The 233,090-nt window shown below is 33.0% G+C and overlaps 1 protein-coding gene and 3 long non-coding RNA genes across 4 annotated transcripts; 3 read left to right on the top strand and 1 right to left on the bottom strand.

Annotated features, from left to right (window-relative positions):
- The first annotated feature begins 27,734 nt into the window (after nt 1-27,734).
- On the top strand, nt 27,735-31,205 carry LOC143062852 (uncharacterized). The gene is made up of 3 exons (XR_012974867.1): nt 27,735-27,834; nt 29,928-30,140; nt 31,018-31,205. It is a non-coding gene; the product is annotated as an uncharacterized LOC143062852 (long non-coding RNA).
- Nucleotides 31,206-35,366: 4,161 nt separating this feature from the next.
- Nucleotides 35,367-156,504, bottom strand: LOC143062108 (uncharacterized). Its single transcript, XR_012974552.1, has 6 exons — nt 155,907-156,504; nt 39,876-39,922; nt 39,247-39,323; nt 36,988-37,080; nt 36,369-36,558; nt 35,367-35,558 (listed from the first exon to the last, which is right to left on the bottom strand). It is a non-coding gene; the product is annotated as an uncharacterized LOC143062108 (long non-coding RNA).
- LOC143061925 (uncharacterized) lies at nt 100,791-103,637 on the top strand. The gene is made up of 6 exons (XM_076233790.1): nt 100,791-100,902; nt 101,304-101,453; nt 101,943-102,031; nt 102,464-102,524; nt 103,246-103,293; nt 103,624-103,637. Exons 1-6 carry the CDS (start codon nt 100,848-100,850, stop codon nt 103,635-103,637), a joined length of 417 nt encoding a protein of 138 aa, XP_076089905.1. The 5' UTR covers nt 100,791-100,847.
- LOC143062107 (uncharacterized) lies at nt 103,730-104,297 on the top strand. The gene is made up of 2 exons (XR_012974551.1): nt 103,730-103,823; nt 104,252-104,297. It is a non-coding gene; the product is annotated as an uncharacterized LOC143062107 (long non-coding RNA).
- Nucleotides 156,505-233,090: the final 76,586 nt, after the last annotated feature.

The raw sequence follows: 233,090 nt of genomic DNA, 5'->3' as shown, positions 1-233,090 counted from the left end.
ATAAGAAATTAAATTAAAAGTCTATTTTCCGGTTGTGAATTATAAATGATTTCTGTTCCATTTACTAATGTTTTCCAATAGCAATTTGAATTACCCACCTTCATTCTGGTCGAGCAACATTGCACGCCTACCTGGTTGGTTTAGTGTAAACTTGATTACGTCCTAAATATACATATATTAAATAAATATAAATCTTTCACTAAACGATCAATCAACCCTTATGTTCCGTATTGAATCCTCGATAAACCATTATGCTGAACACACTAAAAGGTAAAATCAAACAAATACTGAACATTGAGGAAAATTGAAAAAGGAAAGTCCTTAATTAAATGGCTAAATCAAAAGCTCAAACACAGCAAACTTATGAATAATAACTGTTATATTCCTGACTTGGTAAGGCATTTTCTTATGTAGAAAATAGAGGATTAAACTTGGTTTTACAGCTAGCTAAATTTCTCGCTCGTATGACAGCATCAAATTTCATATTTTGACAAAACAAACTGTTTTTCTATGTTGTGATGTTATACTACTGTTTCAGAAAAAAGGAAAATGTTTGGTACCATTAAAACTTTTAATCCCGCTGCAAAGGTTTGCTCCTGTCCAAAGTTAGGAATCTGATGTACAGTTTTCCCGTTTGAATGGTTTTACACTAGTAATTTTGTGGCAATTTATAGCTTGCTGTTCAGTGTGAGTCAAGGTTCCGTGTCGAAAGCCGTACATTGACCTATAATGGTTTACTTTTATAAATTGTTATTTGGATAGAGAATTGGATGGTCTAATTGGCAATCTAATTACAGATTTTATGAAAATTGTCAAAAATTGACTATAAAGGACAATAACTCCTTAGGGGGTCAATTGACCGTTACGGTCATGTTGACTTATTTGTAAACCTTACTTTGCTGAACATTATTGCTGTTTAAAGTTTAACTCTATCTATAATAACATTCAAGATAATAACCAAAAACAGCAAAATTTCCTTAAAAGTACTAATTCAGGGGTAGCAGCCCAACAACGGGTTGTCCGAATATCTGAAAATTTCATGGCAGATAGATCTTGACCTGATAAACAATATCACCCCATGTCAGATTTGCTCTAAATGCTTTGGTTTTTGAGTTATTAGCCACAAACTGCAGTTTACCCCTATGTTTTATTTTTAGCCGTGGCAGCCATTTTGATTTGATGGACGGGTCACTGAACACATTTTTTAAACTAAATACCCCAAAGATGATTGTGGCAAAGTTTGGATTAATGTGGCCAAGTAGTTTCAGAGGAGAAGATTTTTGTAAAAGATAACTAAGATTTACGAAAAGTTTTTAAAAATTGAAGGCCGTACGGTGACTTATAGTTGTTAATGTCTGTGTCATTTTGGTCTTTTGTGGATAGTTGTCTCATTGGCAATCATACCACATCTTGTTTTTTATATAACCAAAAACAGCAAAATTTCCTTAAAATTACCAATTCAGGGACAGCAACCCAACAACGGGTTGTCCGATTCATCTGAAAATTTTAGGGCAGATAGATCTTGACCTACTAAACAATTTTACCCCCATGTCAGATTTGCTCTAAATGCATTGGTTTTTGAGTTATAAGCCAAAAACTGCATTTTACCCCTGTGTTCTATTTTTAGCCATGGTGGCCATCTTAATTGGTTGGCTAGGTCACCGGACACATTTTTTAAACTAGATACCCCAATGTTGATTGTGGCCAAGTTTGGTTTAATTTGGCCTAGTAGTTTCAGAGGAGAAGATTTTGTAAAAGTTAACGACGACGGACGACGGACGATGGACGCAAAGTGATGGAAAAAGCTCACTTGGCCCTTCGGGCCAGGTTAGCTAAAAAGATCTCAAGGGTTCAATCTAATCACATAGGCCGGGTTGAGCTACACAGGCCCTTAAAGAGCATCTAGTTTGTCTTGCCTGATGCAGAATTTGCAGTATGCGAGACAAAGGGATTACAATCCAACAGAGGGGAAAGACTATTTGTATCCAGCTTTATACTTCAGAGTGTAGAAAACGGAAGACTAGTATACAGATGCATTATGTTACAAATTTTCCGTCTGTCATATGTGTGTTGTCCTTGATACCACTTTTATCGACAGCTGACAGTTTTTTTGTTTTGTGAATACCTCAGTTATTGTGAGTTATAGGTCTGGATAACTACATGTATATCTGATGGCAGTTCTATATGAAATAAATGACTCTTAAGAATAGAGGAACAAGTCAACAAGCAGAAGGGCACCGTTGGTTTCCTCATGACAGCCGATTTTCAGTTTCAGTGAGCATTTTGTGTCAAACGGAGAAGTAATAGTTTATTACAAAGTATGACGTATCCCTTCCTTTATAAATAAGACAATATTAGAATTAACATTTCCTTCTCGTCCTATCTGTCTTCATGTTTATAACGTGGCATACTTATGACTGTAAAGCACAAGAAGAAAAAATACTATTTTTATTTATGTTATTGCATTAGGAGACAGATTCTAAGTATTCTAACAGATCTTTTGTTTCTTTTTTGTTTTTTTTTAACCAGCACAATGTTGCTCGACTCCTGAACACCGCTTGCTTATTAGAGAAGCTGCCGATTTGAATACTAATATCAAGTAGAAAAGTGAAGGTCACAAGTGAAAGAAATTGTAAATGTTTTCTCTTTTTAAGACCTGTCTAGAACAGTCACAATACGCGAATGGTTATGCTTTTTAAGGCATCTACATCATAATATTGTATAGTCATTTGTAGGCAGTGTAATCAAGTGAGCGATTCATGTTCAGGGGAGCTTCTATTTTGACCAATCTGTGTTGAACATCTACACCGTTTGAATGGGCATTACAAGATACGTTGTCATTTTTAATTGTATGGTTTCATAGTTTAGAAAATATAAAGAGTAAAGAAACTCATCATAGTTATTAGGATGACATTTAGAATTTGTGCCAGATGCTTGTTTTGTCTACAGTGACACTTGAATAAAGAAAGTTCGAAGGCCAAGTAAAGTACGAAATTGAAGAGCATAGAGGACCCAAATTCCTAAAAGTTTTGCCAAATAAAGCTGAGGTAATCTATTCCTGAGGTAAAAAAGCCGAAGTATATCAAAAATTAAAAGGTTTATTAACAGTTAATTTATAATTATGACTATATCAAGGTAAACCAATGCGAAAACAGAACAGGGATGGGGTCGATTTTTTTAAAATGTAATCGATTAAATTACAATAACTTTGCTAATAAAATGTAATCGAGTACATTACAATTACACCCTATTTCATATGTAATCGATTACATTAGATAACTTTTCCTTAAAGTAATCGTGATTACTTTAGATTACTTATGATTACATTGTATATTGCAATATCAAAGTTTTTTTCTCACAAAAAGCTATTTTGGGTGATTTTTTTTAAAAGCCTTAATTTATACATCTTGTTTAAAAGAATTAATAGACAAGTACAGTGTTACATGCATAATTTGATAAAATAGCTATAGACAAGTGCCCTTTTTCTATCATGTCTATGTCAAAGATATAACTTAATTTTTTTCTGCAAAAAGAGTGCTCATAAATTTATGTCGACCATCAAAGTCAAATTGGAACTAAATGTTTTCTGCATTTGAATTTCAATTTAGTTATGTAAAAATATTGGATAAAAAATGAAATTGGAGTTAAGATCAGAAGTTTTCAATCAAGGAGAAAAAATTGCTTTCAAGGCATATTCTTGTATCAGAAGAGCTCAATCTCACAACGAAATATTTGTTATATAGATGATACAATTTATCACAATAAACAAGGTTCCATCATTGTAAATACTAGTTTTATGATTTTCCATTCAAGCTTCACACTTTCTTGTTTTCATCTTGTCTATCAACAACTATTTCCATATATATATATATATATACATATATATATATATATATATATATATATAAAAGATTTGTAATCAGCAAGTAATCATAAGAATGTAATCTTAAAGTAATCTAAAAGTAATCATGATTACACTTGTTTACCCAAAGTAATCGATTACATTCTGATTACTTGTAATCAGAAATGACATGATTACTGATTACATAGGATTACACTGCAAAATGTAATCAATTACAGTTGATTACGATTACTGATTACGATTACCACATGTCTTACACAGAACTGTTGACTATTTGGCTGGTGATACCCTCGGGAAAAAATCTCCACCAGCAGTGGCATCGACCAAGTGGTTGTAAACAAATTAACCCATCATAGATACCAGTATTAAAGTTTTGAATTTGGACCAGTCGCGCGGTTTGTCTACAAAAGACTCATCAATGACGTTAAAAGTTAAAAGGTCAACTTAAGTACGCAGTTAGAAGAGTCATTTAGATAAAACGTAACAAGAAGGTTTGCAATTCATTTATGGCCTTTTTTATTTGGAGTACTTTAATCTTGTTATAGGTTCGTGGTCTACTCTCTGGCTGGAACACATGTTTTGCTTTTGATATCTTTTTTCTGACATGCATTTTTCGCAGTCAAGAATAATATAAGCGGATGAACGAGTGAGGTCACTAATAACAGTATCATAAATATTTTAACCTGAAATAAAGAAAATATTGCATAGGTATAGTAATAATATTATTAAGATAAGATTTTTCATGTTTATAGGTATTTACCATATTAAACCTGCTCGTGAAAATGTGAGTTCGCTTTACGTTCATTTCTAAATTAGAAATTCAACGAAAGCACGTATATCAGAAACGACCATAGGCTTTGAGAAGCTTGTGCCGCGAACCTGCATATCCAACAATAGTCACCTTTTGTTAAAAATCATCATGACAGGGCAATAACTATATACGAGTTGACTGACAATTTTGTTTTTTAGATGTTATACAGTGACTGGCCAGTTTTGCGTTTTTAGTTTCCATCATTTGTATCAATTATACTTTTAGCAAAAATCACAACTCCAATCACGAGTCGACTGAAGCTTTCAGCCATGATGACTTATTTTCAGATCTTTTCTTGTTGGTCATTTCTTTTAAAGTTTCAATCTATCTATTACAGTTTTAAAGATATAATACTATTAGACAAAAAAACTTGTCGGTCATAAAGGTTGGCAAGCGGGTTCATCTGACAATTTTCCAAACTGTTTAACTAAATACCCTAATAATGGTTGTGGCCAAGTTTGGTTAAATTCGGGGCAATAGTTTCAGACGAGAATAATTTTGTGAAAGACGAACGACAAGTGATGAGAAATGTTCATTTGACCTTTGATGCAGGTTCGTTAAAGATATGTACAGTACACTTTACTAGTTTGGATCATTGCTCAATCTCTGAGTATATATATATATATATATATATATATATATATATATATATATATATATATATATGATAAATGATCCTAAAATCCAAGAAGGTTGAAATGCTTTTTATCGTCGGGCTCCAATTTTAGTTTTCGACTACCTTAAGCGTCAACTTGTGGTTTGTCAAACAATCGTTATTTGTCAGACGTCTGAATAGTTCTAACATTACCTTAATAATGGAAAAATATACCCTGATTCGTCAAAATCATTTGATTTTGAATCGTCATTGAGAATTTAACTCCATGTTTCATTGTGGAGTTTTTGTGGTCTTTTGTTTGAATTTCGTCCTTTTGTAACATAATGGAGTCCGACTTATGAATTCTAAATGTGCTTTTGCATTGTTTTCTCGTTTAAACAAATAACAGTTATTTACGTTGCATGCAGCATATACATGCATAACATTTAGATTTAATTCAAGCATTGCGATGTTAAGACCCCAATAACTTTGTTTAAATATTCTTAAAGTATTCAGGTTGTCTTTTTAAAATACACGGATGTATGTGACCCTAATTTTATATTTCTTTAGAAATAAAGTTTTTATATGTTATAAAAAACCTATGTTATCTCATTTTAGATTTTTAAATGTTCTTTGCTTGTATAGATATTTGAATGCACACTAATATCAATTGGATCTTACCTAAACACATGACATATAATGTATAACGAAGTACTTTCAGACAAGAATAATTTTGTTCAAGACGAACGAGAAGTAATGAGAAATTTATCATTTGACCTTTAATGCAGGTTCGCTAAAGATATGTAACAGTACACTTTACTATTATGGATCATTGCTCAATCTCTGGGTCAGGTTGAAACTGTCACAAGCAAGACAGAATCACACGCACAGGCACTTTCTCAGAATTGTCCCCCTATATATATACCTTTATATAACATGTGTTATATTAAGGTATATAGGAAATGTTTTTTTTTCTGAAACGAATGCCTGTGATGACACGTCCCTTTGTGTGGTTGAATGAACATATAAATAAAGGCAACAGTAGTATACCGCTGTTCAAAACTCATAAATCCATGGACAAAAAACAAAATCGGGGTAACAAACCAAAACCGAGCGAAACGCATTAAATATAAGAGGAGAACAACGACACAACACCGAAACGCAACACACACAGAAACTGACCAATCATCAGACAAAACACCACGAGAATAACAAATATAACATGAAAACCAAATACAAGAATTTGGGATAGACAAGTACCGTGCCACGTCTTATCTCAATATCTCAAAACCAAGAGAAAACACAAACGACTCAACTTTAAAATACAACACACAGAGAAACGAACAATAATATAACAATGACCATCTTCCTGACTTGGTACAGGACACTTTTAAAGGGGAATACAAGTGGTGGGTTGAACCTGGTTTTATGGCATGCCAAACCTCGCACTTTAATGGCAAAGTTAAATATAACATTGAAATGACAACATAATATTACAGGACTACAATACAAATAAATAGGAGAACATATTAGACAAAGAAAAACATGATTAATAGATAACAAAAAGCATCAGGTTTAAAATTCAATACGCCAAAAACGCGCCTTGTCCACACAAGACTCACCAGTGACGCCCAGATATAAAAGATCGAAAGTGAAAAAAGTACAAAGTTGTACAGCACTGAAGATCAAAAATTGAAAAGGTCTCGCCAAATACGGCATTGTTTTTATGCCCGGGACAAGAACATTCTTATTATATAGAACAACTCATGCTATTGCAAACAGTAAATTTCATCAAATGAATATGAAAGAGATATACACAAAGAAACTGAAGCATCAAACATTACAGAAAACTAAACCTGAATACATAACGCCTAGATATAAAATATCGAACGTGAAAAAGGTACAAAGTTGTACAGCACTGAAGATCAAAAGTTGAAAAGGTTTTGACAAACACGGCATTGTTTTTATGCACGGGATAAGAATATCCTTATAATATAGAACACTTAATGCTATTGCAACCAGTAAATTTTAACAAATGAATATGAAAGCGATATACATAATGAAACTGAAATATTAACTAATTACAGAAAACTAAACCCAAGTTTATCACAAAATAGACACACATCCGAATCAGTTCAGGCGTCAACGTAATTAAAAAAAATATTGTGACGTCACATACGATGCCGAAAAGGCAGAAACGTTATGCCACATTGAAATTTATGAAATTTAGAAACAGCATGACGTCACACATGAAAAATTATCATTCAAAAATGAGATAGAATTAGGATTGATTTAGAACTAAATACTGATAATTCATTTAAACAAAATGCATATTGCAATACTTATTAATAGCAATTAACTGTAATAAATATATGTCCAGTATCATGAATCCAACTTCAAACGTAAACAATCGTACAAAATTCCATATAATTAATAAAGAGGAGGTTATTAATTTATCTATACGTCACACCTAAATATCTAATAAGAAGACGTCAACACATTTGAAAAAATCTGATGAGAATTACAAATATAACATTAAACATGTAAACTAAATACATGAATTTGGGATAAACAAGTACAGAAACACGTCTTATAGTAATGCGAATTCACATTCAGCAAAACAGTCACAATCGGGAATAAGTCACGTTTGGTAATTAAAAGATTAGACGACATCATGACAAACCACAATCTACCATGTGGTAAAAATGTCCTTAGCTAGTTTGGTTAAAGAGACATCATATGGATCCACCAATTCGTGATGGTGTCCATAAATTAATTCAAGCATTGCGATGTTAAGACCCCAATAACTTTGTTTAAATATTCTTAAAGTACTCAGGTTGTCTTTTTAAAAATACACGGATGTCTGTGACCCTAATTTAATATTTTATAAATTCTAAATTAATATATGTTATAAAAAACCTATATTATCTCATTTTAGATTTTAAAGTGTACTTTGCTTGTTTAGATATTTGAATGCACACGAATATCATATTTCATTTTATTTCAAATGCTCAATTTTATATAGATGACGACGCTTTTTTGTACATCTATAGCTACATCAAATAAATAATTATAATGTATACAGTTTTACTTAGTGATGTGTATGTGTAGTTGGATACTTAAAAAAAATAAAATATTAGAGCTCTTGGACACGTGCATCAAATAGTTTATGTGCAACTAATAGCAAGAGTCAATTTCTGGATATATGCAACTAACCTCAGTATGCTGAACAGTAAATATAAAAGACAACTATATGTCCTCATTTCGTCATGTTCCCATCATTTATTTATTTTGTTTTTTTTTACATGATACATGGCTCAAAAAGAATTCTAACGTTACCGTAATAATGGAAAAATATACCCTGATTCGTCAAAATCATTTGATTTTTGAATCGTCATTGAGCATTTAACTCCATGTTTCATTGTGGAGTTTTTGTGGTCTTTTGTTTGAATGTTCGTCCTTTTTTTAACATAATGGAGTCCGACTTCGAAATGTCCTTTTGCATTGTTTTCTCGTTTAAACACATAACAGTTATTTACGTTGCATTCAGCATATACATGCATAACATTTAGAATTAATTCAAGCATTGCGATGTTAAGACCCCAATAACTTTGTTTAAATATTCTTAAAGTACTCAGGTTGTCTTTTTAAAAATACACGGATGTCTGTGACCCTAATTTAATATTTTATAAATTCTAAATTAATATATGTTATAAAAAACCTATATTATCTCATTTTAGATTTTAAAGTGTACTTTGCTTGTTTAGATATTTGAATGCACACGAATATCAATTGGATCTTAATCAAACACATGACATGTAATGTATAACGAAGTATTTTTATATTTTACGAAAGCCGAGAAGGATCATTCATAATTCAGAATTCACAACTCGCAAATCAAGAAAGATAATCCTGTTTTATTGCAGTTGCAATCCAATTGAAGGTCTTTCCATCTAGATAATAAGAATGAAATTTAAAAAACGATGGTAGAAAATGTCACTCCTTGTTGATGCAATTTGGTTCTTCAAATTGATATAAAAAATAAGATTGATAGGTAGATGCAGATGACTTAATTGTTTTACTATGAACTGAAAATAATTTTTAGCAAAGGTCAAAATCTAGAACGTCAAATTGACCTTTGACCTTTACCTCAATTTCAAGGTCAAAGGTAAGTGATCTCAAATCGAAAGACCCCAAGTTGTGGAGAAATACTGATTTCAAATACATAAGGGGAGAAAACTATAAGGGTTAACCAAAACACTTCGACGAAAATAGGTTGAAGTTGCGCCTTTTTGTAAACAGTAATTTGGCAAACAAATTATATCATTAACTGTAACAGTTTCTTTTGAATAACGATAACAAGCAAAATTCAAAATTTATAACATGACCTTGACCTTCCACCTTGCTCTCAATTTCAAGGTCATAGGTCAATGAGTGAACTCAAAACGGAAGACCGGAGGTTAATCACTTGTATGGTTGTTGAGAAATACTGATTTCAAATACATAGGGGAGAAAACTCCTATAATGGTTAACCAAAACACTTTGACTGAAATAGTTTCGTCTTATTGTAAACAGTTATTTGACAAACACATCATATCATTTACTGTCACAGTTTCTCTGGAGTAACGATCACAAGCAAAATTCAAAATTTAAAACATGACCTTGACCTTTGACCTTGACCTCAATTTTCTTCAAATGGACCAAGGACTTTATATCAAAAGACTGTAGGTCTCTACGACTTATAACGTATGAATTTATTTAACAAATCGCCTATCTTAAATTTTCAAAGGGAAATAACTCCCATAAGATGTCTTCCGATCACTCAAGTCTAAAAAATTAAATCATTCTCAAGATTAGACGAACAATTTGGTGAAAACAGTTTGCTAAAATCTTTTACGGTTTTAGAGATATAGCGATAACAAGAAAAGGGGGACGCGGGGAGATAGATCCTATAAGAATAAGTGTTCGGTCACTCAGGGGGAGTTTTGAAACCTCCATTACTGTAAAACATAATTGGCCGAAAAATCCATTCGATATGTTGTAAGACAAAAAAGCATCTCAGACGGCAGAAAAAAAAAATAATCAGAAGAAAAACAAAAGGTCTTTACACGAAAAGTGGAAAGACTTAATAAATACTATCTTAATCTCATCAACTGATCTGATAAAATATACCGTAGATTAATAATATAATAGTGCACAGACAAACATTACATGTTATAACACTTTTCAAAGGATATGTGCCGACATTATGTCAGACAAGTGAATCATTTCTTGTTATCACTTTTACTTTGGGAGAGAGAGATATTGAGTGTCACTTCAATCCTTTTTCCATATTTTTCTTCTTCTTTTCATGACTTGAGAATATTTCATAATATAAAAATAAGAAGATGTGGTATGATTGCCAATGAGAAAACTCTCCACAAGAGACTAAAATTACTCAGAAATTAATAACTATAGGTCAAAGTACGGCCTTCATCAATGAGTAAAACCCATATCACATAGTCAGCTATAAAAGGCCCTGAAGTTTATTCAACACAAAAAATATGTCGTCCACTTTTCGGTGTAGTGAATGAGAATTATTGTCAGGTGTAAAAATGGAGAATAGGCAGGCAAAGAATGGAGATCGTAGCGGTTTTTTTTCCCACACAGGGAACACATTGAGAGTTTTATGCTGTAAGAAATTAAGCTTTCGCATTGTGTCCAAAAAGACAAATTTTATTTCGTTGTAGAGGTTGCTAACATAGTTTTGACATACTATATTTGAATGCTATATAAAATTTCAACTGTTTTTGTTTTAAATGATTATTTCTTAATTTATTTCTGTTATTTCTTTAACCCAAAACTGCCTTTGAAACTGGTGAAAATGTTTTTCAATGTTCCTGGATATCAATTTTACCAAGGGTTTTCGGATTTTTTCATTGCTGTCATTTGGGAAATCTAGTGTCAAAATATTACCTTCTAAGTAAACACTGAAAACTTGATCGTCCAATGTTGGTTCTGTTTTAGCAAAGACACTTTAAGTTAAAAATTCACAAAAAAACTTTCTGGTAGTAACAATAAAAAAGATTTGAACTACAAAATAACATTTCCAAATAAAGTTATCATTTCCCTCCTTAAATAGCAATTAAACGACGAGCACAACAGGCTACAAAAACTTTGTGTATAATAAAGATAAAAAGAAGCTTTGTGTCAAATTAGGTGAAAATACTCCTAATATGCGAATATATTCCTGGAGTACCACCTTTAATTTATGTTTTTACCGGCTGTAAACCTCTCTGGAACATGCTAATTATCCGCATATGTATCCTATGTACATTTTGGTTCAGTGGTGCTGATGGCATTTGAAGCAGTCCTCTTTTTCATATAATGACATCGGGGTTTTATATAATTTGCTATGTGGTATGGGTTTTTCTCATTGTTGAAGTGGTAATAGGCATTTTATGTAACTTTCATAACATTTGGTTGAGGCAAATAAAGTTAGAGCGCTTAGACGACAAACTTAACATTTTTTCCATTTATAAATGGGCTTGAACAAAGAAAGTGATGCCAGCCAAATTTAAACTTGATCTCAGTTTGGTGGTAATTAGCATTGCGTATGAGTTTCATAGTATTTGTTTGAAGCAAAATAAAGTTAAATTGCGGAAACTTCCAAGTTGTAAATTTTCCCATGAATACGTACGGACGTACAGACGGACAAGCGTTAAAATGAATGCCCCCTCCGCTGTAGCTGAGATTATTCCGGCGGCACGTCTGTCTGTGTATACCTTCGTATAGAAATATGCCATTTATAAAAATGCATAAGTTTGAAAAAAGTTTGTGTGTGGAAAAGGGGGGAGGCAAACTTCTGAAATTGACAAGAAAAAAAACCTATTTTCTATGTAGTGTAATAATCTTAAATTAAGTGATTGTTCTCTTTCATTTTCATTTTTTAGTTTCAATTTTTGTCTTAAAATGGGAGGGGCCATAGTTTTGTCCCCTTTTGCCCCTGGCTCCGATACGTACACTGTTATTATGACATATTTTTGTAATAGCCATTTCGAATACCGGTATGAAAATGAGACTGTTCTATGACGACTTTTATTTATTGAAGGCACTAATTTATAAAATACAAAATTATTGTATTTATTGGCTCTTAGTAATGTTCAAGAGCGTATTTGAATAAAATTTCAAAGAATTAAATTTACTACAATACAAACCATTCTTAGCTCTATTTTAGAACATGTAATTTAAACTTGTTGAAACGAAGTTAGTTTAAAAGTCAAAGTAAGCTTTAAGAATTCCTTCTTTTATTTTAGATTTATTATGCATGTCTCCATACATAGTATGCGACGCGTTACAGTTTATAACTAAGTGTTTTGATATATGAATTTGATACGGTGCATTTGTTATCGATATATTTCAGACTCCATTTATGAAATAAAATCTATAGAGCACAGAATTTTGATTTTTTTTGTGTATCAATTTAAAATGTAGATTGAAATATTTTTCACTTCAAACGATAAAGTAAAACTTCTTCAAAACTTATATATAATGTATAGTTCGGCGTTCGCTAAAAAAAAAAGCCATACGTATTTCATTGAATCTCGATATTTATCATGTTTATAATTTTTCTAACAATGACGTCCTAACTCCATAAACCTGGAAATGTCATGGCAGATCACAATTGTAATATATAAATATAGGTACCATATATTAGTTAATATTATATAAAAATGGGTACATTGTTTTAGACAAACATAGCACACCCCTACCAAAAAAAATCGAGGTTAACCCCTCCACCCAGATTTAAATTGATATTTCCAAGATAAAAGTTGGAAATAGCAAGATTAAAGTCGACAATTTGAAAAAAATAAATAAATAAAAAAGGATGACCCTAATACGCTTTAGTAATGAATGGAATTACACAAGTAAATGCCAAAAGTATCATCTTCCATCAATCATAGACCGTAACTCCCAAATAACATAAAGAAAAATCGTCAAAAACGTAACACAAATTTTGTTGATATAACAACATAAAATTATCAGAATTTAATGAACGATACACAAAATCTGTCTTTTGTATATACATATTTTAATAACTAGATTCTTCCGTTGGAAATCTAGGTTATTATAAGAGATTTGTTGTTGTTTGCTTAACCTCCAGTGGTAAATATTTCATGCATATTTAAACTTTACGAAAAAGCGATGATTTCAATGTTTCCATTGTGAACGTTCCATTTCAGTGAAGCGACTTTCCAGCTGTAGTATTTTATGGCTCGGGTTTCCTTTCCTTTTTTTCTTGATAGAGGGTTTCTACTTGCAAGGACGCTGTGTTACCAAGGGTTTCAAATGGTAAAGTTGGCTGTATCCCATTGACGGTGTAACGGGCCCTTTGCCTTGTTTCAATGGGTTTGTGTTCTTAACAAACTTTCTAAAATGGCTTTCAGTAGTATATTAAAGTGTAAAGTGCGATTTTTTTTTGGCTTTCGTAAGCGCGGGGAATCATGATAGTTTAATGTAGGATTTTTGAGTTTGAAATTTTGAATTTTGAATTTTGAATGATCCTACGAAAGCCGAGAAGGATCATTCAAAATTCAAAATTCAGAATTCAAAATTCAAAATTCATAATTCATAATTCATAACTTAAAAAAAAAAATATTGCGAAAACATAACACGTGTTTCCGGTATGATACCACAGAATATGCAAAATGGCGCCAAGGAAGCAACCTATAAGTATTAACAATTATAATTTTTAAGTAAAGATTTGAAAATTTACATTTATCAGCTAAAGTTCCTGTTTTGGCGATTAATTAAAAAAAGACAAGATATAATAACAATTCATATTACAATACAAAAGTAGTGATAAGGTGTACCAATTCGATGAGAGAGAAAATAAAATTCTAAATCCATAACTATGGATCACTGTGAATAAATATAATCTGCTGAAAGTGTTACGGAATCTGGCAATTGTCAAATAATTTACACATGACATTATATATTCCTGTAAAATGTTTACAAACTTATCCATCTTACAAAAGAGGTCAGATATACTATTTATAAAATTAGTGGAAAATAATGGAAAAAAATAATAAAATAATTTCGGCTTTTTCACAATGCATATTTTAAAAACTATTAGTTTTTTGTGATTTTCTTTGATTTATATTGCTAGAAGACTCAGATTTTAAATGTAATTTTGCTAAAGTTAAAATTATAGAAAAATTAAAACTATGATATATTATCATTAAGAATTAGATAAACAGGCGACATAATTTCCCAGGTACTGTAGTACAAAAACATTTTATTGATATTTTTAAAATATCTTGCAAAATGTAATCAAAATATCATCCAAAAACATGTTTTTGACGTGATATGTCTGGCTTTACTCATGTGAATAGCATATTTTATGGAAATATTTGTTCTGAATGTTTAAAGAGCATTATTTTTAAATATCTTGATTATATATTTAATTAACATAATTTTGATATAATTCAGTGTCAATTGAAAATATCCAGACAACATCTTTCAAACATCTGGACAAAAATATTCTTCTTATGTCTAGGATATGATTTATGGATGTCTACCAAATGTTTGTATATACAGTCTATCAACCATGTACCCATTTTAATAAAAAGTTTATGATTTATTATGAAATGCTTTAGTATGAAAGATTATAAGTCCTCTCTTAAAATTCAGACGTTTCACAACTATCAATTGGAGAGCAATAAATTTTCTCGTGTCATAAATCTCATATTTTCAATTACAATGAGTAAAATGAAACTATATTCAAATTGTATTTGTTGTTTTGGGCTGGTTTTAACTATTTTTTATTTGTGCATAAAAATATTTAATCATTTAGGTAAATACATTTAAATGACTACACAGATTTGAAAATGTTAGATAAAGAGAATGAAGAGCACATTTTTTTTGTTAGAACGTTGGAATAATATAAAACATAAATTTTCAATTATGTGGTATAAAGGGGGGAGATAAGTACCTAACACGTTGGCATATTGTTGGCACAATGTTGGCTTATATTTCTTTATTGGCAAGAAATATCAATGATATTTATTTTATAAACACTGTTTTAAAAACTTTGAATTTTCTAGTTCTAGGCACAGATCATCGTAGTCCTATTTGGTATGACTTTATCATTTGATTTTTTACTGAGTCCTCAATGCTCTTCAAACACAATCGTTATTCGCTAGATAATTTTTCTTTTGACTTGATTGGAATTTTCATCCAAGTTAGATTAGATTTGTTAAAACTTTTCTATCAAAAATGAGAAGACATTCATGTTAATCTGATTAAAAAATTATATAGAAAATATTTCCTTTTTCATATCAAACATGGGCTTCACACAAATATCACTTTAATACAAACATTAGGAAAACATTTGTCGTACATCTTACAAATATCAATTAGAAATATTATGTAAAAATGTTTATAAAATATTTCTTTTTTCATATCAAACATGTGCTTCACTCAAATATCACTTACAAACATTTGGAAAACATTTCTATCATACATCTTACAAATATCTATTAAACATATTATCTTAAAACGATTATGAAACAGTATTTAACTAATATTTTCTAAATAAAATCGAAAAAATATAATGTTATGATGTTATTGAAATATTCATTAGATATTACCATTTTTATATTTTTAATTAAGACAAGAAAATTATATTGATGTTACATCAAAAAGATATTTTATCATACATCAAACCTATGCTTTACATAGATATTAATCAAAAATGTTTTGTAAACATTTCTTTTATACATCTAATAAATATATATATTAAATGTAATATAAAAATGTCCATCAGATATTGTTTGAATATTGCAAAGAAATATCTCCTCGACATACAATTGTTTTCATTTAGAAAACTGTCTATTTAACGTTTTAAAAACATCAGCAAAGAATATTTATTTATTTATTATAAAAAAAATATTTACAAAACATGTTTTTATATTAGCAATCAAACATTGGAATGAAATATTATTATTAAATATCATTCATGCATAATTTCTGATTTAAAAAAAATGTCTATAAAATATTTTTTGGTAAATATTTTTGACAAACATACATATAACCAGTCAATAATATCATGAAAATATTATGTGTTAGCTGGGTTACTGTGTCTGGGTATTCTTTACACAAGGTTGACTGGGTGCATAAGAGATTATGACACTATAACTCCTATTTTATCAAAAAAAATTGCTCTTCCAAGAAGAAGAGAAAAATATAAAAATATTACTTTTTATTTTCGCTATGTAAATCAGATTTTGTCGGCTTCGTGAATGACGGCACTCAAATATGAAAAGACTATATCTAATACATGTACATGTAGGCAAATATTTCTATAGTCTCGTTGACTTAGGTCGAGGCCATATATATAGTTTCACACTTGTCCTTCATCCCGTCATTCTGCCATTCCGTCATTCCATAATACCGCAGTCCCACTGGGCCACGATCGCACTACGATCTGTGAAAAAAATGCAAATTTTGACGATCGTAGTGCGATCTCGTAGCTCGTAGTAAGGTCGTATCACGGTCGTAGTGAGGTCTTCAAGATCGTGATGAGCGTGGTCAACTTTAAACATGTTCAAAACAATCGTGGAGCGGTCGTGGCAAGATAGGTCGTAGTAGAAGCGTAGTGAGAGCGCACTGAGGTCGTGGTAAGATCGCAAAGGTCGCTGTATCATCGTAACGAGAGCGTAGAGAAAGCGTGATTCTAATCGGAGAGACTGCGCTACGATCTCACAGCGACGTCATTACAACCTCACTACAACCATCAAGTTCTCACCGCAACCCAACTACGCTTCCACTACGACTTTACCACGTTTACACCACGCTGTTTACGACTATAGTACGATTCTAGCACGCCCATACCGTCCTCATCACGCTCGTTTTGGTGTAACACCACTAATTCAGGCCCGTCCAGAAAGCACATACCAGAAAGTAGTACATATTTAACACAAAATAGTTCCTACGCATGAGTGTAACTTTCAAAAAAGAGACAGTTGCAGGATGTTTGTTTTGTTTTTTGTAGAAAAAGGTGCCTGAATATGGCAAAAGGGTCCCAGAGAACTAAGAATTTTAATGCAGTAAAATACATTCTTCACAAAGCAGAATATGAATAAAACTAGAGACTCTGAAGTGAATGTGTCGCTCACCTGTGTCTAATGTGGTTTTGGAAATCATGTAAAAGAAGGTGAAAATCTTACATTTAGTTACTGAAAACCACTTGTCATTATTTAAATAAGTGTTTACATTTTGACCATTTGAAATTGTCTGTTAAACATTTCCCCACGTACTTCTATACAGTAAATCCCTATGTTATATTTTCGTCCTGAACATGCATGAAATATTTGCCACTGGACGTTAAGCCAAAAATCAAACTATTATTATAGGTATGGTGGCCATGTTGGTTAGTTGGTGAAGTGATCAGATATATTTTTAAAACTAGATACCCTAATGATGATTGTGGTCAAAATTTGTTTAATTTGTCTCAGTCGTTTCACAGGAAAACTTTTTGTAAAAGAATAAAACAAATTACCAAAAATTGACTATAATACCGCAGTCCCACTAGACTACGATCGCACTACGATCTGTGAGTAAGGTCGTATCACGGCGTGGTGAGGTCTTCAAGATCGTGATTAGCGTAGCGTGGCCAACTTTGAACATGTTCAAAACAATCAGGGTGTAGTGGTGAAATCAGGTCATCGTAGAAGTGTAGTGATAGCGTAAGAAGGTCGTGCTAAGATCGCAAAGGTCGCTGTACTATCGTAGCGAGAGAGTAGTAAAAGCATGATTCGATTCGGAGAGACTGAGCTACGATCTCACAGCGATGTTATTACGACCTCATGATCACTACGACCAGCACGTTCTCACTGCAACCCAACTACGCTTCCACTACGACTATAACACGTTTACACCACGCTGTTGAAGATCATAATACGATTCTAGCACGCACATGCCGTCCTCATCACGCTCTTCTTACGACCTGACTACATCATACTAATGCATTAATGACAATTGGAAGAAATGGAACAGTATAAATATTGAACATGATGTTAACGTTATTGGTGAGAGCGGAATTAGATCGCGGTATGAACGTTATAAGATCGTATAATGATCTTCATAAGACTATTTAGAGTGTGATATAATCACAGAAGATGCGTGGTAAGATCGTGTTGCAATAAGATAAATCGTGTTATGTCGCAGTCATCAGCTCAACTTGGGAAGTGCTATTTTGCAGGTTGCGGGTTGCGGGTTGCAGGTTGCGGGTCGCAGGTTGAAGTTTGCAGGTTGCAGGTCACACATAAATATATGTATGAAAATACATGTATAAAATCTACCCCATGACTAAAAAATTAAAAATCATTTCTAACAGAACACATCCTGTAGTAATAAAGCTTAAAAGTAGGGTAGAAGTTTTTGGTCAGTTATCAGATGTCAGTTTTTGATTTGCTCATTTCATTATAATTCAAATTCAATAATCATAAGTTTAATACACATACATGTATCTTTTGATGCTTATCATTCTGCTCAATTGCTATTAATAGTTCTAAACATTGATTCTAATTAAAGTGAAAGCAATGAAAACTTATTTACATAGGCTGAACATGTTCTATCATAGAACACATTAATCTGTCTTTATCTAGTTACATAAACAATTAAATTCCTTTCAGTGGACATTTAACATCTTTGAGGCTATTATTGTGAAATTATTAGGTTTAAATAATTGTATATGCCCTTTCTTGCATGAACATAATTTAGTGCAAAAATCAAACAATAACTTGCTTCCTTTGGCAGTCAGTTTTATTATGTAAAGACGCAAAATAAAAATTTAGACATTACAGAGACGCTTGAAAGTCAACATAAAGTTGCAGACTCTGCCAAAATAATTGAAAAGGGTAATTATTCTTATTTCTGCTATTTTTACTTTCTTTTCTCTCTTTTTTTTTTTTGGGGGGGGGGGGGGGGGTGTACTTGAGCCAGTTCCACTACAATTGTCCATTTACAATTTGACTATTGATTGAAAAGTAAATATAGTATTTATTATTTTCAAAAAGAGAATCCTTTGAGTATATAAAGGTGTACATGTATGTATGGTTAAGGCTGATTTTGGCCTAATTAAATTTCATGTGAAAGATTTGAACTGATTGAGTCAATTAAGACCCTCAAATTCAAGCTTCAATCGGAAAAATCAATCAAATATGCCATACTATGTCACTTTTCAGATGTTTCACTCTCAATCTTTATAATATGTTATGAACTATCATAAAATACAACTTACATTTAAATATTAAGAAATATAGATTCCACAAATGCAACAAGTGTGTTACGATATTTCTCCACTCCAGACAGTTAATTTTTTTAATATTTAAATACTTAAATTTAATTGTTGAAAGTGGGCAAAATATTGTAATACACGAGTTATAGTGGTGGAATCTGTTTCTCTAATGATTTTTATCCTTCCTTTTTAACTTGACCTCGACCTCATTTCATGGAACAGTGAACAAGGTTAAGTTTTGGTGGTCAATTGTATATCTCAGATACTATAAGCAATAGGTCTAGTATATTCTGTTTATGTATGGACTGTAAGGTGTACATGTCCAATTGGCAGGTGTCTTCTGACCTTAGCCTCATTTTTATGGTTCAGTGGTTATAGTAAAGTTTTTGTGTTTTGGTCTGTTTTTCTTGTACTGTATGCAATAGGTCTGCTATATTTCATGTATGGAATATTGTAAAATTTACATGTCTAGCCGGCAGGTGTCATCTGACCTTGACCTCATTTTCATGGTTCAGTGGTCAAACTTAAGTTTGGAGTTTTGGTCTTTTTTCTTATACTATATGCAATAGGTCAACTATATTTGGTGTATGGAAATATTTGATGATCTATATGTCAGTCGCGCAGGTTTTATTTGACCATGACCTCATTTTCACGGTTCATTGCTCAGTGTTAAGTTTTTGTGTTTTGGTCTGTTTTTCTTAATTTATAAGTAATAGGTCAACTATATTTGTTGTACGGAAGAATTGTTAGCTGTACATGTCTGTCTGTCTGGCATCGTTCATGTCAATGTTTAGTTTTCTTGGTAAATGTTAAATTTATGTGACAGTTGTAATAAAGCTATATATTTAGGACTATCAACATAATATCAATGATTAGTAAAGAAGGCGATACATTTTAGCGTGTGCACTCTTGTGCTTTAAATTGGCAGAAATTAACACTTACTGAAAACTAGAGGTTAGTAGAACATATAATCCTGATACAAAAACAACATGCATGAGTACAACACTAGTACACAAATAAGAAGATGTGGTACGAGTGGCCATGAGACAATTCTCCATCCAAGACAATGAAGTTAAAGTAAGCAGTATTATTTTACAATACGGCCTTCAACACAGAACCTTCAAGTTGGCTCAATTTTGCGCCGTGATGAAAATTAGAAGTGTAATTCTTATAAATATACATGTAAATTAATATTTTGACAATACATGAAACACAGGACCGAATACAGAAATTTTAAAATGGGAAGACATGTCCAAGTAATCCTGGAGGCTCTACAGAGTATTTCAAATGTTTTTCGAAAAATTGAGATTTGTTTTGGCAGAAGGGGCAGCTCTGTTTGATGGTCTATATTTAGTGATTCAAAATTTTTGCTTGTCTTTTGCAATTATCATAGTTTCTCAACTCTCAGTTTCTTTGAAACTTTACTCAAGGACAGCAACAAAAAAACCAGGTATACATGTATATGTTCAGCTCACAGGACATTTTCTAAAAAAATTGATACTTCTTAGGGGCATAACTCTTTTAAATATGTCAACCTTTTTAGAACTTGTCATAGATGTTGCTAATATTAACCTATTATAACCTATCTATAGTTTTATAAAAAAAAAAATGGCAAGAGTTGTATACGTGGGAGCGATAACAAAAGCCGGATAGACAGACCGGCGAAGAAAGGACTAACTGACGCTCGGTATTTCTATTTCCCCTGCAACATGTTACTAAAACAATGCCTTTCATATCGTATTTATAAGCCAGTAAAAATTTAAAGGAGTATCAAGCGAAAACAAGACAAGAATAGGTAGACTTTTAAGAAGGACCCTTGCTAAGAATGCAATAGAACTTAGCTAAAAAGAATCCAAAAACACTGTTAATCAAAAATATATACAATGATGTTCATATATATATCTAGTTTAAAGGCAAAAAGTCTTTAATTTACCACTTAAAATTAAAACCGTGTCAAGTGCTTAACATGCATTAGTTAGTGGTGAGAATCTACTGTTTGTTGAAGGTTTTACCCAAATGTTTGTTAAGCTTTCTTTTTTCATACGAAAATGTGTGTATAATATTATATAAACCCATCAAGATATTGTAATTAATGTAAGTTGATAGATTTCTATTTGTAGGTGTGAGTTTATTTACACAAGAATGATGTGTATTGTAATTAAATACCATGCTTTAACATTGATAATAAAATTGTTATAACAAGTGAAACAAGTAAAATTTTGTAGATTACACCATCCCATGCTTATCCCCTTGTGGCAACCCGCAACCTGCAACCTGCAACCAGCAACCCGCAACCTGCAACCCGCAACCTGCATTTTAGACAATTTCTCAGAACTTGATGAGCGTTTGTAAGATCGCGATTATCGTGGTGAGGTCGCAGAATAAGAATGGTGAGAACGTGGTTTAATCGTAGCGGGATAGTTGTAGAAGCGTAATGAAAACAAAGTAGCATCATGGAAACAACAAAAATTCACATTTTCATGCCGCTCATACCGCGACCTCACCACGATCTGAATATATTTTAGATCGTGGTGAGCGTGGTGCACTCGTGGTCTGACAGACTGGTGTGACTAGGGCATTAGGGGTCTATTGACAATTTTGGTCATTTGACTTATTTGTAGATCGTAGTTTTCTTAACATTATTGCTGCTTACAGTTTATCTCTATCTATCTAAACCTTATGAACATTTTAACCCTGCAAAATTTACTCTAAATGCTTTAGTTTCAAAGATATAAGCCAAAAAACAGCATTTACCCCTATGTTATATTTTTAGCAATGGCGGCAATGTTGGTTGGCAGGCGGGGTCGTCGGACAAATTTTTTAAACTAGATACCCCAATGATGATTGTTTTGAATTGGCCGAGTAGTTTCGGAGGAGAAATTTTTTGTACAAGTTAACAGACGACGACGACAGATTCAAATGATGAGAAAAGCTCACTTAACCTTGACCTTTTCAAAATTAGTTCTTATATTAGATTCACAAGAACAAGTTGTTCTTAAAGCTAGGTTCACACTGCCGATCAGATCAACTCGACCAAGCCCGATCAAGACAAATTACGTGATCGGGAGACTGGTCTGACTCAATCGACAAGAATGTTCGGATAGTCTACCTTGCTCGTCATCGATCTGACTTTCTACCCGAGATTTTTTGACATGTCAAAAACATTCGAGTAAGGATCGAGAAGCAAGTCACTCGAGAAGAGATCGAGAATTCGTTGAGTAGCGGTCGAAATGATCGGGAAAGGATCGTGTAGAGATCGAGTTTGGTCGAAATACAAAAAAAAATACCGATCGCTACTCGATCATTTCGACCTTTGCTCGACTAATGTCCGATCATTTCCAGATTAACTCGACCAATGCCCAATCGCTGCCAGATCACTGCGACTTCTATATTTATTTTATCCAAGACCAATTCGACCAATACCCGATCCCTTCGCGACCTCATTCGACCACTCTTCGATCTCTACTCGTCCATACACGAGAACACATGACTGCTACACGATTCTCTAAAAATGTGTGCATATCTGATAAACTCTCATAACTCTGCTTCCGCAAAAATATATTGGCAATATTATTTTTAACTGTACAAATATTCCTCCATGAACAGTACGTGTCTTTACTCTTGCAAAGAGAGGTAACATTTTAAAAGAGAGACAAAACATACCAAAAGCACAATCAAACTCAAAGGTAAAAAACAAACCGACACAGCCATAGCAAAAAACGAAAACCGACGAGAAAGACAAACAGCTGCAGTCCCAATAACATAGGGACCTAAAAATTTAGCAAAACGTACTAACCCAACAATACCTGGGATGAACTCAGGTGTTTCGGAAGGGAAGAAAATTCTGCAATTTTCAAATATGAAAGTAATTGTGCAATAACATTCATTATTAGACTGCTAATGACTAAGTTATCTTTCAAAGTTGGTTTATAAGAACATTAAGATTATATTTTACCTGTTTTATGGGTTATTTTCTGTTTTGTCTGTCCGTATTTTCCGTTTGTCCAGAAATGTTTGTAGTATAAAATAAGAATATGTGGTACAATTGCCAATTAGACATCTTCTCACAGAACACAAAAGGACACAGAAATTATTAATAACAACTGTAAGTCACCTTACAGTCAATGTGTTTTTCGTTCGAACTTTTTGACGTAGTTTCACACAAAAAGGAGAGAAAAGACGAAGACAGATATTTTTTTTTATTTAGAGCGAATGTCTTTCTAACACTAACAATACAAACTGTTCAGCGAGCACACGTTTTAATCATTTGTTTCTAACATACTTTTGTAAAGTTTGCATAATTATGTCCTCTATGTCTAAAACATCTTCTACGGAGGCTTTTTCCCCGCGTAATAAGTTTAAATAACAACAAAATGTGCATGCGTGTCTGGCAGTTCAAACAGGGTCAGCACACTCTGGTTAAACGATGCATTTGTTTCTACTTCTGTAACGTTTAACAAACTATAACAAATGGCACGCATTCAAAGTTTACCAAACTTTTGTTAGAAAGAAATGCACCTCTATCACTTGATAGATATATGTAAATTTGTAAACAGTTTCAGAAAAAGTATCACTCCAGGGGATTGCAATTCTACTTAGGGTCAAATTTTAGGGAAATATGTGACATATTTGCCCTCTTTTTGCAATATATCTTAGCAAATGCATGCAGGTTGTTGCCATACTGCAAAACGAAAATAAATATCTTTAACCATTCAACTACCGGATATCAAATCTATGAAACTACTTATTACATACTTATGCACATATATGACACAAGCAGCTCTTATAATCTTGCTCACAAATCCAATTGCTTTATTTCTATGTAGATATTTTAAATGTTTGATTTTACTCGAACCTTCTACTGAATATAACAAAATATTCGGATAATGCCAGAGCTAGCATATATAACATTATAAAGGGTCATTACTCAAGAACGGCCACCCAAATGCGCATATGAACTGTGTTTTATGGTAATAAGCATTGTGTATTAGGCGTTTCACAAAATTTGGTTGAGGAAAAATAAAATTAGAAAACAGAAACTAATATTGTTGGGACGTACGCATGAACCTACGGACGGACAAGGGTAACACGTAATGCCCACTCCGAAGCGGCGGGGAATAAAAAAATCAGACGTTTTTATACTAAAATTGTGCACGCCCGACCAATTCCCGATTTTCCCTTCGATCCATATACGATCAGGTCGATCTGGTCTGGTCGAGATCAGGCTGAGATCGTGAATAGTTTATTTGGTCTAGATAGTCGAGTAAAGATCGTGTAAAGATCGTGAATTGATCGGAATTATCGAATAAATATTCATTTTGTTGTCGGGATGGAGTCGTGATAGAGTCATTAAGGAGTCGTGAATGGTCAAGTTAAGGTCGTGTACAGTCGGATGGCAGTCGGGTAGAAGTCGTAAACAGGCCCGATCAAGAATTTAATTGAGCTTGGTCGTGGAAATTTGGACAATCGGGTTCATCGAGTTGATCTGGTCGGCAGTGTGAACCTAGCTTAAACTAAATGCAATCAATATTGAACTCTACGCCAGGTCGACCGTTGACCTCAATACGCTTGAAAATGCATGTATGCATATTTTATTACGTCGGCAACAAACATGCTTGAGAGGTGAATCAATTTAACATACAATCTAAAAAGAAATAGGTCCGGTATGACAAATTTATAGGAAAGAAATGCTGTAACAGAAAGGAGATTTCATGAGAAATAACCTTGCAATAACTTAAAACCGAGATAAAACTTTTCCAATGCATAGAGGAATTACATTCAATATTGTAACGTGATCGAGGGGAGGAACGACACTGATACAGATGGACGGACATAACCATACTACGGCACGACAATACGACAATTAATCCTATGGTAATTCCCATGAACTAAATAATTCGTTATCTATTTACAAGTTTATTCACAAATGTACATTACTTCAGATGCATTGACAAAATTAGCTGCATAGTTTAAACATATAAACTTTAAAAACCAAGTCCTTCAGTATCTTTACTGATTAAAACATTCAAGAAAAATCCTTACAGTCGTGACAGTACCACAGATCTAGTATGATCAACTGACCTTTATCATAGAGTTTAATTACTTTCTCGCTAGACAAAACAAATAGGCATAACTAATTTTTATTACCCTACACCCCAAGACATCGTTACTTGTCTTAATTAGTCTGACAGTTCAACTTTAACTGCAGATAATAAAACTAGCCATTTGTGAAATAAGCCTTGCGTCATTAATTTTCTCTGTACACAAATAAACAGTTATAAAGCTAATGAACTAGAGGTAATTAAAAAAATATTTCAATATTAAAAAAGTATAGGTTATTTATATATTGCCAAAAATGCTCCATTATTACCAATCTTTCTTTTTTTTATTTAAACTTATCAAAGTAGTTGTTGAGTGGAAACCGTTTTTCAAAGAGTCCTGTTCATCGTTTTTTTTTTTTTTTTTTGTAATTACAACAAAATTGTTAGCTAATTTTGTTAAGCCTTTTCTAATTATTATTCATTACTTCAATTTATAAATTAGTATACATTTATTAACATTATAATAATACTTACATCTAAACCAGCAGCCATCCTTTACCGAGGTCAGTTGAGGCGCAGAGACCACGTGACAAAGAAACGGCGCGGGAATCGGAGTTCTTGATGTGAGAATTTTGAGTTTTGAATTATGAATTTTGAATTTTGAATTTTGAATTTTGAAATTTGAATGGTCCTTCTCGGCTTTCGTATGATCCTTCTCGGCTTTTGTAATATTTCATTAAGAATACATAATACACTGATATTCTAAAAGAATTTCCAATGTTCCAGTTCGTTGTATTATTTAACAATCAAACGATTTTTCTTCTCTTTCCTGTCTTATTTAATTTTTCTGCTGTCATGCCATTGTGTGGCTTTGTTTTCTATAGCTGATGCTTTATTATTTATATTTTTGCTGTAATATGTGTGTATTGTATATGCAATTAGAGAACTTAATATAACTTAAAGTTGTAATAACTTGTGTCCAATCTTATTGCTCGATTATACGAAACGAGCATCAGACGTATCAAAATTATAAGCCTGGAACTTTTGATAACTATTTACACCACTGGGTCGATGCCACTGCTTGTGGACGTTTCTTCCCCGTGGGTATCACCAGCTCAGTATATCAATTATATGGTCATGTTTTTTTTTTTTATAAATTACATGTTCTCAAAAGTAAGAACTAATCAAAATACTAAGGATTTTCGTATCCCAGGCATAGATTACCTTAGCCGTATTAGGCACAACTTTTTGGAATTTTGGAATTTTGGGTTTTCAATGCTCTTTAACTTACTACTTGATTGGCTTACAACTATTTTGATTTGAGCGTCATTGATGAGTTTTATGTAGTGGAAACGTGCGTCTGGCGTATCAAAATTATGAGCCTAGAACCTTTGATAACTATTTCAATTATATATAAATATACTAAATAAATAAATGATTTGGAAAATACATTGAAGGTATAAAAAGTCATGAGAATTCCGAATGCAATTAGGTTATATCCGGGCACTCTGATTCTAAACCTTGGTTCCATCTGGGTTTTCTGGTTCTGAACCTTGGTTCTTTGGTTCGAAACCATGGTAGCTGGTTCAACATCCGGGTTGTTTGGTTAAGGCAACCCAACTTCTTGGTTCCATCCGGGTTCTATTCTAGAAGATTCTAATGTTCCCGTTGAACATAACAGAAAATAACCGCAAGTCTCCGAATAAAAAGGTAAAGTAGGTCAAAGACGCTAAAATTATTTTATAACATTAAACATTTTAGCATCGACGGTAAAGGAAGCTATAAGGTATTTATCTTCTCATTTTAATTATTTTGATAAGGAAACTAGATAAAAATAAAGCATCGTATAGATTTTTAAAACAAACCGAAGTATACAGTATATCTAACATCCTTTTATTTAATTCAGTCATTTTGTTTTCTTTTTTTCCCCTTTACTCATCCCTTATTTACGTAAATATGTCTAGACAGTGGTGGATCCAGAACTTTTCCTAAGGGGGGCCCGCTTCAGTCATGCTTCAATGATTCCCTATATAATCAACCACATTTTCCCCACGAAGGACCCCCCCCCCCCTGGATACGCTCTTGGTTCCATCTTGGTTCTATTCTAGATTATTCTAATGTTCCCGTTGAACGTAACAGAAGATAACCGCAAGTCTCCGAATAAAAAGGTAAAGTAGGTCAAAGACGCTAAAATTATTTTATAACATTAAACATTTTAGCATCGACGGTAAAGGAAGCTATAAGGTATTTATTTTCTCATTTGAATTATTTTGATAAGAAAACTAGATAAAAATAAAGCATCGTATATATTTTTAAAACAAACCGAAGTATACAGTACATCGAACATCTTTTTATTTAATTCAGTCATGCTGTTTTCTTTTTTTTTCCTTTACTCATCCCTTATTTACGTAAATATTTCTAGACAGTGGCGGATCCAGAACTTTTCCTAAGGGGGCCCGCTTCATTCATGCTTCAGTGATTCCCTATATAATCAACCAAATTTCCCCAACAAAGGGTTTGGGGGCGCCCCCTGGATCCACCTATGCTAGATGTTTTAAAACCACCCAATTAGGACATGTTGTTTATATGGCTAACGATATGTGCATCTAGCCACTTGACCAGTTGACGACTTGCATATATATTTGATTGCACATTTATTATCAAGTTCGACTGAATTTATTTAATGGATTTTTAATAATGTCAGATTTGAAAGAAATACATGTGAAGTATATGTTAGAAATCTTTTTGTTCAAAACAGAATGTTAAAAGACATATAAAGGAAAGTTATGATCAATAAGTTGGTAAGCTTTAATTAGTTGGAAAAAAAGTTATAAATATAATAAAATGTATAATTATGTACAATAAATTGGCAAATTTGATACTCATGCAGTCGTTGTGAAGGGCATGCATATAATCATTCGGCCAAAAATAAAGAAATCAAGATTAAGATTGAATATTATTTTTATAATAAAATTAATTGTACATGTGTTAATGACAGTGCTAGTGGGATATGTATCACCAGCACAATAGTAAGAACTTCTGTGTTGGCGCCATGATTTAGGAACATAAAGAGTTACACTAGTCCGTCTGTCCCGAATGTCCCATAAAAACGGGTTCTGCTCTTCTTACTTTAGTTTGCCTCAATCAAATACTTAAAAACCTAAACACAATATATAAAAGGAGCTGATGCATGAGTGCCAATGAGAACTCTCCACAAGAGACTAAATGACACAGATATTTACAATTATACAATGTAGCCTAGGTCACCAACACGGTCTTCAACAATGGGCAAGGTTCATACCGCAAAGTCAGCTTTTAAAGGCACCGACATGACAATGTAAAACAATTCAAACGAGAAAACAAACGGTATAAGTTATGTACAAAAAATAAACGAAAAACAAAATAGGCACGTGCATATAAAATAAGGCGGGGTTAAACATGTTAGCGGGATCCCAACCCTCCCCCGTATGTGGCATGAGTGCCAATAAGAACTCTCCACAAAAGACCAGATCACACAAACACTAAAAACTATGGGTCATATGCAGCTTTCAACAATGAGCAAAGTCAATACCGCATATAGTTAGCAATAAAAGGCACTGAAATGACATTGTAAAACAATATTCAAACGAGAAAATAAACGAACAAATTTATGTAAAAAAAATGAACGAAAAACAAGTATGTAACACATAAAAAACGACATTCATTGAATTACAGGCTCCTGACTTACCACAAGCACATACATACCGAATAAGGCGGGGTTGAACATGTAAGCGGGATCCCCACCTCAACACAAAATCAAATTTGAAATTTTTAAGTGTCACTTTTACCGTTCAAGAGTTATCATGTCCCTTTAAAAAATATAAGAAGTGCTGACTATTTCGTTTCCTTTGTCTTAAATAAGTCTGACTCAATCAAATGTTATGAACCTTATACGCGATTCACATTACCCCATAACACAGATCTGTGAAGCTCAATATTGGGTCACGATGGCGTCACTGTTCATGTTTTTTTATATGTAAAAAGTTGTGGTACGATTACCAATGATACAAATGTCAACCCGGAGCCTTGAGATAGGAAAACTGCTAAATCTATTGTTTCTGTTCTTTAACTTTAATTTGCCTCAGCCAAATGTTTTGAAACTTATTCACAATGCTTATGGTCACAAAACGGTCAAAATTACGCGAATCCTGCATCTATATGTGGAAGTTTACTCATTTTTTTCACAAGCAGGGGCATCTGTGATTAATAAACATATTCTACATTTACTTCAGTAATCAGCTTATTTTCTTCCATTGAATTCTTTTTTAAATAAACTGAACTTGCACATTTTTTTTCAGGATCTCGGTGCAGTTTGGTAACAGACAGTGATATCAAGTTAAATGTGACCAACTTAACAAAGTGTTTCACTAGATTGAGCTCTCTGTCTAAGTGTACTTTAATGGTTCTTAGCATTGAGTTCAGTTTATTGATATGCGTATACCTTCTGTGTGAATTTTTATGATGTAAAAGCAGACTATTCATACCTACATGTCCATGAAATGAAATCTAAGGTAAAATGATTGAAACATTTTGCATTATCTATCACAGCTGGCAGAACATGATGCTACTGAAGCAGTAAATTTTCTTACTTGATATTCACGGAAATTAAAGGATTTAGTTTCATTTGAACCAAACAAATTCTAAAAAATTGAGAATGGAAATGTGGAATGTGTAAAAGAGACAGTAACAATGTCAAAAGAGCAGAAAGCAGTCAAAGGCCATTTATGAGTCCTCATAGCTGACTATGCGGTATGGGCTTTGCTCATTGTTGAAGGCCGTACGGGGACCTATAGTTGTTAAAGTCTGTGTCATTTTAGTCTTTTGTGGATAGTTGTCTCATTGGCAACCATACCACATCTTCTTTTTTATATCTTCAACAAAGCGAGAAAATCCCTCTTCCAGAGGCTAGCTTCAGATGGCCCTTAACAAAATGTGTACCAGTTCAAACTTCAAATTATAAAATCAACTTACAAATGTACAATTAAAAATATACAAGACTAACAAAAACCAGAGACTCCTGACTTGACGTCAAGGTAATCATACCAAGAGACACATCCAATATGCAAAGGTCAAGAGTCAAAAAGTCATAGTCTGGTCAAGAGATTCTTGTGAAAAAAAAAGGATTTTGATAAAAGGGTCATTGTGGTACACTAAACTAACAATATATCTTATGTATCTAATATATCTTAGAAGATGTGGTACGAATGCCAATCATACAGTTAATTCTCCATTTAATTCAAACAAAATATACAAGTTTTACATTGAGGACAAAGGTCAAGCTCACATGAAGTTTCTCGTGCCAATAGACTCATATAGAAAACCTAGGGCAGAGACAAAAACACAAGACATATAATAACTAAACTCAATTGAATGGAACTTGTATTGCAGGTCACTACAATTGCCTTCAACAAAGAATATAAACTCTCGCAACAAAGCAAGATTAACCCCGTCTTTCACTAAAGTTTGAGCAGGATTCTTTGCAACGATTATCTTAACACATATAATTGAGAATCGAGTCGTGCAGTTATGTCAAGAAATTAAAACGGTAAGATTAAACATTAAAACAGTAAAAACTAGCCTAAGGGTTTACCATTAATTTTTAACCCAACCATATGATAGTGCAGTATGGTAAACTTATGGATACACATGATACAGTCATGAAATTGAATATTTGAAATAGTACGACCAGAACAATACAAGACAGAGTTGTAAACAAAAGAAAGTAATGATGCATATCGAATTTTTAATTCCAATGCACAAATTAGGAACCGTAGTTTTCATTCAATTTATTTATCTAAAATGTACGCTTGGGTTAAACAATGGAAATTAACACTGTATATTTACATAAACGATCAATCTTGTAAAATATAAATAAATTAAGTTAACAGTTTTTAAACTCTACTTTTGGTTTCTACTTGAGACAGTTGTCTCATTGGCATTCATGGGTTACCCCCTTAATTTAATGGATTAGAATAACATAACATACGTACGTTGAAACCACAAACAACATTGCTGAACTGAATAGAAATGAACGAAACACTGTGATTACAACAAATTCGATGTATGGTGTCGTTTCCGATGTGAAGAACGATAAAATGTGAAGCACTATTCCTAATAAACTGACAGTGGTTAATGGCAGAATGTTTGGCAAAAGCGCTCTTTGCTTAATAACTTTTCTATCTGAAATAAAGAAATAATTTTATCAATGTATTTATATTATTCAATTCAATAAGATAGACACAGAATTGAATAATCGGTTGATGAAGAGGAGCAAGAGATGATGTTAACTGGAAAAAACGTCGACTAATGAAAGCTTAATTAAATAATTAAATCTACATTGAATTTTGAATAGAATACAACATAGCTTATCAGTTCACCATTGTTAACCATAAAACTTTTTTAAGGATTTTTATTTGGTAGTTGTTACACATAAAATAACAGTTTTAATTTATGATCTGTACTATATTGTACGTGTTATATCTGTTTTACATAACCAGTATTGTTGATTACAAATTGTATCTGTAAACGTATATATAAGACATAAATGTATACCTTTGAATAGCTTCCTTTGCGATTCCGCCATAATCCCTGGCAGGAATGCTGTCACTACACCACTGAACATAATATAGGATAAGACATTGGTGAAATAACTCTCTGAAATAAAGAAATAAAAGTTCAAGAACCACACTGTATATTAAAAGTTGATTCCATTGTCACATATCTAAAAAGACATTGTTGTCTCGATGGCAAACTCGGACCTAACAAAAAGGGAGGGGGGTTTGTACCAGATGTTGACAGATCCTGTTCAACATGCATATATTTATATATATATAATTCGCTAAAACATTAGCCCAACATCGTAAGATCTGTAAATTTGCGGAAGCAAACTTTTTGTTCTTCCACGGCCGGGATTCGAACTCATGCTACTGAGATATCGTGGCACCAAATCGCCTTGAACTTTGACGCGCTCTAGACAACTCGACCACCTAGGCTCTACAAATAATAAATCTTTCGGTGGCCGTTGAACACTTTTTTAATACTTTTTATTCTGGATTACAAAAAATATGACCAGAAAAACCTTAAATGATCGTCGAATCACCCAAAAGTTTTGAAGTTACACATAGGAAGTAGTGCTCATTAGGAATCCTTGTGTAGTTTATTATGACCTGTGCATTTGGCTAAGATGTCAAAGAACAATTGTATGAAATATTTAATCGCCGAAAATATCTTAAGACAAGTAGTTTAGATTTCCCAAATGGCAAAAGTCGTAGGAATATTGTTTGTCATCAATACGAAGTACAACTACGTCAGTAGTCTTTTATATAATAAGTTCAACTGTTCATGCTGTTGGCGGCAAGTTCAAATTAGAAAACGAAATTTTCGTATCTTTTCAATTTGGAGGCAGTGGTTCAAATTAGCAGTGGAATTTCGACTTGGTTTCTAGCTACGCCCGACGAAGTAGCCTTCCAATTGAAAGAAAATACGAAATTACTTTGCAAACCTTTTCACCAAAGTCTCCAAATAAACGATCTAAAAACTTATTTTTGTCATTTTTATTCATGACAGCGATGTTCATTTTGTTCAACCGCTATCTATAATACAGAAAATCGTCGACAAATAATGTGTAAATTCGAGTAAAATCGTATCTGATTGACAAAAACAAAAACCATTGTAAACACAACAACAATGGCTGCCACGAAGACAAAATTTACAATATCGGATCCGATTCCGGAAGCGTATAGGGGAATTCTGGGTGTAGGCGATCAACTACAAAAAAACAAAAAAAAAATCCAGGCAGGTGACAAAATACATCTATGAATGGTAAATGAATATAAACACCAGAATTGATAACCGAAAGATATATGTAAAAGAAAGAAAAAGCAGAAAATATTTTATACTGAAACTCAAACTTACTTTTTGACAAATTTTAATGTCAAAATCCAATACAATATGACAGCTTTGAATAGTATATCTAACAATATATATGTTCATGTTCACAGTGTAAATTTTCTTTATCAGTAATAAATGATGATTACGCATGTGAGATGCTTTTAAAGTGTTAACATATTACTGCACTTTTGAACGGGTATTTTTTTCAATTTTGAAGGGTTAATTAAAGTAGCCGGAAGTTTCTAACTTTATTTTCACAAATAATGCAACTATATTATACAATACCTGAATGTAAGCAAATCATATGATATATAGGTGCGTCCTTTGGGCCACTCTACCCCCTCCTGCTTGATAACTTGGAAACGGCCAAGATCCCCACCCCTAAACCATATAATCAAGTAAAGGACACTATAATAAATCAAATAAATATAGGGGAAGTCCCTGGAGTCACCCCACCCTCTCCTGCTTGGAAATGGTCGAGATCCCCACCGCTTAACCATATATATTCATGTTTGTAACAATATGAAAAATAAAATGTAAAATAGGGAGAGTCAATGGGGGTCACCCCACCCCTCCTGTTTTAGAATTTAAAAACGGTAGAGATACCCACCCCTTAACCATATATATTCATGTATGGGACAGTATAACAAATCATATGAAATATAAACGGAGTCCCTTGGATCCCCCCACTCCCTCCTGTTTAAGAATTTAAAAACCGTTGAGATCCCCACCTCTTAACCATATATATTCATGTATGGGACAATGTAACAATTCATTTGAAATATAGCGGGAGTCCCTATGGTCACCGTACACCTCTTTTTTGAGATCTTGGAAATGGTCAAGATCCTCACCCCTCAACCATATATACTCATGTATGGGACAATATAACAAATGAAATGAAATATAGGGGAAGTCCCTGTGGTTACCCCACCCCTCCTGTATGAAAACTTGGAAACGGTCCAGATCCCCACACCAAAATAATATATATTCATGTATGGGCCAATATAACTAATTAAATTAAATATAGGGGAATCCCTGGGGTCACCCTACCCCTCCTGTTTGAAAACTTGGAAACCGATGAGATCCCAATCCCTAAACCATATATATTTATGTATGGGACAATATAACAAATCAAATGAAATGTAGGGGAAGTCCCTAGGGTCACCCTACCCTTTCCTGTTTCAGACCTCACCTTTGATCCCAGTAGTAGTGAACATTTGTCTGATTTATGTCTCATAACTTTTGTACTATAGAACCCAAACTCTTTTCAGGGAAACCAGTCCATTCATACTATTACATGTTCGTACTAAGTCAACTTGTACTACTAGCAGTCAACTTAAACCATCGTTAACTACCAAGTACAAGTAGAACAACTACAATCATTGCAAACTTGTACCACTGCAGACTCACCATAAAAAATAAACATTGACATATGCATGGCTTTTGAAACCTTGATATAAACATATGAATTATTTGCCTTAATAATTAATTCATTAGATAAACATAAATGTACTATATATGAATGGTTAATGTTGAAGCAACATTGCCACAGTTTTCATAATATTACGTTTGCCTTGGTTTTTGGTTAACTGCCTCCAGCGCTTACAGCGCTTTGATTTATTTAAGTTTCTTGTGTATATTTCGGAATTAAGTAGGACGTCCATTATTAACTAGTATACATTTTTGTTTAGTGGTTAGCTGAAGCACACCTACGGGTGCGGGAGTTTCTAGCTGCATTGAAGACCCCTTGGTGGCTTCCGGCTGTTTTCTGCTTTTTGATCTGGTTGATGTCTCTTTGACCCATTTTCGTCCTCATTTTTATGATAAAGAAAACAACTTGCCTTGGTCGGGAACTGCATTCTGTAGTCTGCTATTAATTGTCCCAATGTAGTACAGGAAATTCAACATGAAAACTACCATTATGAATAGAAAAGAAATAGTTGGAAGGCAACATAAACTGTCTTTCAAAGAGGGACTTTTCTGCACAGTATCAATCTCTGAGTTTTCATTGTATGACCTTTCAAACGAGCCATCTAGCCCTAAAATGACAAATATGAACTATATGAAATAGAAAATATAAGGAGAATGCAAGGCAAGTATAGAAAGTACTGTTGCAAATTGTTTATTTTTTTTTTAGTTTTGAGCTTTCCTTGTTTAAAAAGATAAATCTAGAAAAGCGCTTCGGACAAACTTTATATAAGGTCACGGTGTTAATTTTTCATTTCACATCTTTTACAAATGTTAGGGTTTATCTACTGAACTTACATGTTCAAATGGTCTAAGTTTTGTTTGTGTCTTATGGTCAGACAAGAGACATTTCATTTGTAAAATGATAAGCTATTGTATAAGGACTCATACACATATTACCTGTAACGAGAGTTACAAGGCGGATGTGCTGGAGCAAGCAATGCTTTCATTCTGGTGTAACTGTGTTCACCCAATTATTTGTGGTATGTTCTGAATCTCAATCGTTCATTTCTGTGTTGGTCTTTTCGTATTTTTCTTTCTATCATTGTTTTAAGTGTTTTTATTTGACCTCATTTCTCCTACTTCCCTAACTGTAATTTTACTCCTTTAAAAAACTTTTTTGAATATTTTTCCATTGACACAAACAGAATTTATCCATATACTAGGTGGGTTTACTAAAGCTTTCTGTACAGTAATTTGTAGGTACAAGACATGCATTCTTTATATATATTAAAAGATATATATGATTGAACGCATTTTATGGATATAAATGCAGTAGTGAAGCTGAGAGTAAGAAGTTATGAGGACCTTTCGCTGCCCCTTTCAAGACAATATTATGATGTTTATAGTTTTTTTGTTTTTTTTTAAATATATTGTATTACCTTTTTCTTTTTCCAAGAACATTCCTGTATTATTCGAATTTATTTTAACAATTGTTTCTGATTTCTGTTCATCTGTCGATTTTATGTCAAATTTTCGATGCAACAGAAGACTACTTCCAGCGACGATGATATGTAATATGACAAACCCAATAAATGGATATCTATATGGAACACCATAGTCATGGAAAACCTGGAGGAGAAAAAAATTATTTCTACTCCTATGATGAACATTTATTTTAGCTAAGATATGTTCTTAGTGTTTTGTTTGCTTTCGCAAAATAAGAAATCACAAATTGGCTGCAAACGAAAAAACTTTAATTTGGTGCACCAGTCGAGCTTTTTTTAGTTTACCTTCAATACAAGAGGAACGCTCATATAAGAAAATATCAGAACCTCAGTTTTTAATAATTTGGTAATGAATAAAAGCGTAGAAAAGACTTATGTAATCAGATTTTGAATTTCAGATAATTTCAGAAAAATTCTAAGAAAAAAATATTTCCTAGTGATTGACAGGTTAATATGAATACACTGACGGTCTTTCCTGTATTAAAACAAAAAATGCTACATGTAATACATCAATACTATGATATTAAAGTCCTTTCTCATGATATTCACTTACTTTTATTATCCGAAATGTTATAACCGAGGAATCACAAGCACCACTAAGAATAGCAATATATAACCCAGAACCAATGGTTAAAAGGGAACTTATCTGTAAAAACAAATTATATAAGTTTGATTACCTAATAGATGCTAAACAATCAATACCTCAAATTTAATAATGCTTGAAAAGATATGTATGTTTTAAGAATGGAGCAAGCTTTAACTGACATCAATAAACGACCTGAACAATTATTAGTACATTGTACTTTGAATTATTTATAATCCTATTACAGGCGTCACAATGTCCAAAACTTGATACTAGATTGACACACAGTTAAGGAAAATTAATGTTTAAGCGTGGGTTGGATAGGAATACGATGTCGACAAAGACAGCTGAATTTGAGTAGATCAAGCGTTTTACGTGTGTCATGGTAAAAGGGCATTTAAAAAGCTAGTCTCAGATCGTTTCCCTCAGATAGTTATGCGCAATTCTACAGAACAGAGGCATGTAACTCCCAAAGCTTTAATTTCAATTATTTACAGTTCGGTTCCTGCAGAATGATTAGTGACTATTATCAAATCCTGTTCTTGCACATGTTTTGCTTTCTTCAGCTTTGCTCTAAATCCCACCTCCCTTATCATCTATAATTTCTGCGATACCATCAAAGCCAGATTTGTTAATGAGGTGGTCCATTGCCTTACTACAAATGATGAGTTTGCCGCCATTGCTGAACAGTTTAAAAAGAAATGAATATTCCATACAGTTGTTGTGACAAGATCTCCATGAACAGTGTATGATACAACAACATGAAGACCCTACTTGGAGATTGATCGGCCATGTTCTAAGAAGTATAGTTGAGGACTTGACTAGATTTGTCCTAAGATGGACACATGAGGGGAAAAGAAAACATGGACGCCCAAAAAAAATTGGAGAAGAACGGTTGAAGCTGAAATGAAAGAACTCGAAATCAGCTGGGGCGAAATTGAAAAGAAAACACATAACAGACATGTGTGGAAAGGTCTAGTCCTTGCCTCATGTGTCACATAAAAGGACTATGTAGGTAGGTAGATAACGTTGTGGTGATATGAATTGCTTGCATTTGACAGTCTACTGTCTCTGTGTTCAGAAGCTACAAGGGTTTCTTCTCCATGTTTTCGTGACCCAATTCGACGCAGGCTACAAGTTGACTTAATATCGGCTCTATGTTCCAGGAAACGATGCCATTATCTTCAATGGTTCAGAACTGATGAAAGCCATTGAAATATTGAACCACATATTCGGTTTGCCTGGAGAAAAGTCTTTACTTGAAGATGGCATTACTGTCACACAATACATGCTAGGGGACATAGCTTTTGTAATCAATAGGCACCTGATCAACCATCTCTATGAGAAACCTCCATCAGCAGTCACATTGACACAGTGGGTGTAAATAAACCCATCAAATATACTACGCTTATAATTGTGTAAGCTTGGCAAGCGTGCGTTTCGTGCAAAGATGAACCAACAGTGACGCTCAAATAAAAAGGTGAAAAGATCAAATAAATTAAGAAGTTAAAGGAAATTGACCACCCAAATTTTAAATGGTTTTGCCAAATACAGCTTCGGTTTTCTCTATTCCTGGGGGTAAAATCTTTTGTTTTCCAACAAGTAGTAATATTACCAAGTAAGGAATATGATAGTTGTTTTCCATTCGTTTGATGTGTTTGAGTTTTGATTCAGTCATTTGATAAATGATTTTCAGTTTTAAATTTTCCTATGAGTATTTTTTTACTTTTTTCTTTTTATAAATACGACCATATCAATAATAATTGACCAGAGATAACAGGCTTAATATATCATTCAATAAGTAAAGGTATTTTCTCATGATAATATACAAAATTGCTGATTGAAAAATAGGAGCAATGTTAGACTTTTCCTTTGTGATCAATATTGTTCTATCAAAACATTTGTATTCAACCTTGATAAAAGTATACAGCTTATCGCTATTCACTCCTCTCCGGGAAAAGTTACTTAGACAACTTCATGTTAAGGTCAGATGGAGCAAAACAAAGGTCATCAGCTATGTGCTACGGGAGGGAAAAGTTGAAAATAGAAAATGATTTGTTCGATGTACTTACGATGGTAAAGACATTTCCCTTTCAAAAGTTTTATTCACAATATATTATTTGAACATGGCTTCAGATAGCTTCAACTGGTTTGAAAAGTTTAATAATTTTAGAACTCACCCGGATAGCAATAAATAGCGAAAAGGTGTATAAAGAACGAATTCTCTACCTTTAGATTTATTGTCATCAAGCATATTCCGCCAACTCCAACACATACAATACCGGGTACAATCAGAAGTGGCATGTCTGTAATTAAAATTTTATTTGTTATACAACTTTATTTTAACATAACATTTAAGCAGACCTATTTTTATGTTCTTTTTGGTGATACACCTCTTCAACCGTTTTGGTTATTATGAATCCTTGGCTTTCAACAATTCCATTCGGCTTTCAGCGTCCCTAGTGAGATGAATCTGGAAAAGCAGGGAAAGCGGTACGGACCCGGTGGCATAGATGTCAATAGCCAGATTTTACACAACTTTTTAAATTTTTAGTTTTCATTGGCCATTGTTTTCAAAGTCTGCGGGACTGTTTAGCTTGGTAGGGATAATTCTAGCTTTGAAAACAATTTTTAAATTATTATTTGGGGTGGGGCTATACCATGTTTGTTTTACTTTGTTGCTTTTCAATGTACAATATTATCCGAGTTCCATCTGAACAAATTGGTTTTATTAAACAAATTTCTCTTGGTAATAGTATATATAAACTGCCAGGGGAGAGAACCTACAGTCAATTCAAAGTAATATATATTGATATTCAGTACATTTTCAATCCCATATCTAATTGTATTCTACTCACCTGGATTTACAAAACCAAGAAATAAGCAACCAGAGCATATTATTATTCTGAAAAACAAAAATGACAAAAATGGAATACAACTGTGATAAAAAAAAGGTTGATATTTAATTTGGAATTTGAAAACAGAACTGGCTTCTGTTAACTTTAAATCCTTTGTCACTAATTTTCTTTCAATCTAAGATTTGGTTCCATACCAAATTCAATCAAATATATATTTCATGTTTACAATGATCACACTGACAAGTAGAAAAAACAAATCAAACAAACAAACAAAAAACGGTCAGTTGAAAAGGAAAAATTCACAAAAAACAACTTATAAAACTAAAAACCCAGCAAAACAGATCCCACAAACTACCGAGGATGATCTTCAAAAGTGTTCCGACATGTAAGCATGTCCTGCTCCTTATGTGTCACCTGGCGTGTTACTTATGAGCACATGATATCACCCCTAGTTTTTTTGTGGGGTTCGTGTTGTTTATTCTTTAGTTTTCTATGTTGTGTCGTGTGTGCTGTTGTTTGTTTGTCTTTTTCATTTTTAGCTATGGCGTACGTTGTCAGTTTGTTTTAGATTTATGAGTTTGACTGTCCCTTTGGTATCTTTTGTCCCTCTTTTATGAAAGTACAAACCAAGAGATACGTGGTACGGTAATATCACATTGGATATGAAGATGCCAGGATTGCGGATACTTTTGGAACATGATGGATATAAAAATATTGATTTATATAGCAACGTATCATTTTTCAATATCATATTTGTGTCAGATATATAACATAAATGAGTGTTTGCTTTGTTCAAATAAAATATTTTCAAATTACAGATAAATAAATGGTATAAACATTACGCAAATGGTAAATTAAGGTGAGGGAAAACGTTAATCGTTTCTGGAGTCTGTCATTAATGTTAGTACGTTTCGTTTAAATGGTGAGAACGAAGGAATGTTAATTTCAAATTCTTATACATTTTATTTATAAGCATTTCAGTTGAAAACAAAATGAAAAAAATCCCGACCAAACCGATATATTTACAATGACAGAAATGTAAATCAAGTTCTCGCGTTTTCTAAAATTAAATGAGACAAGTAAAATGTACCATGTTATACCATTTCGACTATAGTGTTGAAAGTCCTTTTAGTATTTTTTGGTAACCCTTCATATATAGTGACCAGAATAGTAGTATACCTGAAATGTTCAAATGCTTTATTAGGCGTGTCTGCAGCAATGTATGAAAGCATTTTTTCCCGATTGACTCATACACTTCATGGTATTAATATAAAAGTTAAACCAGGTATTACAGTCACTTCCTCCAACGCAAAAAAGAAAAACAAGAGTGCACACGCTGAAATGTCTCGCCTTCTATACTAATCATTGATATTATGTTGATAGTCCTAAGTAAAAAGCTAAGCTTTATAACAACTGTAACCATAAACTTTACATTAACCAAGATAACTAAACAAAGACCAATGAACCTTGAAAATGAGGTCAAGGTCAAATGAACCATGCCAGGCAGACATGTACAGCTAACAATGCTTCTATACAACATATATAGTTGACCTATTACTTATAGTTTGGAAAAATAGACCAAAACACAAAAACTTAACACTGTGCAATGAACCGTGAAAATGAGGTCACGGTCAAATAAAACCTGCGCGACTGACATAAAGATCATTAAATATTTCCATACACCAAATATAGTTGACCTATGGCATATAGTATTAGATAAAAAGACCAAAACTCAAAAACTTAACTTTGACCACTGAACCATGAAAATGAGGTCAAGGTCACATGACATCTGCCCGCTAGACATGTACACCTTACAATCATTCCATACAACAAATATAGTAGACCTATTGCATATAGTATGAGAACAACAGACCAAAACACAAAAATTGAACTATAACCACTGAACCATGAAAATGAGGTCAAGGTCAGATGACACCTGCCAGTTAGACATGTACACCTTACAGTCCTTCCATACACCGAATATACTAGCCCTATTGCTTATAGTATCTGAGATATGGACTTGACCACCAAAACTTAACCTTGTTCACTGATCCATGAAATGAGGTCGAGGTCAAGTGAAAACTGTCTGACAGACATGAGGACCTTGCAAGGTACGCACATATCAAATATAGTTATCCTATTACTTATAATAAGAGAGAATTCAACATTACAAAAAATTTGAACTTTTTTTTCAAGTGGTCACTGAACCATGAAAATAAGGTCAAGGACATTGGACATGTGACTGACGGAAACTTCGTAACATGAGGCATCTATATACAAAGTATGAAGCATCCTGGTCTTCCATCTTCTAAAATATAAAGCTTTTAAGAAGTTAGCTAACGCCGCCGCCGTAGCCGCCGCCGGATCACTATCCCTATGTCGAGCTTTCTGCAACAAAAGTTGCAGGCTCGACAAAAACCAGATGCTTACACAAACGTGTATATATCCATCTTCCGTTCCAAACAATGATGTATTTTGAAATGAACGTGTATTTACACTCTAGTGTGACACCATCAAAAGGACAACCTCAACAGAAGATGTTGTCAGGGGCTTTGCATGTCAATAGTTTACTAGTATATTATTTTCCCTCATCTTTATCGTAAATTGCGTCCGTTTTTGACAGGACGTGCTCCCCCACCTTTTGTAGTGAAAGCCTGCATTAAACCATTAACAATTGGTTATTTTCTTTTGTGGAATGCATGCGCTGCGTGAAACAGATATTCTATAACGGTCAACTAACAATTCTATTAAGATTCAAGTAAATCAAATTTAAGTTATGGTTCAATATGTACAAACACTAAATTTAAGAAATTACCAATGATTATGTAAAATTTTGAGGAAATCAATTTTTGGCATACTGGGGTTAACGTGCGAGGTATGAAAAGTAGTATTTATCCCTGGAACACACAAAGCAATATATCGAAGGGAACTATATTGCACCAATATTACACGTATGTCTAATGTTTTCAAATCAATTTATTTCAAACCAGATGCAATACAGATAAGAGGTATATTATGAATATATACATATATATCATAACAGAACATTTTGAATACAATCGGAGGCAAGACTACTTAATATAAATCATGGGTACTCTTGATTTTTTTTTTATATCTGTTGGGTATTTTATTTTTTCCAGAATTAGACAATTCATATACATTCTTTGTTGACAATAATTGAACTAGTTTTAAAGCTAGTTAAAATAAAAACTAACGTACGAATTGGTTTTAGCTAATGAGTAATCGTTCGAAGTATTGACAGATGGACGGACAATGAATGGTACACAATTGAACGTCACGTCATCTACGGGTGTATAAAAACGAAAATAATTCTTTGCTTTTTAACCACGTATATTATTTGGTCTTTTAAATATCTTCGCGAATGTGTCTTTGGCAGACGCAACTAGCATCTGTCCAACTTATATACAAGGTATACGTATCTTTGATGAGTTAATGAATTTCTTATATTTTATATATGATAGTTTCACTTACAGTAAAGAAAGTCAGAATAATCATATACTGATGGCATTTAAACCACAAGAATGATAGCTTAGTCTGGATTGTGGTGGTCTTGATATTATGAGGCGATATCTACAAAAGTCATGTTATGAGTTGAAGAATAAAATTCCGGGTAAATTTGGTTCTTTTTAGGTATCCATGAAATATAAAGAATACTTATGAACGCAATTGTATTCAAAACAACTCTATTTTGTCGTTATTATGAACCGGGCTCATCAATTAAGAAGAAATATGTACATGTAACATGCGATCACCTATAAACCTCTTTGAAATAATTCTGCAAATGCGTAATTTATTAGAAATTACCATCTTCACTTCTAAATTCCCATTGAATTAATAGCTTTTGCTTGACTCTTTTTTTCTGATGATGAATATATCGTATGTAAATCGGTAAGGATTGCTATAAATTGACCAGACACAGAAGAAGAATTATATGAAATGTATATATATTTTTAAAGTAATCTACTAAAACCCAATTGATAGATCAATAAATAATAGATCAATGTGTAAAATGGTAGGTCTAATGTATGCCAATTTTGGCAGTTTCTTATGGTAAACTGTGTGATTTTGTTTCGTCATTTCTACGTCTTATTTTGTTATGATTGTATTGTTTGTTTATCCTTTCGACAAACCATGTTTGTGTATAAGTTACATTTAATGTTCCACGTCAATCTAACGACTTAACGTTACAACTTACATTTGTTGGGCTTTAAAAGTGATTAATTACCGATTACATTGTTTCGATCCTTCTTTTAATCGTGGTCTTGGTAGATCTGGCTAAAAACGTTATACTTTTCTTTTTTGAGCTACATTTGTGAAAGTTGACAGTCTACTTAAATATTATGTTATTTTTGCAAACACATTCATTATTTATTCAATCGAAATAGGATGTGGACACCTGTACATGTGTTAGGTACAATGAAGATGGCCACGTGATAAAGAATTATTTTGTCGGACAGATAATATAGGTATAACAGTAATACTGAACTCCTAATCAATTTATAAAGGAGAAGTACTTAATACAAACAGACAGAATCAAACGTTGTCAACCAACAGAACGTATTGAAAACAACTGTCATATTCATAATTTGGTACATTGAATTATTTTTTAAAACTTACTTTTGGATAAAAAAAAAAAAAGAAAGCAGTTATCGTGAACAGAATGTTATGGAAGCAACCATTTAATATCAGATTATTTTTTATTAATATTTTTTAAACATTATAAGGTATTGGATGAATTTGCATTCAGAATTGGGTTTTTTTTGTCATCTGCTAGACCAGAATAATTTGTTTTACCCCCCAAACACTGGAAGTTAAATGGTCGTTTTCTAAGAATTATATCAAAATTCATTTCATTCAAATTAATATTTTCAATATTTGTGAAAAAATTGTCAACCTATATTAGTGATAAGCGTCACGGTAGATAATGCATCATTTCACTTAATGATGAGTTGATCCGTTATTATTAATCGTTGGATTAGTTAGTATTCCGATACCTGTAAAGAAACTTGAAGCGTAACATTTGGCTACAAAAAATACCGACGCATTAGGTTGGTTGGATTTCCTTATTTTGTATTCGCTGATGAAAATTTAATGACCAACCATAATTCAACTAGTTTAAGCTTTGTATTCACGGGTATCATTCGGTTTAACGAGAGAAATGGTCGTGAAAGAATATCTAACGGCGGTCAAGTATTGAGAGACGATCGTGAAAGCTCTGGTAATGAATCGTGAATGACATTTAATGAAAATTCTAGGTCAGAATCTTTGAAAAAATCGCTTAATTTTCAAAACGCGGAACAAATCAGAACAAAAAATATGTCTGTCAAAATGGTTTAACTTCCTCAATATAACTGTGAAGTAAGATAGAGAAAATATGCAGTACTTTATGGAAAAACACAAAAGGCGCAATGCATGTCTATGAAATTAATTACAAATAACACGCTTTTTGTACCTATAATGGTCATATTTCAGTTTATCGTGATATATTTGAAATTTAATCTTTGGTGTATCTGATAGAACAGTAAAATTAAGGTATGTTCTTCTCTTAAAAGCATTAATTTGTATATGAGAACCTTGAATTTGTTGACTATCAATCAAACTTGATCGTGAAAGATCAGGCAACGCATTATTTTGGTCGTGAAAGATAATGCGTGACCAGGCTTATCACTAGTAATCAGAAATCAGTATTTCTTTTACCATTTGATAAACCTGCAACTGGTTGAAGCCTGTTACTATTTTGATAAGGATGAATATTAAAACTATTTTTTTTATTCAACCCTTTACCTCGAAAGTTAAAAAAACAACAACTAAAAACGTCTCTAAATAAGTTTGAAAGATTCAGCTCTGAGAATCGGTCAAGTGTAATTTAGGCAGATCGACACTATTTAGCCAATAATGTAGATATGCAACGTTTAAACCAAAATGATATCCATCAAACAAAAAATTACAGCAAAACAGCATCTTTCATGAGTAATTTGAGATTGAACGATAACCAACATTTTGTGCAACAGTACTTTCTAATTAAGTTCTGTATATACAACGCAGATGTGGATTGATTTAACTATATACTACAGACTATAGAATACCAGAGCGCAAATGCTGTAATGTTTCGTCTGCTTTACTTATTATAGTTAATTTTTGGAACGTCTGTAATATCAAGGGTTTTACTAGAAGTGTCAAATGCGCTTAATGCACTTAATATATTTTTGTCCATCTGATGAGTTAACCTTTTCAATTGATTTTTATAGTTCGTTCTTATGTTGTACTGTTATACCACTGTCTCAGGTTACGGGGAGGGTTGGGATCTCGATAACATGTCTAATCCCGCCACGTTATTTATGTATGTGCCTGTCCAAAGTCAGGAGCGTGTAATTCAGTGGTTGTCGTTTGTTTATGTGATACATATTTGTTTTTCGTTTATTTTTTTTATACAAATAAGGCCGTTAGTTTTCTCGTTTGAATTGTTTTACATTGTCATATCGGGTCCTTTTATAGCTGACTATGCGGTATTGGCTTTGCTCGTTGTTGAAGGCCGTACGGTGACCTATAGTTGTTAATGTCTGTGTCATTTTGGTATCTTGTGGATAGTTGTCTCTTTGGCAATCATACCACATCTTCTTATTTTTTTAATTATGATTGTCAATGATTCATAAAAAGAGTGCAAGGTCAGATGAACCATGACATACAGATCTCTACAAATATCCCGTAGACCAAATAAATGTTTTCCGATCCTTACAGTGCCTTAGAAACTGACAAATGTAAAAGTTATGCTTGGCCAATTAATTCGAAATTTAAGGTCAAAAGTATATGAACCCTGACCGACAGACAGACATAGACATCTTACTATCATTCAATATATCAAATACAATTGACGTCATCATGGTCATATACGAAACATGCAGACAGACATGTACACCATACACGATATGCCATGGCGCTATAGCATACAGGTTTATATCCAAAAGGCTAGACAACATAAAACGAGCATTGCCGAATGATGCATGATAATGATTTCGATGTTATTTGAAACCTTGCAGAAGTCGAAAATGTACACAATCATAACAACAGACAGTTATCCTAAAGCTTAACGAATCCGCGATACGGAATTGACCACAAAAATGAATCTTCATCCATGAAAGAAGGCATATTCGGGGTCAGGTGAATCCTGTCTGACGGACATGTAGTTTATAGGATCCAATATACAAAATGTGAGTATCCTATAACTCGTGATAAGTGAGTACTTCACATGACAATCAAAAGCTTCATCCTACAATCATCCAACTATTTTACATTTCATTTTCTGAAAATATTAATACTTTGAAAAGCTTAAACCTAGTGAGGATGTTGACATATATAGCTTTTCTCAATACCAATAACAAATATTAATTATGATATAATTGAAGAATAATTTGATTTTTGTGATTTTATTTTTTACTACAATCAAGTCGATGTCAAGTTTCTTCCTAGAAGAAACTTTACTACTGGTGGATTATTCCCCGAGGGTATCATTAACTTGGTAGCTGTATGCATGATGAATACAAGAACAAACCGGCTGGGACGTCGCCCGGGTTACCAAGGTCCTCTTTTGCTGCACGGAACATTGTAGCATTTGATTTGTGTGTTCCACAGAATATCCTCCGGGATACCCCTGATTTGACTTATGTTCAGCCAGAAGGTAATTATTATTTCAAACATTCAGATACCTTTCATAAATTAAAGCCTTGTTGCGTTAATATTTTCGACTGTTTAAAGACACCTGCTACAAGTGAATCAATACCTATCATTTCTTCTTGTAAACATAAAAAAAGGAAAAAGGAGCACGTGTAAGACATGTGATATGTTAATCACGACTCCTGATTTTACTAGTAATTAAACATCTAAAACATATTATACTAAATCTTTCGAGCTTCTGGACTGTTCCACGGACAATGTCGTGTACGGAATCGAATGTACTTTGTGTGGACTACTTTATGTTGGTGAAACTCGTCAAACTTTGCGTAAAAGAATGAATCAACACCGGTCTGATAATAAAGATCCTCAATTTAGGGTTCTTTATAACCATTTTAATCAACCAGACCATGATCCTTCTTTATCTATGAAAGTCCGCATCATTGAGAAAATTTATCACCACACAGATAGCACTGTACTAAGTACTCCTTTCCGCAAAGATAGAGAAAATTTCTGGATAAGGGAGTTAGGGACTGCAATGCCATATGGTTGCAATAATAATAATAAAGGAGTAGGAAATTTGTCAAGTCCTGCCTGCAGTGATGTTAATGTAATGAGTTTATTTAAAACTACCTTACGACACCAAAGTAGTTGTCATGAGCAAAAACATTACCATCCACCTAATGTAAAAAAGTTTTCTAAATCTAGATCACCCTCTGGGAGCTTTGATGACCTTCTTTCAGATCTTCATCATCCGCTAGGGTTACATTACATAAGAACTATTCTCTTTTCAATGCCAGTTAATTTTCTAAAACGTTTGAGAGACTATGTACTTTACAAAGGAGGCACCAATACATTGTCTGCAATATACAGACAAGTCAGTATTATTTGTGATGTAGCTCTTTTCCGTCTTTTCCAACCAGTAAGAATGGAACCTTTACATGAGGAAAAGAGGAAATTCCTTCCAGTTGATTTTGCCAATAGAGGAATTGATGCAATCAATATCTGCAACGTTCTACATCACAAGGAGGTAACATAAAAAATTCCTATTTATTTTCAAAATCAGTCTGTTCCTATTGTATCCTACAGTTACACCAAAACCATTGCACCTAAAATATTTAACTATAAACAAGCATTGCAGGACCTTGACTTGGAACAATATATAAAAACCCTCCGACATGTGACTGTTCCCACTCGCCTTATAATTACAGCCCCTCCGGTCATGTTATAACTGGGGATCTAAACATAATTCAACATGAAAATCTCCGAAAGGTGATTTCTCATGGTCCTAAGTTTAGAGAAGCCCAACACATCAATTGGAACCATAACTTCAAAATTATTATGGATTCCATTGAGGACTACGCCAGAGCATGGGCTAAGCGAGAAGAAGTTGAACTGGACACTTTGTCAGAATGGGTTAAAACTATCAGATCTCTGATAAAACGTCGCATTCACAAATTGAAAAACTGTGTGAACGATCGACCAAAGTCTGTTTTCAGAGACAAGGAGGCCATGAAATGTCTATCATCTCTTCATGATATGTATGTTTTTGTTCCTACGGACAAATACTATGAATGTCTTGTAAAAGAATTGGGTATAAAGGAGCAATCAGGTAATCCCACATACAAAGACATATCATTTGACAAAGATGAGATTTTAGCAAATCATAAGTCTTCATGGCTTCAATAAACATTACATTGAACACCAAATCGGAGGACTTGCTTTGTTTGTATTGGATACCAAAGCTTCATAAAATTCCGTACAAACAACGGTATATTGCTGGCTCATCTTCATGTTCCACTAAAGAATTGTCCATTAGATTGACTAAAATTCTGTCCGCAGTGAAAGAGGGTCTTCAGAAATACTGTGAAACTGTTGACTCGCGAAGTGGTATTAACCATATGTGGATTCTTAAAAATTCTAAAGAACTTCTAGACAATTTTAAATCTAGGTCTTTTTCTAAAATTAGTTCTATCAAAACTTTCGATTTTTCAACCCTGTATACCACCATTCCCCATGTGAAATTGAAAAATAGCCTTAAAGAAATAAACCACAATGCCTTTCAACATAAAAATGGTAGCATACGATATAAATGTGTTACTTTGGGATTTCATAAGGCATATTTCCTAAATAGTGACAAGCAAAAAGGTAAAACATGCTACACAGAAGAACAAGTGGTTAGTATGCTGGAGTTTCTTATCGACAACATATTTGTTGAGTTTTGAGGTGAACTTTTCAACAAATTGTCGGCATTCCTATGGGAACAAACTGTGCGCCTCTTCTTACCGACCTCTTCTTATTTTCTTATGAATCGGAGTCAAAAACAACGGATCAAAGAAGCCAGATTATTTAATTTCACTTTCAGATATATTGATGATGTTCTTTATATAATCAATCCGAACTTTTTTGATTGGGTTCCATTAATATATCCCCAGAACTAGAGATTAAAGAAACAACAGACACGGCTTCCTCCGCCTCATTTTTAGACTTATATCTCGAATTTGACTTACCCAGTAATCTCAGTACAGAATCTATGACAAACAGACGATTTTAATTTTGAAATTATAAATTTCCCCCACCATAGTAGCAATATACCAACGTCACCTGCATATGGGATATATATTTCCCAACTTATTCGATATTCAAGAGCTTGCAGCTCCTACTCAGACTTTGTAAAACGTCATCAGTGTCTGAGTAGAAAGTTAATGAACCAGGGGTATGTCAAAGAACGTCTCGTCCTTTTCTAAAAAAGTTCATCGGAAGGTACTAAGACCTTGTTGATAAATATTCCGTATCAACTTCACAAAGAATACACGATGGTCTTGATGTATAGATTCTGCGTACTGATGTTGTTTATCATCTTAACAACGTGTTTCGTAGTTCTTTCATTTGTCTTTGTTCTATTATTAATATTACTTTTACTGTTTAATGGTTTTATGTGATATCCGTTTGACGTGGCTCGGTACTTGTACATCTCGTCAATGTGTTTGTATTGTCTTTCAATTTTTGGTGTTGTGCTTTGTATATGCGACTTTTTGTATTTCTTTGGTTCTTATAACGTGACTCTGTACTTTAAAAGATCCCTTCAGTATGATATTGTTCTAGTTTGTGTCATTATGATATATTTGATGTGTTTGGACTCTTGATTTTGCCTTTTGATTTTTGATTTTCCTTTTTGAATTTTCCTCGGAGTTCAGTATTTTTGTGTTTTTACTTTTTTCTATTATGAACCATTTTGACAGACAGTTTTATTTTGTCGTAAATTTGTCTGTGTAATTAATTAAATTAGAATAAGTATTGACCTTTCATATGTCTTCTCGATTGAATGTCTTTCACGATCCGTTACCTGAACTTTCACGATCGTCTCTCAATACTTGACCGCCGTTAAATATTCTTTCACGATCATTTCTCTCGTTAAACCGAATGACACCCGTGTTATTACTCGTTAAGTACTTCAAACGTGTATTAATTCATGTAATTACACCATTTGTAAGAATCCTAGGTTTTGATTGGTTGATAGCCAGTGTATTTTTCACCAATTTACTGTAATAAAATGAATATCGTGCATTTTTTAACGCCGCCGGGGTATTTGCAAAAAGGATATGTCTTTTTTACCCTCTCTGCTGTTCTACCATTTCAATACAATACATATTTTACAGTTGTATTAGCTAGTGTTTTTCAGAGTAAACATCTCCACCACAGCGCTCTATTGACTAATCTAGTTATGTAACCAACTATGACAAATGCAAATTTTTGTAGAAAGTTGCAAACATATCAATCTCAATTAGACGACTATTGAGTGAAGAACAATGGTACAATTTTTCCATTTTACATTCAAAAAGGAACTGTATTGGTAAATAAAAGCAAATGCGTTTCATTTGCATATTGTGATTGCTGTATTTAAAGCATGCATGACCTGCCATTTCTCTTCTGGCACAAATGCACACTGTGTTTGCACAGTATAAACATAAAGGATTATTTCAGCTCTAAGGATTATTTCACTGGTTATAATTTCTATTTGATTTAGATGTGGCCGTGTGATATTCCATATACACTGAAAAATGTTAACGTTATAAACTAATATATTTACAGCCTGACACTTCAATCGGTAGCAAAACTAGGCAAATTGTAAATGACCGAATTAAGAGACGTTTTGAAAATACTTATGATCACGAGGAAAAAGACTGATCGCATCATATATAACGTAGATTTAAAGGGAAATCACACTATTTAAACTACTAATAATAATTCATTAAAATTTTGCATTTAGACAGATCATAATTATTTCATATTTTAGGCGAAAAAAAAAATGGGGTCACCGATGTTGTTTTCGAGATATGACGTCATCAAAAAGTAAAGAATTGCGTTATACCGTAATGTAGAAATAGCGCTCAAAAATGCTAAAAGAAGGCAAAATTATTGAAAAACGATGTTTAACTGGTTTAACTAAAACAGTCAATTGTAACTTTTATCTTATACACATTTATTTTTCTCAGTTTCCTTATTTTTTAAGGCCTTTTTACATTTCCCGCCATTTTTAATTGCCGTTTATTATAGATTTTTCTTGAAATAAAAAAATCTACTAATGTTTTTTCCTTCAAACTTCTGCATTAATTGCAGCTTCAGGGGAGATTTTAAAAGCATTAATAAAAAAGGGGGGTCACCGATGTTTTAAATCCGCTACAGTGGAAATAATCTTATTATCAATTTTTGGCGGGAATTATAACTTTTTCTCTTAACGTTATAGAACGACGTTACTAGCATATCAGCATTTCTTGCAATGCTTGGAACTATCGGGTTAAAATTGTATATATATATATTTTTTTTTATATGATAATTTTTTTTTATTAAGGTATTTTGATTATTCATTCTTAAACATACAGTAACAGTTTATTAAAAAGTACTTGTCAAAGTTGGAGTCATCTAAATTTGTTAATTGCATTTGTTGTATAGGAAAAACTAATGTGTGCCTCATGCCGTATTAAAGAAATAATTTACGGCTTGCAGATTTAGAATCTTCCACTTCGGAAGATTGAGGGTATCTGGGCTGAAAAGTAACATGTTCCATTTATACTACAAACAGAATAAATTCACACACGGCATTTCGGGTTTTATCTTCCCGGTGCAATGGACAAGTTATTGTTGTCCATTGCACCGGGAAGATAAAACCCGAAATGCCGTGTTTAAAAAGCCACAAACTCGGCACTTTAAAAAAAAAGCCCTCAATGACACCGTTTTCGGAAGAAATTTAAAATTGGCTAACATTTCTGTTATTACACAACGCTCCATAATCGACACAAATTAAGTTCGAGTTTCAGTTTTATTTTGATTTCGAATATTTTTTCAAGTAAGATTTCTAGTTTAAGCTCGAGTTACACTTAGAAACTTCTTGAGTTATACTGTTAGATAGAGTAAAAATTCTGGTAAGAGTTTAAATTTTGAGATCCGATGAAATTAAGAGTAAGAATGTGGTTTCTATTTTCTGTTGGTGCACCTCTTTTTGTTTGAATGTATATTCTTTTATCACATTTATCTTTCATTGTGGTAAATGCAGCTATTTTTGCCAATACTGATTAATGAGGGGGCAGGACCTTTTTCCGGACGTCGGGATCAAGTGTTTTTAAGCTCGGGATTTCGGGATTGACCTTTTCGGGATCCGGGATTTCTTTTTTTCGATGTTCGGGATGTCAGAATTTTTTTTTTTAATTCTGGACCTCGGGATGTTTTTAAGCCCGGGATTTCGGGATCAGGACCCCTCTGACCCCCCCCTCCCCCTCCCCAACCCTCATTACTGATAGTTGATTTGAAAATAATTAATTGAATTTGGGTGCCAATATTTAAGCACTCTCTGATATATCATGTTGGCTATTTTTGTTTAAAAAACCAAAGAATAAAAAGTAAAAAAACTGGATGTCCTGTTCAGTCACGGTCTCCGACAATATTCCTTTATCACTGTCGACAGTGATCACATTAAGTGATCTAAACTCGAACCTACATCTGAACTTTTATTACTATTTATTAATTTTTTTACCATTGTTTTTTGCAAAACTTTCAGTGGCAAATATTACATGAACATCAACACTAAACATTTGTCTATATGAGTGGAATATTCTTTCACCAGACGGACCATAATGTGTTTGTTACAGTTTATCAGTGCTCTGTGAGACATGTGTATATCTCTACATAAATACATGTGTGTGTGTGTGTATGTGTGTTAAATATTTCTCTTTTGGAGATTGGAAAAGCCAAATGTATAGTACGTGTTGAATTATACGCCCGGTTACGGGACGTATTATGGTATACATCTGTCCGTCCGTCCGTCGTCAACATGTCGGACATTAACTTAAAAATGCTTTAACCAATTGGCATAAAACTTTAAAGAAATTGTTTATATCTATTGACGTGAGCTCCCTTTCTTTTTTTTTATATAAATTTTGATTTTAAGTTTCCGAGTTATCCATTAAAAAAGGGGGATTTTCCAGTTTTCGGACAATTATAACTCAATATCGCTTTCATCAATTTTCATACAACTTTGATTAATTGTTTATATCTGTTGATGTAAATACCCTTTTGATTTTCATAAATTTCTTATATGACATTGAGAAGTAATGAATCTTTCTGAAATTGTACCACAAGGTTCCATATCTGCACGTGGCTATTCTAGTAAATGAATTAATCTACAAAGCGAGAGCACTTCCATTTTCATCAGCTACAGAGTCGACTAGCCCTTTTTGAAAGGCTAATGCTTGTTCTGACAGGAACTTCACTATTATTTGTTGTTCTTGATTGACGATATGTATCTGATCAAGGTTTCAAACGAGGGGTCTAAAATATTGGATCAATTTACAACTTACTCTCAATCTATGAACTATTGCAAAAATTCAAAACGTGATTCACAAAGTCACAAAACTCTCTATCAAGTATAGAAATCCACCTTCAACACAGTTACAATAATGTTTCATATTCACATACATTTGATATTTTCTTGTCCTAATGTGCTTGAACTATTGAACACTGAACATGACACACTAGTTGAATCGAATACAATCTTAAAATAGATATGAGAAGATGTGGTGTGAGTGCTTAAAAGACAAATCTCCATCCAAGTCATAATTTATAAAAGTAACCCATTATAGGTCAAAATACAATCTTCAACACGGAGCCTTTGCCCACACCGAACAGCAAGATCTAATGGGATCCAAAAAATGACTCAAACGGGAAAAACCAACGGTCTAATCTATATAAAAAAAAGAGAAATGAAAAATACTTATGAACCACATCAACAAACAACAACCCCTGAACATCAGGTTTCTGACTGTATAATCATGCATCCTGTAAATCCAAAAACAAACATTAAATCACACAAGCAAGAGAAGAAGTACATGTTCTTCAGTAGAGAGGGTATGCAGAATACCCCAATTAATTATACTAAGCGCACAAAACAAGTTTTTGTGAAAACAAATATCAAGTAGGTTTTATTACTTGGCCTTTTTGTAGCAAACTGTGCTGTAAATCTAATGTCGTATATAGCATTGAGGATTTCAAAGCAACTTAATATCATATTTAAATCAAATATCCTACATGTCCTATACATTGTTGATTTTGTTTTAGTTCATTCCCGTACCAAAAAAGTAACTTTACCATTTAATGTGCAACATCAATTATAAAGTTCAGTGTGTGTCCCGTGGCTCGAATCCGAAACCAAGGATTAAAAGAAACCTTTTTTTAATAGAACCTTTATACAATAAGTGTGTATATAACTATAAAGCCAGGTGATTTTGTTTATATAATAGGACGAATAGATCCTCCCGAGACAGACTGGGACAAACTAGCAACGGACAGTTTAAACAAGGCACTCAAACAAACATATAATACTAATTTGGCGAAAAACATTATCTTATTCATCGGAGATGGAATGGGCGTGTCCACCGTTACTGCAGCTAGAATATATAAGGGTCAGAAACAAGGCCATCCTGGGGAAGAGACGATTCTGAAATTTGAAGAATTTCCTCATGTGGCATTGTCAAAGGTAAGAACGTGACCAACCTTGTATTGTTTGTCATGAAGATCAACATTCCTACCATTTAAACGAAAGACGAAAATAGTTTTGTTAATTCAATTAGTTTTAGAAAATTTTATCGTAGCGGTAAATAAACAAGTCACTATTCAGTATCAAATTCTAACACAGCTTCGAGTTATTAATACAAAAAGAAGATGTGGTATGATTGCCAATGAGACAACTCTCAACAAGAGACCAAATGACACAGAATTTAACAACTATAATAGATCACCATACACCTTCAACAATGAGCAAAGCTCATACCGCATAGTCAGCTAAAAACGCCCAACTTCTGGTAATTCTGCATAAAAAGTGGGGAACAATCATTATGTATGCTACACTTAAAGTTCATAGCTTATTTGTCAGTTATGGTGTATTATTACTACAATAAAAATTTAGCTTCGTATAGGTATTGATATCAAACGGGAACATTTTTGACTGGTGTCACAATGTAAAGGAATTATCAATCTTTATATTCGTAAACATTCTTTTACAAATTAATTCACCATGACCTTAGATGAAAACATTCTCTTTTTTGCACTTTTATACGAAATATCATTTCATGTGTAAACAACGTAATGAAAACATTTTTGTTGACCCAATTCTTTTCAATATATATTACCATTAAGATCACCTAACATTATATTCGGTTTAAGTTCAAATTGTCCATGCTTTTTATTTTTATTGTAGTATTAAACTCCTTTACCTCGTGTGCGATTTATTTTTAAAATATGCATTACTGATAGAAAAAAAATGGGATGATTATCAAGATATTTATTGAAATCTTGAGTAAAAAATATTTTGATTATACATACGTTAAAATTTAAAACCACACACAATGTTTTTTTTACTTTTTACATATCATTGATAGAACAGCTATTTATCAATTATGGACTTTTACTAGATCAAAACGTTATACACTATAAAATTTAATTCAGAAGTCAATATATATATATATTATATAATATCAAACAATACATTTGTGTACTTTCAATATAAAAAAAGAAGATGTGATATGTTTGCCAATGAGATAACTCTCCACAAGAGACCAATATGACACAAAAATGAACAACTATAGGTCACCGTCAAACAAGAAAACAAACGGCCGTATTTATATAAAAATATAAACGAAAAACAAGTATGTAACACCTAAACAAACGACAACCACTGAATAACAGGCTCCTCCTGACTTGGGACAGGCACATACATAATGTGGCGGGGTTAAACATGTTCAAACTTTCAAATAAAGTTTATTTTCTTTCTTGGAAAAATGTAGAAGTTTTTTTTTGTTATATGGATCTTTTTCTCTTTTTAGTGTGTGTACTTTGTCCTGAATTCCTAAACATTTTCTTTTACTGATATATCGTTTTTTAATATTGTTTTCTTCTTTCTCAACAAACTTTAATTTTAATTTTATAAGACATACGGAAATGATAGGCAGGTTCCAGACTCTGCGCAAACAGCCACGGCGCTGATGAGTGGATATAAAACAAACTTCTACATAGTTGGCTTCAATGACAAGGTCACTGCGGGGAATTGTTCTGCTGAAACTGAAGAGAACAAACTTAAATCTATTCTTCATCACTTTAATGATGCCGGTAAGTTATTTGTTTGAGTCAGTAAATGTTATATCTCTAAACGGTAAACCGCTCTTCTGTTAACATGGTTAATTCGGCTGCCTTGCTATGAAACATTACCTACTTTTTATACATAATATATATCTAAATTCTCATGAACCGAAATTCTCGGTACATAGATATAATAAACATTGAAAATATAACAAAAAGTTCGAATAATTACGAATGTGTGATCTACAGTGGTTAAAAAATATAAAAATGAGTCATATATACGATATTATATAAATGAAATTTTATAGATATTGGAAGATGTGGTATGAGTGCCAATGAGCCAATTCTCCACCAAGTAACAATTTATAAAAAGTAAACCATTAAAGGTCATGGTACGGCCTTCAACACGAAGCGGAGCCTTGGCTCACACCGAACAGCAAGCTATAAAGGGCCCCCAAAGTTACTAGTGTAAAACCATTCAAATGGGAAAACTAACGGTCTACTCTATATAAAAACGAGAAACGAGAAACACTTATGAATCACATAGACAGACGACAACCACTGAACATCAGATCCCAGGACAGTTACAAACAATTGCAGCAGTTTTAAACGTTTTAATGGTACCAAACCTTCTCCCTTTTCTAAAACAATAGTATCACAACACAGAAAGACACACTTTAAAATACCAATTAGAAGGCTTAATTCAATAAAAAAAATGCTTATTTTCATTTTTGATTTTTAATTTATTGTCTTTTATATATTTTATTGTGTTGTGTCGTTACACCACTATCCCTGTCATTTTGAAGCTGACTGTGCAGTATTGATTTTGAAAATTGTTGAAGGCCGTCCGGTGACTTAAGTTTTAAACTTCTATGTCATTTAGTATCTGGTGGAGAGGTGTCTCATTGGTAATCATACCTCTACTTCTAATTCTAATATTTTAAGGTACATGCTATCAAACAATCTTACCTCTTATAGACCAATAAATTTGCACAAATTGTTTGGCATACCAGTAGTTGATGTTTCTAGAATTCCTTTAAGTTAAATCCTAAAATTTCGATATGTTACTTCGAGTCGATTCACTTGATGCAACATTTTATGTCTAAAAACAGATGAAGGTGACAAATTTCTCATAAAAAATGTACTCACCTCGTTACCACACATTAAAAAAAAAAAGAAAAAGAAATAACAGATTGAAGATTCCTTGATTTGTAACAAATAGAAAAAGGGGGCATTTTAACCAGATTGTATAAGCTTTAATTGATGGATGGATGGATGGACAGGTCGATGTTTTATAATGGGAAAATTGTCTTATATTGGCTTAATATCATTGTAACTTTTTATTGTATTTAAGTGTGCAAGCAAAAATAAGTGTTTTCTAGTAAATCGCATTTTCTCACACTTACAATACAAATGATTGTAGAAAAGGGTAGACATCTGCAATGAGGACATTCAAATTTCATAAATCGAAAACAGTATCATGATAAAAGAGACTACAAACGACACAAAGACATGACGTCATCAAAACGTAAAGAATCGCGTTATACCGAAATTTAGAATTAGCGCTCTAAGTTGTTAAAAATAGACAAAGTTATTGAAAAACGATATTTAACTGGTATAACTAAAACAGTCAAATGTAAATTTTTACCTTATTCACATTTATTTGTCTCAGTTTCCTTATTTTTCAAGGCCTTTGAATATTTCCCGCCATTTTTAATTTCTATTTATTATAGATCTTTCTTGAAATGAAAAAAATCTTGCAATGCTTGGAACTATCGTTTTCACTACAAAATAAATAAACATTTTTTAAGGTATTTTGATTATTCATCGATATGTTTATCAATCTATCGAATCGTTAAACATGCAGTAACAGTTTATTTTTAAGTAATTGTAAAAGTTGAAGTTATCTAAAGAATTTAATTGCATTTGTTGTATGGGAAAAACGAATGTTTGCCTCATGTCGTATTAAAGAAATAATTTACAGCTTGCAGATTAAGGATCTTCTACTTCGGAAGACAGAGGGTATCCGGGCTGAAAAGGAACATGTACCTTTTATACTACAAACAGAATAAATTCGCTAACTAGTTCATTCACATTGGAAAGATAAAACCTGAAATGCGGTGTCAAAAAGCCACAAAACTCGGTTCTTATAATCAACCCGTAATGACACCATTTTCGGAAGAAATTTAAAATTGCATGGTTAACATTTCCGTAATTACACAACGCTCAATAATCGAAACAAATTAAATTCGAGTTCCAGTTTAATTTTGAGTTAAAGTTTTATTCCAGTAAGAGTTCTACTAGGAAACTTCCGAATTATATTGTTAGAGAGAGTAAAAATTCTGGTAAGAGTCAAAATTTGGAGATCCGATGAAATTAAGAGTAAGATTGCAGTTTCTGTTTTCTGTTAGTGCACCTTTTTTTCTTTGAATGTAGGTGTAATACCACCAATCATGGTAAGCTACATCCGCTTGCATACGAAAATAGGTCGAAAACAAATTATTCCCTTGAATTGGACAGTTGTAGGTACATTTGTAATTAATCCTACATTTTATTGCAGTAAAACATTTCTGTTTCATAAACATATGTCTTCGGAATTTCAAAGCACCATTATTTTTTTATTTGGGGTTTCTAAAGAATATTTTTTAAATTACTAAATCTTGTACACAGGTTAAATAAGGAGAGAAATTTGATTGGTTAACGTCCAGTGATGGCTATTTTCTTATATGCAATGAAATGTTATGTGAATTTGTTTTTATAGTACTGGACAGGATAACACTTTACTCATGTATTTCTTTATTTGAAACAAAGTAAAATTCTAATTAGCTTTTTGGAAAGTGCAAATTTAATGGTGGTATTACATATATTATTTTATCAAATTTATCTTTCTTATGGTATATATACTTTTTTTGTATAGATTGGAACCGTTGGTTTTCCAGTTTGAATGATTTTACACGTCTAGTATTTATGGGCCCTTTATAGCTTGTTGATCGGTGTGAGCCAAGGCTCCGTGTTGAAGGCCGTACCTTGACCTATAATGGTTTACTTTTATGAATTATAATGTGTATGGAGAGTTGTCTCATTGGAACTCATACCACATCTTCCTTTATCTAATGTTTGTCAATACTGATTAATGATAGTTCATTTGAAAATAACTGATTGAATCGGTGTGTTAACATAAGCACTATCTGCTAAATCATGTTGGCCATTTATTTTAAAGAACCAAAGAATCAATAGTTAACCAGCTACCTTCGTATAAAAAACTGGTTGTCCTTTTCAGTCATGATCGGACTTCAACATCTCCCTATATCACTGTTGACAGTGATCACATTGGGTGATTTGAACACGAACCTACATCTGAACTATTATTACTATTTTTTTGGTTTTATTATCTATTGTTTTCTTGATTTTTGAAAAACTTTCAGAGGCAATTATTACATGGATATCACGCAAAGACATGTGTCTATATGAGTGGAATATTCTTTCACCAGACGGACCATTAATGTGCATGTTAAAGTTTAAATATGAAATTGAGAAGTAATGAATCTTTCTGAAATTGTACCACAGGGTTCCATATCACAAATGAAAGGATGAAATTGAGTTTGGGGGTAATTGCTCCAAACGTTCAGGGGTCAAAACAAGCATTTTACTGGTTTTACTATTTTACAAGAACTTGTATTTAAGTGTATGGATCTATCTAAAAGTGTACTACAAAGTTCCATACCACAAAGGAAATGCTGTGATTGAGTTGGGGGAGGGGTAATCATTCCAGGGGATGGGATGGGTTTCTTATTTTTTCTGCGGGCGTATCAGTCTGCGCTTAGCGAAGCCTTTTATTGTTGTTGTAGTAGTAGGTCATCAATAGTACCAAAATATATAACTAGACATAGTGTTTGATATTCATATATTATTTAACGTCTAGCGGCTTTATTTTTAACTTGCTGGTCCTACAGTTCGCTAACGACAGTTTGAAGAAATACTACAACATATGATTTGTTTTGTGCCCAAATTATGCAAGCCTGAACAAAGCATTAAAGACAGATTGATATCATTAACAATATAATACGGTTCTAAATTTTCTTTGAATTCGACAGCTAGCAACCGATGTAACATTTTGAAGATTTTCAACTGGCGTTATTCTTTTAAATAACGTTTAATATTTCAATATATATGATTACTCTATTACTCTGATAACAAACCACTCGTGTTCATGCTGTCGCGCCCCCTCCCCCTTTCCCCTCAAAAAAGTGAGAGGCGTTATATATCAAAGGAACATTTGGGAAAGATGGCGACACTTGGTTAATTTCTGTCGTCACATGTGAAATAAATAACGATTTCAAATAGCACTTCACACATTTACGTCCAGTGGCAAGTTTGATGCATATTCAGAACTGGAACATATGAATTTTGACCCTGCTTTGTAATAACCCGACAAGGTGAGCCGGATAAATGAAAATATGAAATTAGATTTTTGATGAATTATTTATACATCTCGCTACATTGAAGACCTGTTGGTGACCCTCTGCTGTTGTTTTTTTATTTGGGCGGGTTGTTGTCTCTTTGACACATTCCCCATTTCCATTCTCAATTTTATAGAAGACTATAGTTATGACGTTTCATGTATGTGATATGAGAAAACTGACAGACAAAACTCATTGTTTTTGTTTACCACCAACTGTTGGACAGAAAACTACAGATTCCGGAAGCTGTACGCTAACAGGCTGTTACTCTTGATCTATCGGTACCCCCTCCTACGACAATATACGCTGAATCATACATACCGAATCGAGACGATACGCTGCCAACAGTTGTGTCATATCAAGACCACTTTCGGCTATTTTTTTTGGCCATTTGTCAGATTCGAGAAGAATTTTCTTTTTTGCACTTAAGGTCAAGATCAGTAAATAACCCGTCCATAGATTTTTCTTGAATTCAATTAGAAATTGAACATATACATCAGAAAATTTATTTAAAAAACGTATGTACTGACTTCGTTTTCGAGAATATGGTCAGAGAGGGTACTAAAGATTGAAAATGCTATGAATTTTTCAACGTTCTTAGTATTGATTATGCATGATGATTAGGTGTTTTGTATTGTTTTTATCTTAAAAGGGTCTGGATAGAAGGTCATTTATTTATTAATATTTATTTTGTGTTACCTCTATTTTGTATTCTTTATATCCCATTATTCTCTACTCTTTCGTTTTTTCTCGTTTTATTCTGCAGTTTTTGTTCCATTATTCTATATGCCATAGACCCCAATACAATCAGACTATCTTTTATGGAGACATATTTTTACAATGTCATATGACCCATCCATATTACCAGGCAGAAGCTAGCGAACAATAGCTAGCGAACAATAAGCCAGCGAACAATAAGGCGATATATCGAGAAACCAAAAAACAGAATAAGACAACAACGGCCGTTAAATAAAAAAATATTTAAAAAGGCAGAAAATCAGTTAAAATATAGCAATTTAAACTCAATTTTGAAATGGTTTTTATCCAATCTATCGATTTAACAAGTCGCATAACTTTTTAGGCTAATATTCAGTACCACAATAACTATGCATCTATCAACGGATTGTTTGTAGGTGTAGGGCCACCTATGCACCCTCTTCAATTTAGAACGTAGTAGAAAGTAGTCCTACCCTGTAAAATATAGCACCTTTTATGTCATTGTTTAATCTAGAGCTCAAAATTTGAAAAAAATGTCAAAAAATTAGGGGGGTCGGCCTATTCTAGACTTCTAGAGAAAAATAATGAGGGGTGTCACGGGGTATGACTATATAGGTCTTGTAGAGGAGAAACAGGCGCTTCTTTTGCACTAGGTATCGAAGGGCGCTATGTTCAAAAATCTGAAACTAGAGCTCAAAATTCGAAAAAAATGTCCAAAAATGGGGGTAGGGTCGGCCTATTCCAGGAGTTCTAGAGAAAAATAATGAGGGGTGTCACGGGGTATGACTATATAGGTCTTGTAGAAAAGAAACAGGCGCTTCTTTTGCGCTAGGTATCGAAGGGCGCTATGTTCAAAAATCTGAAACTAGAGCTCAAAATTTGAAAAATATGTCAAAACATTAGGGGGGTCGGCCTATTCCAAGACTTCTAGAGAAAAATAATGAGGGGTGTCACGGGGTATGACTATATAGGTCTTGTAGAAGAAAAACAGGCGCTTCTTTTGCACTAGGTATCGAAGGGCGCTATGTTCAAAAATCTGAAACTAGAGCTCAAAATTCGAAAAAAAATGTCAAAAAAATGGGGGTAGGGTCGGCCTATTCCAGAAGTTCTAGAGAAAAATAATGAGGGTGTCTCGGGGTATGACTATATAGGTCTTGTAGAGGAGAAACAGGCGCTTCTTTTGTGCTAGGTATCGAAGGGCGCTATGTTCAAAAATCTGAAACTAGAGCTCAAAATTCGAAAAAAATGTCAAAAAAATGGGGGTAGGGTCGGCCTATTCCAGGAGTTCTAGAGAAAAATAATGAGGGGTGTCACGGGGTATGACTATATAGGTCTTGTAGAGGAGAAACAGGCGCTTCTTTTACGCTAGGTATCGAAGGGTGCTATGTTCAAAAATCTGAAACTAGAGCTCAAAATTTGAAAAAAATGTCAAAAAATTAGGGGGGTCGGCCTATTCCAGGGCTTCTAGAGAAAAATTAATGAGTGGTGTCACGGGGAATGACTATATAGGTCTTGTAGAGGAGAAGAAGGCGCTTCTTTTGCGCTAGGTATCGAAGGGCGCTATTTTCAAAAATCTGAAACTAGAGCTCAAAATTTGAAAAAAATGTCAAAAAATTAAGGGGGTCGGCCTATTCTAGGACTTCTAGAGAAAAATAATGAGGGGTGTCACGGGGAATGACTATATAGGTCTTGTAGAGGAGAAACAGGCGCTTCTTTTGCGTTAGGTATCGAAGGGCGCTATGTTCAAAAATCTGAAAATAGAACTCAAAATTTGAAAAAAATGTCAAAAAATTAGGGGGGTCGGCCTATTCTGGGACTTCTAAAGAAAAATAATGAGGGGTGTCACGGGAAATGACTATATAGGTCTTGTAGAGTAGAAACATGCTCTTCTTTTGCACTAGGTATCGAAAGGCGCTATATTCAAAAATCTGAAACTAGAGCTCAAAATTCGAAAAAAATGTCCAAAAAATGGGGGTAGGGTCGGCCTATTCCAGGAGTTCTAGAGAAAAATAATGAGGGGTGTCACGGGGTATGACTATATAAGTCTTGTAGAGGAGAAACAGGCGCTTCTTTTGCGCTAGGTATCGAAGGGCGCTATGTTCAAAAATCTGAAACTAGAGCTCAAAATTTGAAAAAAATGTCAAAAAATTAGGGGGGTCGGCCTATTCCAGGGCTTCTAGAGAAAAATAATGAGAGGTGTCACGGGGAATGACTATATAGGTCTTGTAGAGGAGACGAAGGCGCTTCTTTTGCGCTAGGTATCGAAGGGCGCTATGTTCATCAATCTGAAACTAGAGCTCAAAATTTGAAAAAAATGTCAAAAAAATAGGGGGGTCGGCCTATTCCAGGGCTTCTAGAGAAAAATAATGAGGGGTGTCACGGAGAATGACTATATAGGTCTTGTAGAAAAGAAACAGGCGCTTCTTTTGCGCTAGGTATCGAAGGGCGCTATGTTCAAAAATCTGAAACTAGAGCTCAAAATTTGAAAAAAATTTCAAAAAATTAGGGGGTCGGCCTATTCTAGGAGTTCTAGAGATAAATAATGAGGGGTGTCACGGGGAATGACTATATAGGTCTTGTAGAGGACAAACAGGCGCTTCTTTTGCACTAGGTATCGAAGGGCGCTATGTTCATCAATCTGAAACTAGAGCTCAAAATTTGAAAAAAATGTCAAAAAAATAGGGGGGTTGGCCTATTCCAGGGCTTCTAGAGAAAAATAATGAAGGGTGTCACGGGGAATGACTGTATAGGTGTTGTAGAGGAGAAACAGGCACTTCTTTTGCGCTAGGTATCGAAGGGCGCTATATTCATCAATCTGAAACTAGAGCTCAAAATTTGAAAAAAATGTCAGAAAATTAGGGGGGTCGGCCTATTCCAGGGCTTCTAGAGAAAAATTAATGAGTGGTGTCACGGGGAATGACTATATACGTCTTGTAGAGGAGACGAAGGCGCTTCTTTTGCGCTAGGTATCGAAGGGCGCTATGTTCAAAAATCTGAAACTAGAGCTCAAAATTTGAAAAAAATGTCAAAAAATTAAGGGGGTCGGCCTATTCTAGGACTTCTAGAGAAAAATAATGAGGGGTGTCACGGGGAATGACTATATAGGTCTTGTAGAAGAGAAACAGGCGCTTCTTTTGCGCTAGGTATCGAAGTGCGCTATGTTCAAAAATCTGAAACTAGAACTCAAAATTTGAAAAAAATGTCAAAAAATTAGGGGGGTCGGCCTATTCTGGGACTTCTAAAGAAAAATAATGAGGGGTGTCACGGGAAATGACTATATAGGTCTTGTAGAGGAGAAACATGCGCTTTTTTGCACTAGGTATCGAAAGGCGCTATATTCAAAAATCTGAAACTAGAGCTCAAAATTCGAAAAAAATGTCCAAAAAATGGGGGTAGGGTCGGCCTATTCCAGGAGTTCTAGAGAAAAATAATGAGGGGTGTCACGGGGTATGACTATATAGGTCTTGTAGAGGAGAAACAGGCGCTTCTTTTGCGCTAGGTATCGAAGGGCGCTATGTTCAAAAATCTGAAACTAGAGCTCAAAATTTGAAAAAAATGTCAAAAAATTAGGGGGGTCGGCCTATTCCAGGGCTTCTAGAGAAAAATAATGAGGGGTGTCACGGGGAATGACTATATAGGTCTTGTAGAGGACAAACAGGCGCTTCTTTTGCACTAGGTATCGAAGGGCGCTATGTTCATCAATCTGAAACTAGAGCTCAAAATTTGAAAAAAATGTCAAAAAAAAACGGGGTCGGCCTATTCCAGGGCTTCTAGAGAAAAATAATGGAGAGTGTCACGGAGAATGACTATATAGGTCTTGTAGAAAAGAAACAGGCGCTTCTTTTGCGCTAGGTATCGAAGGGCGCTATGTTCAAAAATCTGAAACTAGAGCTCAAAATTTGAAAAAAATTTCAAAAAATTAGGGGGGTCGGCCTATTCTAGGAGTTCTAGAGAAAAATAATGAGGGGTGTCACGGGGAATGACTATATAGGTCTTGTAGAGGAGAAACAGGCGCTTCTTTTGCGCTAGGTATCAAAGGGCACTATGTTCAAAAATCTGAAACTAGAGCTCAAAATTTGAAAATAATGTAAAGAAATTAGGGGGGTCGGCCTATTCCAGGGCTTCTAGAGAAAAATAATGAAGGGTGTCACGGGAAATGACTATATAGGTGTTGTAGAGGAGAAACAGGCACTTCTTTTGCGCTAGGTATCGAAGGGCACTGTGTTCAACAATCTGAAACTAGAGCTCAAAATTTGAAAAAAATGTCGAAAAATTAGGGGGGTCGGCCTATTCCAGGGCTTCTAGAGAAAAATTAATGAGTGGTGTCACGGGGAATGACTATATAGGTCTTGTAGAGGAGACGAAGGCGCTTCTTTTGCGCTAGGTATTGAAGGGCGCTATGTTCAAAAATCTGAAACTAGAGCTCAAAATTTGAAAAAAATTTCAAAAAATTAGGGGGGTCGGCCTATTCTAGGAGTTCTAGAGAAAAATAATGAGGGGTGTCACGGGGAATGACTATATAGGTCTTGTAGAGGAGAAACAGGCGCTTCTTTTGCGTTAGTTATCAAAGGGCACTATGTTCAAAATTCTGAAACTAGAGCTCAAAATTTGAAAAAAATGTCGAAAAATTAGGGGGGGTCGGCCTATTCCAGGGCTTCTAGAGAAAAATTAATGAGTGGTGTCACGGGGAATGACTATATAGGTCTTGTAGAGGAGACGAAGGCGCTTCTTTTGCGCTAGGTATTGAAGGGCGCTATGTTCAAAAATCTGAAACTAGAACTCAAAATTTGAAAAAAATGTCAAAAAATTAGGGGGGTCGGCCTATTCTGGGACTTCTAAAGAAAAAAAATGAGAGGTGTCACGGGAAATGACTATATAGGTCTTGTAGAAAAGAAACAGGCGCTTCTTTTGCGCTAGGTATCGAAGGGCGCTATGTTCAAAAATCTGAAACTAGAGCTCAAAATTTGAAAAAAATTTCAAAAAATTAGGGGGGTCGGCCTATTCTAGGAGTTCTAGAGAAAAATAATGAGGGGTGTCACGGGGAATGACTATATAGGTCTTGTAGAGGAGAAACAGGCGCTTCTTTTGCGCTAGGTATCAAAGGGCACTATGTTCAAAAATCTGAAACTAGAGCTCAAAATTTAAAAATAATGTAAAAAAATTAGGGGGGTCGGCCTATTCCAGGGCTTCTAGAGAAAAATAATGAAGGGTGTCACGGGAAATGACTATATAGGTGTTGTAGAGGAGAAACAAGCACTTCTTTTGCGCTAGGTATCGAAGGGCACTGTGTTCAACAATCTGAAACTAGAGCTCAAAATTTGAAAAAAATGTCAAAAAATTAGGGGGGTCGGCCTATTCCAGGGCTTCTAGAGAAAAATTAATGAGTGGTGTCACGGGGAATGACTATATAGGTCTTGTAGAGGAGAGGAAGGCGCTTCTTTTGCGCTAGGTATTGAAGGGCGCTATGTTCAAAAATCTGAAACTAGAGCTCAAAATTTGAAAAAAATTTCAAAAAATTAGGGGGGTCGGCCTATTCTAGGAGTTCTAGAGAAAAATAATGAGGGGTGTCACGGGGAATGACTATATAGGTCTTGTAGAGGAGAAACAGGCGCTTTTTTTGCGTTAGTTATCAAAGGGCACTATGTTCAAAATTCTGAAACTAGAGCTCAAAATTTGAAAATAATGTAAAAAAATTAGGGGGGTCGGCCTATTCCAGGGCTTCTAGAGAAAAATAATGAAGGGTGTCACGGGAAATGACTATATAGGTGTTGTAGAGGAGAAACAGGCACCTCTTTTGCGCTAGGTATCGAAGGGCACTGTGTTCAACAATCTGAAACTAGAGCTCAAAATTTGAAAAAAATGTCGAAAAATTAGGGGGGTCGGCCTATTCCAGGGCTTCTAGAGAAAAATTAATGAGTGGTGTCACGGGGAATGACTATATAGGTCTTGTAGAGGAGACGAAGGCGCTTCTTTTGCGCTAGGTATTGAAGGGCGCTATGTTCAAAAATCTGAAACTAGAACTCAAAATTTGAAAAAAATGTCAAAAAATTAGGGGGGTCGGCCTATTCTGGGACTTCTAAAGAAAAAAAATGAGAGGTGTCACGGGAAATGACTATATAGGTCTTGTAGAAAAGAAACAGGCGCTTCTTTTGCGCTAGGTATCGAAGGGCGCTATGTTCAAAAATCTGAAACTAGAGCTCAAAATTTGAAAAAAATTTCAAAAAATTAGGGGGTCGGCCTATTCTAGGAGTTCTAGAGAAAAATAATGAGGGGTGTCACGGGGAATGACTATATAGGTCTTGTAGAGGAGAAACAGGCGCTTCTTTTGCGCTAGGTATCAAAGGGCACTATGTTCAAAAATCTGAAACTAGAGCTCAAAATTTAAAAATAATGTAAAAAAATTAGGGGGGTCGGCCTATTCAAGGGCTTCTAGAGAAAAATAATGAAGGGTGTCACGGGAAATGACTATATAGGTGTTGTAGAGGAGAAACAAGCACTTCTTTTGCGCTAGGTATCGAAGGGCACTGTGTTCAACAATCTGAAACTAGAGCTCAAAATTTGAAAAAAATGTCAAAAAATTAGGGGGGTCGGCCTATTCCAGGGCTTCTAGAGAAAAATTAATGAGTGGTGTCACGGGGAATGACTATATAGGTTTTGTAGAGGAGACGAAGGCGCTTCTTTTGCGCTAGGTATTGAAGGGCGCTATTTCAAAAATCTGAAACTAGAGCTCAAAATTTGAAAAAAATTTCAAAAAATTAGGGGGTCGGCCTATTCTAGGAGTTCTAGAGAAAAATAATGAGGGGTGTCACGCAGAATGACTATATAGGTCTTGTAGAGCAGAAACAGGCGCTTCTTTTGCGCTAAGTATCAAAGGGCACTATGTTCAAAAATCTGAAACTAGAGCTCAAAATTTGAAAATAATGTAAAAAAATTAGGGGGGTCGGCCTATTCCAGGGCTTCTAGAGAAAAATAATGAAGGGTGTCACGGGAAATGACTATATAGGTGTTGTAGAGGAGAAACAGGCACTTCTTTTGCGCTAGGTATCGAAGGGCACTGTGTTCAAATATCTGAAACTAGAGCTCAAAATTTGAAAAAAATGTCAAAAAATTAGGGGGGTCGGCCTATTCCAGGGCTTCTAGAGAAAAATTAATGAGTGGTGTCACGGGGAATGACTATATAGGTCTTGTAGAGGAGACGAAGGCGCTTCTTTTGCGCTAGGTATTGAAGGGCGCTATGTTCAAAAATCTGAAACTAGAACTCAAAATTTGAAAAAAATGTCAAAAAATTAGGGGGGTCGGCCTATTCTGGGACTTCTAAAGAAAAAAAATGAGAGGTGTCACGGGAAATGACTATATAGGTCTTGTAGAAAAGAAACAGGCGCTTCTTTTGCGCTAGGTATCGAAGAGCGCTATGTTCAAAAATCTGAAACTAGAGCTCAAAATTTGAAAAAAAATTTCAAAAAATTAGGGGGGTCGGCCTATTCTAGGAGTTCTAGAGAAAAATAATGAGGGGTGTCACGGGGAATGACTATATAGGTCTTGTAGAGGAGAAACAGGCGCTTCTTTTGCGCTAGGTATCAAAGGGCACTATGTTCAAAAATCTGAAACTAGAGCTCAAAGTTTGAAAATAATGTAAAAAAATTAGGGGGGTCGGCCTATTCCAGGGCTTCTAGAGAAAAATAATGAAGGGTGTCACGGGAAATGACTATATAGGTGTTGTAGAGGAGAAACAGGCACTTCTTTTGCGCTAGGTATCGAAGGGCACTGTGTTCAACAATCTGAAACTAGAGCTCAAAATTTGAAAAAAATGTCAAAAAATTAGGGGGGTCGGCCTATTCCAGGGCTTCTAGAGAAAAATTAATGAGTGGTGTCACGGGGAATGACTATATAGGTCTTGTAGAGGAGACGAAGGCGCTTCTTTTGCGCCAGGTATTGAAGGGCGCTATGTTCAAAAATCTGAAACTAGAACTCAAAATTTGAAAAAAATGTCAAAAAATTAGGGGGGTCGGCCTATTCTGGGACTTCTAAAGAAAAATAATGAGAGGTGTCACGGGAAATGACTATATAAGTCTTGTAGAGGAGAAACAGGCGCTTCTTTTGCACTAGGTATCGAAAGGCGCTATGTTCAAAAATCTGAAACTAGAGCTCAAAATTCGAAAAAAATGTCCAAAAAATGGGGGTAGAGTCGGCCTATTCCAGGAGTTCTAGAGAAAAATAATGAAGGGTGTCACGGAGAATGACTATATAGGTCTTGTAGAAAAGAAACAGGCGCTTCTTTTGCGCTAAGTATCGAAGGGCGCTATGTTCAAAAATCTGAAACTAGAGCTCAAAATTTGAAAATAATGTAAACAAATTAGGGGGTCGGCCTATTCCAGGGCTTCTAGAGAAAAATAATGAGGGGTGTCACGGAGAATGACTATATAGGTCTTGTAGAAAAGAAACAGGCGCTTCTTTTGCGCTAGGTATTGAAGGAAAATCTGAAACTAGAGCTCAAAATTTGAAAAAAATTTCAAAAATTAAGGGGGTCGGCCTATTCTAGGAGTTCTAGAGAAAAATAATGAGGGATGTCACGGGGAATGACTACATAGGTCTTGTAGAGGAGAAACAGGCGCTTCTTTTGCGCTAGGTATCGAAGGGCGCTATGTTCAAAAATCTGAAACTAGAGCTCAAAATTTGAAAATAATGTAAAAAAATTAGGGGGTCGGCCTATTCCAGGGCTTCTAGAGAAAAATAATGAAGGGTGTCACGGGGAATGACTATATAGGTGTTGTAGAGGAGAAACAGGCACTTCTTTTGCACTAGCTATCGAAGGGCGCTATGTTCATCAATCTAAAACTAGAGCTCAAAATTGAAAATAATGTAAAAAAATTAGGGGATCGGCCTATTCCAGGGCTTCTAGAGAAAAATAATGAGGGGTGTCACGGAGCACGACTATATAGGTCTTGTAGAAGAGAAACAGGCGCTTCTTTTGCACTAGGTATCGAAGGGCTCTATGTTCAAAAATCTGAAACTAGAGCTCAAAATTTGAAAAAAATGTCAAAAAATTAGGGGGGTCGGCCTATTCTGGGACTTCTAAAGAAAAATAATGACGGGTGTCACGGGAAATGACTATATATAGGTCTTGTAGAGGAGAAACAGGCGCTTCTTTTGCACTAGGTATCGAAAGGCGCTATGTTCAAAAATCTGAAATTAGAGCTCAAAATTCGAAAAAAATGTCCAAAAAATGGGGGTAGAGTCGGCCTATTCCAGGAGTTCTAGAGAAAAATAATGAAAGGTGTCACGGAGAATGACTATATAGGTCTTGTAGAAAAGAAACAGGCGCTTCTTTTGGGCTAGGTATCGAAGGGCGCTATGTTCAAAAATCTGAAACTAGAGCTCAAAATTTGAAAATAATGTAAAAAAATTAGGGGGTCGGCCTATTCCAGGGCTTCTAGAGAAGAATAATGAGGGGTGTCACGGAGAATGACTATATAGGTCTAGTAGAAAAGAAACAGGCGCTTCTTTTGCGCTAGGTATCGAAGGGCGCTATGTTCAAAAATCTGAAACTAGAGCTCAAAATTTGAAAAAAATGTAAAAAAATTAGGGGGTCGGCCTATTCTAGGAGTTCTAGAGAAAAATAATGAGGGGTGTCACGGGGAATGACTATATAGGTCTTGTAGAGGAGAAACAGGCGCTTCTTTTGCGCTAGGTATCGAAGGGCGCTATGTTCAAAAATCTGAAACTAGAGCTCAAAATTTGAAAATAATGTAAAAAAATTAGGGGGTCGGCCTATTCCAGGGCTTCTAGAGAAAAATAATGAAGGGTGTCACGGGGAATGACTATATAGGTCTTGTAGAGGAGAAACAGGCACTTCTTTTGCGCTAGGTATCGAAGGGCGCTATGTTCATCAATCTGAAACTAGAGCTCAAAATTTGAAAAAAATGTCAAAAAATTAGGGGGGGTCGGCCTATTCTGGGACTTCTAAAGAAAAATAATGAGGGGTGTCACGGGAAATGACTATAAAGGCCTTGTAGAGGAGAAACAGGCGCTTCTTTTGCACTAGGTATCGAAAGGCGCTATGTTCAAAAATCTGAAACTAGAGCTCAAAATTCGAAAAAAATGTCCAAAAAATGGGGGTAGAGTCGGCCTATTCCAGGAGTTCTAGAGAAAAATAATGAGGGGTGTCACGGGGTATGACTATATAGGTCTTGTAGAGGAGAAACAGGCGCTTCTTTTGCGCTAGGTATCGAAGGGCGCTATGTTCAAAAATCTGAAACTAGAGCTCAAAATTTGAAAAAATGTCCAAAAATTAGGGGGTCGGCCTATTCCAGGGCTTCTAGAGAAAAATAATGAGGGTTGTCACGGGGAATGACTATATAGGTCTTGTAGAGGAGAAACAGGCGCTTCTTTTGCGCTAGGTATCGAAGGGCGCTATGTTCAAAAATCTGAAACTAGAGCTCAAAATTTGAAGAAAATGTCAAAAAATTAGGGGGGTCGGCCTATTCCAGGGCTTCTAGAGAAAAATAATGAAGAGTGTCACGGGGTATGACCATAAAGGTCTTGTAGAGGAGAAACATGCGCTTCTTTTCCGCTAGGTATCGAAGGGCACTATGTTCATAAATCTGAAACTAGACCTCAAAATTTGAACAAAATGTCAAAAAATTAGGGAGGTCACCCAGCAGCGGCAAAACAAAAAAAACTCATCATCAATACCAGACGCGCGTTTCGTCTACAAAAGACTCATTAGTGACGCTTGAATCAAAATAATGGTTGAAAGGCTAAAATAAAGGACGAAGTTGAAGATCATTGAGAACCAAACATTCCTAGCAGTTTTGCCAAATACAGGTAAGACAGTTTATTCCTGGTGTAGAAAAACCTGTTTTTTTCAAAAATTCATAGCGGTGTTAATTTATAAGATTATATTAATGATAAGCCAAGTCAACACACAAGTGCCAACTACTGGGATGGTGATACCCTCGGGGAAATAAATCTTTACCAGCAGTGGCATCGACTCAGTGGTTGCATTTTAAGTTTTAACTCATCATAGATACCAGTATTTTAATTTTATATTTACGCCAGACGCGCGTTTCGTCTACAATATATCAGTGAATGTCCTGTGAAGGGAAAACAGGCGCATCGTTTGCGTAAGACTTTAAAAGGTGCTATGTTCAATTTTGTCGAAAGGAACTAAAAAAAAATAAAAACTCAACTGTCAGACAAGAACGCGAAAACCAAAAAAAAAACCAACATATCAGAGTCAGTAAAAACTAATTTTCAAAATCTTGTCATATAAAGTCATAATTTCCCCATCCGAATAACATGATAAAGGAGTTTGTAAAATGTGTTATGTAAATACTGATAAAAAGAATGCTGATTACTGGCTGATTTTCTTTTTCAAGGATATGTCGAAAAGAAAACGACGAAGATGAAAGAACTTTAGTGCGAATATTCAAAAATTTGAAACTAGAGCTCAAAATTTGAAAAAAATTTCAAAAATTAGGGGGGTCGGCCTATTCTAGGAGTTCTAGAGAAAAATAATGAGGGATGTCACGGGGAATGACTATATAGGTCTTGTAGAGGAGAAACAGGCGCTTCTTTTGCGCTAGGTATCGAAGGGCGCTATGTTCAAAAATCTGAAACTAGAGCTCAAAATTTAAAAATAATGTAAAAAAATTAGGGGTTCGGCCTATTCCAGGGCTTCTAGAGAAAAATAATGAAGGGTGTCACGGGGAATGACTATATAGGTGTTGTAGAGGAGAAACAGGCACTTCTTTTGCGCTAGGTATCGAAGGGCGCTATGTTCATCAATCTAAAACTAGAGCTCAAAATTTGAAAATAATGTCAAAAAATTAGGGGATCGGCCTATTCCAGGGCTTCTAGAGAAAAATAATGAGGGGTGTCACGGAGAATGACTATATAGGTCTTGTAGAAGAGAAACAGGCGCTTCTTTTGCACTAGGTATCGAAGGGCTCTATGTTCAAAAATCTGAAACTAGAGCTCAAAATTTGAAAAAAATGTCAAAAAATTAGGGGGGTCGGCCTATTCTGGGACTTCTAAAGAAAAATAATGAGGGGTGTCACGGGAAATGACTATATATATAGGTCTTGTAGAGGAGAAACAGGCGCTTCTTTTGCACTAGGTATCGAAAGGCGCTATGTTCAAAAATCTGAAACTAGAGCTCAAAATTCGAAAAAAATGTCCAAAAAATGGGGGTAGAGTCGGCCTATTCCAGGAGTTCTAGAGAAAAATAATGAAAGGTGTCACGGAGAATGACTATATAGGTCTTGTAGAAAAGAAACAGGCGCTTCTTTTGCGCTAGGTATCGAAGGGCTCTATGTTCAAAAATCTGAAACTAGAGCTCAAAATTTGAAAAAAATGTCAAAAAATTAGGGGGGTCGGCCTATTCTGGGACTTCTAAAGAAAAATAATGAGGGGTGTCACGGGAAATGACTATATAGGTCTTGTAGAGGAGAAACAGGCGCTTCTTTTGCACTAGGTATCGAAAGGCGCTATGTTCAAAAATCTGAAACTAGAGCTCAAAATTCGAAAAAAATGTCCAAAAAATGGGGGTAGAGTCGGCCTATTCCAGGAGTTCTAGAGAAAAATAATGAGGGGTGTCACGGGGTATGACTATATAGGTCTTGTAGAGGAGAAACAGGCGCTTCTTTTGCGCTAGGTATCGAAGGGCGCTATGTTCAAAAATCTGAAACTAGAGCTCAAAATTTGAAAAAATGTCCAAAAATTAGGGGGTCGGCCTATTCCAGGGCTTCTAGAGAAAAATAATGAGGGTTGTCACGGGGAATGACTATATAGGTCTTGTAGAGGAGAAACAGGCGCTTCTTTTGCGCTAGGTATCGAAGGGCGCTATGTTCAAAAATCTGAAACTAGAGCTCAAAATTTGAAGAAAATGTCAAAAAATTAGGGGGGTCGGCCTATTCCAGGGCTTCTAGAGAAAAATAATGAAGAGTGTCACGGGGTATGACCATAAAGGTCTTGTAGAGGAGAAACATGCGCTTCTTTTCCGCTAGGTATCGAAGGGCACTATGTTCATAAATCTGAAACTAGACCTCAAAATTTGAACAAAATGTCAAAAAATTAGGGAGGTCACCCAGCAGCGGCAAAACAAAAAAAAACTCATCATAAATACCAGACGCGCGTTTCGTCTACAAAAGACTCATTAGTGACGCTTGAATCAAAATAATGGTTGAAAGGCTAAAATAAAGGACGAAGTTGAAGATCATTGAGAACCAAACATTCCTAGCAGTTTTGCCAAATACAGGTAAGACAGTTTATTCCTGGTGTAGAAAAACCTGTTTTTTTCAAAAATTCATAGCGGTGTTAATTTATAAGATTATATTAATGATAAGCCAAGTCAACACACAAGTGCCAACTACTGGGATGGTGATACCCTCGGGGAAATAAATCTTTACCAGCAGTGTCATCGACTCAGTGGTTGCATTTTAAGTTTTAACTCATCATAGATACCAGTATTTTAATTTTATATTTACGCCAGACGCGCGTTTCGTCTACAATATATCAGTGAATGTCCTGTCAAGGGAAAACAGGCGCATCGTTTGCGTAAGACTTTAAAAGGTGCTATGTTCAATTTTGTCGAAAGGAACTAAAAAAAAATAAAAACTCAACTGTCAGACAAGAACGCGAAAACCAAAAAAAAAAAACCAACATATCAGAGTCAGTAAAAACTAATTTTCAAAATCTTGTCATATAAAGTCATAATTTCCCCATCCGAATAACATGATAAAGGAGTTTGTAAAATGTGTTATGTAAATACTGATAAAAAGAATGCCTATTACTGGCTGATTTTTTTTTTCAAGGATATGTCGAAAAGAAAACGACGAAGATGAAAGAACTTTAGTGCGAATATTCAAAAATCTGAAACTAGAGCTCAAAATTTGAAAAAAATTTCAAAAATTAGGGGGGTCGGCCTATTCTAGGAGTTCTAGAGAAAAATAATGAGGGATGTCACGGGGAATGACTATATAGGTCTTGTAGAGGAGAAACAGGCGCTTCTTTTGCGCTAGGTATCGAAGGGCGCTATGTTCAAAAATCTGAAACTAGAGCTCAAAATTTAAAAATAATGTAAAAAAATTAGGGGGTCGGCCTATTCCAGGGCTTCTAGAGAAAAATAATGAAGGGTGTCACGGGGAATGACTATATAGGTGTTGTAGAGGAGAAACAGGCACTTCTTTTGCGCTAGGTATCGAAGGGCGCTATGTTCATCAATCTAAAACTAGAGCTCAAAATTTGAAAATAATGTAAAAAAATTAGGGGATCGGCCTATTCCAGGGCTTCTAGAGAAAAATAATGAGGGGTGTCACGGAGCACGACTATATAGGTCTTGTAGAAGAGAAACAGGCGCTTCTGTTGCACTAGGTATCGAAGGGCTCTATGTTCAAAAATCTGAAACTAGAGCTCAAAATTTGAAAAAAATGTCAAAAAATTAGGGGGGTCGGCCTATTCTGGGACTTCTAAAGAAAAATAATGAGGGGTGTCACGGGAAATGACTATATATAGGTCTTGTAGAGGAGAAACAGGCGCTTCTTTTGCACTAGGTATCGAAAGGCGCTATGTTCAAAAATCTGAAACTAGAGCTCAAAATTCGAAAAAAATGTCCAAAAAATGGGGGTAGAGTCGGCCTATTCCAGGAGTTCTAGAGAAAAATAATGAAAGGTGTCACGGAGAATGACTATATAGGTCTTGTAGAAAAGAAACAGGCGCTTCTTTTGCGCTAGGTATCGAAGGGCGCTATGTTCATCAATCTGAAACTAGAGCTCAAAATTTGAAAAAAATGTCAAAAAATTAGGGGGGTCGGCCTATTCTGGGACTTCTAAAGAAAAAAAATGAGGGGTGTCACGGGAAATGACTATATAGGTCTTGTAGAGGAGAAACAGGCGCTTCTTTTGCACTAGGTATCGAAAGGCGCTATGTTCAAAAATCTGAAACTAGAGCTCAAAATTCGAAAAAAATGTCCAAAAAATGGGGGTAGAGTCGGCCTATTCCAGGAGTTCTAGAGAAAAATAATGAGGGGTGTCACGGGGTATGACTATATAGGTCTTGTAGAGGAGAAACAGGCGCTTCTTTTGCGCTAGGTATCGAAGGGCGCTATGTTCAAAAATCTGAAACTAGAGCTCAAAATTTGAAAAAATGTCCAAAAATTAGGGGGTCGGCCTATTCCAGGGCTTCTAGAGAAAAATAGACTCATTAGTGACGCTTGAATCAAAATAATGGTTGAAAGGCTAAAATAAAGGACGAAGTTGAAGATCATTGAGAACCAAACATTCCTAGCAGTTTTGCCAAATACAGGTAAGACAGTTTATTCCTGGTATAGAAAAACCTGTTTTTTTCAAAAATTCAAAGCGGTGTTAATTTATAAGATTATATTTATGATAAGCCAAGTCAACACACAAGTGCCAACTACTGGGATGGTGATACCCTCGGGGAAATAAATCTTTACCAGCAGTGGCATCGACTCAGTGGTTGCATTTTAAGTTTTAACTCATCATAGATACCAGTATTTTAATTTTATATTTACGCCAGACGCGCGTTTCGTCTACAATATATCAGTGAATGTCCTGTGAAGGGAAAACAGGCGCATCGTTTGCGTAAGACTTTAAAAGGTGCTATGTTCAATTTTGTCGAAAGGAACTAAAAAAAAATAAAAACTCAACTGTCAGACAAGAACGCGAAAACCAAAAAAAAAAAAAACCAACATATCAGAGTCAGTAAAAACTAATTTTCAAAATCTTGTCATATAAACAGTCCAGGCAATTACTGAAAACTGTAATATTACATTAAAATGTAATATTACACAAATCTGTAATGTTACAAAAAACTGTAATATAGGGTTTATATTACTGAAAGTTGTAATATAATAGTATTACTGAAAACTGTAATATAACGACAATATTACTAAAAACTGTAATATTACTGAAACTTGCTATCTTATCAAAAAATGTAATATAGTACTAATTCCCCTTTATCTCATGAAATATAACTTCCTGAGAGCATTTGAGTATCAAATTACATAGCCTATAAATAGTGCTGCAGGATTCAGTTCATCATTTACATTTGAGACAATGGAGGTACCAGAGAGGATAGAAAATGATGTGGAAATCTGTGAAAGTGAAGGGTAAGTAAAAAGTTTTCTTTTCTTTTCTCCAATTTAGAAAATTTTTCAAAGTATCTCAGTAATTTTTTCAAATTAAATAATATGTAAACTCTTCATTCTAATGATTTTTATTCTGGTGAAATGTCTATTAAAAGAGTGAAACGCTGTTCAAGTGATGCACCCTACAAATTAACAAGTGAAAATAATGGGAGATAACTGTGGTTATACTAGAATTTTTGTGAAAAATGAGAAATTTACATTATAATAATAATTAGAACAGGTAGAAATACTTCTTCAATATATTGAGGAGAATTATTGATGTTATGGTTAATTATTTGAATTGAGAGCAGTATTATTATAAGTTTATTAAATATTAAGTATAAGTTATACAATATATTTCTTTGTTTCATTTGAATGTTTTAATTGATAGTATGTATGTATATTAGAAAAACTTAAAATGTGTAAATTATGAAAATGTGTAAATTATGACAAACAAAAAATATGATTTATATTTGTAAATACATTGCTATAGTATGTACTTTATAGCTAAGTATATAATCAATACATGCTATACTGAGTAACATTTCATGGTTTATTGTGTTATATAAGTGTTCCAAAAGTTTTCTTATTGCCAGTCAAAACAATTTTTTTAATGTCTTAATAGTATACAATGATGAATGCAGGGATAGCTGGTTTTGGAGCTTAAATTTTTTCAGGGTGCCTAGATTGATTCAATTCTATTTTTAGACTATTATATATTTTCTGTTGAAGATTTTATTTCACTTTTTAGTTTTAATTCAGAAATGTTTTTGAACTGTTTTTCATTTATTTATTATTGCAAAAATTGTAAATGGTAGGGTTACTTGTATTCTGAAATGTGATGTCAAATATGTATTCAGCATATCCTCACATTGTATTTTGCACTATTTTAAACCATACAAAAAAAATCTGAATAAAAAATATTTGTAAAAAAATCATAGAAAAATAATTATTAAAAAAAATCAATAAGTTATTGGAAAACATAGGTGTTTACACATGATCAAATTCTCATCTGGTCACCTGAGTTTAAAAGATAATACTTCAATTTTTTAAAATAGTTAAAGTAAAGGCAGAAATGTGCTGATGTTGAGTGACCTGTCTACTTTTACTTATGAGCTAGATATTTACTTCCAGCCAATCTAATTTTGAGTTCAGAACATGAATTTTGTTAAACATTAAAATGTTGTAATCCTGAATATGCATTTAACTTGCTTTTGGATATCTAAGAGCCATTCATTCAGCAACCTGTGTTAGTATTTAAACACCTTCGGTTGTTTGTTCATATTGCTTGACCGGTATGAGTGTAATTTTGCAATACAGATTTGATTTAATCTGATTTTTTTATGTTAACTCGGACAAAGGAGGGATAGACTTGCTACAATTCCCTTTTTGTATTTTTTATTCATACTACTGTATTTATTGATTGATGCTTGCTTAACGTCCACTATACTACTTAATATGTTTACACAAGGAAACTATGTGATAGATAATGAATGTTCCAATATATTAATCAGAGACGGATTAAGGGGGGCCCAGGGGGCCCGGGCACCCCTTTTTTTGAAAAAATGTGATTGCTTATATAGGGAATCACTGAAGTGTGACTGGAGCGGGCCCCCTCTTAGGTCAGTCAGTGGGCCCCCACTTATGAAAATTCCTGGATCCGCCACTGTTAATTTTGCATTTACATTGTCAGTAGCCTGGGATAGTTTACTACATAAAAAAATATCAGAAAGGAAATTATAAAAAGAGTCTTTAGAAATTTTAACTGTAAAGAGATGTAAGCTTATAAGATTAAATACAATTAAAGGAGCAATAAATTTAACAGAAGAATGAATATATATGATCACCAGAATGAGAACTGCCACATTGACAATTGTAGCATAATGTCTATTTGGCATATTAATTAAAAACAAAAAATGTGACCAATTTGAATCAGTAATACATGCAGCTGGGAGGAAGTACTGATACATGTATCTCATAAACTAAAAGATAATCATTACTGTTGAAATTAAATAAATTTACAATATAAGTAAATTAATTATGAAGTAAAGACTACTTAGATTTTGCCGTCAAGATATTGAATTTCTATTGCATAATTTAAACTATTTTTTTATATTTAAATCTCAAATTATCACAGAAAGTTTGTGAAACAGTCTGTAAATGCAGCTAGCATTTTTAAAAGTAATGGGAATGTGGTAGGTGGTACAAACTAAGCCAGATGATAGAGAAATTTCTTAAACCACTTATCACTCAAAAACACTTTAAATACCATACCAGCTTCACAAATATATTTCCACAATCTCATCTCATGTTATCATCAGTAATTTGTTAGATATAAATTTGTGGTCACACTTTCTCAATTGATATTATAACCACATGTTGACTTTAACTAGAATAGACTTAATCAGAAAATTTTTACACATAAAAACTATTTTTCTGTTCTTCCAGCTTCATAATGTTTCAGTTTACTTATTGAAACAAAAAAACATTGAAACTTTTGATTAATTTTATCAATCAAAATAAAAATAATTAACTATACACATATGACTTATTAAACAAGAACTTTCTTTAAAAAAGATATCCGACGTATTTCAATTTGAGTATCTGTTTAAAACTATCATTTCGATAACCTTCAGAAGCACAATGACTTAAGGTCCTCGTATCTTTCTATTCACATTCACCAAAACCCTGCGGAAATTTCACATGCGTAGGTGCATTCTAAAAGTCATGTACGTTCGTACAACAAAGTTTACATTAAAAATTATATAATTGTCATGGATGCAAAGAGCTATTGGAGAAACAATTATTTTAATAAAAATATAAATCTTTGTAAGATCTAGTTCAAATATTTATAGTTTTTCACTTGCTTTCCATCACGATATAATTAACGAGACGTTTTTTCAAACACAACCAAATCACCCACCATGACAGCATTTTGTCCAATCACAGAAAGGATTTTCGAGCATGCGTATTCTGTTGCCATAGTTAAGAGTCCTTAAGTTCAAAGGGCACAAACCGAAACTGTACCGACTACGTCGTAAAAACATGTTAAAATTCCTGCTGTAAGAAATAAGACTCCATATTTTTGAACTTGCAGTCCTGGACAAGAAATTAGGCATTAGTGCTAAATGACTTAATGACAAGTAATATCTTATAAGGCAACCTACATTTTTTCCTCACCTGGCCCACAGGGTCAAGTGAGTTTGTCTCATAATTTGGTGTCCTTTGTCCTGATCCATTAACAAAAATCCTCTCCTCTAAAACTACTGGGTCAAGTTAAACCAAACTTGTCCTGATTTATCTTTAGGGTATCTTGTTTAAAACGTGTATTCTATGACCCCTCCCTTCAACCAAGATGGCCACCATAGCTACAATCAGAACATGGGGGTAAAATGCAGTTTTTTGGCTTATATCTTTGAAACTATATTTGCCTGCATGAAATTTCCAGACGCATAATACAACTCATTATTAGGTTTGTTACTCTGAATTGATAATTTCAAGGACTTTTTGCAGTTTTTGGTCATTATCTTGAATATTATAATATATAGAGAGAAACTGTAAACAGCAAAAATTTTCAGCCAAGTAAGATCTACAAATAAGTGAGCATGACCCCATAAGGAGTTACTGCCCTTTAAAGTCAATTTTTAAATTCATTGTAAATTTTTGTAATATTATACCAAAATCTCCTCTGAAATTACTAGTCCTAATTAAGTCATCTTTAGGGTATTGAGTTTAAAAATATGTATCTGATGACCTGGCAAATTTCATTATCTCTAAGAAACGGATGTCCACTATTATTTTTTGTCTATCTGATGAGTTAAGCCTTTTTCAACTGATTTTTATAGTTCGTTCTTATGTTGTACTGTTATACCACTGTCCCAGGTTAGGGGGAGGGTTGGGATCCCGCTAACATGTTTAACCCAGCCACATTATTTATGTATGTGCCTGTCCCTAGTCAGGAGCCTGTAATTCAGTGGTTGTCGTTTGTTTATGTGTTACATATTTGTTTTTCGTTCCTTTTTTTACATCAATGAGGCCGTTAGTTTTCTCGCTTGAATTGTTTTACATTGTCTTATCGGGGCATTTTATAGTTGACTATATGCGGTATGGGCTTTGCTCATTGTTGAAGGCCGTACGGTGACCTATAATTGTTAATGTTTGTGTCATTTTGGTCTTTTGTGGATAGTTGTCTCATTGGCATACCACATCTTCTTTTTTATATAACTGGAAACAACAATATTAATGTAAAGTAAGATCTACAAAACAAGACACAGACTCAAAAACTGAGAATTTTTAGGAAGGGGTGAACAGCTGAGACATAAAGTACCCTACCCTTTTCATATATTGTGTTTATCAAAAATATATACTTTGTCATATATTAATTAACAAAAAACAGAAGTATAGATATATTTTTCATCTTGTAAGTTCATTAGTGTACAGATTTATTTGGGGTCCTGAACCTCATCATGTTTATGTTAAAAAGAAACGCAATCGTAACAATCACACTTAACTTGTAAATTAAATTCATCACATCTTTAAAAATTATTTTCTTCTATTTTCCCCTTATTTATTTTTTAGGATGAAGAAATTTCTATTTCAATTTCAATAGACAATAAAATATGTTTCATCAGATAAATGCAGTATATTCAACCTAAAAGTGACACTTTCACTAAGTTTTAGGTTTTAATGGAAAAATGATAAAAAGTTACATAGCTGTTCCCTCTAAAAGAAGCTGACATGGAATTTCTTTTAATAATTGTTATCATGTTTCATGTCTACAACTTTATGTTAACTAGGTACAAATGTCAAAATGGTCAGATTTATAGCATCTATAACTAGCATCAGTGGAAAAACCACATTAAAATAAATAGAAATAAATTGGTTTGATAAATAGCTGATGCATTTACAGGACTTCAGTATAACCACATCAAACATAAATACTGCCATCTGATTAGTATCAGATACTTATGATGTAATCAAGCAAGTGATAATATCAACCTATTGATATAGATTAATTATAGATGAATTTCTCACCCTTTTCTAATATTATAGAGCATGAAATAGTGACCTATTCCAGGGTTCATCCTTACCACTCATTTACATTTGATAGTTAGTGCCCCCACCTAGCTGAAACAAATGTCAGTTAAATAAAGTATTATAAAGCATTGGGAAAGAGGTTTTTATTTTTGAATTGATTTAATATATAAGCTAGGGTTGCTATTTAATTGATCTTTTACACTGAAAGAAAAAGTTTTCTTAGGACTGAATATTTCTGTTCTAATGTTAAAGATTCTCTAGATCTTCTGATGTTAAAATACCATGGAAGTATAATTTCTTACTATAATACAAAAACCAGGTGTCTGTACATGTGTTAATACTTGGACTTTCCCACATGTCATAGACAATATTTACACAAACAATTAGAACTTAAGGAATGTAACCTCCAGTGGTGCAACCATTATGAAGTGACAGATTACATTAATTTGATCACAATATTTTGTAGAACTTATGTTAAATTATTATTAAAGCCTCTTCCCATTTCTGGCTGAAGATATTTGAGAATAAAAATAGTTCACTATATAATTTCACATGAATGTTTAGTGAGAACCCAAACAGAAATAATAAGAATTGCACTTTGAATATTTTATTATGCCCCACCTACGATAGTAGAGGGGCATTATGTTTTCTGGTCTGTGCGTCCGTTCGTCCGTCCGTCTGTCTGTTCGTCCGTCGGTCTGTCCCGCTTCAGGTTAAAGTTTTTGGTCAAGGTAGTTTTTGATGAAGTTGAAGTCCAATCAACTTGAAACTTAGTACAGATGTTCCTTATGATATGATCTTTCTAATTTTTAAACCAAATTAAACTTTTGACCCCAATTTCACGGTTCACTGAACATAGAAAATGAAAGTGCATGTTTCAGGTTAAAGTTTTTGGTCAAGGTAGTTTTTGATGAAGTTGAAGTCCAATCAACTTGAAACTTAGTACACATGTTCCTTTTGATATCATCTTCCTAATTTTAATGGCTTATTATATTTTTTATCCAATTTCATGGTCCATTGAACATGGAAAATGATAGTGCGAGTGGGGCATCCGTGTACTTTGGACACATTCTTGTTTAACAAAACTTGTAAATATAAATTAGATGAAATTGTGCTTTTTTTTTTAAAGATCGAGCTTTTCATTGCCTTGTTTTAAATTATTTTTTTTTAATTTCTTTCAGAGCTTGAAGTAACTTAAATTTTGTATGATTGATAATTATTTAATTAATTATGTTAATAAACAATTTTCTTCACAAGACACTATTTTATTTGAGTTTCACCTCTTATAAAACATTTACATAATATTACAATTTCCAATATAAACTAGTATCTCAATTGTTTGTAAAACAATTGAAAGGTCTTTCCTGTAAAAGTGATGTTTTCGTAATGTAGCTTGTACGACCTTTCGTTTGATATACGACAAGCATACCTTCTGAAACTTTCCACTTTTAACACTTAATGACCTCATCCGCCTACATTTTTGAGATCGGAATTATGATATATATAACACTGAGTAGATGAGATTTCATTTGATATGCGACAACGCCATGTTCTAGAAAGTTTAATTTTTGCACTTAATAACCCAATCCAAGTAATTTTTGGAGGTCGGGAATTTGATATTTCAAATATACACATCATGACCTTTCATTTGATATACAACAACCCTATCTTAAAAGAAAATTTATGTTTTGAACTCAATGACCCCATCCAACCAATTTTTGGGAGACGTCAATTTGAAATTTGAAATGTACACTTTATGTTCTTTCATTTGATATGCGACAACCTTACCATCTGAAAAATTTGATTGTTTGCACTAAATGACCCCACCCGTCCCCCTGGGATGAAAAGGTGGTTTAAAATTTTCATTTTTAAGTAGAGTTTAATAAGACCTTCAATTTGATATATCAGATGACCCCATTTGACAAAGTGCAAAAAATGATGCAATATCAAATATATAAATAGAAGTTATGAAACTTACGAAGTCAATGCAAAACTTGAAAATTTCAAATTGATTTTCTGGTGTTTTTTTCCATGGAATGTTTTTAGTATTTGGTCAATCATATAACTATGTTAACCTGTTCAATTTATAAGACATTTTAAGTGGTAAGCTCTTGTTGATTCAGAAATACATGCCTCCGCTTGCAAAACTTCAAACTGCATTATCTCTTTAACGATAATAGATATCTCAAATCTGTTAAATGATAAATGATCTACAGTTAAAGATCAACATAATAGAAAAAAAATTGGAACAAATTCAAAGTTCACCAAGGTCACAATTAATCATCAAATATATGATGCAATGTCAAACTTGAGAACCGGAAGTCGTAGAGACATGGGACTAGCACCATTCAACTCAAGATCACTTGACCTTTCAACTATCACAAGGTCAAGGTCATAGTAATATTTGAAGGTCAAGGTGAAATTTCATCATGACCTGATATTGACCTCAAATTGAAGGTCTTGCATTACTGATCATCTTTGCAGTTTATAGTAGGTTAATATCTGTTACCTTTAAAAAGATATACACACAATACTATACTTTTAAGAATCATCCCGTTGTAACTTTTGAACAGACAGTCGGACATTTTTGGGCTTATTGTATAAAATGTAGAGCTCGTCGAGAAGAACATTTTATGCGCTGTATGTATGCAGCAAAGTCTTATCGTTTTCCTAATATGTAAGCTTGAAATTGCAGCGTAATTTTTTTTTGCACTCGATGACCTTTGACCTTAGTTGCATATTAAAGGTCATATGAATTTAAGATTATTGGTGAAGGTTCCAAGTCTCTATGACTTCTGGTTCTCGAAATAGAACTTTTAAAAAAATATTTATAATTTTTAAAGGGAAATAACTCCTTATAAGGCTTAGTAACAAATTAATTGTTTATGTTTATAAACATTGCCATCTGTTCTTGTATATGCTGCCATTTTCATATCGATTATATCTCTAATACTTTTAAAGAAAAATACAAATAAAAGAAATTGCTTCAAGGGGATATAACTCTCAAAGGGGATGATGAAATCCTATGCAGCCTCATATCGTAATACATCATGATAATATCTACCTATTGTCTAAATAAAATCATGATATCTTTTAAAACATTTAGGGGGGGCCATGTTGAAAAAAATCAATAAAAGGGAGATAACTTCTAAAGGGGATGATGAAATCCTACAAAAGTTCATCTGGTAAAAGTTCATGATGAGGTCTATTGATGGTTCAAATTTGGTATTGATAACTCCAATAGAAGCGGTAGGAGGGCGTGCCAAACAAATGCTGGAAGGAAAAAAAAAAGAAACTAGTATCTCAATTGTTTGTAAAACAATTGAAAGGTCTTTCCTGTAAAAGTGATGTTTTCGTATTGTACTTTGTACGACCTTTCGTTTGATATACGACAAGCACACCTTCTGAAACTTTTCGCTTTTTACACTTAATGACCTCATCCGCCTACATTTTTGAGATCGGAATTATGATATATGGAACAGAGTAGATGAGCTTTCGTTTGATATGCAACAACACCATGTTCTTGAAAGTTTGATTTTTGCACTTAATAACCCTATCCAACAAATTTTTGGAGGTCGGGAATTTGATATTTCAAATGTACACATCATGACCTTTCATTTGATATACAACAACCCTACCTTAAAAGAACATTTATTTTTTGCACTCAATGACCCCATCCAACCCATTTTTGGGAGACGTCAATTTGAAATTTGAAATGTACGCTTTATGTTCTTTCATTTGATATGCGACAACCTTACCATCTGAGAAATTTGAATGTTTGCACTAAATGACCCCACCCGTCCCCCTGGGATGAAAAGGGGGTTTAAAATTTTCATTTTTAAGTACAGTTTATTAAGACCTTCAATTTGATATATCAGATGACCCCATTTGACAAAGTGCAAATAATGATGCAATACCAATTATATAAATAGAAGTTATGAAACTTACAAAGTCAATGCAAAACTTGAAAATTTCAAATTGATTTTTTGGTGTTTTTTTCCATGGAATGTTTTTGGTATTTGGTCAAACATATAACTATGTCAACCTCTTCAATTTCTAAAACATTTTAGGTGGTAAGCTCTTGATGATTCAGAAATACATGCCTCCGCTCGAAAAACTTCAAACTGCATTATCTCTAAAACGACAATAGATATCTCAAATCTGTTAAATGATAAATGATCTACAGTTAAAGGACAACATTATGGAAAAAGAATTGGGACAATTTCAAAGTTCATCAAGGTCACAATTAATCATCAAATATATGATGCAATACAAAACTTGGGAACCGGAAGTTGTAGAGACATGGGACTATCACCATTCATCTCAGGACCACTTGACCTTTCAAATATTACAAGGTCAAGGTCATAGTAAAATGTGAAGGTCAAGGTGAAATTTCATCATGACCTGACATTGACCTCAAATTGAAGGTCTTGAACTACTGATCATCTTTGCAGTTTATAGTAGGTTGATATCTGTTACCTTTAAAAAGATATACACACAATACTATACTTTTAAGAATCATCCCGTCGTAACTTTTGAACAGACAGTCGGACTCTTTTGAGGTCAGTGTATAAAATGTAGAGCTCGTCGAGAGGAACATTTTATACGCTGTAAGTATGCAGCAAACTCTTATCGTTTTCTTAATATGAAAGCTTGAAATTGCAGCGTAATTTTTTTTGCACTCGGTGACCTTTGACCTTGGGTGCAAATTAAAGATCACATGAACTTAAGATTATTGGTGTAGGTCCCAAGTCTTTACGACTTCCGGTTCTCGAGATACAATTTTTCAAAAATTGTTTATATTTTTTCAAGGGTAATAACTCCTTATAAGGGTTAACAACAAAATGATTGTATATGTTAATTAACATTGCCATCTGGTCCTGTACATGTTGCCGTTTTCAAATCGATTCTATCTTGAATACTTTTTGAGAAAAATGTAAAAGAAAGAAATTGCTTCAAGGGGACATAACTCTCATAGGGAATAATGAAATCCTTAGCAGCCTCATATGGTAACACATCATGATGAGATCTAACTATTGTCTAAATAAGGTCATGATATCTTCAAAAACAACGAGGGGGGGCCATGTCGAAAAAAAACAATAAAAGGGAGATAACTTCTAAAGGGGATGATGAAATCCTACACAGCCTCATCTGGTAATACTTCATGATGAGGTCTACCGATGGTCCATATTTGGTCTTGATAACTCCAATAAAAACAAGGGGAGGCCATGTTAAACAAATGCTGGATGAAAAAAAAAAAAAAAAAAAAACAGGAGAAAAACAATAAGGTCTTTCCTCGCGGAGAGGAAAGACCTTAAAAACTAGTATCTCAATTGTTTGTAAAACAATTGAAAGGTCTTTCCTGTAAAAGTGATGTTTTCGTAATGTACTGTGTATGCCCTTTCGTTTGATATACGACAAGCAACACCTTCTGAAACTTTTCGCTTTTTACACTTTATGACCTCATCCGCCTACATTTTTGAGATCGGAAGTATGATATATGTAACACAGGGTAGATGAGCTTTCATTTGATATGCGACAACGCCATGTTCTAAGTAGTTTGATTTTTGCACTTAATAACCCCATCCAACTAATTTTTGGAGGTCGGGAATTTGATATTTCGAATGTACACATCATGACCTTTCATTTGATATACAACAACCCTACCTTAAAAGAACATTTATTTTTTGCACTCAATGACCCCATCCAACCCATTTGTGGATGACGTCAATTTGAAATTTGAAATGTACACTTTATGTTCTTTCATTTGATATGCGACAACCTTACCATCTGAGAAATTTGAATGTTTGCACTAAATGACCCCACCCGTCCCCCTGGGATGAAAAAGGGTTTAAAATTTTCATTTTTAAGTAGAGTTTATTAAGACCTTCAATTTGATATATCAGATGACCCCATTTGACAAAGTGCAAATAATGATGCAATATCAACTATATAAATAGAAGTTATGAAACTTACAAAGTCAATGCAAAACTTGAAAATTTCAAATTGATTTTTTGGTGTTTTTTTCCATGGAATGATTTTGGTATTTGGTCAATCATATAACTATGTCAACCTCTTCAATTTCTAAAACATTTTAAGTGGTAAGCTGTTGATGATTCAGAAAAACATGCCTCCGCTCGCAAAACTTCAAACTGCATTATCTCTAAAACGACAATAGGTATCTCAAATCTGTTAAATGATAAATGATCTACGGTTGAAGGACAACATTATAGAAAAAGAATTTGGACAATTTCAAAGTTCACCAAGGTCACAATTAATCATCAAATATATGATGCAATACAAAACTTGAGAACCGGAAGTCGTAGAGACATGGCACTATCACCATTCAACTCAGGACCACTTGACCTTTCAAATATCACAAGGTCAAGGTCATAGTATAATGTTAAGGTCAAGGTGAAATTTCATCATGACCCGACATTGACCTCAAATTGAAGGTCTTGAACTACTGATCATCTTTGCAGTTTATAGTAGGTTGATATCTGTGACCTTTAAAAAGATATACACACAATACTATACTTTTAAGAATCATCCCGTCGTAATTTTTGAACAGACGGTCGGACATTTTTGGGCTCAGTGTATAAAATGTAGAGCTCGTCGAGAGGAACATTTTATACGCTGTAAGTATGCAGCAAACTCTTATCGTTTTCTTAATATGAAAGCTTGAAATTGCAGCGTAATTTTTTTTTGCACTCGATGACCTTTGACCTTGGGTGCAAATTAAAGGTCACATGAACTTAAGATTATTAGTGTAGGTCCCAAGTCTTTACGACTTCCGGTTCTCGAGATACAATTTTTCAAAAATTGTGTATATTTTTTCAAGGGAAATAACTCCTTATAAAGGTTAACAACAAAATGATTGTATATGTTAATTAACATTGCCATCTGGTCTTGTACATGTTGCCGTTTTTAAATCGATTCTATCTTAAATACTTCTTGAGAAAAATGCAAAAGAAAGAAATTGCTTTAAGGGGACATAACTCTCATAGGGACTGATGAAATCCTTAGCAACCTTATATGGTAACGCATCATGATGAGATCTAACTATTGTTCAAATAAGGTCATGATATCTTTAAAAACAACGAGGGGGAGCCATGTTGAAAAAAATCAATAAAAGGGAGATAACTTCTAAAGCGGATGATGAAATCCTACACAGCCTCATCTGGTAATACCTCATGATGAGATCTATGGATGGTCCATATTTGGTCTTGATGACATGAATAGAAACGGGGGGAGGGCATTTAGAAAAAATGTTGGAAAAAAAAACATTAGAACTAGTATCTCAATTGTTTGTAAAACAATTGAAAGGTCTTTCCTGTAAAAGTGATGTTTTCGTATTGTACTTTGTACGACCTTTCGTTTGATATACGACAAGCATACATTCTGAAAATTTTCGCTTTTTACACTTAATGACCTCATCCGCCTACATTTTTGAGATTGGAATTATGATATATGGAACATAGTAGATGAGCTTTCGTTTGATACGCGACAACACCATGTTCTTGAAAGTTTGATTTTTGCACTTAATAGCCCTATCCAACAAATTTTTGGAGGTTGGGAATTTGATATTTCAAATGTACACATCATGACCTTTCATTTGATATACAACAACCCTACCTTAAAAGAACATTTATTTTTTGCACTCAATGACCCCATCCAACCCATTTTTGGGAGACGTCAATTTGAAATTTGAAATGTACGCTTTATGTTCTTTCATTTGATATGCGACAACCTTACCATCTGAGATATTTGAATGTTTGCACTAAATGACCCCACCCTTCCCCCTGGGATGAAAAGGGGGTTTAAAATTTTCATTTTTAAGTAGAGTTTATTAAGACCTTCAATTTGATATATCAGATGACCCCATTTGACAAAGTGCAAATAATGATGCAATATCAATTTTATAAATAGAAGTTAGGAAACTTACAAAGTCAATGCAAAACTTGAAAATTTCAAATTGATTTTTTGGTGTTTTTTTCCATGGAATGTTTTTGGTATTTGGTCAAACATATAACTATGTCGACCTCTTCAATTTCTAAAACATTTTAAGTGGTAAGCTCTTGATGATTCAGAAATACATGCCTCCGCTCAAAAAACTTCAAACTGGATTATCTCTAAAACGACAATAGATATCTCAAATCTGTTAAATGATAAATGATCTACAGTTGAAGGACAACATTATAGAAAAAGAATTGGGACAATTTCAAAGTTTACCAAGGTCACAATTAATCATCAAATAGATGATGCAATACAAAACTTGAGAACCGGAAGAAGTAGAGACATGGGACTATCACCATTCAACTCAGGACCACTTGACCTTTCAAATATTACAAGGTCAAGGTCATAGTAAAATGTGAAGGTCAAGGTGAAATTTCATCATGACCTGACATTGACCTCAAATTGAAGGTCTTGAACTACTGATCATCTTTGCAGTTTATAGTAGGTTGATATCTGTTACCTTTAAAAAGATATACACACAATACTATACTTTTAAGAATCATCCCGTCGTAACTTTTGAACAGACAGTCGGATTCTTTTGAGGTCAGTGTATAAAATGTAGAGCTCGTCGAGAGGAACATTTTATACGCTGTAAGTATACAGCAAGCTCTTATCGTTTTCTTAATATGAAAGCTTGAAATTGCAGCGTAATTTTTTTTTGCACTCGGTGACCTTTGACCTTGGGTGCAAATTAAAGGTCACATGAACTTAAGATTATTGGTGTAGGTCCCAAGTCTTTACGACTTCCGGTTCTCGAGATACAATTTTTCAAAAATTGTTTATATTTTTTCAAGGGAAATAACTCCTTATAAGGGTTAACAACAAAATAATTGTATATGTTAATTAACATTGCCGTCTGGTCCTGTACATGTTGCCGTTTTCAAATGGATTCTATCTTGAATACTTTTTGAGAAAAATGTTAAAGAAAGAAATTGCTTCAAGGGGACATAACTCTCATAGGGAATGATGAAATCCTTAGCAGCCTCATATGGTAACACATCATGATGAGATCTAACTATTGTCTAAATAAGGTCATGATATCTTCAAAAACAACGAGGGGGGGCCATGTCGAAAAAAACCAATAAAAGGGAGATAACTTCTAAAGGGGATGATGAAATCCTACACAGCCTCATCTGGTAATACTTCATGATGAGGTCTACCGATGGTCCATATTTGGTCTTGATAACTCCAATAGAAACAAGGGGAGGCCATGTTAAACAAATGCTGGATGAAAAAAAAAAAAAAAAAAAAAAAAAAAAAAAAAAAACAGGAGAAAAACAATAAGGTCTTTCCTCGCGGAGAGGAAAGACCTTAAAAAATTAGAAAAACTAGTATCTCAATTGTTTGTAAAACAATTGAAAGGTCTTTCCTGTAGAAGTGATGTTTTCGTAATGTACCTTGTACGACCTTTCGTTTGATATACGACAAGCATACCTTCTGAAACTTTCCACTTTTAACACTTAATGACCTCATCCGCCTAAATTTGTTAGATCGGAATTATGATATAAATAACATAGAGTAGATGAGCTTTCATTTGATATGCAACAACTCTATGTTCTAGAAAGTTTGATTTTTGCACTTAATAACCGTATCCAACTAATTTTTGGAGGTCGGGATTTGATATTTCCAATGTACACATCATGACCTTTCATTTAATATACAACAACCCTATCTTAAAAGAAAATTTATTTTTTGCACTCAATGACCCCATCCAACCAATTTTTGGGGGCCGTCACTTTGAAATTTGAAATGTACGCTTTATGTTCTTTCATTTGATATGCGACAACCTTACCATCTGAGAAATTTGAATTTTTGCACTAAATGACCCCACACTTCCGCCTGGGATGAAAAAGAGGTTTAAAATTTTCATTTTTAAGTAGAGTTTATTGAGACCTTCAATTTGATATATCAGATGACCCCATTTGACAAAGTGCAAAAAATGATGCAATATCAACGATATAAATAGAAGTTATGAAATTTACAAAGTCAATACAAAAAATGAAAATTTCAAAATGATTTTTTGGTGTTTTTTTCAATGGAATGTTTTTGGTATTTGGTCAAACATATAACTATGTTAACCTCTTCAATTTCTTAAACATTTTAAGTGGTAAGCTGTTGTTGATTCAGAAATACATACCACAGCTCGCAAAATTTCAAACTGCATTATCTCTTTAACGACAATAGATATCTCAAATCTGTTAAATGGTAAATGATCTACAGTTAAAGGACAACATTATAGAAAAAGAATTGGGACAATTTTAAAGTTCACCAAGGTCACAATTAATCATCAAATATATGATGCAATACCAAACTTGAGAACCGGAAGTCGTTGAGACATGGGACTATCACCATTCAAATCAGGACCACTTGACCTTTCAAATATCACAAGGTCAAGGTCATAGTATAATGTGAAGGTCAAGGTGAAATTTCATCATGACCTGACATTGACCTCAAATTGAAGGTCTGGAATTACTGATCATCTTTGCAGTTTATAGTAGATTGATATCTGTTACCTTTAAAAAGATATACACACAATACTATACTTTTAAGAATCATCCCGTTGTAACTTTTGAACAGACGGTCGGACATTTTTGGGCTTATTGTATAAAATGTAGAGCTCGTCGAGAAGAACATTTTATACGCTGTATGTATGCAGGAAAGTCTTATCGTTTTCCTAATATATAAGCTTGAAATTGCAGCGTAATTTTTTTTTGCACTCGGTGACCCTTGACCTTGGGTGCATATTAAAGGTCATATAAATTTAAGATTATTGGTGAAGGTTACAAGTCTCTATGACTTTCGGTTCTCGAATATAAATTTTTGAAAAAATATTTTTAATTTTTAAAGGGAAATAACTCCTTATAAGGGTTAATAACAAATTAATTGTTTATGTTTATAAACATTGCCATCTGTTCTAATACATGCTGTCACTTTGAATTCAATTCTATCTCTAATACTTTTTGGAAAAAATGCAAATGAAAGAAATTGCTTCAAGGGGATATAACTCTCAAAGTAGATGATGAAATCCTATGCAGCCTCATATGGTAATACATCATGATGAGATCTACCTATTGTCCAAATAAAGTCATGATATCTTTTAACACATTTTGGGGGGACCATGTTGAAAAAAATCAATAAAAGGGAGATAACTTCTTAAGGGGAAGGTGAAATCCTACAAAAGTTCATCTGGTAAAAGTTCATGTTGAGCTCTATCGATGGTTTAATTTTGGTATTGATAACTCCAATAGAAGCGGTAGGAGGGCGAGCCAAACAAATGCTGGAAGAAAAAGAAAAAAAAACATTAGAAAAACAATAATAAGGTCTTTCCCATGTAGGGGAAAGACCTTAACAATAAGGTCTTTCCTCGGGAAGAGGAAAGACCTTAAAAAGAGCCACTCTAAAAAGAGTTATGAGAGACTATAATTTTTTTTTAAATGGTATATATACACACATAAAATATAAAACATAAAACAAATTAGAAGTATACAAATGTTAAGAATATAATAAACATGTTCTTTCACATGTAATAGGTAATCAAAAATAATAAGATGTGGGGAATTGGTCATCATTTAACATTCTTTAGATTGGCTATTTATTTTTGTGGACTAGTAGGACAGATTATTTATTTATTTATCTATTTGGGCACTTTTGAAGCATGATTTTGCATGTTCATTAAAACGAAGGACTTTTATTCCTGTACACTATTTCAAGTGGTATTCCCTAAGCTCGCGATCAGATTTAACTGCTACCAATATGTCACCAAAATATTTCTTGTTCCAGTGAAACCCAACAAACAAAACATCAAAAGGCACTAGAAAAGACTTGCAGGATATGTGGAAGTTTAGATTTGCACAAGTCATCTCACCTTAAGTATGAATTTTCTGTGGAGCTATTTGAAATTTTTGAAGTTGATGTCAATTTGGACCAACCTGCAATTCACCCGATTGCTATTTGCAGATCTCACGACCTCCTCTTATTGAAGTATAGGAATCTAAAAGCTACCAATCAGGAGCAAGCCTTCAAAACAAGCATCAAGACGGTGAATTTTTATCCTCATACAGATGAATGTAACATATGCTTTATTAATAAATGTCGTGGGAGAAAAAGAAAAAGGCAAGGTGTGAAAAAAATAGATATTATACCATTAAAATGTAAGAAAACAGAAGATCTGAATGAATCAATTGATGATGAAAACCAAACTGTCGTATCAAAGACAATTCTAGAACAACACGATTCAGAAATAAGGCAGTGCTTACCAGAAACTTTGATTTCTGATTTTGAAACCTTCGATATTAATGCAAGGAAAGACTTCCTTACTAAACTTGTCAAGCATTTGTCTAGTGAAGAATTGTCAGAGCTCATGTTTACAGTAGGAAAAGATCAAGAGGAAAGTTTAAAAAATGATATTGAAGATATTTCACAGCAGTATAAAGATCACACGTTTTTAAAAGAATTTAATGCAGACAATTGGTTGTCAAAACGTAATATGCCATTGACACGGTTTATTGAAGGATTTACAAACTTTTCAGTAGCTGTTTCAAATGAAAATCTGAAATTATCTCTCTGTAGGATAATTGAACAAATTTTTGCATTAAGATACCAGAAGCTTGTTTCTCCTATTTCGTTCCTACTTTCTCTTTATGTGTATTCAAAAACAAGTAGTAGATTAGTTGTTGACTTTTTGAGCAAGTCTAGTCCATGTGGTACTTACACTACATTGCAAAAATGGATTTCTAAATCAGGAACAACTGCTCCTCCCTGTCCACCTGGAGTTATCATGGCTGCCTTTGACAATGAACAAGTTGTAGCATATAAGAGAGGAATATCCCCAAACCAAAAGTCAAGATCTTCTGTTATTACATCATTAATATATGCTGCTATAAATTCAGATGCCAACATGCAGACCTTCATTCAAACACAGGATGAATTCAAGCCAAAAAACTGGTTCAAATTGTCTCATTTTGATGAAAAACTAAAATTTGCTGAAACAAAAGACCAAACAGAAAGGAATATACAAGCTGAAAAAATTTTAAAGGAGAAAAACTATTTTTTAAGGGGAATAAAGGAAATAAGGGATCAAGTCAACAATGAATATGAAGAACTTGAAAAATTGCATTATGAACAACTATATCATAAATTTCATAAAACATGCAATTGAAACTGTTGTTGAAGAACATACAATGGAAGGGTCTGAAAATGCATTTATGGATAATATAGACAAAAATACACACAATGAAGAAAGAATGAAAGACATTCTGATCTGCACATTATGTGGGACAGAAAATGCGAGACGTAAACTGGTCTGTGAAGGATGCAAGAATAGAGAAGGAATCAAAGAGGCAAGAACAAAAAAGTCAAATGGTTCTTGTAGCACTGTGTCATCCACAAATATCAAAACAGCTTCAAAAACACAAGAAATTCTACTTACTGACAATTCAAACCAAGATGAATATTCAAGATACCAGCATATTCCATCCAATCATCAAAACCCGACATCTGTAACAGTTGGGATGCCTGCATTTGTCAACCCTAACAGCAATGAATCCGTCTCTCTTGTAATGAGACATATTGGTATAAATTGTGGCATCAAAAGATATGGAGGAAGTGAACGAAGTTGGGCTTTTGTTTGCTGTGATGGAAGACCTCACAGTTTATACCACAAAATTTTAGAGGAATCCATTCTATGTAACTACTGCCAGAAGCCATTTCAATCTCGAAAGGTTTACAAGGACCATCATAAATCTTGCCATCAAAACTTAACATCATCCTGTTCAAGGGAATTCGATTGGGTATACATGCGCATAGGAGGAGGGCATTATGAAATGAATGTTTTAAAAGCATTTTTTGAGTTAAACTGGATACCTTATCTAGAAAAAATGTGTGAGCTCATGGGATTTAACTCAGAAAATGCTAAACACTTTGCAAAAACATGTAAAGACCACCATCTAGCCTGGCAACTATTGCTCACTTTTCATACTGCTGCTTTAAATGAAATGGTCATACCATTTGTAAGAAGTCTGATGAATACCAATGATGAACCAACAGTTGAAAATTATTTCAAATTTTATAAGCAATTTCAAGCACAAAATCCAAACCATGCATATCTCCATCTCCAAGTATGCAGATATTCCCAGGCTATTATCAACTTTCGCATGGGAATTCGACGAAATAATTCCCAATTAGTACATAGTGCAAAATTTCATCTGAAAAAACTTTTTTATGGCCGCTGTCATCCACATTACCAAAACATTGAATTATTTGATTCAATTCAGTATAAATTTATGCCAGAAGAAGTAAAAGCCTCCTGGGATAACAATACTTCATTTTCTGTAAGTGGAAACAAGTCAAAAGGACAAGATCTTGATTTTATCTTAGAAGAAAAAAACAAGGCAATTAAACAGTATTTACCAAGTGGAAGTGTGCCATCTGATGAAACCTGGAGAAATATTTGCTGCAATCTTAAATTTTTTGAAACCATTCAAGAAAAATTAGCAGAAATACTTGGATTAGGACAACAAACTGATTATGGAACTAAATTAATTGATATTTCAAATGCCATAACTAGTTTTCGGCCAGTGCTAAGAAAACATCTTGCTGCTATGGTTGATGACCACCAGTCTGTAAGTGGGAGAAAACTTCATCCCAATCTTGTAAATTTCCTAGAAACATCCACACAAAAAAGACAGGATAAAATTGACTCTAGCATTCTGGGAATAAATATTGAAAAATCAAGTGGACCTGTTTTTATTACTGATGACCAAGAAGAACTACACCAGAAAAAGATGACTAAAGCAGAGCTGAAAAATAATATAACAAAACTGATTGAAAAACTTTCTGAAAATGTTGAACTCCAAACCCATTATGTGGCAATATTAGAAAGTTTAAATGACACAAACACAAATAAAGACACATATCTAACTCTATACTTTGAACTAAAGGATGTTACTGCAAATTCAACATCTGATTCCTAAAAAGAAATAAGATAAGAAATTAGAAAGTATGATTTTCTCTCAGTATACCTATTTATATATAAATATATATTTCTATGTTTGCAGAATTTTGTACATTAATCATTATTTGTGCTGAAATAAGATCTTAGCTTCATTCTTTATTTATTTTTATAAATTTTTGCATTCATATACATTAAGATTTGTTATGTAGAATTGTATTATGATCTTATAATGCAGTGTAAATACATGTACATATCATTCACATGCATAAATCATTGTTTAAAGTTTTTTTTTTAATATATCATATAATTAATGAAACTTATTTAAGTGAGTCTTATTTAGCAAATATTAAAAGGCTGAAAGCAAGTACACAAAAAAATGTATAGTTATTTTTGGAGTTCACTTCTCAAAATTATTTGAACAGAATTTACGTCATCATAGAAATATTGCTTCGTTATTTTTTATTAACTAAAGGATGTTACTGTAAAGTCAACAACTGTATACATATTTATATATAACAGGCTAATATTTAAAGTTGGAATTATTTTTAATTATGGAATTGCATGTTTGGATTATTTCTTGTGCTTGAGATTCTTAATGTTTATTCTGTATTTCAATGTTCTGTGTGGCGCACAACACTTTCTATTGCAAATGAGATAGAACATTTTTAAAAGAATGTACTGAGTGGTGCACAACACTTCTTCTTTAGTTTCAGAAAACCATCAACATACTGATGTTTACTTTCCGGCAACTATCTATACAAAATATATTGTATAGAAAGTGTTATTCGAGGCTGAAAACTTTATAATACAGATTAAAGCACAAGAAATTAGGAAATTTTGAAATAATACCCTGTTATATATTTCTACATTTCTAAATGAAACATTACTGACTGTTGTAAGCTAATGTAAACTCATTTGTATTAGAATTACACTTAACTTCTATTAATATATTACATTTTACTGTAATATTACATTTTACTATATTACAAAATACTGTAATATTACAAAATACTGTAATATTACAAAATACTGTAATATTACTTTTTACTATAATATTACATTAAGCTATAATACTACATTTTACTGTAATATTTGTGAAAATCATTATTTACCCTAACATCATTTTGATTCAAGATCAACTTTTAAAAAAGCTTTTATTTTCTCCTTTCTTTATTAACTATGAATGTTCGAAATTCATTTGAATATTTGCAACTTTTAAAGAAAAACAATAAGTGTTACCTCTGTCTATTACTTATACATTATTTAAACTCCTTCATTTTCACACATCCTAAACCATGTAAATGCAGAAGTAATTCAGTCCTTTTGTATTCATGAATTAATGAATATGCAACTTATCATCTGAGAATCTAAATTTTAGTATAACGAAACAAGTGGTCAAATTAAAATGTACATTGAAATTTTCCTTTTCTTTTAATTTCTTTCTTCTAATTCCGTCTGTCATAATTGTATAAGAAATACATTAACGTTTAAATTAGTTTATATATTTATACAGCATGTTATATTTTTTTTAAAAATTCTTTCTGGCTCATGTTAACATGGGAAGGCATTATATTTGACAATATCTTTATACCAAGCATTGTAAGCCAGATGTAAAATGTTTTTCAATTGTCTGAAACTAGTCATTATTATATGTAATTTTAAAATATGCATATTATGTAAATGTAAAATTTTAGTAAAACTATTGATGTCTAAAAAAAATTGATAAGTCAATTGGATGTTTTAGCAAAGGTATTTGAGTATCAAATTCAATCAGTTTTTGATCTCAAAATGAATATTGACAGCTATTTTTCAAATTTCCATTCCTATTTCAAATTATTGAAATAAAATATTTCTAGTTAAATGTATTCTATATATTGATGGTTTGCTTCTTTATACAGATCTGAAGATATAATTGAAAAAACAAATAAACTAAAGCCTGGAAAAAATAAGCAACATTGTTCGGATGAGGAATTGTTTAACGCGCTAAGGAGCAATGAAAGGAGGATGAAATCAAATGCCTTAAAACAAATTTCTAAGCAGATTAAAAGACTTGCTGACCTTCAAACTATAGAATTGTCTGTGGTATTTTGTGTTAGAGACAACGTTCAAGAGAGACAACTCATAAAGTTTTGTGGGTCTGGGGAGTTTTTACAGAATTTAAAAGAAGGCAAACCTATTTTAGGCGTGGAAGAAATTAAGCGTTTATCAAAGACACAAGAAGGATATTTGCCAAGGATAGAACATACTGTGCCCCTTCAAATGCTACTCCCTCAAAGTTGTCATGTGGACCAGGCGTGTCAAAACAAATTGCAAGTAGACAAAAAGAGATGTTGGAGGCAACAAGTATTGTAACTGAAGACCAGGATAATTCCTTTTCTATAGGTTTGTGTTTGAATTAAACCCTAGTTTTTTTTTCTCTATTTTTCCACTGCAAAAAAAGAAAAAAAAACCTAAGTTTTTCAATAATCAAAATAAGTTCTTTTCATACTGCTAAATATCCAATAAAAAATTCCCCTAAATTGTATGGTTCATGATACAAGAATATTTTTATACTGTTTTCATAGTAAATATTTTTGTGCAAATTTTATCTATTTTCGTCAGTGTTTGAACTTTTAACTTTCAAGGGATTGCGTACTAATGTCGAAAATTCATATTGTTAAATATGAGGTTTCCTGTAAAATCAATATTAATATGAATGTAACCTGATTTAATCTGAAAACATAATAAATTTTACAAGCAAATGCAAGTCTTTTATGCTAAAAGTTAAGATTTATACAATTTAGATTCACCAAGCACGAAATCACAACAATCTAGTAACAAGAAGGTAGACAATGTGGACCAACGGAAGCCAAAGAGGTCAAAGACAAAGACTAAAAAGGCCAGCTCTTCAAAAGATGAAAGGGGCCAAAGGACTAAAAGAAAGCTAATTGATGGTAAGAATCTTATTGGATTGATTAAATGGAAACTTTATATTATTTCATATACTGATTCTTAAACTGTGCATTTGGATTTTTTCGTCCATTTTTACGAGTTGTTTCACATTGATGTCTACTGGGTCTTGCATTAAAAAAAATGTTTGACTTTATCAAAAGTTAAATTCTGGGAGTTTTAAAAATTGAAGAAATTTATACTATATATTCATATTTTAGTTTTTGGGTCCCATGTTCAAGTTTGTCCAAAAAGTCAAAAATAAAACTTTGTTTGATTTCATCAAAAAATAAACTCTTGGTAACTTGGAGATCGCGAATCTATTTCGATTTTGAATAATAGACCACTAAGGTAAAAAGTTCAATATCACATTTTGTTAGTTCTTTGAACACATTCGTTTGTTGTCAGAAACCTATGCTGTTTCAAATGGTAAAGATCACAATCAAATTTTTGTTCAAATATGACACTACTTTTTTCTTATTTTTTTTTTTCAGAAACAGATTCTTTGGAACAAAATGATAATCATTCAAATGAAAATTTCAACAAAAATGATGAAGATTATCATGACATATATATTGCAGAGGTAATGAAGAGTTTTTATTGTTATTACTTTTCTTTTCTTTGCAAGGTGTGGTGTTTTGAACCTGTTATAGAATTCTATGAAAATTTGAGTAAATTATAAAGCCGATTATTTTAGAAAGATTAAAATAGTGAAAATTCTTAAAGGTCATGGCAAAAATCAAATGTATTTCTGGCCATACTTTTACTTCTATAATAAAGCCTGATTTTTTAAAAGCAAAAATTGCATTTTAAGGTATTTTCTGCTTATGTGTCAGTTTTTTGCATCTTAAACACTTTCTTGGTTAAAAATGTTTATTCTGAATATTGCTAGATCTTACACATTATCTGTTAAAAGTTATTTCTAACAAACGTATATGAATGTTCAAAACAGTAAAGTTTAACTTTTCAAAGTGATTCTATCAAATATGTCTTACTAAAACATCTGTTTCTGCAGGTTGAAACACAAAATATATCTGTGGATAACGAGAAGGAGGAAGAAGAACAGATGCATTTAAGTAAGTTCCTTCAAAAAATGAATACCACTTTGATTGGTTTTAAAAACAAAACAGTTTAAATCCATTTCATTGCACTTTTCATAATAGTTTTAACACAGAATTGTTTTTGGGCGAAATAATATCTTATTCGTTTCATAATTTGTTTATGAAATATTTAATATAAATTGATTCATTCATCAAAGCAAATTTTAGACAAAAATCTTATATTATCTATCATATTCAACAACTTATATTTAATCAAAAGAATAGACCTCAGTGTATACCATAGCTTAGTGCATGTAGTGAAAATACCATATGTGAAGATTACTAGAAAGATAAATTGATTTGACAATTATCTGATAAATTTTTATAACTGTGGTTTTAACTACATCCTGGCATCTATCTTATTTTAGACACTCATGATAAGGTTAGGTTTTCACTTGCATTTAATATAATCATGAAACTGAAAACCCTGACCTTTTGATATATCTATAATACTTATTTCCCGCTTCTTTCATATAAAATGGGTGTCTCATCCCTACCTCTCAATACATATGTAGCAAGTGGACCCCCCAGGAAATGTATGTTTTGAAGATGGATTATTTGCTGAAAATAAGAGAAAACAAAACATAGACCTATATATATTTAAAGAAAGATACATTCCCCTTTTTCTATCTTCTGTTAAAACAAGAAATTTAATGACAATTAAATAGCCCGATTAATTTATAGTTTCTCTTCATAGGTGATACAGAAAGAGAAGATCAAGGAATACCTATCATTAAGGCCCCAGGTACTATACTGGAATACTTTTGTTCTTTTTTTTCTTTTTTTTATAATGTATTGTAAAATTATTATGTTGAATTATGTATGCCCCATTTGGGTAAAATAAGCATTTTACAGCTTGTTGTTCGATGTGAGCCAAGGTTCCCTGTTGAAGGCCGTACATAGACCTATAATGGTTTACTTTTATAAATATTTCTTGACAAAAATTCTGTATCAAAAAACTATGATGTGTCAAATGTTTATTTACTAGTCAAATTCAGACCTGTATAAAGCTTGAATATAATGTGTTCATTTTTGCTATTCCTGTTCAGAGTTAAACCTTTGCATTTGTATTCAGCTGGGCTCGGCTAAGCAGTATATTAAAAAAAACAGAAATAAAAGTAATATGGCTGGAAATGTATCTTCTTTAGAAATTACAAATATGCTTTGCTATTATCTTTAATAGAAAAAAAGAAGCGAAGAAATTCTAAAAATAAAGACCAAGAAGCTCCTTCAATTGTCCCAATTGACCATATTGCAACAGAAGACATCAATAGTGTAAGTATTTATATGAACTTAATGATCATCAAAGTTCTAACATACCCTTCAGGTAAAAACTTAGGCTTATAAAATTTTTTTCTAGCCAAATGCGCTTTTGTCTGTACATGACTCATCAGTGACCAACTTATCAAAATAAATATAAGGCTTAAAATAAGTAGAATGTGGCAGTCAATTGTCACCAGCAAACTGATTTGATTAATAAAATTCTTTTGATCTTTTTATAATTTGAATACATTCCGGCGAAAAAAAAAGTTTCTCTAGTTCTTAGTAATTTATCCCTTTCCGCACCAATTGTATAAATAAATATCACTGTGGAGAGTGGATAAATATCCTATCGCAATCAATGCAGTGATAGAATATAAATATATATAAGGTAATTAATTTAATAGCTAAATATTTTGGTTCAATTTACTAATTCTTTGTAGGATAACACAAGAAACCAAATAAATGAAGATGTGACTGCAGAGGAAGGTAAGCAAATAAATAACCAGTATGTCAATCAGCTGATGATTTAGAATTAATAATTCAATCAGTTTTATATTTTTTACCCTCCAAATAATATAGTCTTCAGTCAACAAATGATAAAGACCATTGGGCTTGTATGTACTTTATATATACCCAATCAATCGTATGACACTTCAGATAAAACTGATAATGTTACAGATGATTATTCTCTCTCAAAAGTTGCTGACACATTAAAAATTCCTTCCCAGAATTGTAATCTTATTTCTGGCTTACATTTTCTGGCGTTTTAATAAGTTGAAATTTCAAAATAATGAGATTAAAAGCATCAACCAATAGTGAATAGTTCAGTGAAAATACTGTTGTGCACTGAAACATGCCAAATGACAAGAAAAAATATAAAAAAATATTGAGTTATATTTGATAGACCTCAGTGATATTGTTTGCCTTAAATTAGTGGAGAATAAAGGCTTTTTCCTCTGGAGAAGAATCCCATTTTGTAAAAAAATGGCTTAAAATTATTCCCAAAAAGACAATTTTTTTTCCCAAACAGTGCTGTCTCAGTAGAAATTGTGCATGAATACAAACTGAAAAACACTCATTTGAACATTTTTCATGGCTAAAATGACTATATTTTCAGATTTTAGGGTCTATTTATGTATCATCACTGACAAAATGAAGTCTTATTTTAAAGCAGGGTTTGACTCTTGACAATGGCTCTGTAAATTGAAGTTTCAGTCAAGTTCATGGTTGATTTTAATTTTCCCAATTTGATGAAGATGACGCATATTTTCCCAATAAAAAAGGGTAAAGGTAGTTTTGAAAAAAGCCAACAATATCACTGGACCTGTATGAAATCAACAGATACTGAAGCAATTTAGCTGCAAAATGTAACGTCTTAAGAAATTAAAAATGTACTTTACTTCATTTTTAATGGCAAAAAAGAAACGAAGAAATACTAAAAAAAAAGATCAAAGAACTCTTTCCCATGACCATATAGACCAGGATGCATCACAAGACTTCCAAAATGTAAGTATTTTATATGAACTTAATCATTAACAGAGAACACAGAGAACAGTAGCTTACATATTTCCAAATGTAGACTTTTCATAAGGTAAACTCCACATGTAAAGTGTGTTTACATTATTGTTAACCAGTTTATATAAATGAAGTCATAATGTTTGTATGTCCATATGCCATCCCGGGGCCTTAATTTTGTTTATAAAATACCTATTCCCTATTCTTATATTTTGTATATATCAAAATAAAATAGTTTGCATATCATAAGTGTTCTAGCATTTATATGTTATTTCTCCTTCCGATCAAAATCAAATAATTTAATTTATTTATTCTTTGTAGGATTCAAATTCCCAATCAGATCACGATGTAACTGCAGAAAAGGGTAAGCACACATGTGTATTTAATGAATAACTATCAAAATATGTCATTTGATTGACCATTAAGACTAAACAGTTAAATCTAATTTCTTAAAATTTTTTTCTTTAAATAATAAATTCATTTTTTGTCGAGCCTGCAACTTTTGTTGCAGAAAGCTCGACATAGGGATAGTGATCCGGCGGCGGCTACGGCGGCGGCGGCTACGGCGAACTTCTTAAAAGCTTTATATTTTAGAAGGTGGAAGACCTGGATGCTTCATACTTTGTATATAGATGCCTCATGTTACGAAGTTTCCGTCAGTAACATGTCAAATAACCTTGACCTCATTTTCATGGTTCAGTGACCACTTGAAAAAAAAGTTCAGATTTTTTGTAATGTTGAATTCTCTCTTATTATAAGTAATAGGATAACTATATTTGATATGTGCGTACCTTGAAAGGTCCTCATGTCTGTCAGACAGTTTTTACTTGACCTCGACCTCATTTCATGGATCAGTGAACAAGGTTAAGTTTTGGTGGTCAAGTCCATATCTCAGATACTATAAGCAATAGGGCTAGTATATTCGGTGTATGGAAGGACTGTAAGGTGTACATGTCCAACTGGCAGGTGTCATCTGACCTTGACCTCATTTTCATGGTTCAGTGGTTATAGTTAAATTTTTGTGTTTTGGTCTGTTTTTTTCATACTATATGCAATAGGTCTACTATATTTGTTGTATGGAATGATTGTAAGGTGTACATGTCTAGCGGGCAGATGTCATGTGACCTTGACCTCATTTTCATGGTTCAGTGGTTATAGTTAAATTTTTGTGTTTTGGTCTGTTTTTTTCATACTATATGCAATATGTCTACTATATTTGTTGTATGGAATGATTGTAAGGTGTACATGTCTAGCGGTCAGATGTCATGTGACCTTGACCTCATTTTCATGGTTCAGTAGTCAAAGTTAAGTTTTTGAGTTTTGGTCTTTTTATCTAATACTATATGCCATAGGTCAACTATATTTGGTGTATGGAAATATTTTATGATTTTTATGTCAGTAGTGCAGGTTTCTTTTGACCGTGAACTCATTTTCACGGTTCATTGCACAGTGTTAAGTTTTTGTGTTTTGGTCTATTTTTCTTCAACTATAAGTAATAGGTCAACTATATATGTTGTATAGAATCATTGTTAGCTGTACATGTCTGCCTGGCATGGTTCATCTGACCTTGACCTCATTTTCATGGTTCATTGGTCTTTGTTTAGTTATCTTGGTTAATGTTAAGTTTATGAGACAGTTGTAATAAAGCTTTATACTTAGGACTATCAACATAATATCAATGATTAGTATAGAAGGCGAGACATTTCAGCGTGTGCACTCTTGTTTTTTATTAAACTGGTAAAAGATAAATTGCCATTCCCTAAAAAAAATGCTGACATTTTGGAAATTCCTAACCTTATTTCCTGTTTACAATTTTGTTTTGTTAGATGCATATGTCAATATAATGAGTTAATTAGCATCAACAGCTGGTGAACACCACTTGCTAAAATAAAAAGATAATAAGATTGATGATACATTTATAAATGTGGTTTTTAAAACCCACTAAAACCCACTTCCTTATTATATTTTATCTGCTTTAAGATGCTTATGATTGATTAATGCTTATATTGATATAAATGCTCAATCATTATATAAACTAAAAGAAATTAAATTGAAAATGAATAAAGATGAAATATATATGAACTTGTTATAAATTTATTCTTTCAGATACAGAAAAAACATGGGAGATAAACTCATTTTATGCAGTTGCATTTGAGGATCGATGGTATCCCGGAGTGGTGACTGCCATCCAAGGAGACAACAAGGACTGGGCATCCATCAAATATATGCACCCTAGTGGTGAAAATTTTAAATGGCCCGGCAAAGAAGACTCTGCATTAGCACATATAAATGCAATGCTCTGCAGAGTCAATGTTAATATCTTGGCAAATGGTCGTTTATGGACAGTGTCCAATATTGGCAAAATTGATAATTTATACAAAAGTCAATCAGAACTACAAATTGTTGAAATTGATTATCAATAGACTATGTTGTTACTGTTTATAACATGCATCAAATTCAATTTAAAGATCATTTCAAAGTGAATTGTCCTTTATATATCAAAGAGAATAAAAAATATTTGTTAAAGTATTTAAACAGGGTGTTTTTGCTAGATTCAAAGAATTATCCAAGGAGACAAAATATTTGGCTAACTTCCTCACCTAAAACACCTAAAATTCAATCAAAGCTTTTTGCTATTCATTATATCAAATTAAATCAAAAATAAAAACACATGTAATCTTTTCCATATTTTCCTTTGTATAAATTATCAATTTTGCCAATATTTGCCATAGTCAACAACATAACAGCCTTATAAAATAGGATGTATAATGCCATAAAGAGGTGGAAGATGAATTTCATTTTTTCATAACATGTACAGAACTTATTAGACCTAGTCTTCTTGTGAAGAATGTAATATATTTATTAATTAAATATATCGTTAACAGCATAAGTGAAATGTATAATGTAATAATTGTAAACTGTGTGCGATTGGTGACTAACATTATAATGTAATATTTCAAGATATTTAAAATGATAATTTTATAGAGGAGGTATGTTGTAAAATCTCTATTATTTTCAGTGCTACATTATTGTATTGTTTTCCATCTATCATTTTGTTATTTATATGTTTTGTTTTTGGTTTTTTTATTTAGAAACAATCCTATATTGTTTGGATTTTAAAACTTATAAAAATTCTTATTCTTATTCTCTGAGGGTTCAAGAGTCATAGGGTTTAATTTTGTATACAACACTTGTACATTGAACAAATAAATGACCAACCTTAAAACTTGTATTGGAATGAAAATGGAATTTTACAATAAGCAACATTTTATTATCTTAGTAATAGCTTTAATCTATTACAGTATTGGTCCTTTAGATCAAACTAACAGCACTACCGTAATGAGATTCCAGTTCATTTTTTTCAATAGACAACTATTATATAAATTTAAAATGTACCATTTCAGGGACGTTTGCTTACGAACAGACACACAGTTATCCGTATCCAATGTAGTGCAGAGCTCGCCAAAATTGGAAATAAGCATCGTGGAGGTAAATCCATTGTTCAAATGGAATTCTGTTTATCTTCCTTGGTCCAATCATAGCCCGGATTTGAACCATATCAAGGATGTATGGGACACTATTGGGCGTAATTTGCACAAAAGGACACCCCAGTCCAAACACGTGATGAAATAATCAATGCCCTTCATCAGAAATGGTTGCTGCTACCTAAGCAACAAATTAGTCGATTTATGGCAGAAATCATGAGACGTTAAGTGGCGGTTGACCGTTTAAATGGAGACTGCGCACAAAGTGCTATTTCTTTGGCGTATAACGATTAACCATGATGTGAACAATCATCTTAAGATTAATTTTGAAATGTCTGACATTGTAAAGTTCGACTACAGTAAAAGTTGTAAAATGCAGTTTTTTGTACAAAAAACACCTCATTTTGTTTTTAGAATTGTGGTTAGATAAATGTTTTTTTTCAAACATTTTTTGTTCGTTAAAATGCCAATGTTTTCATAAACTATGTTTCAATATTATTTTACAAATATTTTATCATATTCCATCCAAAATACAGGCTGATTATTCAAGTTTTAAAAAATCAATATTTTGCAGTACTTTTTTCCATGTGTATATATAAAAAAAGAAACATTACTTTGCTTTTTAAGTAAAATATATTTAATATATAAGTTTGTAATATTTTCACAATTAAAACTAATGACCTGAATAATCTATTCATGATCATTTAGTATTTTCTTTTAAATTCGAAGATAACTTTACGCCATTTTCCGATTTCAAACAAATACGCATTTTTTCAACCATTTACCTTTATAGAGATGGAACTGAGTTGTCCTTTTGATCATTAAATGTATCGAGCACTATTCAATGTCTCTAGAATGACTTTGAAAGGCGCTAAAGACTCGTCTTAGAGATACTGGTACAACATTTTAACTTCCTCCGAGGTTGCAACTCACGTGAAACGAAGTTATGTGAAGATTGGCCAATCCGCATTATTTATCTCCGTAATCGATTTGGAGAAACTCATGGAAGAAACAAAAATAGGCTATATGCGCAAACAGTTTGTAACCGACTTCATCTGGGCAGCCTAAGAGCTCGTCGTTCGTTGAAGTGATCTTTCCTTACGCAGAATCGAAGGATGTCGCGAGTTGAATGAAGAGGGTACGGATTCGATGACATAGACTAACATGGAGACTAATCCTTTTTACCGCTGAATCGAAATTCAACTTGACATTTATCGATGGCAGAGACATGGTCTGCCGCAGGTACAAGGCATGCTTTTTGATGCGTGCGTACAGGAAACAAATTGGCTTTAGGGTGGCGAATTAATGGTATGGGATGGATAACCTACCAGGAACGCCCCGATCTGACAATTAGTGAAGGAAACCTAAATGCAAAATGGTATAGGAACGAAATTCTGGCTCCACTAGTTCTCCCGTTTCTCCGAAGGCATCGTTAAACTACATTTTAAACAGAAAACGCCCGTTGTAAACACATTTTAATGAATTTTGGAGAATAATCGCATTCGAGTGTTGCCGTGGCCAGTATTGTCTTCAGATTATCGCCAATGGGACATCTTTGGGACGAACTTGGACGACTCACCAAAAAGAGCCCAAATCCATCGGAAACGGTCATCCAACTTGAATAATACTTTTCAGGGAAAGTAACAACAGAAAGGGTCATTGATAAAAAAGACGATCAAGAATAGTTTCTTCAGATACTGGAACATGAATTACCACAATATCACCATCCTGAAACCTCTGAGGGCCATTTCGGATTCTGTAATGAAATGTTGGTTCATTCAAAAGCACGTATGAAACGTATATAAAATGGATGCAAATAAAATATGATGCAGCAATAAAAGAACGTGAAAATAAAATAATGAACAAGCTGGACAAGTATGACCACAAATTCAAACCTGCAGAACCATTGATTTGTTAACTTCACGAAAATAAAACGGCAGCTGAGATCCAGGTGATGAATGTTTGGTAAGCAAAACAAGAAGAACAAGAAAGAGAAATTGAATAGATTCACGGAGTGAGATGTGTTGAGACAAACTAGAGTAGATATTGAAACCGTAAAAATTGAGGGTAATACGTTGCATCATACTCATACCTCTCGTAAATACCACTCACATGGCGTTTACTATGTGCCGCACTCAATGTAATGTCACGTCACTTTGACATCTATCTATGATTAATACATCTCTCACATAGTTAAGAAGTCCTTTATTTCTATTTTAAGAAAGGAAAAGTAATACAAAGCTAAAAGCCATTTGTTCCGGAAATGAACGAGCACTTACAAGACTTTAGAAGAATTTTGGATACATAACTGGATAGTTTCGATTTAAAAATTGAGAAATTTTAGATTCATACTAACAAAATATGACATTTAAATAGGTCATCATGATAAAATTGCAGAAGATTCCTCTTATAAAAAGGTGGTGGAAGAGATTTAGCAAACAAATCCGTAAATGTTCGTTAAGATTAAGAAATCCGTCAAATTATATTTTTTTTTTATTCAATCCTCACAATCATCTAGTTATAACTTACCCGTCAATACTATCGTATTCTTTAAGATAGCCATGTTACTGCCTCTATACACCAATACATATCATAATTTCACCTACAGACAATGTGTACCAGCAAGTCACTCCTCTCTATAGCACCGGCACGCTAATTAAATTGGTGCACGTCGACATCTCTTGTTTAATAGAATGCAGCATATATTCATAGTAGTTACTCTGATTTATCAGAGAAAACCGCTGAATCATTGGTTACAAGTAGTAACCTTTACATTCTCATAACCTTTACAGTCTTGGAGAATCATCGAGAATATACACCTTCTAGAGATGTTAGTTTAATCATAGTTATTTCGGAAACAAGTTATTATGAGTTAAATTACTAGTAATCATACCCCTTTCAACTTTTATTGTGCGAGTGCTGCTCTTTTTTTTAAGCTAACAAGTTGTCTTTTACGTGCAAGTGGTATGGCTCTCTTTTAACACGTGATCAGTCGCGTATCCTTCCGACAGACTATCGTTGTTCCAGAAGATAATACTCGCAAATGGTGTGAATGAAGAGCCGAAAATTTGGTCCCTGAAATTGTCTCCCAGAAACGGAGATGGAACCACGAACCTTTGTGTTTGAAAATAGAGGTTGTGACTCCATGTCTTATTGTTTGAATCAAGAAATAAATGACTGAGAATACCTTTCCATTCCTCCAAGAGATCATTTACATCACCCCAATTATACGATTATAGATGCGATACGCGGTATTCAGAAGTTCGGGAACCCTGTTTTTCCTCATTGTTAAAATTCTGGAATTGGTAATCACGCGGAACTGACCCTGCTGTATAATTTAGTATGTCTGCATACAAGTTACACTTCACCTTATTATCTTTCATATTTCTTATAAGTTGCGGCCACATGTCCTAAGTCGGTCTCTGTTTGGTGGTGTTTTTGTTGGTTAAGAGATCATCTAAAGTACCAATCACGCAAGTGCGAATATATTTGGCTTTAAAGTATTAGTTCATCTTCCCCATCATGGTATGATCTCAGTGATCGAGAAAAACTCGAGTTTCCTCAAATCTTACGGGATCGATAGAGTAGACATCAACGCAGTGTATTATACATAGTACTTTGATCTCTTTGTTGTTGAATTCGGTAATCTTTTCCGTCCATAGTTTTAATATGAAAATGCTTAACTTGAATATGGAATGAAAAGCAACCTGGATCATCACAACTTCTTGGTCTAGGGCGGCACTTAGTCATATTGGCAAGTAAAACATAAATGATGCGAAGAATAAAGGTGAATTCTTTATTCTGTTGAAACAGAACTGTAATCCAAGTTTCACTCAAACGAACAACGATCAAGCATCGTTTCTCGAATTTACGTCGAAATATTTTATCCGTTTAACAAACTTTTCTATAGAGACACCTAGACCGATTTGTACTTTTGTGAAGATGAGGTTTGTTAAACGGCTGACTAGATGAAGTCGGTTATATAGTGCATAGTTAACAACCTATGTTCTTTAACTCACATAGTTGCGAGTCGTTGTATTCTTATGTTGAGCATCGACTGCTTATTTGCAATAGGCGAGTGACTTATTTCAAAAAGACACTTAGTTAACAACCCTAATGGACCTATCTTACGCACGGCTGTATTATATATACACATGGAAAAAAGTATTGCAGCACCTTGATTTTTTAAAACTTGAAAAATCAGCCTCTTTTTTGGATGAAATATAATAAAATATGTGTAGGATATTATTGAAACATAGTTTATGATAACATTGGCAACCACAATTTTAATAACAAAATGTAGTGTTTTTTGTACAAAAAATGCATTTTTCAACTTTTACTGTAGTCGAACTTTACAATGTCAGGTATTTCAAAATTAATCTTCAGATGACTGTTCGCATCATGGTTGGTCGTTATACGCCAAAGAATTAGTACTTTGTGCGCAGCCTCCAATCAAACAAATTACCGCATCTCAACGTCTTTTGATTCCTGCGATGAATCGGATAATATGTTGTTAAGGTAGCAGCAACCATTTCTGATGAAGGGCATTGTTTATTTCATGATGTGTTTGAACTGGTGTGTCCTTTTGTGCACTTTCCGCCCAATAGTGTCCCATACATCCTTGATATGGTTCAAATCCGGGCTACGATCTGGCCATGGAAGATGAACCGAATTCCATTTGAACATTGGATCTTCCTCCACGATGCTTATTTCCAATTTTGGCGAGCTCTGCACTACATTTGATACGGATAACTGTGTGTCTGTTCGTAAGCAAACGTCCCTGAAATGGTCTTATCGCACAATAACCAGTAGAGATGATTCAATCTCGAACAATTATTGTTAAAAGGCTCCTGTATGCCCACCTCTCTCTTTTCAGGATTGTATTGTATGCAATGGGTTTCTTTCTGACTAAGCTTCATCATGCTTGATTTTCCCTAGCAGGTGGCATAGGGGGTCTTTTTGATCTCGGATAGTCTTTTATATCGTGTATTGCCTAATTTTTAATCTCTAAACGACTTATAGTGGAAAAGTGATGAACGACAATACGTGCAATTGTCACAGCGACATTCCTTCCTCTCTCATGCTGATAATCTGCCATCTTACTGCTGTTATGAGTTGTGGAGGACCTACTTCAAGGTGTCAATCACATAACTTTATAAACTTGGTTATTTAAAGTGTTGAAAACAATGAGGATAAAAACACATGTTTTGCTGTGTACGGGTACAGGAGCTGCATGTGCAGATAAGAACTTATCGAGTCGATAATTATTGATAAAACTTAATATTTAAATAGTGTTTAACTAGTTCTATTTTAACAAATTATATCATAACAAAATATAGAGTGTTTTTTTAATTTCAATTCCAATTTGGTTATATACCAGCTGCCATTCGCACTAAAGTTCTTTTTATCTTCGTCGTTTTCTTTTCGACATACCCTTGAAAAAGAAAATCAGTCAGTAATCAGCATTTTTTTATCAGTATTTACATAACACATTTTACAAACTCTTTTATCATGTTATTCGGATGGGGAAATTATGACTTTATATGACAAGAAATTGCAAATTAGTCTTTGCTGACTATGATATGTTTTTTTTTTTTGGTTTTCGCGTTCTTGTCTGACAGTTGAGTTTTTCATTAAAAGTTTTTAGTTCCTTTCGACAAAATTGAACATAGCATTATTCTTACTACATTTGTATAAACTTCAAGATTATAATTATTTTTTTTAAAACCGGTTTTTTTCTAAAGTGAATATTGATCAATATTTTCGAAGGGTTAAATATTTCTCAGTGATGTCCTGCCATGGCTTTGTTTAAATTTGTTTGTTAGCTTTTTGTTCATGAATTTTTGTCTCTAATATTTAATTAACTATGCATTTGTATTCAGATATATTGCAGATCAAATATATTCGTTCATTGTGTAATCATACGTTTTTTGATTGAGTTAAGTCTACCAATTGATATTTTATCGTGTGTTTTTCTATGTTGTGATGTTATGCTATTGTTTCAGAAAAAGGGAGAAGGTTTGGATCCATTAAAACGTTTAATCCCGCTGCAAATGTTTGCACCTGTCCTAAGTCAGGAATCTGATGTACAGAAGTTGTCGTTTGTTTATGTAATATATACGTGTTTCTCGTTTCTCGTTTTGCTTATATAGATTAGACCGTTGGTTTTCCCGTTTGAATGGTTTTACACTAGTAATGTTTGGGCTCTTTATAGTTTGTTGTTCGGTGTGAGCCAAGGCTCCGTGTTGAAGGCCGTACTTTAACCTATACTGGTTTACTTTTTAAATCGTTATTTGGATGGAGAGTTGTCTCATTGGCACTCACACCACATCTTCCTTTTTCTATAGCACCCTTTAAAGTCTTACGCAAACGATGCGCCTGTTTTCCCTTCACAGGACATTCACTGATATATTGTAGACGAAATGCGCGTCTGGCGTAAATATAAATTTAAATACTGGTATCTATGATGAGTTAAAACTTAAAATGCAACCACTGAGTCGACGCCATTGCTGGTAGAGATTTATTTCCCCGAGGGTATCACCAGCCCAGTAGTCATCACTTGTGTTGACTTGGCTTATCATTGATATAATCTTATAAATTAACACCGTTTTGAATTTTTGAAAAAACTAAGGTTTTTCTACACCAGGAATAGACTGCCTTACCTGTATTTTGCAAAACTACTAGGAATGTTATGTTCTCAATGTTCTTCAACTTCGTCCTTTATTTTGGCCTTTCAATCATTATTTTGATTCGAGCGTCACTAATGAGTCTTTGTAGATGAAACGCGCGTCTGGTATTTATGATGAGTTTTTTTGTGTTATGCCGCTGCTGGATGACCCCCCTAATTTTTTGCCTTTTTTTAAAATTTTGAGCTCTAGTTTCAGATTTTTTAACAAATCACCCTTCGATACCTAGTGCAAAAGAAGCGCCTGTTTCTGCTCTACAAGACCTATATAGTCATACCCCGTGACACCCCTCATTATTTTTCTCTAGAACTCCTGGAATAGGCCGACCCTACCCCCATTTTTTGGACAATTTTTTCGAATTTTGAGCTCTAGTTTCAGATTTTTTAACAAAGCGCCCTTCGATACCTAGCGCAAAAGAAGCGCCTGTTTCTCCTCTACAAGACCTATATAGTCATTCCCCGTGACACCCCTCATTATTTTTCTCTAGAAGTCCTAGAATAGGCCGACCCCCCTAATTTTTTGACATTTTTTTCAAATTTTGAGCTCTAGTTTCGGATTTTTGAACATAGCGCCCTTCGATACCTAGCGCAAAAGAAGCGCCTGTTTCTCCTCTACAAGACCTATATAGTCATTCCCCGTGACACTCCTCATTATTTTTCTCTAGAAGTCCTAGAATAGGCCGACCCCCCTAATTTTTTGACATTTTTTTCAAATTTTGAGCTCTAGTTTCAGATTTTTGACCATAGCGCCCTTCTATACCTAGCGCAAAAGAAGCGCCTGTTTCTCCTCTACAAGACCTATATAGTCATTCCCCGTGACACCCCTCATTATTTTTCTCTAGAACTCCTGGAATAGGCCGACCCTACCCCCATTTTTTTGACATTTTTTTTCGAATTTTGAGCTCTAGTTTCAGATTTTTGAACATATCGCCCTTCGATACCTATCGCAAAAGAAGCGCCTGTTTCTCCTCTACAAGACCTATATAGTCATTCCCCGTGACACTCCTCATTATTTTTCTCTAGAAGCCCTGGAATAGGCCGACCCCCCTAATTTTTTGACATTTTTTTCAAATTTTGAGCTCTAGTTTCAGATTTTTGAACATAGCGCACTTCGATACCTAGTGCAAAAGAAGCGCCTGTTTCTCCTCTACAAGACCTATATAGTCATACCCCGTGACATTCCTCATTATTTTTCTCTAGAACTCCTGGAATAGGCCGACCCTATCCCCATTTTATGGACATTTTTTTCGAATTTTGAGCTCTAGTTTCAGATTTTTGAACATAGCGCCCTTCGATACCTAGTGCAAAAGAAGCGCCTGTTTCTCCTCTACAAGACCTATATAGTCATTCCCCGTGACACCCCTCATTATTTTTCTCTAGAAGCCCTGGAATAGGCCGACCCCCCTAATTTTTTGACATTTTTTTCAAATTTTGAGCTCTAGTTTCAGATTTTTGAACATAGCGCCCTTCGATACCTATCGCAAAAGAAGCGCCTGTTTCTCCTCTACAAGACCTATTTAGTCATTCCCCGTTACACCCCTCATTATTTTTCTCTAGAAGCCCTGGAATAGGCCGACCCCCTAATTTTTTGACATTTTTTTTCAAATTTTGAGCTCTACTTTCAGATTTTTGAACATAGCGCCCTTCGATACCTAGCATAAAAGAAGCGCCTGATTCTCGTCTACAAGACCTATATAGTCATACCCCGTGACACCCCTCATTATTTTTCTCTAGAACTCCTGGAATAGGCCGACCCTACCCCCCTTTTTTTTGACATTTTTTTTCGAATTTTGAGCTCTAGTTTCAGATTTTTGAACATATCGCCCTTCGATACCTATCGCAAAAGAAGCGCCTGTTTCTCCTCTACAAGACCTATATAGTCATTCCCCGTGACACTCCTCATTATTTTTCTCTAGAAGCCCTGGAATAGGCCGACCCCCCTAATTTTTTGACATTTTTTTCAAATTTTGAGCTCTAGTTTCAGATTTTTGAACATAGCGCACTTCGATACCTAGTGCAAAAGAAGCGCCTGTTTCTCCTCTACAAGACCTATATAGTCATACCCCGTGACATTCCTCATTATTTTTCTCTAGAACTCCTGGAATAGGCCGACCCTATCCCCATTTTATGGACATTTTTTTCGAATTTTGAGCTCTAGTTTCAGATTTTTGAACATAGTGCCCTTCGATACCTAGTGCAAAAGAAGCGCCTGTTTCTCCTCTACAAGACCTATATAGTCATTCCCCGTGACACCCCTCATTATTTTTCTCTAGAAGCCCTGGAATAGGCCGACCCCCCTAATTTTTTGACATTTTTTTCAAATTTTGAGCTCTAGTTTCAGATTTTTGAACATAGCGCCCTTCGATACCTATCGCAAAAGAAGCGCCTGTTTCTCCTCTACAAGACCTATTTAGTCATTCCCCGTGACACCCCTCATTATTTTTCTCTAGAAGCCCTGGAATAGGCCGACCCCCTAATTTTTTGACATTTTTTTTCAAATTTTGAGCTCTACTTTCAGATTTTTGAACATAGCGCCCTTCGATACCTAGCATAAAAGAAGCGCCTGATTCTCGTCTACAAGACCTATATAGTCATACCCCGTGACACCCCTCATTATTTTTCTCTAGAACTCCTGGAATAGGCCGACCCTACCCCTTTTTTTGGACATTTTTTTTCGAATTTTGAGCTCTAGTTTCAGATTTTTGAACATAGCGCCCTTCGATACCTAGTGCAAAAGAAGCGCCTGTTTCTCCTCTACAAGACCTATATAGTCATACCCCGTGACACCCCTCATTATTTTTCTCTAGAAGTCCTAGAATAGGCCGACCCCCCTAATTTTTTGACATTTTTTTCAAATTTTGAGCTCTAGTTTCAGATTTTTGAACATAGCGCCCTTCGATACCTAGCGCAAAAGAAGCGCCTGTTTCTCTTCTACAAGACCTATACAGTCATATCCCGTGACACCCCTCATTATTTTTCTCTAGAAGTCCTAGAATAGGCCGACCCCCCTAATTTTTTGACATTTTTTTCAAATTTTGAGCTCTAGTTTCAGATTTTTGAACATAGCGCCCTTCGATACCTAGCGCAAAAGAAGCGCCTGTTTCTCTTCTACAAGACCTATATAGTCATACCCCGTGACACCCCTCATTATTTTTCTCTAGAACTCCTGGAATAGGCCGACCCTACCCCCATTTTTTTGACATTTTTTTCGAATTTTGAGCTCTAGTTTCAGATTTTTGAACATAGCGCCCTTCGATACCTAGTGCAAAAGAAGCGCCTGTTTCTCCTCTACAAGACCTATATAGTCATACCCCGTGACACTCCTCATTACTTTTCTCTAGAAGTCCTAGAATAGGCCGACCCCTAATTTTTTGACATTTTTTTTCAAATTTTGAGCTCTAGCTTCAGATTTTTGAACAAAGCGCCTTACGATACCTAGCGCAAAAGAAGCGCCTGTTTCTCCTCTACAAGACCTATATAGTCATACCTCGTGACACCCCTCATTATTTTTCTCTAGAAGTCCTAGAATAGGCCGACCCCCATATTTTTTTTACATTTTTTTCAAATTTTGAGCTCTAGTTTCAGATTTTTGAACATAGCGCCCTTCGATACCTAGTGCAAAAGAAGCGCCTGTTTCTCCTCTACAAGACCTATATAGTCATACCCCGTGACACCCCTCATTATTTTTCTCTAGAACTCCTGGAATAGGCCGACCCTACCCCCATTTTTTGGACATTTTTTTCGAATTTTGAGCTCTAGTTTCAGATTTTTGAACATAGCGCCCTTCGATACCTATCGCAAAAGAAGCGCCTGTTTCTCCTCTACAAGACCTAAATAGTCACTCCCCGTGACACCCCTCATTATTTTTCTCTAGAAGCCCTGGAATAAGCCGACCCCCCTAATTTTTTGACATTTTTTTCAAATTTTGAGCTCTACTTTCAGATTTTTGAACATAGCGCCCTTCGATACCTAGCGCAAAAGAAGCGCCTGTTTCTCTTCTACAAGACCTATATAGTCATACCCCGTGACACTCCTCATTATTTTTCTCTAGAACTCCTGGAATAGGCCGACCCTCCTAATTTTTTGACATTTTTTTCAAATTTTGAGCTCTAGGTTAAACAATGACATAAAAGGTGCTATATTTTACAGGGTAGGACTACTTTTACATACGTTCTAAATTGAAGAGGGTGCATAGGTGGCCCTACACCTACAAATAATCCGTTGATAGATGCATAGTTATTGTGGTACTGAATATTAGCCTAAAAAGTTATGCGACTTGTTAAATCGATAGATTGGATAAAAACCATTTCAAAATTGAGTTTAAATTGCTATATTTTAACTGATTTTCTGCCTTTTTAAATATTTTTTTATTTAACGGCCGTTGTTGTCTTATTCTGTTTTTTGGTTTCTCGATATATCGCCTTATTGTTCGCTGGCTTATTGTTCGCTAGCTATTGTTCGCTAGCTTCTGCCTGGTATCCATATTTCATGTTCGTCAATGTAATTTCACTTTATATCAATTACAGACAAATGTCACAAGAAAGAAATTACAAATAAAGAGTTAAATAGTTATTGATAATCTTTGTTTGCACATTATCGATGATATTTGTTATTTTCTACATGTTACAATATGTATGCTTGTATTATTTTAAGTGACAGTAAAAAGAGTATTAAGGAAAACCTTCTGCCTCGTCGTTTTTATTATGTCATTATATTGCCTTTATGGTGCTCATTACAAGTTATCAGAACTAATCAACGAAACCATGCTTATATTTAATACTCCAGATGTGCGTTTCGTCTACATAGACTTCCTAAGTAGCGCTCAAATCAAATTAGTTTGAAGACAAAATCATTAATGACATTAAAACCAAGTCATTAACGAAGTAGAAGACAACTACAAACAAAACTTTCAACTTCATGACAAAATTTCAAATTTCTCAGCACTAACACACCATCTGCTTCATCGTTTGGCGTTTGCACATATCAGTTAATATGTTAATCTCGTCCATTTTAACACTTTACCATATTAAAGGGGTTGAACTTCTTTCATAAAAACTGCGCGAACAGAGTTGTGAGGAATATTGATTATAATTGACACACTACATACACGGTGGGTATGGTTGTCCTGCGAGAGAACGTTCTGTGCTGGTGATTTGGTCCTGACGGGTGCTGGTGATCGATGAAAAAAATGTAAACAAAGACGAAAATGATGATTTTTGACGTTTTCACTCATAAAAAATGGAAGAAAATAGTTGAAATTTTTCAATTTTGTTTCTTATGGGTTCATATGTAAACCATTTAAAAGTTGACCCTCTAAACTGTTTCAGTAAGCGTAACACAAAAATGCTCATTTTCAGAAAATCTAGAACTGAAAAAATAAAACAAAAATACTCATAGAGTCCGGTTTCTATACCTCAATCCACACGACAAAACTATTTTGTGAAAAAACATTGCAATTTATTAAAATTTAACATTTTCTCAATTTATTCATGTCCTGATACTGTGCTGGTGGGTCCTGTCATTGTGCTGGTGGGTCCTGATACGGTGCTGGTGATTTTGGATAAGAAGTTGGTCATATTTGAAACAAATGTTACAAAATCAATAAAATTGGGCAGATAATTGTTGTCAATAGGATCTATGACTGCTATTTTAGCTCTTGTGCATCCATTTGGCTGTTTAATATGTGTTTTCAAATGATCGTAACTTGATATACATAATTACATAAAAGGGCAACATCTTTCGTCCAATATCAGGTAACAATATATAGAATCTAAAATAAGAATAGTTTTATTAAGATATTAAATGGCCCTTACATTGATGCTCCAACAATGATCAAAGCCCATGCCGCATAGACATGTTTGTTAGCGCTCCGCATACCTCTCCCCACTTCCACCCAACCAATCCTCCTCATTTCCTCCTTCATTGTTACAGTGGTGTACCAGCACAACAATTTATCACATAAAATAATAACACAAAGACACACATTATTAAACAACGAATGCTCGCAGGTACTGAAAGCTAGTAGTTCAAAGGGTCCGCATTTTCAACTAATAGATAAACCATGTTCTCATATACAAAAATCCCAATCGTATCGATTAAAAAAGTCTCAAAACTTAAGTTCACATTTTAATGTTTGATATTAAGCAGAACTTTAACAGTGTGCAGTGAATCTTGTGCTCACAACAGTAATTGTCATAATTATGTTTACATAAGACTTAAGAAGGAATTAAGAAGGTACCAAGAAATATTTTACAGTTCAATTTAATGATCATGAATGGAAGGAAATGGTACGGAAGTTTACATAGGACAAAAAGAAATAGATAGTATTTTTTGGCGAAAGAATTAAACGCTTCTTTGCATTATATAGTACAGCTCTTCTATAAAAGCATGCAAAAAAAAAACTTTGATTGACTTGCTTGCTATGTTTGCTTGGAAGTTTTCAAACAATAGGTAGGCGGAGTTTCAATACATACTGGGATTTGATTGGACAAATACAAACTGACAGGAATTGAAGTTAATGTGTATTGTACAAACAAGTTTTAGTATATAGTAAACAGACTACTTACCTGTCGTTTACAAACATCCAAACAATCATAGCAAGCAATTTGATCAATGGTTTGCTTTGCATATATTTATAGAAGAGCTGTAAATTCTAAAAATAAATTCTTGTTGTCGTAGATCGTTAAATCCTCAACAAAATCTCAATAACTTTGTTGGAACGAATAAAGGTTTTAAATCAAATTTCCGTTGACTTTTTAGCTTCAACCCTGATGAGGCATGTTAGCTGTTCGTATGCTGTTGCACCTGACGCACGGAAACTTTCACATTTCCATCTTCTTTTCTGAAATATTTTACCCAGCTCATACTTGACAGGATTGTTATCCTAGTAAAAGGTGTAACCAATGGATTGAACACAAGTTAAAAATTCCACAATACTATATGATTCATTTTATGTGTCAATTTGTTCGAAAAAAGTCGAAAAGAAGAAAGTTTTTTTTAATGTCATGATTATCTGTCGCTTTTTAGATCTATGCTTAGCATTTATTTCAGATGACATGGACTCCTCACCCTGGTGACCCTGCTGCCTTTCATAACTTTATCCGTATACATATATTAATAGATGAACAAAAGGCTGCAACTTCTATTTTTGTATTTAAAATGATTCGTTGTAACGAGAATATTTGTGGTGAATGGAAACTGTGAGGGTCAAAATCTTAAATTGCTTATAAATGTTGCTGGACCCAGTTTCCTTATCTAATCTGAATTTTCTGAAATGTGCGAGGTAGATAGACATTGGCCTTTTGATTTTTTTTACTCGGTAAGTTTTGCCCTAATTGCTTGAACTTTTGCAATATTAAAGCCGATTTCAATGAGTGTGTAGACAAAGGGAATATCTTTGGTTATCTTGCTTGCTAAACAGAAAAGTCATTGTTAGGTTATGTAAAGTACCCTACTTTGAAAGTAGACTAGTCCGACAAATGTCACATCTTTCTGTCTGTAGGACCAGGCTACTTCGAAAGGAGGGTAGTATACCTTACCTAACAATGACTTCACGGATTAGCTAACAAGCAAGCTAACCATAGATATTACCTTTGCCTACATACTCAATGGAATCGGCTGTAACTAAAAACTCGAATACATTTTAACAGACAGTGGTCATGTTTGTTGATGAATATTGTTTTTCCTAGATTCACTCTTGAAAATCATTTGGTAACATTTGGTCAAGTAATTTCAGAAAAGATCTTTTTGTAATTGCGGACGCCAAGACAACACATGAACCTCACACGACCCCTCGACACAGGTGAGCTTATATATGATCTTATAGCGATTCGGGTTGATAACCAGTTGAAATTAAGCCAGTTTTTTTGTGTGTGTAGATTTGTATTGTTTTAAACTGTTATGACCTTTTAAAGTTAAATGTAGGTGTTTAATCTAAGAATTTCTTTTTTAAACTTATATACTTGTTTTATACTCAATTGGTAGTATGAAGCTACGAAATATTTTAATTTTTGAAATTGACATATTCTAGTCTGCCCTTTCATAAAATAGTGATTTTTTTTAGTGTTCTATCGAACTTTCGAAAAAAATACCCGATAACCGTTCAGACAAAACAATTATGTTGAAAATTTTGACAGATACAGCAAGTGAGTCTTAATAGCTATAAGATACATTTTTGTTTTAAAATACAACTTTTAAATCTTACGGGAAACTATTCCAAGCTTAAAACTTTCACTGTAACCTCGCTCTAACTTATCCCCCCCCCCCCCCAAAAAAAAACAACACCAAACAAACAAACCCGCAATACTATTGTCATTCTTATAGTCAGTACTAAATTGTTCACAAACAAATGTGTTTTAAGCTGCTGAAGACATATGATTCAAACGCTCAGAAAGTCCTTTGTTCTATATTTTGGCTCTCCATTTTTATGCAAAACCTTATACATTTTTATTTTATGGGTTATTGTTGAAGGTCGTACCGTACACACATAAATCCTTTGGTTTCTTATGGAAATTTGTCCATTGACAACAAACATACCACATCATCTACTTTATATAAGTATTGTATAAATTACAACGTATTTTGGTGATCTTGCAAAATGATCGTAATCCCGAAAATCGTAAACATATTTTCTTATCTTAAAAGGGGGCAAGAAGGGTTCCATTACCAGGCCAATAAAATACAGTTAATTTAAAAAATAAATAAAAAATAGGGGTATTTTTACTCTCATAATAACAGTAAACAGATTCACAACAATGTCAATTTCAAGAAAACAGACAACAGTTAATTAGCCAATAACAGTACAGCATCAATGATCTTGAATATATGCCACTTTTAACTAAAATATAAAGGCACAGAACCAGGACCCTTTTTCTTATCACAAGCACAACGTCAGGACAATTCCGTTTAACGAACTTGCACGACTTTTGCAATATAATATTGTTGTAATATACTTTGCATGGTACTTATGACGCATCAGAGAAAAATTAAGCAACAAAACAGTCGTTTTATTGCCGTTCTGATACAATGTAAACAAACCCACCAGCACCTGACAGGACCAAATCACCAGCACAGAACGTTATCTCGCAGGACAACCATACCCACCGTGACATAGATTTCACGATCACCATCATCAATTGATCGACCGATGCATATGTCGGTGTCTTAACTCGCAAGCGACATGTTTTTGCGGTCTCATATCTTCAGATTCATATTGTACCAGAAATGTGGTGTGATCTGTAATTTTACCGATGGTGTCCAATGCCCGATTGTGACATTTTGAGCAAGTATTGATTTGCATGGGCAGTGAAACTTACATAGCAGGAGACGCTTACCGTGTCGCCGCACCCGGTATCGTTCTTTTTGGAAGTCATGCGATTCTATTTAGTCTTTGCTTGTTCCCTGCTTTCGTGTTTTCTTAATCGGTATATGAGATGTTAAGTGTTTTATGGATAATAATTTGTATTAACCCAACAATGCACTTACAAATTTAACATACTAAGAACAGACTTTCTCTATGAATACTTGGAATCAGAAAAAATACAGCAGAAAGACGATTCTCAGGATTGTACTTTGTTAATCTTATGAACGTTATGATTTGACATTTTTAAGTTTTATGGTGATTTATATATTTTTGTCCATTTAAAGAGAATTATAAATATATTGTATTGTTAATGCTGTAAAGTGATATTTTGTTTTCTTATATGATCACCCCATCAGTATCATATACCCGTCCTTGTTAAATGTGCAACGAGGTTTTTTATTTATTTAATGACGCACTTGATAAATGTTTCGATCAAAATTTAGAACCTTAGCACAGCTGACATATTTTCACATTCGGTTTAAAATGGAAATCCTATTAAGTTACATCTTTGTTAAATGAAATAGTTAGCTAATATAACCTTCTCAAATTCAGAATTTTGCGGGGTATAACAAAATCACACTTATTTGCAAGTCATGCTCTGTTGATGCATTATACACCCCCACCCCCCCAAAAAAAATCAAAAAAATCGCAGTCTTAGGATTGACAATGTCTTTTCGAGGGGTAATAATCTGCTCTATCACTCTCTCAGGTATGTGTTATTTAATTTATTATACTGAATGTTCTGTTATTGCTGTCTATTAAATTTCAAATTCAAAGAAATAGCTGTGACGTCTTGTGAAAAATCAATACCAATCATCCGTATTTATTAAAGCGCACACTCGATCAAGCGTCTCCGTGAAGGGTAATAGAGTTTTTGCCATGGGATAGAGTTAATTCAAGGGGAGGAGGGGGAATCTACGTCATCACGCAGGGTGTCGGCGATTGAAATTGGACCACCATCTTGTCGCTTCCAGGTAAGATTTTTACTTATTATGCCAGTTATATGAGGGTTATGATTATACAAAATAGTCCATCAAAGACTATATATAAAGTAGGAAAATAAATGAGCCATCGCTAAATATTATTGGTTATCTCAATTTTGCAAACACTTCGATACCAGTTTTAGGAATTAGGTCAAACATGCAGGATATCGGCAAAATTTTTCATAACAACATCTTGATTATCAAGAACCGCCTACTTTATCAACAAATGGACATGTCCAAATTCTTTATTGTACTCTGGAAAATACTTGTTACTCACAAATATCCGTCATTATGGCCGAAAAACGTCTTATTTTAAAAAAAATGGAAAAAGGATGTCGGCAACACATCGAATATCGAAGGATGTCGGGGAAACATCATATACTATTTTTAACACATATGTTATTCAACATGTGACTAGATCTAATTTCTTATTTTTTCAGATAAAACTATTGGTCATGACAAGACGCAAATCAAACTTAAACTTGTGCAGGCGGAAACGACACAGGCACTTGTCTCAGAATTTTTTTCTCCTATATACCTTGTTTAATATATTAAGGTACATGTATATAGGAAAAAAAATTCTGAGACAAGTGCCTGTGGGAAACGATCGCGAATACAACCTGATGTTGACCAACCGACCAGATCGCCCACTAAACCGCCATCCGTAAAAAAATCAAAACCATGCAAATCCTCATTTGTCATCAAAATAAAAACGCCTGCCAAAAATATTAAGTTTCACCCATTGTCAATTACTGAAGAAATTTCAACAAAACCGCCAGTAGACTTGAGAAAAGTTCACGATAAAGGACCAACAGGGCCATGCATACGATTGTTCAATCCACCATTTTTTTTCTTAAATAAAATGTCCTGTACCAAGTCAGAAAAATTGCCATTGTTATATAATATTTCGTTTCTGTGTTTGTTACATTTTAATGTTGTATTTCTGTTGTGTCGTAGTTTTCCTCATATATTTGATGCGTTTCCCTCAGTTTTAGTTTGTAACCCGGATTTGTTATTTCTCGATTTATGAATTTCGAAGAGCGGTATACTACTGTTGCCTTTATTAAACACCCGGTAGATGTAGGGCCAGATGAAATGTCATATATATATATATATAGTATCAAAAAGACTTTGTCCAATAAATGACCCCTGTGAAACCCCTGGCTTAACTGAAACGAAATCAGATTTTCACCTTCTAAAACTATTGTTTTCTCTCGAATATTTACAAAAATTGAATACTGAAATTAAGTGCATGAAAAGGAAGCAAGCAAGGAACACTAATCCTGGGGTTTTTTTTATCGTATCTTCATAATGGTTGATAAAATCAAAGGACAATTACATTTATAATTTATTAGTGTGTCCCCGACATCCTTCGATATTCGATGTGTTGCCGACATCCTTTTTCCATTTTTAAAAAATAAGACGTTTTTTGACCATAATGACGGATATTTGTGTGTAACAAGTATTTTCCCGAGTACAATACAGAATTTGGACATGTTAAATTGTTGATAAAGTAGGCGGTTATTGATAATCAAGATGTTGTTATGAAAAATTTTGCCGATATCCTGCATGTTTGACCTAATTCCTAAAACTGGTATCGAAGTGTTTGCAAAATTAAGACAACCAATAATATTGAGCGTTGGCTCATTTATTTTCCTACTTTACTCTTTGGTGGACTATTTTGTATAATCATAACCCTCATATAACTGGCATAATAAGTAAAATTCTTACCTTGAAGCGACAAGATGGTGGTCCAATTTCAATCGCCGACACCCTGCGTGATGACGTAAATTCCCCCCCTTGTAATTGTCTTCTTGCTATCAACCAATCAAAATCTGGAATTTTGACATGAAGTATAATAAAACACAATATCTAACCGTACTTAGAAAAGAAACATAATAACTAAATACATGAATGTTGGATCTATAAATACCGAAACACGTCGTATAGCATGCGAATTTTCAATCGGCAAACAGTCATTTTCGGAAATAGGTCATGTTCGGTACTTAGCAGACAGACGATGTAGATGGTAAACCACAATCTAAGACGTGGTAAAAACGTCGTTAGTTAGTTTATACACAGACACATCGTATAGATCAACCAATTTGTGATGGTGTCCATATAATTTACGGAGTGTCATTTTTAATCTGCATAAGGTGCACACTCCTGTATATGAAGTCCGTATAGTGTGAACATGCACGAGCATAACGTATCAATTGAGATATGTAAACACCATACGACGGAGCAGAGGGTATGTTACTGCTGAGAAATGGGAAATTAATAATTGGGAAGTTGAAATCATCCCGTTTGTCATAGACTTTAGTGTGAAGTCGTCCATCTGTGTCAATATTGAGGAAAAGATCAAGGTATGAAGCAGCCAATAGTATCCTCAATTTCAAGTTCATTGACATATATGAGATGCAAGTTCTGACTGAAATATGAGTTAGGACATCATTACTATATCTGAATGTAAAATTAAAAAATATTCGCAAGGTGCTTTTTTTCTTTTTTTTTTTAAAGGTTCTGGATGAATTCTGCTTCATACGAGTAGAAAAACAAATCGTCCAGAAGGGGTGCACAATAAGTACCCATTTGAATACCGACTGTCTGTTGAAATATCAATCAAAGAACTTGAAATTGGTTATATGGTTTATACATAGTCTGATTTTTCTTCAGATCAGTTTTTTTATCTAGACCGTTTATGTAGACGGTGAAAAATCAAGCTTTGATGAACTTTGGAACAGTGATATTACTTATAGTACAAGAACTGTTCATTATACTTGGTTCAGAAAGATTTTATGTTAATAAAAGCATTCAATTTACTTGTTTACCTCCTACTTATATTTCTGAACATTTTTATTACTTCAGAGCCCACGGCTTTAAAAAAAATAATTTACAGTACAATACAGTACATATACCATAAAATTATATTAAGAATATGTTGATTAGATAACTGTAGGTATTAGCAGGTACTGAAAATGGTAACATTCCAGTTGGTCTACTCCCATTTGATCTACTCCCAGGTCGCAAGTGGTCTAACAGTTCCGTCTCTTTTAAAAAATATAGTTTTCCGTTCGGTCTACTCTTGATAAATTTTATATGTTTGAAACATTATTTTTTTTTATACTTATAGGGCTTTAATTTGTTAATTGATAAGGGATATTTAAAGGTGTATTTTTTTTTTTTTTATTTTTTTTAAAGTTTATCAAAATGTACTTATCATGCTTATAGGGGGAAGGTTGAGATCTCACAAAAGTAAACACGTTTAAGCCGGCAGCATTATTGCACCAGTCCTAAGTCAGGAAACTCTTGCCATTGTTAGTCTTGTATACTTTTTTTCTCATTTTTGTTCATATTTATGTTTCGGAGTGTAGAGTGGCGTCCATTTTCCTGAACTAGTATACATTAGTGTTTCGGGACCTGTTCAATACAGCCTCTGGCTGCTGGATTTCTGGCTGTAAAGAGGGCCCTTTGGTGGACTTGGACTGGTTTGTGTTTTGTAGTCCTGGTTTGACTGCTTGTTCCTTATTTTTCAATCGTTAACCGCATACCAGAAGCATGAAAAAGGAGTGAAAAGCCCTCATTTGAATTGCAAATTAGAAAGAATACATAATAAGGAACATTTATTATTTCATTTCAAGTTGAAGTGACTACAACTTCACCCTTAACTTCTTTCAAGACTATAACCTTATTAGGAATTGATTAAGAAACAGACAGGAAGATGGACAGATACATTTACCAAAAAAATAATACCCCTTCTATTGGAGCATACAACTAGCCTCACAAGATGTCATAATGGTTTGGACAAGCAAGATTAAAAAACTTGAACTAAAAAAGTGAAAACCACATTGCGTCACTAGACCCAGCCCCCTACTATCCAATGCCGTTAGTAGGGGCTGGGTCTAGTCAGACTGCCTTTGTTGTCCTGTAGATTATTTCTTTTTAAACTGTTTCATCCTGTCACAGGGGGTTATTACTGTACTTGGGTACTTATTTTCGGTAATTGCAAGCACCGATAATTCAATAATTTCAAAATCCCCCTTCCCAATAACACAAACACAATTTATAGGCGCATAGGGTCAAAAGCTAAATGCCAGGTGACAACAGGCTACCTTGGTCTTTTAACGTTGACCTCTCAAGGAATTTAGGAAAATCGCTTGATTCAGGTCTATATATTTATAGGTGTAATGAGAATAAGTATTACAAATTACAGAAACTATGTCATAAATAACATAAGATTATAATTTACAGACGTCATTCACCTCCAAAACATATAGATTGATGTATCCATGCCGCTTACATCAATTCGCAAAAGCGAAAGTAGAAAAAAGTTGACGGCCACTCAGAAATCGATTTTACAATCGGCAAGCATTAATTCAAGTTATCGAATTTATGACTCGTGTTTTAATTCACTTGGTCGAGGTTAACTATCATTATCGAAACAATTCACATTATCGACCGTTAATGCATTATCAAAAAAGTAACCATCATTATCGAAACAATTCACATTATCGACCGTTAATGCATTATCAAAAAAGTAACCATCATTATCGAAACAATTCACATTATCGACCGTTAATGCATTATCAAAAAAGTAACCATCATTATCTGCGCTCGAGTCACATTAATTAGATCATCTATGATGGTCGAACGTAAAGTATACCTTACGCCGACTATGTATATATAATGATCGACCGATAAACTATCATTATCTCCGATAAACTGTGATTATCTATTAATGTGGTTTCCGCGTTCCATAGGCAAGCATTAATTCAAGTTATCGAATTTATGACTCGTGTTTTAATTCACTTGGTCGAGGTTAACTATCATTATCAAAACAATTCACATTTTCGACCGTTAATGCATTATCAAAAAAGTAACAATCATTAGCTGCGCTCGAGTCGCATTAATTAGATCATCTATGATGGTCGAACGGAAAGTATACTTTACGCCGACTATGTATAATGATCGACCGATAAACTATCATTATCCCCGATAAACTGTGATTATCTATTAATGTGGTTTCCGCGTTCCATACATGTTCTTTAAGTGTATTTGCGAAAAATACCAGTTTTGAGAATGAATTTCCCTCGCCTTACGGCTCGCGAAATTTAACATTCTCTCGACTGGTATTTTTCGCAAATACCCCTCCTTAGCATGATATATCTGTTTATAAATACTTCGTGTACTACACCTAAATATAATCACAAATCATGAATATCAATGTACTTGTATACATATGTGATGTGTACCTGTATTTTTGGTTGTTGTGTAAAGTTAATTCAACTCGTACGCTGTTACATGAATATGCAACCAGGACCTTTTACCTAGTAAAACGAACAAGAAAATATATATTTGTTGAAATCATTATGGTGTATACGAAAGCCGAGAATGATTCATAATTCAGAATTCAAGACTCGCAAATCAAGAAAGATAATCCTGTTTTATTGCAGTAGCAATCCCAACACAATAAATATTATCTTAAACTGATCAACTGATCTGATAAAATATACCGTAGATTAATAATATAATAGTGCACAGACAAACATTATAACACTTTTCAAAGGATATGTGCCGACGTTATGTCAGACAAGTGAAACATTTCTTGTTATCACTTTTACTTCGGGAGAGAGATATCGAGTGTCACTTCAATCCTTATTCGATTTTTTTTCTTCTTCTTTTCATGACTTGAGAATATTTCATAATATAAAAATAAGAAGATGTGGTATGATTGCCAATGAGACAACTCTCCACAAGAGACTAAAATGACTGAGACATTAACAATTATAGGTCAACGTACGACCTTCATCAATGAGTAAAACCCATATCACATAGGCTGTGTTCACATTGACCTATACTCGGTGTTGTGTTAGTGTAACTCACACATAAACTAAACATAATTACGTTCCCATTGATAAAACTCAATGTTTACATGTATAGTGCCTAACAAGATTTTGTGAGGTAGACGAAATTGACTTTAAAACGATCGTATTGACTTTTGATGTGCAGAAATAGGCAGATCGGACATATTTTGACTTTAGTTACTTACTTCTTAAGTTTGGGATTAATTGTAATCAACATATTCCAATGAGACTGAAAAATGCTTTTTTTTTATTATGATAAATAATTATTTTACCTGCCGTATATAGTCGTGTGTAAAATATATTTCGGTATTTCTCTTACGAGAATGACTTGTTTAATGGAACAAAACGTATTATTTGTAAACTTTCTCTTTACTCTTCACAATAGGCTTTTAAAAAATAACCTTCCAACTGTATATTCCGAAAATTTTGTGAAAATCGAATAAGTGGCAATTCTTACCTTTCATACATTAACTTTCATTGATAAAACATAATATTGACTCGTCCAGTGTCCAGTTTGAAGGTCATTTTAGTTACCGGTCACATTCATGCACGTTCTAATTAATCAATAGTCATGTATGAAAAGCATAAACAAGTTTGAAGGTAAACTAATAACAACTTAATCCAATCAAATTGCCTACGATTCAATAACAATGACCAGTCCACATCATAAAAATGTATAGGGGTAAACTGGGTAGGGAGAAAATGTCAGATATATTAAGTTCATTATTTTGCAATAACGAGTAAAAATTTGTTAACCAATAGATTTGTTATAATTTCATAATCATGTCGTTATGTATTGGTATAGTTTTTGGATCTTTCATTAGCGTATTTAAGGCTGTAGAAAGTTTGGCCTTCAAAAGTCAACATAATCATTGACTTTATAAAGAAAATTCGCCTTTTTAAAACATTGAATGTTTCACAAATAATACGCGACAACAAAGCAAAATCATTTCTTAAAACACTGCAAAAAAAATAATTCTGATTGATGCAGTGGTATTGTCATAAATTGCACTGGAGTGAACAGTGGTACATCAAACGTCGAATTCCCTCACACAATGTTATCACACACTATAGTTTAAATCATGTGTTGTCTACATGCAGTCGACAGTCGATGTAGGCCTTGTGTAGGTTACGTGTACACAAAACTAGGCATTCAGAACTTTTTCCATGTATATTTAAAAAAGAAACGATTTTTATATAAAATTGATACTTATAACACTTATTAATAAAGTTCGTTACAGAAATATTTGTCTAAACTTGATATATTTATTTGTTATGAAAACACTTTACATAGCCTTATTAACCCCTTATCGACTTATCCATCATTATTGCCGAACACATTATTCATTTGAAAAGGTCTGCCCTAAGGGAGCTACCATTTGATTTTTATGGGGGTCTAGGATGAAATTTGAAAAAAATAGGCAGGACAGGAGTTTTGAGTAATAAAAAAAGGCAGGATGAGCAACTTGGCAAAAAAAAAAAAGGCAGGATGACAATTTGTGTAAAAAAAGTCAGGATAAACTAGTAAAAAAAAAGGCAGGACCAAATAGAGTAAAAAATAAAAAGGCAGGACAGGGATTACAACTAAAAAAACAAGCAGGACAAAATCTTTCATCCTAGCCCCCCCCCCCCCCCCCCATAAAAATCAAATGGTAGCTCCCTAATCGACTGGACGTACACACTGACAGAAATATTTGCCACTGGTCTTTAATCAAACAACGATTCCCTCATAAATGCATTACTGTAAAAGGGCGAGGTTAATTGTTTGTTTGTGTAGTATCTCAGATCCGTAAAAATACAATTAGAAAAAAAAAAAACATTACCCCCTCCCTTTGCCGAGGAGAAAAAATACCATTGAAACAAACAGAAAACTTTAAATAGAAATGTAGTGATCCTTATCATCGCAATTCCTTTTTTTCGTCTGTAAGCACGCTGATGCATCCTACGTTTTTAATGCGTAATCGAGACATCTTTAAACTACTGCAAATCATCCAAAATGACTTTCTTAAGGGAGAAATCACTTCACTTAAAAAAAAAGGTGGTGGTTCTGAGTCAGAATTTTTTTCTCGGGCGAATGTTTATATTTATTAATTTTTTCAGCGATGGTACCAATTCAATATTTAACACTATATTGTATGGGGAAACTGTATGAACCGGTTTTTCTTTAAATCAAATTGTGAAAAAATCCATCCCCCCTTTTTTTCAAAGTCAAATGGTCGTTCCCTAATTGCAAGAAAAGTTGTTCTTAAATTTGAATTCGGTTCTACGTAATGAACATTTAAATGACATATAGTTTACAAGTGTGAACAAATCGTATGTACAGGAAGCTAAACAAGGTGTATAGATGTGAACAAATCTAATGTGAAACTAGTGTACATTACATTAAACCAAATGTAAACATGTTTACTGTACACGGCGTTTGGTGTGAACACGGCCATAGTCAGCTATAAAAGGCGTCGAAATGACAAATGTAAAACAATTCAGACGAAAAAACAAATTTGATATACAGCAAAAAACGACAACCACCGAATTACAGGCTTCCTGACTTGGGACTGGCACATACAGAATGTGCACCATCCTCATTTATACAACACAAAAAATATGTCGTCCACTTTTCGGTGTAGGGGTCGGTGTAGTGAATGAGAATTATTGTCAGGTGTAAAATTGGAGAATAGTCAGGCAAAGAATGGAGATCGTAGCGGTTTTTTTTATCCACACAGGGAATACATTGAGAGTTTTATGCTGTAAGAAATTAAGCATTTCGCATTGTGTCCGAAAAGACAAATTTTCTTTCATTGTAGAGGATGTTCACATAGTTTTGACATACTATATTTGATTGTAATATAAAATTTCAATTGTTTTGTTTTAAATGATTATTTATTAATTTATTTCTGTTATTTCTTTAACCCGAAACCACCTTTGAAACTGGTGAAAATGTTTTTCAATGTTCCTGGATATCAATTTTACCAAGGGTTTTCGGATTTTTTCATTGCTGTTATTGGGAAATCTAGTGTCAACATATTACCTTCTCAGTTTACACTGAAAACTTAATCTTTCAATGTTTGTTCTGTTTTAGCAAAGCAATATAAGTTAAAAATTCACAAGAAAACTTTCTGGTAGTAACAATAAAAAAGATTTGCACTAAAAATAACATTTCCAAATAAAGTTATCATTTCCCTTCTAAAATAGCAATTAAACTACGAGTACAACAGGCTACAGAAACTTTGTGTATAATAAAGATAAAAAGAAGAAACTTTGTGTCAAATAAGGTGAGAATACTCCTATGCGAATATATTCCTGGAGTACCAGCTTGGATGTATGTTTTTACCGGCTGTATACCTCTCTTGAACATGCTAATTATCCGCATATGTATCATATGTACATTTTGGTTCAGTGGTGCTGATAGCATTTGAAGCAGTCCTCTTTTTCATATAATGAGATCAGGGTTTTTTATGATTTGCTATGTGGTATGGGATTTGCTCATTGTTGAAGTAGTAATAAGCATTGTATGTAACTTTCATAACATTTGGTTGAGGCAAATAAAGTTAGAGTGCGTAAACGACAAATTTAACATTTTTTCCATTTATAAATGGGCTTGAACGGTGAAAGTGATGCCAGCCAAATTTTAACTTGATCTCGGTTTGGTGGTAATAAGCATTGTGTATAAGTTTCATAGTATTTGTTTGAGGCAAAATAAACTTAAATTGCGGAAACTTCAAAGTTGTAAATTTTCCCATGAATACGTACGGACGTACAGACGGACAAGCGTTAAAATTAATGCCCCTCCGGTGTATCTGAAATTATTCCGGCGGCACGTCTGTCTGTGTATACCTTCGTATATAAATATGCCAGTTATAAGAATGGATAAGTTTGAAAAAAGTTTGTGAAAAGGGGGAGGCAAACTTCTGAAAGTGACAAGAAAAGAAAAAAACTATTATCTATGTAGTGTAATAATCTTAAATTTAGTGATTGTTCTCTTTCATTTTCATTTTTTAGTTTCAATTTTTGTCTTAAAATGGTAGGGGACATAGTTTTGTCCCCTTTTTGCCCCTGTCTCCTATACGTACACTGTTATTATGACATATTTTTTGTAATGGATATACTTCAGACTCCATTTATGAAATAAAATATATAGAGCTGAGAATTTTGATTTTCTTTTTGTATCAATTTAAAAGGTAGATTCAAATATTTTTCACTTCAAAAGATAAAGTAAAACTTCTTCAAAACTTATATATAACAAGTACACACCCGTGATATCGCGGGTCCTTGACTGAATTAATTAAAAGTATATAACTATGCCTAAGCCTTATTTTAGTAATTAGTATTGTCATCTGATAAAGTCATGTCGATTATAAGATACAAAGTTTTCTCTGCTTTCAAATCTTTCTGTTTGAACTCGTCGACCTGGAACTTATCAATTATTGGTAATATTAATTATTTGGAAAACAAAAGGTCCTGGCTATTCAGGAATGGAGTATTTTTTAATCAACATCATTGTCCTATATTATTTATCTTAGAAAGTTTTGCCGATTGCTGAATAAAACTACAATAGGGAGCAATTTGACAATGATTGAATTTAGTAGTGTCAGCTCTCTGATTATGACCCGTGTATTTAGCAAAATCCTAAATGCACCGTTTGGTGGTGCGCCTGTCAAATGCGTAACGTACAGATAAGGTAATAGCTAACAGGTGAATATACTAGCAGGTGGAAGTTAGGTCCGCTGCTGTATGCCCTGAGGTAATCGGTGACCTGAGGTAATCGTGGTAATGCGTCATTGATGAAATACGCACGAAAATATAGTTCTTATTTAGATAGATCTTAATACCAAATTTTAATGTGACCAAATACCAAAGATGTCAACAAACTTCCCAAATGATTTTATTATTTTATTCACCGATCATTCATTTTGTATGTACGTGTAGGGTGGGGATGGCTGGTAAAATTATAAACTTTTTTTTTTTTATAAAAGTTCAATTAATGATCTGAAGTATTCATTCATTACAGGGTTACCTGAGGTAACCCCAATTATAAAAACAAATATAACCATTAAACTCAAGTCAACTGAGGCAACTTTATATATACATCACATAAACAATACAAATCTATGAAGTTCTACATTTTAAATTAAGAAATTGTGTAATTAAAATATAAATGTATACACTAGCAAAGTATGTACTAAATATTCTTTCATAACAATGTAACCTGCGGTAACCCAAACAATAACAGCAAATACAACCTATTTAACTCAAGTTAATTCAGATCACCTTTACATATTCATCACATAAACAATATAATGTCAACGAATTCCTACATAACAAAAGAAGAAAGTGGTTTATTACAGCACAAATGCATATACTAGCAAAGTATCTACTAAGTATTTTGTTATGACAGGGTTACCTCAGGTAACCCATAAAATAGCAACAAGTATTATCCATTGATATCAAGTTAACTAAAGTCGCTTTTCCGATATATCACATAAACAATACACATCTATGAGGCCTTCATTTAAAATAAAGAAATTGTTTGATTACAACATAAATGTTTTCACTAGCAAACCATCTAATAAGCATTCTTTATAACATGGGTACCTGAGGTAACCCCAGACATAAATACAAATATAACCCACTTAACTTAACTGAAGTAAACTGAGATCACCTTTACATGTACATCAAATAAACAATACAACTTTCATGAAGTCCTACATTTAAAATAAAGACGTTTGTTTATTACAATAAATGTAAACACTACCAAAGTATCTACGAAGTATTCATTCATGACAGGATTACATGAGGTAACCCCAATAATTACAATCAATACAACCCATTCAACTCAAGTTAACTCAGGTTACATTTATATATACCTCGCATACACAACACAAATCTATGAAGTCCTACATTTTAGATTAAGAAATTGTGTCATTACAGCATAAATGCATATACTAACAAATTATCTACGAAGTATTCTTTCATAACAGAGATACTTCATGTTATTCCAAAAATAACAACAAATATAATCCATTCAAATTGAGTTAACTAAAGTCGCCTTTCCTGAATATCATATAAACAATACTTATCTATGAAGTCCAAAATGAAAAAGTAAATGGTTTATTAGAAGTTAAATGTATACTCTGGAAAACTATCTACGACGTATTCTTACGTGACAGGGTTACCTCAGATAACCAAAACAATCACACTAAAGATAACCCATCTAACTCAAGTTCACTCAGGTTACCTTTAAATATATATACATCACATAAACAATACAAATCTATGAAGTCCTACATTTCAAATTAAAAAATTGTGGAATTACAATATGAATGTATACACTAGCAAAGTATCAACTAAGAATTCTTTCATAGCAGGGTTACCTGAGGTAACCAAAACAATAACAGCAAATACAACCTATTTAACTCAAGTTAATACAGATCACCTTTACATATACATTACATAGAAAATATAACTTCAAAGAATTCCTACATTAAACATTAAGAGGTTGGTTTATTACACCATAAATGCATATACTAGTAAAGTATCTACTAAATATTCTGTCATGCACGGTTACCTCAGGTAACTCATAATATAGAAACAAGTATTATCCATTCATATCAAGTTAACTTAAGTCGCCTTTCCGATATATCACATAAACAATACCCATCTATGAAGTCCTACATTTAAAATAAAGAAATTGTTTGATTACAACATAATTGTTTACACTAGCAAACTATCTAAAAAGCATTCTTCAAAACATGGGTAACTGAGGTAACCCCAGACATAATTACAAATATAACCCACATAACTGAAGTTAACTGAGGTCACCTTTACATGTGCATCACATAAACAATACAACTTTCATGAAGTCCTACATTTAAAATAAAGAAGTTTTGTTTATTACAATTAATGTAAACACTAGCAAAGTGTCTACGAAGGATTCATTCATTACAGGGTTACCTCAGGTAACCATAACAATAATAACAAAGATAACCCATCTAACTCAAGTTATTTGAGGTCACCTTTATATATATATACATCACATAAACAATACAACTTTTATGAAGTCCTACATTTGAAATAAAGAAGTTTGTTTATTACAATTAATGTAAACAATAGCAAAGTATCTACAAAGAATTCATTCATTACAGGGTTACCTCAGGTAACCTAATAATAACAACAAATACAACCCATATAACTCAAGTAAACTCAGGTATCACCTTTAAATATATATGAATCACATAAACAATACAAATCTATGAAGTCCTACATTTCAAATTAAAAAATTGTCGAATTACAATATAAATGTATACACTAGCAAAGTATCTACTAAGAATTCTTTTATAGCAGGGTTACCTGAGGTAACCAATACAATAACAACAAATACAACCTATTTAACCCAAGTTAATTCATATCACCTTTACATATACATCACATAAACAATATAACTTTAATGAATTCCTACATTAAAAATGAAGAAGTTGATTTATTACACCATAAATGCATATACCAGCAAAGTATCTACTAAATATTCTGTCATGACAGGTTACCTCAGGTAACCCATGAAATAGCAACAAGAATTATCCATTTATATCAAGTTAACCTAAATCGCCTTTCAGATATATCACATAAACAATACACATCTATGAAGTCCTACATTTAAAATAAAGAAATTGTGCGATTACAACATAAATGTTTACACTAGCAAACTATCTCAAAAGCATTCTTCATAACATGGGTACCTGAGGTAACCCCAGACATAATTACAAATATAACCCACCTAACTGAAGTTAACTGAGGTCACCTTAACATGTGCATCACATTACAATACAACTTTCATGAAGTCCTACATTTAAAATAAAGACGTTTGTTTATTACAATAAATGTAAACACTACCAAAGTATCTACGAAGTATTCATTCATGACAGGATTACATGAGGTAACCCCAATAATTACAATCAATACAACCCATTCAACTCAAGTTAACTCAGGTTACATTTATATATACCTCGCATACACAACACAAATCTATGAAGTCCTACATTTTAGATTAAGAAATTGTGTCATTACAGCATAAATGCATATACTAACAAATTATCTACGAAGTATTCTTTCATAACAGAGATACTTCATGTTATTCTAAAAATAACAACAAATATAATCCATTCAAATTGAGTTAACTAAAGTCGCCTTTCCTGAATATCATATAAACAATACTTATCTATGAAGTCCAAAATGAAAAAGTAAATGGTTTATTAGAAGTTAAATGTATACTCTGGAAAACTATCTACGACGTATTCTTACGTGACAGGGTTACCTCAGATAACCAAAACAATCACACTAAAGATAACCCATCTAACTCAAGTTCACTCAGGTTACCTTTAAATATATATACATCACATAAACAATACAAATCTATGAAGTCCTACATTTCAAATTAAAAAATTGTGGAATTACAATATGAATGTATACACTAGCAAAGTATCAACTAAGAATTCTTTCATAGCAGGGTTACCTGAGGTAACCAAAACAATAACAGCAAATACAACCTATTTAACTCAAGTTAATACAGATCACCTTTACATATACATTACATAGAAAATATAACTTCAAAGAATTCCTACATTAAACATTAAGAGGTTGGTTTATTACACCATAAATGCATATACTAGTAAAGTATCTACTAAATATTCTGTCATGCACGGTTACCTCAGGTAACTCATAATATAGAAACAAGTATTATCCATTCATATCAAGTTAACTTAAGTCGCCTTTCCGATATATCACATAAACAATACCCATCTATGAAGTCCTACATTTAAAATAAAGAAATTTTTTGATTACAACATAATTGTTTACACTAGCAAACTATCTAAAAAGCATTCTTCAAAACATGGGTAACTGAGGTAACCCCAGACATAATTACAAATATAACCCACATAACTGAAGTTAACTGAGGTCACCTTTACATGTGCATCACATAAACAATACAACTTTCATGAAGTCCTACATTTAAAATAAAGAAGTTTTGTTTATTACAATTAATGTAAACACTAGCAAAGTGTCTACGAAGGATTCATTCATTACAGGGTTACCTCAGGTAACCATAACAATAATAACAAAGATAACCCATCTAACTCAAGTTATTTGAGGTCACCTTTATATATATATACATCACATAAACAATACAACTTTTATGAAGTCCTACATTTGAAATAAAGAAGTTTGTTTATTACAATTAATGTAAACAATAGCAAAGTATCTACAAAGAATTCATTCATTACAGGGTTACCTCAGGTAACCTAATAATAACAACAAATACAACCCATATAACTCAAGTAAACTCAGGTATCACCTTTAAATATATATGAATCACATAAACAATACAAATCTATGAAGTCCTACATTTCAAATTAAAAAATTGTCGAATTACAATATAAATGTATACACTAGCAAAGTATCTACTAAGAATTCTTTTATAGCAGGGTTACCTGAGGTAACCAATACAATAACAACAAATACAACCTATTTAACCCAAGTTAATTCATATCACCTTTACATATACATCACATAAACAATATAACTTTAATGAATTCCTACATTAAAAATGAAGAAGTTGATTTATTACACCATAAATGCATATACCAGCAAAGTATCTACTAAATATTCTGTCATGACAGGTTACCTCAGGTAACCCATGAAATAGCAACAAGAATTATCCATTTATATCAAGTTAACCTAAATCGCCTTTCAGATATATCACATAAACAATACACATCTATGAAGTCCTACATTTAAAATAAAGAAATTGTGCGATTACAACATAAATGTTTACACTAGCAAACTATCTCAAAAGCATTCTTCATAACATGGGTACCTGAGGTAACCCCAGACATAATTACAAATATAACCCACCTAACTGAAGTTAACTGAGGTCACCTTAACATGTGCATCACATTACAATACAACTTTCATGAAGTCCTACATTTGAAATAAAGAAGTTTGTTTATTACAATTAATGTAAACAATAGTAAAGTATCTACAAAGAATGCATTCATTACAGAGTTACCTCAGGTAACCCAATAATAACAACAAATACAACCCATATAACTCAAGTTAACTCAGGTATCACCTTTAAATATATATGCATCACATAAACAATACAAATCTATGAAGTCCTACATTTTTAAATTAAGAAATTGTGTAATTAGAAAATAAATGTATACACTTACAAAGTATATACTAAGAATTCTTTCATAGCAGGGTTACCTGAGGTAACCAATACAAAAACAACAAAAACAAACTATTTAACTCAAGTTAATTTAGATCACCTTTACATATACATCACATAAACAATATAACTTTAATGAATTCCTACATGAAAAATAAAGAAGTTGATTTATTACACCATAAATGGATATACTACCAAAGTATCTACTAAATATTCTGTCATGACAGAGTTACCTCAGGTAACCCATGAAATAGAAACAAGTAGTATCCATTCATATCAAGTTAACTTAAGTCGCCTTTCAGAAATATCACATAAACAATACACATCTATGAAGTCCTACATTTAAAATAAAGAAATTGTCCGATTACAACATAATTGTTTACAATAGCAAACTATCTAAAAAGTATTCTTCATAACATGGGTACCTTAGGTAACCCCAGACATAATTACAAATATAACCCACATAACTGAAGTTATTTGAGGTCACCTTTACATGTGCATCACATAAACAATACAACTTTCATGAAGTCCTACATTTGAAATAAAGAAGTTTGTTTATTACAATTAATGTAAACAATAGCAAAGTATCTACGAAGAATTCATTCATAACAGGGTTACCATAGGTAACCCAATAATAACAACAAATACAACCAATTTAACTCACGTTAACTCAGGTATCACCTTTAAATATATATGCATCACATAAACAATACAAATCTATGAAGTCCTACGTGTTTAAATTAAGAAATTGTGTAATTAAAATATAAATGTATACACTTACAAAGTATATACTAAGAATTCTTTCATAGCAGGGTTACCTGAGGTAACCAATACAATAATAACAAATAAAACTTATTTAACTCAAGTTCATTCAGATCACTTTTACATATACATCACATAAACAATATAACTTCAATGAATTTCTACATTAAAAACGAAGAAGTTGGTTTATTACACCATAAATGCATATATTAGCAAAGTATCTACTAAATATTCTATCATGACAGGATTACCTCAGGTAACCCATAAAATAGCAACAAGTATTATCCATTCATATCAAGTTAACTTAAGTCGCCTTTCCGGTATATCATATAAACAATACACATCTATGAAGTCCTACATTTAAAACAAAGAAATATAAATGTTTACAATAGCAAACTATCTAAAAAGCATTCTTCATGTCATGGGTACCTGAGGTAACCCCAGACATAATTACAAATATAACCCACTTAACTGAAGTTAACTGAGTTCACCTTTACATGTACATCACATAAGCAATACAACTTTCATGAAGTCCTACATTTGAAATAAAGAAGTTTGTTTATTACAATTAATGTAAACACTAGAAAAAGTATCTACGAAGAATTCATTCATTACAGGGTTACCTGAGACAGGGTTACCTCAGGTAACCTAATAATAACAACAAATACAACCCATTTAACTCAAGTTAACTCAGGTAACATATATCTATACATCGCATAAACAATACAAATTTATGAAGTCTTACATTTTAAATTAAGAAATTGTGTAATTACAACATCAACGCATATACCAGCAAAGTATCTACGAAGTATTCTTTCATAACAGGGTTACCTCAGGTCACCCCAAAAATAACAGTCAATATAATCAATTCAAATAAAGTTAACTAAGTTGCCTTTCTTAATATCATATAAACAATACACATCTATGAAGTTGAAATTTATAAAAAAGTAAATCGTTTATTACAACTTAAATGTATATTCTGGAAAACTATCTACAAAGTATTCTTACATGACAGGATAACCTCGCGTAACCATAACAATAACATCAAATAAAAAATACAAATCTATGAAGTTCTACATTTTTAAATTTAGAAATTGTGTGATTAAAATACAAATGTATACACTAGCATAGTATCTTCTTATATTTTTTTCATAACAGGGTTACCTGAGGTAACCCAAACAATAACAGCAATTACAACCAATTTAACTCAAGTTAATTCAGATCACCTTTACATTTACATCACATAAACAATATAACTTCAAGGAATTCCTACATTAAAAATGAAGAAGTTGGTTTATTACACCATAAATAAATATACAAGCAAAGTATCTACTAAGTATTCTGTCATGGCAGGGTTGCCTCAGGTAACCAATAAAATAGCTAAAAGTATAATCCATTTAAATCAATTTAAGACAGATCGCATTTTCTAAATATCGCATAAGCAATTTACATCTGTGAAGTCCTACATGTAAAACCTGAGATAACCCCAATAATAATTGCAAATATAACCCACTTAACTGAAGTTATTTGAGATCACCTTTACATATATATCCCACAAACAATATAACTTCAATGAAGTCCTACATTCAAAATGAATAAGTTGGTTTATTACAATTAATGTAGAGACTAGCAAAGTATCTACGAAGTATTCATTCATGACAGGGTTACCTGAGGTAACCCCAATTATAACACCAAATACAACCCATTTAACGCAAGTGAACTCAGGTAACATTTACATATAATCGCATAAACAATACAAATTTATGAAGTCCTACATTTTAAATTAAGAAATTGTGTAATTACAGCATAAATGCATATACCAGCAAAGTATATACGAAGTATTCTTTCATAACAGGATTACCTCAGGTAACCCATAAAATAACAACAAATATAATCGATTCAAATCAAATTAACATAAGGTTACAGTCTTGTTATTGACTGCTCCATAGGCTTACATGCAAAACAGCTGATCTTAGAAAAAAAATCATGTTCATATCATGTATGTACCAAAGTGAAATTGTGATTTAATTGAAAAAAGGGGGTCTTGCCACGAAGAATAAAAAGTTACGCAATCCTGAAGTCAACTCATTTTTTTTTCTACTTTCTGTTTGCTATTTTTACTAGACCTCACCACTTCAAGGAAACATGATATCCTTCCACTTTCCTGGAATGATATCCCCAAAAGATGCAAGATTTTTTAAAAAGTCTATATTTATGTTTCCATTCACCATAAATAAACCTATAAACAAACAGAAAAAAATGAGTTCAGAAAAAAATTCAGTCTACTAAATTATCTGTAAATCTCATTCTTGTCTATCTTTATGAATAACCTGACCATGCAGAGTTGTACAGTGGTTCACTGAGGTTACCTGACCCTGCAAAAGAGTACAATGGTTCCCTGAGGTAACCTGACCATGCACAGTTGTACAGTGGTTCCCTGAGGTAACCTGACCATGCACATTAGTACAATGGTTCCTTGAGGAAACCTACCATGCACAGTAGTACAATGGTTCCTGAAGTAATCTGACCAGGCATAATAGTGCAATTGTTCCCTGAGGTAACCTGACCATGCACAGTAGTACAATGGTTCCCTGAGGAAATTTGAACATGCACAGAAGTACAATGGTTCCCTGAAGTAATCTGATCATGTACAGTAGTACAATGGTTCCCTGCGGAAACCTGACCATGCACAGTAGTACAATGGTTCCCTGAGGTAACATGACAATGCACAGTATTACAATGGTTCCCTGAGGTAACCTGGCCATGCACAGTAGTACAGTGGTTCCCTGAGGTAACATGACCATGTACAGTAGTGCAATGGTTCCCTGAGGAAACCAGACAATGCACAGTAGTACAATGGTTCCCTGAGGTAACCTGACCATGCACAGTAGTACAATTGTTCCCTGAGATAAACTTACCATGCACAGTAGTACAATGGTTCCCTAAAGGTAACCTGGCAATGCACAGAAGTACAATGGTTTCCTGCAGTAACCTGACCATGTACAGTAGTACAATGATTCCCTTGGGAAACCTGACCATGCACAGTAGTACAATGGTCACCTGAGGTAACATGACAATGCACAGTAGTACAATGGTTCCCCGAGGTAACCTGACAATGCACAGTAGTATTGTGGTTCCCTGAGGTAACATGACCATGTACAGTAGTACAATGGTTCTTTGAGGAAACCTGACCATGCACAGTAGTACAATGGTTCCCTGAGATAAACTGACCATGCACAGTAGTACAATGGTTCCCTGAGATAAACTTACCATGCACAGTAGTACAATGGTTCCCTGAGGTAACCTGGCAATGCACAGAAGTACAATGGTTCCCTGCAGTAACCTGACCATGAACAGTAGTACAATGATTCCCTTGGGAAACCTGACCATGCACAGTAGTACAATGGTCACCTGAGGTAACATGACAATGCACAGTAGTACAATGGTTCTCTGAGGTAACCTGACCAAGCACAGTAGTATTGTGGTTCCCTGCGGTAACATGACCATGTACAGTAGTACAATGGTTCCCTGAGGAAACCTGACCATGCACAGTAGTACAATGGTTCCCTGAGATAATCTGACCTTGCACAGTAGTACAATGGTTCCCTAAGGTAACATGACCATGAAAAGTATTTCAATGGTTCCCTGAAGTAACCTGATCATGCACAGTAGTGCAATGGTTCTCTGAAATAACCTGACCATGCACGGTAGTGCAATGATTCACTAATTACTTACCATGCACAGTGGTACAACTGTTCCTTGAAGTAACCTGACCATGCAGAGTAGTACAATGATTCCCTGAGGTTACCTACTATGCACAGTAGTACAATGGTTCCCTGAAGAAACCTGACCATGCACAGTAGTGCAATATTTCCCTGAGGTAACCTGACCCTGCACAGTAGTTCAATAGTTCCATGAGGTAACATCAAAATACACAGCAGTACAATGGTTCCCTGAGGTACCATGACCATGCACAGTAGAACAATGGTTCCCTGAGGTAACCTGACCATGCACAGTAGTAAAATGGTTCCCTGCAGATTAGTATAATGGTTCCCTGGGATTACCTGACCATGCCCAGTGGTTCCCTTAGGTAACATGACCATGCACAGTAGTTCAATGGTTCCCTGAGGTAACCTGACCATGCACAGAAGTACAATGGTTCCCTGAGGTAACCTGACCATGCACAGTAGTTCAATGGTTCCCTGAGGTAACCTTAAAATACACAGCAGTACAATTGTTCCCAGAGGGACCATGACCATGCACAGTAGACCAATGATTCCCTGAGGAGACTTTACCATGCACAATAGTACAAAGGTTCCCTGCACAGTAGTACAATGCTTTCCTGAGGTTATCTGACCATGCCCAGTTGTACAGTGGTTCCCTGAGGTGACATGACCAAGCACAGTAGTACAGTGGTTCCTTGTAGTAACATGACCATGTACAGTAGTACAATGATTTCCTAAGGTAACATGGCCATACACAGAAGTACAATGGTTCCCTGAGGTAACCTGACCATGCACAGTAGTAAAATGGTTCCCTGAATAACCTGACAATGCATAATATTACAATGGTTTCCTGAGGTAACCTGACCATGCACAGTAGTACAATGGTTTCCTGAGGTTACATGACAATGCACAGTAGTACAATAGTTCCCTGAGGTTAAATAACCATGCACAGTCGAACAATGGTTTCCTGAGGAAACCTGACAATGCAGAGTAGTACAATGATTCACTGAGGTACCTTACCATGCACAGTAGTACAATGGTTCCCTGAGGAAACCTGACCATGCACAGTAGTAGAGTGGTTCCCTGAGGAGGCATGACAATGCACAGAAGTACAATGATTTCCTGAGGTAACCTGGCAATGCACAGTAGTTCAATGCTTTCCTGAGGTTACCTGACCATGCATAGTTGTAAAGTGGTTCCCTGAGTAACCTGACAATGCACAGTATTACAATGGTTTCCTGAGGTAACTTAAACATGTACAGTAGTACAATTGTTCCCTGAGGTAATCTGACTATGCACAGTAGTACAATTGTTCCCTGAGGTAACCTGACTATGCAAAGTAGTACAATGGTTATGGTTCCCTGAGGTAAACTCACAATACACAACAGTACAATGGTTTCCTGAGGTACCTTGACCATGTACAGTAAAATAATGATTCCCTAAGGTAACATAGCCATACACAGAACTACCATGGTTCCCTGAGGTAACCTGAACATCACAGTAGAAAATGGTTCCCTGAGGTAACCTGACCATGCACAGTTGTATAGTGGTTCCCTGAGTAACCTGACCATGCACAGTAGTACAATGGTTTCCTGAGGTAACCTGAACATGCACAGTAGTACAATGATTCCCTGAGGTAACTTACCATGCACAGTAGTACAATGGTTCCCTGAGGTAACCTGACCATGCACAGTAGTACAATGGTTCCCTGAGGTAACCTGACCATGCACAATAGTACAATGGTTCCCTGAAGTAACCTGACCATGTCAATAGTACAATGGTTCCCTTGAGAAACCTGACCATGTACAGTAGTACAATGGTTTCCTGAGGTAACATGACAATGCACAGTAGTACAAGGGTTCCCTGAGGTAACCTGACCATGCACAGTTGAACAGTGGTTCCCTGAGTAACCTGACAATGCACAGTAGTACAATGGTTTCCTGAGGAAACCTGACCATGCACAGTAGTACAATGATTCCCTGAGGTAACTTACCATGCACAGTGGTACAATGGTTCCCTGAGGTAACCTGACCATGCACAGTAGTACAATGGTTCCCTGAGGTAACCTGACCATGCACAGTAGTACAATGGTTCCCTGAGATAAACTGACCATGCACAGTAGTACAATGGTTCCCTGAGGTAACCTGACCATGTACAGTAGTACAATGGTTCCCTGGGGAAACCTGACCATGCACAATAGTACAAAGGGTCCCTGAGGTTACATGACAATGCACAGTAGTACAATGGTTCCCTGAGGTAACCTGACCATACACAGTAGTACAGTGGTTCCCTGAGGTAACATGACCATTTACAGTAGTAAAATGGTTCCCTGAGGTAACCTGATCATGTATAGTAATTTTCAGATGACCTGAGAAAACCTGGTCATGTACAGTTATTTACAGTTGACCTGAGGTAACCTGTCCGTGCACAAAATCACAAAGATGTGATCTGGATTAAGCTGACGAAGGGAGTTATGACCATGTAAATCAATTGTGATTACCTGAGGTTTTCAGAAAATATGCGTTTTGGCAAGCTTATTTATGGTAACATGCAGCTGGTACGAGGACCATGTACAGTGGTGATCTTAGATAAACTGACAATGCACCGGGTACAATGGTTATCTGAGGTAACCTGACCATGCACAGCAGTACAATGGTTCACTGAGGAAAGCTGACCATGCACAGTAGTGCAATGGTTCCCTCGGTAACATGACCATGCACAGTAGTACAATGGATCCCTGATGTAACCAGACCATGCACAGTAGAACAATGGTTCCTTGAAGTAACCCGACCATGCACAGTAGTACCATGGTTCCCTGAGGTAACCTTACCATGCACAGTAGTACAGTGGTTCCCTGAGGTAACCTGGTCATGTATAGTAATTTACATATGACCTGAGGTAACCTTGTCATGTACAATAATTTACAGATGACCTGAGGTAACCTGGTCATGTACAGTAATTTACAGATGACCTGAGGTAGCCTGTCCGTGAAAAAAAAGAACATAGATGTAATCTGGACTAAGCTGACGAAGGGAGTTATGAACATTCAATTGTGGTAACCTGAGGTTTGTAGAAAATTAGCGTTTTGCAAAGTTTATCTGTGGTAACATGCAGCTGGTACAATGACCATGAAGTTGTGACCTTAGGTAACCTCACCATATTCTAACATACAGAGGTATTCTGAGGTTACATATTTATATACAGTAGTTAAGAAATGACATTAGTTAACATGTGCACTTGGCCATGTATAGAAATGCAGAAGTGCCCGGAGGAAAACTAAAAAAATAGTGTTTTGTAAAGTTTATACAAAGTGTGGTAATACGAGTATGTGCAGTAATACAGAGTAACCTCACCATGTACAGCAATACAGAGGTAATATTAGGTAACCTCACAATGTTCAATCATACAGAGGTGACCTGAGGTAACCTCACCATGTGAGCAATCATAGATATGATCTGAGATACAGGAAATACGATGACCTAAGGTTATCTGATCATGTACAAAGTCCACTGGAGATGTGAGGTTTTTCATTGAAAATATCCAACATCTCTCAAATAAGATTGATTAAGACAATCAACATTTTAAAAAAGCAGTTATATACTATATAACCTGTGCTTGTAACTACGTTACTTTCAAAGTAATGTCAAATGAAAAACAAATAGATTACTGTTCGTACTGCAATGTTTCTCTTTTTTAATACTGGTGAATAAAATCCTTACAGTGTGTACTGGCTGGTCATCATCGCGTATGATACGATTTTGATACTCATACACAGTTAATGAATATTATGCATGAATATAGATAAGATCAGCACGTGTAGCCATATACTGAGAGTTGTAGATTTGTAGTGTAAATATATAGATGCCGTTTATAGAATACAAAATTAGATCAGAAACATAGTTATTAAAATTGAGAAAGGAAATGGTGAATATGTCAAAGGGACAACCACCCGACCATAGAGCAGACAACAGCCGAAGGCAACCAATGGGTCTCCAATGTAGCGAGAATTCCCGCAGCTGTAGGTGTCCTTCAGCTGGCCCCTAAAAATATGCATAATAGTTCAGTGATAATGGACGTCATACTAAACTCCGAATTATACACAAGAAACTAAAATTTAAAATCATACAAGCCTAACAAAGGCCAGAGGCTCCTGACTTGGGACATGCGCAAAATTGCGGCGGGGTTAAACATGTTTATGAGATCTCAACCCTCCCCCTATACATCTAGCCAGTGTAGAAAAGTAAAAGCATAATAATACGCACATTATAATTCAGTTCAAGAGAAGTCCGAGTCCGATGTCAAAAGATGTAACAAAAGAAAATAAATAAAATGACAATAGTACATAAATAACAACAGACTACTAGCAGTTAACTTACATGCCAGCTCAAGACCTCAATTAAACTGATTGAAAGATTATGTGTTCATCATATGAATATCAGGCACAATCCCTCCCGTTAGGGGTTTAGTATCATACTATCATAAAATATATGAGAAGAACATAACCCGTGTCATGCCAACAACTGTTTTTTAGAAATAGATGTGTTTAGTTCCGATTCAAAGACTCTATCAGTGAATCAATATTAAAGCCAAAATATGCACTCTTTAATGACCTGACAACAGTATCGTAACTATATCCCTTTTTAATAAGTCTATTTAAAGGTTTTGTTAGTTTCTGAGGAGAATACTGACATTTTTGTTCTTTATATAGAATATTTCCATAAAAAATTGGATGTGAAATACCTGAACGTATAAGATGTCTGCATGTTGAGTTATATTTACGAATTATTTCCTTATACCGATGATAAAATTTAGAAAATGTTTTGACCAGTTTGTGATATCGAAAACCCTGGTGTAATAATTTTTTAGTAATACATAAATTTCTCTCGCTAAAATCTAATACGTTGTTACATACACGAGAGAATCGTACAAGTTGAGATATATAAACACCATAAGATGATGACAAGGGAACGTCACCATCTACAAATGAATAATTAACAATAGGAAATGAAAAATCATCTCTTTTATCAACAATTTTTGTATTAAGCTTCCCGTTTATGATATAGATATCAAGATCGAGGAAAGGGCAGTGGTCATTGTTATCATTAGCTTTATTTAAAGTAAGTTCTACAGGATAAATTTCTTTAGTATACATACGGAAGTTGTTATTATTGAGAGCCAATATATCATCCAAATATCTAAAAGTATTGTTAAATTTTTGTATCAAATATTGTTTTGATGGGTCTTTGCTAATTTAAGTCATAAATTGTAACTCATAACAATACAAAAACAGTTCCGCAATAAGTGGTTCACAGTTAGTCCCCATTGGAATTCCAATAACTTGACGATATAAGGAATCTCCAAAGCGAACAAAAATGTTATCAAATAAAAATTCCAGCGCATAAATAGTATCAAAGCATGTCCAATTGACAAAGTTCTTTTGTTTATTGCTACTAAAAAATGATCGCAAAGAGTTTGAACATATGTACTCGCATTCCGACTTTTTAAATGCCCAGTTATTGCGAACCCTATCATAGTTTTCCATAGATTCACCTGCAAGTTACCTGTCCATTTAAACTTTTGTAAGTTCTATTGTCCCATTGAACAAATACAACAGGTATTGTTCTCTGTATAGTTTATTTGATGGGACCTTTAAATTTCTTCCATGAGAAATCTATCACTCTTTGATTAATTTACCTGAGTAAAAAAAAATTCTTCCAAATAAATGAAAATACACTTGTAATTGTTCAATATACCCTGGTTGTTGTTTTTTTATTCTTCATTCAAAACTGAGGTTTTGTTATGTTTTCATGAAAGGATGTCAATAGTGTATTTCTTAGGACAGAAATCAATATATTAGATGCCAAAGGTGTATGTATGTGTGTTTTTTGTTTATTTTTCAAATTCTGTAAACCAACTTATTTTCACAAATAGTTATTCATCTCAACTTATTCCTTTTATGTTGATTTCTCAGCTATGGTATCTGAATAGATTAATAATTTTCTTGCTGTTTTTATGTAAGGGAAGACCAAAAAGTAACATTTGTACAATGATTTATTTGTACTCTTATTTTATAAAATCACTGTTATTTTACTTTTGACCATACAAGAGCTGCAATATGTGATGCAGTTATAGATGGAATAACGCTTGAAAAATCTGAGAACATTTTTAAACACTGTGGATATATTCATTAAAATTATCTCCCCTGGTTATTGTTGAGTCTGACTGTTCATGTATTATGTAGTTCTTTTGATTCATACAAAGTGCAAATTTTGCATTGGATACATTATTTGCACATTACATCAATTTAGATAAAAAAATATTTTAAGAATTACATGATTAATTTGATTAAAAAAACGCTTTAATTTTGCATCTTGAATAATTTTGAAATCTTGAAAATTACTTTGAAATTTATTTTGCAAACTAACTTAAACTAAATAATAGCAATGCACACTTGGCTGAGATTCATTTTACTATCATAAATACTGAAGTATGAACAAACTAATCCCCCCTTAGACAAGCTTACCCTCATGTAGGTTATAAGGTTAATTATACAAAAGTTTGATCAGAAATCAATTTTTAATTTTTGAATCAGTGTTTATATTGAAACTATTAAAAATGTATTATTGATATTGAATGAATACAATGCCACATGCAGTTTTGCAAGAGTTCTTATTTATTATTTGTACATGTATTTTTATCATTGACAGTTCAATTTTTTGTTCAGGCAAATTAATCAATGCGTGATAGATTCCTCTTGGAAGAAATTTAAAGGTCCCATCAAATAAACTATACAGAGAACAATACCTGTTGTATTTGTTCAATGGGACAATAGAACTGCCAAAAGTTTAAATGGACAGGTAACTTGCAGGTGAATCTATGGAAAACTATGATAGGGTTCGCAATAATTAGGGATGTGAATCTTTTGCTTAAATGAAGATTTATGATTATTTATACTTTGATATAATTGATGGAATACTTTTCACATATCGATTGTTTGTACAACTTTTATGAGAAAAAAAACGTATGTGCCTGCCCCAAGTCAGGAGCCTGTAATTCAGTGGTTGTCGTTTGTTTACTAGTATGTGCTCATGGTGCTACATATTTGTTTTTGTTCATTTGTTTTATATAATTAAGGCCGTTAGTTTTCTCGTTTGAATTGTACTTCATTGTTATTTCTGAACCTTTTATAGATGACAATGCGGTATGGACTTTGCTCATTGTTGAAGGCCGTACGGTGACCTACAGTTGTTAATTTCTGTGTCCTTTTGTGGACAGTTGTCTCATTGGGATTTATACCACAGCTTCTTTTTTATATGTATCATTATTGAACGCATACATATCGTTATCTAGGTTCTTCTATTTTAATTGTATATATATCTACTACCCCTTTCGACATGTTCGAATAAACAAAGAATGGTACACAAAGAAGTTTTAAATAAAATACATTTCAAACAAAGATAAGAAAAAACCAACGAAAGTGGTAATTATTTAACAATTTTGCATTAGTGTTAATGCTAATCTTACAGTGGAAGATGCATGCAGTACACTTAAATTCAAATAATGCCGTGACAGTTTATAGCGATATTTTTTTGTAACAGCTCAGTGGCGGGTCCAGGGGTAATCTGGGGATAGGAACCTTTTTTTTTGGAGATCAATGCATTTGAATGGGAACATATCATTTCATTTTCAGGGGGTGGCTATGTTGGGTTTTTTTTAAGTTTGTTTCTAATTGTTTGAGAAACAAATCATTGTTTTTGACCCTGAGAAAAAAAATTGTTTGTTTCACCCTCAGCTGCCACTATATGTAATGCTAAAATTGAAATGAAAGAAAAAAATGTTTTCGACCTGTCTCCAAAAAATATTGTCTTTCGCCGAAAATCAAATGTTTGCTGCCTTAGGCATGTGTGGATAACTTTTATTCTTTAATAGTTAGTTTAAATAATTGTATATACATTTATTTACATAAATCTCTATGAAACCAGTTTTTGACAACTATTTTTATAAAAGTTGAAATAGCCATTCAAAAAGTGTTTTCTTTTTAATTATTTTAAGTCATTTACGTTTCACTAAATAAATATCTGTTCACGTTGCAATGATCACAAATAAACCAAATATTTGGATTTTTTTCGTGAATTATTTGTCGTAACTTATTGTAAAAAATTGTATGTGTTCCTGTTTTCTCCTATTTTTCGCACATATACTGTCAGTCGAAATAGAAAGTACAATGATGTATTTTTAGTTTATTCTATTTTTAGATCATGTTATTACTACGCATATGGGCACTATTGCCACGATTACCTGAGGGCACCGATTACCTTAGGGCATACAGCAGCGGACCTAACTGCCATCTGCAATATACTAGTAGCTATTGGTATCGGTATCGGATTCGACCCGGAACTTGTTAATTATTGGCAATATTAATTATGTGGAAAACAAAAGGGTCTGGAGTGGTGTATTTTTTAATCTACACCATTGTCCTATATTAGTTATATATAGAGTTGAATTCTTTGATTTGTCGTTTTTACCCGATGACGGCTGACAAATTGGAGGTCGTAATTTTATATTATAGATGTATAGTTCGGCGTCCGCAAACAAGAAGCCATACGTATTTCATTGAATCTCGATATTTATCATGTTTATAATTTTTCTAACAATGACGTTCTACCTCAATAAGCCTGGACAGGTCATGGCGGGTCACAATTTTAATATATAAATATAGGTACTATATATTAGTTAATATTATATAAAAATGGGTACATTGTTGTAGACAAACATAGTACAATCCTTCAAAAAAAAAATCGAAGTTAACCTAGATTTAAAATGATAATTCCAAGATTAAAGTTGGAAATTGCAAGATTAAAGTTGATAATTCCAAGATTAAAGTTGATAATTCCAAGATTAAAGTCGACAATTTGAAAGAAATAAATAAAAAAGGATGACCCTAATACGCTTTCGTAATAAATGGAATTACATAAGTAAATGCCAAAAATATCATCTTTCGTCAATCATAGACCGTAACTCCCAAATAACATAAAGAAAAATCGTCAAAAAGTATAGGGCTCGGGTTTCCTTTCCTATTTTCTTGATAGAGGGTTGCTTCTTGCAAGGACGCTGTGTTACCAAGGGTTTCAAATGGTAAAGTTGGATGTATCCCTATGAAGATGTAACGGACCCTTTGCCTTGTTTCAATAGGTTCGTGTTCTTAACAAACTTTCTAAAATAGCTTTCAGTAGTATATTAAAGTAAAGGAAGTGCGATCTTTTTTGGCTTTCGTAAGCGCTGAGAATCAGATATATTAATGTAGTATTTTTGAGTTTTGAATTTTGAATTTTAAATTTTGAATTTTGAATTTTGAATTTTGAATTTTGAATGATCCTTCTCGTCTTTCGTATTTCACTTCAATTCAAATAACACATATTACTTTGTTTACGTTTTGTTTGTACCTACGGTTCCCTATACATTTTCAAACTGAAACTTCGAATAGTAATATACTTACATTGATAGGATTTTTGGACCTGTTACTCCGAATTTATATATCAGAGGACCCCAACATAATGACAGAAGAAAGATTGGAACCATAGATATGGAATACAGAAGATGCAAATGTTCTTGTTGTTCTTTGCATGAATGTCTATGTATCGTTGTATTTTGTAAAGAAGATGTTGAGAAGTTCTGTTCACTTATTGCAGTATTATTTTCCGGAACTTTTGGCAAATTACTCATCATCAAAGAAACCGAATTATTTCCAGCTATGTTTGATGAAAGTTTGTTTGTTTCACACAAATCGATGTAAAATCCATAATCAATTAAAATATAAACATACGAACTCCATCCAGCATATATAACTGCAAACAACAATGATTCCAATATTGCAACAAAAATAAAAAGAAGTAAGAGGCAGTTACAGGTTGCCATTTTCTACTTTCGGATGGTATAGTAAATATTTGTATATCAGTTAAATGTTATGATAGATTTTAAATTTAAATTTCCGACCATGTGTTAACTGGTGCATAAACTCTTAAGATAACTTTAACTGGTGCATAAAGATAACTTTATTTGAACAAATGTATTGCAAAAATCAAAACCCTGACGGGTTGAAATGCAAACACAATATACACTAGAATCATACAATACATGAACAAAGTATAAACAAGTCCAGTTAATATTTTATTAATATATATATAAATAATAAATATAACATATATAAATAATAAATATAACATATATAAATAATAAATATGTGTACAAGCGTCTTAACTGATGTCCGGTTTTAACAGTTTTATTGTATAAATTTCAAGACTGCTATAGTTTAATCAAAGTAGATAGATATGACTCATTTTACATCATGATCATATTGATGAAGGATATCTGTTATCCGAAATATTTATCAATAAATACATTTATAGTTTCCTTTTTTTGTTATTGGTGTTGTTTTGTATACTTTGAGGCGTTTAAATGATAAATAAATATATATCTATATATATAATGTCTGAATAATAGCCAACGATGAATCTTACAGAGTGATGGATCATATAATTATGCCACAGTACACCACAAAATACAATATGTTATAAGCAATTCTTAAAGGGTACAACATTACTCCCTAAAAAACGAACATCATGAACGAATGTTGAATATTTCGGATAACTAATATCCTTTACCAGTCATTTCAATTAATATTCATGCGTTTGTTGAATGGCTGTTCTGTCTAGCTAACATACTGCATGTCACATCGACACTGATGAAGTTATTCAACTTTCTCTGACTGGGTTTTTCAAGTTTCATTTATTTTTTATGAGCTGATAACTAATCTATTGACAGATCCTCAAATGAAGAATGGTACAAGTCGTGTGATCAATGCCAACAAAGATGAACACTCAAACACGTACTTGCCATTCCATCGGGTGCGTTTACACTTTATATTGCTATGTAGATCTCAAAACTGAGAATGTTGTATACCTTCTCAGTGTCGCTGTGCATTCTACTGCAATTCAGAACTACCTGCCCAAGCTGATCTCAAAAGCCTTACTGTCACTATCTTAAAACAACAACGAGGATTGGCCAAGGACCAACAAACTTTCTAGGGAAAGTTTTAGAATAAGGATGTTAATGACATTTTCCCCAGAGGGCATTAATAAGAAAGCATATAATGAGTGTCTACCATCATTTGTTTCCCGTAACCCAGGCTTCAGTACAGGACTCAGTTTTAAGGAATTTATTCCATCTCACAAACATAAATATTGAAAAACATCACCAACATATAAATTCGTGATAATTTGTATAACGATCAAGATTACTATTATAGTGTGACTCCCATATGCCAGGATAAGAATCATTCGACATCTTAATGTTGATGGATATTACGGATATTTGTGCATGATTTCTTTTTGTGTTTTCTACCCTTTCGTTCTTTTAGATTTGCTATACATAGTATAAAGTATACTTATAACGATAATTCAATATTATTTGTCCAATCAAATTCGGTATGATTATCTGGTCTTGACTTTAAGATGATAATTTCTGAAAATTTTAAAACACGAAACGACACAGAATTGTTACAATAGTTTAATCTTTAAGTTTAAGCAAGGATTTGCAAATCCTTGGTTTTAGGTTCAAAATGTTTTTGTTGTATATTTTAATTTCGCAACATGCCAAGCTGTTATGCACATAAAAAGAAACCTGACTTAGCTCATAGCGGAACATTAACTAAATATAAACAATATTAAACATAACTTGTGTGTGTACAACATGTGTAATGGAACAATCTTTCCCGAGGACGCTAGAGACTCCATGTTAGGAAAGTCAAAATTATAAATGGGTTCAGAGCAAATTAACCACAAAATCAAAACAGAATAAGATTATATTTGCTAGACGAAGTTGTAACTTTAGTTTTGTTTAAATTATATCTTATATTGAATTGGAAATTTAAAGAATTATCATACAAAAAATCTCGTACCCAAAAACTGGCTTTGAATCGGGTAATTGCATTTCGTAGTTAACCATTAGCTTTGCCGTTGTTTCTGGAATTTTTCACACATCGTTGTCACTATAATGGGATTTTATGAGACTGTCATACAAGTGAAAGGTTTAGCTAGCTATAAAAAACAGGTTTTATCCACCTTTTTTAACTTAAGAATATGGTTGTTCCGAGTCAGGAATATGACAGTTGTTGTCCATTTGTTTGATGTGTTTGAGCTTTTGGTTTTGCCGTTTAGTTTTGGTCCTTTCGTTTTGAATTTTCTTTTCTTCTACACATACACATCAATTAATGTTAAAAAAACAACATTACCTAATGACTCAATCACATATTGATGAAATCTAGAAATCTATATACATGTATATATATATATTTATATACCGAAAGTACAGCCGTTCTGCAAACAGAAACCTTGACTCTCCCTCTGATATCTTTTGTCACTCTTTTGCAGAGGAACAAAAACAGAAAATCACAAAAATACTGAGTTTCGAGGAAAATTCAAAACAGAAAGTCCCTAATCAAATGGCAAAATCAAAATCACAAACACATCAAACGAATGGATAATAACTGTCATATTCCTGTCTTAGTAAAGGCATTTTATTATGTAGAAAATAGTGGATTCAACCTGGTTTTATAGCTAGCCAAACCTCTCAAAATTATGAGTAAAGCAGTCATCATTGTGTTATAATCATAATCACAATAAAAACAATCAAATATTTAACAAAGAAGCACAAAAGGCATAAATCAAAATTAACAACCTCATTCATTGCTTTCTTGTTTTTTTGTTTTGTTTTATTTATGCTTGTTAAATTCTCCAATAAAGGATTGAAGGATTTTAAGTACTGGGAGCGAATGGTTAGATTAACATTACTCTGACGTAGAATCGCGCGTTTGACGTCAGAATGTCAACGTCACACAGGTAGAACATAGCTTATATGTTAGAAAATAAGACACACTAAACTTGGTAACAGTAATTTTCATGACGGGTTGATTAATTTAGTTAATTATAATGCATCAGTCATAAACCTTTGTACTAGTATATTTCAAAAGTGTTAGATAAGAGCTGACTTATAGAAAATAAATTGAATACTAATTACTACTGTATTCCTAATTAATATATGCTGTGAATTGTATCACAACAGTAGTCCTGACGTAACAGAGGTGTGCCCCTTTCGAGTGTATTTGTAAAGGACATTTCATTTGTGATCCACAATATAGAGAGAGAACAAAAAACGTATGTCCATATGTATTTTGTACTTGAATGCACTCTACATTTCCTATCCACAAAAATGTTTAAAAACAATGCATGCCATACCTACCGCATTTTATGCGAGCACTCTAATGCGGGGTTCACACATTGCCGATTATTGCTCCCGTTTGAGATCAGACAGCGATACGAAACGAAAAGTGAAAAAGTCGGATTACTATCCTCAATTATCTGGAATGTCCTATCATTGTCTGAAGGCAGTCGTTTAAGTTCGTAACAGATTCCTACGGGTCGGGAAGGGTCCGAATAGTTCGGCGAAGCACCCCGACAGCTAGGTGCGTCCCGTCACATTCGGGGAAACTCAGCCGATTTAGTCTAGTCGGATTACAATCGTGCCTATGTCGTGACAGATTCTGCTGTATCGGATCACAATCCTAACAATGTTCTGTGTTTCTGGACGTTGTCCTGTGGAACGGGAATGATCTTGAGAAATTTTTCATTGCTGTTTTTCTGCCGTTTGAGTCCAGATCGCATCCAGATCTTGTCGATTGCGAACCGTTTTTGCCGAAACCGTTCCGGAACAGTCCCGTTATTAATACGAAATTCGTCAATAATACCCACGTCAGAGTCCCGACTATTACAGAATACAATAAGACTGAGACCAGACAAAGCCGTTTGCAATGCGATAGGGCGGACCGTGATAGGATTACGTTCCGACAGTACCTGCTGATCCCGATTATGCCGACAGTTTTCGAACGGATAACTTCCGTCAGCATCGGTTCACTGTCTGGTCACAGTCTGTTCTCTGTCGGATTACATTCGGTAGAATCGGGACGCAGTTGTAACAGAATCGGTCGAAATTTACCTGGTGAAAGATATAAATTGGATTAGAAGCGGATTGAGAACGGGATAATCGGGATAAATTCGCTTGGAAACGGTTGAATATCGACGCTTCCTGATCAATATCTGATTGTTGTCGTGAATAAATTATTTGTTTTTACAAATTCTAATTTAAGTTTGAATTTCCATCCACGGTTCACAGGATCTTGGTCAGATTTTTGACAAATTTTAATCGGGAATGGTCCTGTCAAGGTCGGCAGTAAAAATCGTGAATATGTGACCCCAGCTTAACATTCACGAAACCATCGTTCCCTAAATCAGTCTTCAATATACGCAACATATTTTATGTTATGAGGACACAATGAATATTGTAAACAGAACTAACAAATGGCTATGCTACCCTTTTAATTTGTGGATGAAACGCGCGTTTGACGTAAATAACTATAGATGTGTATCCTGGATGAATTTAATTGTTTTCATTATTTTTATACTTGAATTTTAGATATGACAAACGAAAGCAATAACAATGTGTTTTGTCTGAGATAGATGTGGCGTAATTATTCTTCAGGTTAAAAAAAAGTGAGGATGCGTGTGGTGAAATTACACAGTTATCGCCATTTGATGTGTGTTTGCTAAGGTTCTTAGTCTTGACGGTGTATTAATTGCAATTTATTTTCAAGCATCTTTCCGATTTATGTTTTCATGTTTCAACATCCAATAGCTAGTTAGGGTATGAAATTACACTTAAAAAGTATTGCTTATGAATTTTTAAATGAAGTTGGGATTGACTTAAGTTGAAAAAGGTATAAATTAGTATATCTTATATACCTATATGTAGTTATTTTCTTTCAGAACGATTGGTCATTCTTTTAAAGCATCAACATAGACGATACCATGTTTCAATGAAATATGCTGTATAAGGCATAAATTAAAGACCTGTGTAAGGTCATTATTTGCCTGGATAAAATGCTAACTATAATTTACCTCAAAATTATATGCGTCTGATAGTTTTTTGTCGCCGATTTGGGAATTTATTTTTTAAAGTTCAATCTATGATAGGTAAAAATCGTCATTGTCCGCATTTTAATTTTAGAAACAAATAATAAGAAGTTTTGTTTATTTGTCACTTTAAAACAGAGACATTATCATATATGTGAGATGAATTTTAATGTAACACTTTAGTAAAAAGCCAGATTTATCATATTCGCGTGTAAGACTTTTACTCTATTAAATAATCAGCTACAAAATGCTATATTATTCTATTGAGTAACATCCACCTTTTTTACAAGGAGATCGGGTGGGGGAGAGGGTTCAGAACTATATCCTTATTATCCGATAAAAAATATGTATTGCTATTCCACAGACAATCATTCTGAATATTTTATTCAAATCAATTCAAATTGTTGAGAAAAAAAAATCGCTTTTCCGCGATAGAAATTTCATCACAAACAGAAAAAAAAAACACCCCCTACTAATTTAGTACAATAAATTACTTGCAAAGTGTCTTGTATTGTTTAGACACTGTTATCGGATGGTAACAATTCATTTGTGTCTTACTTCATGCAGTTACAGTAATATTTTTTATTGTGTATGGATAATAATTTCTAAGGTTTAAATCTAGATAAATCAGTAAGTTTTATTTCACATTCTAAATGAGCCGTAGGGCGTATAAAAACCTGAACGCATTAGAAAGGAATATCAAACTTTAGTGTGGTCGGTAAAATAGGATGCTAAATTTTGCAAATCTTTATAAAAAATAATAATTTTTGACGGTATATATATAAGTCAGATAATGCATATTTTAAGGTTCTTCTTGTCATAGAACAAACCTTCAAAAACAAATTTGATCAACAGTGAAATCCCTCGGTGTGTTCTACGACAAGAAAAAACTTAACATATGCATTATCTATAACCGAATCTTAGATAATTAGACTGAATTCAATTCCCTTCTGTGTTGACTGGAGTTATCATTAATATGTTCTTATAATAAATTAACTTTTAACAAAACTTTGTTTTGTTTTAACTACTAAGGCTTTCTACCTCAGGAATATATTACCTTAGCTATATTTGGCTTAAATTTTAGGAATGTTTGGTCCTCAATGCACTTCAACTTCGTATTTTATTTGGCCTTTTAAACATTTTTTGATTCGAACGTCACTGATGAGTTTATTTACAACCACTAGGTCGATGCCACTGCTGGTCGAGATTTATTTCCCCGAGGGTATCACAAGCCCAGTAGTCAGCACTTCTGTGTTGACTTGAGTTATCATTGATATGTTCTTATTATAAATTAACTGCTAACAAAACTTTGAAGTTTTGAAATACTAAGGCTTTTCTACCTCGGGAATATATTACCTTAGCTGTATTTGGCAAAACTTTTAGGAATTTTTGGTCCTCGTTGCTCTTCAACTTCGTATTTTATTTGGACTTTTAAACAATTTTTTATTCGAGCGTCACTGATGAGTATTTTGTAGACGAAACGCGCGTCTGGCGTAAATATTAAATATTAATCCTGGTATCTATGCTGAACTTATTTATTAACATGCATTTGTCCATATTTTAAACTTGGAAACTTTACCTATTATTTTCCCAAAAAGTAGTAAAGCATACTGTACAAATGTATTAAGAAGACCTGGTATATAAGAAACAACTCTTACACATGTATTGGAGGTCATTTCTGAAGTAATTTAAACAGTGATCAAGCATTTATGTTGTTTACATTTGGTTGTCGGAATGATACAAACAGATCCAGTAAACTTTACATGTTAGAAATCACAAAGCATTTAATTAAGAAAATTTTTTTAATAAGCAAAAAATAAAAAGGTAGAAAATTACCATTCATACATGAAATGATAATGAGTTTTAAAAAAAAAACATAATGTGCTGAGGAGTTCTGGAACGACTTTACTGACAATACATTCAGCTATTGGCATCACAATGATATTTCAGAATAACTTTAAAATATGTTTCTACTATGCATTTTTAACAATCATTGGTATTTCTAATAACAACATGTACAAACACACAAAATGATATATACCTAGTGTGTTTTGATAATTTTTTGGGAACCCCAAAACTGGTCATATTTAATTTATCCTAAACATAAAATGGAACGATGAATTTCACCAAGACTCAAGCAGATGATGCATGGACCCCTGCCTTTTTAATAACGTGAATATAAGAAAAATTAAAAAAGACAGAAATTTTAGTGTTACAAAGGCCTACCCCTTAAGTTGAAGAACAAACACATAAGTACGGATTCTCTGCTTGGGATTGGTCAAAGGAGTTTGCCAAATATGTTCTGTACTTATAAAATTGATAATGTAAGTTTAATGATATTATATTATTTTGATTTTTATTATACATATCATCATTGTTCTATAATAATTGCTTTTGTTGATATGCAAAATACTAGGATTAAATAATACCAGTTTAAAGCGACATGATTGCTGTCTCTTTTCTTCGTCTGGCCTCTTATCGACGTCTGTTCCTGAAATCGACATAAACATCTGACGTCAAGTCCTCAAATAAGTGTCAACTATTTTAACTCTCTAACTGATTTCCAATGTGATGTTATGACTCACAAAAACGATGTCTGACCGATTTATGTGTCCTCTCATCGCATTGTCTATTTTTGTCATTGAAACTTTTATTTCAAAATTGATTTTTCATTTCGATATCGTTTTGTCTTTTGATGAAGAAGCTTACAAAACTATAACATTTCTTACATTGGTGTCAAAATAAAAGGACAAACATGGGAAAAAACAATTGGATAATCATTGACATCATATAACTATTGCATGTTCATGCATGTTAATATTTTTGGTAATGACATTCATATTCTTGACGTAGGTTGTCGTTTTCCTTTCTTCATAAAAACAAATAAATGTGGGTATACAATGTACGACAATCAGTCAACAAATCACAGTCAAATATCATCAAAAGACATCTAGAAGGCAGAATGCAGTCTTGCCAATGAAAAGAATAAAAAAAAGTACGGCCAATTGTTAAAAGTATCATTTCGTTTCAAATAATAACACTGTGCTGTTAAGGCAATTTTTTAACTCTCAATCACCTATTTTCGGGATAAACAGAGGACCGAATTTGGTTTTTACTTTTTCGGAGTAATTCTCGAAAGTATTTAATCCTGAAAAGATATATAAATGGATTAATCATTGAATTTATACCTGCAAACAAAAAGGACGAATTCCGTATAAGTCTTGATGATGGAATACCAGTATAGAACCATTCAAGTAAATACACTACTGTTAAAAGACTAGTTACATCAAAGAAAAATATAGCTATTATACCAATTGATTTTCAAAGTTTAATGTCGGATTTTTAAAATTTTACGAACATTTAATTTGTCCATTTTCTTTTGATGTTGAATAAGAATAAAGTTCTCAACCAACATTTGAGTCATTTGTAGTAGGTTAATTATTTGTTGGGGGGGACGTATTAATTTTTTGTTGAGGAAACGAATTAAACACGCAGGTATTGATGAAATTCACCTCTCTAAAAACAGTTACCGCGAAAACAGTGTAAATTAATATTTCCATAGCATAGACAGATTGTGTCATGTGACCATGACGTCAAGTTTGTCAGTCTATTCGAAATAACATAAAAAATGTGGTGCACACACGCGCGTTATTCAGTGTGCACTACATTTTTTATGTTATTTCTTCATAGACAGAAAAAATATTACAGTTATTCCTTTAAGGATGTACTTAGGTGAGGTTAGGTGAAAATTAATAAATTAAGAAGTTAAAATTGAAATTATTAGCTGTTAGAGCATCAATTAAGGATAAGAATAAGCTAACAATATTGATAGGTCATGGATCTCCTTTTTCGAGATATTTGAGATTTAAAAAATGGCGGGAAAAGGCTGACTCGGACTTTTACCTAATATTTGCATTGGTTTTATTAGGTCTCAAAACAAAAGAAAGAAAATTAAGAATCTTCTAAAATTTTGGTAAATGACCTTTCATGAGCTATTAAGTCTTATATGAAAAAATAAATGGGTGTTATGGGGCACAATATTTTACATTGTATTGTATGGAAAAACACCAAGGAGTCCGAACATTTGACACAAATTCCAAAACCTCACCTAAGTACATCCTTAATGTGTTTTCTCAAAAATGGTATGTTTGTGGGTGACCTACAAAATTTCTAAGTTTTTCACACAGTGTTCTTTACTAAACTCTGGTCCATAATAATGAACTATGTGTTTGTATTTCCGACACGATTTAATATTTATTTATGCTTAATGATTAATGGTTAATGATATTGTTTAAATATGTGAAATGGTTTGTAACAGGATGTATTCTTGTATTGTGTTCCATTCGTCGGTTTTGCAACAAACATAACAACAAATACACAATCTTATAATCAACCTAGTATCATAGAAACAAGGTTTAGTTAAAATGTGTGGGAAGAGTTTTGAGTTTAAGTAATGTGATAATGACAATTTTACGAGAATAAATGATTAATCCAATTTATGTGTTCATGGCTCTTGATTTCTACAGGGTGTGTGTACGGTATAACTGTGTATGGTGAATGGTGTAATGGTGTATGGTGTGAGTGGGAAGTGTACACCATACAATACTGTATATGATCGAATTATACGGCAAGAACAAGATTCTCTACAAGGGACGTATATGTATATGTCTATGTCGTTCTCCGTCAATTTTTAGTAAATTTACAAGCTCATATCTTACATTACCATTTTATGTAATGCTTATCTATGCAGTTTCTGTTGTAAACGCTCAATTTGCGTCTGCGTCAATTTTGAGATTGAAGAACTTCACAAGCTTAATTTATAGGTTATTTTATTTATTTGGATTACTTTCAGGATTGTCTTTAGTAATATCCGAAAAAATTGATACTTACGAGGGATATCTGTTATCTATATATTTATTAGTACTTGATGTTTCCTGACTGAATATAATTGCTGTCTTTTTGATTTTTGATAACAAATATTCAACTCTACCGTAAAAAGTACTCAAATTCAAAGTTGAATTCGCATTGTAACTCGAACTCTACTTTTAACGGTCAGTTCGATGGTTCGAACTTTAATTTTTATGATGGCTTTATTTCTATCTCAAAATCGAAGACTATTGCGCAGTTTAACACGAACACTAACCCGAAATTTTATTTCGACTCATCCGACGCACATAAAACACGAAAAATAGTTTTAAAATAGAACTTGTTCGTCACAAATGGTCAAGTGGTTTTACCTCATCAAGTAATATATAATTTCAATATCAAAGAACAAGTATTAGCTTTTCAAAAAAAGGCTAGACGTCTCTTAGTTGATGAAAATGGAAAGTGTTCTCGCTTTGTAGATTAATTTGTTCAGAATAGCCTTGCATATCAATCAACAAATTTTACCACACACGCGAGGTCACAAGTTATGAAGTGGTATATTGTTTAGCGTTGTGTATGTTACAAAACTCCAGAAGATTCGGCTTTTTATAGATAAAAGATACCTGTGTACAAATATGCATGATTAATGACCAGTCAAAATTTAATTGCTAAAATAGAGAGGAAAAATCCAATACTCTACGGGATTGAAAGACATTTACTATGTTTGGATTGTCCTAACCAATCAAGGAACTTTTATTATTCACGTCTCGTAATATCTTTCAATCAGACTGTCCATCGTTCAAGTCTTAATAACATCTCCGTGGAGACGTTAATGACGTGACCACATCAAAAACTGGAACGAATACATTATATAGTGTAAAATAGTCAAATTTTGAAACATCATTATGTAATGCCAAAGCCATATAAAGAATTTGAAAATCATCATAACGAATAGCAAAATCCCTTAGTCGTGAAATGCTTGAAAGGACTGGAATTGCTGCAAATAATGCTAATTCACACGAGGAAACTTTACCAACAGCAATGAAAAGAGATGAAGAACATGTTATTGCCATTGTGAACCATCTGAATAAACCCTTTGATGTGGAATCCATTCCTCCATGTCTTATCAATATATCTTCTGGAATGCGTGCTACAAGAGATATTCAAGATGTTTTCCTCACAGGTGTCGAGGAAGGCTTGAACATGTCTAGACATGTCATCACTAGTGCTCTTTATTTAGGTCAGTCAAGGAGTTTTTTTAGTCCAATATCAAAGTCAAAACTAAAAACGTTTGAAAACATGACCACAAAAACAAACTTTAAATAAATCGGGGTAAATTGTTTCAGGTCACATAAATCCATAGCTTGTATTTAAACGTGTACTGATTTTGGCAACAAAAAGAGATGATGTTACAATGATATATGTGCTGTCGCACCCTGTAGGTCTCATTCCAATTTCCGCCTTTTTCACGATGACGACAACATGAGAAAATAATGCAAGTCTGATTTTGTGAAGCAATTAAAATCTGAAGTTTCTTCTGCACTTTCCCTACCTTCCTGAACTTTGTACCATCACTCACAACTTACATCAGAGATGTTAAAACCAATACATTTACAAAAAATCTTTGGACTCTTTTTTTAATTCAGTAATGAAGATAGTTGATATTCGAATACAACATTTTAAAGAACATTTTACCCTCAACAAATACTATAAAAACCCTATTTCGCGTATCAAAAATAAACTAACAGAACTAGCCAAGGAATTTGTTTTTGTCCCGGCTGATAAAGCTGCTAATAATATCATTATTGTTTGACGTAAATTTTATATAGAGGTTCTGCAAAAGGAAATCACGAATTCACCAACATTTCAACTGACTTCATTTTCAGAAAACGACATCTGTAACAAACATAAACTTTTAGCTACTTCTTTACAAGCAGAACCAAACACAATGAAAGTCCCAACTATGTACTGGCTTCCGAAGCTGCACAAAAAACCTTACAAATATAGATTTATTTCATCTTCTAGCCATTGTTCAACTACTAAATTGTCTGTTTTACTTACTAGTACACTTGGTACAATAAAAAACCTGATAATAAATTGTTCAAATAAGGCCTTTGAAAATAGTGGAATTAATTACTTTTGGAGTGTCAAAAACTCGTTGGAAGTACTTGATAAATTGCATGCATATATTGGTGATTTTGAATCTGTTCAAAGTTTTGATTTTTCTACCCTATATACCACTTTGCCTCATATTCTTATTAAGAAAAAATTCACATCCCTAATTAACTGGGCATTTAAAAAGTCGGAATGCGAGTACATATGTTCAAACTCTTTTAGATCATTTTTTAGTAGCAATAAACAAAAGAACTATGTCAATTGGACATGCTTTGATACTATTTATGCACTTGAATTTTTACTTGATAACATTTTTGTTCGCTTTGGAGATTCCGTATATCGTCAAGTTATTGGAATTCCAATGGGGACTAACTGTGCACCACTTATTGCGGACCTGTTTTTGTATTGTTATGAGTTACAATTTATGACTAAAATTAGCAAAGACCCATCAAAACAACATTTGATACAAAAATTTAACAATACTTTTAGATATTTGGATGATATATTGGCTCTAAATAATGACGACTTCAGTATGTATACTAAAGAAATTTATCCTGTAGAACTTACTTTAAATAAAGCTAATGATAACAATGACCACTGCCCTTTCCTCGATCTTGATATCTATATCATAAACGGGAAGCTTAATACAAAAATTTATTATAAAAGAGATGATTTTTCATTTCCTATTGTTAATTATCCATTTTTAGATGGTGACGTTCCCTTGTCACCATCTTATGGTGTTTATATATCTCAACTTGTACGATTCGCTCGTGTATGTAACAATGTATTAGATTTTAGCGAGAGAAATTTATGTATTACTGAAAAATTATTACACCAGGGTTTTCGATATCACAAACTGGTCAAAACATTTACTAAATTTTATCACCGGTATAAGGAAATAATTCGTAAATATAACTCAACATGCAGACATCTTATACGTTCAGGTATTTCACATCCAAAATTTTATGGAAATATTCTTTATAAAGCACAAAAATGTCAGTATTCTCCTCAGAAACTAACAAAACCTTTAAATAGACTTATTAAAAGGGGATATAGTTACGATACTGTTGTCAGGTCATTAAAGATTGCATATTTTGGCTTTTACATTGATTCACTAATAGGGTCTTTGCATCGGAACTAAACACATTTATTTCTAAAAAAACAGTTGTTGGCATGACACGGGTTATGTTCTTCTCATATATTTTATGATAGTATGATACTAAACCCCTAACGGGAGGGGTTGTACCTGATATACATATGATGAAGACATAATCTTTCAATCAGTTTAATTGAGGTCTGGAGCTGGCATGTCAGTTAACTGCTAGTAGTCTGTTGTTATTTATGTATTATTGTCATTTTATTTATTTTCTTTTGTTACATCTTTTGACATCAGACTCGGACTTCTCTTGAACTGAATTTTAATGTGCGTATTGTTATTCTTTTACTTTTCTACATTGGCTAGAGGTATAGGGGGAGGGTTGAGATCTCATAAACATGTTTAACCCCGCCGCAATTTTGCGCCTGTCCCAAGGCAGGAGCCTCTGGCCTTTGTTAGTCTTGTATGATTTTAAATTTTAGTTTCTTGTGTATAATTCGGAGTTTAGTATGACGTCCATTATCACTGTACTATTATGCATATTTTAGGGGCCAGCTGAAGGACACCTACGGGTGCGGGAATTCTCGCTACATTGAAGACCCATTGGTTGCCTTCGGCTGTTGTTTGCTCTATGGTCGGGTGGTTGTCGCTTTGACATATTCACCATTTCCTTTCTCAATTTTATTTTGGTTCAATGTATTGAAGTTGAGAAAAGTAAAACATTCAGTGACCTTGCAGCTGACTATTAAAAAAATATGTCCCAATGTATTTATATAGCGCACACAGTTTCAGATGTTTTTGACCGCTACGACATGAACAACTCTATAAAGTCTGCTGACAGGGAACGCCACCCAAAGTGTATCTGATTATTGAGGGGAGAAATATTCCTGACTGGAAGAATTTTCTTCCTGTTAAAGAAAACAAACAGGCTCTCCTTAATTTCTTAGGTAGTTTTATTCTTCAAACTTTCCCTATGATTCCACCTGATGTAAGTCTACTTAGCCGGAACGTTTGTAAATCCCGAAATTGTCAAAATTATTTATACCAACACTGTTAATGACTGTCGTAACTTGTTTTACACTCAAGAGGAGGCCGATACTTGTATGCTACTAGTATTCAATGCCTTAATTTGTTATTCTCATAGGATTTTGTCTAATGTTTAGTCCGTTTCTGTGTGTGTTACATTTTAATGTTGTGTCGTTGTTCTCCACTTATATTTAATGCGTTTCCCTCAGTTTTAGTTTGTTATCCCAATTTTGTTTTTTGTCCATGGATTTATGAGTTTTGAACAGCGGTATACTACTGTTGCCTTAATTTAAACTTAGATACGAAGTTTAGAGAAATTGGAAAGAGCGGAAGAACAATCATTCAGATCTCTGACACGGATGTGATTGTTCTATGTGTTCACTACTATAAATATATGACACATACAATCAAGTGGTGGGTGCAGATGGGGAACATTAGCAGTGTAAAGATTGACGAAGATTTTTGCAAATTCACCAACTACCGGTATGCGCAAGTCTTTCCCCAACAATTTGTAAACTATTGCCTGCTTTGTATGCACTTACCGAATGCGACACAACTTAGTCTCTGTTTGGAGTAGGTAAATAAACTGTCTACATGACTTTGAAGGACACGCACGACAATTTCAGTGGTTTGCAGAGCTTCGGTTATATTGACAAAGATGAAACCCTTGTTTGGGCATGAAAGTTAATTTCAAAGCTTGATGATCAGAAAAATCACTTTAAATCATTTGAGCATGCTATCTATACAATGTGCGTCAAGCTTGCCACCAGTAAAGATGTAAGTTTAGTTAGTTACCTCACTGTGAAGAGGCACTGAAACAGCATGTTTACGTGCTTCGGTTCAAACTGAAATTTGGATCGCATTACACATTGCGAAACACCCTTGTCCGTCACCTTTAGAATGAGGTTGGTGAGAGTTGAATGATTCATTACATCCCGTGTATTTAAAAGGGCATATGTCAGCAAAATTCTTGCAGGATGTTGTGTTTTCATCTCAGGGAAAATATCCATGTAAAAAGTCACGTGTTTGTTCACAACAAAACCTTATTATTGTAAATATAACGGAATTTGATGAGACTCTCATCAAAGTGAGAGGTTGAGCGCTATAAAACCAGGTTTAATCCACCATTTTCTACATTTGAAAATGCCTGTACCAAGTCAGGAATATGACAGTTCTTGTCCATTCGTTTATGATGTGTTTTGTTATTTGATTTTGCCATGTGATTATGGACTTTCCGATTAGATTTTCCTCAAAGTTCAGTATTTTTGTGATTCTACTTTTTACATGTTCGGAGCTTTACTCCTATAAAGGGTCAGAATCATGTAGAATTACATTTCCAATCATGTTTCTTGACAGATGAACCAAAAGAAACATGTACTCCTGGCTTAATCATTTTGTTGTGTTGATCTCTTTGATTGGATTTTTTAATTGTAACTGTTGTCGAGGTTTTGAGTGTTTTTTAGTTTGAATGAATTACATGAATGAGCTTATGCAAAATACGCCTTCATGATAGTAGGCTTCAGGTAAAAATAATATTTATCATTTATTGCTGAGGTTGAATGTCAGCCGACAAGGTAACTACTGTATGTGTTGATCTTTTATAATAGAACATGTGTTTGAAAAACGCTAATTTTCAGAATACATCGATTTCCTAATTCCTTTTTTTTTTATATTTTCGAGATAATTCACTGCTAACTGATTTGAAAAAAATGTCTGTATCTGAAATTTACCCTACATTGCATATATCTTCAAATTTTGAAAATATGTAAGAAAAAAAGAATAATAACAGAATTTGATCTTTGACCTTATTTTATGAAAAACTGTTACCACATTTCTTTTGACGACATCGAAATTTCAAAAGTACTCATTTTTCCGAATCCAATGATATATAATATACCCATATAGTATGTTTGACAATTAAATCTTCAAAATATTGTGTCTGGTCACCGTACTAATAATATAAATGTGAACTACACTAACTTCTCAAAGTATCAAACCTAGTAGACATTGAAAACACTTATATGACGTCATAATAATATTAAATAAACTTAATGTTACAAGAGCCTTGGTGGACACAGAAGAACAGTACACTTAAAATAAACCAGCATTGTTATAGTTAAAAGGTCATACACTTTTATGTTTAATCAATCCTTATAATGTCCTAAGTCAGTTAATTTTTCTCTCTTTCTTGATAAATTCTTCTTTAAAAAGGGCATGAACAGCTGAAAAAAAAGAAAACTAAAAATATTATCAATGTATTTTTTTTTCATAGTGGTAGCATATTTTGTAATTGAAATTCAAGTTAAATAATATACACACTGGTTGGTGAAGAGTTGTCTTATTACCAACCATACTACATCTTCTTTGATTTACATTTTGGTAAAATGATATTTATACAATTGAATAACTAATAGGATCGAGAAACGAGCTAATAACCTACATTTATATGACTTTCATTCAATAACGTCTAGATCACTCAAGGATTCAACGTCTTTTTTTAAGTAATTTATTGGTGAATGAACTTGACAACTTCACTAACAAACAAATAAAAGTCCGAAGTTTATTCACTAAAACATATCTTTAATTCTTATATTTCTTTAAAATTGGAGATGAAGAAAATTATTGTTTTACATGTACACTAGTTACCTCTATCACACAAAAATTGTTTGTGTGTGTGTCATTGAACTGGCCTTGCGCATGCATATATTTTTTGGTTAATGCATACTCCGTGAAATTTGCCTTATATTTTGTTTTGTGGAACTGCAGTACTTGACATGATATTAATGTATGCTTTATTATACTAAGGATTTTCTAATCCCAGGAATAGATTACCGTAGCCGTTTTTTGGCACAATTTTATAACTTATTTGATCTGAGCGTCACTAAGAAGTCTTTTTTGGAGGCGGCGCGCGTCTGGCGTGTTAAATTATAATCCTGGTACCTTTAAGTCTTAGATACAACGTAAATGCCTTTTCATTAGTTGTTATTGGCATTGAACTAGTTGACAGTGACTGCCGTTATTCTCTATACCTAGTGCTTTTTGTGGTTAGGGATGTTTGGAAGGATATATTCCTTGCCACGTTCAATCTGTGTTTTTGTTTGTTGTTTTCTTTGTAACGATCTAATAAGTTATACCTTTTTAAACTGGTTTGAAATAGATATTAGACCGTTGGTTTTCCCGTTTGAATGGTTTTACACTAGTAATGTTGGGGCTCTTTATAGCTTGTTGTTCGGTGTGAGCCAAGGCTCCGTGTTGAAGGCCGTACATTGCCCTATAATGGTTTACTTTTTTAAAATTGTTATTTTGATGGAGAGTTGTCTCATTGGCACTCACACCACATCTTCCTATATCTATAGGAATATATGGTATGAGTGCAAGGACAGGCGCAAAAATGCGGCGGGGTTAAACATGTTTATGAGATCTCAACCCTCCCCTTATACATCTAGCCAATGCAGAAAAGTAAACGCATAACAAAACACACATTTAAATTCAATTCAAGAGAAGTCCGAGTCTGATGTCAGAAGATGTAACCAAAGAAAATAAACAAAATGACAATAATACATAAATAAAATCAGACTACTAGTAGTTAACCTGCATGCCAGCTCCAGACTTCAAATAAACTGATTGAAAGATTATGTCTTCATCATATGAATATCAGACACAATCCTTCCCGTGGGAGGTTTAGTATCATACCATCATAACATATATCAGAAAAACATAACCCGTGTCATGCCAACAACTGGTTTTTAAATAAATGTGTTAAGTTCCGATGCAAATAGTTATCAAAGGTACCAGGATTATAATTTAGTCCAAGACCCTGTAAGTGAATCAATATTAACGCCAAAATATGCAATCTTTAATGACCTGACAACAGTATCGTAACTATATCCCTTCTTAATAAGTCTATTTAAAGGTTTTGTTAGCTTCTGAGGTGAAAACTGACATTTGTGTGCTTTATAAAGAATATTTTCATAAAATATCGGATGTGAAATACCTAAACGTATAAGAAGTCTGCATGTTGAGCTATATTTACGAATAATGTCCTTATACCGATGATAAAACTTAGTAAATGTTTTGACTAGTTTGTGATATAGTCTGTTATGTCATGCTATTAATCCACTTTTTATTGCAATTAAGGTGGTTTTCCACAATGTATAATCAGTCACTTTTCTAGATAGTATGTTTGTTTTTTCATTGACTATTCCTGTTTGATGAAACAAAGTTGTACCATTATGAAATGTATGCATGTGTGATGTTTTTTCTGTGTGCATGAATGTGTTTATTCTTACCCTATTGTACATCCTCCGCCTTCACAACCTGAAGTAAACCAATAGTCAGTCCTTAATATGAACATTTTGATTGTATCTTATGATTTATTTTATACACAACGAAAGTTAAATCTATGAACACTCTTGTTAGTATTGTTTGAGCGAACGTTTATAGTTTTGAAAAACTCAAAAGTATACTTCATCTGTTTTGTGTACAAATATACAACATGCCATTCAGTTACCAGCTATTAAAAATGATTATATAACAATTCAAATTCAAAATTTTATTTAATTATAGATTTTGTAGTTCTTGTGCTGTTAACTTATAACTGTGCTCTGTCGTGACATAATTTATTAATCTGATTCTATCTACAACGGATTGGTTCAACATATTTCTTTATTTTTACATAGCTTAAAACAACAATAAAAATTATAGGTCTCCATTTCTAACTAGTCCGTGCCAAGTAATTTTATTTGTCTTTAGCAAGTTTTTTTTCTGAATTAATATCAACAGCTTACAGTACAATATTCCTATAGTAACGGAAAAACATTGATTATGTTTTCTTAGAACCGTGCTTTTTATAGTTTATAGCATGTTGTGATCATGTATCGTAATCATAAAATGCGGTACACATTTGAAACTGAAACCCTAAATTCTGTCTTAACTATCTATAATAAACAAGATGTGTTACTCATTCAAATAACAATGTATTGTTTCCTGAATTTGCAATAATTTGTACCCGTTGTCAGAAGAACGAATTAAACTAATTTTCATCATATAAACATAATCAAAACCCTAAAGTGCATGTATCACTCCAAAACGAATTGTTGACTTATATTTTCTGAAACACGACTCTAGGGAAAAGAGGCAATGTCCATTTTCCATGAAAGATAAAAGAAATCTTCTCTACTACTTTATAGCAATAGTTTTTGACAAATATTCATAGTAAAATTAACGATGAACTGATAAAAAGAATATTTTAAAGCTGACTTCTAGAGAAGTAATTGCAATATAGTTTTTAAAAGAAACTATTGTAATCTCACCTCCTTTTCCTCCTCCTTTAGCTACCATGTATATTGTTACTATAAAAGCCACGGTCCCAACAAGGCTGATCACGCTAATCAACACTATCTGAGGAACTGTAAATGTACGCAACCATGCAGTTAATATATTAAATTAAAGATGACAATGATTATGGTATATATAAAAAAAGAGTCGGTTTCACAAAATAAAACTTACGACTAAAATGGATTGTTAGTACACCGAATTGATCATGACTTACGATCAATTTTAGTCGTACGTATTTTATAAAACCGACTCCAGTTACCTTCAAAGTAACACCACCAAAATTAATCTCATTTCAGGAATCGGTAAGACTACGTGTGTCTTTGGATATGTTTTTGATGTTGCCATTTTATAAGGGTCTTTCCGTTTTGAGTTTTTCTTACAGTTTGGTTTTTCTTTTGTCTGTGTATAAGGTATAAAGCAGTTCCACAATACGTGGGTGGTCACAAAAATAGCTGTCTTGTTGTTTTTAATATTCAAATCAATAATGAATGGATATTTGATGTTTCATAAAGTAAACACCTATTGTTCGATTAATCGAGACTCTGATCTGTGGGCAGAGACTTGATTTTGTTAGAAATAACATATTTGGAAAAAATATTTTCAATATCAATTTCATTTATTATATAAATAAAATATGCGCCCAATGATATAATTTTATAGAATCTACGATTCGAAAGCATCAAGAAATGCTTAATTCATATCCTTTTAAACAACATTGATTTATTACTTTTTTTACATAATTTAAATCCTCTAAAATATTATTTTTGTTGAAATAAAAATGTTTCAAATTAATGTTAAAATCTGTTTTCCAACTTATAAAAAAGGGACGAAAGATACCAAAGGGAAAGTCAAACTCATAAATCTAAAACAAACTGACAACGCCATGGCTAAAAATGAAAAAGACAAACAAACAACAGCACACACGACACACCATAGAAAACTAAAGAATAAACAACACGAACCCCATATAATAATATGCGAAGCTTCATCTGAATTGAGTGAAGTTTAAAATGCTTAATCATTATATAGTTTTTAGTCTAAACTAAAATGAGAAAAAGGCGTTATATTATGTTCTATTGATCAATATCATAATAAATGTCATTAGAAACATACTATCAAAAGAGAAAAAAACAAGTCAATCAATCATACTGCGCTTAAATCTTTTAAATTAGAAACAGTTTTTAATTTTCAATACATAAATTTTGAATATTTACAGTACTGTGATTATGTTAAAATTTTAATCTTGTTAATCGTGACGGTTAGTCGGTCGTAAAATAGAATATATATTCCATTCAAGGACATTTTTGTAAAATTTTAAACGTTAAATGTAACAATCAAGCATTATATCTTGGCAATAGTTCAATTAAGGTGAATATTATGGACATCATATGTAGGGAACGAATATTTATAAGTTAGGACCCATGTGGTTTCTATTAAGATTCCTTCAATACAGCTAACACGAAATATCCTATTAAAAAATATTTATTGTTACCAAACCTGACATAATTTCATCAAACATTGAAAGCAATCAACATAATTTGTGACCTTTCTGGAAAAATTAACAAACGCAGCCAACATGATTTGGTGGGACCCATAGGATATTACGCGCAGCCCTAACTTTTGTATTCACCTGTGAGGTCTTCTTTGACTGTGTTGTCCTTTTTTACAGATTTTCCTATAAATATAACTAGTCCGTTAGACAACAATTATGTAAACATGTAAAATACATTTGTAATATGCGAAGCTTCATCTGAATTGAGTGAAGTTTAAAATGCTTAATCATTATATAGTTTTTAGTCTAAACTGAAAAGAGAAAAAGGCGTTATATTATGTTCCATTGATCAATATCATAATCCAAATAGCTTTTGCATGTAACAGTCTTTTCTTTTTATATACCTTTTTTCGTATAGTTTTTGTATAAGTACTAGTATGTATACATATTCAACATTCTTATTTTGGGGGTTTTAACGTTTTTCATGGAGGTAAGTCCGGAAAAGTTCCTTGGAAAAACTATATGCAAATTCGCGTATTTTTAATTCATTTTAATATATATATAGGAGTATTAAACGAAAATGAACAACCTGATCAACGGAGACAAAACGAGTGCCACATGCGGAGCAGGATCTGCTAGCCCTCCCGAAGCATTGGAATCATTCCAAGTTTCGGGTGGGGTTTGTGATGCTCAGTCTTTAGTTTTCTATATTATGTTTTTGTACTATTGTTTGTCTGTTTGTCTTTTCCCGTTTCACTTAGGTGTAGTCAGTTTATTTTCAACTTGTCAGTTTGAATTTCCCTCTTGTGACTTTCACCCCTGTTTTAAATTTTATGTCAGTGTGTAGAATTCTAAAATGTTATTCCACAATCAACAGATGATTTTTTGATCTGTTTTATTCTGTTATCGTTTATCTCATTCTTTGTTAGAGGCAATTTTATGAGTTAAATTGAATTTTGATTTACATGGTTATTTGAATATTAGGGTATCCTAGAAAGACACCGTCGATCAATATGGGAATATTTGTTTAGCTTACCCGTATATTGTACACGTACGGACATTGCGGTTAGAATTTTAAACAAAAAACCATCTATGGAGTTTGCCATATCTGAGACGACCAAACGGTTGTTTATAATTGCAAGTATCAACTTCTATTAAATTATGACTGATCATAGACAGAAAGTAGTAGTACTTTTGCAAATGAATATTCATAATATGTAAATGAGAATTGTACCACGTGATAATAGTTTAAACTGGACTGGCTTGATATTATTTAAATCTTTAAAACACGGATATTGCCCGTCACAGAGTCCTTGTTTATAATCACTCTGATATTTCTGTAAAGTTGTCAGGAGGTCAAAATCAAAACAATGAACGCGAATAGTCCATTTGCCAATTACCGATTCGATTCTCTTATTACACACTTTTTTTAACAAATTAATTTCCTTTGACAATCGTAGACTGGTTCCATACCAGACAAAATTGGTTTTTGCCAACGCAAAGCATGATTAATTGAAAGTGATGTATCGGCGGTTTAACTAATATTTCATGAAAAACCATTTCTGATGTCAAAAGTATTTAGCTTAAAAACAAATTAATGTAATTAAAAGATTTGAAAACCTTAAAGATTACACACAATAGGCACAGGTTAATTTGCTCTTTCTGCTAGCTCTTCATTGTAAATTAAAAATTAATGTCCCTCATAAGGGAGACGACTAAAAAGGGATCTCTACTTTCAGGGTTAATTGACGGGAATTGACAAATAGCCTATTTAGTGATTTTTTCGTGTTTTCATGAGTTTATTCCCCTTGAAATAGGGGCATTTTAACTTTGCATGGGAACCTTAAGTTCAACGTCTACACACACACGGTTTGGACATGCTTATTCTCTGGACATTTAAGTTTCAAGTTTGATCTCGTCAACCTGTTTTTGTAATGACCTTGTTAGCCAATTTTCAACACGAAGTTTGCAAATTTGACGTTTCAGCCATTTTAGAGGATAAAAAGCAACATAGATTTATTACGTCCTCGTTTGGTATCTGGTCGATAGTTGTCTCATGGGCAATCATACCGCATTTTTTTTTAAATTCAAAATAAACTTACCAAGAGTTATCTGTATGATGATTAGTGAGAAAATCAACACCTTAAACCCATTAAATCGGAAAGCCATTTTCTGATATTACCAGAGCTAAAATATTTTATAAGAAAACGGAAAAATTTAAAAGGACATAACAGATGAAGATACTTCAGATCTAGTGATTTATGTTCATTATATAAAGTTTTCTGGCTATCATATCCTTTGTTCCTATCAAATTAAATATAACTTCCCTAACATTTGTATGCTCTTGTATGATTTCTTGTCAAGGTACTATGGACATATGAGATATTTTACAATAGTCCTTTATGTTTGCTCATGTCATTTTCGTATACGCTCTTCGAAGACGGGATGTATTATGGTAACCCATTTCCGTCGGTCAATATTTCAACGATAAATTACATTCATGCAATAATAAAATTGTGATGATTCAATATCTAATAATAAAACAAAAATTTCAAAATTATTAATTCAGTATTCTTGTTTATCAAGAAACATAATGATACATTTAAAACTATAGGTATCATAATGGAAAATGATTTTGTCATACCTACCTTTTTTCTAGATGAATAATAAATAAAATGACTTGAATTAAGGAAGTTCTTCAATATAGTATATGGAAAACCGTTATAGCGTTTATTTTTTGTTTAAGCATTTAAATAATGGTTTAAATGTAAAAAGATTTGGCTCCTACCCAAACATATATTGCACTAATCTAATGTATACTACAAGTGTGTTTTGTAAAGTAAATAATGAAATTCAAAAATAATAGACAAGGTGAATGATTCAATGTTAAGATAATGATAAGCAGTGATCTGAAGAGTAACTTTATTTGTTGATTATAATAACAATAAATAATGATATTACAAATATATGACAAAAAAGATACACAAGTAAATAGTGTAATTCATTATAGCACTTATTGTTAGTAAACTATGAATAGAAATTATTAATTTAAATACATATAAAGAATAAATTCCTTCGAAGACTGTATCTACCATTCAATTATTATAAACAGTTGAATATACATTGAATACAGTTTATTTTAAAGAAAAGACAAAAAGGAGAACCTAAGTACATATGTGTCGAAAATCCATTACCAAAAAATTGTTGAGTTTTATCAAAGAGCGAATATGAATAATACATGTAATAATACTTTCTTTAATTGATTTTTTTAAGGCGCAATAATTACTGATTACTGTCATGAATACAGGAAAACAGAACATCCTTTCATTTCATTATATAAAATAATAAATGAGCGTATTTGCCGAATGTTTAGAATAACACGTTGCTCATACTGCATTGAATAGAAATATTTAGATTTTAAAGGTTGTTTTCGGAAGTCTGTTTAATTATAACTCTTCGAGTACTTAAATACCTCTGTACTTATACATCTTCGGAATTGAATAGGAATTCTTTTTTTTTTTAGACATGTGGTATATGTTCTAAGCATGTGATACATATACTATTTATTTGATATCGATAGCTTTTCATATTATTAGACTCTTTATTTGTTATTGATAGACTATAAAACTCATATGAAACGAGTTTCTGGTAATTATAATGTTGCAGAAATAATCGATCCCATGCATCCATATTTATTGAACGCAATCATCTGTACACATTGTTTTTTTTCTTCAATTAAAAATCTATACAAAATACTAGAAATTTTTATTTTTATTGTTGATCGAAAACTTTATCTTCAACATCAAATAAGGATTTCACTGGTGCCACAGTTTATACCGGGCGTTACCAATTGACAAACAATAAGCACTGATTCAGAAAAACGAAATAAGAAGACACCAACGTCAGAAACTGCCTTTTAACTTTAACGAAACAAATTTGGACAGAAATGTTTGAAATAATTAAGTTTCAAAATAAGAGCATCTAACGAAGACTTCCACTTAGAATCTCGGTTAAAGATCACAGAGAAATGATTAGCTTGAAATAAAGAATCATTGAGTTTTGAAATTGTTTCAGCCTTTTAAACCAAACTGCCAGTATGGATTTAGTCATGTCACAGTGATTTTTCTATAGCATACAAACGGGACAAAAATTCCAACAACATTAATGCAAGCAAATCAACAACAAGGAGCAGGCTAATACAAAGCCTTCTGACAGTTTTTCACCATTGACGAAAAGGAAGGAAATCCTACCAAAAATCTGGTTCGTCGACATATACCAGCCAGAACCGTGGTCAACTATTTGTAAACATGTAAATAGTGACAAGAATGACATTACATATAAATTATCAGGTGTGTATGAAATCTCTCCAAACCTACAAAGAACAATAAAGCTTGTGGCTATGCCGACTTGTTTTACGAGCTTATATGATCGTAAATTATTGAAAATAAAATGTACATTCTCCTTTTCAACTTGTGTATTAATTGTGCTTACATTTCAAATGACTGTAAAAACCTGTACAAAAGATTTACCAATGGTTATTCTGTCTCGACACAGTTGTTCGTCTCTCAGTTAAAAAACCAAGTGTTAAATATCAATTTATAAATATAATAGATTAATTTTTTTTAAAATAAAGGCAACAATACCGGTATTCGAAATTCAGATTGAGAAAAATAACAATAAATTATTATCGGAAAGGCTAAAACAGCAAGTTGATTATGAGCAATTTTTACAGAGTGATGGTTTCGGTTTAAAATGTTTTATTGTGATTAAGATATAGTCAAAAGTAGATAAAATCTATATAAAGTGCAGTTCTTGGAAAGCATAATCAATCCTATTCCATTTATAGAAAAAAATATATAAAAAACTAGATGTATAAATCTAAAATTGTATTTCTGTTGATTTAAATACAGATAAAAAAAACTGTTTGGAACACAAACTTGTTATTTTCAAAGTAAGATTGACTATTGTTTAACTTCAGGTTGTGAAGGCGGAGGATGCACACAATACATTCAAAAGGGAATCCAGAAATGTTTTTATCATACGGGGTTTTCTTTTAATATTTTTTTGTTGCTTTCGGATAAAATAGAAGATTCCAATATGACGTGCGTCTTACGCTTTATGAACAAACCCATGCTCTAAATCCAATAAAATGTGTTTGCACATGCGTATATTGACTTCTCTAGAATGATAACTTTTATCAAATTATCATGCACTTAATATTTTTCCTTAACTTATAAACATTTAACTCTTAAAATGGTGCACATGATGTTTCTTATTCATTTTTTATGACTGTAATGTGTTGCATTCCAAAATTGACATATTTGACCTAGATACGACAACCGTTCATGCCGGCTGTTCAAACTTCTCCTTCTGAAAAATCCCAGTGCCAGCCGTGTGTTTCTTTACAAAGAAAACAAGAGAGGTTCATGGAAGAGCCTACATAAATGCTTTATACTTATTGGACATAGAAATTACCTTAATTGTCCTATTCAGAATCGAAAGAAATGATGCAAGCTATACTTTATTGTAGTTTTAATATAAGTTGGCATTATATTAGTGTTATTTTATCCTTCACTATCGTCCGGGCAAAAATAATCACGAATATAATGCCTACGCATGTTAAATCTACAATAAAGCATAGCTTGCATCAATTATTACCCAAATGAACAATATTTTTAGTTTGCACGTATTGTTATTGAAGACTTATCTAACAAACGCTTGTTGTAATGAGCAATGGGAAACAAAGAATGTTGGATAATGCACGACTTACTGTTATCCTTTTTTTTCAATTAAACTTCAACTTATAAAATGGTTTGCAATCTAGATCGATTCACATTTTGTTTCTGATATAATATATTATCGATCACACCTTTGTTAGTTAAATAACATAGACAAGAATGTTAAGTACCTTTTAAAAAATCTAGTTGTGTCATTTCATATTCTCAGACACAGCTATATCCAATATGTATCCTATAAAAAACAAACATTAACCATAAAAATATATACATAAATGCTCGGTATTTTATTTCTGTCTTTCTAGAAATTCTACTTATAGACACAAATGACATATCATTTTTATCCAAAACAACAAAAAAGCCGTCGTGCGTATCCAATGACACAAAACATAAATCTGATTGAATTGTTACAAAATCTTTTGATAGTAAATATTCTAGTAGTCATAAATACTTCTTAATTATATGGTCAGCTTGATCTTAAATTGTACTGCGGATTAATTGGCACAGCATGGGGAAATAAAAACCGTTACAAAATGAAATAAAATTCTTTAATATGAGGATTCGTTTCTTTTCCAGAAGACCGTCAATATTCCTTAGATACAAACTGCGCTCATCTTTTCGTCTACATATTACTTGGTTCATGTCAATAACGAAAGACCGAGCAATATCTTTTAATATTAGCATAAAACCTGCAGGAAACACCTTCATCGTACATTTTTAGCTCACCTGGCCCGAAGGGCCAAGTGAGCTTTTCCCATCACTTTGCGTCCGTCGTCCGTCGTCCGTCGGCGTCCGTCGTCGTCCGTCGTCGTTAACTTTTACAAAAATCTTCTCCTCTGAAACTACTGGGCCAAATTAAACCAAACCTGGCCACAATCATCATTGGGATATCTAGTTTAAAAATTGTGTCCGGTGCCCCGCCAAACCAACCAAGATGGCCGCCATGGCTAAAAATAGAACATAAGGTAAAATGCATTTTTTGGCTTATAACTCAAAAACCAAAGCATTTAGAGCAAATTTGATACGGAGTAATATTGTTCATCAGGTCAAGATCTATCTGCCCTGAAATTTTCAGATGAATCGGACATTTTGTAGTTGGGTTGCTGCCCCTGAAATGGTAATTTTAAGGAAATTTTGCTGTTTTTGGTTATCATCTTGAATATTATGATAGATAGAGATAAACTGTAAACAGCAATAATGTTAAGCAAAGAAAGATCTACAAATAAGTCAACATGACCAAAATAGTCAGTTGACCACTTTAGGAGTTATTGCCCTTTATAGTCAATTTTTAACCATTTTTCGTAAATCTTAGTAATCTTTTAGAAAAATCTTCTCCTCTGAAACTACTGGGCTAAATTTAACCAAACTAGACCATAATCATCACTGGGGTATCTATCTTAAAAATGTGTCCGGTGCCCCGCCAAACCAACCAAGATGGCTGCCATGGCTAAAAATAGAACATAGGGTTAAAATGCAGTTTTTGGCTTATAACTCAAAAACCAAAGCATTTAGGGCAAATCTGACAGGAAGTTAATTTGTTCATCAGGTCAAGATCTATCTGCGCTGAAATTTTCAGATGAATCAGACATTTTGTTGTTGGGTTGCTGCCCCTGAAATGGTAATTTTAAGGAAATTTTGCTGTTTTTGGTTATTATCTTGAATATTATTATCGATAGAGATAAACTGTTTACAGCAATAATGTTCAGCAAAGTAAGATCTACAAATAAGTCAACATGACCAAAATGGTCAGTTGACCACTTTAGGAGTTATTGCCCTTTATAGTCAATTTTTAACCATTTTTCGTAAATCTTAATCTTTTAGAAAAATCTTCTCCTCTGAAACTACTGGGCCAAATTTAACCAACCTTGTCCATAATCATCATTGGGGTATCTAGTTTAAAAAATGTGTCCGGTGACCCGGCTAACCAACCAAGATGGCGACCATGGCTAAAAATAAAACATAGGGGTAAAATGCAGTTTTGGCTTATAACTCAAAAACCAAAGCATTTAGAGCAAATCTGACACATAGTAAAATTGTTCATCAGGTCAACATCTATCTGCCCTGAAATTTTCAGATGAGTCAGACATTTCGTTGTTGGGTTGCTGCCCCTGACATGGTAATTTTAAGGAAATTTTGCTGTTTTTGGTTATTATCTTGATTATTATTAGAGATAGAGATAAACTGTAAACAGCAATAATGTTCAGCAAAGTAACATCTACAAATAAGTCAACATAATCAAAATGATCAGTTGACCACTTTAGGAGTTATTGCCCTTTATAGTCAATTTGTAACCATTTTTCGTAAATCTTAGTAATCTTTTAGAAAAATCTTCTCCTCTGAAACTACTGGGCCAAATTTAACCAAACTTAGCCATAATCATCATTGGGGTATCTAGTTAAGAAAATGTGTCCGATAACTCGGCCAACAAACTAAGATGGCCACCATGGCTAAAAATAGAACATGGGGGTAAAATACAGTTTTTGGCTTTTAGCTCAAAAACCATAGCATTAAGAGCAAATCTGACACGGAGTAAAATTGTTGATCAGGTCACGATCTATCTGCCCTGGATATTTCAGATGAATCGGATAATCGGTTGTTAGGTTGCTGCCCCTGAATTGGTAATTTTGAGGAAATTTTGCTGTTTTTTGTTATTATCTTGAATATTATTATAGATAGAGATAAACTGTAAACAGCAATAATGTACAGCAAAGTAAGAACTAAAAATAAGTCAGTATGACCAAAATAGTCAGTTGACCCCCTAAGGAGTTACTGCCCTTCATAGTCAATTTTTAACAATTTTCTTAAAATTTGAAGATTTTCAATAGCATTTTCCACAGAAAGTACTGTTATAGATAGAGATAATTGTAGGCAGCAAGAATGTTTAGTAAAGTAAGAACTACAAACACATCACCATCACCAAAACACAATTTTGTCATGAATCCATCTGTGTCCATTGTTTAATATTCACATAGACCAAGGTGAGCGACACAGGCTCTTTAGAGCCTCTAGTTTAAAGATGAGAATAGGTTAATGATATCTTTAATGATATATCAGGTATTTTTCATTTCTGTGAATAAAGTAATCGAATATCATTTTAAAGTTGAAAGTATGGACATATATAAGAACACATAATGAAGACTGATGTGATGCCTTTGACATTGATATCCTTGTAAAAAAGTATGCATCAATATGATGTTTTGAAACAAATAGTTATACACAAAATGATCACAACAAGAGATGAAGTTTACCAGTAAGATATTTTACACGATCTATGTGAAAGGCATAGATTTGATTTGTTTTCGATTTCAGTTGTTCATGTCCTTATTAAGGTAGATTCATGGTATACCGCCATCTTGGATTGTACAATCACAGTACAAAATCGGTCTAGTTATTTGCCTTAATCTGCAAATTTGGAGACAGATTTGCAATTAATTGGTTAGACTGTTTTTTCTATATTAAGAAAACTTGTTAATTAATTGTATTGTACAAAATATTTTAACAAATATCATTGTTTTTGGTTTTAAAATCATTTTTTTCAAATGAGCCATTTAAGGGGAGATAACTCTTTTAGTACAAAATTTATACTGGGCTAATAGGGAAATTTATTTTTAATTGTAGCAAGAAAACAAGTTCGGTGACACCATGTTTTCTTTTTATTTTCTTAAAACATATTATAAAACCTATCTTCTCACAATTTATTTTAAAATTCTATCTCATAGAATTTTTTCTATGCACACTAATGTGTTTTTTCATGAACAAACTAACCAAATTTTGGCAATTTTCAACGACTCATAGCTTGAAAAAAAGCACGGTGACCCATACTTTTTATTAAATTTTTGAAAAGAACATAGTAAAATCTTCATTTTAGCAAATTATAAAAAAATTCTGTCTCAAAAAATATATACTTATAATCTACCTTAAGACAGATTTGACAACCAAGATGGAGAAACAAGAATTTTGACATATCTTATAAATGCTGTTGTCATAAATAGTTATCAAAGGTACCAGGATTATAATTTAGTAAGCCAGACGCGCGTTTCGTCTACATAAGACTCATCAGTGACGCTCATTTCAAAATATTTATAAAGCCAAACAAGTACAAAGTTGAAGAGCATTGAGGTTCTAAAATCATAAAGTGTGTTGTTCTTCTATGTTTGTCAGACACACGAATCAATGAATGTGTTTGCAGATAGATATTTTTGTGTTCTGTAAAATTGCTCCTTTTAAAATTGTTACACGATGATGACTGCTGTACTCATATTTTGACTATTTTATTTATGAAAATATGTCTTGTTAGTTCACGCATCATTATTAATATAGAATGTGATGAGACTGTCAACAAAGTGAGAGGTTTAGCGCTATAAAACTAGGTTTAATCCACCATTTTCTACATTTGAAAATGCCTGTACCAAGTCAGGAATTTGACAGTTCTTGTCCATTAGTTTTTGATGTGTTTTGTCATTTGATTTTGCAATGCGATTATGGACTTTCCGATTAGATTTTCCTCTGAGTTCAGTATTTTTTGTGATTTACTTTTTATGAACTTGCAGTATTGTGTGCAGTAAATACTGTTATGTTGTCACATAGGTTTTAGTTGTTTGGCACTTGTAGCTTTAAGTGAAACTCATACTTATGTTATTTTGTGCTTAATTGTAGGTAAGTGTCGGTGATATGGAGTTCCCTTTTCTGAATTAATCTTGAGTGGTTCACTATTTAACAATTCAAACTAAACAAATGTTAAGAGTTTTTTTAGTTTAATTTACAGTTGTTTGAGAACTTCCGGTTACAACATAAACTTCATGCATATTTGAATTGGGACGTAAAAAAAATACACCAAAAAAGTTAGTTCTGCATAATGAATTGACTGGAATTTAATACAGAAAATTTGGGTTGTATAATCGTTTATTGTATGTTTTAAATTCACTGTTTCATATTCAGTATGTAATCTATTCAATATTAAATCAAACAGGTAAGCATGCAATGATTCAGACCGGAACGAGGGACAGAAAACTTAACTAGCTATTTGAAATCATAAGTAAACGGAATAGAAATCCCTCATATTTCACAATCGCAGATAATTATAAATAATATAGATAGGTTTGTTGTGATATAACACTATTGTTTTAGATAAATTAAAGAGGAGGTGTGGTACTATTAAAACGTGTAATCCCGCTGCTATTGTTTGCACCTGTTAGGAATCTTATGTTCAGTAGTTGTCCTTTGTTTATGTGGTTCATTAGTGTTTCTCTTTTCTCGTTTTTTATATAGAAGTATAGATTATACCGTTGTTTTTCCCGTTTGAATGGTTTTACACTGGTAATTGTAGGGGCCCTTTAAAGCTTGCTGTGCGGTTTGAGCCAAGGCTCTGTGTTGTAGACTGTGCCTGATCTATAATTGTTTACTTTTATAAATTGTGACTTGGGTAGATATTTGTCTCATTGGTACTCATACCACATCTGTCTATATCTATTGAATAAGAATTCAAAAATCAAAGAAAAGTTTCACCGTTAAACGTTTTACATCTGACATGTCAAAGAGGATGTTCATTATAACAATCAATAACTAGTAGCAAAAAATGAAGGAGAAAAAAACAATTACCACAATGACGCTGGAGATAGAAGCATGCAATTTGAGTTCTTAATTTTTGTTCATAACATATATAAAGCTAAAACAATTAATGCCGTGTTCTAAAATTGGCAGTCAAATTCGATATCAGTCAACAAATGGTTTTGTCTATATTTCATTTCAAGTGATGATGTAAATTTTACATAGTTATTACTTTATTAGTCCAATAGCTTACTGGTTTTTGTTTGTTTAAAGATCTGTTAATATACTTTCAATATTTTTCTCCTGGAAACACTTTGTGTCTGTCTATAATTGATATATGGGAGTTACAATTGATACGTAGCGATCTTTGTCATCATCTGCTTTATCTCTGTTTATAACAAAATATTTGCATCGAACGTCATCACTGTCGGATTGGTCAATGGTGTTTTCATCGCCGTGTTTACAAGGTTTAAGTAAATTTTAGAATGCATCCCGTCAATGTGTTCGTTACACAAGTAAATGATTGTACAAAGTCATGAATAAGGCAGTTGTTTTCCAATCGTTTAATTATTTTCTGAGAATTCAGGTCTTTTTTTTTTGCAACCATAAAAATATTGACAAACATATCGAGGACTATCTTATCTTTGCTATAAAGGTCTAATGTTGCTATCAAGCTATTTTTAATCCATAACCTTACGTTCGTTAACAAACTATTGCAAGCACAATATAGACGATTACAAATGTAACTCTCATAGCAATACCATCTGCACCTGTAAAGCAAATGATAACCACAAAAGACAAGAGAAAGATAGAAAAAGGATCTAACCAATTTTCAGTAAGTCACAAACATATCAAAAACTTTGATTTGTTCTATAAAACTCGAGCCCATATAAAATGTCACTACAATTGCAAAATGTGATCTGAGTTTGAATTGCAACTTGTAACCTGAGAAAGCATCAAGTGGTATTTTTATTCCTTCTTTCTTCTGATTGGCTCTTTCTTTGAACGAAAATATTCACACAGCAGCTGTGGTTATACAAGACAACTCCATGTATTACTAGAGAGCACAATTTGACAATGGTTAACAAATTATGCACTTTTGTTGATTTTCTTTTTCTAATTCATGGTAATCGTGTAGAAAGCGGAACTTTGTATCATTGTTATTATAATTATTATGACGCGTTTTCAAGATGGGTTAAAGTGGAGGTGTGTGCACCCGTAAAACTGAAAATGCCAATCCAACTTTAGCAAATCCGAGATCAATTAATCTTGAACATTTGTTGTACTTAATTGTTTATAAAATTGATAATGGTAATAGGGAATATGTAAAAGAAAGAAAAAAAATACACGACCAGACCAAAGATCGGAAACAGCCGAAGGCCACCAACTGGCTCAAATAATAAGCAAATCCCGTGTACGGAGGCGTACTTCAGCTGGCTCCTTAAAAAAACTGTGCAGTAGTTCGGTGATAATGGACGTCATACTAAACTACAAAATATATAAAAAAAAACTAAATTAAAAAATTGGTTTACTTGGCTTACTCACAAAAATACTGAATTTCGAGGAAAATTCAAAACAGAAAGTCCCTAGTCAAAGGGCTAAATCAAAATCCGAAACACATCAAACGAATGTTTAATAACTGTCATAGTACAGGCATTTTCTGATGTAGAAATTGGTGGATTGAACCTGGTTTTATAGCTAACTAAACCTCTCGCTTGTGTGACAGTTACATCAAATTCCATTATATTGTCAACGATGCGTGAACAAAAAAAACCAGAAATAATAGGTTGAAATGTTAAAACTAAGGATACAGCAGTCATCATTGTGTTATCATCTTAATTACAATAAAAAACAAACAAATATTTAACAAAGAAGCACAAAAAGGCATACATCAAATTTAACAACCTCATTCATTGCTTTCTTATTTTTGTGTTTTATTTATACTTTCTAAATCCTCCAATAAAGCAATAAAGGATTGAAAGATTTTAAGCACTGGGACCGAATGGTTAGATTAACATAAACTCAGACGTAGAACTGCGCGCTTGACGTCAAAATGTTAACGTCACACAGGTAGAACATAGCTTATTTGTTAGATAACAGTAATTTTCATGACGGGTTGATTAATTTGGTTAATCATAACGCATCTGTCATAAACCTTTGTATTTTTCAAAAGTGTTAGATAAGAGCTGACTAATAGAAAATAAGTTGAATATTAATTACAAATGTATTCCTAATTTATATGTGCTGTGAAGGTTCGTATATCACAATAATAGTAGTCCTGACGTAACATGTATGCCCCATTTATTTCTTCATTTTTCAATCTCCAATAGCTAGTAAGGGTATGAAATTACACTTAAAAAGTATTGGTTATGAATTTTGAAATGAAGTTGGGATTAAGTGCGGTTGAAAAAGGTATAAATTAGTATGTATTATATACCTATATGTAGTTATTTTCTTTCAGAACGATAGGTAATTCTTTCAAAGTATCAACCTGGACGATAACATGTTTCAATGAAATATTCTCTAAGTTCAATCTATGATAGGTGTAAAAAAAAAATCATTGTCCACATTTTAATTTGAGAAACAAATAATGAGAAGTTTTCTTAATTTGTCGTTTCAATACAATGAGGTTCGTGTATAACAATAAAAGAGGGACGAAAGATACCAAAGGGACAGTCAAACTCATAAATCTAAAACAAACTGACAACGCCATGGCTAAAAATGAAAAAGACAAACAGAAAAACAATAGTACACATGACACAACATAGAAAACTAAAGAATAAACAACACGAACCCGACCAAAAACTAGGGGTGATCTCAGGTGCTCCGGAAGGGTAAGCAGATCCTGCTCCACATGTGGCACCCGTCGTGTTGCTTATGTGATTACAAATCCGGTAAATAGTCTAATTCGGTAGGTCACATTCATGAAAGGGAAGGGGATTGTAGTTACGACGTAAGGAACGTATCCGATATCATTTGTGAAACGGTTATTCCATAACGGTCAACCAACTCGTGATGGCGTCCGTAAAAATTAAATTTACGAAGGGAATTTACGAATAACAGTAGTCCTGAGGTAACAGGTATGCCCTTTTAGGGTGTTTTGGTAAAAGTACATTTCATTTATGATCTACAATACAGAGAGAGAACAAAAACGTATTTCCATATATGTGTTTTGTACTTGCATGCACTCTATATATTTGCTATACACACACATGTTTAAAAAAACAATGCATGCCACACCTAACGCACTTAATGCGAGCACTATTACACTCACGAAACCACCGTTTCCTAAATAAGCCTTCAATATATGCAACAAATTTGTAATCTTTTTGTTTCCATAAGGAGTATAATTCGTTATTGAATAAACGGACCAAAATATAAAGCATATTTATGTTTAAGTTATCGTGTAACAACTCATAATTTAATACGTTTTGAAGCTGCATTGCGAGGACACAGTGCATATTGTGAACAGAATTAACAAATGTATATGTTAGCCTTTTAACTTGTGGATGAAACGCGCGTTTGACGTACATAACTATAGATGTGTATTCTTGATGAATTTAATTGTTTTCATTATTTTTATAATTGAATTTTAGATATGACAAACGAAAGCAACTGCCAATGTAACAATGTGTTTTGTCTGGGATGGATGTGGCGTAATTATTCTACAGGTTAAAAAAAAGTTAGCATGCGTGTGGTGAAATTACACAGTTATCGCCATTTGATGTGTGTTGTCTAAAATTAACGTTCTTTGTCTTGACAGTGTATTAAACTTACTCAAAAGGAAATCATTCTAAATATTTTATTCAATTCAATGAAAATTATTGAAAAGGAATCACTTTTCCGCAATAGGAATCTCATTACCAATAGAAAAAAACAACAACAACATAGCACCGCCATACCCTTTTCAATAAACTAAGTTGGTACAATAAATTACTTACAAAGTGTCTTGTATTTTTTATACACCGTTATCGGATGGTTACAATTCATTCGTGTCTTACTTTATGCAGTAATAGTAATATTTTTTCTTGTATATTTATAATAATTTCTAAGGTTTATATATCTAGATTAATCAATGAGTTTTAAATCACATTCTAAATAAGCCGTAGGGCGTGTAAAACATGAACTCATTAGAAAGGAATATCCAACTTGTATGGTCAGTAAAATAGGATGCTAAATTTTGCAAATCTTTATAAAAAATTATAATTTTTGACGGTATATATAAATAGTTATCAAAGGTACCAGGATTATAATTTAGTACGCCAGATATAAAAGTCAGATAAAACTTACCATATGCATTATCTAAAACTGAATCTTAAATGTTTAGATTGAATGCAATACCCTTTTAACATGATTTTTTTTCAATATTTTAAACTTGGAGACTTTACCTACAATTTTTCCCCAAAAGTAGAAAGCATACTGTACAAATATAAAAAGAAGGCGTGGGTGCGAATTTTCTAAATTAGTATTAATTGTCCGAAATAAATGCACTATGAACTAAATGTGTTCTCGGACCTTAGAAATACATTCAGTCAAAACAGAATCAGTACCTTGGCAACCTGCTTTCAAGAAATATGAAATGTACTGTGAGAATTTGCCGAAATAATTAAATGGTATCAATGTGTTACTGTGAATTCATCTCTTTTCGTGGGTACCAATTTTCGTGGTTTGAGTTAAACTTATATTTAACAAAATAAGTGGCTTTGACAAATTCTACTACTGTAGAAAATTTGTAATTCGTTGACTATTTGAATTCGTTGATCTCCTGTACTACGAAATCCACGAAAATTAGTATCCAACAAATATTATTTAATTCACAGTAATGTAAATTAGTTTCACGTTTACACAAAACTGTGACTGAGTAACTTTGATTTCTAAGACAGTTGGACAGAAACGTGTACTAAAACAATATCTTATTAACACTTTCCTGTCATAATAACTCTATTTAGTATCTTTTTTTCTAAACTAATCTTCAATTTAAACCTGAATGACTTTATGTTTCTACTGTGCATTTTAACAACATTTGGTATTTCTAATGACAACATGTACAAAAACACAAAATGATATATACCTAGTGTGTTTCGACCATATTTAGAGTACCCCAAAACTGATGGACCCCTACCTTTTCAATAACGTTAATATAAGAAAAATTAAACAGAGGAAAATTTTGAAGTTACAAAGGCCTACCCATTAAGTTGAAGAACAAACACATAAGTACGGATTCTCTGCTTCGGATTGGTCAAAGGAGTTTGCCATTTATGTTCTGTACTTAATGTATAATAAAATTGATAATATACGTTTTATTATATAATATTATTTTTATTTTTATTATACACTAGAACACACCCGCGAAATCGCGGGCATTCAGAGCGTAGTTTAAAGTATGTAAAGTGTTGTTGGAAGAATTTTGTAAAAAATTGAATGACTGGAGAATTTCAGCAAAAGTGTCATAAGTCATAGCTTATTGGGGACAGGAAAATGCTTTTTTTTTTATCCCTCCTCCTTTATTTCCAAATTCCCAATTTTGGAACATACATTTAGTATGTTATGGACATTTAAGTAAGGAGCCTGTAATTCAGTGGTTGTCGTTTGTTTATGTTTACTTATTTGTGTTTCGTTCATTTTTTTTGTAAAAGATTTAATGACTGGAGAATTTCAGAAAAGGTATCAAAAGTTCACATGAATATTTTTAGCGCTTATCTGTATATTATGAAAATTCATTCCTTATAAATATAGTCAGTGTATTTACTTTCAATTCTAAGTTTACTAATCGATCCATGGTGGTCATTGATCTAGTATACAGACCCTCTCTATTTAATAAACTCTGTGACCGCCGTTGATAGTAAACTTGAAAATGATGGCAGATAGAATTCTGAAAATACACTTTATTCTTTGTATATGTATGTTCAAAGTATACAGAAAAACGCAAACCGGAAGTCTAATCTGACTTAAAATTTCGTCCAATAGCGGGACAATATCCGGATACCTTTTTTCTCGTTTTTCTCCCGAAATAACTCAATCTGAATAATCATATGAATAGCTGACAAATGCGACTATGCACTATACCTATAGGACACAGAGGCGTGTTGATTAATTTATTGTGGAAAGAGGAGAAGCGACACCCAAAATGAGGTCTTCTCGTTTAATAGTATAGATATCATCATTGTTCTATAATAAATGCTGTTGTTGATATGCAAAATAATAGGATTAAACAATACCACTTAAGAGCGACATTATTGCTGTCTCTTTTCTTTGTCTGGCCTCTTATCGACGTCTGTTCCTGAAATCGACGTCAAGTCCTCAAATAAGTGTCAAATATTCCATCGATTTACGAGTTTTGAACAGCGGTATACTACTGTTGACTTTACTTAACCCTTTAACCGATGTCTAATTTAATGTTATGACTCACGAAAAACGATGTCCGATCAATTCACGTCTCTTCTCATCTCATTGTCTATAAATTTCATTTAAACATGTATTTCAAAATTGATCTTTCATTTCGATATCGTTTTGTCTCTTGGTGAAGAAGCTTACAAAACTTTAACATTTCTTACATTTGTGTCAAAATAAAGGACAAACATGGGAAAAAGACAATTAGATAGTCATTGACATCAAGCTGAATCTTAAAAATAATAAGCAATTATACAACAATTGTCGATAAGGACTTTCTTAATCCATAACAAAATTCTATTGAAAGTAGTTACTAAGTTACAGTTAAACACTAGAAATTACACAGTTTTTAAGGCCAAGGATACTTTCTTTTCTTAAAAAAAACCCGAACCATTTGTTAAGAAAACCCGGATTTTTAAAGGGTTGGTCTCGAAAAATCCGGATATTGTTAAACACACCAAGTCACGAATAAAACGTTCATACATAGTCCATAACACTTCTTTGCGAAATGTGTTATCCAAAGGCCCGAAATATCGTGGGCCTAAATCAATCAATTGGTTACACAACTTCAAAATACTGATGGATTGAGGAGAGGATTATGCCAGGCGTTGGGTTTAATACGAGAAAGAAGACGTAGATACTCTTTCCGAATGGATAAAAGACGTGAGGTCGTCGACTTAAACATAATTAAAAACTGAATTGGTCTATTAATACACATGATACATCAATTTCGAAAGACCTAAATGTTGCAAAACACCTGACTTACCTCCATAACAAATATGTTGTTGTCACTGCAGATAAAGCACACAAAATAACACCATTTGTGTGTGCAAATCACATTATATGAACTTCTTGATTGATGAATTAGGCATTGACAATTCACATGAAACTCAACATATACCCCATGACTCTTACCAAGATGAAAAATCTGGATATTCATCGGTCTCTCCCTTTGGAATTTCAATCAAAGATGAAGAACTGGATTTTTCTTCACTGTATTGGATACCTAAATTACATAACTGTCTTTACAAACAACGGTATATTGCTTGGTCCTCCGAGTGCTTCACGAAACCGCTTTCTAAGTTATTAACATCAATTACATCAGCAACCAAAGCATGGCTTCTGAGTTATTGTGAAACTACCTATTCTGATGTGAATAATAATAATTAAAAAAAGATCTTTTAGATTTTAGTATTGACTATTGATATCATAAAAAATAAATATTGACTGAGTTCAAATTCACGAAGCCTATATTTATTGATGACGTATACATAGGTATTGTATGTAAATAGTTCAAGATTTCCCTGATTATTTAATCAAGATTTAGTCGTTATTATCAGCCAGATAGAATGAATAATTTGTTTTCATTACATGGGTTAAGCTCTACAACGACATTAGTTGAAGACTGGACAAAGTTCCATATTCCAATATGACATGGTAGTGTAAACGTCTTGGTTATATGGCGATTGTTATAAAGTTTAAAGACAAATCTATCAACAATATTTCACTCATTGAACATTACAATGTATTCTATATTGAAGGAGATGAATATATACAGTGTTGCAGCAGGAAATAATTAGTGAAAAAACATTGAAACTTAAGAATAAATAACAATATGTGTGTAAAAGTAGAGTTTAATTTTCTGACTTATAACTTTTAAAATGTTGGTAGTATAATTTTGTAAATATCTAAAACACACAAAACTACCGTAGATGCTCTTTCCAAATGGAAGAAGGGCTGTGAATAAACTCATCATAGATACGAGGATTGAAATTTTGTATTTGTGCCAGACGCTCGTTTCGTCTACAAAAGACTCACCAATGACGCTCGAATCAAAATAAGTTAAAAATTCCAAATAAAGTAGGTCGTTAATTAAAACAGAATTAAAAATGAATGGATCTACTAATACATATATAGTTATCAAAGGTACAAGGATTATAATTTGATACGCCAGACGCGCGTGTCGTCTACATGAGACTCATCAGTGACGCTCAGATAAAAATAGTTAGAAAGCCAAACAAGTACAAGATTAAAGAGCATTGATGACCTAAAATTCCAAAACATTGTGCCAAATACGGCTAAGGTAATACATGCCTGGGATAAGAAAATCCTTAATATTTCGAATAACTCATACTTTTGCAAACAGTAAATTTATAAAAATGACCATGTAAGTGATATTCATGTCAACACCGAAGTGCTGACTACTAGGTTGGTGATACCCTGGGGATGAAACGTCCACCAGCAGTGGAATCGAGCCAGTGGTGTAAATAGTTATCAAATGTTCATCAATCTCGAAAGACACAATGTTGCAAAAAACTTGTCCTACCTCCATGACAAATATGTTGTTGTCCCTACAGATATAACACCAAACAACACCGTTTTTGCGTGTGAATGACATTAATTTACCTACTTGATAAATGAATTAGGCATATACCCCGCGATTCTTACCAAGCAGAAAAACCTGAATAATCATAGGTCTGTTCCTATAGAATTTCAACCGAAGATGAAAGATGAAGAACTGGATTCTTTTCCCGTGGTATTGAATACCTTAACCCGCTTTCTATTTCTATTTATGTTTATATCGGGTTATATGACCGTCGGAAGTCTTCAGGGGTCATCTCGATGGTTAATTAGATAACGTTAAGGCTAAAGTACACACGAAATTCTAAAACATATTATCGAGTCCATGAATTCTTAATTGTTTATATGAGACTTTTTGTAGTTTGACTAGACATTTTGTATGTTATAAATCAAATATGAGAATTTAAATCAAATCGATGAACATAAATTGACAGCTAATGCTACTTGAACAACTGTCATTCATTCAGTTATTGAAATGTAAACAAGAGGACCCACTAACTTTATATTTTTGTACGGCGTTTCGTCTACACAAAAATCACTTAAACAGGCCAAAGACAGTACGAAGTTGAAGAGCATTGAGGACCAAAAATTCAAGACGGTTTTGCTATCTACAACTAAGATAATCTATTACAGGGTTTGAAAAAAGATTAAGCAACCCTATAAAACTCATAATAAAAATAATATATATCTGGTATTCTATTTAAATACATTCACACCTACAAGTTTATAGATATAAGAAGATGTGGTATGAGTGCCAATGAGACAAATCTCCATCTAAGTCACAATTTATAAAAGTAAACCATTATAGGTCAAAGTACGGTCTTCAACACAGAGCCTTGGCTCACACCGAACAGCAAGCTATAAAGGACCCCTAAAATTACTAGTGTAAAACCATTCAAACGGAAAAAATAATAGTCTAATCTATATAAAAAACAAGAAACGAGAAACACTTATGAACCACATCAACAAATGTCAACTACTGAACATCAGATTACTGACTTAGGACAGGTGCAAATAATTGCAGCGGGTTTAAACGTGTTGATGGTACCAAACCTTCACCCTTATCTGAAACAATAGTTTTACATCACAACATAAAAAGACACACTATAACATATCAATTGAATTGGCTTAACTCAATCAAAAGACATATTAACACAAGTGATCATACACTTAACAAATAAATTTGATCTATGATACAAGGTAAATACAAAATAAATAAAATAAGCATATTTAGCCGGTTGTATATCCTTACTGCTTGTGTATATACGAGAAATATACACAAAAATGTAATCCATCTAAAGCATTCATACTTTGGTGGATACATGTAGCTTATACTTAATAAGATGCATAAGTGTAATGAAAGAAGCAAAAATCGTCGAGAAAAGTTCTTATTTAAATTTGTCTTATAATCATAAAAAAGAACCTCAAATTACCAAGGCATAGATTGTTTTTTAATTGATCAGTTGTTTCGTTCCAAATTTCCGTTTTTTTTTAAATGAATAGTATAATAATTTATTTGACGTGTTTGAGCTTTAGATATTGCCGTTTGATTAGGGACTTTCCGTTTTGGGTTTCCTCGGAGTTCGGTATTTTTGTTATTTTATTTTTTTTAATCAGGTCACCGACATCGTTTCTACAAGGAAGGTGATGATTTCGCTACCATTAAATACCATTTGTTTGCTAAGTCAAAATGTGACATATCTGGAAAAGATATATATTTTTCACTAAGTTTAATCATTAGCTTGAAAACGAATTCATGGACCCTTGTTTTAAAAAAAGAATGTTATTTGGTTTAATTATATAGGAAAAATATTTTGACCAATTTTAAAGGAAAAATCTCATATTTGTCTAAACGGATAGATAAACAGACAATGGATGGGGAATTGTCTCATTGACACTCATACCACATCTTCTTATATCTATAAAAGTGCCAAATTTAATGTATGCCGATGTTAGGAAGATATTACAATAGTTATCAAAGGTACCAGGATTATAATTTAGTACTCCAGACGCGCGTTTCGTCTACATAAGACTCATCAGTGACGCTCATATCAAAATTTTTATAAAGCCAAACAAGAACAAAGTTTAAGAGCATTAAGGATCCAATATACGGCTTAGGTGATCTATGCCTGCAAATTTATTTACAACAACCGTTAGTTATCATCTTAAAAACAATTGTCAAGTATTTCTACCCAGGATATACAAATATCCATAAACTCGAATTGTTTAGTAGAAATTGAAAATTAAGACTACAATAATATCCCAAAGAAGCACATGAAAGTATATTTATGTTATATACATGTATTTGAATTGATCAGGTAAAAAGACTTGTATGTATCTTAGGTAACCAAAAACATAGTCTGCTATCCTAGGATTACTGTTATTTAATTTCAGACAAAGTGAAAGTTTTACAACAATAAACCGTAACATCTGTATAGAATATTTGACCAAAATCTGTACGATTCTGTGGTCTTAATATGTTCACGTGGGTAGAGTTAATGTGATTCGATTTAATCGAGAAGACACATGAAACGTCGGTAAATATTCTAATTTAATTAATTACACAGACAAATTAATGACAAAATAAAACTGTCTGTCAAAATGGTTCAACAAGATCAGTTTGTGAGAATATCCAGTTTTAAAAGTACATAGTTATTACAAAACAACAAAAGGCAGATTGCTTCTCGACATTTCAATGACATAATAAATGTAAACAAACATGATTTTTTTAAAAAATTCGACCAGAAAAACTACTTTTATCCGAATAAAGGCACTCTATTTGAATTAATCAAATAGTTCTCATAGTTTTTTTGTATAAACATAATCTGAAACTTGTTAAATAAAGAAATATTTACACAAAAAATGATTTTTCGGATCGTGAAAAATCACGTACCGCATTTTTGAAGATCGTGAAAAGGATCGTGAAAGATCTGACGCTACGAAAACGTTCAAATTATTCTTCAATTATATTGTTATTGGTATTGAAAAAAGCTAGATATGTCAACATCCTCAATAGGCTTAAGCATTTCAAAGTATTAATATTTTCAGAAAATGAAATGTAAAATAGTTGGATGATTGTAGAATGAAGCTTTTTATTGTCATGTGAAGTACTTACTTATCACGAGTTATATACCCACATTTTGAATATTGGATCCTTTAAACTACATGTCCGTCAGACAGAATTCACCTGACCCCAAATTTGGCTCATTTCATGGATGAAGATTTATTGTTGTGGTCAAGTCCGTATCGCGGATTCGTTAAGCTTTAGGATAAGTAAAATCACAAAAATACTGAACTCCGAGGAAAATTCAAAAAGGATAACTGTCTGTTTTTATGATTGTAAGGTGTAGAATTTCGACTTTTGCAAGGTATTAAATAACATTGAACTCATTATCTTGCATCATTCGGCAATGTTTGTTTTATGTTGTTTAGCTTTTGGATATATACCTGTATGCTATAGCGCCAAGGTTATTCGTGTATGGTGTACATGTCTGTTTGCATGTTTCATATATGACCATGATGACGTCAATTGTATCTGATATATTGAATAATAGTAAGTTGTCTATATCTGGCTGTCGGTCAGGGTTCATATACTTTTGACCTTATGTTCCGAATTAATTGGCCAATCATAACTTTTACATTTTTCAGTTTCTAAGGCCCTGAAAGGATCGGAACACATTTATTTGGTGTACGGTATATTTGTAGAGATCTGTATGGCATGGTTCATCTAACCTTGAACTCTTTTTATGAACCATTGACAATCTTAAGCGCATTTCACACTTATGGTAGCACAATACAAAGATTTTTCATCCCCAACCATACATCTTTAAACTGATGTAATTCCACTCATCTTTCTTTAAATTTTATAAATGAGGTACCAAAAGAAAGAAGAAGGATTAATCTTCCAAATTGTGATAATTTCATTATGACATATTATTACATAATTAATTGTTATGTAATTAGTTGCGATATTGTAATGTTTATACTTGAATGAATTTAGCTTCTTTGTTATTCATAAAGGCAACAGTAGTATACCGCTGTTCAAAACTCATAAATCCATGGACAAAAAACAAAATCGGGGTAACAAACCAAAACCGAGCGAAATTTTCCTATTGTATTTCATTCTCTCATAAATCTACAATGAAATTTGCAAATATAATTCATAAGAGACCACTAAATTCAATTGGGTATAAAATTTGTTCTATTAATGTTTTTGGAAATCTGAGACACAGTTTTGGAGGTCAAGCTGTGTTGTACAAGAATCTATTAAATATTTTGGGATGCTATGAAGAACAAAGACGCTAAATTCATTCAAGTGTGGACATCACAATATGGCAACTAATTACATAATAATTAATTATGTAATAATTATGTCATAATGAAATTATCACAATTTGAAAGATGAATCTTTCTTCTTTCTTTTGGTACCTCATTTATAATATATAAAGAAGGATTAATTAAATGAATAACATCAGTTTAAAGTTGTCTGATTGGGAGTGAACAAATCTTTGTATTGTGCTACCTTATAGGAAAACCCTTGATATTATACATGTAGACGTTCAACAAATATGCAATCATATGTAAAGAAGACGAGACATTACATCATTTGCGAACTGGTATTCTATAGTATGCAGTATATAGTTAAATCAATCCACATCTGCGTTGTGTATAAAGAACTTAAGAAAGTACTGTTGCACAAAATGTTGGTTATCGTTCAATCTCAAATTACCCATGAAAGATGCTGTTTCGCTGTAATGTTTTGTTTGGTGGATATCATTTTGGTTTAAACGTTGCATATCCATATTATTGGCTAAGTAGTGTCGGTCTTTCTGAATTGCACTTGACCGATTCTCAGAGTTGAATCTTTCACACTTATTTAGACACGTTTTTAGTTTTATTTTTTTAAACTTTCGAGTTAAAGTGTTGAATAAAAAAACAATAGCTTTAATGTTCATCCTTATCCAAATAGTTACAGCAATGGGAACAAACTGTTCCCCTCTACTTGCTGAATTGTTTCTTTTATTATTATGATGCTGACTTCATGCAGGAACTTCTTAGGAAGAAAGACAAGAAGTTAGCAATATCCTTTAACTCTACATTCCGCTATATAGATGATGTTCTTTCATTAAATAATTCAAAAATTGGTGACTATGTGGAACGCATATATCCCAGTTAATAAAAGATAAAGGATACTACAGATACAGTTAAGTCAGCCTCATATCTTGACTTACATCTAGAAATTGACAATGAGGGTCGGTTGAAAACAAAACTTTACGACAAAAGAGATGATTTCAGCTTTCCGATTGTGAATTTACCATTTCTAAGAAGCAACATTCCAACAGCACCTACAGGGTATAATATCTCCCAATTGATACGATATTCCCGTGCTTGCATTTCCTATCATGATTTTCTTGATAGAGGGTTGCTGCTCACAAGGAAGCTATTATACCAAGAGTTCCAAATAGTAAAGTTGAAATCATACCTTCGTAAATTTTACGGACGCTATCACGAGTCGGTTGACCGTTATGAAATAACCGTTTCACAAATGATATCGGATATGTTCCTTACGTCGTCACTACAATTCCCTTCCCTTTCATGAATGTGACCTACCGAATTAGACTATTTAACGGATTTGTTATCACATAAGCAACACGACTGGTGCCACGTGTGGAGCAGGATCTGCTTACCCTTCCGGAGCATCTGAGATCACCCCTAGTTTTTGGTTGGGTTCGTGTTGTTTATTCTTTAGTTTTCTATGTTGTGTCATGTGTATTATTGTTTGTCTGTTTGTCTTTTTCATTTTTAGCCATGGCGTTGTCAGTTTATTTTAGATTTCTGAGTTTGACTGTTCCTTTGGTATCTTTCGTCCCTCTTTAACAGGCTTCAACCAGTTGCAGGTTTATCAAATGGTAAAAGAAATACTGATTTCTGATTTCTAGTATTAAGTCTGGTCACGCATTATCTTTCACGATAAAAATAAAGCGTTGCCTGATCTTTCACGATCAAGTTGGATGGAAATTCAACAAAATTAAGGTTTTCATGTACAAGGTAATGCTTATAAGGGAAGAGCATACTTTAATTTTACTGTACTATCAGATACACCGAAGATTAAATTTCAAATATCTTGATAAACTGAAATATGACAATTATAGGTACAAAAAGCGCGTTATTTGTAATTAATTTCTTAGACATGCATTGCGCCTTTTGTGTTTTTTCATAAAGTACTGCATATTTTCTTTATCTTATTTCACAGTTATGTTGAGGAAGTTAAACCATTTTGACAGACATATTTTTTTGTTCGGATTTGTTCCGCGTTTTGAAAATTAAGCGATTTTTTCAAAGATTCTGAACTAAAATTTACATTAAATGTATTTCACGATCCGTTACCAGAGCTTTCACGATCGTCGCTTAATACTTGACCGCCGTTAGATATTCTTTCACGATCATTTCTCTCGTTAAACCGAATGACACCCGTGAATAATTATACAAAAAAAAAAAACAATATAAAAGATTTAATTACAGTGTTGAATAGGTAACCTTTTATAATAATTGTATCTAAAGGACTGATAAGTTTAACCGGATCGTATCTAAATTTCTGGTCTCAATTTACAACATCAACGTAAGATTTAGGATGTGCTATTCCTGTACAGCCAAATAAACCTGCAAACCAAATCTTTGTATCTATTAAAGAATTTAGTAAAGGTTTGAGTAATTTGTGATAGCGAAATAAACTAATAATTTACTAGTTATACATTGTACATAGATTACGATCATTAAAATTCAAAACGTCAGTACAGATTCGAGCATAGCAAACGAGTTGAGATATATAAACACCGTAAGACGGTGCCAAAGGAACACCATTGTTTTAAAAGGGAAAATTAAAAATAGGGAAAGAAAAATCATCCCTTTTGTCGTAAATATTTGTGTAGAGTTTCTGGTGTAATACTGAAATATCTAAATCTAGGAAAGGACGTTATTGCTGTTGATATTATATTTATTTAAAGTAAGTTGCTTTGGGTAAATTGCAGCAGTATAGCTAGAGAATTCTTGATTTTTTAACGAAAAAAGTATCATCAAGATAACGGTAAGTGTTACTGAATTTATCAATTGAATGGAATTTAGACGGTCGATCTTTACCGAGTTTTCCTCTTATAGTTGATGTGTTTTCCTCGGTTTTAGTTTGTAACCCGAATTTGTTTTCTCTAAATCAATTTGTGACTTTTGAACAGCGGTATACTACTGTTGCCTTTATTTTTTTTACCATACACTGTGATTCATAACAGTAAAGGAAGCATTTTTGGACTTGCCATTCTGTTCTTTGAATTAAAATGTCATATGACCACAACATGTAATTGAACTTAGCCTTTTCCTTCAAACTAATCATAGCATTCTCTCAATTTAAGGCCTGTTAAAATAAATGTAGACTATGAAATAAACAAAATTCCCTAAAAGGAAAACGAATTGAGAAAAAGAAAAGATAACCATTGACGTCTTCTCAGCGTTAGACAGAAACTGTACCAGTTTCTAAAAATCTCAACACTCCTTATTGAAATCCTCGGGCAGTAGAAGAATAAATGATAGGAACTAACATACTGTGTAAAAAACTTTACAAACACATATTTTAAATTTCAAATTGAAATATAAGCCTCGAGCTGTTGAAGAGTAAATGATAAAATTAACATACTGAGTAAAAAACTTGACCAACAAATAATTTTAATTTCAAATTTAAAAAAAACGCAACTTCTAAACTCAGCAATACATTGTATTGTAACAAAGAAAATAAACAATAAAGTGCAATGTTTACTCAATCTAAAAATGGATTATTGTAACAAAAAATAAAACATACGTTGTAAGGTTTACTCAATTTTTATATACCTATGAGGACTTTTTTTCTTTCAGAACGAAAGGTCTTTCTTTTGAAGAATCAACCCGGGCGATACCAAGTTTCACTGAAATTTGCTTCAAGGCATATAATAATCACCTGTGTAAGGTGATTATTTTCCTTGATTAAAAACTAAATACATTTTATTAAACATTAATTCGTTTGATAGTAATCGTGTGTTGTGGATTAAGGTCGTGTTCACATTGAACTAAACTCGATGTGGTGTAAGTGTACTCTAAACTTAAACTAAACTCAATTACGTCCCCATTGATAAAAATCAATGTTTGCATGTTGTTTAAAACAGGTTTTGAATACATGCAGTCGATGGTCAATGTAGACCTGGTGTAGTTTAAGTGTTCATAAAACGAGAACGTGGATTTTTATTGTGAATATTGAAGGAAGTTACATATATTGAATAAATATGACTAAATAATACTATGAATTAAATTATTCTCCTATTTATATGACAAAAACTCAAAAATTGCTCCGTTAAAACATGATAAAATTTAATATCCTTAGTGAACCATTTGATTTTCAGTGGGAGGGTTTTTTGTTGTTGATAGAATATTCATTTTACACCGGTTGATAATTACTTAGCCGGAAAATTATTTTCACTTTTTGTACAGAACTTGTTCTTGCAAAGTCCTGCATTTTGTAGGACAATTTATTAATTTTCGTCATGTCGTGGACAAGGTTACTTTTACAGTTAGTACCAGTCCAGGCTATTCATTCCCAGTATCACCGTATGTGTGACTGGGGAATAGAAATATATTCACTTATATCTTCTTCCAATCGGTCGTAAAATCTTGGCAAAAGTAGGACGTTCGTTTGGCTTGAAGGGTGTATACAAGCACTCTGCCACGTCCATTTTTATCTCGGAGTGCCTCTATTACAGGACCTACCTATTGTATCTATTGTGGATTTGTTCTCGCTCTGAACAGGCATTAAATATTTTCCACTAGACGTTTAGCAAGCAACAATGTAATCATTTTCCAAATCCTTTTAAGTTTGCCTATTCTTCCACTGTTTTAGTAAACGTAATCGTGACATCTTCAGAACTCTAAAAGTTTTTTTAAATCAATAGAATTATTATTTTGATATAAAAAAAAACAGCAATTTATTTTTCAATAACATACAGGAACAATTTTTAAACTCCATGTTGAATCCCCCGCCTTTCTCACTTTCCTCTTACTGGAACAAATATATTTTTTCGTAAAAAAATACATGTAAACAATTTATCTCCCCTCCCCCTCCAAAAAAAATAAAGAATGCGTTTAAATAATATAAAAGTTAACAGAGAAATTGTTTATTCAATTCTATGTAATATACATGTAAATAAGGTGTTTCTTACTGATGTGAACAATTCTCATGTACATTTAACTAAAACCGATATACAGATGACCAAAAGTTCAGAAATCCCAAATAAGGACGTTAGAGAGCAATCATTTAACTTCGAAAGAGGGGGGTATGGTTTTTATGACTTTTTTTTTTTTATGTTTTTATGGTTTTTTTCCAACTAAACGTAAACAAATTAATTTATCTAGATTTTCGACACAATCAATCAATTTTTTTCTTCTTCTTAATTTAACACTGAAAGGTATGGGGAAAATCTGCATTCAGATTTTTTTTTTGTCCTCTGCTTTACCAAAATAATTTTTTTCATCACATTGGGGAATAAAATAATTTTTAGAAAAAAAACCTATAACCCCTTCCTTGAAATTAAATGGTCGTTCCCGTGGGAACAGTTTTATTTTTGTAAGTAGAAAGAGTTGAGATTAACAAAAAAACGTTCATTTCTGCCGAAACTGTGCCTATCCAAAGTGGGGACCCTTTTTAGTGACCTGGGGTCGTGTCAACGAAGCTATCCTAGGACTAGGACATGTCTTAGGATGGTCTAAGAACACTTCTTAGTCCTAAGTCAGGTTAACGAAGGTGTCCTTAAATAAGATACGTCCTAAATTTGGTCCTAAAGTTAGGATATATAAATAGGTGTCTTAGGATAGTCCTAAAAGTTACGATGTCCTAAAAGTTTAAAACGAAATAAAAACAACAAATATGGCATAAATTCATTAATAAAAATACTAATACAATAATAAACTAGTATAATGTTATAAAAAATAAACTAATCAAACACAATTTTTCAATATTTCTCAAACATTCAATTGTGATACATGATTTTCAATTTGTAGACAAATTTGTTATTTAAAATGCTTCCAGATATAAAAATAAAACCGTTCATAGTATTTAGTTTGATTTTTGGGAATAATAAGCATATAACAAGACATTTGTGTGGGTGTGCTAGAACTTACATTGAGATATTGCGGACAAGTCATTTGGTGAAATGCGTTACTTTTAACTAAAATTGCTTTTCTGTACACAACTCTATATGAAATGGACATCAAGAGAAAATCTCCAAAAAGTATGTTTGACGATGTCATATCGTTACGCTCATACATCTATATGGAATAAATGGGGCTGTCCTTTTTGCTTAAAAAATACTATCATCATGAGTAACATTTTTAATTTAAATGTGGGGGGAAATGACTTCCTTTTACTTAACCCTTAAAAAGTTATTCAATACATGTAATTAAAGCGAGTGGACCCAAAGACAAAATAATGTTCATACTAACATTAAATTCTAACACGAATCGAATATCTCATTTATAAATAAACAGTCGGAAACCCGGTTGTAACAGAACAAAAGAATCGAAGCTCTTTGTTAGAGAAGGCGATAAATGCTTACTGTTATGTTTACTATAGTAACAAAAAATTTAAAAGTTAATTGAAACAAATAAAATGACAATTTTCTTCTAAATTACGAAGTGTTCTATTTTAAAAACACCATTTGCATAAGGTTTCAATTTATCTATTACATAGTTAAGCAAAACAATTAGATATCAAGTCAACGACATGGGTATCTATCAAGTTGGATGTAGAAAATGCATAATCTCCGATTTTTTTGAAAAAATTACCACGGACGGAAAATATATTAATCTATTAGTTCAGTAATTTTCGTTTCTGCCCTTCCATTATGTGACTCAAGAAAAAAATCTAAAAAATGGGTAACAATTGTATCGAAAAGAAAAAATCGAGTGCACCTTTTTATGTTAGGGTGTTTTTGAGTTGAATATTTTGTCTTGAAAACATACAAAGCAAGAATATTTGATACATCATCTCGGTTCAGATTCTAATATTTTTATATATTAAAGCTACAGGTTGACTTTAAATTTATAACATAAAAAAAATCACAGTACTAAAAGATGAAAAGTATGGGTCAAGTGAAATACCTATCTAATGAATCATAAAACCAGAGTAGGTGTGTTCGAATAGCTATTTTTTTTACCAAAAGTACTTGACGACAGTCTTTCAAGTTGGATGATGAAAATGCATATCTTCGAAAAAAATCAATTTTTTGTGTGTGATAACTAAGGTTTATAGTCTTCAACCACTAACAAAATCTAGTCTGCCCTTCCACGAAATATTTAATTAGAATTTTTTTAAATGTTTATGAATTTTTAAAAATTCCAGCTGACAACCGATTAGACAATAGTTTTAAGTTGAATCAATGCAGACAAGATCATTAACTGATGCTCATTAGCAAGACGATATATTTGTCTTTTATAATACAACTGACATATAAGGATCGTAATGGTGCTATGCGGATAAATTTATCGGTTTCCAAGAGCAAAATTGGCAGCGCGTCATCCCTGCAATGGCTTTCATTTCTACGATTGTGAAAATTAACTGGCGTAATGGGGAGATAATTTTGACGAAGTAGATTCCTGACTGTAAAGTTGTGTGACTATTTAGTGTTGTTGTCGTATGCAATTCATTTATATGTTTTGTCGTGTATAATAACGTTCTACGAGTATTACGTTAAAACTTTGATTTTGCATCAATTGCTTTCCATAAAAGAGTCTTTCTGCCTTTACAAATATAGTAAAATAGAATAAAAATATATTTCATTGAATTCCCTACTTAATTTGTTCAATTAAATAAATGTGTTAGGATGGTATTAGGACCATCGTAGTTAGAACTGTCCTAAGATAGCTTTGTTTTACATCCTAAGACATGTCTCAGACACGTCCTAAGACCATCCTAGATAATGTCCTAAGACATATCTCCTTTGTTGGTTTGTAGTTTTCAGTGGTATCTTTGCCTCTTTTTCATATTTTTAATTGTGAAAAATGTGATTTCCGCAGAGTAAAAGATTAAACTATACCCTTGTACAATTTCATTTCTTCGATACAATGTTTTAAAAATTAAAACCTGGAGGACATATCAAGCCAAACTCCTGCAATTAGTTGGTCCTTATTTGAGATTGTAAATTTTCAGCTGACAGCCCTTTGGAAAATCTAAAGATTAATACTTTTATAGACTGGTTTTTGATATACACGAAGACTGCTCAACATTCAGATTGTATGTAAAGGCCTATTTTACCCTGTATACTACAAACAGAATAGGATTATAACAAAATCTACTTTATTAATGTACAACAAAGATTTTAATATTCAAACATAACATTCAGTCAATGTTCCACAACACTTTGATATACAAGAAATATCAAACATATATTCAAACATAAAGATACGAAATTTAAATAGACACAAATAAGCATTGAAGATAACGATTGAAATAAGTACATGTACAAATTTAAACATGAATCAATTTACAATTACTCGTCACATACACACACAACTTTTGAAACTTAGTATTGGGTTGTCGAAATATTAAAAGATCTGGGTTACTAAGTTAATTGTTGCCTTTGCAAAAGATAAATTGTGAAGTAAATTGAGACATTCGGGCATAGGTTTTCTACACAGTTTTACAAGAAATCACACATACATTCAGATAAAAAAAATCGAATTGAAATAAAGCTTACACCTATGCTATTCGCCTTTCTAGAATTTAAAGTACTCTAAGTTATTTCATTGTTTGTGCACCAAAATGAGAATAAAGTTACTCCATTGGTTGAATTTTTATTCTTTAGAACGATTTAAACCAATCACAACGTTATGTGTTAACTTTTGAAAAAATTACCCAGAATGCATTAGAATCTGAAACGGCGAATAAAGCAATGCGGATAATGTATTTAAGCAGACACCCATATCAACATTTCAATTATAAATTGAAGGGGGAAAACACCAAGCCAACAATGCAGAAACTAGTAGAAGGGAAGCAAAAGTAGTTCAACAATGCAAATACAAAGTGAAATAAAGCAAATCCTAATTCAACAATACACTGACAGATATACAAGTATAAACGACAAACATTTATTCATATATTTTAAACAGAAACCAATATCAATTATTAACAAGAACCCATTCCCTGGCCAGAATGAAACAATCAAAATTCAACAGGATGAAAATGTTTTGCTAAAAAAAAAGAAAAGAAAAAAAAGAAAAAAAAAGACAATTCATGCAATCTAAGCATTTAAATTTTTTTAATTTTTTTTTGCTTTCACTTTCCATTCAAATTCAGTGGAATTACGAAACATCAATTTTGATCATATTTACCATGAATACCTTTTGACTCTATTTTGGTATAGCGATTAAAGTATATAGAAAGAAGCATTATTTATATGTTGTCTATATCATGAAGACTTAATTACCAAAAAACAAAAGTACATAAAAAACAGTACTTCCTTTGTAATGATTTAGTATTGAAAAATAAGCAAAAAGAGTTAAACCTTGCTAAATTAATTATAATCATGTGCCTTTCACAAGTCTGAAACCTAGTAAGTGGTAGTCATTTGTTATATCTTAATGATTTGGCTTGCAGTTCTTTGTGACCATTGCTTTATTTAAGATATATCCTAGAATACGAAATTTATTTCCGCCAAATTATCTGCAGTTTCCTTATTCATAAAATAACATTTGTCACCTGTAACATATATAAGTATCAAGTAAATGATAATATCTTAAATAACAATAGATCATGTGATGCAAATGGGACTGTTGTGTTGTTAAATATATATTTTTTTAACGCTTATTATACTAAGTATTTGGAAAACCAGTTGCGTAAACGTAACATTGGTGCGTATCAATTGCGGTGTAATAAAATGGTTCCCATAGTTTTAGCATAAAGAGTGCCTTTTATCGATAGATCTAAAATACCAGTAGCCGCTGTTTTTTGTTTTTTGTTTGAACGACTTGTACAGAAATTATGCGATGTGAGCTTAAACACTTGTTTATTGTTTAAAGGCCATATGATGACCTAGTTGTCTTATGTTTTATGTCCTTCGGTTGCTGCCTCTTGACGTATAACCCAATGCCCCACACAAACATTTATTCACAAATTCAGGAGAAACTATATAACACAACGAAATTTAAAAGACAAAAACCATCTGGTCAACGTTGCCAAGAACAGGGTTAAAACTTAGTTCATCTTTAATATAAGCTTTGGATTTTACATATTTCGAGCATCACTGAAGAGACATGTATTGTCGAAATGCGCATCTGGTGCAGAAAAATTGGTACCGTTAATGATATTAGTTTTAGAACAATTCACATATTATATCGTGGTGAATACTTCTGCTTTATAAAATAAAGAAAACAAATAATATGTAGAGAGAGAAAATATAAAATAAAATAAAATATGAATAGAAATTAAACCAAAGTTTTAGAATGTATTTGGTGATAATCTGATCCTTTTTTTTCTCTGAACCTGAATCAATTTATCTTTTATTGTGTCCAGCGACCACATGATCATCACAACTCTCCTGGATACAATGTTAAATTCAAATCTATTGATAACAGAGTTATAATACCACATATTACATTATTATTTACAAATGTTGTGACCAATTAAAAAGACTGTTAAGCCCCAAAAACCTGAAAATGTGTATTTGAAAGTAGACTAATATATTTTTTTTTAATTCAATAATTGGAAAAATATCATCTGTTTCAAAAGGATATTTACATTTTTTTTTCAGGAAATAATTAGGTGTCGGAGGTTTTCGTAGTTATGCTGAATGTAGATTTTATATTACCACACATATACTTTGTTGTTAAGTTAGCTATAGAAAAGAATAAACCTTGCAGACCACACATTAAAAGGAATATGTTGTTAAGCCAATCAGAATATAAAATACCAGATAAAAAGCCCATGACCATTAAGGTTCCAGATAAAAGTACAAATCGCAAAACCAATTTTGCATGTCTGAAATTTGAAGATTTGATTATATGTTTTGATTCCATTTGAAGCAAGCACAGCTGGATAATAACTGCAAACAAAACAGCGAATTTAATCGCTGTTAAAAGGACAACTGGTCCACTTAAGAAAATGAGAAATGCTGGATACCTGTATGGGAAGCAACCTGAATTTCCATATCCTATAGATAAATTGGTAACATTGAGTTGATCCAGAATGACAGCAGGAACAACAAATACAACTGGAATCAACAAGGCAGTAACCATCAACACTCTCCTTGTGAAGGTTCCCTTCTGTTTAATTGTTCTGTTGCTAGACTTCATTGATGTAAGATTCTTTGCTATATATAGAACTGATATCAACATAAAAGAAAACACAGACAGCCACAAGTAATGAAGAATGACACTAACAGTGTAACACAGAATTGTTGTTTTGGAGAGAAAACCACCAATCACGAACAAAACATATGAACAAATTAATGAAATGGAAATATATTCCGTGTTAGAACCTGCAATACTTGAAGAGCGGTCAAACTTTCTGCTCATAATTAAAGAGAAAACCAAAGCAACAACTGAAACTGAAAAGCATAAATATGTCAGGATAGCTTTGATAGAGGACAGCTCTCCGCTTTCATTGGAGTCTAGGTTTCCATGGTATTCGTGACAGACTATGTCTATTACTTGTATATTGAACAACTCAATTGGTTCAGCTAGCACTGATATCTTATTACAACCAAAATGTTCAGATATTGATAAATTTACACTATTTCTTGAAAGATTCTTAACTATACCTTCAATGACATCATCGTTTATCCTACCAAACGATTCATTTTGCATTATCAGTGGTAAATTTTGCTCTTTGATTAGTTCAATAGTGTTATTGTCATAAGTCAAAAACATATTCAACATTAAGTTATTCAGATTCCGCTCCACTGTTTTTATTTCATGAATAAAAGATGGTTTGGTGATCGAAGCATGCAGTTTAACTTCTGCAACTTTGCTATTTTCTCCCTTTGGAAGAAAAACTGAAGTTTTAGTTACTTTGACAATATCTACCAGCTTTGTCATGGTCCATTGAAAAGTCGCAGTAGCTACTAAAGTCTGTTCTTTTGTCAGCGTAACACTCGATACAAGATAGAAACTCAATGGTTGCATTACATAATTTGTAATGATTTCTAAATCACATGGATTGCTTGCATTTATCTGAAAGTAAAATTCGAGTAACGTTTACAAACATATTTACATATCAAAGAAGTACAAGTGAGAACTATTTTTTGTATTTGACATAGTTATTTTACCACAGTTATATTTTTAAAAAAAAATACACATTAGCAGTTATATTGCCTATTAAAAGAGCTTGACTTTATCTTAAGATGTATTTAAGATCAACGTGTATATTTTGTTTTTGTTTGAACATATTTAGAAGACGGCCGATCAAAAAGTTGAAAAAAAATTGTGTATCAATTTTTTAAAGGTTCTAAAGGATTTGTTTGTTATGCTTTCAAACTTTCCATTTTGTAAAATGATTAATGTTAATAGTTATTCTGTTATAGTTAAATTTTAGTTTAGGGGGTTAAAATTATAAAAAAGAATGCATAGGAGATTTTTTTTAATTTAACAGTTTGAAAGATGAAAAATGCAGGAATTTCAAGCTTTCATTTCGGTTATAGGTTAATACAAACATAATGGAAAGCAACGTCTTTACGACTGTTTAAAATAAAATTGAGAATGGAAATGGGGAATGTGTCAAAGATATAATAAGTAGACCCACGAGCAGAAAACAGCCGAAGCATATTTTGTTATCTTAATGTGGTACATAACACTACAGGGAGATAACTCTGTAGAAATCAGCTGAACGTTTTAATCGGGTTCTATTGTTAAGGAAATATTAAGATCCTCAATGATCATTATGAGTGTTTGTCAAACTGCTATATATATCATAATTTTATGAAAATTAAATTAATTTTAGTCAAGGTGCTTGGTACCAACTTAAGAATATATTCTATGACCATGTTAATATATTTACAATATTGAATAATTACATTAGATGTATGTTTCATTATAATACGTTATTCTGATTGGCTAACTGTACATCACGTGCTATTCCTGGAACAATTGCATTACACAATAAAATTTATCATTCATGATGACACGAGGTCCCACAATAAAGTCCACAGGTGAATCAAATAAAAACTTGATAAAAATCGTGTTTTCATGATCCTAGCAAAAAATGTAATTATAAGTATTGAATGCTTCTTTTTGTAACTTTATAGGGTTGTAAAAGCGTTGACCTGCGCACATTTTTGTATGAAGCGCTTCCGCGCTTTATACAAAATGTACTTCGGTCAACGCTTTTACACCCAATTAATTTACAAAAAGAAGCATTCAATGCTTAAGTACAAATAAATTTCATGTTTTCGACAATGTACATGCATTGTTTTTATCCTACGATTTACACCTGTCGCTTTAAAGTCATAAGAAACGAGTGACCGGTGAAAAATAATTGTCTTCCAATTCTTGAACCAATGCATACAAACATCATAAACTTAGTTTTCTGTGCACGAAATTAACATTTTTTCGTGTAAATTTCGTTTAATCGTCATTTGTTTTTTTCAATCGGTCATTGTTGTTGTGAAAATATGGCAGGTAATTAAAGTTTGTGTTTTCAAGCCGAAGTTAACGATTGTCACCTGTTTGTCAACAATCGACAAAAAATCAACAAAAAAGCACGGAAATTGAGCACGTGTTTAACATGTAAATTTAGATAATAGTTTATTTTAAGGACATCCATGCGTATTGTGATCACCGGATTTTTACGAGATGGGTCACACTGAGGTCACGTTGCATACGGAAAATATGTCGGGGGAATTGTCTCCTGGAAGGAAGCAATTAAAATAAAGTAAACTTCTTCTAAATATGAATAAACTAAAGAATTTTCTTCCGAAAAAAGGTATATGTACATAAGTTTTATAATGAAAGCTATCCATTGAGTTATAAAAAAACATATGCATTATTTTTTTTGATTTTAGGTTTCTTATGACTTTAAGGTTTATTAAATTTAAAAAGTTGTCTGATTTTTCAAAGAAATCTCGATAGCTTTAAAGCGGACCGCGATAAAGACCCTAAATGAACTGTCACACAAAAAAAAAATTGGCACATTACCGTTTGCTGAATAAAGAAGCGGGGAGACTTTATTTGTAAAGCAAAACAATATCTATGTACCTGTTATTTGTACAATAGTTGGCTAAATTCCCTAAAACGACCCAAACAACATATTACCACAAAAAAATTAAAACAACATTCAAATATTCATGCGTCGAAGACGCTTTTCTGGAATTACTTTCATGAGGATCGATCAAAGCCCAATATTTGAAAGTCAACTATATACAAGAACCCAAACAATTGAATATCGCGCGCTATATGACTAAAATTGACCCAAACTAATAGCCTAATTGATATATGATCATGTTTGCCTGAGTAGTTAAACCAATAGTTTTTGAATAAATATTAAATTTAAAAACAGACAATTTAAGAAAAGTGTGTTATAAATAAGGTCAGTAGTGAAGTACTGACTACTGAGCTGATGGTATAATCGGGGATGGATAATCCACGGACAATAAGCACATGAGCTTACGTACGATTGATGTTAAATAGCCATATATCAGCATCAGCATCGTCGTCGTCGTCGTCACCGTCTAGTTCAGTGAGTTCTAGTATCTCATATATCTCAGTTAACTTGACATTACGGATAGAACCGAAACTACAATATCTCTGCCTTCATATCTCGATTAGCTTCGCGATACAAATTGAAGTCTTTTTGAACTCGTTCGCTGAGCTCACTCGACAAAAAACTTCATATTGTGACTCTCAGCTGGTATTTGTAAATACCAATATGCAGACAACCTGATAATCGGTACTTCCGATTGACAACTTCCCATTTATTCACAGTTATATACTCTCTACCCCGTCGTATATGGCGTTTGCATACTAGTATCTCATTTCATATGTTACGCTCGTTCACGTCCACACTAAACATACTTTATTATAGGGTGTGCTACTTATACAAAACTACTCCATTTGAGTAATAAGTCCTCATTAATTCTATAGAAAAACACATTGACGATGGAAATTTGTACCAAACTTATTGAATAAATACCCCATTTTTATTGATTTATTTTTCGGTAGAAATTGCACTATACGTATTATATATCGCAAGTTGTGATTTTATGATATATCTACTGTTTAGTACTCAGTCCAGTGGCACACATTTCCTGAATATTTAAGATGATTGTTATGACAAAAACAAAAGACTAAGAATATTTTAGATAAATGTAGGAATTTTTAAGCTTCGCTCTAACTCCAGAATAAGATCATTGGGTTGGTAAATACGAGTGTTCAACTGAACCCCGATGTGTTTTTTTTAGTACTGCGACTGTTCAATGATATTTACCAGTATCATTTGGACAGATAGTGATTTATATTTTATGGGACAGAGATGTATTATATAAATAGCTACATAACGTATTTAGATCTCTGTTTTCTTCTGCTTTATTTTGTTGATTTGTACTTGCTCGATTAATTTTCGTATTTTAAACTGTAAATTTCTACTTTCTAGGTTTATCCAGTAACTAAACCATATATATTACTCGAATCTTCACAGTTTTAATATTTATTAAAAATATTTATTGTTAACCGGCTGTAACCATGGTAACCGGAACACACCTTAATTACAATTTAAACTTTACTAATAAAATAATGTCACTCACTATTTCAAATTGTTGTAGAATAATTAATTCTGGGCCGATTTTTGTTTTTCATGCATTAGTCGATTTGTTTAAATAAGTTGTTCACGAATAAAAGTCTACCGACGCGATTGAAATAAGTAAAGGTGTTTTCCGATAGGTAATGATGATAAGCTGTCTCCATAAAAAACACGTGATTGATAAGAGGTATCTCTGGTCAATTTATTACCGCGGCATCACAGATAATCACAACGATAAAAACCACGTGATTGATAAGAAGTATCTCTGGTCAATTTATGACCGCGGCATCGCAGATAGTCACAAAAGATATTAACGACAGTGTACTAATTAGACAGTTTCCATATCTTTTCTACAGGGCTTCCCAGGTTATAAATAAGTGATAACTAATCGTTGTAGTTCCTGTCAATATAATACTTCCATGCACAAATGAACTACTTTACAAAAGAATATATGCACGGTAGGTATAGTGTCCGGCAAGGATCGTGGTTTTTCGAGTGATTTGATCGTGTTTTTTTTCGAGTGTGACCACTTTTTTTTCGAGTGAATATGAACATAATGTAAACAAACAGACTTCTTTTCTAACAAGAAGTGATATAGACGCTTGATATACAAAGTTTTACAATGTATGATAGTATTTGATATAAAAAGATATTATTAATCCGACATTATTTTTCGTTAAAAAAAGTTAAAATTAACCTTCAAATGCTTTAATTCCAAAACACAGAATAAAGCCATTTTTATACACATACCACTGCAGATGTTGAAAGAAACGCATACATCGAATTTATATATCCTTAGAAATACAGACGCTTTCCTGTCATTGCATTGAAAACGACATTTTGAGACTAAATTCATTGTTTTGTGTTCGTTTGTTTTTCGAGAGCAGTCCGGGCTTTTTCGAGTGCGTCCAATTTTTTTCGAGTGATTATACAAATTTCTTATAATGCTATGTGTGAGTGTATTTACGTTTAAAAACAATAAACAAAGGTTCAAATTAAGTACTTTTCAAGGCATGAAACCAATGCATTCGTCAGTTTGATAATGGTGTACTAACACTTACATGTTATAAACATTCGTTCATTTTTATATATTGTTGTTTGTCATATCGTATAACTTACATGTACAGTATATATTCGTGATTTCAACAATACAATGTAAGCATAGATAATTCGGATTGAGACGGATATACAGATAGTGTGTATTTCTGATGAACTATTCATTTGATTGTTATTTATGTACAAAATTTAATTCAACACAATGAGAGTGTTGACTATAAGACAAATAGGTTTAATGACTTGTGAGAATGGGATATCGCTTGATATCAACTCTCGTTATTTAATTCAAATACAATGTAGTAATCAAGACTCGTTTATCATTATATCTATAATACTAAAATTACGAGGTCCAATTTGTCAGCCGTCATCAGGTAAAAACGACGAATCAAAGAATTCAACTTTATATATAACTAATATAGTACAAAGGTGTAGATTAAAAATTACACCACTCCAGGCCCTTTTGTTTTCCACGTAATTAATATTGCCAATAATTAAGAAGTTCCGGGTCGATGACCGATACCGATACCAATAGTATATTCACCTGTTACCTATTACCTTATTTGTACGTTCCGCATCTGACAGGCGCACCACCAAACGGTGTATTTAGGATTAATATGCTATATACACGGGTCATAATCACAGGGTTGACACTACTAAATGTAATCATTTAATCAGTAAGACTTTCTAAGATAACAATACCAAACTAAAAATCTGGACTAAAAATAAGGCGTATAGGTACAGTTTTCAATTTGTTAGCGGGCATGACGTAATACAGCAAATCAAAGAATTCAACTTTATTTATAACTAATATAGGACAATGCTTTTGATTAAAAAATACTCCATTCCAGAACCTTTTGTTTTCCAAATAATTAATATTACCAATAATTGATAAGTTCCAGTTCGACGGGTTCAAACAGAAAGATTTGAAAGTAGAGAAAACTGTGTATCTTATAATCGGCATGACTTTATCATATGACAAACAAATACTAAAATAAGGCTTGCGCATAGTTATATACTTTAATTCAGTCACGGACCCGCGATGTCACGGGTGTGTTCTAGTTGAAATTAAATAAATCGAGTTGATATCAAGCGATATCCATTCTCACTCGTTATGAAACATATAAATAATTTCTCAATGTCAAAAAATTATGAAAAACTAAAGGAAGGTTACCTTAATCTTTATAAACCAGTCACCAAAGTTTTATTAAAACACCTTAAAACCATTGTCCGAAAACTGTAAAATCACCCTTTTAACTGACCCAAAAGAGCTTTTCTTATCACTGGGTGTTCGTCGTTGTCCGTCGTCGTCATCCGTTAACTTTTACAAAAATCTTCTCCTCTGAAACTACTTGACCAAGTTCATTATGGATAGAGATAACTGTAAACAGCAAGAATGTTCAGTAAAGTAAGATCTACAAACAAGTCACCATTACCAAAACAGAGAATTTTGTCATGAATTATATTCTTGTCTTTAATGTTGAAGAGTGTCCTTTGTTTAATATGCACTGCAGCAAATAGACCAAGGTGAGCGACACATGCTCTTTAGAGTCTCAAGTTTGTTCGAAAGGGCGGATACCTCAATAGATATAAACAATTCACCGAAGTTTCATGTAAATTGGTTACAGCGTTTTTGAGTAATTGTCCGACACGCTGACGACGGACGGACGGACAACGGTATATACCATAATACGTCCCGTATAAAAACTCGCTGGTTCACCACAAAAAAAATATTTACTGTGACAACATAAGTACCATGAAATGAAGTTGAAAAGATAATGTTTCCGTTATACTATGTTCTAAAGACCTTTCTATAAAGGATCCAATAGTTTCTAATTTAATACTGGAAAGTTGTGGTAGAACGTTTTCCGAACAGAATTTGCATTAAATTAAAAAAGATTAATTTTGATCAATAAAGTAATATGTTGTTGTGATTTATTGAGAGTATATGATATTTTCATTCATTAAATTACAGGTATAAACTAGAAAAGTCATTTTTTAAAGTCAAGAATACCTTTTTTCTTGTTAACATTTTCGTTAAAAAAAAACGGATAATTTGTTTTAAAACCCGGACGATTTCACAGTTGCTCTCGAAAAACCCGGACAATATTAAAAACTGATTTTTTTTTGTTAAATGCAAGGAAATTGTGCTTCTTTGTTGCTCAAAGCATGTGAAGTATTCAAAATAAGATTGTTAGGCATGTAAACAACTATTATAATTACGAAATAGCAATTAATTAACCTGATCCCATGTGTTATCACTCGAAAAAAACCGATCTACACTCGAAAAAAATGGACAGATTCACTCGAAAAACCACGATCCAAACAGGACACTATACTTATCGTGATATAAAACACATGATAATTACAACTATCAAATTGTTAACTTCCCATTTTTTAACTGTAACATTCCCTCTGTCCCATCGTATGACGTTTTCAAATATGCATCAAAATGTTATGTCCGTGCATAATAGAATGAAATTCAAAACAGTGTGGCTGTGGCTATTGATTGACACATTAAATGCATCCATTGGCTGGGACAATTTAGGTTAACGTTTGTATGTAACAACCACTGCTCACTATGTACTTTTTAAAGACACTTAAACTATTGGGTCACCAAAGGTTCTCAACACCTTAATAAAGTAATTCGAAAAATTAATCAGAAATAACACGATGTTTTGATTTATATCAATTATATCAATCAAAACATAAAGGTTATTCCTGATTAATTTTTCGAATTATTTTATAAGTAAAGGCGTTAAGAAACCTTTGGTGACTCCACAGTTTAAATGTCTATCGTAGGTACGTCGTGAACAGTGGTCGTTACAGACAAACGTTCACGTAAATTGTCCCAGTCAATGGATGAATTTAATGTGTCAATCAATGGCCACATCCACACTGTTTTGAATTTCATTCTAAATAACTCAATATTCTTTTAGACATGGTTAGAGGTCTATGAGGGAGGACTGAAACCGATACTTGATAACTTTCGTATAGATTATCGGGTTTTCTACACATTGATATCGTAAAATATCAGTTGCGAGCCACAATGTGAACCTTTTTTGCGAGTGCAGCGAACGAGCTTAAAAGTTTTACATTGCGTCGAGAGGCTGATATTTAACGATATCTATACGAAGAAAATCCGATTAGCCGTCTATCGTTTTATTACTGATCCTTTTCCTCTCCCTAAGACAGTTAGAAATACGCTTGACGAAAGCAAGCTTGTTTACGTCTCCTCACACATTGTGGCGGCGTTGATAACTTCTCCCCAGACATTATGACGTCGCTGATAATGCCTGTTCTCGTCTTACGAGTTTTACGGAGCGAATGAGCAGGATGATATAGGTGAATGGAAGGATCTCTATTATCGTCCGCCATTCCCATACGGTCACCATTATGATGAAAAATGGGATTTTAATTTTCATGTTTCATATCATTTTACACTTTATTTTTTAAGTCATTTCTTCGGATAACACTTTTGTGAAAACTATTTACTGAATATCTGCCTTTACCTTTTATGTTGTGCTTGATTGGAGAACTTGTTTTAGAGGTTTAAGCAACTTAGAATGTCATAAATCAAACTTTGCAACGTGGAATGACAAATCCAACGTCAAACAATGGCTGCCATTACATGTTGACTGAGGTTGCAATAAACAGTTAGGAAAAAAGACTTAAAATTTACCCCCATAAATTTTACCATCCCCTTTTCATTGCTTTCTTGCAAATTAAACTTACTGTTTGTGTCATATATGTGCATATGTATGTAATCAGAATCTGCTATAGATTTTATATCCAGTAGTTAAAATGGTAAAATATAATTTCTTTTTGTTGTATCAATGGCAACAAACTGCATTTATTTGTTATAAAATATTGCTAAAAGGGGGAAAAGATGTAACATATATTTCTCTAATATTTGACCAGAAGTAGAATTTCAATCGCTTGAAGTAATATCTTTTCTGAAACTGTTTACATATATCTATCAAGAAATCCAATAAAAATCATACATCTTTCGTCTCATTTTTTGGTAAAATTGCGTCAAAAATTCGTGTAGAATAAAATGTTTGTAAACACTACATTAATTCCTGGACCTATGGCCGGTCTAACTATAAAAATACGGAGAGTCAAACAGAAAATAGCCCATAAAACATGTAAAAAATAACCATTGATGTTCTTATAAACCATCTTTGAAGGCTAAATTAGTACTCAGCTGTCTAAAAATGAGTTTCATTGCACATTAACTTTCCTTACTTAGACGCTTCAGGTTGTCCTTCTGATATGTTTTCACAGTTTTAGATATTTAGATACCAGAATATAGTCGTCTATTCTATAAAAAATACTAACTGTGTCTTTTTCTCGATAACAAAACATATGCCTAATAATAGTACTAACATATATTGGAAAGGTTACAGTATTAATAAAAATATTTATTCAAGTTCGGACTATCCTTCCTTATCCCCTAGACGAGGTTCTGAAGGAGACTAAACAACCTACTAGTATTTTTCATTTTGTGCTGGAAAGAAAAACTAGATAAGTAATGAATTAAAATTGCTAAAATTTCTTGGATGTATTAATTAAAAGATCCACAAAATTACTAACCATGGAAGATTCTGTTGTTTATATATATATGGATTTTGTAGGCAACACAAGTTTACATTAAATTAAAGATGAATTGTTTTTTTACACCATGGGAGTTAATCCTTAATTGCATGAAATTCTGGTATTTCAAGAATGCAAATAAAGTTTAAAGCGACAAAAAGTATTGATATAGGGATACAGTCCATATGATTGAACTCTGCATCAACATAGATTGCTAATTGATCTTAAAGTTTGCAAAACATATTTCGATCTTTTGAGGAAGTAATATTGTAAAAAAAGTACGGCTGCCTGAAAAACTGGAGGAGAAATTATGAAATATTTTTGCCTTTTGATACTGCCAAAGAATTGTTTTTGGTGTGTCTGAGGTTTTTTGTTAATAGTAAAATAGTTAATATTGTTCTATGTATACACTTTATATACAAGTGTGGATGTACAAACATGTTGCCACAAAGTTTGATAGGATTGAATACTTGAAATATTACATTATGTAGAAAAAAAATACTCTGATTGTTTCTGAACGAGAAGTAAAAATAATCAAGACGTGACGTTAGTCTCATCATTTGATTAACCAAATCAAAAGTTTCTTGTTTATCAAATATGTCGTCTTAAATTTTATAATTTGCTCAATTTTACTTTCATTACGTAATTTCATTAAATTTGGCTTAAGCCTCGGTCACACCTTACCGGATAGCACGAACGGACGCCTAACGAATGAAAATAAAAGTTGTCCGTTGACAAAATTGTTATCCGTTGATGTACTGACTGAATAAAACGGACGTGTAACGAATGCATAACGGACACACACCGGATATGCAATGTACGAGAAACGGAAACGTACCGGACAGAACGGATGTCGAACGAACATCAAACGGACGAGTACCGCATAAAACGGACACCTAACGGAAGCGTACCGGATAAAACGGATGAACAAGATATACGGAAAAATTAAGGGCGACAATAATAAAACATGTAAATCGCATAAATATTCAAAATGTTTCTGTGTGACTGGTTTTGGTTTGTTCTTCAAAATGCTGTTTGGTTGTGAAGACATGCCTTTACTCTAAGATAGATTATGAATAATAAGAATTCATGAACTTTAAGAAATCTTACATACCAATAATTGACATTTTTGAGGCGAAATTTTCAATTAGCATTAATCCGTTTCAGATTCGTTCATCATCCGTTTTATCCGGTATACGTCCGGTAGAAGTCCGTTTCTCATTCGTTCAACATCCGTTTTATCCGTTAAACGTCCGGTAGAAGTTCGTTGGTGAATTTATCTTCCAGACCTCCAACGGATGTATAACGGACACGTAAGGGATACAAAACGGAAACGAAACGGACGAGTACCGTACAAAACGGACGCCTAACCGACGTTCAACGGATATTTTATCCGTTGGACGTCTGTTCAAAGTTTTGAACATGCTCAAAATTGTCCACCGGACAGAACGGATGTCGACGGATAAAACATACGCTTAACGGACATGTAACGGATATGGACGGACGTCTAACGGATAAGAACGGACGTCTAACGGACATGAACGGATTGAAAAAAAAGTTATCCGTTAGGCTTCCGTTCGAGCTATCCGGTAAGGTGTGACCGAGGCTTTAGCATAGCATTTATTAGATGATTTCGCTCCCTTCTGATAGTGTTGCAATCAGTAGCAGACATGTGTACTGCTTCAGTAGGCAATATACTCAAAACGAAGTATTGCGTTACTTCGATGTTATTGTTTATTGCCCTCTGAATGTGTGTTCGTCTTTTATTCGTTGCTGTATTGACGCATACCGCTCATCTTCTTTTATTTATTTCTAGTTAAAAAGATTTATTGTTACCTGGTAATTCAAATTGGAACACTCCTCTATCTTTCGTTTTCTTTCTTCGAATGAAAATAATATTGTCATTGGGTAAATTGTGTGTTGACCAAAATTACCATACAGTGTATCGATGCATTGGACTAAGTCACGTGATGATACTGGAACTCAGAACCGATTTCTGTATAACTTTAACTCTCTGCTCATAAATTGGTAAACTGGATTGATGAACTTTTGGCAGAGTGTGTCATTGTTTTCATCTAGTTTAAGCATACATGAACGGGTGGTTATACCATTTGGTGCTACTAATTGATAGCCTTTGCTGTTTTCAAAAAAGGAATCCATTCTTTCTGATCTCGATATGTTTTCCTGGAGCATTGATGGATCTACCTCATTAAAGTGAATTTCAAGATCAAATGTATCATACAAAGTAATATTATGACAAAAAGCACAATACTTATTTTTGAATATAATATTGTTATTAACAACACACGGTCCTACATTCATCAAATCATTACTTTGACAAAGAAGTGTAACAGTAGTATTTACTTCCGTATCCGGGCATTCTGTCACAGCAAACACTCCTGTATATTCGTCATTGGAATCCTTGTAGCAATGATAATATGGTGTGTATACAGAGTTTAAATGTTCGTCATACTTAATATCATGACAGCAGTCTTTAAATTGAAGACATTGTTTATCACAGTTACAATACTGTTTCTTCATTGTCTGTGTCAACTCGCAAGTCCCAAACGGATAACATGGTTCTGATAAGATTAAAGCGGCATTTGGAGAAATACTCGTTTGGTAGCTAAACTGGTGACTATCAGATACAATTGTTGTGTGTCTATTCATAGAGTTTTCTTTCGACCGAGTAAAGTCAGTTGATCGGTTGTTCTCGCTTGTGTTATTTCCAGAGTCAACGTCTCGACGTTCCACAGATCTTATTTTGATGTCTGATGCGTGAACAAACGCGTGTTTGAAAAATAATAAAAGTAAAAATATTATTATTACAGTATTATAAGTCATGATAGACATGTTTCGGTGTATATGAGCTATGAGCCTCGGGTGTGTTTTGCATGGTATATTATTCACTATATATAGTGTTAATTAATCTCTAATTAATTGTAAAACGATATAAAAACGCAATAACATATTATCATGTCTGTTGGCGTAGGAACTATTTACCGCTGTTTATTATAACTCAGCAATAAGCTTAAATTTATTTTCTTTGAAATGATTTACGTCAGCTACTGTTTCAATGAAAAAAATGTTAAGGCTAAAGCTCATTATCTTTTTATTATTTTTTGATTTTGCCATTTGATTAGGGACTTTTTGTTTTTGAATTTCCTTGGAGTTTTCAGTATTCAGGAAATCAAATCTGTGTTCTTGTTGGAAGAGTTTGATGTATTTGGTACTCATGTTTTTTTTTAATAGAAATATCAAGCTGGCATCGTACTTTTGTGATTTTATTTTTTTAAATACAAAATTGTAAAATTTACGAGAAAAAAATGATTACCTACGGCATATAAGGTCACCTATGATCACTTGAAACTAGGATTGAAGGCTACAACATACGATACAAATTGTATTAAATCATAAGAGTTGTGTCATATACGATTTTTGTATTATAAGTCCCTCTTGTACACACACACAATCAGAGATTAATCTTGTAAGATTGTTAACAAAAAAAAAACTTTTCTTGTCAATTGGCTTTATAATTAGGACAACACAATTTACATGATTTAATAGTCTCTAGTAATTAAATTTTTCCGTAATGATAAAATTGACCATAAAAAACACATAATGTACTATCCAGGAAAATATTTACCATGCATATTCAGGGCCAAGAATATATTGATGAGCTATGAATATGAACCTTGTTTTGTACCAGACCAACCCTTCTCAAACACATTATTACTGATGTGGTTCAACTTCAGTCCGAGAGGCGGATAGTTAACACACAATTCAGCATAGAGAGGTTAGACTAATCTGAAATATTCTCCATGACCTACAATACTATCATATAAATTTTCTGGGTAATACATTTTGATTCAAACAAATTTATTTAGCATTTACTGTAATTTTTATTGTTGTGAGACCAGATTTACCATCATAAAACTCAAAGCCAAAAACATTGAAAGAAAAGAAAGGATGTATGAATACTATTTTCTATCTGCATGCACCCATTCAGGATTGATTGTTACAGGAGTGTAACTCTCAAAATTTTGCTAAGCTAAATGAAGAAAAAAATCGTTGGTTGTGTTTAATTGCCCTGCAAATAATATTCTTTTATCAATTTCAAGGGGACACAACTCCTGATCTTCCATGTTCTGACCTACTTATTATTCAATATTAATTTTTTTCTCTTCAGCTACTTACTGTCAAATGTAATTTTCCCTTTGATGTTTTGTTTTGATATTTAACCTCTTGGTTAGTAATGTAAATATTTTCATCATTTTGTAAGGACCAGCCATGTTTTGAAATCCACTTGAGATTCTACAAAATGAAACAAATACACTTTTTAATTCGAGTCTGATATGAAGCAGACAAACATGAAATTTTAAAGTATTACATTTAATAAATATACCAATAACAAATTAGAAATATTGGATCCCAATATTTGCTTAACCAAATCCAATTTATGATAAACACAAAAATTAATTAGGTTTACTGTGCTGTCAAAAAAAATTCAGTTGACTAAGAAAAGGGCATATTGAAGTATTCTTAGAACTGACACCTTAAATGATATATTGCCTAGATACTGACAACATAACACGATACCTGGTATATTGCATAGTAATTAATTGAGTGTATCGAATGGTATGGTCTGGTATGTGGTACTGACAACATGACACACAACTAAAATAAAACATGATAAAAATTCTAATTTATCCATACTTTCAACTATTTATACACTAGTTATCTAGAGCTAGCATTCTATTAGTATTTATGAAGGTATTGAACTAAGATTCTGTAAAAAAAAAAATCAAATGACCCTAATAAAATAGCAGTGTGCACACTTTTAGAAGACCAAGATAGGTCCAGGAGAACAACATTTATACTCACCTGTTTTATATTAATACAGTGAGGTACACAAGGAGAAGTTAAAATAGTGTCTTCTTTATTCTTAAAACTTCTTTTTTGACACTGGATCCATACTATGGGATGTGCATTTTATTTTTTCTTAATGCCTAGCGCATAAGCAAAACACTTCAGACACAAAACACTAACATCCATTTCTTTTACAACACTTTGCTTACTGTGGATACGAGGGGGGAAACAAAATACTCTAAACTTGGTACATACTTATTTAAGGTGGAAGACCTTAATTCAGGGAGATAACTCTTTAAATTAGTTATATGTGTTTGTAAAAGTCAAGTTTCATCAATGTATTTTAAGCATTTACCTGAAACAGATTGAAAATAATCTATGTAAACTAGAAGCTTAGAATATATTTATGAAATTGTTAGCAAAAACATACTAAAAATTTTAAAAATTATTTCCCTTAACCTAGGTCTGTCTCCTTCAGATATCATTCCAACTTACATTTTCTTATACTGTCTTCAAAACCTGTAATAACATGAACACTGGTACTTAGTTCTTGATCTACTTAAAGGCATTCCTGAAAAGTAAATATAGTTAGTCAATAAAAAGAAATGACATCAAGAAAAGCTAAAAACCGGTGTGAAAGACAATAAAATAAGTAAAAAAAACATCTCCTGTAATAAAATAACATTAGTTGTATAAAAAATAAACATTTGGTACATGAATTTTTTCATTCGTTGTCAGTGGCTTTGAACTAGCTGTTAGTAACTGCAAGTACACTCAGATCTGTACTTAGTTCCTTTTTGTTGTTGGGATATGCAAGTACCCGGCCACATCTACTCTGTGTTTTTATTATATGTTTTTCTATTTGTATCCACCTGATGAGTTAAGCTTTTTTCAACTGATTTTTATAGTTCGTTCTTATGTTGTACTGTTGCACCACTGTCCCAGATTATGGGGAGGGTTGGGATCCGGCTTACATGTTTAACCCTGCCACATTTTGCATGTTTGTGTCTGTCCCAAGTCAGGAACCTGTAATTCAGTGGCTGTCGTTTATTGATGTGTTACATATTTGTTTTTTGTTTATATTTTTGTACATAAATTAGGCCGTTAGTTATTTCATTTGAATTGTTTTACATTTGTCATTTCATGACCTTTTGCTCATTGTTGAAGGCCGCACGGTGACCTATAGTTGTTAATTTCTGTGTCACATGGTCTCATGTGGAAAGTTGTCTCATTGGCAATTATCTTCTTTTTATATTAAGAAAAAAAACTACTGTAAATTCAGAAATTATTACGTGCATTTAATATTGGGATATTCGAAGAAAGGACAAAAATGCGAGTTCTTATTATTGCGAATATCACCCAGTCGCATTATTCGCAATAATAAAAACCTCGTAATAATTTCTAAATTTACAGTACCCTGTCTGACTAGGAATATTGCCAGTGATTGCCTTGAGGCACCTTAATCAAAAATCAGCATGATCAAGTTGTTGAGAAAAGAAAAAGGCTTCCATCGATGCTCTGACACTTATCCAGTACAGAGCCGGTGTGAAACGTGTTCCAAGAAAGAGAAAATACATGGAAATAGATGACAGACTGCAAACACTGAAAACAAGGTTACAGAATGATGAGCTTACTCCAGTCGAGTATGGAGATGCTGCTTCTCATCGCTTGCACATTGATTAAGACTATGTCTTCTCTTGTATGTTCAATTATGTGCAATGCATTACTGTGTGAGTTCTATGATTAATGTACTTTTGGTGCTTTGTTTAATGTAACTCAAAATTTAGTGCTTTGGTTCAAAGAATAATTATTAAAATCTAACATATATATTTCAATTGATATTATTTACTTGTATATATAAATGTTTGCACCCAAATAATTGCAATTGCTTTTGTGAATAACATTACATTATGCCTATAAATTCATATTGTGCTTTTGAATATTATTTACACAAAATATGCTATGAAATTATTAAATAAAATATTGTAATATAAACTATTCTTTTTCTTTATTTTCCACCAGAATTACCTTGATTTACCTTGATCCATTAGTTTATTGTTGTTACAACATAATCCCATTGTTTACATATAAATTCTGTGAACTTCTACATAAAATTTTGCTATTCTACCTATAAAATTCAAAATGTAGGAATATCCAGAATAAACCCCTTTAGTCATATCTTTTTTTGTTTTATTTGGAGAATTCTTTAATGTTTTTGTGTATTTCAATCACAACCTTTTTTTTATACTTATGACCCTTACTACTGTATAGACATATCTACTGAAGAGTGAAGACTGTCAATTCTTTTTTTTGGCCTTTACCTTGTTTGGTGTGAGCGTCACTGATGCGTCTTTTGAAGATGAGACACACGTCTTGCGTACAAATTGTAAGTCTGGTATCTTTGAAGAGGTTCTTGTTGCCCTTTATATGTCTTTTTTTGTTACTTGTTTCATCGGAATGCTGTCTAATAGACCTCTACCCCACATCTTCTTATATCTATTCAGTAACCAACTAAGTACAACTGTACACAATAACTTATACCCAGAAACTTTTAAACTGACACATCTCCAACATCTCAGCAATATTCATGACCTTTATGATAGGTTCTTTTTCTTGCTATAAATAAATGCAGTGAAATTTTTATTTGATTATATATGCACCTTGTACAACTTTTAACTCTAAGCACAAAATGCAAAGACATTACTGAAATATAGATTAATATTCATTAACTGTTGTAAAATGTGACTATTTCTGAAGTTAAAATAAAAAGTTTGGGATTTCAAGGCATGCAATACTGCATAATTCATTCATGTGATTAAAAAGGGGGTGTAAATATTTCTCCACATAAAAAAAAAACCAGACAAAAACCATCCATAATACACCTAATAGGAAACCAAAGACTAAATCTGATTCTTCTTGAAAGGTGATTAGTAATATCTACATTGTTACAAGAATTTGTACAATAAATGTTAGTTTGCGAAAACAAATTTTCTCACGTGAATATCAAAGCTCAGGTTAAATTGAAGGAAGCTGTTTTCACCTTTATGATATTTTATTTCAATAAACAAGACTGCACATGCTGAAATTTCTCGCCTTATTTACTAACCATTACTATTATGTTGATAGTCCTTAATATAAAGCTTTACTACAACTACCACATCAATTTAACATGATCAAAGAAAATGAGGTCAAGGTCAGATAAACCAAACTGGAAATATATGTACACCTCACAATCATTCCATACACCAAATATGCTTTCAATATAGTTGACCTATTGCAGATCGAAGAAGCAAACATTAAACATGTTAAATAGGAAAACTTAACACTGACAATGAACCATGAAAATGAGGTCATGGTCAGATGATTATTGCCAGACAGGTATATACACCTTATACTCGTTCCATTCACCAAGTATAGTTGACCTATTACTAATAGTATTTGAAAAACAGACCAAAAAACAAAAAAATAACATTGATCAATGAACCATAACAATGAGGTCAATGTCAGATAAAACATGCCAGACTGATATGTACATCATTAAATATTTTCTTACGCCAAATATAGTTGCCCAATTGCATACAGTATTAGAACAACAGACCAAAAACACAAAAACTTAACTTTAACCACTGAACCATGAACATGAGGTCAAGGTCAGATGACACCTGCCGGTTGGACATGTACACCTTAAAATTATTCCATACACCAAATATAACGTATACCTTTTGCTTATAGTATCTGAGATATAGACTTAACCATGAACACCTAACCTTGTTTACTGATCCATGAAATGGGGTTGAGGTCAGTTGAAAATTGTCTGACGATCATGAAGACCTTGCAAAGTACGCACATACCAAATATAGTTTCCTATTACTCATAATAAGAGAGAAAATAAGAATACTTAAAATCATAACTTTTCATTCAAGTAGCACTGAATTATAAACATGAGGCCAAGGACAATGGACATATGACAAGACGGAAACTTCATAACATTAGGCATCTATATACAAAGCATGCATGATCCAGGTATTCTACATTCTGAAATATCAAGCTTTAGCTAATGTCGCCACCGAATCACTATCCCTATGTTGAGCCTTCCGCCACAGAAGGTGCAGGCTCGACATTAAAATTGTACTAGTGTTTTATATAAAGCAATTTAGCATGGCGCGACGCCATGTGCCCTTTTGCATTATCGGGATCAAATTGGGATGCGGTATGTTATTTTTTGGCTGATCAAAGGGCAACAACATCAATGAAGCTATTAGATGCCATTGTCAAATACAGAAGAAAACTGAAGGAAATGCCAACAGCTGATAGAGAGAAAAGGAAAAGAGAAACATTGATAAAGGCAGAGGTGGCTTCAAGCCAAAATTTAATGGCATTTTTCAGCAGGCAGAAAATAATTCTCTTCATAAACTTGAAGTGTTAATAAATAAATAAATTGAATATTAACCGGCACATTGTGATTGAGCCAATATCAAACAATTATGTTTTTACAGCAATTAATATATTTATATATATATATATATATATGTATTCCCCAAATTACCTTCAGGCGTTTAACTGTTTAATAAATTAACAATTAAGTGATGTACATGTAGATATTTCAGTTTTGTAGCAGTTTTCCTTGACAAGCCCATTGTATTTGTATTTATTTGTGCAAACATGGAAGTATTATACTGACAGGAACTACAACGATTAATTAGCACTTATTTATAACCCGTGTAGCACTATAGAAAAAATATGGAAACTGTCTAAATTAGTATGCTGTCGTTAATTTCTTTTGTGACAATCTGTGATGCCGGGGGCAAACATTGACCAGAGATACTTCTTATTAATCACTTGGTTTTTTATTGAGACAAATTAACATCAATACCTGTTGGTAAACAACTTTGCTTATTTTTAATCGCGTCGTTTAATCTTTATTCATAAACAACTTATTTAAACAAATAGACTGATGCATTAAAAATGAAAATCAGTCCAGAATTAATTATTCTCTAATTTTTATGCTATTTTCATAATTCTTGAGCGGTGTAAAAAAATATTTCTGTATATCACTAGTGAAAATTCTGTTCTCGTCAAATGATTGATTGAAATTTGATTATGACGTCAAAATTTCTTGGTTTCTTTTAAATTTTCTTATTGTGACGTCATGAAAAATGGTGACCATATCTGATGACGTCGCATATAAAGAACGCAACTTTCTGAAAATCTTTGTAAAAGAAGGGGTAAAAAAATCATAAGAGAAACAGATTCAGACACTATAACTTGTGTGTTATGATATTTCTCCACTCTCAGCAGTTTAGTTTTAATTATTCAAAAAGCTTGGCAAGCCTCGTGCTTTAAATAATAAAATTTAACTGTTTCGAGATGAGAAATATC

This window comes from Mytilus galloprovincialis, chromosome 2 (genome assembly GCF_965363235.1).
Source record: "Mytilus galloprovincialis chromosome 2, xbMytGall1.hap1.1, whole genome shotgun sequence".
In the NCBI taxonomy this organism is placed as follows: domain Eukaryota; kingdom Metazoa; phylum Mollusca; class Bivalvia; order Mytilida; family Mytilidae; genus Mytilus; species Mytilus galloprovincialis.
The sequence above is the reverse complement of the archived record's forward strand: the minus strand, read 5'-3'. Positions and strand labels throughout refer to the sequence as shown.

Bases quoted from the DNA above. Each gene is read 5' to 3' on its own strand.
- LOC143061925 (XM_076233790.1), top strand. From the start codon at position 100,848: ATGTTGGAGGCAACAAGTATTGTAACTGAAGACCAGGATAATTCCTTT. The intron at 100,903-101,303 runs GTTTGTGTTTGA...TATACAATTTAG, and splicing joins GGATAATTCCTTTTCTATAG to ATTCACCAAGCACGAAATCA. The intron at 102,525-103,245 runs GTAAGTTCCTTC...TTCTCTTCATAG, and splicing joins AGAAGAACAGATGCATTTAA to GTGATACAGAAAGAGAAGAT.